The sequence below is a fragment of the Thunnus albacares genome, chromosome 18, assembly GCF_914725855.1.
Source record: "Thunnus albacares chromosome 18, fThuAlb1.1, whole genome shotgun sequence".
Classification (NCBI taxonomy): Eukaryota; Metazoa; Chordata; class Actinopteri; order Scombriformes; family Scombridae; genus Thunnus; species Thunnus albacares.
Window position 1 is genome coordinate 18,652,910 of NC_058123.1, and position 273,951 is coordinate 18,926,860.

The following is a 273,951-nucleotide window of genomic DNA, read 5'->3' on the forward strand; positions in this document are numbered from 1 at the left end:
TGTCTTCCTCAAGCTCAGGTCCTCTACCAGAGGCCTGGGAGTTTGAGGGTTCTGCGCAGTATCTTAGCTGTTCCTAGGGCTGTGCTCTTCTGGACACAGATGTTGCTCTTCTTGATGTTGCTGTGGCTTGGGATTGCTACGTCTATCACCACTGCCTTCTTCTGTTGTTTGTCGATCAACACGATGTCCCGTTGGTTAGCCATCACCAGCTTGTCAGTCTGGATCTGGAAGTCCCACAGGATCTTGGCTTGGTCATTCTCAACCACCTTAGGAGGTGTCTTCCGTTGTGACCTTGGGACCTCCAACCCATACTCAGTGCAGATGTTCCTGTACACTATGCCAGCCACTAGGTTATGGCATTCCATGTACGCTGTTCCTGCCTTCATCTTACACCCTGCTATTATGTGCTGAACTGTCTCAGGAGCATCTTTGCACAGCCTGCACCTGGGGTCCTGTCTGGTGTGGTAGATCCCCGCCTCTATTGATCTTGTACTGAGTGCCTGTTCTTGTGCTGCCATGATTGATATATATATATATATATATATATATATATATATCCTTGACCCTTTTTGTCTTTTGCAGATAAATACTAAACTAAACACTAAACACACACATTCAGTAGAGAAATGTGCTGGTAGTTAAAAGAGGTGGGATGATAGACACAAGACAACTTATCTCTCCTGCTTCAGCTGGCAGCTGCACTGACCGTCAACAACAATAGGCACTTCATTTTGACATTGGATGAAACCAGTCTGTGTGCTCACATAAACCAGTAAGATGCGTAAAACTAGACAGACTGAGGATACAATATAACAACCAGACCAATGAATCACACAGCAGCATGATGGAGAAGAGTCAACTTCAGTTTTAATTAGTCCAGCAGCCAATTTAAAACAGAGATAGAAAAGGATGGACTTGACCAATATTGACATATGACAAAAGGTGTAAACAGGTCAGATTTCACAGTCCGCGATCATCTGTTCATTCACTATCATGACTCTTTTTTTTTTTTTTTTCTCTGGAATCCAAAATGTCATATACAGTAGTTTAAGAAATGAAGTGTGTTTACTGATCTCCACTTAATTCAGGCCATACAAACTGTAAACTGGACAGAGTTTTGTGGAACATTATAAAGGAAAGGGTTGAGTCATATATTATTTAATATGTGATTGTCTATTGATACTCTTGATGGTTATCAGTATTTTTGTGTTGAGTGATAATATCAGACTGTTTGGATTTAAAGTAGTGTAAAAAGTCTACTTTATGTTAAGTATGCAACTGAATCACAGGGGTTGTATAAATAATATTAACATAAGAAGGGAAAATGAAGGGGCTGACAAAACTTTGAAAACCAATATCAACATACTGAAACCAACCTAAAACTCAATTCCACATAGAATGAATGCAATAATACTAAACTGACATGTCTCCAGAGGTATTGGTATTCATTATCTATACACTTTCATTTTAGGTACCAGATCAAACACACATGCCTCCTCTTTAATAACATCATGCATGGATCTGGTTTCTGGAGACAAAAAAAAACAAAAACAGAACAAAATCAAACGGCACCTTACAAAATGTTACTATACATATAATACCTCCAAATCAAACTCTGCATATATATACGTACAATACAAAATTGCTTTCAGCTCTTCTCTCCTAGAATCTATAATTGCTGACTTGCGGCATACAGCAACTATTAAAAAAAAGCGACAAAGCGCAAAAGGTACAACAAATACGACATTAAAACATGATGATTCAAAAAGAAAACATAAAACAAAGTACATGGCGCATAGAATATAAAACTGATCCTCAGTTGAAGACAAAGAACATACATTTAAGTTAAGCAACAATATCAAGTTCACATTTCCCCCTTTATAACTATGCTGTGGTGTCATGGCAAATTATTTCTCGTAGTTCGTTCCTTGACCGTTTTTTGAGTACTGTCATGAAAAACAATAGACTGAATGCATTATCCAGTTGTGATGGTGAGGTACAGTTTAACAACAGCCCAAGTCTGTTTCCTGCACCCCTTATTCTTTTCCTCTTTCATTGCCTCCCTCCAACCCTCATTCCCTCCTTATTCTGAAGGCATTCAGGTGAGTTTCTCTTTAGTTCGTTGAAAACACCCAGTACTCCCTATGCAATGTTCTTAATTGCATTCTCATTCAGCTTTTCCATGTAGTTCCTAAGATCCTTTGAGTCCCCAAGCTCAATGTCCGGACATACCCATTTTATCTCACTGGTCTGCACTAGTGCTAATGGGCTGAGAACAGGACATCCATTACTGGACTTGACATTGGAAAAGGTGGTGAACTTCACCCTCTTCCTCTTTGTGGTGGGTGAGTTAAGCGACTCATTCCTGTGATCCCTCCCAGTTGAGCTACATCCTCCCACACCAGTGCTACCACGCTGGATGCCTCCATTTAATAGTTGACTACCCTCCTCAAGCGTACCGCCCAGCTCGTCCTGCTGCTGTTGCTGCAGACATAGGCCCTCCTCTTGGCCAAGCCAAACCCAGTCGTGAGCATGGGGCATTGCCTCCGGGGCCTCCAAGGACAGGTGTTTGCTGCGGTACTTGTATGCGTAAGAGATGCAGTTAATGAGAAAAACCAGGATAGCCAGGCAGAAGACTCCCAGCAGTGCATACATACCAATCTCCAGGTCTGTCAAGCCTCGTCGGGATGGCAACAAGTCCTCATCAGTGCTGCGGCTCCGAGGCAGCTCAGCCTGGTCTGGATATTCAGAGAATTCGCTTGGGACCCTCGCCCCGCTGTCTGCTGATAGACGGCCCCCATTAGGCCTCACTGGGACATGGCCCCTGATGGTAGTGGCTCCACGGTTGATTAACCCAGTTTCCATATCAGAGATAGATCCACCATAATAAGGTGGATCAGGCCGTGTTCGCCGGTCTCCTGGTTGTCTGTATTGCTCCTCTGGCTGACCAAACCGTACCTGTATGTTTGCCATTCCAGTGGCTAAGACAGTGTGCCGTTTTCCCTTTTGGCACACCTCTGACGGGCTCATTTCAACACGTACAAGCAAACCCTGACCTTCTCCCTTTGAGACAATGATGGGCCACTTCCATGCTGCACTGCGCTGCACCGCCACCACCTGCTCATCCAAAGAGGTGGCTGACAGAGTAAAATGGGCAGGATTGTAGTTGTCTAGGGGAGTCATGGAGCCGTCGCTGAACTGGAGCCAAGCACTGATGAGGGACTCCTAAGAAGATAGACACACAGACAAACAGAAATCAGTATACAACAGAAGTAACCCAGTATGCAAACAACCCTGAAAATAACTCCAAAAACAGTAATCTGCACATTTCTTACTAATGCATAAAAATGACTGGAAAATAAAACAGAGGAACATGGTGCAGGCAAAAGTGAGCCTTAATTACAGTAGAAAGGAGACAATTGGATAGAGTGGATATGAGACTATTCTCTTGAAAGACAAATATTCTTTTCTCTCCAAGGGAAAAGACAGTAGCCTTCTTCCATTTGAAATTATAATTACAGGAATAACAGAGCTGTTCAGTGGTTGTATATGCAAATCAAAGAGATGGCTTCACTATATCAAGACTGAATTAATTATAAAAAGAAAAATTACAATGAATATCATAGACTCCATAATAACCCTGATCCAACCCTGAACTTGTAAGCCAAACACAATGCACAGTACTGTGCTAATACATTAAAAATAAGACTTTCTCTCTCTCTCTCTCTCTCTCTCTCTCATACCAGCTTAAAGAATGGTTGATAATGTAATATGCTGCAAGATATTTGGATGTTTTGGACTTTGTACCTGTTTGAGCGATTCAATGACTTCCTGTGTGGTTGCAGTGGCGACGATGGCCCTGTTGCTCCCTGGGCTTAGCTGCAGGGACAAAGAGAGCCCAGATACCAACTGCACCCCCAGCTCTGTCACACTCACTTTATCATCCACCACCCTGATGCTCCTCTCAGCCAGGACCAATGATGTCAGAGGGGACAGCACCTGCAACAAACACAAATACTTGCTACTCATGGTAGTCCATTAAGATCCAAGATGACACTGTTATTGCGAATGAAGAGGAAGAGCTAATTCGCTAGTGGCTGTTGTTGACAATGGTGTCACTGTAGATGATAAGATGTCCAAGCCCGGAGCCCTGCAAGACGAAGCCTGCACTCTAAATTGAGTTTTGTCAAGAAAGGCCTTTGTGATTCTTTGAACTTAGTCACACTCACTGGGTTTCAGTAATTGGCAAAACAAAGATAAACTGGTATCAAAACACATGGTGATGCACAGATAACTCCTACAGCTTAAATGGAGTGTCACCTTATAGTTGAGTACTATAAAATGTCTAAAAGAAAACACAAAGATACATTTGCCCTCTGTCATATTTCACTTTATAACTAATCTTGTTTTGGTGCTGGGTCAATAGAATTGTATGTAAATGAAACAAAAAAAATACTTTTTGGCTTCTGTATTCTAAACTCTCATATTAAGTAATGGAAAGCACATAAATCTCTAACTAGATAAAGGAACAATGTGATTATACTATAAACAAACACAAATAATCATCTAGAAAAGCTCGTAACCACACAGGAAAACATATTATATCCACCCAACCAACCTCTGTGAGTTGCCAGAGGTGAGGGGAAGCATGTAAATAGTTGTGATATTGTTATGAGATGAGAATCCCTCCAATCCCCTCCAATTAGGGCTCCAGTTTCTCCTCCAGCCGCCCCCGCACAACCACACTTACCAGCCATAATGAACTGTCAACATGGATCACTGCCTCATTTGTACCGACCCCTTTCCTGTTTTCTTCCCTTTGGTTGACCTCTTTTCATTTCCCATTTTACTCCATCTGATACCGATGTATGATAAACACAGCTAAAATCAGTGTGGTGTCAAAAGATAGGAAATATGGTTTAATCCTACCTCTTAGCTGAGGTGAAGGTTAAAAAGGCAGACTAGTAGTGATTGTGAAGCTGATATATTAACACCAAAACATAAGAGTGCGCACAGATTGCCTTGAAATCTGAAGTCATTTATACACGTAATTGGAAAGCAAAATAACAAAATGTTGTTCATCTGAAAACTCTCAGATCCTGACTTGTTAGAAATGATTTATGGGCAAAATCACTGGTTGAGATTGAATTATGTTAGAGTCTGGCTGCAAACAGTTGGCAATTAAAGTTGGCAGATGCACTTCAGGCACCCAAAGGGTATTCTAAAACTAGCACCAACATACTCGCTCGGCCTCCACCTTTGGATGTTTTGATTTGCATTATTATATAAGTGAGTAAATACTGTCTACCTTGTATTAAAATCAAATAAATCTGAAATCAAAAGATGCTGCTGTACATGATTTACTAAAAAGGAATGTAAGCTACTGAAATGTAAGCAAGTAAATGTTTACATAAGTGTAAAGTTCAAGAAATCATGCATCATCATTGTCTTTTCCTAGCAGAAGAAGCTGCCCAACTGCCAACTATGAGAACAATGCACTGTATCTTTCTCTTCTAAAGAAGCCAGGATGTGCAATCTATAAATCCCTTGCAGAACCACAAGATGCCGGGAACATTTTTTTTGTCTCCCTCAACACCCCCCTCAACCTAACCCTGACTACATAGAGATGTCGTGTCTCTCCTCCAACCTATTACAGAGATTGCAGGTCCCACCTTTGGCCTACATCGATAGTTGTGAGATCCAACGAACTTCTAGACACATCTAGTCCCTTCTTCACATCACTTCCTCAGTTTACGAGTTGCTTCCTTCCACCCTCAGGGAGCAATTAAGGAACCCTTCCAGGCTCCTCCTTTCTATTCAAAGCTGTCTGAGTCTTGTCTTGTATGACTTCTGTCCAAATCTTAGAAGACTCTCACTACCTGACCCCAGAAAATCCCATTTGCTCATGGATCTACTCAGGCGCAACCAACAATATTACATAAAATTGAGTGTAGCCAAGACCATGCCTCTATGACTCATCATTCTGATGCTTTAACAAAGGTTAATAGCAAAATGTGTTTTGCATGAAAGTCTATTCATAACATGTCAGAAAGACCATGCTTAAAGGATTCATTCCTTACTCCCGATACACCATTGAACTTGCAGCCCAGTATATTATTGATGGAATTACTAGTTTTATGTCCACTATGAGACCTTCTAATACCTCCAGTGGCCTTTTGAAATTCTTGGCTTCCATTTAAATTTCAAATCCAAGTCCTCAATCATATTTTTTAACATTTGGATCAAAATAAAACACTTAATGCAGTATGTAGTTAAGGCCTAAAGAAGCCCTGACATATATTAGCACAGTTTTTCTTGGATGACTGACAGAGATTGAGGAAAAAAGACAGAGACAGGGCTTATTCTGTTTTTTTTTAAATGAAAGAGTTCTCAAGTTCACATTATCCTTTTCACAATGTATATATTTGCTTATTGTGGGCCTTCAGGGTTTGACCTTCTGACAGCATTTCTCATGAATGCAGTGCTGTCGGCAGCCATCTCTCATCTCAGATTTTGAAGCCTTTCACCAGCACAGGAACACAAAATAAATAAGCAGTAGACTGTTGAAATCAGTCCACAGTTTGAACTCCATAACCACTCGACAAAAAGATATATTCACAGTAGCAGAGTACCTATAGACTGACAGTAAAGGAATGGAAACCACTAGTTGCTATAGGCAGGTAGGAAGATACTATACCTTCAGTATCTACTCAGTTCTTTGCTTTGGAAAATGTTACATAGACATGTAAAGAATCTGTGATTTATGGGGACAAAATATTCAAAAATACCAGCCTGGTTTTATAAGACCTTGGCTATATAGTATTTTCCTAATGGGTTCCCAAATACAAATAATACTGAATATATTTTGGAAGAACAAATAAAATACAGTCTTTCTTCTTTCAATATTCCATTTCTTTTGTTTCACAGACTTTGGATAAAAAGATATTTTAGGAGAACAAATATTGGAAAAAAAAACGAATATTTCTTCTTACACATCATTTGTGCTTTGCTGATTATCGTAGTCAGATCCTGGAAAATTCCCAGCACATATGTAGCTGGAAGACCAAACTATACCTGTATGGATATTGCTGTATGTTATAACTGTGTGGCTGAGTTGCTAAGAAGGAGCCAATCAAGGGAGGAATGTAGTTTTTCTTCACAACAACCATGAATGAAATACTAGGTGAATAAAGGTCACAAGAAATAGCAATATTAAAATGGGTTGGGTACATTTTAGGAAAATTAGGTAAGCCACTCGAACACGTAACACCAGTGGTTCATTGAGCTGATTTCATGCGTTGCTTTGTACGTTTATTTCACTAAGTGTTTACGTGATTTCTCTGGATTAAGCCCAAAAGCTTTGTTTCAAATCAAGAGCATGTTTTCATTCAGAATGATTAAACCTTTCCACACACCACCGGAGCACCACACCAAAGACTAGACTGAAAACATAACTGACATTTTGAGTACAAATTGTTGATTTATATAGTTGAAACATTACCCAGCAAATCATGATTGCATTCAATGGAGAATTAACCTTTATGTTCAGTTACATCATTAGCATTTCAAGGGGGAGATATCCTCACTTATTATAGGTAATTTCAGTTATAATTGTGTATTAAAAGCATATTTTTCACATACAGTGTATATATACTGTATGTACTTTATGTACTAGGGCTGAACAATTGAGGAAAATATCAAATTATTTTTCTGACCAATATTGCGATGGCTATTTAAATTGCTATTTTTAATTAAGTACACTTCACAGTATTAAACTAGATATGATTTCATTTTTTTTATTTTTTATTTTGCCATATTTCTCTTTCTCATTGTATATATTTTGCAACATTATATTAATAAATTATTGGGACAGTCTTTGGACATATATTGTTGTGGGAACTCTGTTTGGGACTTTCTTCAGGCATTGATAATGAGCTAATCTTGATCAGGTGTCAATTGTTGTGTCCATTGTTGTCAGATGTTTGTAATGATGTCGGCATGATGGTGTGTATGTGTGTATATATATATATCTCTCAAAATACAATTTTTTTTTTCTTGCGTATATAGGCCAATATAGTAATGTAATCCAATATAACTCCACAAACTATGGCCTCAAAATTACCTTACACTACGACTTAAAAATGTACTCAGTCAAAACCTTTCTGACCCATGAAAATTGACCATTAGATGCATTACAAATTAACTATTTTGTTGCAGAGCTGCTGTTTTGCACAGCATTACTCTGCTTGTTATCCTGTAATTTTGATCCCACCCCCAGTAGTGCTATCATGCACACAGTACACTAGTGAATTGGCATAAACTGATATTTTACATCATAGTCAGGGCTGGATCATATCAGGTGTTCAAGCTGCAGTGTGTGAGGTTTTCCCAAATGTGTATACTGCGTGTGGTTTCGCTGGTGTTTGTTTGTGTTTCCAGTGTGTCTATTTGAGCTACAGTTTTGATGCAGCATTGTGCTGCATTATATTGCCTTACACTTTTATTGCACTAATATTGATATACTATTATTATATATTGATAGAAATCACACTAATTTATATTAATACTAATTGCACTATTATTATTCTCACATCATTATCATTATTATCATTATGTGTACAGTATTATACTGCTCTATATTCTTTATTGCACATATATCATCATTCTCTTATCACTATCATCACAATGTGTACACGATGGAATATATATATATATATATATATATAATTTTCCTGTATTGTGTTGCTTGTTGACTGTGCTACTCTACGTGCTTCTGCAAATTGCCCCTCGGGGAAAAATAAAGTGTTTTGAACTGAATTGAGTTTATGGTTGAAAGAGCCCTTTACCCTTTATGCCACTGTGTGAAGTCTGTACAGATCAGGAGGACAGAGTTCTGCCAGATGATAAATTTGAAGTAAAATGATCACAAATGGCTGCACAAACATTTTCATTTTCTCTATTTTCCATTTCATCAAAATGAAACTTAACGCAAGGCGATCTAACATCTCTCCTGTCACTTCCTCTATTTAAACCATGTCCTGCCAAACAGTGAAGCAGCACTCTATCACACACACAATCTCTCCTGCACAGCTCTTCAACTGATAAATAAAGAGAAGAGAATTATGATTCCAGTCCACTGTTTCAACAGTGTGTTGTTCCATGTTGTGCTATCTTGTAAATGCCAGATTGATGCTGATTTACAGTGGTAGCGGGCACTCATGTCACACCAAGCAAGGACCTGGTGGCAGTATTAGATAAACAGGATTCTGAGTGTTTGCATGTGTGTGTGTGTGTGAAGGAAAGAGAGTGAGACACAGGGAGACCACAGAGGTTCAAGCTTTTATTAGACGTGCCATGGAGGCATGTTGCTCTGTCAGCGCATGATAGGCTTAAGTGTTTGTGCCATGCTACAATCAATGCAGTTGATTTGTGCAACTCCTTCCCTTTCCACTGCCAAACCAGTTCTATTCTAATACACATTCTCTATCACTCCCCACCAACCTTGTTCTTTGTATATTTTTCTAGTTTTACTGTCTACAAATGTTAACTACTTACTATGTTAATATTAATATATTTATGGCCACTTAGAGGCAAAAAACCCTTCAACAACAACCTGAAAAAACAAAGTTTACATAGTTGTTCTGACTGATGTTTGCAAAGGATTATCCATTTAGGCATCAAGCAGACACAGAGCAACATTAGCATGCATTTAGAGTCATGTTTCTGGCTGCCTTGTATATGCTTGTAAACTTTGTCTGTCTGCTGTTTGGTGCAGTGTACATGTAGGTTTACCAGAACTGAAAACAGATGCTTGTGGATGCAGGAAATGGGGTTGCTGAGAGTGGAATTTGCAACTCGCAAAACCAAAACAATGAGCTAAAACAGGCTAACAGGCTGGTATAGAAAATATTGATTTGTGGAGCTTTAAATCCTTTCACTCTCCTCTGTGCTCATTTAACATTGCGAGGTAAATATTTCTCAACAGAAAAATGAGTATATTGTGATACATATATTTCTGTGAGACTTTTCTTTATCTTTCCTAAAACTGGTTCCAGCCTCTCAATCACTGACTTTTTCAGCAATTCAAATCTGATGTTGTACTCACTGATGGCTGTTTTCTCACTGTTGGACAAACAAATAAGCCAATCAGAGTTTTATGGGCAGGATTAAGAATGAGGATGTCATCTTCCAGTGTCAGTCAGAAGACTGGTGACAGAAAAATTGCAACAAAAATGGCAACAAGCACTGTTGAGATGCAGCCTTGCAGGTTACTCAAAGTCACAAAAATAACAACTTTTAAATCAGCATATTTCTTTGATTGACATGACGAGCTACCACAACTTCTGTGCCGACTGAAAATTATGCTTACGGGACAGATATGTCAGTCACTACTGATTGGATGGAGCAAAATAAACCCGCGTCTCAAACAGAAAACGGCTAACATGAGCATGATGTCAGAGTGCATAATGAAGTGAATATAAAATTGTGATGCAGTTTGATTATGAAATGACTAAATCACACACAAAATGCACACACCTGTAGTTTGGTGGTTCCAGCGCTCAGTCCTACTAGGATTTGGCCCTCCAGCAGCTGGGCAATCTTTGGGTCCTCCACCCTCAGAGAATCCTTGACCAGTTGTGTCACCTCCACCTGCCAGTCACTACCAAGCAGGAAGTTCTGCTGGCCTAGTCTGTCCTCCTCCACAGCACCTCTGACTTCTCCATTATCTGCCACAAAGTGCGTGAGGACACGCAGGCTGGTGCTCTGATACTGGGCCACACAGGCGTTCTCTGTTCTCTCCTCTGCTGCATCATCACTGCCCTTGTCATCAGTGACCCTCTCATACCTAAAGTAATAGGAAAAGAGGAGCAGATGAGCAATAGGAATAAAGTGCAGATAATTTACTTATGTGAGGAGTAGATAGCATAGGTATACTTCAGGTCTGTGGCAAAAAGTACTAAGATCTTTGTTTTTAGAGAAGTCCTCTGGAGTAAAAAGATACTTTGAAGGTGAACACCTCAACTTTTTCCTATCACAATTCAATGTAATTCATTTTTTTTCTTATCACCATTAATGCCCATAAAGTCTAAACCCTCTGATGTATTTACTGCAGTCAAAGCTTCCATTGTCTGCTCTGCTGCAGGTTTTCCCGACCTCCCGAAAGTCATCGGCTTCCAGTGTTTTCAAAAATCCATTAAAAACAGCTTGCAGAGACAAACTGCTGCCTTGCTTGCTTTCTCATTTTCTTTAAAAGGGCAAATGACATTTTGCTGTATGTCTGCCATTTATTTGGCCCAAGGCATACACTTTGCAGATATAGCCATCTCAGTAGATACGTTTCATAACAAATGAATGTTTGCAAACCCAGGCGCGAGATTTTGTGAAACATTTGCTCTTTTCTATTCCTCCTGTTAAAGTCTATATAGCCCTTTATCACAATAACAGACCCACATTAGACTGGAGATTTTCTTTTAAAGATAAAATAGAGTCTCAAAGGCTAAATTAATGTGGCACCCAGATGTTTGATACAACTTCTACTCTTTTATTGTACTTTATAACATTAAAAATGTTTCTGGAACAAAGATTTAGTTGATTCTATTCTGCTCTACTGTGTTGTGTTTTCCAAGCAGTCTGTCATACTTCATGATTAATTGGAATTCACTTTACTTCTCAAAAGTTGTAGGGTTCCAGTTCTTTCCAAAAACACATTAAAAGAGCTTGTAGACACAAAGTGCGCCCTTGGCTTATATAATACATCATACTAAACAACAACATATTGTATTTTTTGTTCTGAGGCTGAGCTGTGGGAGCTGCAATGACGGGTGAAATGTGGCCCTGGGACACGGATCTGCTCCAAAGAGTCAACCATATTGAAGCTGAAGAGAAACATTGCTATTGCTATTAGGCGTATACATAACTCTTATCTATCCACTCTTCATCTTCCATCACTCTCTATCACTGGATATAGGTATGTTTGTCTTGTGCATTGTCATTTTGTTTTCTCTTTCTCTCTCACACACACCGCAAGTCAGGCTCTCGCTCTATATTTTTCATATCAATTTCGAACTTGACTTTCCTGTAATCTATTTTTCAACTCTCTCACTCTCACCTTTTATTCTCATACTCTTTTTTTTCCCCGAGCTCTGCCTGCATCTGTCTCTGTCTACCAGTCAGGTGGCCGGGGGGGGGAGTGACAGTGACAGTTTCCATTAGGTTTAATGAGGCATGGCCGGTCAGGCAGAAAAACGGGCTGACAGGTTAACATGCTGTGGCCCAGTGGCTTGGCTTAGTTCCTAACCTCCCTTCGCCATCCCCTCCCTGTCCCTTATTCCACATCAGTGAAGGGACGGCAATCTAAACCAAGGTGACATTTGTGGCTGGCAACAGAAACATGAGGTCAGGTCATGTTTGTAGCAGTGAGTGACAGGTCAGCCAAGGTGTCGCGAGTGTAATGAGGTGGCTTATGTGCTTGTGTGAATGTGAATAAGTTGAAGCTTTGTTTTGTTTATGTGCATATTTGTTTTTTCTTACAAATATGTACATAAACTTCACATATCATGCATTCTTCATGCAGTAATGTACCAAACAGACATGGCTGATGTGATCAGGCAAGGAAAGCAGGGGGTATTTGTGTTAGAGTGCCACCCTGTGGGATGTATGTCGATGGGAAATGACACTTGAACGACTGTATTTTCTGTACAGATGTTCCATGCATATGAAAGTTATTATATGGGTTATATTTAAAACACATGCTGTTTGTGCAAATTGGGGTTGAGCCTACTGAAAATCACATCTCGCATATTCACAACCAGCAGAAAAAGTAACATCTTGAGCGTATAACAGTGGACACATGGTGGGAAAATGAAGGTTAAATCTCAGTAGTTTCCCTTGAAATATAATTTCACAGCACACAACCTAAAACGTCAGTCCCAGCAATGTTTACATTCAGCATATTGAGTTCACCACCAACAAAGAGGGTGCATGTGTCAACTGTTACGTCATGTAATTACTGTTTTCATTTCATAGTATTAATTGTGCATGAATATAATATCCTGTCTCTGATAAAAGGGAGTAAACACTGGCACACATGGAACAGTTTAATTCGATTTCTATTACAAACACACCAGTGTTTCAGTGCTTCATGTCTTCACCATAGTTATTGTCTGTATGATCATCATAAATAATAATTATATTAGCCATTATTAAATGTAAATTAGTCAGTGTGCTTCACTGATCATCTATTTCAATTTTAATAGGGTTATTTCTTTTTTTAATCAGCATTATTCATGTTAGAAGAAATTTAAATATTTTTATTAGAACTATCTTGAACAACTCACAATGCGCCGCACAGATCATCGTGCACTGTGTCCCTTTTCAGCCTCGGGAATTTTGTCAAAACTCTAACACTCAAAATTATTACGAATTTCTTATTCAGTATAACTACCTTTTGGGAGACAAGTCCAATGCAGCTACAACAGTAACATGCTGCTTACACACTGATGCTTCAGTGTGTATTCTAGAAGGCGTGGACCGATCCAGTCACCTTTCTGTTAGCTCTGCTAAATTTATGCAAATGTATCTCTTTTACTCTTCACTCTAAATGGGTCAGATACTAGCAAGTGAACATTTCGTTTTGGTAACAACTAATTCTACGTAAGAACTAGTTTATATGGTGCAACCAATTTTAATTTAGTGATGCGTAAATCTTCACTTAATAAACACTTCCATTGTAACTAGGCTAAGTTTGGACGTACAAAAAGCTGGAGCAACAGGCTTACCTTCTGTTTCCAGTAGTAACGGGGACCCTCCAACCCTTGATCTGGCTGAGCTCTGGGTCTGCCACGTCGATAAGCAAGGGCAGGCGGGGCATCCATACACTCATCTCCAGCTGGGCGCTCAGGAAACTATAGGTAAAGTTGAGCATCACCCTGCTCTTTCCTCTTGTCTCTTTTCCATTGACATACACATAGTCACATCTCTCTGACACCTGGAATGAAACAAGAGAAAAATAAGAGCAATGACAGAGTGAGACAAAAGAGACAAAGAGACAAAGAAAGAATTTGGAGCTGATGGCTAAGTATTTAAATTCTTTATACGATGTCATATAAAAGAAATGTTTCTATATTTTATCATGGTTCATTTGTAGATGATTTTCTTAGGTTCTTTTGTCCAGTTGGAAGTTTTTCAGTCAACAGCCTCTTCTGAGATGCTGGAGGGTGGAAAGAGTTGGCATTGCTTCAATGACACCTCAAGCGTCAGGTCTGCTCAGTTGTTTGTGTGTGTGCGGTGTGTGTGTGTGTGTGCAGGATAATATGTGTGAAACTAATATGACTTTAGTCCAACTTAACAGATGGAGCTGAAAAAGACACAAACCTGTTTCATCCAAACAGAGAACAAAACACTAGCTCAAGCTGTACTGTGATTGGCTAGATAAAGTACAGCTCCAATCAGTAACCAAGTTTCCTCAGATGTAACTTCAACACAGAGAAATAATACAGCAGGAACATCAAAAGTGTCTGTCATTATCTTCAAAACACCAGAATCTCCTCATCAAACATTTTTTTTTCTCCATTCCTCGTGCAAGTATGAGGACAGAATCTATTAAACAATCTGTCATTGAATTTTGTTTGTAATCACGTGCGTTTCAATTCATTTCAATCTCAAATACCATCAGGAGCTTGACTGACACAACTGGTAATTTCAATTTATGTCCACAATACTGACAATTGCGTCTTTATAACAAACCAGTCACAAGAAGACTGTCATCTGTCTCCACTTCTTTGCATAAAACTTGGCAGCTTTATTCTCAAATGATGTCAGACCAGCCCCTATCTCCAAGGAACAAAACTGACAGCTTGGTATCTGTCAGCTCTCTCCTCCTCTTCCCTCTTCCTCTCCTACTCTTTCACTCTCACCCTCAATCTACTACAGTATTACTGTACCTCCTACATGTTCTGTCCTCCTATAATGAGAACAGGTTGTGCTTCAGAAAGGGCTATTCCTAGGTTAAAATCAAAGTGAGTTAAGGTTTAATATTTCAAATGGACTTTTGTTCAAATGATCAGTATCATAAAGAGAATTAAGGTTTATAATCAGGCCATCTATGAAATGTGATGACAAAACAATATCCATAATCCAACAATATCCTTAAGTGTACAACAGCACTAATATGAGAATATTGTGTTGCATAGCATTATGACTGACTGTTAATTTTTCAAGTCTGTCCGAAAACAATAGTCATGTGCCAAAATGAAGATTGACAAAAATGTATCTACAAATTTATTTGAAGCTAATGTGAAGCTTCAGCCTTTCATATTAGTCAGCTCAGTTCTATATTTTTCAAAGTTACTGTCTTTACAAAAGTTACTGCACCACAAGAGGTCATGTAGCCTCCTCAGTTGTATTTTGCCCCCTGTTTAAGCTTTATGTATTTATAGAAAAATAGCAAAAACAACAAAATTGATTGGCCGAGATACATGCAACTATCACTTAGCTGTTGTTTCAGAACCGTGGGCAGTGCTCTTTCAGAACCATGGACAGTGCTCTTGCGTGCATCATAAACAGCTGTTTCTATGCACCTGATTTTGTCAGAGAATCATTCATAAATTCAAAAACTATTTAGCACTCTGCTCTGATTATAAATGTATTTGATTTTGAAACAGTAGCCTTATAATGTTGTTATGTTTTACTGAGGCTATTGCATGGTTAAATCAATGAATTTTATTTTATGAAAAAACTTGCCCCCCTGCAATTTTTAACCTTCTCTTCAACCTAGCACTGGGTGCTTTTACTCAAAAAGTACTAAAATATAAAAGTACAGAGGCGCACTTCACTTCATGCTTGAGGGAGAAAGGCTGGTCTGTTGTGCTGGCTCTCCGTATATACACTTATCTCGTGCATTTGTTTGTCTTGCAAAGATAATTATTTAGATATTAAATCAAAAAAAAAATGCTTGGCACCACTTGCCTTTTTGGAAGATGAACTACAAGGTAACTCTGGCATTTGTGCGCTGTAGACTGTCTGGGTGCTGCACCGCCCTCACAGCTGAGTTCCACCTCAACATCACATTATTAACTAACATTTAGAAAATCTATTTTTTATATTTGTGAATCGTAGGAGATAAGAATCGAGATTCTTATGTGAATCGATTTTTTTCACCCACCCCCTAACACACACCACACACACACGCCATGCACTAATGTGCAGGGTTTCTAAAGGCAACCATCCAGAGAGTGAGCTGAAAGAATCCACTTCACTCCTCATTGAGTATCTTAAGCCTCACCTCTATTTTTGTTCTTTTTTTCACTGTTTATCCTCTCTCCCTTGCTCTCTTTCTTTCTATCTCTATGTCTCTCTCTTTCACCTAAATGCTGAAATCAATTTATTTCATAATATCTCCTTTCAGTCTCTAGTTTTGTTTCTATATTCTCGATTCATCTTTATCTTTGGTTATGAAAGGTATCAGAGATGATAACCATTAAGATTTAATTGAGATCTCTGGAAGGTGACATCTTCCTTGCCGCATGAAAAATTTAGCACTTCACTGATCTCTGCAGTCTCTGATATCACCAATGAATGTGTCATGAAACCACGCACAAATCAATGTCACCTCTCCATGGAAACAATCCATTGTGTTGCTAATCATGCTGGCTCGGAATTTATTCAGAATGACATGCACAAACACAGATAAGGACATCACAAAATTCAAAATGTGGCATGAGTTTATGACTGAACTGATACCTGACTAAAACTGATCGAGTGCTCAGTTCCTGGCAATTACATAATAGTGTGTTGGACAGTTTTCTGCAGTTGTATGTATTAGGGTTTAGCTTGAATTCAAGGCACCGAGCATAAATGATATTTTTCTTACATGATTCTCGCTTACAGCAGCAAATATGCACGATATCCATCTTCTAAACTATAGAGGCTTATTTAACTGTGAAGTATTTCTTGGTGTGAGGTTCAGCGGTTTATTGTATATGCTGTAGGGCTCCACATCAGTGTGACAAAAGGAGAACTATCTATTATGACTCATGTTAAAAAAAGAAGATCAAAACCTTTGCTTGCTTTGATTCTATTTGTTGCACATTGCTATTTGTCTCAATTTCTATTAAAACCTATCACCCTTTTTAGAAATGAAGACCTTAGAGAGGATGAGTTGTAATCCCTAGATTTCAAGGTTGTTTATAGATTTAATAAATGTAATAACACTCCCCCGCTATCATTCTTTTTCACTTTTTATTTTAGTCGAAAATATTTTAACAATATTTATTTTGCCTAGTCACAAAACATTGACAGGACTCTGTAGCCAATCAAAAACAGTCAGTGTCCACTGAGTCATGCTCATTCATGCCACTCATTGCCGAATCCAGCAATATGTGAAAAACGGCAATCCTCCCATTCATTTGAATAGGGACAGTGCATTTAAGCTGCAGGAGTAGGGACAGCAGAGGGCAAAAAACAGCAGCCATCTGGTAAGAAGTTGGATGGGACTCAACTTTTGCCAAAACGCAACCCAGCATCATGCTGCGGTTGGCCAATCACATACATGCAAGTGCACATTCCTGGTGGATTACTTTGTAATGCTGCTGTTTACCTTGTGATCATTGCAACGAAAAAACCTTTCCAGAGTTGTAAATTCCTGTCTGTGAGTGTTACAAACCACTGCGTGGTGTTTTGGCTTCTCATAAATCCTTGCATTAATCTGTAACTCTAACTCGACTTCCTGGATCATATTTCGCTGTGTCACCTGTACCTCAAACAACACACCCCCACCATTGTAGCCCCCTGCGTCGTAGTACCGGATTGCCGGATTTGGTGTGAATGCAGCCTTATAACCCTGATAAAGGGTAGAGAAGGTGACTGTCATAGAAGGAGAAAACATTGACGGCATCTGCTTTAACCAAGTTCATCAGCACGGATCAGATAATGGTGCAACTTTGATAAAAAATGCAAAAAAAAAAAGAAAATAATGGAAAAGCTGATAGATTTGCTATCTCAAGCAACATTTTAAGTCCCCATTAGTTCATGTTCTTTTCATTGTGCTTTAAGCAATGAGAACTGCAACTAATGAAGATTTTCATTATTAATTTTTTTTATTTAACCAAGAAGCCTCTTGAGATACACTATCTCTTTACAAGAGAGCTCATGACAAAATGTTAATATAAGAGAGTTTTGGCTGAAATGGCAGTGATTAAACTGCGGATTATTTTTTTGATTAGTTGATTAATTGCTTTGTTTATATGCCAGTAAATAGGGAATAAGAACAGCTCAAGGTACCATACTAGAATTTCTTTGTCCAAAACTCAGAGCTATTCAATGTATTACTGTATATTAGAAGACTAAGAAAACCAGCAAATTTGAGAAGCTGTACTCAGTGAGTTTTCTGTATTTTTGTTTAAAAAAATGACCTAAACAAATAAGAGATTTTCTGTCAACTAACTAATCGATTAATCAACTATGCTCTATAGCAGTGGTTCCCAAACCGTTTTTAGACCTCGACACCACTTCATAAGACATTGTTAGTCGTCATACTCCTCTTACTGCTGAGTGCCTTGAAAACTTGCAAGCCACACAGCATATTGCGTTTCCATGACAACCTGTAACCATGAGTTGTGTTAAGCTAAGCCTTTACTGCTTATTAAATACTTTTAATACAGTGATTTACATTTTTTTTAATAATTCTGTTTTAATATATTTGAAAACAACACAATATAATTAATGCAAATGTCATCTCATTGCTCTACAGCTTAGCTCTACAATCAATATAGAAATAATGGTGCAGAATGCTTTGAAAATGAATGAGTTGTTGGTAATGTACAACACATATAATTTGTAGTGTTGGGGTAATTTTTAAGAAAACCACCAATATAGTCCTTCCAGTTTTTGGACCATTGTGCTGTGGTCATTTTAGGGTAATGTCAGCATATGTCATTCTTCAGAAGAAAAGGACTTCACCCTCAAAGCTTCAGTGAAACAGTGAGGGAAGATAAATATGCTTCCCAATCAAAAATTGTTTTATTTTAAGTTTCCTTTGAAAGTAGGGTGGAGAGAGGAGGGGTACAACTAACAGTTCTCAAACCAGATGGGTGGGCAGGGGAGTACGCTACTGAGGTCAGCGTCACAATGTGTGGTGCCACTTCAGTGGATAATTAAACCCTTTGAGAGATCTGCTTCTTCTCTTCTCTCTGATATGCATGTACGAAACACAGAAACTCACTGTCTGCACACACAAAATCTGCTCCTCAGTATAACTTGCATAACTAGTATTCTATTCCTCTTGCACATACTTACAAGTAAGAACAAACTGTTTATTTTTCTCGTCTCTCACTTTGGTTTTTCTCACTTCCTTCAGCCTAATACAACAGGGACGTGTTGAAGGACAGATATTAAATTCTATGTTATACTTAATGGATAATACAAATGGTTTTGCATTTTCTAGATTAACAACAAATCCTGTGTACATAACATTTTCCAAAGCTTTAAATAAGATTTTAGATTAATTACTTACCTTCCAGAATGCCAGTGAAAATCAACTTACAGAGAATTGAAACTTGCTTGAGATAGGAAATCAATCAGTGAACATTTTCTCACCTTTTTGTTTTGTCAGAGTTATGTTATTACTATGCGGCAATAAAGTTGCAAACCCATATTTTGGTGTCAGCTTTCAAGCAACTATACTTTTAATGCAAGAAATAACACACTGTATATGTGATGCAATAACATCATTTGGAGGCAAATAAAAAATAGCAGAAGAAAATTACAGTTATTCACACATAGATAATGGTTATACACAAGTATTCTTCACCCTATGAGGAACAATAACCATAAATAGCAACTTGTGTCTGAGATTAATCTGAGTTAGTGTCATCTTGAATTGGCTCCTCATATCAGGGAGAAAGAGAGGCAATATACTACAGATGTCAGGTTAGAGATGATCAGTAACAAGCATGGTCTATAGAGTGTCTTTTTTTCTGTCTTCTTTCATTTCTTTTGTAGCTACTGTTCCAAGTGTTCTTTTTATATTGTGCAACGTCTCTGCACATATTTTCAGTGTTTCACTCTGTACAATACAATCTCAATTAATTTAGGTACTAACCTGTAAGATTTCTTCTGAGACACTTCATTGTCCACTGTTTGGACCAACATTAATGGCATTAAGGCTCTTTCTTTTGGAAACATCTAAAATATATGCTGTTTCTATGTTTGTGTGTCTTCATGTTTCCAACATGAAATGTACTCTCTTTAATGATTGTGCTTTTCTGCATAGGCTCTAGAAGTGCATACACCTAAAAACAGTTTTAAGCACAATTGCATGGAGAAATGTTGCATCTGGCAGCATGTTCAGTGAAGGCAGCATTACCCCAGATGATTGCTAATTGTTGCTAATTTTTCTATTCTATTTCTTTTTTTTTAGAATTCCTGCTGTATCAAATTGACCTGAGGAAAAGCTCTAAATTTATGACACACCATTTAACAAAAAAAAAAGCCTGGCTGTTCCTGTTTTGCTGGAGGAAATTCAGCACGTGCTTTCTCGACTAATAAGCCCAAACCACTTCTACACTACAACTACTTTTTATTCATTCTGCTCACCCACCCACGTAGCACTATAAAGATGACCATGAAGCAGAAGGCAACAAAGACAAATTAGAAAATTAAAATAAAAGCTGCTGCTAAAAACATCCCACTTACCTTGATAACCTGTTCGTCTGTTGACTTGCACTCCACTGACTCAGTTACATCAGAGACCGCTCCGTCTGTTCCTACGGTGACTACCTTTACGGGCACAGCGACCGTACGCCCAGTGAGGACAGCTGTGTTGAGGATCTCAGTGTCCTGCAAAGTAAAGCAGAAAGACACAAATTAGTGTTGCTCTTACAACTCAGTGACTGCTGGGACTAACACCTCAAGCCTGACTGATACTGAAGTTCTGAGGCAGACACCAATTTGGCCAACATCGATATATCTGCAATAAGCCAACATCAGCCAGTATCAGTCTCCTTCTAATAACATCTGATAGGAACATTTTTTATATAACAATATAATAACAATATTAAAAAATACTCCAATGTTATGGGCTTGTTTGCTTTCTTGTCAGGATTTAAATGAAGAGATTGATGTCATTTTTATGTCAGTACATTCAGACTTGTCAGGGACTTGTTAAGCCTAGCTTAGCTCAGTTCTTGGAACCAGGGGTAAATGACTAGTGTCCACCAAGAGAGGAAAAATGTGCATTCCAACAGCTTCAAATGTGTGTGAAATGTGTTTTCAATATCTGCATGTGTTAAATATACACCCTAAATATGTAAATTAGACAGCTGTGGAGTTCTCAGTTGGCACTGTTTAATGGAGCTATGTTAGCTCTTTCTCACTGCTTTCTGTGTTTCTCCTACAATAAGCTAAACACATTCCAGAGCTGCCTCTGTACATAATGCACAGAGATGAAATGATATATGATGTCCTCATGTGACTTCTGGTAAGAAAGCCAACAAGCATTTTTTTTTTAAAAATGTTGTGTCCTTTTTTAAATGATGCTAAAAACAAACATTGACAAGAAGTTGGAGTATGACCGATACTTTCGTTGTTAAGACTGTAGTACTAGAACTACTACAGTAGTTCAAATGAATAGAGTATCATTTTAGTTTAGTTTTTCAAAGTAGCACTGACAGCTGAGGGGCAGGCTGTTTCGTGATATTGGACCTATAACACTAAAAGCTCAATCCCACTCACGTTTTCAAGCTGGACTAAAGGACATTTAAGAAAATTGTTGGTCCAGTATATAAAGTTAAAGATCAGACATATACAAGAAATACCATAATATGTATGGTAACATAATATACGTAAAAATTCAATGCTTTCCATGTTTACAGTAGTGGTCAAAAGCCTGGCTGCTGATATTTTTCTCAACTCACAAACTGCATTCAAAATGCCATTTATTTGAAGGCCACATCCTCTGCAATTGTTGACTGTAGTCACCCTCTAGGCCCTTACATCACGTGCCTGTCTGAAACGTGTTCAAATAGTCCAACATAATGATGAGCAGCCGTGAGCAGTCATATTTACTGTCACAGGGATTATACATCAAGCACACAGGTGTCTGTGTATCTCTCAGAGTAAGACTGAGCAAAGAGTTAGGGCTGCAAGTAATGATTATTTTCATTACCATCAAGTTGTTTTTGCTATTAATCTGTGAAGTAGAAACATGTATCTATCACAAGTTTCACAGAGCTATTTTAAAATTTCTTGTTTTGTCTGACCAAGATATTTAATCTACCATACAATGATATTCGGCAGTGAAGAGTTGCAAATCTTTGACTTTTTATTTATTCATTTTTTTACAATTAATAGAGTATCATAATTGTTGATGAAATTTCCGTTTGACCAATTGATTAATGGACTAATTGTTTCATCGCTACTGAGAATATATTTACTGTCTGAGGGTTTCACCATGAAATGAAAAGATTTTCACACATCAACTTTTAAAAGAACATAGCCAGCACATTTACCTCTATTGAAATAAAGTCCAATATTATCAGTTTTCTACAAAACCTTGAACAATATAATCCAGTGATCTTTTTAACCACATGGCACCAACGTTTGTCATGCTCATTGTTTTTACACATTTAACATGTAGATAGCCAATATAGAAAACATATTCAATAGGTGGACTCCTGACCGGGAACAAAATTTCACCACAACCTAACTAGGACCCTTTTGAGTGACACATCGCTATCATGTCACCTCAGCTGCCGTCATTCAGCCTGCCAAGAGTAACCGCAGTTAGCAAGGTTGATGTCGGATATAGGTGCTCCAGCTGATACAATTGAATGGCTTATTCAAAACTGATTTGCAATGAAACAGTGGCCATATCAAGACTCTATCATAATAAATGTAAAATCAAACATTTTCAGTGATGAATACAGTGAAGAACTCACCAATGAACACTTACACCAGTGTTTCCCCCGACCTTCACACCATTTTATATCGATGTTTAAGAACTCAACGAAGGTGTTAATTCTACCAGTAATAGAAAAGCTTTTCAGGTACATACATTCATTCTGAAGTTTTTTTTTTGTTTTGTTTTGGGTTTTTTTTAACTCAAATATCTCAATTTAGTTTACCCCTACAGGACCTTTTAACATGGTGCAAATTTGGTAAGTTAAGTGGACCTCAGAGACCCCCTGCAATAGAGTCTTAACCTACACCAATGAATGATTTACAGTGATGTGGGATCACACTATAGCCATTTCAGTCTTTGTACAGCTATTCCCAAGAGCTCATTTCAAGTGAAAGTACACAACCGCGACAATAATACTTTATGTCAAATTGCATGTGTTCAAGAGATATCAGAACACACACTTGAGAGTGGAAGGCCTTATAGAGGAGGAGGAAGAAGATAATGAGATCAATTAAGACAACGTGTGGTAATCCTTGAGCTCTCAGCGTGTTTGTTGTACTGAGGATTTGCTTTAACAGTGGATCCTGCTCATCACAGCTTAGTTTCAATAAAAGACTACTAAGAGGCCTAAACCTTTTGAAAGTCAAAGGAAAACTGGTCTCCAGGCAGCTCTTTGTGCATCAAAACCAGTGCCTCTCTGGTTGCTTTGTTTCTTCACCCTCATGCTCCTTTTGAGAAAAAAAATTAAAGAAAAATTAAAGTTCAACTGTAGATGAAGGAATTCCAAGCCTAAGTATTAATAAGAGGTCTTCTCTTGCCTTGTTTCTTTCTCTCTCACACATCATATTTTTCTGTTTTCTGATAGCTCTTGATGATAATAGTTAAGTTATTTCATCCAGACTGTCTGTGGTCTACACTTACTTTTTGTAAATTCTATTTGCACACACATAAGACTGCATAAAATTCAGATAATAAAAAGTAAGAGATGTGTCAGGAGAGGTCAAGATGCCACAGGCTTACACAGCGGACCTCCCCTAAACTTAAGGAGAAAAACAATAACAAAAACAAGAAAAAAAATCTAAGCTAACATTATTTAGGAAAATACAACAAAAAATAAATGACAACAAGAAGCACACAAAATGAGCAGAAAAAGCTGACCAATCAGTGGACAACAATCCAATAAAAAAAAGAAATACATTAAAAATAATACAGGGGAAAGAAGAAGAAAAAATATATATATATACAGATCAAGAAATAATTAGACATCATGAATTAAATGTGATGACAATTTCCTTTTTAAAATTTTCCGAAGATAAACTCTTGATAACATGTACTTTGGTGTTCGATATCTGTACACCACCATATCTGAGGGAGGACTGGCCATGTTTCATTTTGTAAGTGAGGATGATCAGCCTGTGTAGTATTATATGAATGACTTTGGGAATTAAATTTGAAGAAGCTGCTAAACAATGATGGTAGAGAAACGGCAAGAACATATATTTATATATATAAACACGTATCTGATGAATATTCATGTCATATACTGAAAGAATGTTCCAAAGACTGGAAAAATAGAGTATATTTTTTCTTTATCCTTGTCTATTCTTAGAATTGGCATTGCTTTCTCATTTTCTTTACCAAATAACAAAAAAATAAAATAAAATCCTGAATATTAGGTCTTTTTGAAGCCAAAATAATGACAACAGTCTCACAAAAGGATGATGTTACAGTAAAACCTATAATCTTTTTCTTGTCCATTACTTGAAATGAAGACCAAAAATATTGGCAGGTGGGCCATGAGCTGTAACCGTTCCTTAATAAATGTACCTCAGTTACTTAACCACCACTTTCTAAAGCATTACCAAGAAAAGGTGTGGAGAAAATCGTGAAAAGAACAATCAACAGGAAGGAACCCAAACGCAGGACACAGACTCAGAGTTGGAATGAATAAGAAAAGTTTTATTGACTGGGCTCTCAGGGAGTGAAGGTGAATAGAGGTGAGGATGTAAGCAGGTGAAGGCAAGGGGTCAGAGGGAAGCCGGTGGTTGGCAAAGCAGGGCGGAGCAGGGATGAAAGTGTGGCTGGATGAAGCTAGTTTGAAAGCTAGTAGATGGGTCGACCCTATGACTGGTCAGCAGGCGGAGAGGTGAGCAGAAAAACAGGCAGGCATGCAGTGACCCTGTGGTACAGGGAGACAAGGTTAGTTCAGCGAACAAAACAACACAAGAGACTAAGCTTTGAATGCACAATTCAAAGTGAAGTGGGATGTGATCCACCACAATAGCTGAAACAATGATCTGGCAATGAGTGTGTGAAGAACCGGGGCTGATATACTGCTGAGTGGATGAGTTGAAAGGATTACAGGTGTGCAGATTGGAGCAGGTGTATAGGCTGGAGCCAGAAGAGTGAGAGGAGTGCCCACACCCATGCCTACATCGGACACACACACACACATGCACACTCACCAGACAGGGGAGCACAGGAGACATACAGGAAAGGGAAACACCAGGAACACAAGGGATAAACTGGAGGCACGGCCATGAACGTGACAGAAACAGGACCCCTTTCTTACTCAAAGCAAAATCTCTGAGAGAAGCCTGAAAGCTGTGTCCTGACAGTGATGCTATTACCTCTCCATCATGGCTTTAATTGAGGCATATATTCAGGATCTTTCCAAAATAAACAGTGCCATCCAAACGTTGCTTTTCACTAAGGCTTCCAGGGAAATATTTCACCTTGAACTTCTTTTTTTTATTGGTAAATGTGTGCAGGAGATCCCAAGCTTTTCTTGCATATTTCACATATTTGAAATGACTGTCACAGTTTATCCCAGATCTTTCTCACAGTGTGTGTTAATTTGTTTGGGCTGCCACAAGGAAATCAAAATCTGTCGCTGAAAGTTAGGAAGAGGCAGGTGGTGCTCTAGCAAAAGTCAGCTATTTAATTTTATTCTCTAGTTGATGCAAAATGGGTTTAGATGATGCAAAAAGCAGTTTAGCTGGTACACATGTATTAGGCTTCTAATGTATGTCAGGTTTTATAATGATGTCATACAAGCTTGTGGGTGTATGGAGTTAATATGTATGTTAGAAGTTTAGAAAAATGAAGGCAAATGCACCATCCCTTCCTCTCTCAACCTGAATTTAAGTGAGAGACAACACATTTCTCACAAACTAGATTAAAAAGACACGTCTGCCATAAAGCCCAAAACACTCACCATCTGAGACCTTCACATTAACGCTCATCCTTGTTCCTCAGTGAACAATGAACACACTTGTTCATAATTATATAATAAAGACAGAATGTACAGTCTCTGGTGCCAAATATAAAAAGTGCGCTGTGTGTGTTCTCTGTATCTACGTGTGATGGGAAGTGTCTGTCTTCACTTGGTGATCCATTAACAGTGGAACAACACTAGAGAGCTCTTAATGAGCTCCAACAACATGTATTATGGAGGGGGGGGGGGGGGTTGCATCATAAAGAACAGAATTTTGAGTGAGCCCGCATAATAATATACATAATTGCACAATCACATAATCTCTTGACTGAAATTAAGTGAAATATAGTGAGACAGCTGGAGTGACGCATAAGGCACAAAAGGAAGCATCTTTTTTTCCATGAAATCCGCCTACTTCTCACTGGGCATTGCCTGGCTGCCTAATACCCTCCTAGGGTTATAAAAGGCTGGACTGCATGTCTTATTCATAGAGCCTCGTTGTACACAACAGCAGATAAACACTCATGTCACCAAATGGCTTTATTAGCCTAAACACACAAATGTGCAACATAAACACCAACCCACACATATGTATACATGGGCACATGTTAAATTTCATACACACACAAGCACAAACACACCCCTGCTGCCCAGCTCAAAAAAAAAAAAAAAAAGAAAAAACAAGAGGCATGGCTCCCTCCTCACGCAGCAGCTTATCTTAACAACCTCTCATTGCAGTGCAGAGAGCAGAGCAAGAAAAGAAAAGAAAGACGCCAAGAGAAGGAAGAATCGATAAAAGGCCATTACGCTTCTGTGCAGCTGGGGCACAAGAGTGGAGTGTGTGGGGGCTGATATGGTTGTGGATGAATGATGTGTAAGGTAGCAGACAACCTACAGTAGCACTGCTTAGAGAATAGTTACTGTGCACGTCTGCAAGCTCAAGGACAGAATGTGTTGTTGGGGAATTAAAGGTACACAACTCCGATCAAAATATTCCTGAGACTATGGTGATTCCTGAGAATCTGGAGGATGTTTGAAAGCACTTTGGGATTTGTCTCCCAGTTTGCATTAGGGCATTTTGATCCTGAAAACAAACTTTCATGGGGTCGCTACACATACCATTAAAAATCCACTATTTGATAGCTGATTCATCCATTTTAAAACAACAAACAAATGCAGGAAATGATACAAGATGACTCATCAGGCAATATCAACTTTTTTTGAATGCTTTTAAGTATCTTTATGCGCTGGTCTTGAATGCAAGTAGATTACAAGCACATGTGTGTGGGAAGCTCACAATACAGTTTAAGATTGCTACAGATTCAGTGCCCACATGAGACTGTCCTCCCAAGAAAAATGTCACTATAGGTCGTAATGTCAGTCACCCAAAAATGACCTATAGTTACGTTTGAGTGACAGATGCCATCTAGCAGGCGTAGCAATTATGACCTGAAGCAGTGGTGCAGTTTAGATGATGTATATGTATGATGACATTTCCTCATCTGAAGGAGGTGGGGTGCATGACTGCATTAACCCAACAGTGGAATTTGCAACAGGAGACCGCTGCTTGTTTTCCTGTTTCCAACCACGAGTCGAGAGACTCTTTTTAAAAAACGTAACTACAATTGTCCCCTAAGCTCAACGCTGTGGTTATTATTGTAGCCATGATGATGAAGGTCACCTAACTTTAAGGAAGTAGTAACTTTAACCCACACCACATGATCATTTTAACCCAAACCATCATCTTTCCCTAAACTTAACCAAGTGGTTTTTATGCCTGAAAAGTGGATGGTCAAACGACATGTCTCTTTGTCATGATTTTTTGACATTCCTCTTCCCACATGAAATAATTGCACTTTTTGTGAATATCCATACAACATTATATGGAACAATCACAAGAGATTCCTTGAATGCTTGAATATATTCTCTTCTCCTGTATTCTGCCTCGTGGCTCCAGCCAAGAAGCCAACATTTTTAATTATTTATTTCTATCATCTTTGTACTTTAATTAACTGTTAAAAAAAGCATGCAATCTGCCTCTTGGCTGCTAATTTGTGGTACTGTGTGCTCACACGGAGGAGACACTCTACACATTCCAGACAACAATACGATTTCATGGAGAAGTGTCTTTTGTTGAGCTAATGTTGTCATGCTGCACTGCAATTGGCACACCACACACACACACACACACAGTCAGTGCATTCAAGACCACCTTGTGCTTGCTGCTGGGTGATTCAAATAGGGCCCAAATTTTTATTCAAAGAGAAAAGAGGAGGAGGGGAAGGAGACATCTGAGATATGTGTAGCTTAGATCTGGGCGCAGAACTCTGCTTAAAACTGCAATTTAATATTAATTTACTGAACAGATGCTTCTGACCCACAGAGAACCACCGCTCAACTATTTACTAACCGGCTGAGACTGACAGTAAGCTCACAGGTCTTGTACTGTGTTAGCCTACAGCACTTGTGAGTAGGATTTATATTGCCACCGCAGCACTCTCAGCTAATCAGTTCATATCAGTTATCAATAAAAAGTCTATTCCCTCCAGCACCTATACAGTCCCCCCGCTGCCACTCACAAACATCCGAACATCTCACAGCCTAGCAGGAGATAAATTAAAGCAAGGGCAGAGGGAATGAACACCTGCAAAGGTTTTATTTTATTTTATTTATTTATTTTTTACTTTTTTTCAGAAATAGTGATACAACAGCAGGGGAGAGAGGTGTTCATAGAATGTAATCTTTTTATGGTTATGGCTTGGGAAAAAGGCACAGAAGTTATTCTGCCTGCGATGTTGAAGTCAGGGAGAAATATATAAGCCAGAGCAAGGTGCTGATAACTGAAATGACGAGGGATGTGATAAAACGGGAAAAAAGATGGAAAATTGCTTTTTGTGACAAGTGATGGAGATGTCAGTCATTTCTGACGTAGCTGTTGAAACTTTTTTTTAATTACCAGGTTTTTATTTAGGGAGGTGAGCAAAGATGACTAAAATACAATACCTTGTTTACAGAATGATTTACTAGAAGTCTCTTTCGCATGTCCACTGTATATTAAAAAAAGTACATGCTAGTTGCATCAAAAGTTTTTGTAAGAATGAAATAAACTGAATAGTCAACTCCCGTGTCTTCCACTGATTTAGCACAGTTGGCAAAGCAGCTACAATTGCTGTATTAGCCAATAAAGAATTGGGGGCAGTTTGGGGGCATTCTGCCATGACCAGGAGTAAGAATTACCACTATTGATTATTAAATCAGGACCTACACTGATTTATACTCTCCTCATTAATTAGATATTGATTTATTACATAACCTGTTGGCCTGACAATCTGTTGGATTTTGTTATTGTGTACTGTGAGCTCTGGATACTTTTAGTGAGATTAAATATTAAGCCGCAGTTGTTTTCCTCTCCTCATACTTTCTCACTCTTTAACATTAGGGGAGGAAATGCAGTGGTCAGCAGTGGTAAATCGACTGTCCCTGATAAAGCCTGTCCATATTCTGAGAACCCCTCTCCTGTTTCTGGAGGCTGTTTGATTAGAATAAGCCAGAGAGCTCCACTGTGCTGGACCCCAGCCCTAGTTGTCCAAATAAAAGAATCAAGCCAGACTGACAGAGTGGGGGGAAAGGGTAAGGGAAGGCAAGCCAGCGAAAAATAAACAAACACCCAATAACAAATTACAGAATGGACAGGCTTAGCTTCAAATTAAAGCCTGACTGACGTACATGGAAGCGGCATCCTGGGCCTTGAGAGAGGTTGGGTGGGACTGGTGAAATAATAAAGGTTGTGTGTGTGTATGTGTGTGTCTAAAGTACAGAGGATTCAGTATGTGTGTTATTCATCCAGGGAGTGTTGCTCGCTCTCTGCAACACTGCCTCGTGCTCAGTTACAAACATTCACACTTAGAAGATGCCCTGACTCTGGTCACATAGCCACTGCAGTGGAGCAAATGAGGGTTATTGTTACTGCTCAGAGGCAAGCTTCTCCTTTCTAATGTATGCAGGTTAGATCCCCACTGATCCATCGGACTGTGGTAGAAAATATGCTTTTCTCTGAATGTGCAGATGATCTGGAGTTACATGCTGACATGTTCCTTGCTTTATGATCTACACATGTTTCTCTTTTAGATTAAACATTCCTTACATCATGGTTCATCACAAGCTTTCTGTGAGATAATATAGCTATAAATATTCTTATTTCTCCCCTGCAAATCAGGAAGACCAGCAGAGATTTTTTGGCTTCTGACAACCATTACAGCGGCTATAATCAATATTTTTCTGATAACAGTGGATCAAAGGATTGATGATGTGTAATTTGAAAGGAGTCACTTGTAGTGATAAACTTGGAGAGTAAGCATCAGACTCTGCAGCTCCCCCTCAGCTTTACAGAGCTTTATAGTTTCTTTCAGCTCATTGTTTTGGTTTTACAGCCCACAACTTTACTGTTTTCTTTCACTCTCACTGCAGTTTTCAGCTGCAGCATGCAGCTCTTTTCAGTGAAAAAACTCTAAAAACCCAAACTAGTTTAACCATCACATTTCTAAGGATCTTTTTTAGTTTTTGAGGTGTTCTAAGTTAAACCAACATTGAAGTATCAGCCTCAAAACTCTGGGCTCTAAAGCAGAAATTCATGACTGTGAGAGACAGATGAAAAAATAAAAACACAACTTTCTAGAGCTTGATCCCAAAAATTCTGTTGATTTGAGCAAAGTTTCCTTGTTTTGATCTCTGTCTGTCTGTCCGTCTCTCCCTCTCAGACTTTGCAGTAGAAGATGATCAAGACCAGGGATGAGAAACAAGCTTGGTGCATGAAGCTGAATCCACCAGGGGTGAGAGCGAAAGGGAGAATTAATGTTGTCAAAATGCACAGGCGAAAGATAGAGTGGTAAATTAGAGGCCTGTATATACACAAGAGGACTTAATTAAGCTGTAAGGGGCATTATGGCTGTATGCAGATGGCTAATGCTGCCTTGAGGACACTTAGCATGCCAGCGGATAGCCTCGCTGCACAGCCTATTAGCGCTCTGCCAGGGCATTTCCAAATACAGTTCCTGACAGCGAGACAGTGTGACTGATGGCAGCCTGCAAGAATACCGCTGGCCGGTCCTGATGCTGTGATAGTAATGTGTGTAAATTACAGATATGCGCTTTCTTTTGGACTTATCTGTCTCTCTTGCCCGCAGAGGACACAATTTCTTATTAATTCTGTTGTCTTTGTCGCCTCAGTCTATCACTATCTGTCAAACGCTGGTATGGAGTCAATATGGAGAAAGCAGCATTTGGCCAAACTCTAATTATTCTAGACAAAGACACTCACCCGTGACTTAAAAAAAAAAAAAAAGCTAATGTTGGGCTCCCTGCTAATGGCTCTGATTATAATGTTATGGGACTGTGAGCACAAAGCTAATGTTATTGAGTTTAAAATGGAGTGAGTTTCAGAGGCTATGAATAAAATGCTAATGATAGCATTTGGGATGTACTGTAAAGAGCTATGGGGGCAACATTGGCTGTCTCTTCTAATGAGGAAACAGAAAGGCACAGCGCAGCAAGAGAGAGATCAAAAAATTCATGGGAGGATGCTGTAAAAGTAGTGCACTCTCAATTGGCATGTTCTCTGCATGTGCCATCTTTCAAGCTTGTTAATGAACGCTTTCACCATCTCTCTTCCCATCTACCTTCTTGGTGCCATTGTAGGGGAAAGTCCCCTCATGTTTCGAATGCAGACAGTACAAACCCTCAACCGAAAAGACCAGCCCTTTCTTCAACTCACCAGGAATGCTGATCAACAACACATTGTCTGAAAGCAGGACTGAAAATAGCAGTCTGAAAAGGCGAGTGGAAACAATGAGATTTGTGGACATGCTAGTCAGAAAAGGCTAGCTGAAATAATGGGGGTCAGAAGATGAGAGTTGGGAAAATGCTAATCTGAAGATGGGAGTTGAAAAACAAAGGTAGTTGAACATGCTAGTGAAAGTTGGAAAACGTGAGTCATGAGTTAAGAATCAAAACTAGGGGAGCCTAAACCAGGAGCTCTCCTCCAGTGAGAACTATCCAAATCTGGAACAGCCTACTTATTCATCATTTTCAAGCTCCAGACTTCTATGGAGCCCCTAAAGCCGGGTATACACTGTGAGATTTCGGGCTGTCCCAGACGAGATGTGACCAACGTGAAAGAAACGTGGCGATATCTTTGGCTGTGGCTACAAAACGGTGGTCCTACGTCGCACTGTGAGAGAGGTTCAAAGATGGCCGTTGTCACAGTCTTGCAACCACAAAATTCTGACAGTGTCAGAAATTTAGGATAACCATCTCACAATGTGACTGCTGCTATGACGTACATCTACTAACCAACCAGTAGGAATGCACATGAAATGACACATTGATCAATGCAACACTGGTGCTAAGTCCAATGACAGAGGTAAAACAAGCAAAACAAAATGTTTGGGAGAATCTTGTTGAGTTGTGGCAGCACAAGACTTATTTGTATGATGTGTCCTCCAGCTGTTATCATGACCTAATAGTAATCATCATCATCATCATAATGGTCAAGGCAGATGGACGCCAACCAAGAGCCGGGTTCTGCTTGAGGTTTCTACCCGTTAAAGGGGAGTTTTTCCTTACCGCTGTCGCCAAGTGTTTGCTCATGGGGGAATTGTTGGGTCTCTTTAAATTAAAGAGTACGGTCTAGACCTGCTCTATGTGAAAAGTGCCCTCAGATTAGTTTTGTTGTGATTTGGTGCTATATAAATAAAAATTGATTGATTGATTGATAATTCTAGACTCTCATATTAGTTATGTCGCTGGACCAATAATTTCATATTTGAGTCATGCACAATAATAATTAATAATTCCACATTAAAATCATAAAAACATTTGAGTTCACAAATTCTTATTGCACTAACAGTTTATTCTCTTTGCTTCTCCCTCACAATGAAAAAACAATATTTTATCAGGCAAACAATACACAGGAATTTGTCTTTGTGACAAATTGATGACTTGAGTTCAGTGAGTTCATGATTTCACCATAATGTACAAGCCTTCTCGTACAGTAAACAACTTTCTCTTAGCTTCTCTTCTTCAGTTTGCACATTTGATCATTTGAGTGTTTTGGGGCTATTAAATCTATTAATTCAAACTATTTCAAAAAGAGAATGTTATAACTGAACCAGAGAATCACTGGGGTTAACAGAATCTCTAAAAGATACACTACTGTAACAAAACTCTTTGTCTGAACGATTTTTATAATCTGTTACTGAATCCTCAAATTATACTCTTCTTAAATACATAGAAAAATCAGCCTGTTTTCAGTACAAATCAACTTGTTTTTAAGAATTTTCCTGTATGAGGTCATTTTCTGATATTAGCACAGCAGTCTCCCTGTATCTATTCTGTCTTGTTTGAAGATAATGATTCATTTAATATTCCTAATACAAGGGGAATTGCATTGAGAAGTTGTGCAATTATCTCATCCAAATGCCAGAATTCTTCTCTCATTTGAAGAATAAATTCGAGTTTAAACCGAATGTTAAATTACTTGTAAAGATAAATGTTTTATGCAGTGTATTCAGTACTGAACTAGTATTTTGAAATATCCAGTCCAGCTACAAAAGACACAATATTGAAAGTCATAGATTGGTCTACAGTACAAATTGCTAGTGTTATTGTACTAGGAAAGTATCTGTTCTGAAATGATGGGCTTCATCTGTTGCTGCAGGATGTATATCGAGTGTTTATCTTTCTTGCTTTTATGCAGTGATGGCAGGCACAAGGAGTCTGAACTACTCCAAACACAAAACTGTCCAAACCTCACTCACCTTTTTTCCCATCTCTTTTCATCTCTTTTTACTGGACTTCCTAAGATATTTTCAGCCTCTCTCTTTCTCCATTGGTGCATTAACATATCTGCCACACTTGCAGTCACTTATCCAGTAGGACAGATTACAGCAGCTGTCAAATCAAGTAAGCCTGAGTCCTATATTTCATGTTTGGCAGGCAGCTACTGTATCAGTGTGCGCTTCTCTGTTGAAGTGTAGGAGTGTAGGCCAGAAGCCATCAGAGAGAGATGAGAGTGTTATTGAACAGAGTGTCTGGCATTCTATAAACAGAGAAACGCTGCTGAGTGCCAGCAATGATTGACTGACTGGTGTCTACCTACAAGCTGTAGGGCCTCCGCCCATGAATGAACTTAACTACCCAGAATTCCTCAGGTTCACCTCCACCTGAGCTCTGCCCATGGACGCCCTCCTCCAATCACCATTGGTCAGTGTGACCTATGATGTCACCAGGTCAATAAAAGGCCAGCTGGCCTTTGTTCTGAATCTCTTCTCTTCAGCGCTGCTGTGGGTGCAGCAGCAACTGCTTGGCTCCCCCTCTCTTCCCTCTCAGCGCTCTTCACTGCAGCTGCTGCAGTGAAGCTCTCTACCGCCGTGTATTCTGCTCAGAGCAGATGTACCGAACTTTCTGCACAGCAGCCACATGAGGGTCTACAGAAGCCCTGAAAGGAAAATTCTGGTGATCCATTTTCTAAGTCTGATCAAAATTGTTTTCCCTCCTGTGTTTATGACTTAAGAACAGTTTAAAAAAAAGGTTATGCCAGAATAATCTGTCTAAGTCACATTTTTTCACCTGTGAAAAAAGGTGAAAAAACAAAGTTTTGGAATTTTGGCACTTTACGAAGTGTTTGTTGTTATAATACTCATTTTGGTCACAAGAGGCTGAAGTGCACCACTACCTCATGTTCTAAATAGGACTAAAAGCAATCATAATGGCTTACCAACAGCTACAACCTAGGTTAAGTCGACTGCATAGTCATTGTTAGCTTACTGTAAAGTTAGTTGTGATGACAAGGACATTTCACCCCTTATAAGTGGGATGTTTTACCAATAAGGATTAAAAAAAAACCCTTATGAGTGGGACATCTGGAGGCTTGCTTGAGGATAATTTTTTACATTTAATATAGCTGATTTTGGCAATTTAAAATGAATATGTTATTATTCACATTTATGATGTAGAATTGGATAATGTTTATTGAATATTGCAATTATAGTGTGATGCTTATTCTTAGTCATTCCTTCAGTTGACAGTTAAACCATTGGTACTTAGACAATTGGTTCTCAAACCTTTCATGTCAAGGACTCCCAAATTGATATGTAACAAACCGTGAACCCCCATTTGATAAAATTCATGTTCCAGGAACCCCTATCTAAGAAGATAGTTGTTAGATATAATTTAGTAGAAAATTCCATAACTGTCTATACTGTAGGTAGGGAGATAATGGAGAGAGTGAAACCTCTGATCAGAATAGTCATTGTTATACATTGTGCTAACTTCTAATGAATAGAATATTAGTAAAATTAAACTACCCCTCATTTTTATGGGGACCCCCTCTAGGACCCCTAGGGGGTCCTAGATAACCAGTGACTTAGATCAATCTAATTCACCCTTGAGGCCAGTCAGCTCATTTTCGTTTGTTTAATATTCCAGAGGGAAGTCCAGCATTCGACTTCTGGGTCCATCTTCCTTCATCCTTAACCTTACATAGCCTCCTCCTTCACCGATATGGCATGAAGGAGGAGGCCATGTAAGGTTAATAAGCTTTGTTTATTTATTCAATGAATAAAATACTTAAATAAACTTGAACAGCAACTATGACGCTGAATGATACTGTCTTGTTTCACAGAATGACATCTACACACCGTTGGGGAGAAATTCAAAACTGATCAGCTGTGCGTAGGTAAGGTGTTATAAAGTATAACCCAAGCTATCCAAGCATATTGGAGCAGTGAGCTTAATTTGATTTTGTTGGCAGATGAAAGTGTTCAGAGAGAAAATAAGAATGTGTTGTTAATCTTACCTCATGAATACTTTTATGCAAAACACAGTAATGATCGTACAACGTGCAGTGCATTAAAAAGACTCAATTTCAGCTCACTCTCTCAATACATTATAATTATACATTTCACTTTCAGTAGTGGATTTTCCCCTTCCCTTTTGTCTTTTTACTTTTAGACCCTTCCCTTTGTTTGCCATGACATACGATATAAGGTTATTGCTGATTGGTGTAGAGTCATTTCATTCAAATGAATCATTCTTTCTCTTCATAAAAGGAAAAATAGGAAAAATACAATGTGCACATCTCAATGGTCCAAGCACAGGTCCAGCAAGTACCTGAACCTGATCAGGTGAGGACATGACAAGTTTACAGTTTTTAAGTATTTTGTCAGGTTTGTACCTATATTTTTGGAGGACATAAACAGACATTTACAAAGCCTGATTAATTTCACTGTATGCAATCTCTTGTAGACAAGATATTACATAATTAAACCGAAGTCTGTTAAATGACAAGTCGGTTCCATATTGGTAATGCCAGCCAGGCAGTAAGCCAAATACTTAAAAGACCCCTATCATCAGTATCTAAGGAAATTTTGTTACTATGACATTTCTTTGCTAGAAAAAATGTTTCCACTCAGTTCAGCTTTTATGCACGCATAACCCAGTGGTTTCTGCCACAAGGTCTGTGGTCACCATGCATCCTCAAAGTTGATTTTGGAGAAGATTCAGATATCCCAAATACATTATCTATTTACTGCTCCAGAATGGATGGCACCCATGGCAAGTAATATATCAAGCAAGTATGCTTTGTAATACCACTTTACCAATTATTTTAGCAAAAACCATTGTCCATTACTTGATTCATCTTTCAGGCCTTTTCACTTCACCCTAAGCAAGAGTGCCTGTGATTTTGAAAACACTGTAGGTGGTTGGTGCTTCATAATCCTAACACCCCATGACTTAACACAGGAATGTTTTCAGTGTACAAGTTCATTTTTAGTTCATTTTTATCTTAAATGTCTGTTGCTCAACCTAATTCTCATGGTCAAATAATCTGTCATATGAGGGTATTTATCACTAGAAAACTGTATTTTTTTCATTTGCAGCACATATCATCACCAATTTGTATGTTGCAGTGTTCCCACTTCCCTTAAATGTTTTGTTTCTTACCTTTTTTTTGATGAATTGTATATCACATTTTGTTTTATTAAAAATGAATGTTGAATTTAAATATTATAAAATTTTGCTGAATGATACACTGAAAATCTCGTGTATGTTCAATTAATAAACATGTATAATAATACATATTTTGTCTGTTGTTTTTATTAGACTATACACAATTATATATGTTTAAAATCTAAACTTTAGATGTTGAAGTGCAAGTGCTTGTAATATTAAGCATGTTATGTTTCTGTTAACCTGAATGTTGCCACAAGTATTTGCCAGAGAAATGTAAAAACAAATTGCCACAAACAGACTTTGTTCCAAACTGGCAGCAAACAATAGAAACCACAGGTACCATACTTTTTTTTTTTTAATCAAATATCACTACAACTGTTTTCCAGAATGCTGCCAGAACTTTGCTACAAAACTAATTTGCATGCTGTAACACCAGAGGCTTGCCACAACTGTTTGCCAGAGGGCCAATTGTTTTGTAAATTACGCTTTTTAACAACTGATTCACCCAGAATAAGGTTGTCATATGCTACCAGTAAAGATGCTATTGGATGCTTTCAGACCAAACACTGAAAATATGCTTCTTTAAAGACTGTTAAACTGTAAATAATATTCAAATGTAGAGTCCTTAAAGACTTAGTATAATGATGTCAGAAAAAAAAGTTTGTGGAATGTTAATGTCAGGAGTGTCATTTTTTAGCTTCATTATCATTTAATTTGGTATAAATGTTTTAGTGCACCCTCTCTGAGCACAGCCAACTCTCAGTATGCTGAGGGGGTGTGGCCTTCTGTTTATTGAAAGAGATATCAAGTTAGTATCATAATACATGAAAGTTTCAGTAAACAAATTCATAGTACCAGTGTGATCGGTTGCTATGAGAGATTAACGTTTGCTCATCAGTGCTAGCAGATGATGAATAAATTGTGTTTGTGGATGTTTTTGAACCACTAAAATTAACTAAAATGTTGCAAACTACTTTCATTACTTGTTTCTGGACTAACTAGCTAATATCCTTTACAACAACGGACTGATGACTGAATCAGGATACCTTGAGTAGAATATGCAATCTCTTCAAGGAGGCAGATTGGTTATTTGAAATGGATTGATTCTATTGATATCCAGATTAGATTAGTGCCAATTAAAATACATTTCTAGCCAAAAGAAAGACATGACAGTAATGTTATATAACTTACTAACACACAACACATGCACCTTGAGTGCATGAAGAAATCAAAACTCACTTGGACGAAAACATGCTTTTAGTCATATTTAGAACATAGGGTGGTGGTGCACTTCAGCCTCTTGTGGCTGGAACGAGTATTACAACAACAAACACAAAAAAAGATCCTTGCAAAGTAAATAAATAAAGAAATAAAAAATAAAAACAACAACGATGATGACAATAATAGCAATCATGATCATAATAATAATATAGTTCACTTAGAACTTAGAAAAACGATCCTGACAAAACTTTATTTTTTTCACCTGACAAAACTTTTATTTCCACCTGTTTCAGAGATGAAAAAAAAGGAAATGAGAAAGATTATCCTGGCAAAACCTTTTTTTCACCTGTTCTTAAATCATAAACACAGGAGAGAAAACAATTTAGATCAGACTTAGAAAATGGATCACTAGAATTTTTTTTTTCACTTGCCTCTCAGGACTTTCACAAAGGCTTGTCTGACTCAAGTTATTCAGCGCCAGCGGCTACAACACAGAAGCCAGCAGCAAGTATCCCGCCATGAAGCCACACAAGCCTGCAGCTTACTGGACTTAACAAAGCAGAAAATTGATAGAATAAAACAATTTTATTCCAGATAAACCAGATTCTCTGGTTTATGTAAATTTAAAGCTGCTCCTTTTAACTTTCTCTGCATTAAAACCTAAGACAATATGATGAGGCATACAGTATAATGTCATATTTATAAACTCAATCACCTCACTGATGTTGATATGCATTACAATGAAATGTCATGTACAGACCAGATAACTTGAATATGAAGTTATTTACTTTATATTCTATGTATTTATTTATCTCCAACCATAGCAACCTTCTGCTTTTGGTACTTAGCTACAGTCCGTCAGACAGATGGACATTTTAATATATTGCAATTATATTACAATGCTGCCAAAAGCTTGTACAAACAGCTGCTAGGTGTTAGCTTAATTGTCACAATGTACTATTTTAAGGTACTTTAGTCTTGTACATACTGTAAGTAATTAAATTAACTAAAATAAAAAAAGTTGGTGTACAATAAAAATTCTTAATCGCTAAGTGCTATATAAATAAAGATATTATTATATTATTATAATAGTAAGAAGAAGAAGAATCTGTTCACAGCAGGGGGAGTGGGAAAATGTGCCGCCATGTGTAGCTTCAAAGTATTGGCATCCTTGTGCTCTCTCACTTGTGTGACAATCTTCTGGCCGCAAGACATTTTATAAACTTAATCTAGATGGTTTTATCCATCCATTTTTCACTGTCAGTATTGTTACTGCGCAGTATTTTTTCTTATGCTACTTTATTGATGTTGTCCTCTTTTCTCTATTTATTAAATAGAAACTGTTACTATATATACTTACTATACTTGCACACTGCCAACACCAAGTTTATTAGAAATGCAATGTTTTGAAAAGCTACATTTGTAATTCAACACATTCTTTTGCATGATTTTACACGTGCACCTGTTGTCCACTATCTGTTGTCTCAATACTTAGTTTGTCTGTTTAGTAAATAAAAGTGACATTTCAACATTCACAAAGAGAGCTGTTTAATTTTAAAAAGATATTAAAATTTCAGAAATGAAGTCATGTCTCCAGGCTACTCTACTGGCCGGAAACCATAAATGAGTCACAGCTCTCTCACCAAACTGCCATAATAAAAGTTAAAGCCCTCGAAGGCATTTGATTTTTACGTGGCCATTATCAGCAAGGAAAATTAAAACTATTCTTATCTCTTTGCAGCATACTGAACACTTTTTCTTTCATCTTGGAAAAAAACAATTATATAACAATTTATCATGTTTACATAGTCATTATCATGACACAATTAGCAATCCGAAGCTACTTGCCAAATCATCCATTTTTGGACTGTCTAAATCCAAATTCAATTAACTTCTCAGTCAGCAAACTGAAGAGTGCTGCATTAACCAGATTATTGACAATTAAAAAGTGCAAGCTTTGTGTTAAAAATACTTGGGCAAGAAATTTTCAAAAGGACCAATGGATAGTAGTAATTATTAATAGTAATAAATCATATTTTCTTCTAACACCATTAATAGAGTCTTAATTCTCCAATGTATTTGTCACAGCCAGAAGCAAGACCCGGCTATATAGCAGGTGTGTTACCATACCATGAAGAAGTCAAAAGCTCACAATGACGGACCATCCACAAAGAGCCTTGCAGTTATGTAAAAATAAAGCATAATGTAGAAGCTAAGAAGCCCTCGGCGCAGATCACAGGATGGTTCTTAGTCAAATGAAATCCGTTTTTAGTCACTGAGTAGATTATCCAGCTTGCATGCCCAATATCAAACATACAGTATGTTAATTGTCTTTTCATATTCTTCAAATAGAATGTTCTTTAAATAGAAGCATTGTGTTTGTTCACTATCTATGTTACTCTTTAGACAAATGTTACAGATCTTACAGTCCAAGTAAAAGAAACCGTTGCTTAGTAACAAAAACTAATATCCTCGGAAATATATGATAATATGTGGGTGTTTTAAGTTCTATTTACTGTTAAGCTCATTCTGTCAAAATATGATTGTGGCCCCAATTTTAGGTCAGACAGTAATTTGATATGTTAACCTATGATTAAATAAAGTCTTCGTTTTTAATATTTGGTAAGAAAAAAAAAAAAAAAAAAAAGAGACACATGACATCTTTCCTGGTGATGTTCTTCCAGACATGTGCTGCAGCTATCTACTTCCTGCTTGGTTTTTTTGCCTTCACACCCTTCTTTGAATAAGGGTGTGTGAAAGTAATTACATTTGAAATGTTCTAAATTGGAGCCAAAAGACTGAAGAATACCAAATAATGGTGGCTAGCTGGGTTTTTGTTAGAGGCTTTCATGGTTCCATTTGGTTTCTAGTAACCGAGACCTGACCCAGGACCGGAGTCTGGCCAGGGTCCCACTTATGTTAACTCTGAGCGTACTGACTATCTGCTCTGACTGAGTGGTGTGTCATCATCACAGAAGAAAAATGTGATGTTTGAGGCAACTGAATTGTGAAGTGCAGAGAAACAAATGACATCTAACACATACCCTCCGGTCAATCTGAATCAGGTATTCTCAGTGATCATAATGCCATTCCCTCAGTACCACAAAAAGCCATTGCAACACTTACAGAAACACAAATGTCTGCACACAAGCTTCCAACTTCCACAGCTCAACCACCCACATCCTCACCATGGCTAATGGCACGATGCCACCCAGGTCCTGCGGTGCCAGGCGGATGACGGTCTGCACCTCACTGGTCAGGGTGCGTGTGAGCGGATACTCCACCTGCCACGTCACCTCCCTTCCTCCCAGAGTCACCATCAGCCCGTTCACCTCCAGGTCAACCTGCAGGATGCGCTGGTAGCCTGCCGCCTCCACCCTGGATGGGGAAACATGTAGAAGATGTGTGTCAGGGGTGGTGGATTTAGATAAAACAGGGGAAGGCAGACAATTTGGGGTGGGGGGTGTTGGACAAAGAAAGATAGATAGCAATTGGAAAGGCAAACGTAAAAGGATAACTAGATAAAAATAAGCTAGGAATCGACAAGGTAAAGAAAAGAGCAGGGACACAGATGATGTAAGGAGCAAAAATAAGACCATGGCTTAAAGAGAATGCAACAGGAAAGGACAAAAAAAAGGTTAAGATGAAAACATTGAGATTATGAATGAAGAGGGGAAACATGAGATATTGAGTGGAAAAAAGGAACAGAGAAGGTTGACAGGATGAGGGAAAAAAAGAATTGCATTAAAGAATGTGGAGAGAATGAGATCAAAGGAAAACAGAAGAGAAATTGGTCTTTATCTTTCAGACTCTCCTAAGACCTAAGAAAAACAGGAGCATCAGTTGTTTCAGCAAATGCCCATAAATAACAGGAGGTTGCGTTCAAGTGACAGAGCCCTCTAGTGGAATTATGACTGTTTTCTGTCAGGAGCAAAGCAGGAAGTAGTGTAACGTTGTTATGGAGCCACAAAGTTCGCAGAGGGAGGATGTCAGAGTTTATGGATGGCTGGCACAACAAAAAGTTGGACTTTAATACAGTAAACAGCTGTTCATTTCCTGCTTCCTATTAACTTAACCACCTCTTTTAACCACAATTGTTCACTAACTTTAACAATAAAATTGCTATTGTAACCATGACGACAAAAGTTCCCTAAGCTTAACAAAGTATTTATATAGGAGACTGCTGTACATTTCCTACCAAAAGTCAACGTTGCTTTCTTTTAACCATGGCTGCGATCATTCCCTGACCTTAAAGAAGAAGTCATTTGAACCCAAACCATATTTCTCTAACCCTAACCTGGATGTTTTGGTTAGAGCAAACTTAAACAACAACATTGTCAGATCATAAAACAGATTTATCTTTCCAGCAGTGATTTTGGAAGGCACTGTTCTCTCAATAGTTACGTCAGATCAGAAAACTATTGAGTGTGTGTCTGGAGGGTATGGACTAACGACGTATTGTGTTGTTTAATTTAGAGGAATTGTTGTTACCAGACACTGACAGGAGTATTTGCTGTTAAGAAAACAGGGCTGAAAAACAGGGACTGAGAAATTAATTGCACATTTTAGTCAGGTGTAAAGAAAACATTAACACACATTTGTGATTAGCAGAGTATGGTTTCCGGCATTCAATATTCACGTTGCTGGCAATTGTGAGAAAAAATATTTCTAAATCAGATTGTGAACAACACAATCATTCCTTATGCAACATGTAAGGATATGCTTATTTTCTCTCCTGATCTGATATCAAACTAATCGCAGCACTATTGAAATTCATTCTCACATCCATACAGAAGCATGATGTTGGCAAAATAAATAAATAAATAAAAAAAAGCAATTTATTTTTCCTCTTGCAATATGGAGCTTCTCTTGCAGAGATTGCCAGGGCCAAGCAAATAATTTTTCTCTCAGCTGATGGAGATGCAAACAAAGCAGAAAAACAATGAACGCAAAAAAAAAAAAAAATCCTCCAGATGTATTTGATTTGCTGAGGCACTTGGTTTGATCAGGCTGTTGTCTTTCCCTCAGGTGTTCTTTATCGCAGTGAAAACTTGATGTAGCACCTTTTCCAACAACCACACACAGATATATAGTATGGTACATGCTGTCTTGGAAAATACAATTCGCACTTGGAAATCTGGAAGTGGCACACAGAGGTAAGCATTTACATTGTGTGCTTCTTTAGATGGCAAGTTAAAAGCATTTCAAACATACTTTTAAGAAAATAATCAAAGAAGAAATACTTTAGATGTATGTGTTTTAACTAAAATGGAGAAAACTTAGACTTAAGTATAAAGTTGTTTTTTTTTTTTTTTTTTAACCATTCTCTTTATATTTCTGTCCTGAGCTGTATGCTTGTTGTTTGGTTGTCACACAATTAAAACAAAGCTGGAGAGAACCCAAATTGAGCATGAGGAGGGGGTGTTGGTGGCGAGGGGAGTAAGATCCAAGGTTTTTCTTGAACATATTTTGGCCAAGCCTGCATTTAAAAACTCCCCCCGACTCCCCCTTCTGTTTTCACACTTCAGACGCTAGCTTCACTTCAAAGTACAGATTTAAGGATCCACTCTGGTAGAAAAGTGTAAGGGAGAACAGTTTTAGAGGCTGAAAATCAAGTGTGGATGAAAACAGCTTGAATAGCAATTCTGGGTCAGGCTGAAAAAGCTTTTCTGTTTCAATGGGTAATGTTCAGAATTATACTAAATATGTTTCCAAATGCCACGGAGAGAGAAGCTTTGGCTCGGGGGCAATCGTAGGTGAATATTGGTGTGAATGTGGCCACACAGCGAGCAGCGTGGAGAAACAAATCTGTTTGAACACAGAGGAATTATAGTATACAGGTGTACTGAGGTGTAGTAGAGCACAGTTGGTGGTGGTTTTTTCATGATTTTGCTCACACTGTTGAAAATTTTCCTTTGACTACCTTTCTTCTTTTACCAAAAACACATACATACACTTCTTTCCCACTAAAAAATACAGATGAAAAGAAAAGAAAGATTTTTTTTTTTTTGACACTGGTGCATTTTTCACTTTACACTAAAGGATAAAGCTGGTGAAATTATATATGTATATATGTATATGACACCACATACACCATCCTGTTACCGTAAATACACAATACAGCACTAAATGTGTATTAATCCACGGCTGAAAATAGTTCTCAACAAATGCAATATGTACTCCTGTTTGAGTAATGTTTGCTAAAAACTAGAATGCTCAGCTGTTTTAGAAATTCACTTAAAAAAAGTTAAAAGACTTTATGACCCATTTTTAAAAAAAGATTTACATCTTCAGTAGGAAGGAATAATTGGGCAGTTTTTTTCAGTATACAATCAAGACATTACTCCCACACTCTCATTACAAACACTTACGTTGCACTTTTTTATTCATGCTTTTGTTCACCACCTCATGTGGTGCCTTGCGTGAATTCTTAGGTTCGGTTCTGCTCTTTGAAATCCATTTCCTTTCAATCAAAGTTAAACATCAAAAGAAAAACAGAGGAACAACTGAGAGCAAACATCCCACACAGACCCATTGATTGTGGTTCTATATGGTCATCTCTACTGTACTAACAGATTTGTTGAAAATCCCTACTTTTATGTGTATGGCCATGGACTGTAGCCATTATTCACTCTCTGGAGCTCAAGTCCATCCATCACTCTCTTTTCCTTTTTAAATTTCTTTCTCAGACAGAAATTCAGAGCACTATGGAGCCGCAGTGGGATATCGTCTACTGCCTGACAACATGCTGGGCTCAGGGGTAGCGACTGCAGTGATTATGTGGTTTACGCTTATGGTGTACAATTACAGCCAAATCAATTATCTGCAACAGACAGTCCTGCTGCAAACAATCAGGGCTCGAATGCTGAACACCACAATACAACTCACCCAGTTCAATTTGTCTTTTTCTCTTTTGTCTTTATTATTGTGTCTTTTTCCTGTCTTTGGTCTTTCTCTCTCCATCTCTCCCTCCCTTTTAACTAAATCCTCTTGCTCATCTGCAGTGTCATGCTGCTCCCAATAGAGGGCAGTGCTCTCTCTGTCTGTCTGTCTCTTTGTCTCTCTCTCTCTCTCTCTCTCTCTCTGTCTCTGTCTCTCTGACTCTCTCAATCACCCTTTCAACCAGCGTGTGTTTGGGATGATGAATGTCTGCAGCCCACCGGTTGGAGAGGTCAGCCTGCTTCCTCCATGTCTCATTAGAAACATAACCGCACCGTGTGCCCTTTCCCAGCATTTACCATACAATTCAATACACTCACTGGCAACTATCACTTCTCCTGCCCTTATACGTGGACAGGGATGAGAGCAAGAGGGTGGACACAGAGACAGAGACAAAATACTGAGCGGAAACGGGGTTAGAAGGGCTACAATAAAAGTGAAATGTCTGCTGGCATCACAGAAATGACTGTGCCTCTTCAAAAGCAAACAGTGACAATGCCCTGGTATCATAGCAGGTTTGTTGTGGTGAAATGAGGTGGAAAAACGGTCATGTCATTTTGAGGAGGCTTTTGAGGTATCTCCATTTGTCAGTTGTATTGTTGGGTGTGAAAGTACAAACAGAACAAGGTAAAGCAATCCACTCAGAGGAAAATACGCTCACACTTTCAATTCTTTAAGATACATTTCAAACACACCCTTGTAGTAACAAAGGTGCTCTGAGCAGGGAAGAAACAGCATAACAGCAAAAAAAAAAAGAAGAAAAAAGACAAGAATGGAGTTCCTTTTGTTCAAAAACAGGAAAATAAAAGTGGAGCTGAAGAACACAAAAGCCCTGTTAAACATGCAGCCATGTTTTTCTCTTTTCACTCTTAACACCTCGGTGGATATCTGGCTCTGAGAAAGGTAGTGAAAAAAAAAGTATGCTGTCTCTTTTGGAGACCCGAGGGGGTTCCTTTCATGCGCAGCAGTGATTTGGTTAGCACTGACAACAATGATACATCAAAGACCTGAATCTATTTCCACACAGTGAATCGACAGCGAGTCGCGCAATAGTAAGAGAGACAGAGGGAGGCGTGTTTGTAAGATTAATACCTCAAACAAGTCTATTCAATTAAAAGTGGATTTTTTTTTTGCACGTTACAGGGGCCAGAAGATGGCCCCCCTGTGTGTATGTTGACTGGGTCAGGCGAACAAGAGAGGAGGACATCTGCATGACAGTGCATACCAAGTAGGATGTGTTGAGACGGATACCCAGAATTCCTGGTAAACTCACACTGACTGAAAAAATATTTTATATAACTTACACATTGTTGCTGTTTATCTATCAGCAGCTGGAATCTTCGCTGTAGCCTGTTTTATCTACTGTAAGGCCTGATGTTGGCAGTCTGGATATTTTCCTCTAGATTTGTATGGTTGTTTCTGAACGAAAAAGACAGATATGACTTTACAGCAAGATGGTTTTACTTCTGAAGCAAAAACTTATCATTACTTGTAGTTAGATTTTTTTTAATCTTTTGATTACATGTTTTGACCATAAAATGGTGAACAAAGCCCATCACAGTGAGCCCTTGGTGACGTTGTCAGATGGCTTGTTTCATCAGTAAAACAGTCAACAATTCCACATATATTTTATCTACAATGATTTAAACCACAGAAAAGCAGGCGTCTGTGAAGTTAATGTGACTTAATAATGGTTTAATTTTCTGTTTAACAATTAATAGCCTAATTGTTTCAGCATTACTTTATTTCCTGTCGCAATTTGAGTTGTTGATGCAAACCTGTTGGTGAGAAGAAAAAAAAAACAGGTGGAGAAATTATATGGGCAGTAGCACAGTTGCCTTCGTCTTAATTGAATCCTGACATGCGAGACCAGAAGTAATTCACTAAAGTAGGTGTGACGATGGGCAGGATGAGCAACTTCTGCTGGCCATCTGTCTTCACAAAAAGATCCACCTCCTGGTTTCATCTGTTTTTTTGTGTTAGCCAAACCTTCTTTTTCACAGCTGAAAGTGTAAAACTTTCATGAAAATTTATTTGAGGGTCTAAAAACTTGAGAAAGAACCAAACATTGATAATGAGTGACCACGATGTTTAGTCATGATTCAGTTGGGAGACCTGCATTGGGGAAGATTCTAGGAAATTTCAGGTAATTTGGGGATTTTTCTCCATCCTGTGCACCTGCCATTAAGACTTTGTGATGTGCAAAAACTTTGTCAAAGGGTCTAAAAGGTGAAATCTCAGAAAATTGAATCTTTACTGTTTGCTCATTTATTCATGTTTGAATTTGAAAAGTTAAACTGATATTGTAGGTGTTAAATGGACCTGATAAGCTTTTTGTCATGGAGGGAATACAGTGTCCAGTCTTGTACATGGAATAATTTGACATTTTGGGAAATGAAACCCCAAGTTATGGTTTTATGGGGAATTGTGTGTTAGAACTACTTCACTATTTCTTCGCTGGTTGCCTGGCAACCTTACCATGACAACAAAAGAAGTCACTGTGCCAGGAAAGAAACATGTCATTTTTACCTTTCTGTTTCTGCAGAGATTAAACAAACAAGATACCACAGGTTAGTTAGTGAACTTCAGGGGTGATGGTAGGTGTATTTTTGAACTTTGACCTATTTCTCCCTGTTTTCAGTCTTAATGCTAAACTTAACTAATAGACTCCCGGCTGTAGCTCCATAGTTAAACCACAGACAGTAGTATCGATTTTCTTGTCTCACTCAAATGCCAAGAACACAAATAAGCATATTTCTCAAAATGTTGAACTATTCCTTTAATGGACTTCTCATTGTTGCAGAGAAGATGTTTGGGTAGGATGTAATTACTGTTCTTTCTTGCTTTCTGAGTGTATTTATGTCCTCATATCCGATGACACAGATGATTTGCTTTTGCAGCTGTTTTCATTATTTGTAGTTCACTTACTATCCAGCTGTGCGCCAGAGTGTCTTCTGTATTTGGAGTCTTGATGTCTCTCCAAACAGAAATATGTTTTGATTATAATTGGTTCAAAGCCCTCAAGGGGAATTTGGATAATATCTCCAATGAATAAAACCTGGTGTCAACAGGAGCTCCATTGGCTGCTACAGTGTAGTTATAAAGGTCACACTGCACATTAACAGCGGAGACTACCTCCGACTGCCGCAGTTCAACAGAAGCTAAAGCAGGTGAATGTGTGTGTAATGAGTTCGTGGTGTAGTTGGGGGTCATTAGAATTTTATGATTAATAAATTAAGTTCTGGTATAACAGAAGCCTTATTTTATGTGTGTGTGTGTGTGTGTGTGTATGTATGTGTGAACATCCCAAGGGAGTCCACGCTCCTCTCTAATGAGTTCCAGTATCTCAGGTCTAGTATCTGTCTCTTCTCTCCGATGATGCTAATGAGATACTATTGAAACTAGCAGAACTCTGCCATGGCACTCCTCCTCTACTGCACCTGTGAACTGCAGACCTGAGGTGCAACAGAGCGTGATAGTTTGGGGTAGGTCTTTACAGGTGAGTTATTCAGCCACCAGAGCCATTTGGAAGCCCTGTGGGGCTTGAAAAGGCTGAAGAATAGGAAATATTGCATAGAGTATAAAATAAAATGTTAGAGTAGCTCCAAAATGTGCGTGAGTACTCATGATTTATTCCTCGTGAAATGCCAAAATTATTCACCAAAGACAGCTCACTGAGCCACGTCACAGTTGTTGGCAATAAATGAACGGTGCCCATAAAACACTTGCACTATAATCCTAACCTTGTTCTGTCTGGGGTAGGGTGGCTTTCCATCCAGCAATGCCTGTTTCATCTATGTGGAATGGATGCGTTTATGGAGCGATAAACATTGACATGTGACAGACAGATAATGAAAGAGATCATAAAATGAAACCATGTCAAGAAGCAGATGAAACATGGAATAACCAATTTATGTATGCTGGAGATTTCCCCCAGGATCTATCAAACCCTGTACGTCAGCCCTGTCCCTGTCAGTACAGATTAGTTTGCTTTCACAGTAGGCCTGCAGAGTGCAAAAAGGGTGGGGTGGGGGCATAGGGTGAAGAAAAACGAAGGAGAAATATTGCAGTTCTTCTCCCAAATTGCCTTTTTGGTCTGTCTCGCCTTCGATATTTTCTGAAATAACCCCCTCAGTTGTGTTCTGTTGCTGTCTCTCTTGTTCATTCCTTCCCCCGACTTCTGTTTTTCCCTCTTCTCCTCTCCTTCTTGCCTCTCCTCTTCTCACCATTCCTCTCCTTTCTCAACCCATCTTTCCTTTTCTCAAAAGTCTGCTGGTCTATTTTCTGTCTTTCTCTGTGCCATATTTTTTCCTATATTCCTCTCAAACGGTGTGTGAAATGAGAGGATTCGGGCTTCCTGCATGAAACAGATGTGGCTCCATGCATCAACCAATCAAAAGGCAGTGTCACCACTCTGCACCGTATCGTAGAAAAAGCCAATCAGAGCTTAAAGAGCGACCAAGGAAACACAGACATCTCTTGGGAAATTGGAGATATTAACATGGTGCAAAAATTCTACAGTGAGCTTGAGTCAGATCATCACCAGAAAGGCTATGACAAAAAAGTAACTAGGTTTTTTTGTTTTCACCATGTTGCCAACATCATCAGATAAAAGTTGATGTCATATTATTTAAATTCACTCTGTCAGAACAGCTCAGAAAAAAAATCTGTTTTTTCCTTCAACATACTGTTTCTGAAATGCCATTCTTATCACATACCAACAGGGTGCCTGAGAATGTATGTAAACTGATTGGAAAAAAAAGACATATCAAGGGAATGTTTCAACTGTTTCATCAAAATGAGAACCTCAAAAGGGTAAAAACCTTACCCATTAAAAATTAATGAATTTCACAAACAATCCTGCCTCTTCAAAATTACATTTATATGCCACTCTGTTTTTGTTTTTCCATCAACATAATGGAGACATTTATGTCGAATATATCTGCAAATGTTTAGTCAGTTCAACATATCAGTTCTGAATTTATCTGCAAAATGTTCACTGTCAACATATTAAATATGTTTACCCTACATTATCTGCTCCTGGTAACTTGGGCATGATCAACGCTTTTAGCCATGCTAAGCAGTGTGTCTCTGTGGATAGCACTGTCCTTTTGTTTGTCAGTTGATTAGTCAGTCCATCACTCTGGTCCAGACTGAAGAATCTTAAAAAAATTGGTACTGATATTTGTGGTCCCCAGAGAATGAAGCTTGATGACTTTGGTGATCCCCTGATTTATCCTATAGTGCCACTGAGAAGATGACATGTTTGGTTCAGAGTGAAATATCGTCAATTATTGGGTGGATTGCTGTGATATTTGCTGCAGACATTCAATGTCCCTAGAGGATAGAGGATCAAATGACTTTGGTGTTCCCCTGACCTTCCCTGTATCGCCATCATCACATCAAAATGTCAATTTGCTCAGTACTTTGGCATATGACCAGATACCCACAAAACTAATAAAATTCCCATCAGCCTCAACTGTGTTTAGTGCTAATTAGCAAAGATGGTCAACATGGTAAATATTGCCTGCTAAACATCAATATGTTAGCATTGTGACTGTGAGCATGTTAGCATTCTTATGTTAGCATTTAGAGTAAGTATAGCCTCAGAGCTGCTAGCATGGCAGTAGAAAGTCTTGTTATGGTTGTTTGTTTAGGCAGCTCAAAGCACTTGGTTAATATGAGACGAAGACTGTGATCTAGGCTCAATAATTGAAAAGTCTATGCAGGATGGTACATAATGACTTTTTAAATATTTACCAAAAACCACAATCTTTCAGTAACTTCTTTCACTAAACTCCAAGGTGCAAATTCACAAAGAATGGATTGCGACTGCCTATAGCACCATGAATTGCACATGATTTGCAACCTCTATCTGCGCCATCTCAAGGTCGGATTCACAAAAAATATTACACTAATGATATGATGGTGCAAACACGCCCATAAAGTTTTGCAGCTGAGTGCTATTTTCCTTTGTTTTGCATCTGACTGAGTGAGCAGAGCATTTTCCAGTGTTTCAGGCTCTTCTCCACATTTCAGCACACAGATTGGTCCATAATGAAAACAGCAGAGAGCACAAAAGCCTCAAATTAGCAGAGGTTCTCCACAATCATGAACCAACTTTCATGTATTTTGCTTCTTTTACTTCTCTAGTATTTCACATCTTTAACATACTCTAGTGAAATGTTGAATGTCAAAATACAGCTATTACTATAATGTGATTCAGTCAGGTCTTAAACTTAACCATCAAACTCCGACTCCAAACTTCCGCTTTAGATCTGCAGTGCAATTACACTTCTTGATTTGGGAAAAAAAATTGCCATTGAACATAATTACCTATGATTACCTATGTACAGGCCAAAACAAATTAGCAGTACATTAACAGATTTTGTACGAGACACAGATGCTCACAAAATCTTCATAGTTTCAGTGGTATAACAATTGCATCCCTCACATGGTCTAACTGATGCACTGTTCAGGTATACATACGTACATATGGAAAAACAATTATTATAAATTGCAAACAGAGAATAATCCAGCTAATTTGTACTGGGAAAAATATTTTTAACCTCTGAAAACAGAAATAAATGCAGCCTCTTAAAAACTCTTTGCATCCTTTTCCACACAACATCGACTTGAGAGTTATCCAGTGCCACCAAGACCTTCGAATTATTGGCCACTAAACTGCTCTTAAGGACCAGCTGGCGGTTACGAGCCATGCTTAAGACAGTGAATACAACACAGCACAATCAATCACTGTATAAACACCATCTTATATCCCCTTATTGATTTCTGCGAGCTTTAGGGGTGTTAGTAAAATTCTCCAGAGGGCTATGGTGCTCATCCTCTTATCCTGGACAATAAGATCAACTGAGTGTGACTGGCTAATCTCCCCCTTGGAGTTTAAACTCTCCACCAGGAATGACACTTCTTCTTTCCCTTGTTACTCACACATATACACATAGATGACAAAGGATTAGATTAAGTTGTCCTTCCCATTATTTGCCTCTCAGTTGCTGCCTGCTACTGTTAAATCTCATGATGTGGATGATTTTAGGCTTTGTGTACTGCTGCCTGAGAGGTATCTATTTGATCTCACACACTGGAGCTTTCTTTTATACTTCCATCTTTTCATCTCTCCTTTTGCTTTTTGCTTACCACTCCCCTTGCTTCATTTATTCCCCTCCGCCTTTTATGTCTCTCTTTCTTGTTTTATGTCAATCTATGTCTCAATGTGCCTTAACATTGTGGAAACAGAGGAAATTTGCCATGTAATAACCTCAGCCTTCCCTATTTCACTTGCCTTTCCTCTTCTGCTCTTGAAAGAACATTGGTTGAAACATCTACACACAGCATTTAAATGGCTAAAAAAGCGAGACTTCTAGAAAGACAAAGCAGCATTGGCGTGCGGCCTCTTTCAGATATGGCATAAGAGATTGAACAGCTTTAGATTCCTATTACCAGATGGAAATAATTAAAGCATTTCAGACAAAATGGATGTCGACTTAAAGCAAGATGACTTCAACGATGGGGTGTCCTCATAGCTGAATGTTTAAGGCCCATATCACATAATCACAATGCCCCTGGTTAAATCCCATACAGCTGAGGACCCGTGTTGTAGAGTATGTCATACCCTCTTTTCTTCCCCCTCTCCTGTCTGCTTCTATACTGTCTGCTATCAAAAAAAAATCTTAAAAGGAAGCTGAAGTATGAAGTGTTTGACTGACACATTTTTGTGGAGTCCTACAAGTCCATTTTGACAGTCTAGACAGTCAATATAAGTTTTGACTTTGGAAAACCTTTTGAGACAACATTGTTTGCTTCTGTGGTGGGTCTTGCCACTCTGCATTTATTCTGCATTAGCAATGCAGGATTTTCCAACAGATGCCTTAGGGCTGTAATGGTAAAAAAAAAAGTGACTGATTGAGGAGGTTGAATATCGCAAATGCAGCCTGTAACAACCAAGGCTGATTGTTAGAGTCAATGAGATGCACATTCTCTTGTGGCCTATAGCTGCAGGCATCAATTTGTGAGTTTTAGTGAAATGTTGGTAACAATCTTGAAAATTACTGCTTAGAATTATTGTTTAGAATTGTGCATGTTTGGAGATCTGTTTGCATTTATTGACACTCAAGGATTTTGGTACATGTTTGATTATCTCAGCTCTACCAAGGTTCCAACACAACTTATGATTTTCTGTAGTATGGACCATAAACTGAAAAAAAAATGGAGGTAGCCACTGTGACATCACCCACTGGTTTGTGGACTCCCATTTTGTAGCCTTGAGTTCGACATTTTGACCGACGCCATCTTGGTTTTTGGAGCCAGAAGTGACCATATTTGGACGAGAGGGTTGGAGCTGATGCTAACAATAGTGTTAGCTTCTAGCTTAGTTAGCACTGAACAGCTGACTCCTTAGAAGGTCTTTTAGCGCAACCAAACATTGAGCAAGACTTTTTAGGGGACCAAAATGTTACAATTAACTTTCAAGAACTGAAAACACACTAAAATAGGGACAGCTATGCCTATACTCCTACTCTAATCTAGGCTTACGTTAGGTTAGGTATATAACCAACATTGTCACCATGGTAGCAAGTTGTCAACGCCCTAAAGCATACCCTGCTTTATCATTTCACTTTAAATGGGATCATAATTTACAAAATGAACATCATGCTATATTGAAGATGACTTGAAACTAGTGATTGCGACCATAAACTCATTATGAAAGTGTTCACTGAGGTAATAAATCAAGTGTGAAGTAGGGTCATTTTCTCATAGACTTCCATATAATTGGACTTCTTTTTGCCGCCAGTGGAGTTGTCTCCTGCTGGCCATTAGAAAGAATGCCGGTTTAAGCCACTTCGGCATTGGAGCTTCCTGCTTGATACGGACGTATGTCCAACATTCACAATCAAAGTTTCACTTCACTAGACTGCACAATATGACAGCACAATGATGAGTGTTAATAAATCATTGCTAGTTACATGCTAATGTAATAAGCCCTCTGGCTATCATGTAAATTAAGTGGGTGAGGGGAGCTGTGCTCAGAGGAACTCTTCTTTTCATTTATATTGAGTGGCACTGGCTTACTATGAGGTTTTATGGCAAATTAATAATTTTAACTGATCTACAGGTTTTTAAAATCTGGGTGTTTTTCTGTGAAAACTGGTGAAAAAAAAACCAACAAAAAAACAAAATGACAAAACAATATGAACAAACCTGGATGTAAATATTGTTGAAATGTTTTACAGGATAGCTTTATTTGCCATGCTCATGTTACAAAGTGTATTGTTTATTGTGCCCTTGCTGAAGTACTCTGTGCCTCAGATTTTATTAGCTGCCCTCTCCTGGTTGTTCAGCTCTTCTTTGCCACTCATGTTCTAATGAGGTCTGTATTTCTCTTTCGTTCGGGTTAGGCAGTGTCAGTACTCGTACCACTCTATTGTGTGTCACTGGGTCATTGTTAGACTTTTTTATCTCACATTTTACTTTATTGTTTCCGACAGAGTAAATCAATACAACTGCAGTGCTCATTTCCCTTGGTGGAAGATTCTGCAGTGTTGTCCTTTTTTCATTTTTTCTTTTTTCTTTCTCCATTGCTTATCATGAAATGGTTAAATCCAGTCTTTTCCAACAATCAATCAAAACTCAATACAACTTTTAAAAAAAAAACATCACTAATAGTCGGTCACATATTTGGCAGCTTGGTGCGGATTGCTATATTATTAAAATGTACCAAAGTTGAAATCTTGTTTATATTTATATCAATTTATACATGCTTTCACATGCAGACTTTACAAAATTATGTTACCTTGACCCTATCCAGTTTCATCAGTGACACCTGATTGATTTCTGGCCACAAATCTCCCTCTCTATGTCTCTCTCACACACTTGGAGGAACAAATAATATGTAAAACCAGGCAACAAACCTGCATGCATGTGCACGTCCCAACACAAACCATAACAAACGGGTCCCTGGTTGAGTTTATTAAATTGGTATATCTGGATGGGGTTAATAAGAATGCTGAACCCAACCCTGACCTCTTACTGACCCTGGAACCTCACTTCTGCTCCCTTGATTCATTAATATGTCAAATAAACACAACCCTCTCCTCCTCACCCACTGGATGAGAGAGGGATTTGATGAGAGAGGGAGAGGCATACCGGCCCTTATTTTGCCATCCCCTACATTTCTTGCCATCTGCTGTTAAACACAACAGTTGAGCAAACAACTTTCTAAGGTGTAGCTCTTGTGATTTGTCTTCACTTCTCACCTACACATAAAAGAAATACACTTTGCAGTCTTCTTTTATTGTTAATAATCATTTGCAAACTGGTGAATACATCTATGCCAAATGGCATTTACCTGCTATACTATATAAACATTACCAATTTTGCAAATAATTTTTGTTTGTTGCTTCCAATTTATTGTGGGTTCTAACATTAACCTCACTGTATACAGAATGTTAAAACTGTTGGTGCATACCTGCGTGCTGAAAATCCCTTGACAAGCTCTTGCAGTCCCTCAAGTATAAAGTACACCTCAAAGAGTGCTCTAAAGCATTAACAGGGGCCAAGGATTCAGTGGATGATTTATTAGAAGATGAAGTGGATCAGAGGGTCTGAGCCTGGGGTCCCAAGGCCAATAGGCATGCCTTATCAAACACCACCAGGCTCCATGGCCAATATCCAACTTGTCTGTGGGCAACTACCCACCAGCGCTGGCTTTGGTTGCTGATAAGTCAGATTGAGGATTTAGGAGGAGAGGAGACTTTATATTACTTTTACTTTTAAATTACTTGTATGCTTGAATCCTTAATATATACTCAGAGAAACAAAAAAATCTCTGTTAATTAAATTTTAACACATGGGGAATGTTTGGACTGGTTTGACAAACTCAATTACAGCGGGGCATCCCTTCCCTATCAGATTGTGAGTTTCTGCTTAACTCATTACCTGACAACAAAGAACATTTTATAAATTTGGCCCATGAACACCACAGACAGAAAAAAGATAAAGATAACCGAAGAGGTTGACCTCTTGTTGGTTTCCAGCGGATTTAATACGTCATCGTCTCTGGCTACACTACCTGGATTAGCCACAAAGCCAAGGCCTGATTCGGAGTCCCAGAGGGCTCAATCAAGGATGTTTTGCTTCACACAGGCAGATATATTAGATCACTGATAACATGCAGGTCAAGGATATGATAGAATCCATGGTAAATATCTAATTCATGTCTCGAGCTGTTAAGGGAAAGGGTTAGATAGGAGAGAAGCCAGAGTGTATCTCTAACTAGGAGGATGTGGTATAAATCATTCCCCAGAGATTAAATTAATTATAATTCATTAGTGGCATCACGTCTATTTTGATTTTCATTAATGATGATAGGTTTGAGAGAATACATAAGAGAATACTTTTTTTTTTTTTGGATCATATTAGACTCAAGGGCCGGTATCCTTTTTATGGAGCCTTTATGGTTGTATAAAGCATGAGAACGCCCAGCAACATATAGGATTCATATGCCACTCATGCAAATTAAATTACATCCAGTCAATATTGCAGATCCATCTAACGATCACGTAGTTGCCTGCTTTGGACTGCGGCAAAGATCTTTTTTTAATATAAGGAATGCAGTGAGAAGAGAGCATTTCAGCAATGCATTAGTAGCCCTACGGGTAAACACGGGAAAATAAGATGTATGGATGACTACTTAAAAGGATTATGACTCATATTCAAATATTTTTCATACCAAATTGTGTCCTACCTGTATCTGTGATAAGCCAATTGAAGAAAACAGCAGTTCACAAACATACAAATTAGACCACCTGGGAGGGTAATTGCTTCGTCTCCCCTATCCATCATCTATAACATTGTACTTTCAAAAGACCATTCATATATTCAAGGACGCACAGGAAAATACATGCACGAACATACACACACACACACTCACACACATAAATGCATCTTATTTCTTTCTTATTCTTAAATTTTTCATCTTCTCCTACACACACACAGTCTCTAAATCTCAATTTTGCCTTCTAGAACGCACAGTTTTGAAGCAGTGTTAATTAAGCAGATTACAACACAGAACTGAAACTGCCATGCTCTTCAAGGCCCAGACTAATGGTAGTCTACTCTTTAATTTCCCACTTAATCAAACACACATAAATAGGTGCATATGTGCGTGCACACACAGCAGGCAAGTCATTAACATCCATGCATCTCGCTGATGCATGGAGAGTTTCCCAATTGAAATCAGATTGCGCTGAAGGGACCTTTGATTTAACTCGGGTTGTAAATGCGGTCCCACTGGTCCTGCTTGGTCTAGCCATTGATTTTATGTGTTCATTCGCCATGTGAGTTAAGCTCAGTGCAATCAGAAAGAACAGCACAAGGCCCTCTGACCTCTCCCCATGAACCGAAGGGGACTGAATATCGAGCTCCTTTCTCGTTCAATCTTCACTCATCATTGTTCTGTCAATTACTCCGGTTCCTAACGACTCTCCGGCATGGAGTGAAGCTGCCTTATAGACACATATTCACTAACCCAAACAATGTACATTTGCATGGGCTCACAGTTCATGGGGGTGTAGTCAAATGTCACAGCTGAATGAACAAACCATTCTTTATTTAAATCAGTTCTCGTATATGTATTTACATGCCTGAACTGTAGCTCTGAAGGCTAATTTTACATAAACAAATCCTCAAATTACATGCACAGCTAACGTATGGAATATAATCACCGTATCCACTGTTGGATGACACCATTGCTCATGATAACAAATGGATATCTGAATGACAAATTTCTACTATTTTTCGGATGACAGGATTTCCATATAAGAGGAGCCACATAATAACTGTGTTGCGTTTCATACGAGGGGTGGAGAAAGTGAGGGAACCTGTCATTGAGATGGGATGGCGAAAGTGATGAAAGAAGGAGAAGATTACACCCCGTACAAGGCCTCAGGCCATTATTACCATATCATGAGAACAATCAATCAAATTGGGTTAAAATGTACATGCTGTTTCACTTAGACATGCATAATGAGATCATGAGTACGGCACAGCTTCCACATATGGCAAAGAGTGGGTTGTTCACACTCCTGAGGCCCCAGGTAACTTAGGTGTGATTGAAGACAGCATGCAATATAGGGACCAATACCCCTGCATGCATTTGTTGATCCATGTTCAGGTTCTGGTTGGCTGTAAAACCCCAGTTAGTTGGATTTGAAAAAAAATGCTATTCTATAACCTTTTCCCTTCAAGCTGTGTTGCACTATTAGGCTCATGATCTACACTACTTGTTTTTTACATTGTTCAACTTGCCTGCATTCTTTGTGTGAACATGGAGGACTAAAAAGTAAGGTTAGGGCCAGATAGCAGCTGAATAATCTTTGGTTAACAATGGAATATCTTTACTGAGAACTTTCACTTGTACACATTGTAAACATAACATGGTGACAATAAAATAATTTAATGTTGAGATCATGGTATAACTATAATATATCACAAAATATGATGATTAATTGCATTTTATGGACATGTGACATTAGTTTCTTTGGACATACACAACCAACTCTTCAAAGGAATGCAGGGTATGTGGGGTAGTCCTCATGTACACATACAAATGTGTAGTTCAAAGCAAGTATTTATGCATCAAATTAGACTGCCTCTTCATATGTCTAAGCCACAGTGAAACAGCAGTTAGATCTTCATCTTAATCTTCAGTCATGTGACGTATTGCCGAGTAAAACTGAATATGCAGGTGAGTTTTTGTTATAGGCATTTAAATCAAAACCAACAAATGTGACTGGATCGCTAAAAGGCTGGCAGGGCTTAGTCAATACAATGTTTTGTTTTGTGTGTTTCATACACATAAAGACAAAACACATGAAGGAAATGCAAAAGTACATGTGAGGGTGTGATAGAAACCTGTAATGACAAAAATGAAAACCATACCCGAAAGACATATGAAAGGTAAAATACAAACATACAAAATCACCAATATATTTTAAATAATAGTGTTCAAAATTGCACTATAAAATAAGTGTAGGATTATAGTTAAAATAAATGCAGAGAGTATTGTCATATTAACAGTATGAACAACAGTTACTAAGAGTGATCATTATTGTTCCAAATCAAATGTTTTTGACAGCAGGGCATTTTTAAGTCTCTCTTTGTACATAGACAATGACAAGAAAGAAACCATTAAATGTACAGTTTCATTCCACAAGATAACTCCATGGTATTTGAAAACTCACCACATGATGTTTTATACAAAGGAAAATGAAGATTCTTACCACGTCTTGTTGGGTAATTATGAAATTGTGAATTATTAACAAAATAATATCTAAAACTGTAAGGTAAATCTGCATTCTTATATCTTACTTTAAAGACAAATGTACAGATTTGAAGAATGTTAATGTCAAAAATAGTCAATAACTGCAATTTTAAAAAAAGAGATGCACTTGGTACAACAGCTTTGGAAAAAGTTGCTAATCTAATAAACTGTTTCTGCAACAGCAATATTTTATACAGATAAGTGGGAAAGTACTTGCCCATACAATATTGCAGTATGTTAAATATGGATAAATTAAACCATAATATCATGTTAAGAAACATGTATTGTGTATTTTTTTCAGAATCCCAAGAAATTTGGTGACCTTATTGCAGACAAAACCAACCTGTTCTCTACAAGAGTCTACCGTCAATCAGAATACCTAAAAAACATGTTGATGAAACTTTGATGATTTCTTCATTATCAACATGAAGTTTAATTTGCTCACTGTCATATTTCTTACTTCCTGCAAATAACATGAAATTAGACTTTTTAATGACATTTATCGACAAATTATTTGATTGAAACTGTATTAATTAATTGAGAAGATCATGATTAAGTTCTCTAATGAGAGCTCTTTTTGTCTCTATTTGAGACAAAAAGGTTGGTGTCATCTGCAAAGAGCAGTCAGAATGTAGTGTTAGATACTGCAGCAAGATAATTTATATAAATAAGAAATAATTAAAGATCCTAATATGGATCCTTGTGGTACATCATATTGCATTATATTTCCTTTTGGCTCATGAATATTAATAAAAACATATTGTTTTCTATTAAGAACATAGATACTGAGCCACTTATAAACATTATTATGAAAGCCATATTCATACTTTTTTGAAAGCATGGTTAACAGTGTCAAATGCTTTTGAAAGGTCTGAAAATATATCTATTGCAACTGTCTATCTATTACTTATTATTATCCAGAGGTGTATAAATTCAATCAGTTAGTTCTAAAAGTGCCAGATAGTTGAATTTTACAGAATCCATACTGATGATTATACAGAATATTGTATGAGTTCAAGTGTTACAGGATTCTTTTATACACTAGTTTTTTCCAAAATCTTTGAAAAACATGACAATACTAAAATTGGACGATCCTTTGTAAAGAATCCTGAATCATCTGTTTTAAATAGTAGAAAAACCTTAGCCATTTTGAGGTCAGAAGGTATAATGCCAGTTTTCCTGGATAATGCAAAAATTAATTATAAAGGTTCAATGATAGGGAGATGCAAATTCCATCATGACCCGGAGCTGATTTATTTTATTCTAATATATCATTCACCGGCAGATCAAAATTACTAAAAGATGGAAAAGAACCCTTTATATAATCTAATGGATTAACTTTTAATTTTACATATTGTAAAGTGGGATAATAAATTCATAATAAAAAAATAATAAAAGTAAAGTTCATGCACAAATCATTCAGTCATACTGCTTGTTTTTGTTTATTTGCACACAATTATCAGTTACACAAAGAGACAAATCATACATACGTATATTGCCTGTGGGTCCTTGTGTTGCAAGATTGCAGAGAAATGATGTAGGAAGTACATCTGTATTTTAATTGCACATATTGTGTTGCAGCTGTTTATAAAAGGGTAGTCCCAGAACTGAAGGCCCTCAGCTAATATAGTGATGGAAGACAATTAAATTGTTTGTAATTTTTTGTTTATAGCCTGTGTGTTCTGGGAGGTCACCTGAACCAGAGGGTCAGAATGTCTTCCAAGTAAAGCATTTAATATATAATTATTTGATTACAGATTTTGCTTCAGTCATGATTTAAGAAGAAATGTCATTGTACAACAGAACAGTCTTAAAATGATGAGATAAAAGATAGATAGATAGACAGGCAGACAGATAGACAGATAGACAAATAGACAGATAGATTGATAGTGTGTGTATGCCTGTGTGTGTGAAGGGGGGACTCCATGAACACAAACAAAATCTTAATCAGTTTGAAATAAATTATGATTTTGTAACGAGTAACAAAGTGAACTGTCTTGGTCTCCATAGCAACGGTGGCTAAGGATCATGGGTAATGTAGCCTAACTTCATTTGAGTTAGTTGAAAGCCTGGTGCGTCTCATACAGATGCTAAAGGGAACCTTGCACGTCGGTATCAGATACCAAGAGGCGTGACAAAGTGTCGGTATTTGACAACCTGGGAATGAGAACCGGTTGATTTATATCAAAATCTTTCTGTTCTTTCCCTGTAAAACATAAATGTCCAATCAAAGGTGATTTTGGAGTGGCTAGCTAACCCCACCCAATATACAAAACCTTACATACAGTACAACTGACATACAGTATCAGACAACCAGGGGCGTGACAAAGTATCGGTATTTGACAAACTGGGAATGAGAACAGGTAGCACAAACATACTCAACAATGTTTTTAAATATATTTTCATTTCACTGTGTCTTTAAAGAAGACTAAAAGTCTGCAGCTACGCCAGGCTCTATAAGGCTGTACTTTGATCATTTGAGCTAAATGATAATGTCAGCATGCTACATGTAATATGTCGATATTGAGCAGGTAACGTACCATTTCCGCTATGTTTGTTTAACACTTAAGCAAATCTACCATGCAAAGTTTTGGTATTAATACTAAACACAAAGTACATCTGAGGTCAATGGGAATGTATTTACTTAAAAACCAAAGTATTGGACAAATTTGAATTTTTACCTGATGATGGTGCTAGATAATCAAAGGTCAAGGGATAAACAGTAATTGCAAATACTGGAGTTACAGGAATAGGGAGAAAAATAAACTTCAGTATTTAATTTTCTTAGTTTTTAATTACTGTACAACATGAATCATTAATTTGGACGGCAGGAATTTGTATGATAAAAACATGTGGAGATCCTATCATCATGATATATTTCAGCTGAAAGTCATTATGAAAATATTGAATTATCGCTCATCCCTAAGGAATACAGCTATTTATAAATCTCAGCGGGTAATTTCGCACAACAATGAAAAAGGATATATATTGTACTGGAAGGAAAAAGCGCATAGATACATAACAATGCTTATTAGAGGCAAACTTATCCAACTAGAATCTTTATGGACTATTTAAACAAGAATTGTAGCTTTCTTCTATCCCTGCGCACTGCACAGTATGCTAATCACTTCACTCTAAAACAAGCTTGGGGTTTCCATTCCCCCCCCCCCACTGATGCTAGCTTCCTCTGTTTCACAGAAAGACCCTCAGAGGCTCATGTCACCTCCCTCAGCAGATGGCTGGGGCAAACACAGAATGACAAGCCTCGATTTCATTGATGCTTAAAACATGATTTCACCAACTGTTGAGAAACAACTTGAATCTTTAACCTATTTTACACCAAGGCTCGCACACTGAGAAGACTTTCCTCATCAAAGGCTCAGCAGAACTTTGAGACTCTTCATGCAACTTTGCTGCAACATTTATTTTTCAAATCCCAACCATAAAATAAATGTCATTACAGCTGCAATAAGCAGAAACATGATGAAACAAACATTGTAAAGCACACATTGTTGACTCAAACATAATTCAATTTATCCTGGTGTCTTGTTGGGTTGTCACTCACACATAAGACTGTGGTGTTGTTTTTAGATAGCAGCCCTAAGAACTTTGGTTTACAGCCTTGCATCATTGTGTAGGTGTTGTAAGGCTGTCTTGTCAGCCTTTTAGAATAAGCCTTACTCCTACCAGCTCACAGCAGGAGTCCTCTCTAGCAACAGCAGACGAATTGAATCTGATGGCATTTTTCGTGGTCCCGTAGACTTTGAAGGTGAAAAGATGCTGTAGGGTTCCATTTGTTCACTTGTTTGTTTGTTTGTGTGAGTGTCTGTGTGTGAGTGTATGTGTTTCAGACAGCACGCGTGCCTATGTGTGCGCACACAAATGAGACTCATTCAGTATTTACTGTAAAAAAAACACATTTGAATATTACGCACTTCACAGTATACAGCCTCTTTCAGGCATGCACTGGATTACATAAATGTGCTGGCAATTTCACATGTCTGAATAAACATCTGAGTCAATCCCGAGGCAATCCTACAGTAGAAGGTTGGACCTTCAAACAAAAAAAACAAACAAAACACAATAATCAACAGACCATTAGTCTCCATCACTAAATTTTCAACTTTTCATCCATGACAACTGCTTACAATTGGCAAAAATTGAGCATGTGAGCAAAGAAGATATAAATGAGTCACAACTTAATGTCTTGTCATCTTTTACTATGCTTGGGTGCTTTCAGACTTTCATAAACAGATATAATCCTCCATTCTATCTACTAAATCATGAAATTAATGAGAAAAATAAGGAATTCACAAGTGAGAAGCATGCATCTGCAAGTGCCCCTTGCACTCAAAATGCTCATTAAGTCATCTCAGTCAATGAACTGATTAGTCGATCAACAGAAAATTAATTAATTGATAATCAGTCAGTCATTTTTCAGAGTTTCAGCTTCTCAATTGAGGATTTGCTGCTTTTCCTTGTCATATATGGTAGCAAATGGAAAGTCTTTGAGGATGCCAACTTTGGCTCTTTGGGTCATTTATCTTATAGACAAATTGATTGATCAAGAAAATTATTTGTAGATTAGTCAGTGGTGTACCAGATGCCAAATATTGCCACAATGGTCCTGTTCTGTTTGAATAGAGCGAAAGGAAAAACTTTAAATTCCTACTTTCTCAAAATTTGTGTTTTTCTTAATGTAACTTCAGTTGGATGTTTGACCTTCCCTTTGAAGATGGATATTCATAGATTCTGTAATTTTCAATGAGAGAGAAGGAATAGTTTTTTTAGAATTATTGTAAAAATGAAAAAAAGCATATCTAACACAAATTATTATTCAAAGAAGAGTATTTTTATGTCTTAAAACATGTCTGCCTTTAATAGATAGATAAAGCCAAAAGCTTTACTGTTCTTGAAGTCAACACGTCTCTCTGTGCATGTGTTAATTTGAGGGAGCGAGCAGATTGAGAAATGTTAGCCATTACATTTGGTTTACTTTAATTAGTTGTTAGATGTCACGCTTCACCTCCTGCAATTACAAATTGAACTCCCATCGCAGCTTGGACAACCTAATGATTGACAACCTGAGTACTGGGCCACAGAGCTGCTACTGAAACAACAAAACCTTTATTTCTTTCCTTTTTCTCAACTTTCCCCTCAATCAAACAGGAACTCCAAATGGTGTTAGCTTTCATTAAAAAGAAATAAAGGAGCCAGAAGCAGCTTGAGTACCTGACATGCATCGCTGACGACTCCTTTTTCTTTTCTTTTTTTTTTTGATTTTGCAATGTGATTATCCTATAGAAACATTGCTGTCAACTCCATGGCACACCCCCTACACTCACATCAACATGCATAGACACAGAGTGAATGTGTACATGGTTCCTGACTGTGTGTGCATTCCCATGCTTAATTATGCCAACAGCTGATGGGGATTTTGAGTTCAATAGCACTTGCAGCCAAAAGAATATGAATTAGCTCGATGATAGCAATAAGCCATCTCTCACTGTATGGTAACAGAGAGCAGTGTGGACACAGAAAAGGAGGACTGGCTGGTGAAGGACAACTCTTAGCATTTAAGTGTCCAAATACATCTTCATAACAGAGCAGGCGCTATTGTCCAATGACCATTGTGCTGCTTTCATTATGCATCAGTCAGCTTTATTACAGCCTGGAGACTTGCACATGTCATGTAACTGTGTGGATAAATCTGCTCAACATGGACTTGTATTAGTAGGGAAAAACAACAAAACAACAACAAAAAAAACCAAAAACAAAACCCTAGATTACTCGGTTCTTCTTTTAGGTTTTCTAAAAGCTGTGATATGTAATTTCTTTAGAGGGGATATGTGGTGTCACAAAAGCTTAGTGCACAAAACATGCTGTCAGGAAGCCTCAATTTGGACGAAGTTGAGTCACTGTGCTTCTCTGTTATAAAATCTAATGAAAGACCGCTGTGTACTGGGAAACATTGTGTAACTGTATGGGCTACTATGTTGATGAGACATTTTCAGTGCATTTAGGGTCAGATCACTATAAGATTTCCTTATCTCATACACACTGCAATCCTTGCTGTCTGCATATAGAAGCAAGAAAAAAATGCTGACCACAGCATTCTGTGACACAGATCAGCAGTTTGAAAAAACAAACAAAGAAAAAAGTGCTTCTTTGGGCACCCTGAAGCATGACGCTAACAAAATCTAAAGCATTTTGAGACCTTATGATGAGTGTGAATTTATATGCCCGAATCATATCATTTAAAGAGGGAATACAAGCAGAGAGTCTCGCCACCAGGCAAACTGTTATATAGACAATTCATTTAGAGCGGCAAGGGAACTGAAACCCAGACAGCTAAAGATATAAACTGTTCCAATGCAGGCTTCCATAAATACTGTAGCTATATCAACATTTGTCAAAATATTGAGTTCAGTGTCTATGTTTTTCATTAAGTAACTGCAGCCTGGACATAAACCTGCAGTTGCTAGAGAGAAAACATTTCATAACATAAACTGTATAATTTCTTGAAAGTGTCAGGGGCAAATTAACTGTAAATGTTTAAGAGTTAGCCAAATATGGCAGATCATTTACTTAAAATAACATCATATAAGGAAGCAATTACAATATTGCAGTTTTCAATGGTTTAATTTTACACCTACAGGTGAAAGATACTAAGATTCAGAGCTTATCAGAAAAAAAAGGTAAAGAATTCAGGTAAGTTTACAAAACCGGAAGATTATTACTTTTGTTCTTATGCTTCTTTAATTATAACTAAAATTCATATGAGGGCTAGAACTTGAAAAGAATCAAAATCTAATCTAAATACAGTAATCTAAATAAATGTATTTTGATAGAATACAAAGTAAAATAAAAAAAGAATAATGAACCTGCCACAAATTGATATGAAATCCAAAATGAACCATTCAGAGAGTGGCTGCATAAAAACAACATTCCTCTGGTCATCCTGCTGCAGTCTCTACTTTATTTTCCTCTTTGGAATAAAGCCAAAACAAAAATGAATGAAAATAAAATTAGAATATCCCAGACTTCAGTGCAGCATGCACTTCTTGACTTCTTTTCCTTGGTTATAACAAAGTGCAAACACTCACTATCTGCTAACCCAGCATGTACTACACGCACATACTTTTTGCCTTCCTAAACTTGGTTTCACCTTTTTTCCCTCTTCTGTACCAACACTCCTGTCATTTGCTTCTTTTTTCACACCACTTCTGTCCTCATCTCTCAGCTGCCCCACTTTCTCCAGACTACAGAGGATCTGTGCAGTGAACATATGGCTGCTAAAGTGACTGAACTTGCAGACACACACAACGTGCACACTTCTGGGACCTGACTACTTGTTTTTTGACCTCCTCTAAGTGGTCATTATGTACGAGCTGTGTAAACGCACACAATACATTTGTGTATAGTTAGCCTCTGTGCACAGTTCCATCAAAGGATATATCATAACACTGAGATACAACTGTTACTGTAAATCTGTATGTCTTCAGTTGATGCTTTCCTCCCCTGATGGGCTGCTGGGAGTGAAGTCATCAAGCTGGTCTGAGTCAGTCTATCACCTGGTGGTCACACTTGACTGAAATGTTGCTCTTTCTATAGTTAATCTGAGTACACACATCCTGCTCCCAGTGTTTATCTTACAGGTTCTGGCAGTGATGCTGTTTTAATGGTCAGCAAAGTGAGCTTCAATCAACATTAGGAGAAATCTGAGGTTCTAGGGCACTTGTCTTTTCAAACTCCTTGGCTTCCATCCCCACATATTTCCACCACCCCCATTCAAATCCTGGCTAATGAAGATCTTAACCTGACTGATGGGCTTTCTACTACCCATTGGGTAACGGCTGAATAAAATGCCTCCCAGAGTAAAAACCTATTACTGGGGAGTAGCAGAAAATATGTCAAAAAGGATATCCTTACAGTATCACAGAAATAAAAGGTTAAATTAATTTAGGACATTACTTTCAAGGCTTGCAGACTTAATTAATAATGACATTATTTATAAAGCACCTTTCAAAAACAAAGTTACAAAGTACTTCACAATAAAAACAGATAATACAAGTAAATAAGATCCAAAACATAAGATATAGACAAGATAAAATAATTTAAATAGTACAACAAATACCACCAGTTAAGAAAAAGCCATACAATAAAAGTGAGTCTTAAGAAGAGATTTAAAAGAAGATAATGAGTTTGCCTGCCTGAGATCTCCAGGCAGGGAGTTCCACAGCTGAGTGGCCTGAACAGCAAAGGTTCTATCACCTCTGGTGACAAATCGAGATTTTGGAACCATTAGTAGGGCCCTGCTGGAGGATCTCAAGCAGCGATCAGTCTCATAGGGAGTTAGCAGATTACAGATACTGGCAGGAGCCTGACCATTCAAGGCTTTAAAAACAAGCAGTAAAATCTTAAAATCAATTCTAAAACTCACAGGTAACCAGTGAAGGGCAGCAAGTATTGGTGAAATGTGGTTGCCTCTCTTAGTACGTGTTAAAAGCCTGGTAGCGGTGTTTTGTATTGACTGTTCTTTGAATGTTTTGCCTACTGATATCAGAGTAAAATGCATTGCAATAGTCAAGTCTGGAAGAGATAAAAGCATGGATGACCTTTTCTATGTCTGCAGAGGAAAGGAATAACCTGATCTTAGTTGGATTTCTCATTTGAGCAAAGCAGGACTGCAACACTTTGGTCACCTGAGCATCAAAAAACCACTAAAATGCTGGGCTGAAGTCAAGGAGAATTAAAATGGAGTACAGGCCTTTGTCAGCTACAAGCAGTAAGTCATTGGTGACCTTGACAGGAACAGTCTTAGTGCTGTGAAGGGAGTGGAAGCCAGATTGAAATTTTTCAAAAGTTTGATTGCTGTTCATAAAAGCAATCAGTTGAGTGGAGACATTTTTTTTTCTAAAATCTTTGATAAAAAAGGCAGCTTGGAGATGGGTCTTAAAATACTTAAAACATAGGGACCTAGGGAGGGCTTCTTTGAGAGGGGGTTAAACAGTGTCATGATTAAAATAGGAGGGGAAAATAATTCAGTGACTCTTCCTCTGTTGTAGCTACACAACCAACATAAATCTAACAAGACCCCCCCCCTCCCCATAAGACCAATAAAAGAGCTATAAATGATGTGACTGGGAACCTCTTGAAACTCCAATGCCTTGTTTTGGTCTCATTAATAAAGCAGGATTCTGCAACAGCAAGGTCTATTTGTTGCCTAAATGTAATTGTAATTCAAAAACGATTTCAGTGGACAATTTAGGACAACTGATTTTGTTCCAATTAGGAAATCAAAAGCAAAGCAGTCAGGCAGTGTGTTTGTCCAGTCAGGTATGGATGTCTTTTGAGTTTTGCCAGACCACAAAAACACACCGCTGGTCAGGAGATGAAACGTATGTTGTTTTTTCCATGTGTGGTGAGCATTCTCAAAACTTTTTCAATAAAATAGAAAAGACCATGATTGCTGCTTTCCCAATAACAATTTAACCTCATGAAAGAGATTTTCTGAATTAAAATTCTCTGTTTTTGATAATAATCACATTTTTCAGTCCTTGAGTGATTGCTTTTCATTCACTGTGCTACAGTTATTCAATTTGATATGTAAGCTAAAGAAACCGAAAAGTGCAGGGTCACGCCACGTGTTGCATTATCATCTCAACACTTCAAGGTAGTCTTTTGTCGATCAGAGAACTGTGAGGAATAATACCAGATCCAACATGTATGACCTTGATTTCAGCAGTCCTGTATAATTCAATGTCTCTTCTCCTCAGCGGGGCCGTAAAAGAGTTGCATGCAAATGATAGAGGACTTGTCATTCATCACTGTCATCACCTTGACACTGGGGAGGAAATAACAGCCCAGTCACTTCCTGGGTGCAGCTACTTTGTCTTCGCCTAAAACCGTTAGCTGCCATGTTGAATGTCTGTACGTCATTGACACACACACAGTGCACACACACACACACACAAAGACACACATACTTATTATTAGGTAATGGAAGCACGGTCATATAAGCAGCAGTCACACACACATGAGCACACATACATACTTTGTCATTATTTGAAAGTTGCGGGTGTTCTCTCATGCTCTGTATTTGATCAATGTCACTGAATTTTTAAAATGTTTTTAAAGATTTTCATTATCGATTAATCCTTCTCTTAATTTCTTAATTAAAGACACAGTGAACTAATTATAATAATAATAATAATCCTGTGTCTTTGGGTTAATTGTTAATTTTTTTATTAAAAAAAAATATATATATTTTTTTACATCCCTGTCTTTTCTCTTCCTGTAAATAATTTTCAAATGTTTGATGACTCATCTTGAATTCAGGGGCGTATGTAAAAATGTTTCCCATCAAATGCAACTTTGGGCGACTAGCTAACCACACACATCATATAAAACTCACCACTTGACTTGAATAATTTGAACGCTTGTGTGGGTGATAGTAGCTAGCAGAGCAGCATCATAGGGGGAAGTGTGCGTGTTATATCAGTGAGCAAAAACTTTGTATTGATTTCCAAAAGAACGCGGCTGATGCAAAATCAATTCATTTCTCCCTTGTCCTAATAATAATGCACTGTGTTTGGTAAGACCCACCTACTTCTTAGCAGTCCAGTCAAATCTGAAGGCTTTAATTCAAATCCCTCTTGTAATTATACAGCACCCACACTTCTGTTTCACTGACTTCAATTGATTTGTTTGTTTGTTTGTTCGTTTTTTCACTGGGCCGTAAAAAGTCAGAAAATAATGAAAAATGCTCATCACAATTTCCTAAAGCCCAAAATGACCTCTTCAAATTGCTTTTTTTGTCTAACACCCAAAGATGTTCAGTTTACTCAATTTAAGACAAGAAAAAGCAGCAAAAAGCAATGAGAAACATGAACCAGCAAATGCTGAGAAAAGACTTGAACAATTAATCGATCATTAAAATAGTTGCCTTTTAATTTTCAGTTGCCTAATTGATTAATCAACTAATCATTTCAACTCTAAAACAACTAAAAGCCACTATTTATAATGATGTACACCAGTATTGTTTTTGATATTCCCACTGTGCTTCATATTACTGCCAACCATTTTCAAAGAATACCACATATTTTAGATGGATTTCCTACCTTCAAAGCAGCTATTTGTATTTAATGTATGGTATGATTCAAGGACTTACTGTCATCAGTTTTGAGTGTCATCTTTTCAACAGCAGCCTCTCTTCCTCTTTTTTCTAATCCTTTCACAACATCCATATCTGCTTATTTTTTGTCTCCTGGATTAGATTTTTGACAACACAGCTCATCAATGTACAGACTTTAAGTGGTTGGATGTCCGAGCATCACAAAGAATTTTGAATTTTCCCTGCTCGCAAGTGCATTACCACATCATGATAATAACATTGACAAGTCAGTCTACCTATTGTAGATATAAATCTTTAAAAATGGGTCACAAATATACAGTATGCTTTCTTTTGACAGGAAAGGCTAAATCATTTTCTAAAATAGTCTAGCCCTATAGATTTTAGCAAATGCTACTCATACAGGGGTATAGAATGTATTTTTGGGAATGATTTTCAGATACAGATTTGGTGCTCTAGTGAGTATTTACAGCAGCAGGACTGTGTATGTGGGAGCGACTAAAAATAAACTACAGTACCCACGTTCATCCTAATGAAGGAACATGTCACCCAGTGCAACGGTGTAGCTCACTGATGTGTTTTTAATCGTTTTTGGACAACAATGGAGGTTTATGAGACAGAGGAATCAGCTACTGAATATCGGGCTGTGTCTGCACAGACTCGTTAGTAGAATCATTTGATTGTTGGTTTTGTTCTTTTCACAAGATTTGTTGACAGTAAGAAATACTGTGTTCTTTGAACAATACATTTTAATGACTACAGTGCTAAGGAAGGAATGGTTCAAATGCTGAGTCATGTCCTCTTTCATCATTACTTTGCAATCTACTACAAAGCTACTGACTGTCTGAAAAATTAACAAGTGTGCTGCTGCTTTTTGGTTGTTCAGCAGTGTGTTCAGTTCATATTTCATTAGTGCATTGATTCATTCTGTAGAAGGAGTGAGTCAGACATACCTTTGACTGAAATTGTTCTCCTTCCTCCGACAGTGAAGGGTAACAACCCTGTGACCTTCACTTCTGAAATCCTGGCTCACTGTCCACACAACCGGGTTACTGGCGCTGGCCCCCAGGAAAGCCACTCCATCCTTCAGCTTGACCCTGAAACACACACACACACGTCCATAAGTCAAAAAAAGACATTAAATTAAATGATACTGGAACTGTCCGCAGGATCACAGTCCTGGTGATGGAAACAGTTTCACAAACACACATGTCGACTTTTTACTCTCTTTCTCAGACACAGATAAACCCTCATGGTCTGTCCCTCACACTCAAACATGCAAGGAGGACATGAAATTAGCAACTACAAGAAGTTGGACGATAGTAACAGACTGATTAAAAGTATGCTTTTAATGATAAGAACACTAAACTGGGGCTAAAAAAGAAGAAAGAAATCTTTTTGAAAGGCTTTGGAGGTTGCTTGTTCCTGAGAAAACCATATGATTTCTTGGTTGATGAAGGAATTTCTTTCTACGTTTGGAGCTTATCCATTTTGATCAGTATATAATGAGTGAAAAAGTCTCACATGCCCTTTATTCATATTTTTGCTTGGGATGAATGTTGCTTTAGCAAAGTCAGGCTGGCAGGTACAAGCCAAATTATTTCATTAGCAGTGATGAAACCCAGCATCAGGACAACAGATGGCACGTTTGCTTAATTGAAATAATCACAAGTCAGGGGTAGCAAGTTCAAATTAACCTCTGAAAAAGTGTATTTAACCAAAATGAGTGTATGTTGAATGTAGGAGTAGCCTTACATGACAGGTCTTGTTTTACACACTATAATATCCCAACATCAAGACTCTCTGGAGCAATAAATAGGCGGCATGCTCCAGCTCAGACAATTTTTGGTAATTTCCCCTCACACCTGGGGTTTTAAAAGGAGTCCAATTTCCGCAGCCTTCATGCCGCCTCTGCCCCTGCCCCACCCTTTTTGTCCCTCCATCACTTCCATTACTCTCGGTCACAGTCTGTGGGAGGCTGTTCAGGTGCCAAAGAAGCATGACCTCCTCCTCTTCCAGTATACTGACACGCTGTTGCTTTCTTCCTCCTTCTCTGTCACATGAAATTACCATGAAGTACATGAGCACCTTTCAGTACCTTTTCCAACATGACAAATTGCTCTTGTTCAAATCACTGGCACGAATGGGGCAGAATATTTTATGTGGAGGAAAAAGAAAGAAGAGAGATGGCGAGGAAAAGCAGATCTAAAGTAAAAACACCAACAGCACAAAAAAGGTGAAGCGAAAGAGACATTTCTATTCAGTGAGATATGAACGTTGGGTAATTTTTCCCCACATCAAAATAATTGGAGACTGTCCTCATTCTGGAACTGCAAAAGACTTGTAAAAGATAGAGGGAAAAAAAATCTAAGCATTAACAGGGGATAATGACATGACAAACCATGCAGCAGTCCTTAGAAGAGCACAGTCATTACATCTTCTGCGTTCAACCGGTCTTCTTTGATCTTATCCAGGCTGCTGAGGCGGTAATAACTGGTCTTGTGTTGGTTGCTGCTCCTGACGAGTCAAGATAAAGGCTGCTGGTGTGGAAGACGCAGACAATAACTAGGAGGAGATGACTGATTGCTGTCTGCCCTCCTGTTTCCCAGTCGTCACCTTAGCCAAGGCACAGTAATTACTGCAGACTCATAAGCGCATTCAGCACTGACAGAGGACTAGAGGGGGAACGATAATCAACTAATATGGACAAACTCTGACAGTATTTTATGTGCTGTATTGATTAAGCATCAAATGCCAATTTGAAGGTGGGAATTTTTTCAGTCCCCTTTTGATTTTTTCCCAGCTTTTTAAAAAACTTGTATAAGTTGATTGATTGATTAGTTAATCAACAGAAAATTAATCTGTAACTATTTTAGTAATTGAATAACTGTTTTTAGTCTTTTTCCAAACAAAAAATGCCAAAGATGTACCCCTCCCAGCTCAAACTGATAGTTAACTGAAAATCTTTGGGTTGTGGACTGTTGGTTTGACAAAACAAGACATCTGCAGACATCACCTAAGGCTGTGGGAAATTTTAGTGGTCATTTTTCATTATTTACTGACATTTTATAGACAAAATGATTAATTGAGAAAATAATCTGCAGATTAATCACTAATGAAAATAATCATTAGCTGCAGCTCTAAATTAATCAGTGAATTAATTAGACAGATTGATCAATACTGTTGTACAATGAAGAACTCCTGAACTACAGTGTCCGTGTGCTGCCCAAGGTCCTGATACATTCTTTTCTGTCTCTCTCTCTTTCTAATCTAAATAATGCTCATCTGTTTCACACTTGCCTTATATTTCTCTCTCATCCTGTTTCTTCCTCCTGCATCATACTCCCTCAATTTCTCTCACACTCATGCCCAATTTGACAGACAAATCCAAGCATGTGCTATAGCCAACGAGCGTGGTGGCTAAATTAACAAATGGCATGTTGTAAATGAGATTGGTTTGGCTAATATGATTTCTGGTGAAGGGGTGGGGGGGTGGAGGGGGGGGTTGGGCGCAATAAAGGAAAGCAATTTGAAGGGAGGTTTCCTTTCACATGCATCAGCACATGAAGCTGCCTCATTAATTCCTTGAAAACCTGCATCAGTGGGATGAGTATTTACAGATGAGATGAGGTTGTCAGAAAAGACAGTTTTTGGCTCTACCTGATTGATGCTCCGAAATGACACCCCAGTATGGCTACTGCCCAAATAACATGTCAACACACCTTGCACTCTGGCATGCCTCTTGCATGCTAAATTAAATAGCAATGCACATTAATATTAATGCACTTTACGCAGCAGGAAATTAAATAGAATATAAAAAATTCTGAGTAAAGTGGAAGACGTAGTGAGACCAGGAGTCTTGTGTGCAAACACCATATAGTATATTATATATAAGGGGTACTCAACTAAAAGTTTTAGAGGTCCACTTAATAAATTGAAGTATGAATTCTTCACTGCATTCATTGTTGAACATGTTTGATGTTACAATTATTTTGCTGGAGTCTTGATATCACAACTTCAACTGGTTCAGTTTTGTTCTTCCGTGTTTTACGTGTTTTTGGGATAGTTTTATTCAAAACAGGCATGTTTGGTGTCATAGTGGCATTTTGCGTTCCCACTCTGCATTATGGCCATTGTTTCATTGCAAATCAAACACAATGGTCTTGTACTTCCCTCGGGGAAAATGTGTATTTCTAAGTCCAGTCATCCTTAAATGCATGTTTTTCACTGTCATCCTTTCTTTTTTTGTAACAGCTAGTTTCGAACAAGCCATTTTACTTTATCAACCGTAGCTCCTCCTTTCCACAACCTTGCTAACTGTGGCGACTAGCGGGGAGGCTGAACGAAGACAGCTGAGGTGATGTGATATCGATGTGTCACTCAAAAGCAGTCAGGGTTGGGTTGGGTTTTGAAATCAAATTCAAAAAAGCATTTGTAGGGCCCAGACAACAAAAGCTTTATCACCTCTAAGCTGTGTCTGAAATATGTTGTGTATATTCACTGTTTGCTGTTTAGCCCACTAGTGTGTTTGACATTTTGTAGTGTTGAATTACTGAATTATACCCTTCATAGTGGAGTCAAATTATCCTACAATGCAACATAAACAGTAGTGTACCATCATGCGTTAGGAAAACGTCAACTGTAACATCAGTTGTAAAACACAGAGGTAGTCACTGTCATTATGCTGAAATGTGTTCCCTCACTCTGTATTTAATGAGAAGTCTGGCTGCTCTGTTTTGAACCTACTCAAGCCTAAGCTGATCCTAATTGCTCAGACAAGTACACATTGTTGCAGTATCCAGACAGGATCTGTGAAACACATTTAGTTTTTAGGCTTTTGAAAAATACCTGAACATCGATATTTTACATATTTTACTTAAGTATTCTATCACTGCATTAGTAATACACACAAACAAACACAAAACGGGGGTAGAACATATTTGCACTGCACTTTAAAACAACAAGGCTCAGGCGAAGGAGTCGAAGAGCAGCATACCTCTCCTTGAAAGCAACTGCACCCAATTTCAGCGGACCTTAATAATACTAATAATAATAAGCTTTATTTAAATAAATTTTAGCACCTTTCAAAACACAGTTACAAAGTGCTTTACAATGAAAACATAACGCATCTAAGACAGAGAGAGACTAAAACAAACTAAAAGCCATTAAAAATAAACACATGAAACACAAAGGGAGTAAAATGCAAAATTAAAAATAATAAACATGAAATTAAAAATAAATGCAGTTAAGTAAAATAAGCAGGCAGCCCAGGTAAAATCAAGAAGACTAAAACAGGTGTGATGTGATTGTGCCTCTTAGTTCTGGTTAAAAGCCTGGCAGCTGAGTTCTGTAAAGTCCATGGTCTTTTCAAAGTTTTTTGATTAAGACCAAAGAAAAAGCTGTTGCAATAATCAAGGTGTGAGGAGATAAAAACATGTACAACAGTTTCTACATCTCTAAAATTTAAAATAGATAAATAAATAAAATAGAATAAATAAATAGATTTAAAATAGACACCAAGATTTCTTGCAACAAGCTTGAAATGTTGTGACAGGTAACCAGTAGATCTATCTTAAAGAATGCCAAGATTAGTTCTGTCAAAGGCTGCCCTTAAGTCGAGCAGTACAACAACTGAGCACATGCCTGCGCCAGCATTCATTAAAGGTTGTTAGTGACTTTGAGAAGGACTTTCTCAGTGCTGTGATACTGGCAGAAATCCGACTGAAACTTTTAAAATACTATTGTTTCCCACAGCAGCAAGAAGCTGCTTTGAAACAATTTTTTCAAGAAATAGAAATAGAAAACGTATAAAATTATCTAGGAGGGTAAGATCAGGCCCAGGTTTTTAGAACAGGTTGGACATGAGCAGTTCTAGGACACAACCAGTAGACAGTGAGCTGTTCAAAATAGAAAGCAAAAGGGGCCCAAAACATTCCATTACTTCATATAAAAACTTGGTTGGAATTATTTCAAAATTGCTGGCGGATACTCTCATATAAGACATGATTTCTAGAAGTTCAGGCACAGTACTAGGGGAAAAATAGCTCAAAGTATCCTGGTGCAGGTGGTCAACATCTAAAAAGGTAGGATTGGGGGCAATACTAAGTCTTATTGACTCCAGCTTTCCAGCAAAGTGAAATAAAAACTTTTCACAGTCAGCATCACAATCAGCAGAGCCACAAGGAGAGGCTGAGTTTACTAAATGATCAACGGAAATAATTTCTTAAATAGAAATCTGGGGTTGCCCTGATAGGCAGAAATAAGTTCAGAAAAATAGCATGTCCTTGCATCTTTCACCATCCTATTATAAAGGAGTAATAACTCTTTCATAGCCACAAAGTGGACCTGTAGACCTGATTTCTTCCATCTACCTTCTGCTTTTCTGCATTTCCTTTTACAGCTTTGAGTGTCATTTAACCAGGACTGTCTTTTAGTCTTTGGCTTAGATCCAGTCTTCAAAGGAGTTATGAGATCTAAGGTTGAAGAACACAGAGAATTAAAAGAATTAACCAAATCATTGGTGTAGGATATATCAAGAAACACATTGCCATGAGAATTAAACAGTGTACAGAATTTAGAGGCACTAAGCTCATTAAAGATGCGAGTGTACTTAGAGTGGGATAAAACAGTACTAGCAGCCTGTAAAGTTAAAACCTATGCATTTGTGATCAGATACAAACACGTCCATAATTTCAGATGATATTCTCAAACCAGACTAAAGACAAGGTCTAGAGTAAGGCCATGGTTATGAGTTTGTCCAGACACATGTTGTTGAAAGTTGAAAATTTTAGTGATATTTATGAATCAGTAGCCAGGATATTAGAAGACTCGTCAACATGAATATTAAAATCACCACAAAGAACAATTCTATCATAATTTAAAAAAAGACTGGATAAAAATTCTGGGGGCTCCATCAAAAAGGAGCCAGCTGGTTTAGGGGGGCAAAAATGCACCAGGTGTGGGCCACCAAGTTTAAACGTGAGCACTTCAAAGGAAGAAAAACCGTTACAAGTTATTAGTTTACATTTGAAAATCTTCCTATAGACGGTAACAAGGACACCACCACGACCACAATTCCTTGGTCGGCTAAAACAGTCATAATAGATCAGATCATAGATAAAATCATTAAAATCATTCAAATAAACGTCTTATCAGAGAGTTTAAACAGTCTGCACTGGATTAAAACTGGAGTTAAAAGTGGAGCTGGGGTTTTGGTCCAGATCTTTATTATTATTACAAGAACCTTACAACTACATGAAGCAGCACTAGAAGGATCAGTAATTCTTCTTTTCTTCTTGCTCAGTGGCTGCTGGTGCCTGTGGGCTAGTAGATTACCCAAGAAGGGCTGGTATAAGCTACCATGCTGCCGCTGCTCACTAATGCCGTGATGGGAACCGGGAGTGGTGGCACTGATTCCTGAAGATTCTCCAGAACAGAGAATCTGTTTGATAGCAGAAGTCCTTCCTGGCTAGTGTGTGGTAAGCGGAGCCTTCTGGCTCTCCCTCCACCACATACAGTAGACCACCGCTCAGCGGGGAGCGGTGTCGAGCAAGCTGGTAGCAATTTTGGATTGGTCAAGTTTAATCCATGGATCTTCAGCAAATCCCGACATAGAGTGCAACTTGGGCAGAGGGGCTTCATCCCTGATGGTGTTACCAGCCCATGGAAGAGTCTTTTCCACTGTTTGTCCATCCTCTAATTGAACAAGGGTATAAGAGATTTGGCCCTGCAGCTCGTCAATTTTCTGGATTAGACTGATGCAGCTAGGGCACCCAGGTGACTGGTAAGTGGGAATAGGAACGCCGAGAGTTAAAACAATAAACCATAAAACTCAAAAAGCTGGTATACACACAAGGCAGGGAATGTGCAAGAACAAACTAAAACGTGGCTATAAAACATTTAAGATCAATAAAAGCGTTTTAAAACCACCAATTAAAATTGGCTAAGAGCTTCAGTCAAAAACGTTTTACTACTCAAGTGGAAATGATGAGGTTTAAGATTGAGATGATAATGAGTGGACAACAGGAATGTTAACATGCTGCGATTCAAAAACATGTTCCTTACTAGATGCCAATTTGGGCTGTCTTGGTTCCTATGATAATGAGTAAAGATGAGGGGGAAAAAGGCCAACATGATGAAGAGGATGAATGAACAAGAGAGTGTCTATGGGGGCTGAGGGGTTATGTTTATTGGTAGGTCAGGGTTGGCTGGGGGTGGATTGTGTAAAGGTCTTTGTAGTGAGTACAGGGATAGAAGGATAGTTTGGTGTTAAAGGTGTTTGAGCAGAGCAAGATTGGTGGTTTGCAGAGACCAGCCCGGTGAATTGGAAAAGACAGGCATTGTATAAGAGTTGATAAAAAAGGACAGAAGTGTCGGGGAAAACATTCAGTAGAGGAGAGGAGTTGAAGAGAGGGCTTTTTTGGTTAAGATACTAGGATACAAAGCTGTAGTCAGCACTGGCTGCCTGTTATGGTCTAATATTTCCAACAGTGAAAGAGGGAGAGATACAGTATGTCAATGTCATTCTCAAGAGGCCATTGGCAAGAATATTTTACCCACTAAACTTTATGTACAAATAATAATGATAAAAATGACATAAAACATGAGGAAAGTGGTTCCCTGTATTGCCATCCATAACAGATCTTTACTCTGGTGAAGAGGAAGACAGAGAACCAAGAGATCCTAATAACTACACACACTATCCACACACACACACACACACACACACACACACACACACACACACCTTGGTGTGTACCTAAATCTGATATAATGTTAACACATTGGCAAAGAGTTGGCTGGTGGACAAAGCTAACCTTTAGTGAAGATAAATGAAAGTGAGAACAATTGCTCTGATATCAGCACCATCACAAAGAAACCACCTTTGCTTCCTACATCACAGAACAGCTGCTGCAAAGGGAGACCCAGATGAGGAAAAGTTGCTGCCTCAATAGCCAGGACTGTAATACAGATGAGCCACAGCACATTCATACATAACCTGCTACTAAGTTCTGAGGCATCATTAACTAACACCATTGAAACGTTTGAAACTACTTAAGAAAAAACTCCCTTAGATGAAAAATTGGTCTTGTGATTAGTTAAATGTGAAACACACAATAACTCATGGTTGGGCACATTTTCTGAATTCATTTAAAAAAGGCAGTTTAGCTGAATTCAATTTACTGACAGCAAGCGAAATTGGCCAAATCACATTGAGCTACTTTAGCTGGCCCATGTCCCTTAATTCTCAAACACCTGCAGCTAAATCCAGTTATGAAATAAACACACAAGCTGTTGGGCATGGAAACCCTTTATGTTCTCTCTCTCCCTCTCTATCTGTCTTGGTTAAAAAAAACCCAAAATAATCTCCATCACCTTGGGGTAAAATTAAATTAGATAGTGGCTAAAGACAGGTGAACCAGGCTGGGAGCTGGTCCAATAAATTAGTAAGGTGAAACGGGGCTGCGCCGGAGATGCTCAGAATCAATTAGCTGAGGAATAGTTGTCGGCTGAGTGTTTTTAGGGGCGAGTGGACACAGGCCGATGCCGAGATAAAGAGAGAGCTAATTCAATTAATGAGTTTGATGCTGTTCTTCCCATTATCAGAGCTAGTTAAAAGTGCTGGTGCGTGGCAACGCTGCGAACAGAGGACAAGATTAACGCTATCAGATAAAGAGTGCTTGCCAGACAAAGCTCATCTCCACCCATGCATTCTGCAGCATTTCCCTCTGTCTCACCCTTTTGTTTCACTTTCACCAATGTCTCCTATCTCGCTCTGTCTGCCTCTATCTTTTCCCGCTGAACATTCTGCTTCCCTTTCTATATCTACACACACCAGTCTTTCTCACATCACTCTCTATCCCCCTCCTTCACCAGAGCCCCTGTGTCTATATCTGGTGCCATGCAGTTTAGTTTTTATGTCTCTCTATATAAAGCAAGGAATCTCTGTCTGTCTGTATGTATGTTTGTCCTTTGCATATCTCAAGAACCATTCATCTGATCTACTTCATATCTGGCGGATGTATTGCTTGGGACTCAAGGAAGTGCAGTGTTGAGTGTGAAGTTGTTTGGATGAGCAGTTCTCAAGAAATATATATAAAAATACCTCATAAACAACATTGATTTGCTTCTTCTTCTGCCCATGGAGTCAACACGTGGGAATACAGACAACGCCACTCTGCCATTGCAAACCACATTGTGGACGGAGGGGGGGTTTAAACATCCATAGTGATAATGACTTGGAAAAAGTTATGAGATTTATGCTCTACTATTGAACTGTGTACTGTGAACAAAACTTGGCATGTACATTCAACACTTACTGTCTGTCTGTCTGTCTGTCTGTCCTTCACATATCCAGAGAACCATTTGTCCAACCGACTTCACATTCAGCAGGTGTATTGCTGGGGACCCAAGGACATGCAGTGTCGAATTTGGTGCAATTTGGACACGCGACACGTTTAAACTTTGAATAAATAAGCGAACAGCAAACCGCTCAGCTCTGTGTCTGAGTACAGCAGGGGCTGTTTGATATAATCACCCTCACATCACAGCAGGGTGGGGCTTCTGAGCTCTGACTTGCTGAGCGGTACAAAGGCACACGGCCCACTCAGTTAAACTGGCCGAAAGAGCATATACAGGAGAAAAAAAACAGAGGCAGAGGCAGTAAAACTAGCCAACAGGAGCACAGACACGTTTGATTGGCAGCAGAATAAACCAATGGAAGTCCATAAACTGCTTCTACGGTTCAGCCTCTGTCTAGTCTCACTGGTGAAGTTTCTGTCTGGATTTAAACCATTTCATTTATTAATTCCTTATCATTTTAATTGATACGTTTGTCAATTGATACATACATATGCAGTTCGAGAAATAATAAGCACTCGGCCCATTCCGAACAGGCATGTTTTGAACGGGCACTGAACTAGTTTTTTAAAGGAACCAGATATTCTGCACACTGTAGGTCACTCTTATTTGCTTTATTTTATTGTGACATTACGTTCAGAAAACCTGGATCAGGTAATTTGAAGATAAATTAAGTAAGGTGAGTACAAGTGACTGGCAGTGTGCAGGATCTCTGGATCACCCATCATCAAGAAACCTGTTGAAAATTTCTAGCCATGCTAGTGGCAATGCTCTGGGTCGATCTAGACTGAAATATCTCAACAGCAACTTTGGTGATGCCCTGACTTTTCCTCTAATGCTCTAGCGCTTCAAGATCCAATACTTTGGCTTATTTATCTAACAGACTGGTTTTCTTTACAATTAGTACTACAGTCTCACAGAGTTGCTAGCATGACTATAGACCAGATTGCCTTAGTCTTGTTTATTTTTACTTCTTGCTGCTTGCCCTTTTTAATCCTAACTCTTGTATGTGCTTGTGAGGGACTGAACAGCAATAGGCAGAATGCAAAAAAAGGGTTTTTATTTTATTTTTACCCTTTTGATTTACAAAGTGGTGTGTGGTAACTGACTAAATTGGGCCCTAAAAGAGGTCAGCAAAACAGAACTGAAGTGAAAATACAGCAAACTGAACTGCATAACTTACCTGACCTCGATAAAGATGAAACTGACCTAACAATGAGTAGGCCTATAGTACTTGAAAATGAATCGATGAACAAATCCATGAACTTTTAACCTTCAGCTCAAGCTAAAAATACATAGGAGACCACATCATTGAAACCTACACAGTGCAATCCAATACAAGTACTACCTTGTGTCCAAGCTGTAGATGCAGTCCCCGGTATTTTTCTCCACTTGTTCAAAAAGGAATTTGTCACTTTTGACTTAGAATGAAAAGGAAAATTTAAGGAATGTCCTGTGATATATTCAAGCAGACTATGATCTAACCCTCTAATTTCCTCTGGATGTTGCTGCAAAAGTGCTGCTGGAAAATGAAGCCTTGTGTGAGGCTTATTTGGTCCTTCACCTCACCCTTGTGAAATGTCAATTTCACTTCTCGCTGCCATTGACCGTCTCCTTATCTCATCATTCTTTACAGAACTAGACATTGAATGGCTACGCTTTGAGGATATTGGAGCTGTGAAGGGTTAATAGCTACCCATCTACCAAGGGACAAAGATGATCAAAGGGAGTACTACTTAAAGGGCTACTTAGGCTTTTCAACCTGGAGTGGATTTTATTGAGTGCTACTTAATTGAGGAGATGCTGACTGTCACCAAACACTGGGCACATTTGCAATCAGGTGGCTTTACAAGCAACTGTGCTGTCCAAGAAAAGCACAGATTTGCTTTTCACTCGGAGAGGAGAGGAGTTGATTGCCTTCAGCCAAATTCTCTCTTCATCTGTGTGTTTTTCTGGATGCCTGAAAAAACATGCTGTGATGCATCATCTAACATCTAACATCTCTTTCGCAGTCTTTTTTTAATTAAAAGGAAAAGCAGCCAGATGACTGACATATGGAGTGTGGACCTGAGCTTTGGGAGCAAACTCGCGCCTTTAAAAGAAAAAAAAAAGAAGAAGAAATAACTGTCAGAGGAGTGTGGTTGACTTCAAATGAGAAGAGGTTCAAAATGTGAGCTGGCCATAGCCTCATGACATGAACAAACCCATGACAGATCAAGAGCAATCATATGGGCAGGAGCACTGAGAAATGAATTCTAGTTGAATTCAGAGAAGCCCCTGAGCTTCCTCTCAGAGGGAAGGAACATTTCAAAAAACCTGGGCAAGGTGTCATATATACAGTACATCTTAAATACATCTTGGTGGTAAAAAAAATATTACTGCCAATAAACGACATACATAATTTGGATCCCAAGCTCCTGATGTTTTGAAATCTGTATTTCATTCATTAAATGAGACATTTGTGCAACAGCTAAACAATGAAAAAAAGGATATTTTTATATACTGTGAGGAAATGAAAAACAGACATTGAGTCCTTGTGGTAATGGCTGAAAAGCACATTACTACTTCAAAAGTGGGTTTCAGAGAAGTGCCATGCTATATGAAGGGTTTCACATTAAAAAAGAATAAATCAATCTCACATAACTACATTTTATTGAACATTAATGGAATCCTTAAAATGTAAATTTGTAAGCAAAGCCCTCAAAAGTGCTGTAATAATAAGATAATGACATAGCACTTACGTGGAGGCCATTTCTGCATAATTCATGGCTGCTGTTTTGGGCCAGAATACAACCCATACATAGGGTATGAAAGTGAAGGGTAAGATGTAATTAAGGAATTATTTACTTAAAAACGGGAAGCAGAGGACAAGGATGAGAAAGACAATGATAGGAAATGAAATTGTTGCTCATATAAAATGGAATTTATCAAATCCTACAGCTTGGAGCAGTCAATGACTTTGTTTTCTTTAATCTGCCCCAAGCTCTCATTATCTCCATATGTCACATTATATTAAAGCTCACTTCCAAAACTGTAGGAGAAATCTGTCAAAGAGAAAGGCAACAAAGAATACATGACATTCTGAATAAAAAAACAGGGTGGATGTGGGTGGGTATTGATTGAAATGACAAGGAGCTTCATGTGTGTGAAGTGATTGTGTACATGAAAGCGGGCCAACGGGATGATGACACTGAGGGGTGTGACAGCGCAACACCCACTGTGGCCAAAAGCAAGTCACCTCCAGTAAATCACAGCCCGGTTCCCCTCATGACTCAAAATGTAAAAATTTATGAACATTACCAATCTGGTGCCCTACATGTGGGATGTTTAACCCTCATTTGAGTCATGGGATTTGTAGAGGAAGCATGGGATTTCAGATTAACACAAATTTGAAATATGTGTCACCATGGTTTTCCTCTTAAAATTTCATGTTTGCAAAAATGTATGCCAAGTAGTGTACTAAAAAACTTCCCATTTTTCATTTGCTTTAATGCTGGGATTTCAGGAACTCACTACTACTGCTGCTGCTGCTGTAGATTAGCTGAAGGAATGAGGTCATGTTGCCGCAGACAGAAGCTTGATCCCTATGGCTGCCATTTGAACGGAAGCCTAGCCAGTTAAATAGGGGACAGGGCAAACACATGCAAACACTGCTTCCAGTAAAACCTATTTGACATAAGGTTGCATCCAGGGGATAAAAATTAGACTTTGCATTGAATCTGTTGGGTCGGACGGATGATCCTGGTCTGATCCAATATTTAGATGGACGCAGAAGGGGGCCAAGCAGTATAATCTCAGGATGTAGCAGGACAGATTATGGCAAGTTGGAAAACCTGATGTACGAAGGGTTACACAGATTAATAGTGATGCTGTCAGCTGTAGCAGTAACTGGGCACATACAGGAGCACTGCAATACATTTATTTATGTAGCCCCAAATTACAAATTTCCCTCCAAGTGTTTTGCAATCTGTACATCAAACAACACCCTCTATCCTTAGATGCTCTGTCCGGATAAGGGAAATCTCCCCAAAAAAACCTTTTTAATGAGGAAAAACTGGAGAAACCGCAGGAAAAGCAACAGAAGAGGGATGGCGCTGCGTTAGTAAGATGATGCTTTAAAATCAACTTGCGACAGAAGAGGCAAATATTTTAAAGACCTATTGTGCAATACTCTCAGTGCTACACTTGTTAACATACTAACATTAGGTGTCTTTGCTGTCATTGTAAACATAAAGACATATCAGCATCAATACAGATGTATTAGCATTTTTTATTGCAGTTTTATTGCATATTGCAGTTGCATTATATCTGATGGTCTACTATGCCCATATCAATAAAATTAAAAATATGAATGGAGCATTGAACGGGGCTGCTTGTAGATGAGAAAAATTTGATATCTTCACTAAAAGTTATCATTGAAAATGATTTCCAGACAGACGATATACAGTACTATCAGAAAACAGCTTTTGTAGCTTTGCACATGGAGGAGATGAAAAACAAAAATTCATGATTGCCATATGTATGCAAATTACATCAATCTGAAGCCATTACTGAAACAATTAATCTTTGGCAATCACTAAAACATTTTAATCACGATCGTTACAAATGGTTGACTATTCATTATGCCCTCTAATTAGATCATAAATTGTATGAATACACTGTTGTGGGAGGTTTTAAAGGATGTGACACGCTGGGGACAAACACAAAAGCCAGCTAGGACTGATGAAGTATACCACATTGATGGCACTGGGAGTCAGGGTTGCTGAGAAGGGACTAAATGCCTGTTCTCTCCTGACTTCATCTATGAGTGATTTATTGACTGACTGACTGGGGGTTTGCAGATGTCTGGTCAGGTGATCAGGATCAGGGGTCAAATGTTACAGTATGTCATTCAGCTGTCCTGAGGCTAAGGACTATCAATATTCCTGATGTAATTGATTAAATGCTACCTGCTGGTGTGAGTGAGCTGAGTGAGCCCTGGCAACAGCACAGACACATTCTTGGTCTAAATGTCATGTGTTGTTGTCGTATATGTCAGTGTTGTGACATTTGTGCAGAGCCGTGGGAAGGCAGTAAAGTAAGTGCTGGAGTGGCAATGTGACAAAAAAGATGACAGCCACCATGCTAAAGCAACATCTCAGACAATGTCCGTCGAAAAACTGCCTAAAAGGTGTCACACAATGTTTTCAAAGTGTGAGAAGAATTGGCTCTTAGTGAGGAAACTTCAATAAAATGAATTCCATCCTGGTTTCATTCACACTCTCAAGGTTATGTTCACATAGTCTCAACCATCCTCAAGGCACGACATGAAGCATTTGTCTGAAACATCCACCGACACCATGTGCAGATTATTGGAAAATGCTGAGGTAAAATTTCAGGTGAATCAATTCAGGCCTGATCTGTAAAAGCTGGCAGGTCAGCCAGTACATTAGCCCCATTTGCACTTCATTATGTGCACCAGTGGGCAGTACACTCACCATCAGCAGGCTCCACTACATACAGGAGAAGGGGAAAGGACCAAGTCACTACAGAGTCATCTGGCAAGGTTTAAAATGTGTGCGTTTGTCTGTGCAAATCTGTGCATTTGTGAAAGGAAATGAGGAATGTGAAAGATGTGATGGGGACAGAGAGAAAGTGAAGTAATCAAAGAGAAGATAGAGGGATGCCTTAGGGGTTGAATAACTGACTTTGATGAGGGCCTGAATGGAAAAACAACAGATAATCTCTGCTGGCTGCTGTGCTTTTCTGTTGTTACAAAAAAGTGAGAAAGGGAGAGTTTTTGTTTGAGTGTTTGTTTTTGAGTGAAATACAACCCTACCTCTCTCCTCACAGCAAGACAAAATTTGATAATCACATGAGGATTTACAGATACAGATATTTTTATTTGATTTTTTCAGAGTATTTTGCAAAATTGAGCTTTGTTATCAGTCACATCAAGAACAACAGATTCTCCAAAAAAGGGTGTTTCTCCCTCTCTCTGACTGCCTTTCCCATCATCATACTTTCCTCTCTAACTTGTTATTTTTCTCACAGTTTCCCTCACAGGGACCTGATCAGAGATCTGCTTCACGGCACATATTTGTGTCTACATAGGTTTTTAAATGTAGCTTGGAGAAAGCCGTAAGTCTTGGAGTCAGAGCACTGCCTGATTTCTAAATCCCTTAACATACTGTAATATGGTGGTACTGATATAAAAATGAGCAGCATGAAACTTTTTTTTTTTATTGGCACATGTTGCAGTTATTGTGTAGGAAATTTTAAACGCTGAAGTAAGAATTTGAATCAACTGAACAGAAAAGTAAAATTATTCTGACTCCACTGCATAACAAACAGTAAACTGGCCTCAAAGCCACAATAAAGTAAACATCTCATTACTTGTTTTAACAACCTTCCCAAGACAACTTCTTCCTTACCAAATGGTTTCATCATGCACAGTTCCTGGTGAACATTTCAGAGGGGCCACAGTGGCTTATTTTGCACTCACTTGGAAGCGCATGCTTTACATCACTAAAGGAGAAATTCAATTTAGGTGAAATTTAGGGCTTGTACGCAAGTTGACCATGTCAGTCTCATAAACACAGTAACACACACACACACACACACAAACACCCAGTACTAAGAAAACATCGCTTCTCATTATAGTTTTTCATCAAAACCAAAATATGAAAAAAAAATGGACATGGGACCCATGTCCATTTTTTTTTCATTGTAGCTGTCATCGTGTCAGTACTTGCAAGCATAGCAAGTATTCTTGCATCACGTAAATAAGCAACTCACCACTTTCTATAATAATTTATGACTTTGTGCCAAGCATCACTTCATTTTTGTTTGCCCTTGTCATCTTGGAGATGAGAGTCATACAAAATGATCTTTCACTAATGATCTTTTCCTCCACAGAGATTTTTCAACAGCTGGATAAGACAACATTTCTTGGCTTCCTGTCAGTGTTTTGGCAAATCACTGCAGTGCTTTCAGGAGAAGTTTGCCCTCATTCGCATAAAGTTAAACGTTTTCAACTTTCAGCCTCTCCATTTTCTCAGATTGAGAGTAAGGCCTGAGCTGCCTGCTGTCCTACAATGCCTTGAGAGGAAAATTATGCGCTTTCAATGGTGTTTTGAAGTATTTTTAGTGTATGAAGCCATGCTGTGACTGATAACTATAAACTATTTCAAATCGACATGTCCATTTCCATCCAAAATTACCCTTTACGGTTTTCTGATCTGACACCCCTATCATCAGGAGAAATTTGTCAGCGCCTTTCAAAATGCATATGACCATTTTCCGATCTGCTACCTCTGTGGTTAAGGATTGGTTGGTTTAGGCAGCTTGAACTTCTTAGTTAAGGTTATGGAAAGATTGAGGTAATGGTTAAGAAAAAACAATGTTAGGTGTTGGTAGGAGATGGTCTCTAGTGTCAAAGTGAGATACTTTGTATGCCTTACCATCCACCCAGACCTTCTCCTTACCAGGTTTTGGGGCTCAGATACAGTAGTCATTATTGACATTACCACAAGAGGTCGCACGTCAGGAAAATGTATCCAAGCAACCAGTCTTAATAAAGTGGCAACTACCACAGCTTGAGGCTGAAGCCAATGCAGAAGTTTCTTAAAGTGCAATGCCACCGATGGTAGCTAGATGCTGGCTCCAAAAAATCCCTGACTCCAGTTGACTCCCATTTGAAAAGCGTCAACTTCCCTCCAGAAATATTAAGTCAATGGTCTTCAATGAGTCAATATGACTAAGAATATTGTTTTACAATGTTTTTATATGACTATAAATACTAAGTCAATAGTCCTCAATAGTCATTATGGTCCCAATCACTAAATTTGGGCCAAAGTGTACTGGTGGTCATTTGTAAATTATTGCTCCCTTAATAAGATTTGAGACTTATAGTAGGCTTTGATGTCTGTCATATGGGCAAAGATTGACAGCTGTGATTGAGTGTTTGTTCACCTGCTGCTCTTTCCAGCTTCAGGACTCGCACTGAGCCAGACTATATTTTGGTAAGATTACAATACCTGCCCTGTTAGCAAAGTGTTCTCCATTCAGTGTTCCCAGTAAGCTAACGTTTGCTCTGGTCCGAGGTAGCCAGATGTGTTTCTGGAACAAAGGTAACACCCCGTACTCTTTATTTGGAAGGTCCTGGCTCCAAACGGAAAATATGGCACCATACATAAGAAGCAACTCTGGGCTTCAAACCAGCTCCAATGCAAACCAATCGGTGATGTCACACCTTGCTACATCCATGTTTATATACAGTGTCTTGATTCAATTGACCCACCAACGCATGGTACACAGAGCGGCTTATTATACTGTATGACTTGATGGTCCTGTGTTTACACACAGAGACACACACACACTCATGCAATCTTGCACCCCCCCCCCCCCCTTTTTCACTTCCCCTGCAGGAGTCTGAGCAGCTCCTCTGAGCAGTGTGTTGCAGCAGTAATATGGCACCAGGGGAATGGGTGGCTGCCGGTGTTTTAACAAGGATGACTAACTCACTTCTCTCCTGTATGTTAGTAGTGCTTATCAGCCCACACCATGCCCTGAGCACTGCTTCCACTTCACAGGGCCACCAACACCTCGACTGCCACTGGATGTTTACACTGATCCCTTCATAGAGGGCTCCCTTGGGCTGCTCTCTCTGTTTGTGTGTTTGTGTGTGTACATGACTCCCTTGGGCCACAACACAGCTTGTCTGCATTGAGCCTCGTGGAGTGACAATGCCGGGTCTGTTCCTCCAGACCACAGCCAAACACTGTGTGCCAGGGACCAAGCGATGAAAGAGTGAACAAGGACAAGTGGTCATTCAGGCTTGAACCACCTTAACGTGAGCAAAAACTATAAAGTAATGGGTCAAATATAGTAGCTCCATTTTTAAAAATACATCATAATTTTCCATGATTTCTAAAGCTGGTCTGCAAGCAAATGAAACACCTCGAACATTAAGACTCACATAGAAATATGGCTCTAACTGTAGTCTATGATGAGGGCATAAATAAATAGTCACAGCAAATTACTATGGTTACATTAATAATAAAATTAAGGGTGCTTTCATAAATAACCTGTTTAGCGCAGTTCAGAAAAAACTTGAGCATTTGCCCATTTGATTCAGTTTGTTTAGGCTGGTCTGAAAGCAGATAGAGACTGCGTGAAAAGGTGAGTCCTGGTCCAATTCCAAAGGGACTCTGGTATGGTACGATTGCAGTTTTAAATGGGATGTGTCATGTACATTTCCAGGTCTATATTTATATTCTAGGGCTCTACTTGAATATCTTTGCATGATTAACAGTTCAAAAAACTTATTTATCTTATATACTAGCCCTTTATGCAGCCCCCTCAGTTCAGCCTCTGCCTGAAATAGGCCATTTTAGCCCCTGTCTCTTTAAGACCCTGCTTGCGATGAGCTCACTCCATTCTGATTGGTTAGCTGCAGCCAGCTCTGGATGTTACAAACAACAGTAGTCAGATTTTGTTTCTTTTACTTGTTCTTTACTCGATCTTCTGAGCCCAAATCTGATCCGAAATATGCGAGTGGCCAATGAAAACAACCCATGGAACAACCTTAGCAACAAAGGCTATGGAACAGACGGCCGTTTGTGGGCATGCAGGAACAATTTGATATCAGTTCAATGGGAAAGTAGAGGTAGCTTTGCAAATGGGGTGTTGAGAGTAGCCTGAAGCCTGGGCGTTTGACTTGAAGGCAGCATTTTATGTTTGTTCACCTCAAGTTTTGGGACTTTGACCATGTTGACCACAGACATCTGACATAATAAGAAAAAGACAAAAAAAACATATGTCCCCTTTAACATAAACCAGACCAACCACAGGATTATGTGATGGTAGATGTGATTTTAGCATGGTCCAAAAACCATCTATTTCCTTGTGAACTTTCAGTGACACCAGAGAAGATACATAAACACATAGGTAATAAGCTGCAGCATGACATGCTTTCAGTAACTGTAATAAACTCTGTTTTATCTCTAAGCAGAGTTTTCTGATCCAAAATGGATCAGAAAACTAAAAGGCAGCAATGTATATTATTTTTTCTTCAGCATGGACCAACTGAACCGAACTACCACTGCAAGCAATAGCACAGATGAAAAAACACTCTCCTTAGGGATTTCTGACATGTGAGCAGAAAATATACATCATGTAATTATTTTTTCAACCATTTTTCAAAGGTAGAAAGGCTTATGACATCTAAAAAAAAAAGGATAATTGTGCCAAAAAGAGAATCAGTGATGATGTAAGGTCATCTTTCATCATCGTTCTCGACAGCCCCATTCAGCATATCATCAGATTTTAAGGGTAGTGTTTTCTGTTATCTGCACCGACATGTGCTCTTCAGTCTGTTAAGTAGCACTCAGTAGCACTTAGTTAAGCACTGACCAGTCAATATACTACAGCCAAAATTTAAAACATTCACATTTTGGCAAAAAATGTACCAGTGCTTGAAAAAGTCTTTCATTAGTTGCTCAAAAGAAAAAAAAAAAAACTATAGCAGTACCTTGAAGTATCAGCTGGCCACTCTGTCAGTAAGACTGCATTTAGTTCTTTTTGCTCCCCGTTGCTCGTTTCACTCCATGTCTCTTTCAGGCCTTGACACTAACCAGCAGGAAGTGGCCGAGACAGGGCTGTAATTTTCTTCTCAGGCACATTAATGAGCAAGAAACACATGACAACAGATCAAGATACATCATCATCACACACAAATATGTATTTTCACATCCACCTATAGGTGTGTGTACTCACATACAGTCAAACATGTCTGCAGCTCACCTAGATTTTTTATGTCACTCATTAAAGCTGGGAACAGATCTTACGATTATTGAATCCTGCAAAGGCACCTCAAACATAACAACTATTCCCACCCCATATCCATCAAATACAGTTTGTGTTGCTAATTTATGCTGCAGTTTGTGAGAAAAATGACAGAGAGGAAAAAAATTAAATTTGGATGAGATGGTAGATGAGGAGATGAAGGCAACAAGGGCTGCAAACTCCACAGAGATAGTTGAAGAAAAGTGAAGTGAATAATACTGTGAATAATACTAATAGCACAAAGCACTATTTCACTGTTCACTTGCTATTTTTGGCCGGATTTCTTTTTTACTATTATTACTTCTCAAGTGATGACAACAGTCCCAAATCTAGTCATGAAAATCAAAGCATTTTTAAAGTAATCATTATGAGAATGACTGGCAGCGACTGGATCAGAAAGAAAATTATTAGAATTGTTAACCAAAGATGATTGTATGCTTTTATCCCCTAACTGCCAACACCAAATGGTCCAGACTGGAACAGACAAGGTCCAACTTAATGTGATCAGATGTGACTAGTAGGGAAAATTGATATCTAGACCTCCTCAGTGAAGTCAAGTGTTTGAATGCATTTTGTATTAGATGATTTAAAAATTAGCTTTCCAAGATAATGGTGGAGTATTTTGTGAATACATAGTACTGCAGCATTAGCAAATGAGCAGGTCTACCAACACACCGTACCATTTAAAAAACACACATCCAGCCAACTCTGATAGGGGAAATGAAATAACTCCGTCCATGGTCTCCTTTCTATTTTTAAGAATTGATTTTGAGCATTTGAGATTCATGACACTAAGAGTTAAAATCGCATCAAATTGTGAAATTTCCAAAGATTCCCACCCGTCATTGTGACCTCCATATCACAACTGTCATTGGTCCTTCTATTGGAGATGTGCCTGCCTAAACATACACAGAAACAGTTGTTGTGTCTCCAGTGAGTCAGTTTGTCACAGAGCTGTGGATGAGCTATGTGAACAGTCACAGGAGTGTGGACATGAAGTTGTGACTGTAGGAGTATCACTACTTTTCTATTAAATCCTGCACTCATTAAGAATGGGTGCCACCTCCCTTAGGAGGAAAACAAGTATTGTTAAATTAATCAGTCACATAACCAAGAACTGAAATTCTTTATGATACAGGGGCTTCTGTCTTCTGCTTCCAAAGAACACAAACAGACAACTTCTTGCTGATACATGAGGGCATTTCTTTATAGCTAAATGTCTAAGGAATGCATGATGAAGAAAATAATCAAACAAAGGAATAAAAGATCTTTCGATGATAAGATGGACCTTAATTCAGTGGGCGATATTGAAGTGGATTATGTGACTCAGAATTATCAAAGGATGGCAAGACGCTAGGAAAATAATCAACTTCTCTAAGGGAATTAATTTCTATTCGACATCAACTCATAACACAGAAAAGCTGTGGATGTTGCCTTCTTGTTGAAGCGTCGTGTAGAGATGAATCAGTTCAGCTGATTTCCCAAAGTTGCTGTGCAGTGTTGAGTCTGCTGGTGCGGCTAACAGCTGGGTGCAAGCCTGTTTGCCTGCAATGCTCTATCGCGGGGAGCCTCCGGTGTAGGCTATGCTCCTAGGTGACTCTGCAGAATGTGGTTAGCTGCTGAGCGGTGAGGGCTCGACTGAGGGGTCTACCAGTTGGTCCAGCAGTCCCGCTCTTGGGTCGATGGAGCAGAAGTCCAGGCTGATGCGTGCTGTCCTGGTTCGCGGAGTCAGTCAGACGTGGCCGACAATACGGCTCTTGTTGAGTCCTTCTGATCTTTTGGCTGAATGTCGGATAAAATTAATCTGGCTACACTAACTTCTTTAGCAAAGCTCGTCAGGTAGTAACAGCAAAAGTTGGCTGGACAACAAAAACACTACCACATAAAAAAAAAAAAAAAGATGAGGCTTCTTGGTACAAAAATATAAAAAGACAAAAAAAGAAAACAGTTCCCTCAGCTCGACACTGAGGTGGATGGAGGCTTGTTTTAGAAAAAGGTAAAAATGTATCCATACTTTGGGTGAGGCAATAAAGAAAAATAAAGCAGACGTCTGGAAAAAAGGAAGTGAGCTCCTTGTTGGAGCAAGTTGAGGGCCAGTCTGAAGCACGGAAGTTGGTCGGGCTCTTTTTTTTTTTTTTTTTTTTTTTTTTTTTAAATCAACTTAGCCAAAACAGGCAGCATTTTGGGTGTTTTTGGGAATGGATAAGACACTTCCTGACGAAACCTCTACTGAAAATTGATTCTCTTTGTTCTCTCTTCTGTCTCTTCTCTTGACTTGATCTTCCAACTAAAATTATCAAAGAGGTCATTTTATTGTCTTCAGATCTTGCTGTTACTTCATTATCTTGCCAACCCATCTGTCTTTCAAAAGGGTTTTGAGAGACAAGGTTTGGTCTGGCCAGCTTCGTTTGTCACCCCCACTGTAATAGATGAAGGAGCCAGTTCTGCAGACCCGAAAGTCTGGAAGCTGTCCTCCCTACATGACCCTGTACTGGGACATGGCTTGTAAATGGATTGGAGCACATTTCATGATTCTCATGAATACGATATGCCACCACTAAAGCAGAGGCAGTTGGAAATAGTAGGGAAAGAGATTTATTGGGTTTTCATTTCTGTGCATTTATGTCAGTTTGTATGTCAGGAAGCGAGACAAAGAGAATCAGAGTGAGTCCTTGGGGCCACAATGCAGCTCATCTGTACTGAGAGAAGGGGAATGATACTGCCAGATCTCTACTGGTCCACTATATTGTGGGCCAGAGAACGGCCAGCTGGAGAGTGAACAAGGTGAAATGGTCATCCAGCACTTCACAAGCCTTTACATAAGTGGCAAAATTACAGAAGAGCAGATAGAAAATGAACATCTGCATTGTGCTGATGCTCCCTCCGGGGTTGTGCAGCAGCATTTGAATCTCAAGTGTCTGACACAGATGACAGTAGAGGCTGAAAGACTGCTGAGCAAAACACAAAGGGAGCTTCACTCCAGAGTGAGCGCACCATTTTTATTATATTGGACTAGAAAATAAGGGGACATAAACATCTTTACATGCTCAAAGAGTATTCACATCTTTTTCTTGAACACAATCTACTGTACATAAAAGCAGAAATCACACAATAGTGTCTTAAAGCACTACATAGTCTATAACCCTGTACTTATTCATTTCAAGAGGCAGGATAACAAATATATTTTGTAGCATTATTGTCAAGTAATGTGTTCAAGGCTGCTATTCTGTTTAACTCTTTGTATGATTGTGAATTGTTTTACAAGGTTAGCCAATGCATACAGACACCAATCACCATTAAGAACTGGGATTCAATATGGGTATTTCTTAATGATCTAATACTAGATCACTGTTATCATTGTGTCTCTCGGAATTTATAAAACATTTAAAGTTCAATTTCTAGTTCAATAATATAAAATGACACTAGTCGGCCAGCTTTCTTAATTGAATTTGTTTGTTTGTTTACAGGCTCATCTATTTGTATGAAGATTAATCGCAGTGATGTCTCCTTGATATTATATCAACACAAAACTATCTTTAATGAGGTTTGATCCACCTACTGAGAAGGAAGGTTCTGATACAATGGTGAGAAAATTAGGAGCACAACATAATGGGATCAGTTCATCTCAAGCAAATAAGGGGTATCCTCCATTTATCAAACTGCTGGCATATACCAGTGGAGGCTGGTACATAGAGGCAGAGGAGATTGATCCTCTATTTTTTGAGAGGCAAAAGGGAGATCAAAATATAAAAAACATATTTGGTTGAAATAAACCATTACGAATCTGAGTATTATTTATAAAGGGGGGGGGGGGGGGGGGGGGGGGCAGTCAGCAGTGGATAGCTCCTTGCTTAGTCAATGCAACAGCTGGCTTGTTGTAGCAGCCTGAAGGACTCTTTATACATCCATGGAAGGACTGTTAAGGACTGTTGTTAAGCTAACGGGAGAAATTATCTGGACTGGGCAGCGCAGCAGCAGCAGGACGCTGCCGGGGAGGCTGGAGAGAGAAGCAACCAGAGAAACAACCAGGAGAGTTAGCTTGTTTGTCATTGTTGCTAATGATATCAGACTGGTTAAGCAGCAGCCATAAAGTTCTGTTAACTAACATACAAAATGACCAACAGCTACAAATGGACGTTATGACATAAATACTCCATCTCCATGAAAGAAAGAAGAAGACGTCAGATAACGTGAGTCAGATATAGCTTCTCTCCCTCTGTCTCTTTGGTCGCTAATTTCATCTCTGATGGTTAAATGTCTCTCTGTGTGGCTTTTTTGTGTTTTTTATCTCCTTAACAATAATGCAGCAGAGATCATATAATGTGTTGTGGGTAAGGTTAGTTTGCTTTTTGAGGTTACATTGAGCTGTCTGGACTCACTCATTCATTCATTTTTAATTGAGTGGTTGTTCAGTCACCTGTTGATGTTGTATGATTAGTGAATGAGTGTGCAGGAGGTCTGGCTGCTTGCTTCTGACAGTTTCTTTAGTTCGTTTTTAAGCCGAGCTGTATTGAGTAATAAGCTTAAAGTAACTAGAATAACAAGTGTTAACTAGTGGTGTATCAGATCGTAGTTGATCCATGATCCGTACGGATCACCCCCCACGGTTCTGCAGGCATATGAACTGCGGATGAATTGCAAAATTTAATGTCTCATTTAAGACAAAGTAAACAAACTGCTCTAAGTACAAGTCACAGGCAGACAGCGTGTCGCTAACAGGGATTTTGAAGAGCAACGATCAAACCAGCATCTAACGGGTCCGATGTGACATTTGAGTTATGTTTACTTGCTGTTTAATGTGCTGCAGCTGAGCAGCTAATTAGCTATCTAGCTGCTAACTGGCGTTAGCGGTGAATGTTTGTTATCATCAAGTTTTGATGACGTGGACAGAGGCTGTTTCATTCACTGCTTAAAAGAGGAAGGTATCATGCCTCATATTGCAATAACTGATCATTGAATATTTTATATATTTTATTTTATTTTATTTAAACATTGGACATCTTAAATGTTGTTTTCATTTAAGACCATGGGCAAAAGTTCCTTGCTCTTTCTGGCTGTAAGTGTTTTACAGAATAAATGGAAAACAAAGTTTTATTTATCTCCCCCTGTTTTTCGCTGATCCTCATAATGATCTGATCTGTGACTCAAATCCGTGATACAATCCATACCGTGACTTTTGTGTTCATGTTAACACCCCTAGTGTTAACATGTCAGCTTTGTAGATTATATTTTGTATGTCGTGCACATAGATAAGAGTGTGTAAGTCATGTATTTGATACATGCATTAATACTTTCTGATGTGAACCTACACTTTTATATCTGTGAATGTTTTTAGTGTTCAATCTTTCTTGTATTCAGTACTGATCTGAACCTGTATCACATTATAAGCTTTAAAAATATATAGGAAACACGTGTAAATCATGTGATATATTGTCTGTTTTTGATGAGAACATAAATTTGTTGTCACAATAGAACAGTACTATAAATTTGAATTTCACTTTGTTGGTAAAATGACACATTTTAATCCACTCCATGGCTAAAATGTGCACTTATTTGTTTAGAGACAATATGTATATGCTAAATGTATTTAAAGAAGCAGCCTTTTCACCACTCAAGCAAATTGTTTTATTGGCATATAAAATTGCCCCCCACCCCTCCAATTTCATCAGGTGGGACAATGATATAGTTTGATACGGTTTGTTGTAAGATTCCATGTTGGTTTTCCTCCTGTCCTTCCCAATTTTTTGAGTCACCAGCCGCCACTGGCATATACAGTAGTGATCATATCCAATTCACAAGGAAACAGTATGATTCTAAGAAATCTCAAAGTTGTTGAATTAGTTCCCAACTTGACCAACAATCTTTAATCTTTTAGCACAAGGGGATTGTTGCATCAACTTCTGTGCATAATGAGTGTTTCAGTCAGAAATTATACCCTGTATTAGCCTATAATAGAAATGGGAAGGAAAAAGCCCTCTGTTGCACAGAACAAGTTCTCACTCCTGACAAATGAAAGTTGGCACTGACACTCATACTGTACATCCTGTTTGCATTAAAGGGACAAAACTGATACAAGTGCTTTAGTTCATCACACAGTAAATGCCTTTTTAAATTTTTACACATTGATTTACAGTCATTTGACTCACTGCAGTGTTGTTTTGTCTTATATGTTTCTGTTAAAGCAGCCAATTTCTGCAGCTGCACTGACTATTTAATATCATTGTCTAATCAACTAAACATTTTGAATGTGAGTTAAATAAATTAATGATAGGGCCGCTTCTCTCAAGTCACTAAAACACATTGAAAAAGGCAGCAGCTACACAGCTGAGTCATTGAGTTGAAGGGCACTGAGAGGCAGAAATTTGACGTCACTTTCAAAATACACAAGACGTTAACGTCACATCACTCAAGAGGACTGACACTTCCAGTCTTTCAAATTACAGCCCCCTAAATTCAAATCAAAATGTCCCAGATTCCAGACTATTTACTATCAGTTCCCATCAAAAAAATAATCCATCAACTGCGGTAAATTTAAGTTCACCCGGCCAGTTAATCACCAATAATTTATGAATGTTATCTCATGAGGTTTATTCTCATGTTGCTCCAGTTGTCATTTAGATGTCATTTAATTTAACATTTGTTTAATTTGTCAGTTTGGAGATGTTTTAAAGTCCCCCTTCAATCAAAAATGAAGTATTGTTACTTCACTTGATTATTTGACTTTCACTATGCAGAATGATGTTTGTGCAGAGTTTAATACCAGAATGCAGTTTACACATTCATCTGCTGAAGGAGGAACATTTCTTTGTGTACAGTGGAAATATGAGTTTAACTAGTTCAGAAGCCAATCATGGTCCAGTACTGTATGTAACTTACGCAAGTGTACTTTTCAATGAAGTAGGAGACATCTTTACCCCATTTACAGCTGGCATTAAAATGTGATCTGTATTTGGATATGTTGTCTGGATAAGAAAACATATGCACTCAGAATGCCTTTGATCGGAATGCGATCGCATCGGCCGGACCACATTTGGAAGTGGACAGGCTCGCATTGTGATTGGATCTCAGACAGATGTAAATGCAATGTGTACAACGTGATCACGTTTATAAGAAAAATATCGGCCCAGCAAATTAAGTCACCTAGCCCTGCCTCTTCTTGCCAGCTAAAGTATACCATGCAAAAGCTAGAAGTAGTAGCAGTAGCTAGAAGTCTAACCTCGCAAAAAGTGATTTAGAAATTAATGACAGTGTGGCGGTAGTTTCCTTGACCTGTGACACGCCATGTTTGTTGACATGTCTGCCGGCTACACCTAGCTCATTTGCATATTAAGATCCGATCACAAAGCAAGCACAATTGAGAACACATTTTAATACAGATTTAAATGCAAAGACCCATAGATCCGATGTCATTATCCAGATACACTAATGTATACAGATACGGATTACATGGTGTAAATGGGGCCTTTGTGTCCAGCAGTTAAACGATTGAATTGAAACAGATTTTTCAATGAGGAAAGAGTATTTAACATGAAAATTTAATTTTTTTGTTAAAACACCATATCACACACAATTATTAATCAAAGAAAAACATTTTTTATGTTTATATCTGGAGGGGATATTTAAATTTGTACCTACGAACACTAAGTGCCTACCAGTGGGTGCTGGCCACTTACAGTCAATTATACAACATTTACTTTTTTCTTAACCTGTCATTAAGAAGAAGAAGAAAAGAAGAAAAGAAAAGAAAAAAATCATTCCCTCTCTTCTTTCTTGCATTCTACCCAGCAGGGGTATCCAGCAGGGCTGTAGCTAACAAAAAAAGAATCACTCACACAAACACAACACAGTCACATGTGTAGATGTACGTGAACACACACATGCAATCACCTGCATCTCTCTCTATATAAATCCACTATAGACTCACACACACACATGAAAACCCCTGAGCAGATCAAGGCTTATCCACCCACAGTGGTTGTAGGCCCGCAGGATGATGAAGGCTTGGCTCCAAAGTATCAGCTTATATCTGCAGATCAATGGCTGACCTCCCAGCCAGCCACAGCCAGACTGACCAACACTACACTACTTAAAGCCCAGCCAAAGGCACTGCTCCAAGCTGCATGCTGAATATTATATCAGTCTAATGGTTCTCCCCTAGAAGCCCAGACTCTGTCAGCTTGTCAGTTTGTTTTTCTCTGTTGCTCTCTCTAAGTCTTTGTCACTGCTTTTTTTGTTGTTGTCACTGCCTCAAACTCTGTATTTCTGCCTGTGTCTGTGAAGGGAAGGCAACCTGTTCTGGGAATGAAAGTAAAACACATAAAAGAGCATTATTTTTGGAGGAGCAGAAGGTGAATTTTAAAAGTATACTATGTAGGACTTACCTAAAAAAAATGCATAGACTCATAGAAAAGTAATCCCTCTCAATCATCACTTATGACCCACTACAAGTGTGTGGCAGTATATGTCTCTGCAGACACTCTGCCCGCAGCCTGCATTTTCTTATTTTCTTATTATTTTGCTGTGTTTGGGACACTTCTGGGCGTCAACCTCTGGGCAGTGGGTGTGAAGCCCCCAGTCAATAACAGCACACAGGGTGTGATGTCGGAACTCATAGCATAGCGACCAGATTACATTGCTGTCTCCATCCCTCTCCTCTGCTCTGCTCTGCTCTCTGTCTCTGTGTCATGGATGTATTAAGAGCTGCAGGTTTGTGTTACTGCTTGACCGAGGGCGGGGCTGACACACACGCAGAGCAGAGAGGCCACAGCGGACAAGATGAAGCTCTGCATTCACACAAAATCCGGCAATGCGGCACCTTCCCGCAGGGTTCTGCAGAGGTGTGCGGAGGTGTGGGCGTGTTTATTTGTACTTTAGAACGTTTCCTTCAGACACCAAGATGCCTTAAGCTCAAGGACTGCTGATCACATAACCTGTATGGCAGGAATAAAAATATATGTGATTTGAAAATGCAGATTGAAAAAACTCTAAATGCAAAGGAGGATTTTGCCATTATTATTATTAGCTCTGTCTACAGAGATTAATGAAGGTTATGTTTTTCTGCCTGTATGTTCATCTCTTAGCAATATTTCTTAAAAGGTTTGTCCTGCTGCATGAAAGAAGTAATTCAACTTTTATACTGGCTGAGTAAATGCGGGATGTGGCAGTATGTTGGTCTCTAAAAGCATAGAAAAGTTCACATACTGTGACACTTAAGACACCGTTACTGCACAACATGGAGGCACTGTTGATTTCTCTAAAACTATAATGGAGGCAGGAGCGCAGGCTAAATTGGCTGTCTACAGCTTTTCAATTGGAACAGACACAGGACAGATCAAATTTTAATCAATACATGCACTGACTGCATAACAGCTTGCAGTTCACTAACAAATAGCTGTGACAAAGACCATAATTGTATGCATTTTGTCTATTTTCTTCTAACTTAAGTACATACATTGTTTTTTTTGTTTTTTTATTCGGCTGAGAGTGCTGCAAAAACATTTCTGTTTTGGCAGCTCAGGATTGCAGCTGCTACTTCTGTGTTGCTGACATGCTTTTGCTATGCAACCCGGTGTAGACAAGGTGAAATAGCCACTGAAAAATGTAATGTATAAAAATAGATGGGAATTTGGCATCTCTCATGTCCCATTTCAGATTTGATATTATCATTGGTAGCAGTGGTGGTAGCAACAGCAGCATCGTAGCTCTATTGTGCAGATTTTTACATGCAAACGGTGTGGCTGTGGGGATGGTAATATAGGTCTGTCTGTTGATCCAGTACTTTGGTCCAGACTAAGCAACTATTTATTGGATTCTCACCAAATGTTGTACAGAAATTCATGGTTCCACAACTATGTATCCCAATGACTTTGGTGATCCCCTGACTTTGCTCAGCTCTGGTGCCATCATCAGGTTCACATTTGAACAAAATATTTCAACAACTATTGGATGGATTGACATGAAATTTGGTGTGCAGACATTCATGTCCCCCACAGGATGAATTGCAGTTTTTTGGTGAACCTATAACTATTCCCCAGCACCTTATAAATTAAGATTAAATAATAAGATTGTTTGAGATCACTAAAAATATTGGAAAGGGACACTTTAATAGCTTCTTGACATTGGTAGAGATGTATCCCTGTCGTTATCCAAATCTATTTCACATAGTTATCCAAAATTCCCTTCCCTCTTTTCCACAGAGATCAACTTTTAATGGTTCAAATTTAGTGAATGAAGCAAAAAGTTGTTGCACAGTTCACATGAGGTAACTCATTACTCAAGCACATTTTGTTACCGTAAGGCAGAACAGCGAATGTTTTTACTTTGAATTAACTAGCAAAATCATTTTTAGCTGCTTCCCTGTTTTTTACACCCTCTCTCATTCTTTGACGGCTTGTTTGTTTGTTTGACTGTTTCAATCTTTGTGCACCTCTCTAACCCCAGTGTGGGTGAAGCAATTTTATAGTTGGAATGAGTTAGTGCATTTTCTCTGTTTTCATGACTGTCAGTTTCTTAAAAAAAGGCTCCTGATGTATGACAACCATAAAATTTCATCATTTGCCTTTCTCTCTCTCTCCTTCTTTATTTCTTTGCCTCAAGTCCACATTAAAATATGCATGACTTTGAGTTTGTGTTACAGCTGTCAAGTCTGTGGGATCAAACTAATCAAAGTAAATCCTTATGAGAAACATCAAGGATAAACAAGCAATTATAAGGCCAAGCTTGTGATTGTCTGGGAGAGAGAGTGACACCAACCCACAGTTAGCCAGCAGAGTTTATTCTGCCAGGACTGACGCACTACCTAATCCCACCATGTTTGTCAACCCCACGAGCCCTACACATATCATCTTAAACTCAGACTGCAGAAGCTGCACTGTAAATTATTTCCAGGATCTCACAAGATTTAATTGTAATATTTCACAATATAATACTGTATTCTGAATTTTACTTTGAAATCAATGTGGACAATACACAGGAAATTACTGTGAAATTTGAATTTGAGCTTGATAGCACAGCATTCTGGGATTGACATTGTAAATTGGGATGAAAACATACTGCGCATACTCTATGGGCCCAATGCGTCCATGGAGCTCAGAAGAGACTTCTGTCGGTAATAATCTTTAAATTAATATTGACTTGAATGCCCGCTAGTTCTTTCAACATTCCAGCGTATGTTTCCACTGCTTTTTTCTTGTTTCTCACTATGCCTATTTTTATCAACGGTTTACAGTAGGGGTGGTTGGGTGATTGGTGGCACCCAATCCTGACATTCAGACCAGAGTTATTATCACCACAAAACTTTCTATGTGAAAAAAGAAGAGTTAAAGGATAAGCCTGTGATTTTCTATATTTTTCTTATTGTCAAAAAATCTCATGTTTGGATCCAAACCAACAATGAACCCATCCTACTTACAAGAATTGTGTGTGTATATACAAAATCTAATGTATCTTATTCCTCTGTGCCGCTGACCTCTGTTGTTGTCCAAAAACTATTAAAAACATGTCAATGAGCCACACCGTTGCACTGGGTGACATGTTCCTTCGTCACTGAAGACTGTGGCTATGGTAACTTGCTAGAAATGGCTCCAGAGACTAAAAATCATCATGCACAATGTGTGGCTCATGACATTATTTTAATAGTTTTTGGACAGAACGGAACTGAGCAACACAGAGGATTATGAAATATCAGACTTTGGATACATGCATAATACCTGCAAATAGGATGAGTTCATAGTTGGTTTAGCTCTGCACATGAGATTTGTTGACAAACAATAATATAGAAATTTAAAAAAAAAAATCATAAAACCACATCAAGCCAGAACAAATCACTGCATTAGTGACTCCTGCTGGCTGGTCAAAGAACCTGAACCAGTTAGTAGTTACCATGGTTAATCCTTTCATCTGATTAGAAGTAAATATCTCTCTTAACTCTTAATTAACTGTATTGTTTTTCTGAGAAACGTAATACTATTGCATGTGCTGTGGAGTAACAAGCAACAACTGCACATTAAACTAAAAGTTTTCCTCTTTGTCTTTTCTTTCATTCAGTTTTCTTGAATGAACCCTGAATGATCAACTGGCAGTACCTACACAACTTAAAGCTTCATTAGGGGAGTGTGTGATCACTAAGATGACTCTTAGGCATTCAAGATATATAAAAGATTCCAATTTACCTCCAAGCAAGTGTTAAGATGGCATAGCCTAGCCTTGCTAAAAGATATTGCAGCTCATGCCTTCAGGGAGAGTGCATCTCCAGAGATCAACATAACATGTTTGAGGAGAGTGACGAATGGCTTATCAGCTGTTTCCAACTGCCAAGACAAGTTTTGCTGCAGCTATGCAATTCTCTGCAATGGCATCTGAGTCATGAGACACATCTCTCCACACCCAATACCTTCTCAGGTTCAAGTCCTGTCAACCATTGGTTTTCTGGCTACGGGGAAATTTCAGAAGGAAATAGCAGATCGGGCTGGGATTTTGCAACCTTCTCTAAGCCATGTCATCCCAAAGGTTTTAAATGGCATCATAAGGCTAATGCCCGACCATATCAAATTCCCTTATGATGAACAACATCAGAGTAATGTGAAGAGGGGGTTCCATGGCATTGCTGTACTGCCAAATGATATTAGAGCAATAAACTGTACCCACGTGTGCATCAAAGCTCCATCTATCAACTCCATCCAATTTATGAACCAGAAAAAATACCATTCCATCAACATGCAGGTAATCTGTGATGCTGATTGCCACATACTCAACGTTGTGGCCCACTGGACAGAAGGTACCCATGACTCTTTCATTTTACACAACAGCAGAGTGGGAATGCGTTTGGAGGCAGGAGCTGTGAGAAGCACATGGCTTGTTGGTGAGCATCTTTTATGTAGGCTATTAAATCTGAACACTCTATTCTGTTTATGCTAAACTATTCTATATTGTTTAGGTGACCACGGATATGGCCTGAAAACATGGCTAATGACCCCATTTGCCAATCCCGTAACCCTTCAAGATGTGCCCTACAATCATGTCCCTGCCCGCATGCATGCCATAATAGAGTGCACCTTTGGGCCACTCAAGGGCCGTTGGATGTGTTCAGATCACCTGGAACAGAGCCGCAACTAGACTGCAAGCTACATGACGCACAACCAAATGTGGGACCTCCCAACAGGGCTGCAGTTCAGGGTCACCATGACTTAATGCAGTGGCTCTAATGATAGTAAGTTAAAATGCCTAATTTTAAAATGGCAAATTGAATCATACTGTTATAAAATAATTGGCTTTTCCATGTTGAACACTTAAACATGTTCCGAAATTGAAGCTACTGATGCAACTATGTAGGCTACTGTGCTGTACTGTACTGTATCGGGAGCATATCCATTTTTGAAGCAAATGAAACACACATCACATCAAAATATGCACTTATTTATTAGTGAGGACATCCAATAATGGTTTAAATGTTTCATTAATGTCGTGTGGACAACCTCTTCGGTCAGAACACGGGTATGCTGACGAGATTCCTGGGGCATGTTTTGGGAAGTGGACTGTGTGGCTAGTGGCTGGGAGTGAAAGGTCAACAGCACGTCATCCTCCACTCCAGCATCATCTGGGCTTACAATCCAAATTTGAAGTTTTGTTGGCATTGCTATTTTCATTTGAATAAAATGCTAATGTTATTCTGATTGCATTGCACTTGTTAATTACAAAAAACACAGACAATTGCAAATATCATTTTACAATTATGAAATAAATTATCTGTGGGTTAAAGTCCTTGTTGGATGTCATCACTTTCACCCTCATTTATTGGAAGTACCCCACTTATGGATGTTTGTCAAATAATTGCAGTGAGTCTCTCTACTCATGAGCTGACAGATCAGGTGGTCCTTGTCCTCCACCTGTTTCTTTCTTTTTCCTCTTGTCTGTTATTCTTTTTTCGCATCAACTTGTCAAACCTTTTTTACCTGAGCCACAGTCTGTATCTCAACATTCACCACCTTGGTTATTGCAGCCCAAGCCTCTTTTTTTCTTTTTAAACCATTGCCACTCCAGAGGAAATGCTTCGGAAAAGTGTGCCTTTTCTGGCTTCCACCTCGGACACTATTATTTCAATTTATTCAGTAATGAAATTCTTTTATTTTATTGGTTTAGGGGCCATGCTTCTTGCTCACAACAACTTCACTGCTTTCTCCATGATACACCCTGAGGCAAATGTATTTCCTTATAGTGAGAAATGGGGGCGTGTCAGTATACTGATTGCAAATAGTGGGCACACGCCTGTCAATTTAGAATGATTCTGACTCACTAACAAATGCACGGTGGTAAGAACAAAATTGGCCAGTGTGCACATGTCATGAATCCTAAGGTAATTTTGCATGTGCACTTATTTTGTGCACAAAGTAAGAACATTTCTACGCACATATTAGTGAATGAGGCCCATTGTCCTTTCTGCAATGAAACCCAATTGAAATCAGCAAGGAAAGACAATGTAGAGGACCATTTAGAAGGGCATCATAATAGTCATCCTGGAACGTAACATACATTTTCTTTTTCAAATTCAGTGTGAGTAAGAATGCTTTTAATTAATCAACAATTTCTTTAAAAGAAATAAGATTCTAATATAATAACTGCCTTTATACTTACCTGCTTAACTGTTGGGAAAATGTCTATTATGGATGAACCAAACTGTGCTGGAAGATGAATTGCACACCTCTTGATTACACAACAAGTCCTCCACATTAAACAACCACATAAATCGTTTGTGCCTGCACTCCAGAACGACCCACTGGAGCTTAATATGCTGCTTTAAAAAACAGGAGCATAATATGCCAGTTTCCAAAACCGTTACAAATCACTGTTAAAAAAATAATTATGTTTTATGATGTGACAATGGTATGATTAAGGTCTGGTTAGGTTTAGGCACAAAAACCAATTGGTTAGATTTAGGGAAAGATCATGGTTTGCATTAAAATGTTCACTTGAAACATGGTTGCTGCCTTCGTCATCATGGCAATAGTAAACACCATGTTATGGATTTTTTTTTGTTTTTTTTTAATGTCCCAACTAGCAGTTGGAAACAGGAAGTGAACAACAGTTGAAACAGGAAGCAAATAGTGGCCTCCTGCAGCAAAGTCCACTTTTTGCCACTTTCTGACATCTAACTATCTAGACATCCACCCAACCTGCCTTGTCTTTATAAGGAAGTCACCTTATATAGACGTCGTCTGAACTGCGTCACTTCTCTGGGTCATAATTACTACAGCTGTTAGATGGCGTTTGTCATTCAAACGTAACTATAGGACATTTTTGGCGACTGAATTTACAACCTATAGGGTTGTTTTTCTTGGGAGGACAGCCTCTAACTGCACTATCAAATTAAGCCAGTTTTTTCCCCACAGGAAGTGTTGGCCTTAATGGCCCATTTCACTTGTTCTAATGTGTTTATTTGGTGGCAATTTTGTATAATTCTTAATCAATAGACCTTATTCAAAGATGTGTTATAGGGCAAACACAGCTATGCAAATGAGCACTGACAAAAATCAGTGTAAGTTCTTGCTTACGTACATCAGATGTCTGTTGTTAGGTATAGTGTATTTGCAGCAGCCATTCAACTGTAGTGTCCACTAAGAGGCTTATGAGAATGTTGACTTTCTATCTATCTATCTATCTATGCAGGGGGTGTCACTGAAAAAACTAATAAAGTACCCTTACATGTAATATTGGTTTATGGCTTTAATTAATCCACCAATAAACATGCATAGCCATAAACAAACACTGAATGCAAAATAATTTTTACAACTCACATGTGCATTTCCTAATCCACACTCAAACCAATCAACTTAATTAAACTGAACTAATACATGCTTATGAAGTTCATGAGTCCTGTGACCCTCTGCCACTAACTGAAGGAGACTGAACATCAACTAGCTCTTATTAACATCATCTAAAACAAAACAAAAATAGTGTATCTGTCATCTGTGTGTGTGCGTGTGTGGGCATACAGCTGTCTTAGATTAATAAACGTTTATATTGATTAAAAAACCTTCATTGAATACAATATAAATAAAAATGTATTTAATAAAAGACTAGAAAAGTGGACTATTATTTTAATAATGTTGGCAGACTTGATATAGTTTAGCAATCTCTAAAAGCTGGTAGATAAGTGTTGTGATAAGCTGTTGGGGTTCTCCTGGTTCTCTGCGCATGCAGACATCTAAAACTGTGGATCTGGAACTGCAGCTCCAGCTCTGTAGGTTGATGATATTGCAGCAGACTGTGAAGTCACAGTATACAACTGTCATTTTACAATAAGTTAATGTTAAAATGTCACAGTAACTTACTGTGAAATTAATGCAACTAGTAGCCAGTACTTTACTGTAAACTCACAGTCAGATATTTTACAGGGTGGAGTTACCAGTGTTGCAGAAAGTTGGTGTAGAAATATTGTCTGAAGATGTTAACAACAATATTATACAAGTAATCCCTCATGACAATCTCCTCTCGTTCATGGTAGGGACATTAAATTGGTACTCCAGTAGATTTATGATCAAATGTAATTTCTATTCTAATGTTGAGTGCAGGTCTTAATGTAGAGAGCAATGTCCCATTTGATTTTAACAAAACTATAGGAAAATTCTCAACTGCAGTCCAGATTGTTTGGGTTTTAGATGTCAAGGCTGATGTCTGATCATTAGTTGAACAGGACATTTAGAACATAACGGGCTGTCATGTCAAGTAAAGTTTATTTTTATAGCCCAACATCATAAGTCTGTCCCAGAGCGATTTTCAGTTTGAACAACATACACCACCATCTATTCGTAATGGTAGTCTGAATTCAAATTTAAGAGCAACCATTCATTATTAGTGGAAGTCTTGTCGATTGAGTGTTAAGCACATTAGCAGGGTCTCGATTTATCTACAAATGATCACTGACTGTCCATACATGAATTTAAAAAAAGAAATAATAGGGGGTATCTGTCAGTTTTTCTTCAGTTTAATGTGTAATGGTTTGCAGAAATACACAGCATCTCCTGTAGTAAGTCTTTGATACTGTTTTGAGAACAAAAGTCCCAACTTTAAGGTTCACTTCTGTCTTCACTTGCTTTTTGTTTTTAATATATTTTCCTGTAGAACAATTGTTTTATTTGGCTTTCGAGTGCCAGCATGTGCAGTTATCTGACGGGCCAGACGCTGCATTTTGGCTTCAAACAGTAATGTTGAAAATTCTTGAAAACTGAGAACATCACAACTAATATAAAAGAGGTTTAAAATCTTTGAGAAACTGGAGACTTTGTAGTCTGGTTTAAATTACATGACTCAAATAAAAACATGTTGTTCAGACTTTCTTCTTGCATCTGAGAAACATGTCTATGAGTCAATGATTTTTGGTCTTTTTCTCCTCTTGTCTCAGCCACAAAGCTTTTTCACACTTGCCGCTGATTCAAAATGCAGCAGGTCTAATGAGACCTAAAAGACAGCGGACTGAAATATTCATTTAACAACCTTCAATAGATTTCCACCTGAATTTGAACAGGGCAATTCATTTTAATATTTTACTGATACCTTTTCAAAGTTTGAAATCACCTGCATATCACAAGCATATATTTAATGTATCTTTCACATTGTCAGTACAGAAGCATAGACTGTGTTTAGACTGACGACACAAACTGATTCCAGTTTTAATTGGAGCCCTTCAAAATAACCTTCCTTTCACTATTTAGGTCAATGATTGGGCATCCTCTTGTTTTGGCAATATGCAATAAAGTGAAGGAAGCCTCACCTCAATGCCAACAACTAAAATGCCCTCATCTTTTATAGTTTATTTTTAAGACAGTGGAATTTGGTTCTGATAGAGTTTAGATACTACTTGCCACAGTAACTCATTTGTTTTTGGATAGCTCCATGAAGGAGAATATGGACAGAAACTGACACTTCTTGATGCCAAGCATAAAGCCAGTTTTCCAATATTAGGTTATTTTATAGCTTCTCTTCATTTGAAATCAGAGTTATACACTTATAAACATTCAAAGCTGACATATTTTGAGAAATCTGTGATAAGACAAACACATTTTTGCAGGAATACACTAACTCAATTCTATAACGGTATAACTCTGTGGCCTTTCTACATTTTTTTTTTTTTACCAGCTATGGATATATAATATTCATATTCATTTATTTTTAACACTTATTTGTAGACTTAAAGTACTATACAATCATAAGGTAGAGTTAAAAGTAGAGGTTAAAAATAAATTGATCAGAGAACAGATACAAGAATTAGAAATATGGCTAAATTGATACACAACCACAGACTAAATAATCTGCAGTGTATCAAACATATGATGTGTTATGTTTTTGTTTTAAATTGTGGACCATACAAAGTAGATACATGTCAAATTGTCTTGGAGGGATAGCTACACATCACTACCTACCACACGTACTTCAGTAATCCTAACACCAGTCCAGATATGGAGCACCATTCTCTTGGGAAGACCCACTGCCGCTTCCTTCATTCTCTCTGCTGCCCTTATAAGAAGCCTGAAAGACTCTCACAAGTTCAAAGCAACCAGAGAGAAAAAACCAAGCCGACCTCTGACTCTGTCCATACTCCAAGTCTTGGAGGCATGTGTCACTCTGAATGGTATGGCGCATTCGTATGACCCTCTGCCAAGCAGTGGGATCACAAAAATCCCTCTGGGACATGCAGCCTTTCCAAAGGCAGATGGACAGAGCTAGTGCAGAAAAACATGAAAACAGGCAACGGGAAAGTGGCAGAGCAATACATTCTGTGCTGTCCAATAAATTCATCAATTTAGACACAGATTCAAGAGAGGAAACGTGATGGAAAATCATTATGGTAGAAAATACAAGGATTCAAATAACTAGCTGCAGGCAACTGGTGATTGCTTTGTGGTGGCAGGGTCCAACAGAGAGCAGGATCTACATAGTGAGCAGTCTCCCCGGGCTGCAAATCACTAATTACTTATTAATGAGTAGATGAGGAAAGTCTGTGCTTTCAAAGTAAACACTGGTGAATGGGCCAACTGAGCGAAAGGAAAGAGGGAGCTGGGAAAATAAGGGCAGAAGAGGGTAAAGAGACTGAACTACATTGAGACAGATTGGACATCTAATTTGGTACCAGAGTCTTCATGAAATTTAAATATAAAAACAAGATTTTTTCCATTACTTGTGCACACAGGGGAGGAGCATGTCGAGCTCAGGGAGAGCATAAGTATGACAGAAAAGGAGAGTGCACGTACTGAGAGAGAAAGGTTAAACAACACAAGGAGGAGAGTGCAAACCAAGACAGAGCGGCAGATAAAATACAATAAAAAAGTACAGATAAGTACAGAAATGGAAATGGAAAAGAGACATACCTATCTTGAGTGACCTTTACCAAGAACTGAATCACAGAGGAGTGCAGTCAAGATAAGTGTAATACACTGAGGAGAACATCTTTATTCCAACCTTTTCTCCTGCTGATATTTCAGCAAACAATGGGCCAATAACAAACAGCCAAGGCACACGACCTGCAAATCTGAACTGTGTCAAGGATCACAATCAGCTCTACGTGAAGCACTGCATCATGTCTGAATAACACCTCAAAAAACATCAAACCAGCCTCAGTTAATTCCACTTCTTTATTCATGGTCCAAAACCTTGTTCACCTCCTAAATCTCTGCATAGTAAAACAACTCATGCTTACTGTTTGGGCTGGCACAGCATAAAGAATCTCATACTTATACCTTCACACTCTCAGATATTAGAAATTCATTTGCATTCATCAGCAACACTGCCCCTGGGGGGATCTGTGGAAATATGTTGGATTGTTTAGTCAAAATTACAATACAGCTGGGGCAATTTATCTTTTGAAAAGCCTGTTAATTTGTTCAGGAGGAAATGGTGTTTTCATTTGCATGTTGAATAAGGAGTAGCTGGAGAACCCTTTCCAACCTGTTACACCACTCTCTCCATGGCTAATGAGGCAGGGAGCAGAGAATTACTGATTCCAAAGGGAGCCTTTAGCATGACAAACACACCATGACTCTACAATTGGCACAGAGCAGGTCCACACATGCATGTATGTATGTATGTATGTGTGTGTGTGTGAGTGTCAGTATATGTGTATGCACACGTGTCTGCAAGTATAAGTGCATGTGTGCATATTCATGACTCTGTGTGTGCACAAATGTCTGTTTTTCCAGCAGCTGGAATTAAAAGCCTGTAATTACATTCAAAATAATTACATTAGATTAGTTTCGATTAGATAAAATATATCCAATTAAGCAATGAGAGAGAGAAAAAAATGGGGAATAAAATAGCCCTTTGGTTAAGTGTGCCGATGTTGCTGTGCAACTGCTAAAGAGCTGGCTCGTCATTACTATGTATGATAATTTAAGGATAAATATGAAATATTATCATTCAAATATGTTATACTACATGAGGAAACTCAATTATTCCTCCTTGAAATTATATCCTGCACCATAAGTGAAAAGCTGGAAGTAAGATGACGCCAGGTACTGCAATAATTTCATCGTCATATATGCCATTTTCTAGGAAGATCCACAGTTTAAAAAGCTAATAAACAAGGTTATATCATTTAAATGTGACTTTTCTCTCAAATATATAAAGTTAAATGTGAACAAATAAGTAGGGTGTCAAAACTGATAATGGATTGACAGTTTAGGGAAGTCGCATCTGGCCAACAGAGGGCTCATTTCTGGTGCCCCAATAGCCACAAAGCTTAATTAAGTGTCAGCAAGCTTAACTGAATATTTGAAATGAGCAAATAAATTAGATTTAATTTATGTTTTTATTCAATCTCTAAAGTGTGCAGGGACTCATTGTGTGATGTTCCACTATAAATAAACTGAAGTTGAAGTAAACTTTTTAAAGTCCCCCTCCACTCAAAAATATGTTTTCCTTCTTTTTCCTACACTTGGATGTTTGAGCTTCACTGTGCAGAATGATGTATGTGCAGAGTTTGATACTAGATGGCTGTTTTCTCATTCATCTGCTGAAAGTGGAAGTTTCTCTGGGCTCATTGAAAATCAAATTTTAGGGGGCAGGCCTATGAGCATGATTTGTGACATCGCATATAGTTTGGAAGCCAGTCATGGTCCAATATTCAACTTATTCAGACTTAAATCGCAAAAATTATTCTGTTTTGTATTCTCTTTCCTAATGGACATCACCCAAACACTTGCTTCTCCCTGATCCTGCCTACATCTAATATAAGTAAATGGGTGAACAAAGGGTGCAGAAGACATTGCCCTAAAACGAGTAAACAGTTGTATTCATTGTATAATCAAGAGCCCACACAGGGGATGCTGTCTGTATTTCTTGCACCATCAATAATTGTAGCTTGTCATTATAGAAGCAGAAGTTTTTAGCCAATCTTTGATGATATTTTAAGAAGAAAATGTATTACATTAGGTCTAATATTAACCATTGTCAGCTCCACTGGTCCAGTCAGATGGCAGCAATGCAACAAATAAGGAGCAAGTCAAGAGTCAATAGCAAGATGGGATGGTTGGCTAAACTGCAGGCTGTTGCCACTTTGTATCCACACTATTGAATATTGGCATTGCTCTAACTATCACAGAAGCTGTGGGCCTCCAAGCTTTAAAAGTTGAGACAATATTTTCATTATGTTTATGAAAAATGGAAATTGGCATACATTTAGCATTAATGTTGAATTTAAATGTTTAAATTGAAATAAACTTTTGCCCGAAGTCCAAGGTTTTTGTTTTCTAGAGAATCCTTCTGCTTAGAGAGATTTAACAGTCTTCTATTGTTGGAGTCAAAGCTTGGCCGATCATGCTAGACAACAACACTGCTGGTAAACAGAAGCCTCCAGTGCACATACACTGAGAATGGACTTTTCAGGAATGTAAGAGACATCTTGCGTGAAGCAGTTACAGTTTTAAAATGAACAATAATTGATTAAGATGTCCCAAAACCGAAGATGCTTTCCAGATTGTACTACCCCTGTACACATTTAATTTCCCTGTTCCTGAGGGTATCCTTGTAGGTTGACATTGTACGGACTCTGGTACAAAGTGGCTCCCACTGCAGCCAGAGAGTGTGTTCTTTGTGTTAAATGAAAAACTGACTCTTCAAACTGAGAAAATGGAAATGGAAAGCAAATCACACTGTGACTTTTTGTCAGTCTGACCAAACACTTGTTGATTCAACTTAGTATTGAACGTGGTATCTCTAGTTTAACTTATCTCAGTTAGTTCTATATTTTCACAACTCACAAGACAACTTTGAACTATTATTCAACATTAGTTCAGTTAAATTACTTTTTTTAAGGCAGCAGGGGAACTTGCATTTCTAAGTTGAACAAGCTCAAAATCTATTACAACGTAGGAAAAAATGATTCCTGTGTGGGTAATACCAAAAAGAAAAATTTCACCACCATTAGTCATACTCTAAAATTATTTCTTTGCATTTGATTTGCTATTTGATTTCTGCACAGGATTACAACATTGAGATATCAGACTATGGTCTATATAAACCACTGTGACCCAAAAGATTGAGCCTGCTGATTGTATATGTTGCTCATAAACAAGCAAAGAAAGTAGACTAATACATTTCATAAATTGATGCATTTTGATTTTGAAAGGGAAGCTGCATGATGCTCTGCTTCATATAATAAGTCAGAATAAACCATTTCTCTTGCAGTCCTATTAAAAAGTGTAGAAAAGAGTAATTAAAAAAAAAATTGAGTGAAAAAACTACTGATTCCGTTGGACAGCAGCACAAGTAGGAATAAAGGCTATCCAGAGAGATTCTCAGTATTTTTTTGTCACAAGTTAGACTGTAGGGGGGGGGGGGGGTAATGGGAAAGAGAAGGGAGTAAAACCAGAGAACATAAATAGTTAATGATGCCTTAGCTACTGGGAGAAACACTGAAGCTACTTGTAAAGTAAGCTGTCCATAAACACACCCACACCAGTGCATAGTCAAACATTGGCCGACAGTATGCAAACACATACAGCGAGAGAGAGAAGCAGAGACTTGGCGTTCGACAGTTTGAAAACTCCCATCTTGAAAAGCTCAACACAGATGCACACATACTCCAGTTCCCACTTCCAGTGATGCTGAACTTGACTTTGCTCATACAGTAGCAGTGCTAACATACCGTCATCACAGAAATTCAGTCACTGAGGGGATATCAAGCACTTAAAGGAGTATATTAAAGCAAAGGTTTTTTTTTTATTATCAGGAAATCCAGAAGCTGAGAGAAAAAAACATACTGAATAGCACCACAGGTTTAGACCTGTAAGATAAAAGCAATGCACAACAGAGCTGACATGAGATTAATCAGCAGCGTTCGGATGTTCAATTATAGAGTTTGGTAAGCTGGCAGTCAAGTACTGTAAAGTAGCCTGTGATTTTCAAACACTTTGAGGTTTAATCTTTTGGTTGCTAATGAGGTATTTTGGTTGAATTTTAAGACTGTGCTATCCCAACGGAAAACATAAAAAAGATGAACTTCTGAACGATTGGGGCGCAATACTAGTGCAAAAAGAATTAAAGGAAAAAAACTACCTTTAAAGTTCCCATTTACACACATGCTGACAAATGTGATAAACACACACTGCGAGCGCTAATACTTCATGGGAGTTCATCATCACTGGAGTGAGAGAAAAAGCAATGAGGCTTTTTGGCAGATTTCCTGCTCACCCAGGGATGACAAATTGCCAAGGCTCTCTGTCACAGCTCCACTTTGAGGCTGCTAACTGTTTCATCTTCCATGATTTAGATCTCAGGCATAAAAGTAGCCCGGTGGAAATGCATATTCCTTACACCTTAATTTTCATCGCACAACATGGAGCAATTATAGTCACTTTGAATAGTAATTTGTATGAGACAAAGCTCAATGAATCAATAACAAGTGTGTTGCTCTTGTGTGGAATCACCTCAGATAGAACTTTCCTCCGACAGGCAATTTTGAAGGTGAGTACATGAAACAATCATTATAAATAGCACAAATGCATAATTGAGGTATTATTCAGTCAAAACCATCCCCTGCAGACTGTCAAATGCAATTTGGAGGAAACTAGTGTAACACAAACACATGAGGACCCCCTGCAGCTTACCTTGAGTGGGCCCCTTTCCTGCAGCACAGAGCTGGTGAATTTTAACATCTTTCATAGTGACGATACTTATTATTTCAAACGCACAATGAGAATAAACAGACCACTTTAGAACACTGGATACTGATTATGGAGTTGATTGTCTTGAGTAAATTTTTAACTGTTGTAGCTTTTGAACATTACAAACTGTCAAAGTGTTACAGCCGCTGTCAAGGTGCTGATCCTGTGATGGCCATGATTGCGAGAGCTGTCCAAGCTACTCCGTATTCGACTCCTCCTCATTACTCACTGTCACAGAGAGCAGGATTTCATTATCAAAGTTACTGTAAAAAGCCTAACTGCCCACTCAACTCAGATTGTTATACAACTGCACAACTGTACTGTGAGGATAGATAGAACAAGCTTTTCCTTTAAGGCCAAATTATTTTTTTATTTTAAATTGATTGCTCAAACAGAGCAACAAAGATTACATCAATTGTGAAAACATATATGTAAAACATATCGGTTTTCTTATAGGCTTGCAGGCGAGTATACATGCGCACATCTTTTGGATGAGCAAAATACCATACCACTCTCTTTAAGCATGTTTATTTTCAGTACTCAGGATGGCCAGCCCTGACAGTCTCTCCTGTGCCATGGTGCTTCTCTGATATGTTTTAATTAGTTTCAGTTTTGAGAAGGATCTTTCAGCACTTACGACAGTCACAGGTAGATGAAAGAAATAGTTTAATAGCTGTGGCTACATAAGGCACACTTGGTAATATGGAGTGGTGCTTTATGAGTAGAGTGTGTGCCAAATCTTGAACTAAACCATGCTCGATTTCCTATGGCGGACACTAATGTGCGTGTAAGTCATCTTTGTATTGGTCAGCTAGGGCACTTGCTAATTTACATATTTTATCATCGGATTTTAAAAAAAGTTCTTTTGGGCATAAAACTCCAAACCTCTGTGCCACCTCTTGCATGCCACAGAACCTGTATGTCACCTGTGCAATGGCAGTGTCTACAGCTGCGTAAAATACTGATACTGATGAAGTGCTCCTCCACATTCAGCAGCCTTTCATCTTCACATAACTCATCAAAATGTCTTTTGGTACATCTACATGTTTCTGTGGAAATGAAGGATCAGTACTCCATGACTGGGCAAGATTTTGGGCGATTTTTTTCAAAGCTGTGAACTCCCCTCTGAGTGAAGCAAGGATCTCAGATAATTTGCTTGCCTGCAAAATATTTATGTTCTGTTTTTGGAGACTTTGTGAAACAGTGTTGACTGTTTCCAGAATTTTACCCTGCATCGCTGTTTGGAGGACAAATTCTATTTTTTAAAAAGAAATCTTATCATAATAGTTGTTGACAAACAGGGGCAGAGCCCATTTGGGCTGCGGGGTCCCCCTAGTTGGAGAATGTTAAGCACATCAATATCTCTCTATTATCTCTCCAAAATGACTTTGAAGGTCACAAAAACCACAAACAAACCTCTAATTTACCTATCATGAGATTTTTAAATATTTCATCTACAGCAGCCAGCATTCTTTGTCCACAGAGAAACCTAGCTAAAAGTGGTTTAACTCTTTATGTTATGGACTGTATTCAGTCAGGAGTTCAATATTTCAGTTATGCAAGAATAGTGCTTTATAAAAAAAAGATGGTTGAAAAGAAAATCTCTTGATGATATAAAGCCATGAAAATGACCCCTAAATTATAACCAGAGAAACAATACCAGAAATGAAACCTCTTCAATTTGCTCTCAGTTTTGTTGTTGAACATAACTGAAATAGTTTACACTTCCACTTGCTGAAAACTGTAAATAAGTACCAAGAGGTTTCAAGTTGGTCCAGAGCCAAGCTTTGGTGTGTAGCAAGCTATTTCTTTGTCATTGAAATAATTTGATTTTATCATAAATGTCTGCCAATTGATTTACTCTGCACAAGCAAAGCAGACAAAAGGGGTGAGTGTTGTTTCACACAATGAAGTCAGGATAATGATCATGATTACACAAGGGCACTCTTGGTTACCACTGTCTTGCTTACATTTCTTTTCATTTGCAATATTATGTCCTCCAGCTTAGTGGACAAATGACCTAAATACTGTAAACTACTTAAGTAACCAAGCTGCTCCTGGGCAGTAGAGTACTGTAGTAGTGTCATGGCAACATTGTCTGTGGACTGAAGTATGGTGTGGCAAATCAGAAGCTTATCATACACACATTTTCTAATCTCTAATGCCAGAGATTAATCCACGATTTTGCCAACTGCAGATTATTTCGATTAAACAAGCTGTAGTAGTAAGTAACATTTCCGAACCAAACAGTATCTGGTCAGTGGAAAAAGTAAATACAACGATCAGACTTCATCACTGTTGCTTACAAACTGATTTCTTGAACAAGGAGCCGCATAGTATCCGACAGGTCTGCGTGACCTTGCTACATACAGCGTAGTATTTTAGGAACAAAGAGGCATTGTACAAGATTATTAGTTATTGTCTGCATGAGTCATTTCAGAATATGACTCAGAACAACAATGAGTAACAATTTCTTGAGCAATTTTCCTCATAACTGTTGTATGCCTCAGCATAATTTCACACATAAATGACAGATGGGTATACTGTGATGAGCATTGATGGTTTTATCTGTCGTTACTGACCAATCTGCTTGTTTGTCCAATTTGTTGTAGTTTGGAAAATTAGAGAACCTTGGTGGAGCAGCAGAGTAAACTATATTAGGAGGAGGCTGACTCACCTGAGGGTGAAGATTTGCACTGAAGACAGTGTGGACAGAGCCAGAAAAGTAGAGACTGTTTCTCTCTGCCGGATAGGTTTGGAGGGTACCATCACCACAAAGTTATTGTCCAGCTTCAGCTCTGACAGTGGCTGAAACAGCCTGACACTCCCAATGCGCTGCATAGGTGTGTGCCCTGCAAAATAGCCCATCGGCTTCTGCTGATCTGTGCGGACAGAACTGCCCTTTCTCGAGTCCTCTGAGCTGCAGTCTCCACTGTCTGTGGTTTGAACCATGTAGTAGAGTTCCACAGGAGTGCCCTGGGCCTGCTCAGAAACCCTTTGCCTACCTGGTCTGACAGTGGGTGGGCTGAACCAGCTGGCTAGAGGCTCCAACTCAGCAACACATATCCCCAGTTCACCTTTTAGCCTGCATGTCCCACGCACCTCTTGAGTCTCGTGGAAGGCAAACATCCTAACACAGGGCAGCTTGTGGATGGCGCTGTAATCATCCCAGTCTCTCCCTGCAATATAGAACAACACTTGAACTTTTGGCCAACTGGGGTGAATCCTCTCACTGATAATATAGGTGTGGACCTTCCAGTTGAACGTAAAGAGAGGTGACGCTGATGCTGATGTTGGCACAGATGATGAAGTAAAGGAGGGTGTGTTGAAGGGCCCTGGCAGGGTTTGCAGCATCTCTAGAGGGACAGGCTGCTGGACAGACAGTGGCCCGTAGCTAGCATTGACAAAGGGCATCTGCCGAGCCTGGTGGATGAAGAAGGACTCTGTGCGGGCCTGCAGGCTGGAATTCCTCATTAAGTCCTGGTTTGCCTCCTGTAGGAAGAAAGCTGACTCAGCATTGAGGATCCGGTAGCTGACAGGCAGATAGATGGGCATGGGGCCATACCTCTGCAGGCCCTCCAGGATCACCTTGCTGTTCACCACTGAAACAGAGAAAGAAAATGACAATGAAGGAGATGTTATCTACCTGTTATCCTTTGTTTCAACAACTGAGGTAAAGACATCTGAAATAATCCAGAACACTTCTGGTCATGCATCATAGTACTTGTAGCTGTATGAGGATGATTCATCTTCTAAATTCTATCAACAAAGCCTGAGCCAGGCGTGAAATCAAAGAGCAGAATGAGAGAAAATTGCAGGAAATAACTCATGACCTGGACAGCGCACTTCACATTTAACATAACATTTGCATGCATTGCCTGCAACCTGAGGCAATCATATCTACAGTCAGCTCTAGCAGTGAATGTTAAATGGTTTGTTGTAGACATTTCCATATGATATCGCTTTCATGAGCCGCTGCTCTTATTTAAAAGAATGTGTTAGACTCAATCCAAAACACTTGCGTCTTTCTGAATCACTTGCTTATCAGCCTTGTCCACGTTCCCCCCTGCTCTCAATACTTTTCATTATTACAAACTAACTCTGTATGTAGTTTTCTCTCTTTCGATCTCACTTTTCATTTTTTTTTTTTTTTAATGACTTGATCTGCTTCCTCCTTCCTGCTTTCACACCAATCTCCTCTTATGCTTCACGACTGTCAAGTATGGAAAAGTGGCATCAAATGCCTGGTCAGTTTAGCCATGTCCCAATTCCATACTACATACAGCATTAATTGTGAGCAAGTTCTTAGTTTATAGTGCATTCACATTGGAAAAGTGACAGAATTACATACACAAAAATAACACCAGATTTTTGAATGTGCTGTTGTGCACTATTGCTCTATAATACAATGCACGAAGGAAAAGGAGGAGCTACTCACAGCTGTATAAGATGCATTATTTTTTCTGAAAAACATGTTTCTTTTCATGTATCATATTGGCAAAACATTTAAAAAGACATCCAGCCTTTCATGTCTCACAACCTTTCTCTTTCTTTCTTACCGGTTCTGCTCACAACATAGTCCACCCCTATCTTAAACCAACCAGCGTGCCCATCCAACCTCACCAGACCAGTCCCTAAAACCTGCTTCCATTCCTCCCTCACTCCATCCTGCAAATCCTCCCCATCACTTCTTTCTATCTGCCATCAAGCTCAAGATATTTGGACTGATGGAGTAACCCATGAGAGCACATTGATTTTCTGTCCCGAACCCTCCGTGCTATGGGAGAGACGTGGCGTGACAGTGATTTGTGACAATCCATGGCAGCAGAGGAATGACCAGCTTGCCAGATGGACAGAACCAGCGCCAGACACAAGAGCAGCACTTCAGAAAGGACCATCCCAACTCTAACACAGTGAAGACAGGAAACAAAGATGTAGTGATGGGTTACCCTACCTGCTCAAAACCCTGTTTTACCTTGATGTTTAAGAAAAAGAATGTCAATCTGGTCTCCAAATAAATAATTAAATCTGACATTCATCTAGTTTTTTATGGAACATCAAAGCATTTGAACCCTTTTACTGTACATTCAGCAATATGCATTTAAGGCTTATTTACACAGATGAAAATGGCCTTTTATCTCCCTCTAATAATCAATACGTCTGACAAGGAGAGGAGCAGAGTGCCACTGTGCCTTGTACTGCGCCATACTCCAGGCTATTTAATATGTTGTACTATGGCCAGCTCCTGGTGCTGAAATGACATTTTCATTATCTACCTTTCATTTGTATGTCTTTGAGAGATGCCTTTTATCAAGACGTACTGTCTTTTACTGTAACCTAGCCAAATGGGGTGCCTAATGAATCGATCGGAGACCTATTATCTGATCCCTCTGCATCTGTTATAACTTTTTAGTCTGGGTATACTGGGCCAGCTCAGTTTTTTTTTAGTACATTACACTGGTCAGGACTTGGATTGAAGCTCCAATGGCTAGAAATCAAAGTACGCCACACAGCTTCAGTCCATTTTATTCCCAAATAAATACAAAAATGTTGAAAATATGGCCTTTGTCTCCACCACAGCTTTGAATATTGTGTTGGCTGTCCAGATGAAAAACAGGCCCACAGCTGAACCTAATTACAGACCTCTAATCTATATAATAATATGCATTAGTAGTAAAAAGTCTGACACTGATATGAGTAACAAAGCCATGAAAATAATAAATAACAAGGATGAATCATAAATACAAATTAGTTGAACTGTTCTGTAAGCAGTTGCTTCATGTTTGTATTCATGTTGCGCATCGTCTTCAAACTACTTGGACTCTAGAGTTAAACTGCATTTTTATACACCACAGCATCCCTGATGGAGATGAAGTATTTAAAGACGTTCGGAGAGACAGTGACTGACTGCTGGTACACAGTTTGACTGAAAGTACAATGTTTACCCTTGTTTTTTTTTAAAAAGACAAAACTGAGAGCAATGTCAAGAGGGGAGCAGGTGCTTAGTTGGTGCTGGATCATGCTCATAGCACACTGAGAGGATTTTCCTGTCTCTCTGTTTCTCTGGGGGATGTGACACACTGTCCTAGATTCTACTTACTATGACACAGATGAAACAAAATACCTCATTACAGCAGAAAAAATGTTGTAATTTGTAACTTCAGATTTAGAATATGTCCATCCTATGACACCAATAGGATGTTGTAAATAGAGAGGCAAAGCCGGCTTGATTTGTAGCCATGAGTTGTCCTTGGATTTCATGTCTGCAGCTACTGTACTTGTAAATGATGTCTGCAGGACTATTTCTGCAAATGAAAAAGGGAATGATTTGTGCAGATAACTTAACCCCTGTGGTAAATCCTGGCTGTAAACCCTCATGGTGGATTTCTGGGCACTGCCAACCCCTCAGGATGCAGGCTGTAGAGTCTGATCACATATCAAACATGCAGCTGAACTGGACTGGCCTCATCATAAGGCAGATGTTACATTCAGGATTTAATGTATTGATGTTATATTCATGTTGTGTGAGCATGGGGGCCTATAGGAGTATGGAACTCCAAATTAAAATACATTTAAAGCATTTTCCATAGAATTCCTACAATATGCAGCAACCAACTTCTAAAATAAACTCTAAAACATAGTATTAAAAGTGTTACATGTAAGAATAGCCCCGGCCCGTCCTGTCTCATAATACCACTTTGTACCTCAAGAGGTGATAGTGAGTCACTGTAGTGTCCAGTCTGCCCTCAGTCTAACATAAGTGGATTTAGAAGCCTATTGTTTACAGTGAATCTGTGCGATGGTGTCGTCAAGGTATCAAAATGCTACAGAGAAATTATAGCCAGCGCTAAATTACCAAAGAGTTGCATAGATCAGTTCATCAGATCATGTTCTCCCCAGTATGACGACAGATGTTGATCGGCCAATGGCTCATCACATCGCCGAAAATGTTGGAGCGAATTTTCAAACAAGCGTAATTTGGATAAACTGACCACATATTGGGAATTTAAAGGGTTACTTTCTCACCTGAAAAAATATTAAAATTTAACAAAGTGACATAATAATGGTCCTAGATTAAAAAGTACAACAGCTTTTAGCCTGGCTCAAAATCTGCCAGTTGCTCGGGGCAGCACTACTTCTTCATCCTCTCATGTTAGACTGAGGGCAGACAGGACACTACAGTGACTCACTATCACCTCTTGAGGTACAAAGTGGTATTATAAGCCAGGACGAGCTGGGGCTATTCTTACATATAGCACCTTCAATGTCGTTATATCTCCAAGGCAGCACGTCTGGCTTCAAATCAAACCATTTCTTGATTTCCTAAGTGTGACCGATTGCTTGGGAGCCTACCCACCCCTGAGCAGTCACACTCTGTCCCTTTCACAGAAGTGGACATCTACCATCAGCTCATGAGGTGTAAAGCTGGTAAGCCCCCTGGCCCAGATGGGATCACAGAAAGGCTGCTCAAGGGCTGTGCTTTGGAGCTTTCCCCTGTACTCCATTCAATATTTAGTGAGTCATTCCAGACTTCAACCGTCCCCACCCTCTGGAAAACATCTACAATCATTCCTGTCCCAAGAAATCCCGTACCTCCGAACTGAATCACTCTAGACCAGTAGCGCTCACCTCCATCATTGCAAAATGCTTCGTGAAACTGGTACGGAATGCCATCCTCCGAGTTGTTAGCCCGCAGCTGAATTCCTACCAGTTCACCTACAAGGCCAAAAGAGGGACAGCAGATACAGTGGCATGCCTCCTTCACACTCTCCTCCAACACCTAGACTTCCCTGGCCACTATTCCAGGGTCCTCTTCATAGACTTAAGCTCCACCTATAACACCATTCAACAGCATCTGATGATCAGCAAACTCCACTATCTCCATGTTCCACCTCTCTTCATCCGTTGGATTCACAGTTTCCTCAGTGACAGACCCCAGGCAGTCAGGGTGGGTACCACTACATCCCCCATCATCATTGTCAACACTGGAGCCCCCCAAGGCTATATTCTGAGTCCCTTTCTATACACACGCTACACCAATGACTGTCTTAGCCCCTCCTCCATTACAAAATACTTCAAATATTCTGATGATGCAGCCATACTCACCCTCCTCATAGACAGGGACTCAGTCACAGCCTACCAACAATCCATTGCCCACTTCACCTAGTGGTGCACAGACAGTCACCTCCTCCTCAACATCACCAAGATGAAGGAGGTCATCTTTTACACCCACAATAAATTCACCACCCCTCATTGCCCCATTTCCATCAACGGCCAGCCAGTGGAAATGGTGGAGAGCTTTAATTACCTTGGCATCATCCTGGACAATAAGCTGAGCTTTGATCACCACATCACAGACATCCATAAATGCTGCCCACAAAGACTCTCTGCCATTCGCAAACTTAGGGCTCTCTCAGTTAAACCCCACCTGCTGCTCCTTTTGTACCGCAGTATTATTGAACCCAACCTCCTGTACTGCGCCACCTGCTATTTCACCATGCTCACCCTCACCAATAGAAACAAGCTCCGGAAAATCACTAACATATCTTCTAAAATAATTGGCCTCCCTACTCCTAACCTGTCAGCCCTCACTGATATTGCCACCACTCGCAGAGCACTGACCATAGCACACGACCCCTGCCACCCCCTAACGCTGTAACAGGCTTATGTTGTTTTGATGTTTTTGTTTGTTTATACTCTGTGTTGAGTTTTACTTGTGTACAGACTGAAAGCAAATTTCCTCTATAGAGGACAATAAAGAATGAATCTGTATCTACTTTTATCCTCCATCATGTGTGGATCTTGCAACCACTCCCTAATCAAACATATTAAGATGGCCTGACTTCACTAACACATTAATCAAACAGATTTTCTTTTGTCAAATATAGAGAGAGAGGAGTGATTGAGGTAAAAGGTGGGAAGACAAACAGCAACAGGGGATGGAGTGGGGAAGTGGGAGGCAGTGATGATGGTGCATTGTCTTCTCATAAGTGTTCTGAAAAAAAATCAAAGATTACAGCACAGCAAGGGATGATGTGCATGGCCCACATGCCTCCTTCATAGGAGGATTCAGTTTAAAATTAGACTTGTTTTTCTTGTAGAGACATCACGAACATGGCAGTACATCGCTCTCGCCTGCTTTAGAAACTCTAGTTAAACTGCAAACTGCGATCTGTAGAAGAATTCACTGCTTTCCAATCCGCTGATGCAACTCTTATTGACTGTCTCTGAAAAAATAAGCAGAGGTGGTCACTGACAAGGCTGGCATCTGAAATCTAAATCTGGTCCACCTGTCTGTACATCCATGATTTACCCCAAACAGTTCTGTCTTGTTGCAAGACAGGCTTAAAGGAAAAGGCTGGTGATACTCAATATTTTACTGTCAACAAACCCTGTGAAAATACCAAAATCAACAATAAATTGATCCTGCTACCAAGTAGACAAAGCATATGGCTCATTCCTCTGTGCCAAAAACCTCCATTGTTATCCAAAAACTATTAAAGTAAAACACATCAATCAGCCACACAGTTGCACTGTATGACATGTTCCGTCTTTACACTATTTACATTTATTTGAGTAACACTAACTAAAAACTTAGAAAACTCCCTAGACTTTTAGCCACCGTGATGTTGACATTTGTGGTTTAGATTGATTTTGATTGAGACATAATGTCCCTCTCAGGCTGAATTATTGTAACTGGTGATCTCTTAACTTTCCATATAGCACCATCTTTAGGTCCAAAATTCCACTTTATCCAACACCAAATTATTACATACATAATTAACTTTATGGAAGTAGTAACTTTACACCACATGTTTCTCTAACCCTAACAAAATGAGCATCTTAACCTAAACCATGATCTTTCCCTAAACCTAACCCAAGTGGTTTTTGTGCCTAAACCTGGCCAGACCTTAACCATAGCATTGCCATATCATAAAACATCATTATTTTGTAACAGTGACTTGTAAGGGTTTTGGAAAGCACAGACAAATAATGTTGTCCTGCCGATTAGTGCTGATAGGTTCGCTAGCAACCTATTTCATTGTTTAATTTGGACTTGTTGGTATTTAGCATCATCATGGTTAGCGTGTTGCCATGCTTAAATCACCACTGTGTCTAAGTACAGCCTCATAGCCTCATGTTGTTACAAAACGAAACAACATACTGTGATCTTTTTTTTTTTTTTTTTTTTTAAAAAAAGGTTTACATTTTAGTAAAAAAATGTTTTGGATGCCACAGACACGCTAGGGAAGTTGGAAGGTATTGAGACAGACCAGTGCAATGTTGGTTTTGGAATTTTTATTGAATTTGTTGACAGTGATTAAAAGTAAAACACCAGTCCTATTCTTTAATGATTAATTAATGAATATAGCTGTTTACAACTTTTCACAATCTATGTTTGACTTTGGGAAAAGTGCTAGTTTTCATCCTTAAATAAATTCTAGAAGATATTATAAAAATGTATTTTTTCAACTTTCACTTTCAACCAAAATTGTCTGATATGATTTATCTTTTCAACATTTTTTCAATATTCTTTAGGACTTACAGAAACAGTGGAAATGGACCTAAGGAGATATTAGCAATTATTGTGAGAAATCACAAAGAGGGACCAATACTGTTTTAAAGAGGAAATGCTCATCTTGTTTTGTGTCTTCTCATACTAACATTTAAAAAAAGCTTTTGAAATCCCAAATTTTCATAAGTCCACAAGGTAAAACATGTGATCTTTATGTGACATTTTCTTTTGTTAAACATTTGCTCTATGTGGGAGCTTGCTCTGTATAGAAACTGCTTAGGGGACCTTGAAGTCACCATCAATAGATCTACTGTTAGTTAGTTTGAGAGGGAACTTTTTTATTTTCAACCACAGAACAATGGAATGAAAAGGGTATTTTTTGGGGCTCATGAAGGGCTGGATATAAATGTCAGCTGCTGCTTGGATGGAAAAAAAATGCTATTGGCAAAGTCAAGTAGTTTAAAAACCTTATCAAAGACGGTTTCTGATAAAGTATTGCACACAATGTGTGTGCACACAAAGGGAGAGGAAGCTCAATGTCTCCAAAACCACTGAGCAGCACAGCAATTAGCTAACTATTTTAATTGCCGTATTGACTAGACATTTATTTTAACTAATTTAATAAAGAATTAGAGGTAAGCTCCTCACTCATTCTGTGCAGTACAATATCATAATCTGTACAAAACAAATACCTAATTTTAAGAACCAAGAAGGAGAATGTCTAGTACACATATTTTCTTTATTCTGAGGCTCAACCACTCACAATCTTAAATTCAGTGCAGGCTACTAAATATAAAACCATCTTCAATGGTTAGCAAGATAATCCCCTGGTTAGTGAAATGTCCTGGGTGATATCTCAACACAAGCAAAACACACAGGAACACTAATCGCACTAAGCGCCCATCACATGCACCCTGACACTGCAGTAGAACCGGGGCAGAGCAGAGAGCCCAATCCCAGCTGGAGGTTAATCGGATCACATAAAAGCAAAGCACACCTCATCTTTCATCACTAGGCAACACATTTATGCAGCAATCGATAGGTGGAATCATATTTCCCCTTTCAGAGAAATGAGGGAAATTGAAGTATTGTGACCCGACCAAGATGAATGGGGCATGCCTCATACTTTACAGATATCAACAATAAGTCTTAGCCTTGCGTTTCTCCAAAACTTGAGCTGTTTTCGTCTCTGACAATTCTTATGGCCTCTTAAGTTCTAAAATGGCCTTTGGGTCATTTCTGTCAATAAAATTCCCCAAGACTGAACATAGGCAATTTACAGCATGCTCGTCATCTCTCTTTCTCCCCGCACCTCCCTCTCATCTAACCACACAATTCACGCACATATAGTCCATCGATACAGATATATTTACAGGCCACAGGCATTATTCCTTTGGGAATGTTGGAGAGTGAAAGACGTTCCTCACTTTCACATGTAGGCAGACATAATCTTAGAAATGAAACCACGAGCAGCAAACGAAACAGTAAAGACAAATTTATCACAAAGGCAAAATTATTCATTTGCATATTAAAAATAGATTCTTTAACATGTTCTTGTTGTAATCAGGAGATTGTGGGTTCAGTAGGACTAATTGACACAAAGAAAAATGATGTCTTTGTGATACATCCCTCTTTATGTGAAATATTGAAATGTTAATATATTTGAAATAATAACATTTGCTGTCTGTGCTGTCCTTCAGTAACCAATTACATAAAATAAATGAAGTAGCCTAAAAGGAGAATTAAAAGAATCTTACATTACTTAGTTCATCCTTCTTTCATAATGTTTTCTACCATTAGTGGGTCTTAAGTAGGTAATTCGTTCATCACTTTGTTTTTTTGTAAGTCATGGACCCCAAAATGCATTTTCTTTTAGCTCTTTGCTACAAAAGTAAAGAACAAATCGGAAAGTTCTACATTATCATCAAGGACACAGCAAAAAAAGAATATAAATTTCCTCCTTTTCTGGAGGAGATGCAGAAAGTAATTACATATTACATGGTTTAAAAAATGTTGAAAATTAGTTGTTTGTAAGCTGTCATTTCTTGCACAGCCAATGTGTTGTACCACAAGCTGCCTTATTTAGATCCAAAAGGTAACTGATGCTGTATGACATTTAAGATCCATTCTCCGCCTTTGCTTGTTTGGAATTAACGTATTTCAGTGTTACAGGAATCTTAAGGAAACACTAGAGGAAATAAAAAGATAAACTTCCCGTATGGGCATTAGTTGTGCCCGACTGGGGAAAAACTTGCAGCAGCTTCCAAACATTTCTTTGTCTGCATTAAGAATATTTTTCCCCTTCATTCTGCAAGGCATCATGTCTCCCTTGTGGGGGTACTGAGCAATAGCAATGAGCAGCACTTTGCCAGTTGCGCGGAGAGGAAAAAAAATCTCAGAGCTTTTCTGCCTTGAAGACACATTTGGGACATGAATGGGCTTTTTATGACACTTCAATTCTGTCCATTGCCTGTGGGCCCCGTGTTGTACATTGTACAGTGTCAGGAAGGGATGGGGTGAATGGTGGAGCGGGGAGTCACTAAGGAGCCGGTGGTTGTTTAGATGAGATGAACTATTAGATGAGCTCTTGAAGGAATGGGGCCAAATGTGCTGAGCAGAGCCCTACAGTGGTTAGCCTTCCTACGAGGGCACCCGCAGGGGTAATCGAAGGCTTCAGATTTAACTATGTGGACTCCTTAAGACTGCAGATTGCCTTGGAGAACTTATGAATGTGACCAACTCTCTCTCAGTGAAGTAACCGCACTTTGAAAGCAAGTCAAATAAAAGTAGTGACAGTGACTGATGATGCGGCGGTGTGCTTAGACGGAGGGAGACCTTTGTCATAAATAACAACAAGTCTTGGCACATGGTAATCATATCCAAGTGAATCCATTTCAGGTATACTGTATAATATATTTTTATATTTTAATTTTTTTTTTCTGTGCAAATATATGAAATCAGATGCAGCTAAGTGGGTAAGAATAATGCAGTGAGTTGGCAAAAAGGAGCAGGGTGAGTAATGTTCTGGCATTTCCAGCAAGGTATATTGTAAGAAAGTCAATGGGCCTTGGACGTCAGGCACTGCAGCTGCTCCAGGAACTCAAATAATTCAAACCACAATATTAATTATGTTCAGAAGATGGGATGGGCAGGCATTCAACATAATCGTTGTCTTTAAATGCAAATGTATAGATATATAGAGAGAACTAATGATACAATTAATTTCACAATTTGTACAAGTCTCTCAAAAAATCATGTTAATTTGAAAAAAAAGTTTTTTTTTAAAAAAAAAGATCAAGTGAGTTAAATTAACATTAATTAACGTGATTTTATTTTTCATTAAAGCAGCAAAATAAGCCAATAATACATTTTAAAGCATGAATAATCTGGTTAAAAATAATGAGAACATCCAGGAGATTGGATATGATCAGACAATGGCTAAGGCCCAAGTTTATTTATCAAGACAATCTATATTTCATCTTCCTCTAGATTTTTTTTCCCCCCTCTGTCCTCATATCACACGGGCAGAGGGACAAATCTATTGGGCCCTCTGTAATAACAGGCTGTAGAAATCGGAGTCAAAAAGGCTGTTGAGGTAATTGAATGCGTTTTCAGTTGGAGACATACTCGAGTTGAAATTTCCATGGGTAAGACTGATGGGTAGCACCGTAAGGCTGAAAACACCAATCTCATGCTCTACATGGAAATACAAGAGAACAGTAATGTAAAACAACCACATTTCACATTACAGTTATATAAAAAGTAGTGATCCAGTCTGTGGATGGCTGTAATTGCGCAAAGCTCCTGCAGAAGTCCTTTTTTTGTGTGTTACAGCTCAAGGATCTGTATCTGCTTCCTGGTGGAAGGAGGATTTAAACATGAGTTGGGGGATGGTTGATAGAGGTTGTGTGCTACGGTATAATAAGTGCTCTACGTGTGACAGCATACTTGTGGTGGTTTATGTGGTTGGGAGTAGAAAATCCAATGATCAGACATGCAACGTTAAGAGTCCAGAAGAGAGAAGATGTGGATTCTACATGAGGTTGTACCTCATGTGTGTGATTATTTGTGTATCTGCGTATGCGTGTGTGCATGCAGGTCATAACATGCATGAATGTGCTGTAAATATATATATATATATATATATATATATATATATGTATGTATATATGTGTGTCTGAGTGCACATTTTATGCGCGAGTGTGACTGTCTAAGTATGAACACACTTGGAACTCCTTAGAGACAAAAGCCATGCAGCCTCAGGCAAACTCCATCAATAGAAGCTTATATTTTGAGCCAGCATGCACCCCACTGGTCAAACTATAGATAATTAAAAGTTTATCTTCTAAAGTTCTATCTGTAATATCTGTAATTATGGCCCGAATGTGTTTTTTTTTTGAGTGTGGAGGAATGTCTGCAGTGGACTGTGTTGATAGGTGGCACTGGAGGAGGGATGCGCGCCTCTGACAGCAGTGAGGTGGTAAACAGCATGGAAGAGAGGAGCCATGGTCTCTCATGGCCCTGAGGAAGTCCACTGCACGCTCCAGCAGGAGCAGAGGGAGAGAACAGACAGTCATTTCGCTGCTGCTCAGAAACTCTGAAATGAGATGAACTCCGAGGTCTCTCCCTGCAGCAAGCAACGCTCACGGCATGCATTTCTTTATCCATATCCTCCCCCAAAAGTGCCACAGAGAATTTTGAGTCTTTGAGTGAGCTTAGCGGTTAGGGGAATAAGCGGGAAATGGAAATAAAGATGCCAAGAGAAAGGCTGTCTATCATTTTTGCTCAATGCTCAGACCTAGTTTTATTTGTCAGCCTCATCCTTCTCTTGCCAGATTTTGTGACTAACTGAAGCTGTGAAAGGTTTAGTCAGATAATTACCTCGCGATCGCCTTGGGTTTTTGCAGAGAAAAATCTTTTCTTTTTTTTTCTTTTTTTTATAACTGGTCATAAAATATGATGCCACACATCATAAAATGTCTTTACATCACCATGGCACTTTTTAAAAAGCTGTCTATCTTTGGTACATCACTCATGGCTGAAATATGTGTGGTACAGAGGCCCAAGGTTACCTGAATAGATATAGAATAAATCGAAGTAAGAGATTGGCAATCTGTTATTTAATCTTCCTCTAGATGGTACAACTCTGAGAGCATAATCTTCCTTTTTTTTCTCCTCCTTTTCTCCCATTTCACACGAGCAAAAAGACAACCTTGCGGGCCCTCCATAATAACAGGTTGTGGAAATCACAGGAGAGAAGAGGCTGTTGAGGAGGCAAAATCTTCAGATCGAGGCATTCTTGAGTTGAGTTTAAATTTCCTTGAACAAGCATAAGAAGTCTGATGGTATAGTGAGGCTGGGAAAAGTAAATTTATTTTATAGAAAAAGAATAAAGACACAAACTTGAAGTACATTGTAGTTGAGCTGCAGTAAAGAGAGAGTGAGGAGAAGATGAGCGGCTGGAGGAGGATGAGCCAGTGAATGAATGTGTGAGGGAGTTAAGTTCTCAATTTATTCATCTGAAAAAAGGTACTCTTGTGGTAGATTTGGAAAAAAAAAAACCTCAAAACTCTCCCTAAATCAGACCTGAACCCAAGATACGACTGAAGTAGTTTAAATCCCTCCCTAATACTTGAAACACTGAGACTATAACGCCACCTAAAACTCCATCTTAAGACTTCTTGCTGAGTGAAAAAAGCCTTCAAGACTCACTTCTTCCAAGACACCTGAGAGCCCACTGTCAAGTGAAATTCCTCAATAAGTCTTATCACGGTGCATTACATCAGCGGGATAACCTTTAACACCATTCACTCAGGGTTTCTCAACGTCTCTAATGAAAGTGAGTGGGCAAAAGCACACAACTATATGTGTATCCCAAGGACAGACTGAGGTTCCCTGCAAAACAATATGAGAAAAACACATTGTTTAATGGTTTTAAAGCCTAATTGATCCAATTGTCTCATTGCTTTTAAAACATTTTTGTAAGTGAGCTTTGAATTGCTGCCTGCTTAGTTGCTAGATGGGGTACTATGAAGCAAGGTCACATTATAATACATCACAGCTGCAGGATATTAAAGCACTAAACTACAGTAGAGCTTATACATATATAACAGCTTTGAGAGCCAAACACAAGTATAGTTTAAGACCTATACCATCTATAAGGTGTTAACAACATAGCGACCTTTATAGGGTTGTTTCTTGTTTCTTGTTTTTTTGTCCAGTAACAAGTATTTGGAGTATACAAGTATCAGTTGGAGAGTTGTTTTTTCCTCTAATGGAAGTGATATTGTTTCATGGAGGTTGTTTAAATCTAAACCTGATGACCTGGTGTGGGTGTGTTGATTCAGAATTGCAATAACACGAGACAATATTGCTTTAAAGTTGAGATGTACTCATTGAAACTAAAATAGAAACAGTAACTTTTAAACTGATAAACACATTGTTGACACGTGGAAATTAAGGGAAGAAAATAACTTTTCAGAATATTTTCTTTTTTAGCTTATTTCTTACAGTATATAATATTTGCTCTTTGAAGACAGAAGGAACAGAGGGAAGTATCTTTCAAATCACTTTGAGAAGAGTTAGAATGGCACGTTAAAGTCATTACCCACTAAGGTGATCAGAACAAAACAATATAAGATGTGAGTAAGTGACTAATATTCCTGCAGATTACAACAGTGACCAAAAATGAGACATATTGATAGGCCTTATCCAGGTAATGACCAAGCTATTATTTTAGGAAAATTTTGCAATGATATTTTACTTTAGCAAAATGTAACCTTAATTTGACAACGTTTACACAAGCAAGACATCGGTTGGAGGTTTCTTTTTCTGGCACAATAAGTTTTTGAACTACAATGCAATGACACTATGACATCATACAGTATATGGAAATAAGTGCCATCCTTTAATGGTCAGTACAGAAGCTGAATCCAATTTGAAGGTGCTTCAAGGACACCAAATTGCTGCTGATCTTAAAAGTCTTCAGCTCCACTCAAAAGATGCCAACTTCTTTTTGGCTATGCAAGCTGCATGATTCTGGGAATGACAAATGATTTTCAGTCAGTAAGTCCACCACTTTGGTCCACATTTAAATATCTTAACAACTTTTAGCTGCATTGCCATGAAATTTTTGGGAAAACATTTATGATCCCCAGAGGATGAATCCTACAGATGTTGGTGCTCTCCTGACTTTTTATCTCGAACCAACAGTAAGTCAAACGTTCCGCTTATCCAATGAATTATCTTAACATCTACTGAATGGATTGGCACAAAAAGGTCTTTGAACATACATTCATGGTTGCCGAGTGATGTATTGTAATGACATTGGTAATCCCTTGACTTTTCCTAAAAGTAAAACAGCTCACAGCACTGCTGTGCCTACAAGCCTCTTTTATCTGTGTTCCATTATGGTTTCAACAGTTAATTTCACTTCTTATAGTGTGTCTTGGTGGATTTAAAATACATAGGGCCCTATCTTACGCCCAGCGCAGAGCAGCGCTAAACACAGCACAAGTCTCTTTGCTATTTTAAGACCGACGCAGTTGTCATTTTCCCATCCAGTGCCCATGTTGTTAAAATAGCAATGGCACTTGCGCCCATCAGTGCACCCATGGGTGTGTTGGTCTAAAAGTAAGGTGTGGTCAGGCGCATTGTTAGCGCATTGCTATCTTGAGGCAGCAGAGAGCAATTGCGCTATTGACCAACAAAAACCTGGTCTAAAGTCAATGGCGCAGTGTTTCACTGTTATTTTAGGGGTGCATTATCAAGATGCGCCTACACAACACCCGTGCACTCTGCTTGTTACACAGGACATGCAGCAGCGCACAAACAAAAGGTAACAAATAAAAAGATTACAATGTGAAAGATTATTATATATATATATATATATATAAAATAAAAAATACATGTCATAATGCTTAGTCATAATATTTATCAGAATTAGCTAATCGTAGTAATGATGGATTCAAATGTTTAATTATTTGACCAAATCGTGGCAATACATGTAGGTATTTAAACAGGCGGACAACAACGGATCAGACTCAGATCGACTTTCCTGCTGCTCAATACATAATGACATGAGGAACACATGAGGAACCTGTTCCACATGAGGAAATAAATGAGGTGAAAACAATGATTAAACTAACGAAGGAAATAAATCTGCACAGCTTCTAGCTGCTGCCAACAGCCGGATCAGAACCTTGGTGAGTTGATCAAGTCCTGATAACTGTGTTGATGATTCTTTACATGATTAAAATTAATTCTTTAATTTTTGAACAATATTTAACGAATATTCTTTAACATTTTTGAGAGTACAGTGATCAAGTTTCCATATTTTCAGCAAATGAAACCCCGCTGATTTGGTCACTCCATGACTGAACAAAACGATTTTAAAGAAACCAAAGCTGTAATTAAAAAAAAATAAACATTTTCAAAAACCAAATAAAGATAAATTTGTAACAAATTAATGAACAGGATCTTAAACTGGTGGTCTGGGGCTGACCACGGGAGGGTCCAGGAGCAGTAGTGTGCTCGTTATGGATCATGTGCTTTCCCTTTGCGCACGAACAGATCTGTTGCCTCTGCAGAGAAGCACTCCTTCTTACTACTTGGCAAACGCACCGTCATAATAGCAATCCACCAAGGTGCAAGCGCACCTAGCTCTTAAAGGGAATGGGAGATGACACTGTGATTGGTTTATTGCATGTTATGCCGAAAACACACCCATAATTAATTAGGAGACTATGGACAACCCCTTTGAACCATGCGCCTGGCGAAGCAACCATGTTTCCACCATTAAAATAGCAAAAGTGGATTTGAACACACCCTCAATGCAATTGCGCCATGCACTTCAGACCGTGCAGTTTCGATCATTAAAATAGGGCCCGTAGTTCCATTTAAAAGACATAAATGTTGTGATGTGCTTGCTTGAGTGGCCATCTCCAACATGCTGTGAGTGTTTGCTTTTCTCTCTTTTCTTTTCACAGCTATTTTGAGCTCTGCTGCCATACTTTCACTTCATTGTTGCCTAAGCTTTCAGCTCTCCACAGCATCTGCTGCTCTTCACTATACAGTATGAGTCTGCCTGCATGACATATAGCACACATGTTGCCACAATGACATTTATGTCACAGTCGGGCATCTGTCAAAAGCATGAATAGACTTTCTTTGTGTTCCCCTCTGGTTTGTTCTCATGGTCCTGATCATTCAGATGCCATCAAGTTAGCAATTCAGAAATCATTTACCCTTTCCTCAGGTATCAATATAAACATTAACCTGTTTATCAGTAGGGTAAAAAAAAAGCTTAGCTGTTTTGTTCATTCAGATAAGAACACTAAAATTAGCAGAACTCGGTGCAGTTAGAGGAGCATCACACAGCTATAATGGCCTGTGGTTCACCGGGAACACTAATGAGTGCACTTATATTTCCTCTCTTGATTTTCTCTATTAGCATGTGCATGAGCGCATTTGTGCTTACATGCATTGATATTCATATCACATGTCTGTGTGTCCAGAAAGCAGAGCAGGCTCTTAGAGAAAAGCACTCCGTTGATGAGTACAGATCAATATCTAAGCCGCCTATTATCATCTCCAACCAAACTGGGAACCCAAAATGATTCTCCATTCAAAGTAATTGACCTTTCCTAAATACCAGCACAAGACAACTCGCTTGTTTATGTTAGTTTGCATCGATCTGACACAGAGTCTGTGGCCATGGACAAATTCATTGTATTCACACAGGCCCTGTTAAAACAAAGACTGTCCCTGACTTTGATCATGGCTCCTAGGATGAAATATAAACCAAAGCTGGTGTCTGGCCAAGCAAGATAGGGGGTCCATTGAGGGAAAAAAACACAAAGCAGGTATTATTTTTTCATCAGTATCTGCAGCTGATTTACCAGCAATGACTTTACTTTAATCACATATTCAATGCTTAATTGTAAACGTATTTTAGCCACCTAAATAAAGGCCCGCCTTAGGTGGCTAAAATGCGATTTGCTGCTGGCCCTGTCCACAACAGTACAGTGCTTAACTTCTGTACCAGTACTTTTGTCTGCTTCTCCAAACTGGGAGCGTGTTGACCCAAATCTACTGCAGGTAATACACTGACTATGGATAAGTACCTCATACAACCCCACTTCAAAAAATACAAACTACCCCTTAACAACCCAGCTGAGCAGTTCATGAGCATCATATTGGGCATCATGCCTTGCAACTCTTAGCAGCTTGGCATAGCTCCCCTGGCCACTAGCGAGCTCTTGTTTTTATATTCTCACTTCAGCAGCAAGAGCCATCAAAGATAAAAGCACAGTTGCTCTTTGTCACACACAGACAACAGTCATGAAATTTTAACAGCTAGAAGTACAGATCTAGCAATGGAGACAAACTAGTCCCTGAGCTGAACTCAAATTCAGTGACATAGATTCATGCAAAAGTCAGCCTGTTAATGGAAATGATTAGGCTCGTTACAGCATGATGTCTCTTTATGAGAGACAGAATGCATTAACAATTTGAATGACTGCTGCGCATGTAAAAAGGTATTAAATATACATTTGTAAGATATAAAATATGTATGTTGTATCTATATACATACAGGATATGAAATCAGTCTTACCTTCAGGAAATGTTACAGTCCTTTAATCAGGAGGATTAAATCAGAAAATGTAAATGAGATTATGTGATTATATGCCGGCTGTAAAATAGCCTTTACAAGTGATCCATGTACTGTATTGATAATTGAAATGAGTTTCATTATTGTTTAAGCTGCTGATTATTTTTCTGATTGAACTATTAATTGTTTAGTTTGTAAGATATCTAAAATAAAATTATATTAGAGTATAGAAAATGTCCATCACACTTTTTCAGTTTTAAAAATGATCTTCAAATTGTTTTTTTGCTTGTCTGACAAACAGTCCAGACGTCGAAGATGTTACAATGAGATAAATGAGTGCAAATTGTTTTGTTTTTTTTTTCTTATTTTTGGCATTTTTGCTAATAAATTACTTCAATTAAAACTATCCTGAAATTGGCTCATTTTCAACTAATTGATCAATTACTTCTGTAAATTCATTTGTCATTAAAACGATGAAAAACAGAGAGAGAGAGAAAAAAAGAAAGAAAAACAAAAAAACAAAGAAACAATATAAAATCTTTTTAACCAATTTTACACAACTGGCAGCGGCTTCAAGCCATGTATACCTTCCGAACCACCCATCTGTCACAGCATATTACAGTCTGTCAATGGCTACAGAACTCTGGCCCAAAATCTCCACAAGGACGCTGTTCATAGCTGGGCAATCTCTCCAGGGCTCTCATTCTCAACTCGGCATCACTGTGAACTCATTTCTGAGCCACACAGGATGTTCACGCTCCTCATTCAGGCAGAGATGAGATGGCTTCAAAGGTCACACTGTTTTCTGTATGAGGGGTCTGGTGTGCTCAGGAATGGCGATTGTGCATGTGCATGCATGTGAGCCTGCATATGTTTGTGTGTAAATATACACAGGATAGTGCAAACGTGTAGTGTGTGTGTCAATGTCTTTGTGAATGTAGGCATACATGAATACTTCAGAGCATAACATGGACCTGCTTTGTAGGATTTGTGTGTGTGTGTGTTCCAGATCTGTGCTCAGCCCCCTGTAGAGATCAGTGGGCCAAGCAGAGGGGAGCCTGTTCCTACCAGTACACACTGCTGCTGAGCTGACAGCACACACTGTTCAGTGGCTTGGATATGAAAAGGAATATTGGGCAGCTCAAGGGGGGTCTTAGAATTTCACACACACATGTACACACAGGGTCCCAGTCACTATAGTGTCTCTCCTGATCTTACTGGTCACTTTTTGTGAAACTAAATTAAACTGTTGACATCTCTGCGGTTACGCAGTCACAGTTTCGCACAGTCTCCAGATAGCGATACAAGGATATCATCACCCAAAAATTACCCAAACCTGCCTCCTGTCTTTTCTTATTTTCTCTCTCTCTCTCTCTCTCTTACTCTCTCTCTCCCTCTATCTAGCTCAACTTCAAATTCTCTCTCCACCTCTTTCATGCACCATTTACTATATCCTGTTCAGGAACCTTTCAGCCAGTACCTTTGTCTGTCACTGTTGTGGAGAACAATAGAAGTATGCGCTAAGCTAAGAGAAACCCTGATGTTGGCAGTTTTTTAGTGCACCATTGATTTGATTGTACTACATGGAATCTGTGTGTGTGTGACCTAGGGCAGCAACTAATGATTATTTTCCTTATCTAATAATATTTATAGTATTTTTTGATTAACTGAGTAATTGTTTAGTCTATAACATTTCTGACACTTGTGAAAAATATAATTCACAATGTCACAGAGCCCAAGTTGATGCGTTTAAATCAATAAGCTCCCCCAAATTAAAATACAAAGTATGTGGTTTGTCAATGCCTGTGTTTTTCCAATTCTTCCAAAATCCATATTACTGTTACAAAAATGATTTAAAATCCCCCTCCACTCTAATATATGTTTTTCCTCTTGTTAGTACAGTTGGATGTTTGAGCTCCACTGTGCAGAATGATGTATGTGCAGAGTTTGACACTAGAAAAAACTGTTTTAACATTCATCTGCTTAAAGTGAAAGTTTCTCTGTGCTCACTGAAAACCAGATTTTAAGGGGTGGGTCTATGAGCATGATATGTGACATCACAACTAATCTGGAAGACAATCGTCAACTTACAAAAGTGTGATGTGGAAACCTGAAGCCTCCAGTGCACAAACACTGAGAATGGACTTTACATTGAAGTAAGAGACATCTTGTGTCCAGCTGTTCAACTTCTGAAATGGAAAATATTTACACATTTATAGATTCTGGAAATTTTAATGAAGGAGAAGTAGTACATATAATTTTAAGAATTTTAATGTGGTAATTATACTCTTTTTGTGGAAAAAAAAACATCAGACACACATTATTGTATTAATACATGTATTATTTTAATACATGTCTGGAGGGGACCTTTAAAGGAATGGTTTCTGAACCTTTTGAAAGAGAGGAGAGAATTCCCGCACACTGTCCTTTTACTTGCAATAATATTTATATAAAATGCAACATTTTGGTCCTTAGACCTTCGTCAGGTAAAACTGAGGAACAAAGAACATTCCAGGCAGATATAGTCATCACTTCCTTAAGTGAGGCCAATCAGGGACCATAAGCTGTCAGGCAATCAGTCCTGTAGTCTGTATGTATTTAGCCAATTAGAAGGCACCTCCAACTATCAAAGATGGAAATTCCACAATCTATAATGCAACATCTATATCAATTTATATACTAACATTGAATAATATAATCAGTGTTTAGGCTACTCCATAAATATACCTCTAAATACCATAATACAAAATTTAAATACCCACATTCAATCATATAATAGTTGAAATAGAAAATAGGAAAAAATATGAATATCTTTTGGATCTCACAATTGATATATTAAACATAGGGATGATGAAGACAATGTGCAAAAATCATCCAAACAGGGCTTACATACCTGGGGCCGTATTCATAAAGCTTACTAGTACAAAGAGTTGCTCCTAGTGATGAAATTCTAAGAAAATTCTCATAATTATGACGTTTTCTAAGAATTTCCCCTGAAGTTAAGACTAGATCCTGGTAAAGATAAAAGTTAAAGCATCTTAGCCCTTAAGAGAGCTCCTAATGTGAAAAACTGTTAGAAGCAGGGAGGAGGACTTTTAAGAGGCTTACGAGTGTCTTAAGCAGAGGAGAAAATGGCGGAAAGACAAAGAGGAAAGAGAAATATTCTCCAAACGCTGAATGACAGTTAGTTAATGAAACGCTACAGATTAGATCGTGCAGGGATAATGTTTGTGGTCGATCTCATTAGAGATGCACTCACATCTCACACCCAACACAATAATGCTAAAACGCCAGAAATGAAAGTGATCACAAGACTAAGATATCTGGCACCTGGAAAAGTCTAGAATTTGCTGGCAGCTGGAAAAAAAAAAAGATTTATAAAGAAAAAAGATCTGTATAAACTGGCCAGCAATCACAGAAATTGATAAAAGTTGAGCCATTTTCCCCCTGTTAATATCAAATAGATTGATACTAAAATTACCAGCATGGTAAATAAATGCAAGAAAACATCAGCATGTGAATAGGCTACTGCACAAGTAGAGCTGTGTTTTCAAACATTTCATAGGCTACTTTTAAAGTATGGCTTACAATCTATTCAACAGAGATGTTCATTACATAAAATAGTATTTATAACTACACCATGTCTTAATAGAGCTGAAATTCTATGATTAGGTCTATCAATTTCACTAATCACTAACAGTGCATTTTTATTTCTTTTCTTTTAAAAGAATGAGTCATACTTAGCAATGGGGTCAACAACACCTCCTCATTAAGGCAAATGTTTCTGCCCCTTCTGCTCTGAGAATTTTCCTAAATCACTCCTAAGCTAGGACTTTTTGCTAGAAATTTTTAGGTCAAGTTAGGAGCTCTCTGAGTATTCTCAGAATGTGAATACGGCCCCTGGGCAACAGAAGAAAAATCATCATAGGTGTATAAATCTATAAATCTAGTAACAATAAAATAGGAATCTGTCCTGGCTGATCCCATTCAAAACTAAAATTCACAACATTGCATTAAATAGCAACTCATCATTAAGACCTTTGGGGGACAATGTCTGTAATGTGAAGATCCAAAAAGCTTCATGTCTCTTCAGTAAAAGGTTATGGTCACCACCTCAAGGCTGCAACTTTACCTTCTCTATACCATAAAATTGTAAGGAGGCTTTGTATCATTAAAGTGCATAGCAACAGGATAATCACAGTCATTTCTGAGTATTGCACTCTTGTGTTCACGGATGCATTGCTTCAATTTTCTAGTGGTTTTACCTACATACAATAAACCACAAGGACAACACAACATATCGACCACATGAGTGGAAAAGCAGGTGATCACACTTTTGAACTGTTTGCTTGTGTGTGGATGACTGAAATGTGAAATCTTGGAGGTGTTGTTACATTGTGAAATTACCACAGCGGTAATTCCCATTAGAAAGAAGGCTGAAAAAGTGTCTGAATGGGTTGTGCAGGTCTATTCTTATATGCAAAATTTGTATGTACCAAACAGTCTCTCAAGTTGCAGTTGCATTTAAAAACAAAGATGGAGGATCTTGAAAGACAGTAGATAGTTCCGTATCTGACTGTAGAAAGTGCCTTTTTAAAAACTGACTTAATAACGTGTGAGTTGGTAGAATATGTTTTCATGCATTTGACAGTGAACTTCTTATTTTTATTGCTGGTGCTTAAAAGTTCAGCACCAGGTTTTAGGGGTACTATGTTGTATGCTGGGTCCACCCACAGCACAGGATATCCTCGTTGAACAAACCTTGATTCATTTCACTAGCTTTTTCCATAAAATCCTCAGTAGTGACAAATCCCTCTTGGTCTATAGAATTGGCTTTCAAGGAGACCCTTCTACAGAGGTGTGGGGTGGGAACTGGTGGCCAATAAAAGTGTGTTTTTATCTGTCTCCCAGATAGCACACCAGCACTTCTCATAACCCACATGTCTAGAAAGTGTATCTGTTCTTTACTTTAGTCCATAGTGAAATTTAAGTTCCAATCAAAACTGTTCAACAGTGCAGGAAAATCCTCCAATTCATCAATATTACCCTGGTAAATACAGAAAATGTCATCAATATAACAGTACCATTTCAATGTTTTATCCAAGCGACTACTCTTGTCTGGAATGGATACAAAAGCCTTCTCAAAGAAACCCATGTATAGATCTGCATAATTCAGGGCACAAATCAAACCCATGCTTCTGCCAGATATCTGAAGATAAAAGTCATTATCAAAGCGAAAGTAGTTATATTTCATAACAAAACATGCCAAACCAAGGACTAATTCATTAGGGGCATTAAATGTGTAGGAGTATTAATACTTTATTAATGAATTAACTCGTCATTAGGGCACTACCTCCATTTTGGTTAGGATTTCTTAGTGCCAGGAGGGAGCACTTACCCTTGTTCAATTTAATCAATGAATCAGTCTCACAATCGTAAGTTCTTGCCCCAAACAGTGACCTCTGTTTACTGCAGCTCAAAAAAACAACCAAACACTTTTAGGATAAATGAAGACATTTATTAATAGCTAAAAGTCTTGAGGATAGATGATAAAGCATAGATAATATAATATATACGGATAATATACAGAAAATAATAAATAAAAAGAAAGTAAAATAAATACATAAATAAGGCATAAGAATGATGAAAATTAATAAAGAAAATTATTCAGCAAGAGTGGCTCGAAGTGCGTGACTCAAGACTTAACGTGTTGTACTGGGAAAGCTAAGGGAAAAGCTAACTCAACTTCTCTAAATAAATTCTTTAATTTTAACGTTGTTCAACATCAACCCTTGATCACAAAGCCATGTTATGCCTTACTGTTGAGGTGTCTTGTCGTGGTAGAGGCGTCATCTTGGCAGGTTTGATGCAGCATCACCAGCGGTGTTGCAGTGGAAGAGCCCGTATCAGCTGTGGGCTGTGGCGCATCTCAGTGGATGCAGAGGCGTTGAATGCCGGTAAAGAATCAAGCCGTTTCAGGTCTTCAGGCTAGGTTTCAGACTTTAGGCCGGCTTCACTTCTGGGTTGCAGTCTTGCTCTCAGAGAGCAGTTTCAAGCGTTCTTCTTCTTCTTCTTCTTCATCTTCTTCAAGGGTTTAAGTTGCAGATTCAGGCTTTTGGTTGGCTTGTAGTAACTTAAGTTGAGTGTCGAATAAAGTTTAGTCTGACTACGCTCAAGTCTTCATAATACTGTATGTGTTTACTTCAAATTAAATTACAATACGTGGAAATACGAGACTTAATGTTACTAATAAAACAAAACACATTAACTTGTTGCAATAAAAGGTTAAATACAGATATATTTGGTTGAAAAACAAATAAAAGAGATGCCTTAAGAGCTTTCTTGAGTTCTTGGAGGCCAGCTCAAAGAGGAATCTCTTTGAGGCTGTTTTTATAAGTTAGAATAAAACGGGAGGAGTTTGGGTGTGTTCAAAAGGGTTTCGCGCCGAATTATTGATGAATATTCAATTTCTTTGTTCTAGGGGCTTTAGGTGTGGCTGGTGCTTTGCAGCCTGCGTCTCCTGGAATTTGGTGAAATCTAATTCTGAGTTTTTACATGCAAAAACTCACACTTCAAGTCACTGTTGCCTATTATTTCACATTAAAGCTGTAAACACATTCTTTTCATAGTGTCCAAGCATTCATGATATTTCTGATTAATAACGGTCCTATTAGCTTGTATCATATTTGTAAATCCATTCAAAAACAGTTAAGCAATTTACATGATTCATGATAAGTCAGTTCTTCTAATAACAAACATTAACCTTCATATTAACACTTCACGATGTCTAAGCATACAACCTTCATTAGTTCAACTTTCTCAAACTATTTACACATCTTAAATCATTTTCTGAAATAAAGTTTAATATTATAGTGAAAGGAAATAAAGTTAGGCAACACTTACGTGATTAGATTACTTTCAGAAACATATTTATATATAAGTTGACATAACTTCCTTTATAATATAAAAGAATTCAACGTGACTATTGTTTAACAATAAAAGAAACTTTACACTCAAATCCTTCAAATATTATCTTTACATTCTCATTATTTTAGAAACTTCATTCTTTCAACCAAACTACTTGTCTAATTTCACTACTAAAATATGACTGTCTATGAGGTTAATGGATCATAAGTTAAACACTTAAAAATACAAATACATGGTTATTAAACATTCACTAACTCTTCACATAAGGGAATTTAACTCTTGTCAATAGAGGAGCAGTATTGTTACCTGTTAGTATAAAAGGATAATACAATCTAAGTCTTATATCTCTTTAGTAGATAGTCATACATCTATGAAAGTTATACTGTTCTTCTTGTATTTACATGACAAATAACATGATATAAGTTACATGATGATTAGACATTGAATTTACATGAATTTTGGGTTTGTCTCAGATTTGAAAGGGGCTTCAGAAAGTCCTCAGGAATGTGGATTAGTTTATGGCTTTGGTGATAAGAGCCTGTCTTCCATCTATAAGGTGGGAGTGGTTTTCCTCTGGTCCAAGTGGCCTTTAGGGTCATTTCATGCTTTTAGTTCGTGTCGTAATTCAACTTATCGAAATGGTTTCTAGGAGGTCTTTCTGAGTCTGTTGAGCATCACTGATCAAACCCCCACTTGGAGGGTTACAAAGGTCAGTTCTGCAGGCCGAGGGTCAGCTCTTACAAACTAGGAATCCAGGGAGTCTGTCTCTTATTTTCCTTAAGAATCAAAGATTAGTTAACAGAATTGAAGAACAAGCGGTTGTCCTCCTACAAATGTGTTGTCTCGATCCTACAAATCCTACAACAATCCCTCATGTGGTATGTCGGTGTCTGTCATCTGGAATATCATTAAGATTATAGATCTTATTTATAAAGTCTGTAGAATCTTTTATAGAAGATGGTAAGGTCTGTGCAAAAGGCTTTATGTAAAAATCTATGAATTCTAACAAGGGAGAAAACAAAGAGCCAGTCTGAGCCACTATAGGACGAACTGGGGGATTCACCAATGTCGTATGTATCCTAGAAAGGGTGTAGAATACAGGTCAAATGGGATGTTGGCTGTATAAAAAGTCAAATTCAGATTTGGAGATCCAACCCTTATGTTTAGCGTCTTCCAAGTAGGAAAATACTTTTTTTTAAATGAATCAGTCATACTTCATTTTCTTATAAAATTTCTCATAGGATAGTTGGGAGAGAATTTCAGCTTTATATTTAATTGCATCTTGGACACAGATGGCACCTCCCTTGTCAGCAGGTTTGATTACATCTTTAGAATTCATTAGCTCTGTCAATGTTATTCTTTCTTTACTAGATAAGTCCTGGGAGTCATGAGGAGGTTGAGTAGTAGTTTCCATTAAGTCATGTTCTACTATACGACAAAAAGTATTAATAGAAGTATTAGAAATATTGGGGCAAAACCTGCTCTTAGGCCTAAAGGGGGAGGGAGGAGTTCCAATTGCAGCCTCATTGTTAGGGGAAAAGAAGTGTTTCAGCTTTATCTGTTGAAAACAAATAAATCTACTTCTAAACCAAAAACATTGATGCCTCTTCTCGGCACAAATGACAGGCCCTTACACAAAAGCTTCATTTGGTCGTTGGTCAGCTCTGTATATGAAATATTGATTATCGTGTCCCTGGACAGGCTGTCTGTCTGGAGAAACTGAAGGTGTGCATGAGCCTTTATAGTTAAGATTTGACCACTTTATTTTCCCAATTTCCTCATCTGTAAATGCTACTGATGAGAGTGGTGAGAGTGAATCAAAACAGTAAAAATGCAAAAACACAAAATAGCCCCCCCCAAAAAACAAAACAAAACAAAAAAACGCTTTAAAGCTCCATAGAGCTGAGAGGAACAAGTAGTCATATGATCCATTGTGATCCAGTGAACCCACACGGGTGACTTTAATTAATTCAGTTGATTGGATCTCTTTTCAGGACTGACATCTACACTCTCTTGTTACTTTTGTTAGGCGGGATGAATTACATCATTCTTATTAATACATAGAGATTGGTCACATCATGTAACTGCCAGCATGGGTCCATCCATCCTAAACCAAAGCAGAGGTCACCTTTTTATATATATATATATATATCATTTATAATAGCCACTTTAAGGTTTAAGGTTTAGTTAGGTTTAGGCATGAAAAGTAGTGAGGTAGTTGGTTTTGGTCTTAAAAAAATAGAGAATAGAGCCAGACTTATCATTTAAATGACTGATTATGAAAATAAATTTCTGTCAATCAACTAATCGATTAATGAAAATATGCACTCAGCACTAGTGTGACTGTGTCTTTCAAGTTAAGTAACTGCTGTGCAAAACTTTTAATAATTGAGTCAACAGTTTTGTGTAATTGTGGATCCTGACATGTTTGCTGACATTGAGAGAGAGAGATTGAAGAAGGCCTTTACTATGCAGCATCAAGAGCAAAGACTTAATGAAGATATAACAGGAGATCAGATTAAGCCCATCTGAGTCTTTAGTGTGATTGATTATGGTGGTACACAGCAGCTAAAAGCAAACGACAGCTTGTGAGTCATACAAACATTCTCGCTCTCGTCAAGGTGCCTCGCTGAATTGAAAGATCTAATATTTGAAAGAGAGTTTTGACATATAAATAATACATGGAGAGTCTGAATGTGGTGTTTTGTTTAAAAATATATTCAATTTCATGGACAGATTCAGATAAATATGCCTCCAGTATGGCATTTACAGTTGGGCATGGTACAGAGCAGCATGAATCTTTTAAATAAATGTTTAAATCTTTCCACTCTGCTAGTTTTGCAGCTGACACTTAATTAAATCCATTTCCATTCATTTCATAAAGCGCATTATTTTTTATTCATCTTGAAATAAAGTTCATTTGGGAAGTTCATGCAGAGTAAATAGGAGCAATTTTGATCAAAACAGCTTTTTCTTATTTTATCTGTCTACCCCTCCCTCCCCTGAGAATTCGATTTATCTATCTTTTTCGACCTTGCCTCCTCCATCTGTCTCTCCCTCCTCTTCTCCTTCTTCTTCTCTGTCTTCCTTCTCTACCTCAGCCTGCAGCTAAACCCTGGAGAAACGGGAACTCGACTCCCTCAGGTCCCCGTCAGCACCACATCATAGAGACTCTGCAGTGACAACGCTCCACAGTAAAGCCTGTCACCCTGTCAGTCACACACAGACACATACACACACACAAATACGCACCAACAACAACAAAAAAATGCACGTAGACTCATTCATGTACATCTATGCACTGTATGTATAGTGGAACCGCATGTGTACAGAGTGCACGAACCTGCACTTAAAAAGAAACACCGTAGGCGTTATCCTAAAACAATTCTGCATACTCACAACCACAAACAGAGACAGACAAAGGCAGACACACACTCATGTGTACACGAGCACCATGGAAGACTGGAGCCTTCCCCGAACACAGGCGACACTGACTTTGTATGGCAAGCTGAGAGGAAGTCTACAGCGGCTGTCACAGCTGCTGCGCTCTGCTCAGTACACCCAATCTACAACAGTCAATATTTACAGCCCGCCAGAGGAGATGCTCCCCGCCGCCAAAACCAACCATTTCACTGCACCTGCTGCCTGGCTAATTAGACATTTGTCTTTCATTTAGCCAAGCTTGAAATGTGGGAAAGGCATCAAAGACATGCAAGGAGCATCCTTCATATTCGGTTTCAGTCAGGGCTTATGCCAAAAAAGAATAAAACTGTTGTTTGTTGTTTGTGGGTTTTTGTTTGTTTTTTTTACCATTTCTGAAGATGTGAAGAAAAGTTGGTACAAAGGTTGTCAGTCTGTTCTTCCTCTTATGAGATGAGTTAAATGCCAAACAGCAACTGTTTTTCATGCTAGAATTAAGCTTTAATGAAGCAAATGATACTTTTCACAATGTCTGTGTTTTTTCATCATGTTTTAAGGGAAACTCAGCATCATCTGTAAATGTTATTTAGCTGTGTGCTCTGGAATATTTTTTCATCCAGAAGGTTAGAAGAGTTTTTGAAGATTCAGAAAATACCATAAGAGTTTTTAAATGACTGTCTGGGGTTTTCAACAACTGACGGTTACCTCTTTGACCCAAATTTATGCTGATACATGAGAGGCACAAACTGGGGCTATACGAGCAGTAAAACTGGACTGGTATGCTGGTAAATCTGCGGGTGGGAATAACAAACAATGGGCTTAACAGCCTTGTTGAACTGCACATTTGAGTGATAATTCTCTGTGGGTTTGTCACTACGAGTGACCCTTTCATATCACACATGGTCATTTGAATAATTGCTAATATGAAAATATTGATTACTGTAATACACAGGCTTATTTAGAAATAAACTGAAATCGACACATGCCATGGAAGGGGGGAAATCAATCTAAAACCTTATGGAAAACTTGTCAGCAGTGCTAATGTACAAGTAACATTATTGCAAGTTTGACATCGATGAGGAATGTTATTTGCCTGAGTCCAGACCTTTGAATCCACCCACTCCACCGAATTGAGTTGACTGTTTCTGTTGGTCCAGCATCATGACATGAAACAGCAGTTTCTCAGTTGAAAAAGCGATCAACTCAATGAGCGCCATGGGGAACTAACGACTAACCAATCAGTGCCACGGGCGGGACGAACGCCATTGTCAAGCTGTTGTCAAACGTCAAGCTGTGCGCCGGAACCAAGGAGGAGTAAAACTAGGCAGTGCTGATCAAATATGAATTGAGCTTCTGTTACTGCATTGCCTATTTCTTCTTCTACTGCTAATGCTCTCAGAAACATGGTACACTGTTTAGCTGTAATATGAGAAAGTTTGTGACGTGGCTATGTTCAAAATGGACAAGCCAAAACTAAGCACCACCCAACTCGCAGTACGTCACCCACCACGTCACCACCAGCCGGAGCGTTTAGTGGTGATTGAATTGAATCCCCCTCCCCCACGGAAATCAGTTAGAGTGAAGGCAATGTCAGACTGAAGTGTAACGAGCTGACTCTGTCTGATATCAGGCAAGAATGTTATATGACATGTAATTTGCCCTTTTTTTAATTACACCATTATTGTGTAGGCTGATTGAGCCACTTCACCATTTCCATGTACTTTTCAATCCATTTGCGATGTATCATGTGTAGAACAAGCAGAGTCTAGTGTCTCTGATGTAAATTGCCCGCCTGAGTGAGCATTGTTGTTGTTAAACCCTCTAGTTCATTCTCTTTTTTTCCCCCATTTCTTGCCCCTGTGTCTAAACTCTGATTATCTGTTGTCGATGTTGCTCTCAGATTTCAGCCTCGGTGAGTCTTGTACCACTTCACACTACGTGAGCCAGATGAAATCAGACATGTTTGAAAACATCTTGTCAGCCTGCAGTGCCACAGGCTGCAGTCCTGAGCCTGTTCGCACTACAGGATAATCTGCCTAGGATGCTGGGATGGTCAAGTCAGGTGTAGAATTACTGTTAAAATCGTCTGGTGTGACCTTGGTTCGGGAGGGTTCTGCTGTGTAATAATGCAGAGGCTGTGGTCTCTTTCTCCACTTTTCCATCTCTTTTCTCTCTCTTATCTCACTCCGTCCAACACGATACCCCCAAAGCCCAAATGTTTTTACTTTTACATTCCATATTCAGATATTTCTAATTGAGGTGAGAGCTGTGGGCAATAGTAGTATGCTTATTGGGGAAACTTGCCTTTAGGACCAATTTGCTATGACAAAATGACCTCTTTGAATTTATCTTATGGGCGAGGCAAAAACTGAATTTAAATGAAATTTCTCATTATTCATGTTCAATGTGTCCATAATGGAGCAATTAGCAGAGGCTACTTAATTGCTGCAAGCAATTAAAGCTGTGAAATTGCATGTTCAAATAATGCCGGGCTCTGGGATCAGACTGGGAACATGATTTAATTTAATTGCTTGTTATTGAGGAAATTATCTGCAGTGTCATGGGGTTATCAATCAGTAAAGATATGTGGAGGAAGAATCATATCTAACATCAACTCTAAAGAGAAAATTACCTTTTTGCATTTTTAAAATCTATGTTACCTTCCCTTATTTTTCCTCTAATATTAATTTATTCTAATTGCAAGTTAAATTTGCTTAAGTTCACAGCTGGAGTTTGGTATGTGAACATACATATTAATGAAAACACAAATCTCACACACTCCTGCAGCTCTAAAACCACACTGATGGGGATGATTTTAATGGAAAGATGTTGCTAGTAAAAGTGAAGATACAGAAGACAGACTGTAGTCGTAAAAAAAGGACAGCTAAAAACAAATGTTGCATACATGTTGTCAAGAGTTTCCCATTGATGTGATTTGAGGGGGAAGTTTTCTTTTTGTTTCTTCAGCTTTAAAACTGGCCTGAGAATTTCCATCACCCTACATAACACATTTGGTATTTCCAGCAAAGGACATAAAATGCACTCACAAATAAAAACCCAGAAGTGACGGAGGTAAAAATGAAGGGAGAGGAGGTGTGGCACAATACACTACCAGGCAAAATTACTGCAGCCCCACTGACAGCAGTGAATAGACAATCTGTTTAAGATACAGTCTATGAAGCTACAGTAAGCTGACAGCATTCCATCCTTCGATCACTGCTCCTAGTCGATATCACAGTCAGCCCCAGAAATATTTATTAAAGAGCTGATTTCTTTTTTTTTTTTTTTGTACGTGCACGCTGGAAAAGCAGAAGGGAAGGGGGGGGGGGGGGGGGGGGGGGGGGGGAGGTTGAAAAAAATTGGCACTCTCACAAACCTGGATGGATTCTGCACAGTTAATTAAGATAAAACGATTCAATTCTAGAGAGATCGAGGCAGCGATTCAGTGTGCGCGGGACGTGGGGGCCATTCTGATTAGCAGCCAGCCAGCACATTCCTCGACATTTTGATGCGAGACAATCTTTTGCATTTTCAATTACACACTCCAACAGCCCTCTAACTACCAAAACCAAGCTCATTTGCATGATTGAAATATAATTATGGTGTACCAAAAACACAGTTCTGTTTTAGTTCCTGTTACAATCCTTTTCAACCCCCCCCCCCCCTCCTGCTTTTCTTGCTGAAATCAATCTCCGGTGACGGACTCATAAGCAAACGCATCAAAATAAAGGTTTGACTGTTAGGGAAATAATGAAGCTATTGAAAGGCTTTTTACATTAGGTTGAGTATGGAGCATACACAGCTGCATATTCCCCATGTCTGTCTATGCTAATCATTGACAACTTATTCACTGAATTTACTATTTGATAGAGATATAATTGTACTTACATTTCTTTTCTCATTTTCAAAATCTACTGTATCTTGACAATTTAATTTTTGTTTGCATAAGAAGAACCCTGTCAAAGCATCTCTTGCTTGTTTCATTTTGCCCCAGGGTAACACACCGGTGGCATGTTATTTTTTTTTTACCGTTTTCTAGAAAGTTTTATCTCTTTGCGGTTAAACAAGCGCTCAAAACCAAAGTGGTGCGAAACAAAAGTATGAAATATTCTGAAATATATATTTGAAGAACACAGGAGGCATTTCATTCTAGATATTTTTGGAAAGTCAACCTTGGCTTGGAGCCCTGAGTCATCAGTGCCTCTGCGAACCGACTGCAACGCCCCAGCATAAATGACAGCTGGTGCCAGAGAAAGTCTGTGCATATACTCTATGTGTGTGTGCGAGTAAGGGAATGAGAAAGATAGGACAAAAAGTAAGAAAGAGAAGCTTCTGACATGCAACTATTCTGCATGCCTCGCTTGTCTCCTTCTCCTTCTATGCTTAGTGAAGAGATTTATTAATAGAACCAATAGAGGCAGACCAGATGGCTGTTATGACACTGTCATATCTTTTCATGGGTCACTGAGCAGCTCTTGGGCATTAGCCTGTTTTCTGTTAGCAGCATGCTGGTCATTTCCCTGCAACACACACTCCTGTAAAGGTGAAGCTTTCTCACCTGACACACAGATGGTATTTACCCATCCTCTCAATTATCAGCAGCTGGGACCACCGCTGCCATGATCAGTCAGCAAGTGGATGCTCAATTATGTGCTTGTGCGTGCATATGCATGTGCATGTGTGTGTGTGTGTGTGTGAACGTGCAGGGTAATCCCTTGTTTTTTTGTTGTTATACACTCTAGGTTAATGCTGCTTATGTATTCCCCAGATAGTGACAGCATTGATCTGTCAGATAAAAGGTACTACAGTATGAATAGTAGTGTGTAAAATAAAAAAGATTCCACGACATTTTCCCTAACACCCTGGAGTGAGGTTTGAGAGCAGAATCAATTGTTGGACACACACAAAAGACATTTTCTCTGTTGTAAATCGTTAAAACTTTAAAGATTTTAGCACAGCACTGTTTTCTGGTGTTTGTTTTTATCTGACAGGTCAAAAAGGAGGGTGATCCTTGGCTACAGTCCACGAATCTTCAGATTATATCCATGCATTGATACTGTTGAGTCGTGGCCGTAAGCACCACTGAGGTCAGGACCTCGGTATTTTTTCCAATGTGCATATTGTGATATAACTGCTTAAAATGACTTAACTTTGGTACAGCAAAGCGATGGCGATGGTGCATGTGCATGCATGTGAGCCCATATATGTTTGTGTGTAAATATACACAGGATAGTGCACATGTATAGTGTATGTGTCAGTTGTTGTGTGAATGTGGGCGTACATGAATACTTCAGAACATAACCTGCTTTATAGGATTTGTGTGTGTGTGGCAAGTGGATATTGTTGTCATTACTACAGTATCATTTGCTCAACACGGTCACTCTATGATTACACATGTTGACAGGCAGTAGCTGAATGGAAGCATACTTTGGGTAACCAGACAAACTACTGATTTTTTACTTAATTTTACAGGACTGTTGAGTGTCATTCATCCCCAGACATCATTTGACAAATAGCTCATGTGCGGTCACGCTACAGACAGCAGCCATTCATTACATTTTATGCCGACTAGTTTCACCTGAGTGATTTAGCTAGCTGATGGCAGATGGCAGATGAATAAACTTTAAGGAAAATGCTTTTCTTTCAGTTCAGCATTTGACCCTGTGTTTACTTTCTTCACTGTGTCAGAGAAGAGAATGAAAAAAATAAGACATATAAAGCTGAGTTTTGAGACAGGAGAAGAAAATGTGGGACAAGAGGTGAATGAGAGAAAGAGAAAGAGAGAAGGCGATGGAGATGACAGAGGAAGAGCTGCAGGTACTGCACACTATACTGCACATAATGCAATCTCAAGCAAAAGAATGAAATAAAGAACATGTATCTAATTTTACTAAATTATTTATATCCCACTGGCAGGAGACAAAAGTGAGGAGTCACAAAGAAAAGGACAGGCAGTGAACACAGAGGGTGAGAGAGGAGGAGAAGAAAGAGAACAAAGAGTTGAAGATGGACAGAGAAGTGAACAGACAAGAATATTGTTGAATGCAAAGAGACAAGAGGATATGAAGGAGAGAGAGCAGGTTATGGAAAGAAGAAAGACACAGAAAAGGAGGCTGACCAAAAGAGCACAAGAGACAGTGAGGAAAACAAGAGAGAGACACCAGACAAGCAGAGCATTACTGGAGGAGAAGAAAGGTGACAAGAGAGAAGAGCAAGATGAGAGACAAGAGAGCTGACATCAGTTAAAGAAGACACGTTTCTACATGAGCTGGATTCAGCCAAGTTGAAAAATAAACCACTAACAGATGAGAAAAAGTACTGCCTTCTCAAAAATAAATGGGTCATACATAACTATAATTACCCCAAAACAAAGTTTGGTGAAAAGCAATTACACTGTAATGTAAAGTGGGAGGAGAAATATCCTTGGCTTAGATATTCAGTTTAAGAGAAGGCTTTTGGCATCATTTTTTTCCCCTCCAAATTCTTGTTGGTTCTTCATTTCCTTCAGACTAATATATTGCAGCTTTAAACTGATTCTCTTGCATTATTCCTTGAAAGATAATTTATGTTATTGTCCACTGATATGGTTATAAGCTATTGTTATCCAATTTTGCTTCGCATCTTTCGCATCTTAAAATGCACATATTCAGATCAGGAAAATCTGCTTTTTTTTCAGGGAAGCATACCATGGATGTATAAAGAGAACTGGATACAGTGTCAGAAGCAAGGCCCCGTTCATTCCTATGAAAGGTGCTCAGTGGTGTATGGAGCCAAAAAAGCCACTTCCTACTGTAAAAAAAAAAAAAGACCTGAATGAATGCATGCTGCGCACAAACTATGGGCCCAATGCGCCTCAAATGAGAAATGAGAAACGCTCATGAGAAAGCTCATTTTTTGGACTTTGGTCAGTCATGTGTTGAGTAGTTCAAAACAGAGCCAAAAGCCTTCTCTTAAACTGAATATCTAAGCCCAGGGTATTTCTCCTCCCATTTTACATTACAGCTCACCTTATATCAAAACATTCAAACTTATAACTTCACAGATTTACAACATTCCCTCTAAACTTCCTCTAAAATGCTGTCACTTTACACTTTCCAACACTTCATTAATCAAGTATTCAATCTCCAGTTTTCAGCCTTCAGCCAACCAGTTGCTGTGATTCTTTTGGCTCATGCCGCTACATGACTTCTTCCTGACAGTGTTGAACTGGATCACAGGAGATTATACATAAAAATTGTGCTGTTATTACTATAGATTTGTGCTGAAAAAGCTAACTTAACTTAACTCACTTATTGGTATCAGTCATGTTGTTTTCAATGAGTCATTATGGTCTCAATCACTAAATTCAGGCCCTCTAATGAGTATGCTGGAAAAATGTTGGAAACTATTGCTCCATTATAACATTTGAGGACTTTGCTAGTAGCTTTGATATCTGCCATGTGAGCGTTGATTGACAGCAGCGTTGATCGCCTGTTGCTCTCCCCTGGCTCCAGGACTCGCACTGAGTCAGACTATCATTGCAACATTTTGGTAAGTTTAATGTCACTTGATTATGATACCTGTCCTGTTAGCACAATTTAGCTAAAGTAGCTCACGTTCACTTTGGTCCAAAGTAGCGGGGAGTGTTTCCAGAGTGTGAAACGCAAGATCCCGCACCACTTATTTGGAAGGTTCTGGCTCCAAATAGAGAAGATGGCGCCAACCATAAACTGCAATTCTCGGTCACATCACACCTGGTTATGTCTATCATTATATACAGTTTTTTTGTTGATGTCATTTTAAAATTCAAGGTTCTCACAATAAGTTATGTTCATTCAGGTGGCCCACTCAGTTATTTGTAGGTTTCATGTTACCTACAGAAAAGTATTCCAGTCGCAGTGAGGTATGCAGATTATAAATGTGGGAAAAGTAAAGCACAGGTAGAGAAAAGGAGAGAGAAAAGTTGGATCGGTAAACTCCTATAGTTACTGTATATCCTGACTCAAGCCACTGTGTCTACCTCATACCCCTTCACCTCCAAATGTGGAAGGGAGGAGGTAATGGAACATGAATAAGGAGCAGCATATTTTTGGAAACAGAGTCAGTACTCATTTTCACCCTGTATGAGCTGTATGTGACCATATATAAGAGTGGTATTTGACTAAAGTGAGTCTTCAAAGTAGCCGTATTGTGCTGAGTTTTTGGTTTGATTGTGTGGTCATCTGTGCAAACTCACCAAAGCAACAAAAAGTGCTCGGACAAGCGGTGGTGGACAATCCCTTCATTAACATAAGAACATCCTCCATATCCTGACTGGATGCCCTCTGGTGAACCAGACTGACCTGACTCAGCAACTAAAGTGCACGGAGATGCCCCTTCACTCCAGCTTTAGTTATTCTACTGTATAGAAGAGTCATTCCTCTTTCTTTCCTGGGAGATAAAGGCAGTTAAATCCTTAAGACAGTGGTGTAACAAAGTTATTGTTTCCTCAGATAATGAAATAGCTGATCAGTAAATTCCTCTTCATACTGTAGACTCAAATGTGCTATATGTGGCATTTTTAGATGTATTCTTCCTGACTTTTTGCTCTTTTTGATACATTATAGTTGGTTAAGTGAAGATTCACAGGAGAGACAGGGCAAAGATCCAGGAGATGACAGCAAACACTACAGCCTTGAAATCGATTTGGGCTTTACTTTAACTCTGGCCAGAACCGTAGCCTTTCTCTCAGGAGTTCATAAACATTTTTTTATGCCAAGGACACTCAAAATGCCTCAAAAGGTGAAACAAAACAATACTGTGGTGAGTGTATTGTGATCTGATTAGGAAAATAATGACATTCAAAATGATAATGTAGCTCCATTTTCTATTATTGTGTTCGAATGATTCAGTTTATTAGTCTGTATTATATTTGTTTTTGGTTGTTTTTGTTTTTAGTCAGTTTCAGATGTGTCTTCTGATTCAGACATCTTCAACAAACATTTTAGCAGCATTAACAATACTGAATATTTCCATACACCCTGTGTGTGCTGCAGTTACTCTATTGAAATGATGTATGTACCTCATGGGTTTGAGACAAAGACAGGCAGAAAGAGGTGTGTGTAAAATACTCTTTAATGGAATGGGAAGGCTAAAAAAAAAAAAAAACTAGATGTAATGCAGAATGTGGAACGGCTCTTACCTGCTCCACAAGTGGAAACAACACATCCTGAGTCATGTCACATATGTAATGAGCAGTGTGAGTGTGAGTGGTCCCATAACTTCAACCTTTCCATCAGGTTTCCCAGAAACGTCCATCACAAAGTATTCCTGGAGCAATATATATGTTTGCACAGACAGTGGGGTTACTTTGTGCACTGTGAGACTAAAACGAAGGCCTTTAGCTGCTCTTTGCTGCAGAGAAGCAACACGTTACTGGCAGGTCCATATTTATTATTTGTTTGCTAGTGGAAGCCTTGTCTGCATTTTGTGCGGCTCCTGTTTTCATCAGGGCATTTTAATTGGAGTAAAATATCCATCTTATACCCCCTTACCACCAACTGGATCCTAGTACTGGTACTGGGCTGGTGCTGGTCCACAGTTGGTTCAACTAGCAAATCCTCTAAGAACGAGCTTGCTTTTCCACAGGCTAGAGAGCCAAGTTGTTACATAACTGTACACGCCTCCAGTTTCCTAGCAAAGCTAACTTCAAGGACTCCAAACTCAAACATAGTAGGTGGCAGTAATGCACCATAACGCCTGCCATAAAATACCTGCCATAAAACAGAAAAAAAGAAGAACTTCAAGACAAGAAAAACTTCAAGCACAACAACTACATATGATCTATGCAGTTTGTTGTGCCACTATGTGTTATTGTGATACTATGTTTATTCATGTTATTTACCTAATTTATGTGCACTTGTTTCATTTCAGCTCAGTGTGAGAGTCTTTACTGCTTTTTACTGTCATTTATGGTTGCGCTGTTTCTCTCCTCTGCTCTGTGTTTCACTGAGGGCGGGGCTCAGCCCCTCCGGCTCCACACACACGGAGCGGATCAGAGAAGAGACAGATAGCAACAACTACACTTGTACGTTACTGCAAGTGCAATAAAAGCTTTGCGAGAAAAAAGCCAATAAGAATTATTTATTAATGTAATCTGTGCAAAAGATGGATGTGATGCAGACACATGACTGTGACTAACTCGGGCAGCTCCTCACATCCCTGAAAACATAGTCAGCAAATTTCCAAACAGGCATTATTTGAATAAACTGACCACATATTGGGAATGTAAATGGTTACTTTCTCGCCTGAAAAAATATTAAAATTTAATGAAGAGACATATTTACAGCTTTTAGCCTGGCTCAAAATCTCCACCCCAATGTTGGAGATTTAGTTTTACTCTGGAACCAGTTTTCCTGGCCGAGATCCAGCTCTTTGGCTGTCGAAACGCCAAGAACTGCTTCAAGATTAGGCACTGGCACCGGCCCTCGAACTACCTTGGTCTAAAAGGGGTATTAGACATCATCCAACACCAGCTGATCATTTCACTTCACCCTTCTTTACTACTACTATTTACTTGTGCATTTGGCACAAGTAATTAACCTCTACTTTATTATGACTGGCTGATGGTTGCTGCTCATGAAAAAAGACTGTTGAAATTAAAGAAGGCCTATTTAATGACTAAACAAAACAGGAACAGTCTTGTGTGATGATTAGTTTTAAGTCAAGCAAGTTTCATTTGTTCCACAAAACCTACTTTTTACTCACTCGCTTTTTAAAATGCAAAACAGAAGCGAATGGTTGCTGAGATCTAATGGTCTCATTTGTTTGCATTAATTGCACTAATGTCTCAAAATTAATGTGCCGATGCTTTACTGAGGTGAAATTGCTAAATGCAGCAGTTTCAAAGTTTTCAGTCCCACTTTAAAGTTTCAATTTGTGCTCATTGACATCGATGGACACACACGAGCAGTTTATTCCATCTTTTTGTCTCAGAGGTGTTCAAAAATGAACTTCAATTGAAGTTCAATCGAAAAGTTTAGCTGGCAGAAAAAAAAATTCAGACAAGTGAAGTATTTAACATACAGATTTAAGGCACAATTGAAAGCAATTTTTGTACAGACCCATTTTCCACACTACTTATACATTTGGCACCTATTATTGTGGCCAACCTTTATGTATATATAAGAGTGTGTGTGTGTGCGCATAAATGTGGGCGATGTGCCTGAATGCTTGAATAACTTTAACATTTGTTCATATGAGTGTATATGTATGCACATATCCTGATGTTTGTGTATTTGTATGCACATATTACACAAACTCCATCAGCAAACATGTGTGCAAACAAATCCAAACTCACATTAATCATTACTTGTTTTGAGCAAGCTTTCCCCATGATGGACTTATTTCCCATTCAATAGCGAGCAGAGCCTGCCGGGGGCATTTTAGTGTTCCACCTCCTCAACATTCCTGAACATTCTTCTTCATTACAATGCCGCAACACCACAAACATGACCTGCACCAATAAAATGTTCCATTAATTTTGCCACAGCCCAGAATAGCTTTTCTGCAATCCTTGTGCTGAGACAGGGATTCGGCGCCATGCGATGTACTGTAGCTGCCCCGAATTATCATACAAAAGAAATAAAGAATAAGATTTCTTTATTTCACGCAGCCCCTCATCAGACACTTATGCACACAACACAGCTACATCAAAGCAAGAAATCAATTTATTTTCTGCTCTGCCTTATTCAGTCACCGCATGCAGTCCCCAAGTTTATGAAGACACACATAATAATTAGTCTACAAAGACTCGCTGAATATTCAGTGGTCCAGATCCACTGTCTCATTTCACCACAATGTAGAATGAAAATAGATGGGTACATAACACAGGACTGATTTTTGATTAGCTGAGCCAAACACTGTGCAGCACAAAAGTAGATTGGTTACATAGTAAAAAAAAAAAAAAAAAAGATTCATTTCACTTTCCTTTCCTGCACTGCTTTGAAGGATGATCCATCTAAATGTATTACATCACTAATAATATATAATGAGCTTATTTGATAAGATAATGTTATATTTAGTAAGATATTAGTTTCGGTCACATTGAACCCATTTCTCAGTACAGTAAAATGAGTCTTCTTTAGCCTTTTCTTCTCTAATAACATTATCAGCCTATCATTTGTGTGTTTCTTTTTCTCTTTTGTGTGTGTTATTTAACAATGAAAGGGAAAGAGGAGCAGCCTTTACGACGGATTGGAGAAGATTTCTCCCTGGCAGCGCTGAGCCACGGCAGCATCACAAACCTCACAAAGCCCGACAAGGACTCGTGCCCCCCTCCCACCCCTTCCAACCCCCTTCTCTCAGTGGCCGCTTGTCAGTGTCATGCTGCCAAAAGACTGTGTGCCCTTCACTTTGTCCCAGCTACCAGTTATGGGAAAGTGCACTGGGATTATGTACAGAATGCTCTGCGCAGTGCAGGAGCTTATACTTCACACCACAAGTCTGATTCCCATTGAGAAGGCTGTAATACCACACCTGCAGAGCCAGATAAGCCCTCAATCCTTCCTTTTATTCTACCACTATTATTCTCGTGTGTAATATCACATCAGCCAAAAAAGGGGGAAAATCATTATGAAAAAAAAAAAAAAAAAAAAAGCAGCTGTGAGCAAATGGAAATACAGCAGCAATTTATGATGTTAATACTCATGCACATACCTTATCCTCTATGGTTTGCGTGCTGTATGCACTGCTGGGTGTGCAGCAGCTTATTCGTCCCTAAATGTTGAGCGGTGAAACTTAATGGGCATACCGTAGCGCTAACGTCATAGTCAACTAGCCGATCATCACTCTGACAGCTGGAAAGATAAAGTGTTCTTATTCCAGCTGGAAAGATAAAGTGTTCTTTTTCGATAAAATTTCAGTCGGGGGTGGCATGATGGTGCAGAGGTAATTTGACAGCTGGAAAAACGGGGGTTTATGATTGATGGCTACATCTCTAATTTTTTTTTCTTTTTCTCTCGATTAGATCCACTGCTTTCTTTAAACAAGTTAACCTAAAACAGTCAGTCATACTGCAGATTTATCAGTAGACAGGCCAGCTCAAATCCTTAAGCAAAACAACTTCAACAAATATAAATTGTGTTTCATCACATGGTTTTCAATGAAAAAGTAAAGACCCCTGGTTAAGGTTGAAATTTCAGAGAGAAAGAGTTATTTATTAGTTACTGTTCTGTAAAAACAAACAAACAGAGGATTTCCTCAAAAATTAAATCCTGACAGTACACAGGATGAGCAAAGCGTCGCACTCCTGACTGACTGACACAAATTTGGTGTCTGTACTCTACACAGCCGATATGGTCCAAAATACTGATTGTATCTAGCAGGACCCTTTGATCTGCTTTCTAACCCACTTAATTAACCAGCTAGACCCATTACAAAACCATGAGAGTGTTTAATATAGCAAAGTGAACCATGAATTTAAAAGCAGCATGGTGCCGTTTCCTAGCTTTGATGAGGAGACACGACTTTGTGAGCATGCAGTGCTGCGGCGGTGGAAAGCTGGCCAGGAAATGTCAGGTCATCAGAATCCTGTGATTGCAGCACTCGGAATCGTGAGGAGGCGGGGGGGTGAGGGGGGCTGGACGGAGCACAAAAACATTTTTAAATGTAAATCCAATCTAATGAGCTCACCATGGCATAATTTAATCAAATCTACATATGAAAGAACCTCTTCCCTGTACGACATCAGGATGGAAGTGGTAATAATTAGCTTTACAGATTGGAGGTATATCCTGGCTTAAGAGGAAATCCAACCTAAGAATGGCAAGATAAATGTTTGCAGTGCTTACTCATACTCACACTGTAGACAAGCAAAGCAAACATGTTTTGAAGGCAAGTAGACAAAATAATATACTACAGAGAGTGAAAGTGTTTGATGCAAGACCTGAAAGGTACAATTTTTGAATAGCAGGGTTCCTCACTATGATGAAAGGTAATCTGTGTTTTGTTTTTGCCAGGCTGATTCAATTTGTTGTTTTTTTTTTACTTTCTGACTCCTTCAATTTTTATCTATAACTATTGTTTTTAAGCTCCAGTTCCTTTTTATTTCACCTGAATAACATTTTTTTGTACTTTACTATCTGAACAGCAACAACAAGGAGAATTCCTCAAGTCATTTTCTCAATATAAACGTTGGCTTTTAAAGATTTGCAAATGTTTGTGTCCTCACTGTGCTCCAGGCTATAAACACCCTTTGCCACTAATTCATAGTCCACATACTATACATATAGTACATTTTAGCCATGTTAGTGGCATAGCTCTATGAAAGCCAATGTTGGTCTTTTGGTCAATCTGTCTGTCGGTCCACCGCTTTGCTCCAGACTTAAATATCTCATCAACTATTAGATGGATTGCCATGAAATTTTGTTCAGACATTCATCGTTCCCAGATGATGAATCAAAATGACTTTGGGGATACAACAACTTTGCATTTAGTGCCACCAACAGGTCAAATTTTTCATTTATTCAGTTAAATATCTCAACATCTGTTGGATGGATTGGCGCATATTTTGGTGCAGAAATTCATGTTCCCCCGAGGATGAATCCTAATGACTTTGAAGATCCCCTGACTTTTTGTCTAGAACCACCATCAGGTCTAAATTTCAGTTTCAGTACTAACAGTTTTTTTTAGAACAAGTGTACAGCCTCACAGAGTTGCTAGCATGCCCATCTGTTTTATAAAAAGGAGAAGTTCGCAGTTTTTCAAGTCTGACTATAGTCAGCTGAACATGTGTACATTGAAATTGTTTTTGCGTGCTGCAATTATTCCTGCAGTTCATATTGGCCATTAAGAGATCTCTTCCTGCAATGGAAGTGCACAGTCCTCTTTCTGTGCAAAAATGTAATTAAACCTATCTAAATATGAGGCTTTAGCAGTTTGAGTCAAGTGGATATCTTCCAAAGTCAAGGTCTTCTTCGTACAAAATTTACTATTTGTGTTACTATCCATCCACTGCAGCTCACAACGCAAACAATGTATGTGGAAATGCAAAGAGGACATTTTATCCCCCATGTTCCTTTTGAAACATGTTAGGAGTGGGTCTTTTAATGGCCTGTATGAACAGAGGGATCATTACAGCAATGTACATATGGTCACCTGACTATTGTTTTAAAACTGACTTGAGAAATTACTCTATATTGGAGGTAGTGGTGTTAGTAGTAGTTAATTACTCATTCTGTCAACAGAACATTTATCAACTTCTTTTCAGCAGGTCATTTATCAAGGAGAAATGCCAACCACTTGCTAATTTTAGATTCTTAAATTTAAGGTTTTGCTGCTTTTCTCTATATTATATCGTTGTAAATGAATGTTTTTAGGTTTTGGTCTGTTGGTCGGACAAAACAGGAAACTTGAAAACATCACTTTTAGCTGTGAGAATCTGTAAGGGTCATTTTTCACTATTCACTATTCTACTATCTGAGGTCTTAAAACTGTCAACAACTAAATGATGAATTGATTATTCACAAAAATAATCAACAGCTTAATCAGTTATGAAAATAATCTTTGCAACCTGGCTTTATATGCTTTTTAACAATCCTACCACACAACCACCACACACACACAATTTACAACCTTTAAAATGTACCCCAAACTATATATGTCTGACATTGACTCAGTGATATCTGTCTTTACTAACCAACTGTTGTGGTTTAAACAAAGGCTACACATCTGCTGTTGCAGATAACTGTGCCGGACAGGCAGTCACTGCATAAAGAAAAGCTATCTGATTCTGCATCCTGGCATGCACGATATAGAACAAAGATTGCATTGCAATACAAGGACAAACATGTAGCATGCTGTTCTGTCAGTTCTTCTTCACTGCACGACAATATATCACAGGATTTCTCAACATTTTCTGGCTCCTGAGACTTTCTTTTTCGTTTTTTGGTCCAAAAAAATCTCATGACCTTAACAATTAGAGAGCTGGCGAGTTGTCAAGTGAAAATGAGCTTGGCATATTTTATATTCTGTTCTATAAAGCATTGGGAGGGAGGGGGGGACAATGATATATCCCCAACCTATTTTTATATTAAATTATTTAAAATCAATATCAGTCAGTTACCCTCCTGGGAAGCCATCAAGGAAACCCACATGGGGACCAAACCAGAAGGATGACAAACTAAAGAAAATTAAAGTGCAGATAGAAATCACACCTCAGGCTGTGAGGTTTAAGACATGAGTGGACCACATCAGTCCAGCTGTCTACCTCATCAGTTACCTTAAATAAAAGTGGCATGTGTCCCTTCATGCCTACTTTGGTTAGGGTGTAGTGAAGGGCATGTATCCTCACTACAGCCTGAAACACTGTATTCATAGAGATTACACACACACACACACACACACACACACACACTGGCTCAGAGACGCCCAATTACCTGCTGGAAAATACTGGCACCCAAGAGGCCCCAGACCGGTACCAAGAGCCCACACAAGGCTCACTCACTCAGCTCCAAGCCCACAGCGAAACAAAGGGGATTTCATGTCTCTGTTTAAATCCTTCGGCTTTGGATACATTTCGGCTCCCCCCCTATATGGACCTTTTAAGAGCTGATTTATCCTCTATTAATGAGGCACTGGGCCCAGTTCTGGCCCTGGGCATGCTAGGAGCAGCACAGTATATTGCTCATATGGGAAAAGGGGAGAGGATGACTAAATAAGAGACATAATAAAATCACTGTTATTGCCTTAGATAGGGTGCAGGCACATGCTAAGCTTAGATTAAAAGCACTGAAAATACACATTATGGCCTAAAAGTGATCAGATATTTAGGGTAATCTGATCAACCAGTTTTCCAAAGCCTTCAAATCTCCTGTGTGTTGACAAATGTTGGAACAGGATGAAGCAAAAGCTCTAAAAATTGAGGCAGAGATTTAGTTCTTCATGTATAACTCAGCAGCCCAACACAGGAGGCAGGTATGGAAGGAAATTGCAAAATCGGAGCTCAGCGCAACAAGCCCTGCCTTCTTCATTTTGTCTCTTAGTCGGGTCTGTGCAACCAGGCCGAGCAGGCAGTGGATTGGTCGTTCCTCTTCTATTTAGATTGATGCAGGTGAGAATGCACATTGGTAGGTCTGGTTACCCGTGATAATTAAATTCTAAAGAGAAGAAAGGCCATGGAGATGGCGGAAGAGTAAAAGTAATGAGTTCATGGAGACAGAGTGGAAGATGCAATGGACACAGTGGAAATGTGGATAAAGGATCTTATCATGGATAACAGGAATAAAGCATGACATATGGGTCAGCAGATTCTGCAGGCCAATGCCTTGTTGTCGACTGCATTGTGGGGGTGATAAAATGAGGGAAACTATATTTACAGCATAGCTGAAACAGATCATAACATTTATGGGCCAAGAGTATGAAACAAGTAACTAGTGGCAACAGGCTAGGGGTAGTTTTTGTGTTGAACTTTTACTTTTTTGTGATGTGATTATGTTACCATATACCATACCATATAACACAGAACAACTGAACTTCTATACTAGAAATGATTAAAAGAGCATCATTCCATGTATTTAAAGGGGACCTATTGTGCTCATTACCAGCTCTATATTTTTATTCTGGGACTCCACTAAAGTAACTTTGCATGATTCACAGTTCAGAAAACTCGTTATTTATCTTATACTGGCCTTTGATACAACCCCTCAGTTCAGCCTCTGTCTCTTAACAGGCAGTCTTATCTCCTGTCTCTTTAAGGCCTCCCTCCCAATGAACCCACTCTGTTCTGATTGGCCAACTTTTTAGAAGCCTGCTGAGGGGCAGCTGTATCAGAGTCATGGTACTGCTGATGAAAAACCAACATTTCCTGCTTTTGCCACTTCATATTAAAAGCTTTTAAATGAATAAATAATGGGCGACTTTATTGTGAAGAATTTACAGGAAATTAAATAAAAAATGGTCAACACAACAAGATATGGAGATGGCCAAGAGAACAGTAATGGAGGAATGGAGTTGGAAAATGGAAAGGTAACAAGCGGAAATGGAAGATGAGAATTTTGAAGTTAAAAGTGGGAGAGCCTCGGCGAAGAGAAAGAAAAAGAAAGGTGATTCACTGAGTCATAGTGAGAGTGAACATGAAAAAGAAACCTACATGGTTGGAATGAAGATTTGGGTTTCGAAAGAAGGTGCTGGATGTGGAGCTTTGTCAGAAAAGCACACTGTGGCAAGATGGATTAAGAATGAAGTGTGCGAAGTTAAACTGATCGACAGGAAACAATCCGGCTTGATAGTTGTTGTGTGTATTTCAAAGATATAGATGGAAAAAGCCTTGAAAATCTTGGTGGGTTCTGGGATGGATATGTACCCAGTGGCATGTTTTCCGCTTAGCAAGGAAGCTCCAATAAAAGGTGTTGTTGATGGAGTCTCACATAGAGTGGATGCAAGGAGATTTAAAGAGTGTAAAGGGGTGACATCAATAGAATGAAGAGGTTGGACGAAGTAGTTAATGAAAAAGTATAAAACTAAATCTGTTATGCTTCACTTTGATTTGGAGTACTCGCCTGTTAGAGTGTTCTTGGATCACGTGTTGTACCCAGTATGGCAGTATGTTCCCAAACCTTTGCAGTGTAAGAATTGTTGGAAGTTTGGTCATTGTTTGTATTTAGGAGTGATTTTGCCACATGTGGTAAATGTGGGGAGAATGATTGTGAAGGAGGCTGTGAGAAAGCTCCAGAGTGTCTTCTCTGCAAAGGGAATCATGTAGCATGGGAGGCTAAATATCCAAAGAGAGTGACAGAGGCAGAAATAATCAGGGTTACATCTACGAAGAGACTTAAGCATGAGGAAGTAAGTAAGAAATATTGTGATGTGAGACAAGAAGCTAAGGAGGAAAAATCAGCTAGAAAACATGACAAGTTTTGTTTTATAAGGATCAGGTGAGGTTTCTGGCCTTTTTGGCAATGGTAATTAACAGTGCTGCTGAAGAAGAAAGAAAATCTGAGAAAATTGACATAATTGTAGATACAGCAAGGAGATTTCTGGTTGCTGTGGGGGTTTCTGGAGAAGGTGTGCAGCAGCTGCTGAGAGAAGCTTTTAGTTTCTCTGAAAACATCTAAAAAATTATAGCAGAGTGGGAAATGGGTGAGAAATAAAATGACTATTTTATTTAGTCAGTTGAAATTTTAGTTTAAATCCAGTAGATGGTGATGGATGGATGCCAACTGCCACGAAAAACCAATAATAATAAGAAGAAGATATGGGCATATTTGGAGCTATTTGTTCAGTGGATCAGAGAGAATCAGCCGAGCAGAAACTGCCACAGTGAGATGTTTGATGAAGGGCTGCAGACGACCAGCACACCTCCAACAGGTAAACAACTTATTTATTTAGCCATGCTGTGTAATGGAAAAACACTCACAGGGTGCCAGCTCAACTCATGACTCGAGTCATGCTCGGCGTGACTACCCCCAAAACATTGGAAAAATGCCATAATGTTCTTGGAGCGGAGCGGTGAACTTGTGCGCTGTGTGTGGAGCAGATGACGATATAAAGAAATCCGTCATGAGTTGACGTCAGCTCAGGCTGGAAGTAGAAAAAAAACGTTGGAAACTGAGCGTTCAGAGCAGTCTGAAGCCGGTGCTTTTTGCTCACAGGGATTACTTCTATACATTTACCTCATTATTTGAACACTTTGGCCATGTTTAATATGAACATTGTAACATTATATATATGACTGAAATATGAGTCCCCTTTAAATGACAAGTACATTATTAAACAACTCATTATTTATACATTAGTGGAAACATTTTCTTTATCCTTCCTGTTTGTACCAAGTGATATTAAACATATTGCATGGAGATCCTAATATGATGCAATTTTTTGCTGGTAGTAATCAAGAATTCCTATATATTGTACTGTTAGAAGGAAAAACCTGCCAGCAAAAATCCTCTCAAATTTGCCCATGATATTTCTCTATTTGTCTGTTCAGCTTTGCTCTTTGATGAAAGAAACTGGAACATGTGAGGAAAAAGAGGTAAATGAAGAGGGGAAGGAGAAAGGTTGTTGGTGATGAAAGGGGAAGAAGAAAGATGATGACGATATGAAGGTGAGGGGGAGGATGGAGGATGGTAGGTGGGGAGAGGAGAGAGGAGGGGGAGCAGAATAAATGAGGGTGACAATGAAGAAGACCATATGTGAGGATTCACATTTCTGATTACAGAGCCATATTTGGGCAAACTATGCGAAAAATTAAGAGGCTGAGAGTTTGTATGTTAACACTGCTAATGTACACACAAACACACACATACACAATGCTCAACTGTTGAGGCTTAAAAACAGATTTTTCTCATTCCGTGATGACATCTGCTGCACGGCTGCACAGATTGCAATTTTCTGACCTAATAGGGCCTACCAACTGGCCATCAGCACATTTAATGTTAACTAGAAATTGACCAAATAACAGTTTTTTAAGGCTGCTCACAATTTTGAGTTCAGGTCTGGCCTGAAGCCAGCAGATCGATCAATATTTGTGTCTCATTCTCCTGGCCAGTGTATCACAGGGCCAAATAAACCATATAGCCACTGAAAAGCAATCCACAACACCTTGGTACTATATGAAACGATGCCTGACCCTATATTTTGTGCTTACACAAAGTTATACTGTTAAAACATCTGGAGGCAACTGCATACTGTGCATACTTAGCACATTAACATATAGAATACAAACTGTCAGTGCTCTAGTTTGTTTCACCTATCAGATGTTCCATGCATGACTGCACATTTCTGGTAATCTGAGGCAAATATTACATAATTATTTAGTTTGAAAAGTGCTGACACTATTCCAATCTATTTATCACTATGGTTGAAGTGTTCTGAGCCTCACTTGGCTTGCTGCGTGAAAGTATTAACACCTATATGGATATAGGTTTTGGAAGATGGAAGCCCTATTGCTAATACATTTTTTTATTGGCTGGAGCCCTCAGCAATGTTTACCTCTCTTGAGGCAGTGTTGCTGAAAATTGGTAAGGGAATTGAGTCTTGGTTTGGGAGCCACATTCCTAAAGGTGTGGAATAGCTTCCCCTCAGGTTTCAATTCTGAAGTGTCCATCAAGTTTGAAATTAAAATTCACCTGTCTGTGTGGGGAGTTTTTTTTTTTTTTTTCTTCTCTTTTGCTGTTGTTGTGCTGAACTTTTCGAGTGGTTATTTTCTCATCTCTTAACATCTGATGAACCGGGTGCTAAATCAATCAATGAGAAACAGCTTTTAAGCAGAGTCAGACATTCAGCTAAACCAGGCAAAGAAGAGACAGATAGATATAGACAGACTGAGAAATGCTGTGGCTTTGGGGACTTACAGAAACAAGAAAAAGACTTCATGACAGTGCCGCCCATCAGGACTATTTCCACTGTTATCAATCAGATTCCCCTGCTGGACCCAAAAAACACTGAGGCAATAGCTTGCTGCTCTGACCTGGACAGATAACAGCAATACCAGAACAATCTCCTATTACTTTTGTCATCGTCTCTTCCTTGGTACCTGCAGTATCTGCACAAAAAGTGACATAACTCTCTTCAGAAATACAAGAAAAGGAAAAGGTTATTGTCTCTCTCTGACAACTTATTGCAAAACTTCTCCTTTTTCCATAAAGTGATGCAGTGCGAGGCCACCTCAGCAGGGGGTTGAAGCCCAAGTGACAGACTTGGAAGAGAGGAGAGCATGTACTATACCTCCAAAGTCTTGTGGGACCTAAGCCGGTGAAGCGAGATAAATATGTGATCTGTGTCTATCTTTCATAGAGGAAGTGACAAAAATTCTGTTAACATTTTCTCTCTGCTCTGATTGCGTAGGTTCTTTCATTTCCTTCTGATTCACTGGGTGAGCGCTGAGTGTTCTGTTAGTTATGCTAATTGTCTCCAGACCTCCCGCAGAGTGCGATCCTTTCCCAGTTGGATGGCTGTGAAGTTGTTTGCCCAAGGAGATCAGACTGTGTGTGTATGTGTGTTTACAGTGTGCTGCTACAACGTGTCACAAAAGCTTTAGTGATGCTGCACACGTGCGTTTGTGTGTGATTATGTGTGTCGGGGTGCATCGGCACGGATCTTCATGCGCCAGCCATGGTTAGGCGCGCTGTATTCCCCAATCCTCCAAACACCCACAGTGAAAGGAGAAAGCAGGGAAATGTTTCATCTTAATGCTGTCATATATCGATTATTCTCCATTTCATCCTTTTCGTCTTTGATCCTATTAGTAAAGCAAAACCTGTGGGAAAAGAATGACACTTTGCACATTTCTTTTCCCCCGGTGGCTTACATCCTATGGATTTCTGGGAAAGCAAATGACCATGTCCTATAACTGAAGAAATAGTTAAGGAGTAAAATCCTTTCATTTGTCATGCTGTCTAAAGCCCACGCTTTTCTGAATTCAAAGTTTTAACTCAAAGTATGCCTCAGTATTTTCATGAGCTGAGCAGCACCAGACGTGAATAGTGTTTTTCCAATTATAATTATCAATAATTGCAAAAAAAAAACCCAAAACAAAACAAAAACACATCTATCTGAGCAATCATGCTCGACACACTTTGTTGGCTTGGAAAGACCATTATTGCTGTATTTTGAATTCTCTGCACAGGGCTGGACTGTCCTTGTACAGTAAAGTCAGCTGCTGTCAATCACTTAGCTTGCACAGCTAATGACATTAGGTAATATTATTAGCTGACTAAAGAAAGAAAAAAAAAAAAACATCACCACCCATTTCAATAACAGCTCTCCAGCCAGATATTGTTTATGATATTTTCTGCTGATGAAACAGCCTCCATTCCCTAAATGTTATGTCTTTACTACAGACATAATCTAACAAAACAAATACCCACTTCTGCTTGGGTGCTCTGAGCATTTCTCCAAAAACATAAGGTGTGCCAGGTGGGAAAAAAGGGTGTATCAGCGGGAGACCAGAAATGCTTCAAATCCACTGAATCAATTAAAAATCCTTCTTTGCCAAAAAAGCATTCAGTGTCAGCACCCCTAAGAAGAGCTGTTTATCTGGGTCATCCAGGCACAGCTCATATACTGTATGCCTGTGTTAGAATTGAACTTTTCTCTGATTATTTTCTTCACTTAAGGTCTTTCCTACGAAAAGATTAATGTTGCAATAAACAACTCAGAAACGATTTCTCATTTTACATCAGATATTGGGGTTTTTTTTCTCCCTTACCAAGATACAATACAGTTGCCATGGTAAGGCTTTTTACATTAGCCTGACCGTATGGGGGAGACAACATTTGATTAATTAAAATTTATTTTCCAACTGCCAATATGTTTTGACAGAAACGTAATGCCCTCTCAATTACATTTTTTGTTAAATCAAAATAATGAGGATATATTGTTAATTAAACTGAAATTAAATCATTTCATCTTCCCATAACTTTTAAGTGCTTTTGTTGCCACATACACAAACTCATAATTATGTTTCCTAAAAAATGTAATTCCAAGGAGACAGGGGGTTTTTTTCCGACCATACCAGCTTTTACAAAAAAAAGAACAAAAGTGTACAGAAATATTTATATATATAAAGAAGGATGCAGGCAAAACTGAAGTGAGGACAAGCTGCTAAACAAATGCACAAAGAGTAAAGTTAAGCTAACTACAGGGAGCAATCACTGCTGCTGAACGCCCATGACTACAACCTCCCACCACCAGGTCCATCTGCTGCTTCCTGGTGTGTATTTATTCAGCAACACTGCAGCTAACTTTAATAAGTTGTGGAGGCTCCATAAGGTCTGCAGGGACAACAGGCCACCGTATGAGTGCTCTATAATGAAATCTGAATAACAGAATCCACTCTCATAGTCTGAAACAATAGCAACATAGTGGGTTAATAGCTGTATCCCAACTCGTAGAGGAATGTTAATTGTAATGTGTAATTATAGTAGCTCTTGATTAGTATGTTTGGGATTTCTCTGTTGTGCAGCACTCCTCTTGGCATATTCTCATTGTCTTCTCCAATTAAAATCAGCCGTTTCCAAATTGTAGTTCAGTGGCTGTTCAGTCATCCCAAGCTTTTCCCACTTCTTCCACTGCCTCAGTAATTGATATTTTTATATCAACAGTACATCAAATGACTGTGTGTAATGTGAAAGGTGTCGATCGTAGTGAAAAACATAGAAAAAAAAAAAAAGATCACCCAACTCTGCAGCTCCCCTCAGTTCTCAGTAGTCTTTTAGCCTCTTTTAGCTCATTACTTTTGTTTTCTGGTTCACAAAGTCCTCGCTCATCAACCTCTTTTTCAGCACAGCAGCAGCACACAGATGTTGTTTTTATAAAAGCTCTGAAAAACCCACACGGCAGGTTTAGACCAAGCCAAAAAACACCAAATTAATTCTAATGTAGTACTGTGTCTGCTGAATGTGTATGTATTTATTTGCTAACACTTTATTTGTGCTACTGCATCAATCCAGATGGACAATCTTGAATTAAGGAGAGCCTGTAAGTAACAATACTTTAGTTAACCAGTGTTAAGGATTATGTTAATTGGGTTCCTACTGGGATATTTTAGAGAAGCCTCCAGGCTGTTATTTCTCAAATTGTCAAATAGAGTGACAGAGAGTGTAATATATCAAAGAAACAAAATCCTTTTCCACTTCAGTAATGCTCTAACTTTATCATTCAACCAGCCAGTGCAAACTTAGGACTACAAGCTGCTCAGTTCGATTTTTAATTAAATCTAATTCAATTTACTGTTTACAAGACCATAATGACTTTGTGAAGTATGCACAAATTTTGGATTTGTACTACAACATATTCCTTAGATTACCTTTCACTTTATGACTTGTGTCTCTGCATTATGACCCATAATGACATATGGCTCCCTGGTGCAGTGTTTGCTTCTGCTGCTCTCTGGAGCCTGGTGTAAAATACAGTGTCATGCAGGGCAAGCCAAGCTTCATCCATCACTTCAAAATACAGCGTTTCATTCAGTCATAGTTCATTTTTGCACACAGATTCAGCAAATTATTATTAAATGTTTGTCTTGAGGGCTACTGCATTACAGACAAAATGTTGTGCTTTTCAGTATGATAAACTTTGACTTTGCCCCTGGATAGTAAAACACTTTGTTTAGCTGTGGGAAACACACACGCAATGTTTAAGAGACTGACTCAATTTTTAGCCTCTTGATCAAGGCCTCCAGTAACAAGTAGTGCTTGTTTTATGGTAATGAACATTAAAGCTCATAGAAATTACTTTTGAACCATTTAAAGGGGAAACAAGCGCAAAAAAAAAAAACAAGAGAAGAAAAGGAGAGAATTTTTTCACATGAGAACTTTCTACAAAGTCTGTTTAATCTATAGGCTCTTGCTGTTTCTTTAAGCAGAATCGCTGCCCAGAAGCGAGCAACCCTGCAACCCCCCTCCACCCTCCCCCAACAGAATTAATCCAAGAGATGCTCAGAGGCAACAAGTAGTATCCCATGAGACGTTGCTCTCCAGGAGGTAGACACCAGTTTACATTTCACAGCCTTAATATGAGTGCAGTGGGGTCACTCCGGGGTCTTCCTCTCGTCTAATGTTGGCATGAGATTATCTGTTTTCAGTCTCCACTTTTTCACCTGTTTCATCTTTAGCCTGTTAAACACTCTCTGTGGCAACTGAGGTAAAACAGCCCACAGAATAACGTCATTACTGAGAAATCCACGTCAGCCTCTAAAAAGGTTGAAGATGCTGTTTTTTTTAGTTTACTTCAATATGAGGTTATTGTTTGTGATTTTTAAAATGATGAAACCATTATAAGGAAAATGAAGCAGGGGAGGTGATGCTTGGTGCAGGAACTGTAAAAGCATTACCTCTCAAGTGAAAGAAAATTCATTAGGGTAACAAAAGTGAAAAGGTTAATGGGGGAAGTTCATTTACTTGGTTGGTTAGCAGAGACAGACCAGGACTGAAAAACATCCCTGACTCAACAGCCTCTGACAGCACTATGATGATAGCTGATAATAAAGCTGAATTGACTAAACTTCTTTAGTTAAGATATTGTGTCAAAGCTTACAGTAAACAGGGCTAATCTTGCTGGGAGCTCATATGGAATTTGTTAAAGGGGCTCATCAACTCTTTTTAATTCAAGAATCATCCATAAAATTTAAAGATTCCACTGTTTAATACACTGGATTATAGCTTTCAGGTTTTACTCTCTCTGGACTGGTGATCTAACCAGGATACACACTCCTTTGATCTTATCCTTTATCAAGACACTCCTCAGTTGTCATGATGGTACTAAATGGTACATTTCATTTCCTATATGCATTAGTAAGGGAGTGGAGGTCAGGAGGTGGATGGACATGTCGAAATTGTGACTTTCAGTACATGGACTCCATGTCTCATCACACACCAACAATTAAAGTTCACCTTTACCGTTCTTCTTTACCCAACCTTAACCATACTGTAGATGCTATATGGTGATTTAGCAGAGAATAAGAATGTGAAAAAGTGTTTTCAGAAGTCTAAGTAATTAAAAATTCCCTCCAAGACACATAAAAAATACTCTGCTTTGACTCGTGATTTATGTCTGATCTGGTTTTTCCACAAAAAGTTCAAATACCTCCCTAAAACGACATCTACTCCTTTTACCTCATTGAAAAACCCAGAATCTATGAATATGCAAATATTTTTCTCTCCAAAAGTTTAACTGCTGGAAACAAGACATCTTTTACTTCACTGTAAAGTCCATCCTGCAACTTTTATAAGTTTGACTTCTTGTAAAGTGGTAACTATGCAATTTTTCCCCTGAAACTTTTTCTTTCTGACTAAGAGATGACAATCTTCCAATCTGTCCTGTATAACAAAAATAAAACTGTCAGGCTATATGGAGTATTTCCAAATGGTCTGATGGCCAGTCTGACAGTGTGTGAGTGTGTGTAGGTATCCTCTACAGTATCTGCCTGTCAGTACGCGTGTCTCATCGAGACAACCCAGACCCTCTCGGTGAAAGCAATCAGATGACCTGAGAGTTATAATATCCTCTGAGACTCTGAACACCAGGGGTCTGACTGACAGGATAGAATCTGTTGGGGGTTTTTTCTCCCTCTCTTGCTCTCTCCTCTACACTTTCACCCACAAAGATTAAGAGGCTGACCAGATCCAGTGAGATATGAATCAATCTTTGGTCTATGTCTGTATGTTTCTGGGGTGGGCCTCACCTGGTGAAGAGAGTCTGAAAACTGTTTTCCAATCGTTTTAGGGACTATTCATTTTTTTGTTTGTTTGTTTTGGGGGTTTTTTCATAGTTTTCCCCTCCAGTTTTGAAAATATTTTGGCAACTTAATTCAGGAACATGGTAATATCACTAGAAAGGAGTCCACTACACCAAGCGAGTTGAAAGTTGGATCTACTCAAAACTGCAACGGTCAACCGTAAAACTGTTTCACACGCAACTCAAGGAAGTTCTGCTGAATCTGAGGTGTGTAAGAGTGGATAGTTAGACGTTCTTGGAAATACATATAAATGAAGCTAGAGTACAGACATTATGGTGATGGTTAGATGGTTAAATGTCAGAAAATAGTGAAAAATGTTGATCACTGTTTCCCAAAGCCCAAGAAGCAACCGAAAATGTTTGTTTTGTCCTGACTGCACAGTCCAGAACCCAAAGATAAATCTGAAAATATTCACCTTTAAGAAGATGGAACCAGAGTATTTAAATATTTTAAAATATTTTAAATATTTTTCTTATAAAATACTCAACACCATTACTAGATTATCAAAATAGTTGGTGATTAATTTTCTGTCAATCAACTGATTAATGAACTAATCATTGCAGCTCTAATGTGCTGGATAACTTGGCACAGTGGTTTCCTGGACCTGTTGTCACAGTGACGTCGTGAGGCAAAGAACAGATTAGTTTTATTGTTATTAAAAAGTAACAGTACTTTTACTTGAGTACAGTGTTCAGCTACTCTACCCACCTCTGCAAATAAGTGCTTTAGTTTGGCTAAACTGCGTTTATTTTCAAACTGTCAGATAATCTGACTGCTCTTGTTGCTAATGGACCCAGGTTTCGTGACACTGCTGCATCCCCAGATCTAAGCAATGAAATGTTGTCATAACCAAATGGAGTGATAGACAAAACTACAAGAAATAAATATGTAATTTTTCTAAATACGGTAAACTAATTTCTTCATTATCTGAACATAAATTTGTGGTCTATGCCAAAATATCTGTCTGTCTTGTCTAGTGGCCACAGCCAAGTGAGAGATGTTGATTGGTGTCTGGGAGTTTTACATATAAAAAGGAAAGGCTGCCCGTACACTGACATTTGCAAGCTCCTAAGTTTTTTATTAAAGCAACATTGCAAGGTCTCCGTCCACATCCATGAGAAAACATTTTACATATGTCTCTGATTGGCAGGTAAATAATTATGATGGAAACACACAGTTTAGTTTTTCCTATATGGTCATTTTATAATCACAGGCCTGTACAACTCGCAAAAACACACACACACACACAACACCCAAACATGCACGCTCTCACAATAACACATAGCCTATACACTTCAGCACTCAGGTGCACAAACACACATCTGTTTATCTAAGTGCAAAACTGCAACTTAGTGAGAAGATGATGATACTTCTCATTTTCTGGGTTGTGTCTGCAGCCTGTTGTTATTCCTGGTGCTCTGCAGTGCCATGCACACACACACACACACACACACACACACACACAGCATCCCATTTCAGTGCTGCTACAACACCCAAACCCCACACGCTCTCTCTCTAGGCAACTGTCACAGTTCATTCACGTTAATATTACAAGTCATTTTGTATTCTGCCACAACAGCTTACAGCTAATTATATGTCTCATAAATTATATAGTGTATGTCCTCTTGGCTGAGAGGAAATCATTTGCATTTCATTGTTCCACACTGAATAAAAATCACTCAATAAAGGTTGATGCACTCAGAGTGTATCTTATTATGTGGCCATGCCCGTTACCTTTCATTTCCATAATTCTTCTCCAGTTATATGAACACAAGTACTCATAGATAATAGCTGAGGTTTCTCTAGGGGGGTCTTACCTGTGCACAGGAGAAGCGCGCTGAATCCCACGCACTGAAACGGACCCATATCTCGCCGTGGACTCATCTTTATTCGGGGGAGGGGAAGCCTCTGGATAACTCCCTCAGCAGAAAGCCTCGCAACTTCGCACGCAATTTATCCTCTGTGAGCGCTTCTCCATTTGAAACCAAACTGTTGTATTCCGTGCGACACCACCTGCCATCACAGACATGAGGAAACGATCATCATCATCATCATCATCAGAACCCCCCTGCACACACAGTAGCTTTTCACCCTAAAGGAAGCAAACAGAGGAAAGTGCCTCGTGCCTCGTCCCCCCCCCAAAAAAACGACTAATTACTATAGCAGATATCATGAATCAGATTCTCACAAGCTTCTTGGTTGCTGAGCTGATTCTTCCCGAGTGTATTTTGACTTGAGTGTTAATTTCTGAGGATAAAACAGGTGCTTCGGGGGGTGTAAAAACAAACCGTCTGTCACCAATCGCACCCGCAAGATGTTCTAATATGTGGCACATGTGCTGATAAAGCAACATAAACGTCTTTGAAATTGAAATAAGTGTGTGAAACGGATGCAGTGTTAGGTTGTCTCTTTGCTTCTTACCATTTCTCTTATTGCACACGAGAGGTAGCCTACGGCGCCGCGGTCTAATCATCCAATAAGCTGTTGGCATCAAATTAAAGCCAAGCTGCAATATTTTCATCAACGATAAGAGCACCAAAAAAGAAAAAAAAAGTCCTCAACAATTTCTGTTTTTCCACAGAGAGGTCATAACGCGCAGCTATTTTCTTTTCTTCTTCTTCCTTTTTTTCATAGAGTGGTGCGTTTTGCAGCGGGTCCCGAGTCACCTGAATGTGACAAATCACATGTGTAGAGGCTGCTGTATCCAGCAAATAGTCCTCCAACTTTCCACGCGATGAAGAAGCGTGCACAGATCAGTGGCGCACGGTGGCGAAGTGGATCCTGAGCTTGTTGCTGCTGCGCTCTGCACCCTGTGACTGTGTGCGTGTGCGTTTAGTGCGTGTGCGTGTGTGTGTGTATGTGTGTGTGGACCGGAGAGTGCTGAAGCTGAGAGAGAGAGGGGGGGAGGATTGGACTCCGGGCTCGATTGGCAAACTAGAGGGTTTGCGGGCGTCACGTCAGCAAGTATTGTGCCATCCAATTCCCGGGGGGGGGGGGGGGGGGGGGGGGGGATTGCGCTTTTTTTTGGGTCTCAACTCATTTGAAAAAAAGAAAGTTGACGGCAAATTAGAAAGGAGTATGTTTAATTACATTTTCATTTTCGGCTGAATGTTAGAAATGAGAGTAAAGCCGGGGGACTCTGCAAGTATATCACAATTCCAACGCATAGGTGCCCTGCAGTGTCATCTTGAACATTATGAGCATGAAAACATTGTTTAAAATAAATATGAAGACCAGTTTTGTATATAGGGCTCCCTGAGAACCAGAGGTTTGTGACATATAATGAAGTGAAAGGCACACTTTTACATTTGGAGTTTTTACCTGGTCATCATAAAATGGTTCTAAACTCAGGTTAATGTGGCTGACAGTACTCAATACATTTTTATTTTAGCACTTCTATACTCACATGGATCATTAGTGTCCATCCAATGAAGAGAAGAGTAGAGAGCACTGCAACCTGTTGTGCCACGGGGTCGTTCATGAGAACCAACACTGCCCCCTACAGGGCGCCTCTGATTGTATTTAGCTGCCCTCAGCTAGATTCATGACTCATGAGTCAGTGAATCAGGAAGTGCTGCTGCATAATTATGAACCTTCCACAGAACAACTGTAGGACAAACATGGTGATCTGCATAAAGGAGCTGTCACATCTCACACAATAAATAATAGCAAAAGTGTTTGCAGAGCTGCAGCCTTCGAGTCATCACTGGGGTGGGTTCAGGAAGTGGGATATTTAAGCATTACCTTGTTTGGCCGTTTGGCTGGGGTACAGGGGTAGACAAAATAATGTAAACACCTAAAACATGAAGACATCACAAAAGCATGTGAAGTCAAGTTCATTAATATGGTTAAAAAAATCACACATTCCACAAAAATAAGGGAAAAAAAAATGTTGCTTAAAAAACAACAGATGTGGATTACATTTACATTTTATTAGTTTTTTTTTTTTGAAGATGAATAAAACACTCTACTTGGAATAAAAAATTGTGTCTGATATGTTTTTTCCACAAAGACAGTTCCAATGACTTGTGAAAAATTCTTAAAATAACATTTCCTCAGTCTCCCTCATTGAAAAGTTGAGACCCTATGAATATGCAGATAATATCTATTTCTTAAGTTTCACTGCTGGATGCAAGATGTCTCCTTTTTAACTGAAAAGTCCATTCTCAAGGCTTAGTTTTCCTCATCACACTTGTGTAAATTGTCTATCTATCTATCTATCTATCTATCTATCTATCTATCTATCTATCTATCTATCTATCTATCTATCCAGCCATCTATCTATCCATCTATCTATCTATCTATCTATCTATCTATCTATCTATCTGTCTATCAGCTGTGGCTGGTTTTGCTTCCTCCGCACCCTGCCACTGTAGGTGAAAGGCTCAAGCTCAAGAGTGAACAAGCCATAATGGGACACATAAACCAGTGACATGTTGAAAGGCAGCCAGAGAAGCCACCCTGCAGCTGAGGCCTCTCCACAACAGTGCTAAACACCAATTACAGGCCATCAGCAAAGAAGTGGAAAGGACCCTGTGGGTTTGGAGGAAAGGAGCACCCCTTCATCCCCTCCTCCACTTCCTGCTTTCTGCTTCACCAGCACCATTCAAGTAGAATGAGATATCAAAGGAGAAACAAATTCTGAATTTCCCTCTCAAAAGACAGCAGTCGAAGAAGGCTCCCCATAACACATAGCCATTTCAAGGAGTTGACATAAAATATGAATTTTATTAAAAAGATATTGAATATTTATTGTTGCTGTTTTATACACTGACTTCCATGATGAAGTTTAGCTTCAGCTACTTTCGGGATTACATTTTCATCACTCAAGCTGAAAACCCAAACATATGTTTCCTGCATGTTATTTGGGGAACTATGTATCCTGCAGCATGCTATTACTTTGATAAACTTTGACGTCTGAACAATGCTAAATTAATACTTTGAAGAGCTATAAGAGACAGAAGATGGTTAATAATATTCATTTTAAAACAGCCACAATCAAAACAGTGTCGTCAGCTTAAAAAAAAAAAACACTTCTATAAATGGCTTCTTATGTCAGCCTCTCATTAGGATATCACTTCTGCTTTTGCCTACTTAAACTTTCTGCGCACAAAGCACAGTCACAAAAATCTTCTGAGGACACTGTGGTTCTGACCTTTACCATCCTCACTGGCAGCTTGTAATGTTGGTGATCTAAGAATCTAAGTATATTGCAGTCAGTATAAGTCCCACTGATGAAAGCATTAGCTACATGCCTAAAATACAAAAATGTTGAATGTCTGTCTTGAGCAATGGTGAAAGAGCCTATCATCAGCTTTCTTCTCCCTTTTTTGTTTCTTCCTCACTTTTTATTTCACGGTACTAAAACCAGGAACCTAATACATTTTATTCATTTAGTTTAGTAGTTATTGTCTAATTCAGGTGTAACTTACAGTACTGCAGTTATGAACATACTACACACAGCAGGCTGCAGTGGATTTCACAGGACTGAAGTCATTCTGTAACCCATTTCACCTAATAGTTCCCACACTAAGTGTTTAATAAGCTGCTGATGAAAGAGGCAAAAATAGACTTAAATCAGATTATCTGATGGCAGTGTTAAAGGAGAGGAAAGACTTGACCCTGCACAGAGACACATTCTGGCTGTGAAATCTGAACTTGCGTCTACCTCCTGGTGAGCAGAGTCCTGCGGGATGTTTCTTGTTGGCTCTGAGCGTCTCCTGATTTCGTTCTGGTACAGGTCTGTATGGCTGCGTGCGTCTTGGCAACCGCTCAGCTTGGGAAATAGTGAGAGGTTTGCAGAATGAGCTGACTTTGTAGAATGCTTTCATAAAACAAAACACCTCCTCATTCTTCTCTTTTCTTTATCACACAAAGCCCTTTAAAGTGTGATGTTCAGTTTCATGCAAGAGGCATGACTAGAGACCTGGAAATTCACCCACTAAACCTTGTGACGTTCCAACACTTAAATCATGTGTGGAAACCAGGGGCGAGTCAGGAGTTGTGTATATAGTTATAATTTAAGTAATGAGACATAACTGTTATTTACTGTATCTGCAATTCATCCCAACTAATTCATACAGAGAGAAAGAGAGTCTGCGATTACATCATGTGTTTTCTTCCTAACCTAACAAGCTGCAGAGGCTGCAGGTTAAAGCTAGTTAATGTCTTCTCTCTTAGATACTGCAGTTTTGTGATTGTAATGAGTATGCAGGAAACCTATCCAACATGGTACTTAATATTTACCAAAAAAATCCCTTTACTAAGCGCCTATCTTGCTATTTTAGTTTTAATCTAGGTCAATGTTAAGCATTTAAAACATACTTCACCAATATCTTGAAAGTGTCAAGCCTCCTCCATGGATATTAGTTTTAACAGTTGTTGAAGTATTTATTATTCGCTGACTGAAGCAGAGTCAGTAGCTGCCAATTCTTTGAATTCCTTTCTGTGTTGAGGGCTATAAAGCCTTTAGTCAGTATTGACCCTGTATGTGAAGGTGCAAGGTGGAGTTTTTTTTTCCACCTCTTGCCCATTCTTGGAGGCAGTCAGTGATGTTTGAACTGTAGCAATTGTTACATTTGTCCAGTGTGTATCATCTGTGTTTGTACCTTGCACATACAGTGTAACATTTACAGTATCTTGCACTTTTTTTGTATGGGTGCAAGTGTGACTTACACATGACAAAGTAGCTCTTTTTTCATGCCATTGTGAGGTTACAATATCGTTGTCTGGTGCACATTGTGTGTAATGTGTCTGATTGTAGTATGCATAGAACTGAAGTATGAACAAAGCATAAGTCTTCTCCCATTGGTGTTTTGCAAGCTCCTCCATCTGGCACGGACACGTTAAACAAACAGATCTCCAGTCACAGTGAGAATAAGAGCGTTTGCTTGCAGCTCTGTATTTGACAGCACTCCAACAGCCTTGGATGTTCGATCTGTTTGCCGTATAGGCCTACTGCTGGCATTACAACTAAAGAGCCTGTGTGCAGACGTCTGTTGGTAAACAGCCGATGTGGTATTTCCTTGGGTGAAGTTCACTAAGTCAGTTAAGCTTGTCTGGCCACGCCACATTTGCAGCGGTGGGATGAACAGAAACATCTCCTCCACCAGTGACCCATACATCATAATACAGCAGCACAAGTGGTGACGTGGAGGGAATCTTAAGAGGCTGAATGAAGTATTAATCACATTGGTCTTCCTCTATAAATGTTAAGTTGAGCGGGTTAGCTGGAGGCCCAGCTCCACTGTTAAGTTTTTACCACAAAAGATTTAGCAGTTCAACTGTTTTCTTCATAATGCAGTATTGAACTCACCAACGTAGAGTAAAGGAGAGAGCAGCAGTCATTAAATCACTTACTTTCTTTCCATGTTTACCTCACATACACACACACATGTGATAATTAAGGGTCATTACCTGAAGCTGACCTGATTAGGGATTGAAAAAGAAAATTGTTTTATGCCCTTCTCGCTGCAGGGGCAACACAAACAAAACAATATCATAATGTGCTGATGAATGAGAGCAGAAAGGCAGACAGACACACAATGACAGCAATATGTTATGAATAAAAGATCAGATTCTGCTGTGAAACACATCTTCCCTCACAATGTGATACACCTTTTAGATAGTCTTCAGCGCACATGAAGGACCAAAGAGGTCAGAGACAGAGCGTCACTAAAATACACTGGAACAGTTGGAGAGAACCATTAGTGAAGTAAACATGTTGTCAAGCATGCTGATTTATCTCATCACAAAGCTTTCCATAAGTACAGGATGTGCAATTTATTTATAAGACACATGCTGTAAGACTGTGCTGGGTAAAATCCTGCAACTCGCTGATAAACGTATTCATGTCGGGGTTGTTGATGGTGATGGGTGGTGCTAGAGTCCTGTTGAGCCGTTCTCAGCAGAGGACAACTCTTTGTACCCCAGGCTCCTACACTAACACCACACGGCTGTATCCCATCATTGGTGAGTGCCCCTGTTGGAATTCTGGGAACATAACCCACATATTTTTCTTCAGTAACCCCCCCCCCACCCCCCAACTATTATTACCTTACTGTGCCCCTGCAGTTTTGGGAGCAATTACTTTAAAGGTTCTGCAGAACATTAGTGTTGTTGAAACCATTTTTCCCAGTATTTACAAAAATACTTGTATAATTTATTTTTCCTTTCCTCTAAAATGCCCAATTGTTACTCCCTTGTCGCCATGGTCTGAGTTTATTCCACTGTATCCACATTTAAAGGATATGTTCACAATTTTTCCAGTCTCTCTTAAGACAATAGTCAGGTGCCCAAATGAACCTGAAACAGGTTTTGCTTGCTGTAATCATCTCTCCTGTTCATACTGACCCTTAGAAGATCCCCTCAAAATGTGCTTGCAATGTACAATGGGGGAGAAAAAACACAATTCAGCAGTCTGAGTTACTGAAGTGGATATCTTCCACAGTTACAGTTTGTAGTAAAAAAATTCCTCTTTGTGTCTCAACAGACAGTGTTTTCCTGTTCAGCTGCAGTGGAGGGATTGTAGCAAAAAGAGGGAATTGGTCACTAAAAAGACTTTGGGCCCTATTTTAACAATCTCAACACGCAGTCTGAAGTCCATTTAGGGTATGTCCAAATCCACTTTCGCTAGTTAAACAGCAGAAAAAATGGTTGCAGTGCCAGGCGCATGGTTCAAAAGGGTTGTCCTTAGTCTCTTAATTAATCATGTGTGTGTTTTGGGTGTAAAATGCAATAAACCAATCAATGTGTCATCTCCCATTCCCTTTAAAAGCCAGGTGCACTTGCAGGCATTCATAGTGATGCACTTGGTTGTTAAAACAAACAGTGACAGAAACAGTTGTGTAAAGAATGAGAAAAAGTGGCTTGAGACAGAAGTTCAAACATTGGTTCCTTTCTCATCTCTGCACGACTAGCCAATCACAGAGTAAAGTGGTTGTGAGTGTCAAATTGTCTGTTTCAGAAAGTTATAGAAATTTCCAGACACAGTTCCCTCTGATCTGACACTAGAAAGGCGTAGGGGGAGGGATTCTGAAGCTATTCAACCATCTGACAAGCAGTTCTGGCTGAGTGTACACCAGCCTTATGTATTTTTTGGTACCTGATAAATACAGTGCAACAAAATTACACCGTAAATCCCAGGCTGTATCATAAAGTGTTACCCTCATGGGCAGTGATGATTCAATCACCAAAGTTCCATGTTCAATGGTGAAATGGGCTTCCTATCCATGGGTTTAACTGACTATATACACACAAAACACACACAAAAAAAGGATAACAACTTGAACACATACCTTTCTTTTACCTGAAGTAAGTGGCCATGGTTTAGGTGTGATAATACACTATGAAGTGTTCTGGTATAGAAAATAACAGACTCCATTTTGATTCACGTCGGTGCATTTTTTGCTTCTGTCTCAGCTGTTATAGTCATATACATGACACTTGTTTTGTCCAGATGAAAACCTGATTGGCACCATAAACACATTTTGCCAAAATTGGTCTCAATATCTCTGACATCAATTTAGCCCTGATGGTAATTTCCATAAACAACCATATATGTCTAATGATAACTCATCTATGTTTCTGTCCACTGTCTGTCTGTTCCTCTCTAATTGTCTCTCTGTCTTCCTCACTCTCACACACACACACACACACACACACACACACACACACACACACACACACACACACAGTCTGACTGCATCCGATTGAGATAACTTGAAGAAAAGATTCCTCCTGTGAGTCCAGCTTATCTCTGATTAGTATTTCTTGAGGATACATCAGCTGGTTCACACACAGAGCATGTGTTCTCTTCCAGGCAAAATCACTGAAGTATTGATTAGCTGTATCACATCCTTGCCACAGCCATCGGGCAGACTGGGAGGAAGGCTGTTAGCTGATCTATATTGATTAATAGGGACAAATGTATGGAGGATATGCTGCTACCCCAAATAGAAACCTCTTTTGTTCTCCTGTCCACGCTCTCTCCATTAATTTTTAAAGTGTTTGATTTTTGCGGGTTTGTGGTGAATGTCCCCTGACAAACTACTGCTGCAGTTTTTTTTTTATTATCAATCCTTTGATGGGACACATGAGGGATGACAAACCACAACTTGGAGACAAAATACTTGGAGAAAAATTGACAGAAGGAAAACCATGATTGTAAAATAACAGAAGGGTCAGTACTTAAACAGACTGATGACAGATAGCTAGATATAGTAGGTCTAGCACTATTGATTCAATGACTTTAGTCCCAGTCAAAATGATAACGAAAATCACAATCACAAACACGTGTACATGAATATACAAACTAAAACATAAGCACAATTGCAAAACAACAGCTGAGTAATCTCTCATTCTCCATCATCAGGCCCTCTTCTTGCTGCCTGGGCTGCGTTCTCCAGCTGATGTCAGGCTGGTGTAATTAACATTTATCAGTCTCCAAGAGAGACCTTTCCACCAAAAGGGGAGAATGATGTGTAACCTGCCATGGTCTTTACTTGCCCACTGCACTGTTCCATCAGCCATTACCAACAACAGTCAGTCAGTGGAAAGAGCTCAGTTCAAGGCTGAATTGTCATCAGCTGCCATTACACACGGTACAGTAGGTAATACTGAGTGATTGGCCAATTTGATAAGGCGGCTTCTACTTGCATGACCTGCAATACAGCTGCTAGATTTAATGATGTAATGTGCACCAATATAACTAATTATATCTAAAAAAATACACAAACAAATAAAAAAAACTACCATTCCTGAATAAAAACGTACATACCTTACCTTATGCTCACAATGCAATCAGTGTAGATAATAGGTCGACCACATTTGATGCACTGTGGGCAGCAATGAAGTTTTGCCTTGGATAGCATTTCAGGACTAATCAACTGTATATTCTCATGCTAATTTTGTGTAGTATAACAGTCTATGAGAAGAACTTGTGCAATTTGAAGTTAAACACACTGTATCTGAATTTGATGCAGTTATATAATAATATTTATCTTTAATTTTGGCAATGGTGATTACTGCTCTCCAGTCCTGTACAGTTTTTTATTCATCTTCTCACTTTACTGAATGCTCAGTCAATCACAACTCAGTCAATCCACTTGTTTATGGTCAGGTCACTGATGATTAACTGAATGTACATTGAGCAATTTCTTTGTGTATTTCAAAGGTCTTACAGGAGCTCTAAAAGTTGTCAAAACCATCTTAGTCCACACTGTCTGACAGCTACATATATATAGTTTATTCTGTATCAAATAGTCCCAAATCTTAATCAAAGCTAATCTTTGTTTGTGTGTCATAATGTTTCCACTGTGTCAAATCAAATCAAATCAACTTAATTCATATAGCACTTTCCACACAACACAGTTGACCCAAAGTTCTTCACAGCACACACAGAGGGAGATAAAAACAGAAGAAGGGGGAAAATGATAAAAATGATAATAATAATAACAATAACAATAATAATATCAGTAATAATAATACTAGTAAAAGCACATGATCACACAGAGCCCATAGAGGCAACACAGACCTACAGAGATTTCAGGAGAAATCTGAGCTGGATTTAGTTAGTCACAGTTAAAAGCTAAGGGAGTATGCGGGTATGGGAGGAAGACTTTTCCATAGTTTTTGGGCAGCGACAGAGAAAGCTCTGTCCCCATAACACTTTGTCCTGGATCTCAGGACAGACAGAAGTCTTTGGTCAGATGATCTCAGTTTTCTGACAGTGTGATATGGGAACCAGAGTTCTGTAATGCAAGAGGGGGCAAAAGCATTTAACACCTTGTAAACAAACACCAGGATTTTAAAATCAATTCTGTTGCTAACAGGCAGCCAGGGTAGGGAGGCAAGAATGGGAGTAATTTGCTCCCTCCTTTAAACTCAAAACATGATTTTTATAGATGTGTCATTCCCTCAAGTAAAAAATATTGCATTTCCCCAAAAATTCAGCCTGACATAGCTGGTATCTTTGGAAACTTCTGGATATCCACTATGACTACACTATGAGTACTGTGTGTTCAAACAGTGTTTGGCTGCATAGCATGAGTTTGTGATGACTGCCCCACAGGCATGCCACTGCTTATTAAAGAGGAAACATCATGCATTCTGTGATTTTCAGTTATCTTTTATACTGTTAGGATGTTGGATGTCTGTGTTAAACATGGTCAAAATTCCACAACTTGAGGTGAACATATGTAAAAATGCTCCGAGAGTCAAAAGAACGCTTCATTTGCAATGTTACCTCTACTTCCTCTTCATGATGACATCAGATTGTTAGCACATGCCCACAAATGGCCGTCTGTTCTGTAGTCTTTTTGCTAAGGTTGTTCCACGGGTCGTTCACATTGTCCACTTGTATATTTCAGATCAGATTCAGGCTCAAACATGTACGGATGTATTTGTGAAGTTTCCATTTTGAGTAAAGAACAAGAAAAAGAATGGAAATGCAACTACTATTGTTAGCTTTAAAGAGACAGGAGCTAAAACGCTTGTTTCAGACAGAAGCTGAACTGAGGGGTTGCGTAAAGGACCAATATAAGACGAATAAGGAGTTTCTTGAACTGTAAATCATGCAAAGATATTCCATTAGAGCCCCAGAATAAAGATATAGACCTGGAAAAGTGCATGATATGTTCATGTGGAATTCCAATGTCTCTGACCTAATCACACAACATGGTACGCTCATGTTGCATGAAAACCCGGACCTGTAGCAGTTGACAGTGTTTTTTTTTTTAGATTAGGTTGGAGTTTTATTTACAAAATTGTATAGCTGCAGCAATCTGATTTCTTCTGATGGATAATGAGCATCAAAAGGTCAGTTCAACTCGCTGTTTGTCATATTGATTAGTGAAACAGAGATGGGAGGTAGGTGAGCTACTGGTTGAGCCTGAGTGGATCATTAAACATAATATTTAGATGTTCCTCTCACGATATAAAAAACTGGACATCTGAACTGAAGTAGCTTACTATTAAAAGTAGCAGCCTTCAGATGGAAAGCCTGTCTATTATGTTATAGATTACTCTGGAATTGGTTATTGTGGAGCAATAACATAATTATTACCACTGATTTTATTGTTTTCCCACATGCTCCCAAAGGTTCATGCAGAACTCTGATATACAGCTAAATAATTAACAAAGAACAACATAATATGAAATTTGATGACTTCCATAATGAAATCTCCAAAAAGTATTTCTTCACATTGGAGTTTAATTAATGTATATTTACCGGAGCTCTGTCTAAAGAAATTAAAGAAAAACTGCATTAATTAACCAGACTAGCAAGGGTTTCATTTTTAGGCACAAAGCACTCATCACCTTTGAATTAAAGTATAATCTTCCAGCCATTAAATTACATCTCCAGACCGGTTCCATACACCTTGAGACTAACAGTTGGCTTCAATTAAAAGGTGCTTTATGAATCATTGTCGTGAAGTCATTCACAGAGTCATAAAAAGAAACTTACATTTTATAGTATCAGGCAGGAGGGGATAATCATCTGTTTGATTTGCATGCAAAGAAAGTTAGACACACTGAAAATGTTATTGTGAGAACAAGGGTTGGACTGGTACCTGGAATGTACAGTATGTAAATAATGCTTCAACAAACCAACAGAACCATGGAGGTGCCTGTTCTCTGCACAGGAAGAAAAGCTGATTGTTTTCTGATCACACATGTGATTTGCACAGCATGGGAACATAGGAAAAAAGAACAGCTGTCATATCTGATAATGGATCAACAAGAACATTTCTGCTAGTGTCGGTGGTGGTGGTGGTCCGAGAGCCAAGATAGTTCCTTTTTTGAGACTTGTGACATGGAGAGTAGCGCTGTATTTGCCCAGGTGACCACAGCCCCTTCGGTATGTCTGTAATGCCACCCTTTGCAGCACCATCAAACATCAGCTGCCCCCCATTGCGGTCCCTAGCTAAGTGGGATAGACAGCAACAGATTGCCCTGCAGCCCATTTACCTCTAGTACTGAAGGGCTCTGTTATCCACTCAGAGTCATTTAGGAGGTTAACCGCATTTTGCCTGTAACCTCCTGTGCAAATCAAGGATACACTTCCAAAAATTGAATCAATTACCTTTTCAATTACTTTTTATCTTCAGTCTTAATTGGTAAACATTATCTCTGATATTACAAGGAGCACTTTGTTTCCTGGGCCAGCCATGATTAAAATTCATGCATGCATGGTGTGCTAAAAGGATTCATTTGCGGGGACAGTTACAAGTATTTTATTCTATTTTTTTCTATTCTATTCCATTCTATTCTATTCTATTCTATTGCTGCCGAAATCACATACTATGCAGTACTTACTCTACTATTGTTCAACATACTTTTGTGTGAATAAGCAGTAGTTTGTATCTTTTTTGACGCACTTAGCTGTAATTATCACGTCACTTCCTGATAGCCTCCTTGCTGGTTGGAGATGCATAACCATGGTAACCTGTGCCAACCCGTGCCAACAATAAAGTCTGAATTAATTTAAAAAATATATTACACCTAGCACAGTGAAACCTTACTTGAATTTAAGCATTACTGACATTACGCCAGAGCTGCCTTGATCACTGTCCGTCATTATCTGTTATGTAATTGTTGTCGTCATCACTACTGCATTGCATTGTGGGATGTTAATGCCGGCGTAGTGTCCAGTGCTTTCATACTGTAATATTTCTCTGAAAACAGTATGCAATTCACGTACTATTGGTTTCAGATGCAGCCTATTTCTCTCTCTTTTCTATAAAACGGTGGTCATGGTGATGCCTTACATCCATGTGAAATCATTCAAGGCCCAACTGGACCTATCATCATCACGCATCTCCTGTGTTGACAACCACGCACAACTTAAGCGGCATCCCATTCTCTACTAATTTGTGTGCATGGCCATGGAAAGATACCGTAAGATACTGTAGTAACAATCCATGAAGCTGTGTTGTTCACAGTTCTGTTTTGGCAGATGAGTCCTTGAGTGGGCATTTCACTTTTTTCTTACTTCTTGAAGTGGAGGAGGCTCTCTCAGACAAATGAAACACTGAAGACAACAACACAGAAGGTCAGTGAAATGTTTATGTTGCTGCTGAACCTGGACTGACAGAATACTTTGCATGTACACTTGTATTCATTGCTGCCATGGCACTTCTCTGAGCACCTGAGATGCATGTTAATGAAAGGTATAAATGGTAAAATAATTTCTAATCCCATGGCAGATGCTTGGGAACATGGGAACAACCAGGTCTGAAAATGTATTACCGTTCTTTATGCTGCTGACACCACAACATGACAGCGGAAACAATCTTTGAGTTACAAAATGTGTCCTGAACCACAAATACGCTCAAAAGGAGATGTTATTGGTGAAAAAAAAGCAGTGTCGGCATGATTCTGTCAGTTTGTCAAGACAGGCTCCCGCTGTCCACCGCACTAATCACATCAAGTGGTATCAGGTGAAATGTTGAACTGTGGAAGCAATGGCCTGCCATAGTGTTTACCCTCCAGTCCCCGAATATGTCATAGTGACATATGAAAGTGCTTAAATCCTGTTAAACTCAAGCAGGCGGAGGGGCCGTTCAAGATGAGGTTAGAGAGGTGTTCAACTGCAGGACCAGCATGTTTGTAATGAAAAGAGAACAGGGCGCACTGCAGCAGCATAAAGAAAGAAGAGCTCTATTGCACATTAAAGTCTGGAGTGTTTTACGGAGGGTAATAAAGCCTCCAGCTAATCACATTCGCCAGGAGCTCACTATCCTTCAACCAATGACTATGTACAATCATCAAGGTTTACCTTCATAATAGTAGTATATATCTTTCTTGTTTTGCTGGGCTGATGGAAAAGAGGATGAGCAGGGATTTTGCATTGTAGTAATGGATTTTAAGTGTGTCTCTCATCACGCCAGATACAAATGTAAATTACTTTTGATACAGTCATGCTTGATGGGCAAAAAATATGCATCTGCACTTGCTTTTAGGAGTAGTTTTGTCACGGTTAGAATAAGAGGAAACATCATCAAGAAGTACTGCACTAGTGTTTAGGTGTCAAATATTAGATGTAAGCTAGTTTAATATCCAGTTAATGAGCTAAGAAATATTAAAAAAGAAGCCTGAGATGTTTTTTCTGATTTTTGGGAGTAAAAGAAGCTATTGCTTTGCTTATATTAACTTTTGAAAGTTAAATTATTGTCAGCTTAAACGTCCTGTATCCAACCAGGATAAATACCTAATGGCTCGACCTAGAAAAACAGTCGCAGTCCTGTATCTGTGTACTGAAGAGGCACCTTCAGCTCATTAGCTAACAAGTTACTATGCAACCACTCACCATGTCACTATGACAAAAATGCAGCCAAGCCAGCCTATTGTTTAGTCAGCACAGTGGTGACACAATCACATATGGGTGTATTTTATGATTCATTTGGCTCTGGAGGATTTGGAGCAATTAAGAGTCCCATTCATTACAAGGAGCATCCTGCTGAATAGTAAATAGAGGCTCTTGGGGGAGGAAGATGAAACAGGTTTCCTGCTTTAGACTGACACAAACACAAGAGCGAGATTTAATCAGACAGTTTATTCAGTATCCTGCGCAATTATCTTCACTGGCAACACTTATTATTTGAGCTTGCTTTAACTTAAGGACTTGTCTACCTGCATGCTTTGTTTCAGATGTAAAATGCATCAATACATTCTTAATAAAACATTTAATTACAGTGGTGCAAAGCATAATATATGTAATTACTTTTGTCTTATATCTGACATCCATGTTTCTAAGTTTAGAGTATTAAGTAATGCACTAGTATTAAGGTAATAAGTGCTTTTTGATTTTAGCTGAAATTATGGTGAATGAGCTGCAATCATATAGCGCCTTTCTAGTCTTCCGACTACTCAAAGCGCTTTACACTACATGCCAACATTCACCCATTCACACACACATTCATACACTGATGCCAGAGGCTGCAATGCAAGGTGCCAACCTGCTCATCAGGAGTTCTATTGCCCATTCACACACACACACACACACACACACACTCACACACCAGTGGCACAGCCTCCGGGAGCAATTTGGGGTTCAGTATCTTGCCCAAGGACACTTTGACATGCTGATTGAAGGAGCCGGGGGAACGAACTGATTAGTGGACAACCCGTTCTACCTCCTGAGCCACAGCTGCCCCAGCATGTTACTGTATTTCTTTACAATTCAGGAATTTTCTTTAGAATTCAAGTATTTTCTAGTCCTTAAAGTAAATGAAAGTTTGCATCCTGCATGAAATTCTCTTGCGCTTTTGTTCACATGCAACTTCGCAAAATTAGCACTAGCAAAATTCACATTTAAACACAAGCATGTGGCCAAGCCATCACTGTCCTCCACTGTACACTGCCTCGTAAAGCCTCACGAAATCCCAAAAATTCTCCTCTGTAGAACTGTGGATTTGATTAAACATTGTGCAGTCTGCCTTCCTGTGCAGGTTTTGTCCTGAAAGTTTTCTTTTTTTGGCTGTTTCATATGACATGTTAAAGGATAGGTTCACAGTGTTTCAAATGAACATTGACACATGTTTTTGCTGTAATCATTCCTCCTGGTCATACTGACCATTAAGGGATCCCTTTATAAAGCACTCTCAAAATCCACTGTCCTCCTTCCGTGCAAGAGTGTTTTTATGGTTTAATATGAGGCTTCAGTCATCCAAATTAGTCAAATCAAGTCAACATCTTTAGTTACAGTCACAGTCACAGTCTTTTCAGTGCCAAATTCCTTTTTTGTTATGATCTTTCCACTGCAGCTGAACAGGAAAACACTGTCTGTTGAGATACAAAGAGGGAAGTACCCTTAACTTACATTGTAAGCACATAATCATCCCTCCTGTTCATGTGGCCACTATGAACAGGAGGAATGATTACAGCAAGAAAAACCTGTTTAAATGTTCATATGGGCACCTGACTATTGTTTTAGGAAAGACTTGTCCTTTAACTCTGCGGTTGCCTTTAAACGTTTTTGTATTCTTAGCCCTTGCATTCTCATTCAATTTTCTCCATCTCTATTTACCTTGTCATTGCTCCTCTGTTGTCCATTTGCTCTCCTTCTCCCCTTGAAGCCTCTCCTCTGTGGGGGACAGGGTTTTCAGAGATCGCCTCTGGGTCTTGCATCAATACACATCTGTTGCTTTTTTTTTTTTAAACATAACTAAAAACTCATCTTTTTAAATAAGCTTTTCCCCCAGCTTTTTAATCTGCATATATAAAATATATGTGACTATCCTTGACGAATCCACTTGTCTTGTTTTTGTGTTTTTCATTTGTTTTTTTCAGTTTTCTTGCTGCTTGTATATATTTGTTGACCTTTAATTAGGATGTGTACAGTGTCCTTGGGTGACTGGGTTGAAATCAGCTTTGGAATAAGAAATCATTACTGTCCGAAACCACCATGCGGAAATGTAGATGTTTGCATACTTCAGTTCTAGGACACCAAGGGGCCATAAGCTAATGTTTTTTCATAAGGATTTTTGAATTGCAGTGATCTGTGACCTGTTCCAAGGCAAAACAGTAACTTGCATAATCTTCCAAAGTTTTGCTCAAGGATATATTAAGACATAAAAAAATGATAACAGTATTCAGAAATGCTCCCATATAGTATCAAGGTAAAGTTGAATACAACTCAGCAGGCAAACATTCACAAACATTCATTTAAAAGAAAAATAACCCTTATGAAATTGCACCAAAACTAAATTGTGACTCAACATTTTTTGTGCAAAAGGATGTCTCCCCCCTCCAGATATCTCACCAATGGACTGGACTGGTTGTGTAAAGCTGAAAAAAATAAATTGAGAATTTTATAGAAGCCATAGAGGTTAGCATAAAAGAAGAGGGTTTGTTCAGTTTAGTTTGAAGAGCAGGAGGCATTATTGCCCACTTAACAATAATATGAGATGACATGTTATGGTGAAGCAGCACTACAGTATAGAATTAGGTTCACTGAACAGTGCAAAAAATGATATAGCATCATTTTCCAGGATTTTATATTGAAGCACACAAACATGTTTTGGCATCAAATTCAAAGAGGAGAGAAGAGACCCCGGCGTCGTGCACTTGTGGTACTTGCCAATGCCTTTCGGCTTTGTATCGCATAACATCTTGTGGGAGGTTTGGACTTTACGGTAAAATGAGTAAAGGCAGAGCATATTTGAAAAATATTCAAATGTGCATCACAATAGCACAGTTCAGCACAGAAGGGCAGCATCTGCAGATAGGCTTTATGATAGAGTGAACAACTTCCCCTCCAGCATTCATTAGGGCATCAAAGTGGGTTTAAGAGAGGAGAAGGATACAGTGAGGGTTGCACCCTCCACCCATCAGGGCTTCTATGATTAAATCATATCACATATAGAACCTTGTACAAAAGGTTACTGAACAAACTGGATGAACGCTGGATATAAATTGGACCTAGAAATCGGATCACAGCCTAAGCCTTAAGCAAACGCTAGGTCAAGTAAAATGAAGAGAATCTTTATTCCTACCATGGGAATTTGACTTCTTATACATTTGATTGTACTTCTTATGTATTTATGTATTAACTTAGATATGTGTAATGTAGACTTTTGAGTTGTGCAGGCACTGTAGAAAGGAAACAGAAAGACTCAGGGCCCCTGAAAATTTCCTGATGCATTGTATCCCATAACAACATGTGATATTCTCCTGATAGCACACAACTTCTTTGTGCTATTCTTAACTGCCATTCTGGGGCAGAAGTGACATTGATATTGGTATAAATGTATGTTCGGGGTTCCATTAGTCTACAAAAACTGATGGTCCCACTTATAAGTCTGAACAAAACTCTGAAAGACAATGCCTCTTTGTGAATCTATTTTTATTACAGAATTTACATGACAATTTCGCCACCTCTTGTTAAAAGAAAGCTGTCAAGTAAAAGCTCTAAATAGAAGAGAAAACAATTCCAGCTGTCTCTGAAAAACACAGTGTAAAGTTTAAATGACAAGGAGTGGCTACAGGAGATCAGGCAGGAAACAAATAGAGGTACAAAGGGATAATTGAGGGCACGGATGTGTCAAAGCTTCCTGGCATGTTAAAGGGGAAAAAATTATTTATTTTTTGTTACAATCAGGTTCTTGTGGACATCATTCCTTTGAGTAAGGGCAAGGAACACAAGTGGTCAGACAGTTGAACAAGGTATTTGAAGATGCGGTGCTTACCTTTAAAAATAGCAAAAGGGGAGAGATGAGACTGGAAAAGCTGGTGAGGTTCGTTTATAGGAAATGATTTGGAGTCCCATCTCCACAGTGTCTCCGAAGCAGAAAAAATGTAAAGACCTTACTGTGGTGAGTGTAGCACACAGGTCGGTGTAGTGAAAATGATTGCTGGGGTCAGTAGAGAAAGAGAAAAGAGTGTTCTCACCCATCCATGGTCCTGATTTCTCTTTACTTCTGCCCTGCATGGTGACAAAATACATTTCACAGGGATCACATCAAAGTGGCCCAGATGTGTTTGGTCTTGAGCCAGCAGAATGGATGGGGCTGACATGACTTGGCGTGTGCCCAATCTCAGCTCCAGAGCAACTCTGACCTCTAGCTGGTGAAGCTGTGAGCCAGGCAGACATGAGCTGTTCCCTTTGGAAGTTACTAATATTGCTTGGAAATTTGCTGTAAAGAATAAAAATGAAGCCCAATAAAACTGTTACCATGAAAATTAGACTAATGGAATAACATTTCATTATAATGGGGTAACTTTCAACAATTTATTAAGTTGTTTCACTGTATATTGGTTCATTTATGTATTTATTTTAGATTTATATCATTTGTTTCATAATGTCTTATTCATGTATTTAATACTGTTCCATGCCTGCAGGGCTTCATAGTTGAGATATAAAAAAGGAGTGTTGGAGCGTCTTGATTTCACTCCTTAAAATACAGTTTCCTTTCATTTCCCCTGTAAGTAGATTTGAGGTTGGAAAAATCTATCACATATATACACTTCATCAGCTTGTTTCAGCACTAATGGAAGCTTTATGATGTTTACAGTAAATGAAATCATTCAATCCCGATATAATCCAGGTTTTTTACGGTTGCATCATTCAATCAAGTGGAAATATTCTAGATATCGTTTGCATAATTTCTTACATTTCCTCAATATTCTGTCTGACATATTTGTAAGCTTTTGGGTTTTCACTATTATTATACTATTTCCATTATATTACAAATTTGGTTCTGTTGGTTTAAACAATGTCCAGCTGCTTCAGAATGTTTGTAAAGGCCGTAAGACATTAAATAAGAAAAGGAAATTGGTAAATCTTTAAACCATGGTGTTATTTGTTGCAACAGTCTAGGTCGGTTTGACACTGTCATTTTCAAAGCAACTGATCGTTTAATCCCCCCCCAAAAAAAGTAACATGGTTTTTGAGAATTGCAAGTGCTTTCAAGTAGTATCACTACAGTTTTATTTTCTGAATCTGAAATTCCTTGTACATACATCAGTTTATGTCGATTACGATTAGGGTGTTAAAAGTAGTAGTCAAAGTTGAATATTGACATCATGAATATAGTTTTCTTCAGAACTTCAGGCTTTGATCAAAATCAATCGTAAATGTGTGTGTGTGTGTGTGTGTGTGTGTGTGTGTGTGAGAGAGAGAGCGAGAGAGAGAGAGAGAGAGCGAGAGACCAGACAGACTAAGAAACAGCCAGATCTGAGGCAGAGTAAGACAAAATACTATCATGAGCAACTGTAGCCTAATTAAGAGCTGTGCTATAAGTTCATTTTCACCATTTTACTGAATGTGTTTTGCTCATAAATTAGATTCTATCAGCTGTAATCACTCCAGTGAAGTCCTGAGGAGGATTTACAAAAAACCACTGACTCATTGACCAAATACTGACATTAGCTCTTTACGACGGAGAAACTAGTCGTATTATGTAGAAATATCACCAGTTGAAATGTTTTTGAATGGAAAATTGGATTTTAGAAACTTACTCAAAGCAAGCTGAGATGAAAATCTAGGAGATAAAGAGTCTCCATGAAGCTATATATTGATTAAATTTGAATAGCTAACATGGCAAAATGGTTTGAATCTGTGCCACTGAAACTCTGTTTTCACTTGATTTAATGAACATGATGGACTTTTGCAACTGCATTATTCATAAGTGCCAAAGCTGTCAGCAGAAAATAGCGTTATTCACAGTGAATTCTAAAGATAAAAAGATATCACACTGCTCTGGGACAATGTGTGAAGTCCTTCACTATAATGCAAAAGTCAAAGAGAATAAATCAAAATGAGACTATGTGTATTCAAAAGAACAGTTCTTTCAGATCGACCCCACAACAGTTGTCTGCCCTCATTAAACTTAAGATCAAGTTCCTCCAGAACAAACTGTTCACTATTGAAGTTGACCATGAAATCCTGGCATTTAAGGATAAATGTTTTTCTTTCAGTACATTTTGTCTTCTCTGTTTTACCTTTATTCCCACTGTCTTAAGTCTCAGTGGGGGAAGCTTGTTCTGAGACTCACAAAGAGAAATACCTGCTGGCAAGCCTGAAGGCATTTAAAGACACTGAACAAACTAATAGCCCCTCATGAATTATGCTGTAAGATATAAGAGAAAAAACATGCCATAAAATAAGTCATAATATCTTAAGTTGAATAGTTTCTGACTTGACTGATTGTTGGGTCAACACCAATCCATGAAAAAAATCTCAATAGGAGCATCCTTGTACATGATCAAAAATAAAGGCAAAAATGGCCAAAAATATTTTTTTAAAAAAAGAAGAAATAAGAGATGTAATAAGCCATTGCATTTCAGTCAAAATAAATACAAACACTTTAGATAATACATAATCAAACTGTAGTGAACACAGGAACCGGTACATTCATACTGTAAGTTACAGAGATGGCTTTGTTTTCTATCTTTTTATGGGGTTGAAATTTTTGTTTTTTTTACTGAAATATCTTGACAGCTATTGCTATGAAATTTGGTAATTTGGTAAATACTTGCAAAATGAATGACATTCCCATCAGCCTCAGCTGTACTTTGTGTGTAGTGCTAATTGACATGTTATCATGCAAGCATGCTAATTAAGACAGTGAACATGGTTAACATTATACTTGATAATGTTAGCATTGTCATTTTGAGCATATTAGCTCAAAGCACTGCTGTGTCTAATGTTGCAGTACAATCAAGTCGGAGGTCAGAAATTTGGAAGTTGATTTCTGAATTTCGAGCTGGAAGCGTTCCATGACTCACGTCGCCAAATGCAAACAGTCAACATGGCTGACCGCGAGAAACTCATCTCCTTATGACAGGCAGCATGATGAATATTTACAACATTTACGATTATTTTTTTTATTTACAGTGATTTTAGGCAGGGGAAATGACTATTTGGCTTTAAGTTGATTACTTCACAGTGTTGACCTCCATGTTCAAGCTTTTATGGCTGCTGCCATATTGAATGACGTCAGAGCATCTGCTGCTCTGTGAGGTCGGGGTGCATGAAATTGGCCCAAGTTTCCCAGTCGGAGCGCCGAATTTGAGAGCTGTTCCATCATGCTTTTTCAATTAAGAGGTAGGAAATTTCCAAGTTCCGAGTTGCGCAGCAGCCTCACAGAGCTGCTAGCATGGCTGTAGACTCAATTCAATTTTTTTTTTTTTTTTTTTCTGTTTCTCTCCATTTTGGAAGCCTCTGTAACCATGAATGGGTGAGGATTATTGACATGAAATTAGCACCTAATGACAGATGATCACCCCAGCATGGGCCCAAATTTATTTTTCTATCCTAGATTTTAGAAAGCTGAAAGGTCGAGATGCACTATAGATGCCAGAATTAGACTGAGCAAAAACGTTTTGACCTGTGTTCAGTCTATGACCACACTGAGCACCTAAAGGGGAAAGATAAGTCAGGAAAAAAGCTATATGGTTCAAAATAGACAAACCTTCAGAGAGACCAATTGAAAGATACTGATCAATCTTCCTTTTTCCCAAATCCTCATACACTACAAGTTGTCTGTGCTCCAACTTAACAACACAAACTGGGACATGTCATTGCCTGAGATGGATGACTTCTGTCAAACAGAGCCAACCCCCATCTGAACTATGGCCAAGACCCCACCTGATTTGCATGAAAGTACAGAATATCAAACCCATACTTCTCATACTTTCCCTTTTTTCCTTCATGGACATACTGAGCCCCTCCCTGACTCGCTCCTGACAGCCTTCATGTCTGGGCTGGGCTGGAGCCACCAAATCCATCATCCTTCTCTAACTCTGCGGCTGAAGCTGTCTGATCAATGATACCACTAATAATAACTGCCATGCTGTCACCTCTGTCTCATCATCCCAACTGACACAGCCAGGGGCAGCTCTCTGCAGATTGCCTCCACAGATTAGGACTCCATTAAAGAGGCTATTTACCCGCCTTTCCTCCCCTCTGGCTCCCCTTCACTTTGTTTGCCCACCAAAAGACCCCATGGAGGACATTATAACCTTTTCCAAAGTGAGAAATAACTGCTTCATGTATATTGCTCCAGAGGCATCTGATAAAGCTGGACTCTGGATTTCTGTTTTGAGGTACCGCTGCAGTGAGGATCTTCTTAAAGTTTAAAACTTTGGGACTTGTGGTTAGAAAATGCATCCAGCCTTTTTCTCTCTGTGAGCGCCATTCATCATTTTGCCAGTACACACCTTCATGGCATCACCCACACTCTCAGTTAAAGGTTAGTTCGGAACAAGGCCACTCCTCTCCCTTTTATTCAGTGATAAATATGCAGAGCCACGCTTAGCTTTGCAGGAATGAGAAAGAGTAATATACATATACTGTATATCTTGTGTGAACATATTTATTTTAACAGATACTATTGCAAAAGAATGTCTCTACTCTCTGGTTACATCATCCGGGATGCCTCAACGGCATGGCGAAAGGAAAGATGTCCCGTAAATCAACCCTGTCACCCCACCCCATTATAGCACTCACTTAAACCAATCATTAGAGAAAGAAGACCCATTGCGTCCCTGCCCTCCTCTGCCATTACCACTTCCATATTAATCATGTGCTTCTCTGTAGAAGCAGCAAAGAAGAACAAAGGTCCTCATTTACCCCCAAAACAACAGGACAACGTTCGTTTGGCCTTTTATCTCCATGAGTAAGTTGGTTGGAGCATTTGAAAAGTAATCAGAATATAAACTCTGATCTAATTTGAAACCTTAATATATATAACTTTTGGGAATATTGAACACATGCTCTCACTGGCTCCTTTAATTAAGCGCAATGAGCCTTGTAAATCCAATATTCATTCAATAGGGAATGATTTGCGGAAGAATGGTTCCTATTACACAATAGAAAAATAGGTATTTAAGCAGATACAAATGATCTATTATGATAATGTAACTCCCCTGTCTCTCAAATTTCCCAAAAGGCAGTAAAAGTGTTTTGAATTTCCAATGCCAATCTGCTCTTACAAGAAGAGAGAAATTACTGGAGTGAATCTCGTCTCTGGCAGTCCATTATCGGACCAGCTTCTCTCCAGGTGATTTCACTGGCAAGCGAGTAGTCCCGATAGACAGAATGGAAAAGGAAAATGTCATATTTCCTCCACCACTCTTTAATTCATGAGTCCTCTGCCTTATCAGACCACTGGAGTCCTGACCTGTTTTACTTTCTGCAGGCGTCCATTGTGTGTGTGGGTGTTCTTCCCCCTGAAGACTTCCGTTTTTCCCTTCCCTAACATTGCGAAGGCCAAGGTTCCCTTGCTTCCCCCAAGGGACTGATAACACCTCACACATACTGAGTCAAGGGGATGGGGTGGAATAAGGCTTTCAGAATTCAGAATTGGTTTCCCTAAATTTGATTAGCATTTCATGGTGCTCCATTTTCTCACTCTGCACCAAGGGCAAGCAGTGGGATTACGCTGTCTACTTCATACGTGCCAGATGTGTGTAAAAATAGCATTAGCAAAAGTACTTAGCATTTATTTTAAACAGCTAGGGGCAGCAGTAGGATGGTGTTAGTCACACTGGACAATACCAGAAGTACCAGAAGGCTTAACTTAGAGGATAGGTTCACAATTTTTCAAGTCAGTCCTAAAACAATAGTCAGATGCCTAAATGAACATTGACACATGTTTTTCTTGCTGTAATAATTCAAACTGTTCATACTGGCCATCAAGAGATCGCTTCATAATGCATTTTCAATGTAAGTGATGGGGGACAAAATCCAGAGTCCTCTTCCATGCAAAAGTGTATTTAAAAGTTTATTTGAAGTTAATATGAGGCTTCAGCTGTCCAAATTAGTCAAATCATGTCAATATACGTAACATATCTATCTAATATCTTTAACATCTAAGTCACTGTTTTTAGTGCCAAAGTCCCTCTTTTTGTTACAATCCTTCCACTTCAGCTGAACAGGAAAAACACTGTCTGTTGAGACATAAAGAGGGAATTTTTTATTTACTTTATATGACTAACTCAGATGGCTGAAGACTTATGTTGTCTTCAGATCAACTTTTACATGCATTTTTCCTCAAAATGAGGACTGTGGATTTTGTCCCCCATTCCTTACATTGTAAGAGCATATGGAAGGGATCTTCTGATGGTCAGTTTGAACAGGAGAATTGTTTACAGAAAGTAAAACCTCTTTCAATGTTCATATGGGCACCTGAATATTGTTTTAAGACAGAATTGAAAAATTGTGAACCTATCCTTTAAAGTGTTATTACAGTTTGTTACAATTTGGGTCTCATTTTCGTATCTTTTCTGTTTGAAATAATAACATTGTACTCATTAAATTCATTTCTGAGATCTTTGAACATTGCATCACTGTTAAAAAGAAGTCCAGTGGGGCAAGAAACACAAGCAGTCAGGCAATCATGCAGGTTTTAAACCAACGGGTAAGCCAAAGTTATTTGGAAAAGAAGCAAAGGCAAATGTTAAAATTATAACCCAAACTGTAGTAGTGTAAACCATTAAAATCCACAATTTACAAACAGACCCTCTGGTTCAGCTTCTGTACATACACACAGTTTTCTTGTCTAATGAAGGATTATGATGAACTCACTTTCAGTTTTACCTGCAAATAAAGTGATACATAATCTGGCTAGTCTGTTGGCTTGTTTACAAAATGTCTCTGATAACCAGACTGCTCATGTTTCTTGCAGACTTCGTTGCAGCAATGACACCGTGTTCCAAATCTGTGTGATCACGACCGACAGAACTGATGGCCAAAACTACAAGACCCAATTTGTAATAATCCAAAAATTATCCTCCAAATCTCAGGCATGCTTTCCAATCAGTCCAATGACACAAACCAGGTTTATGTTAATTAATCAGCATGTAAAGATAATATCCCTATCTCTGATTGCGTATGAATAAAATCAGAGTAGGTTAATTGCAGTGTGATTGAATCTAATCAAATGAAAGCAGAGCAGTTAAAACATAATTAAGAAGAGGATTAGATTGTGGATGGGCTTTTAGTTAAACCAATAAGTCAGATGAGAGAGGATGAGCAAAGACGCCGGCTGCCAAGCAAGGGTGCCGGTGAATGATAGATCACAGGTCAGACAGATCATTCTGTATCGCTGTCATAGGCACTTCTACGATGAAAACTTGTCAACTGGAAACCGTGTCATAACTTTTGACCCATTAGTAATTGGATGTGGACGTGAGTATGAATCTGTAGAGGAATCAGTACATCCGATTTTTTAATATAATATGTACAATATCATTTAAGTTGTTCACATCGACAACAGGAGGATAACACCATTCAGGCAGTCTAGATATCTTACCATTATGGATAGCTGTTTGTGTGGAATATGGCAAAAGTGAGGTATTACCTGAGCACAGCTATCCATCAATCATACTGTAGAAGGCAGAAGAATGTTTAAAACTAGGGAGGCCCAGCTGACAATGCAGCATCCATTTGTCTCGTCCTCTATTATTGTCTTTTTCTATTTGCATTGATTGGCTACAGAGAATGAATGTGAGGAGTGAGAGGAAAGATTTTTTTGGGGAAAAAAAGAGAGGCTTTGTGTGTGAGGGAACAAAAAAGAGAAGAGACAACAACAGATTGGGAGTTTAGAAAAACTAGAGCTAACAGTGATAGAAGAGCAGAAAGGTGAAAAAACAGACAGCAACAGCATGTCCAGATTGGCAAACGAAAGAGTGAGACAAAGAGTTTCGGAGGGAAAGAGAATCAAATGCTCACATGCAGCCAGATAATGATCTGGGTTAAGCACAGGTTTGGCCCTCGTCCAGCTGCTCCTGGTCACAGGGAGGTCAATCAGGCCACATCCATCAGCAAAGAAATGCAGGATAGACTCTTAAATGGCCTGGTTCCTCCCCTTCCAGCCACTACAGAGTGATGACGGCCTTGTCTGAGATAAAGGCCGATCCATTGGTCTGATTTGTGGCCGGTGGGGCAATTTCAATACGCGTCTTTGGCTTGATAGATGAGGCTCCTGTTTGATAAAGGGCCAATTTGCTATGGGGCCAATAGGGATGAAATTGCAGCAGTCGCCTTTATTTTGCCCTCTCCTCAATCCACAGCAAAACAAGGCTGCGAGGAAGAAAAAACACATAATGCAAAGTAGGCACAGTAAAAACAAAGCTGGGTGGAGTATTGCCCCTCTTACTTGTGGCGGAGACTGAGGCTGTCTTTGATGTCAAGCAACCTGTGTCTTTAAACAGCAACAGTCAGATTTTAACATGTGAATGTCAAGAAAATAAGAAAATGCTTTGGGTAAGGACAAAGCTCCACAGTATGGAATATCAACTATCCCAATCAATAGCTCAATTCAACTACGGCAAAATAAGACACACACAAAAAAGACTCTTTTCAGCTGCCTCTCAATCTTCTCTCTAAACTGAAGCTCGCACTGTTAATGACAAAAGTGTTGATCAGAAAATCAGAAATCAGTGGATTCGATGCCCAGTCCTTTCTAACTGCGCCCTGCAGGACGGTGAATACGCTCACCATTACCGCTGAAGAACCGGGATCAAGCTCTTGGATTCCAAATTATGCTGAAAGCCCGAGCATACTGACTGAATTCTCTGGAGAAATGTATAGTCTGGAGGCTGCATATGTATCTTTTCAATTTCGAGAAGTCAAGCACCCAAAATTGCTAAAAGCCTTCGGGAGCACTATCCTCTTCTCTGTTCATTCCCAGAATGTCTCTGTAGTAATTAGAACCATATGTGCTTTAACGGGCAGAATTTAGGACAAGGAAGTTTGGTAGGACAACTTAATGTCATGCTTCATGCAAGTATGTTGGGCACTTTACAAAAAGGAAAAGAATAAATAGCATGCCTATGTGAGGCCCAAATACATGTAACTGCCTTAAAGTCACTTTTTCTTCACCTTTTGAGTATTTTTGGGAGGGTAGGGGTTACAACTCCACCTACGCAACATTAAAATATGTAAATCATATCTAGGGGCATGCTGTCATCTTGCTCTTGAGGTCACAAAGATGTTGGCTGTTTTGACTTGTGAGGTAGAGTACACACTTGATGTGGGCGATAGAGTTCTTGTGAAATCTGTGCCTGCACAAAAAAAGCACAGGTTGCCAGCAGGTGGAAACTTAAGGAAATTGGAAACTTTCTAGTTTACATTACATTTTATGATTGTTTTCAGTATTGTCATGTGAAAGGAGAGAAGCAAATGATTGCTACATAGTTTGGGAGTAACACACAAAAAGCATATTTACTGCATATTTATTGGATCTGTGTAAAAAAAACATTTGTAGAATAAAGTGATGGATGGAAGGCTACAGAGACATATATTACACTGTGAGAGGTGTCAAAAACTGAGCCAACAAAAGAGGTGTTGAATAAAAATATACATTTATATAAAAATGTGTCATCCTCGTCAGATTTGTCCAAACCTTGAGAATACGACAACAGAAAACAGACATGTTGGTGCGGGAGACGAAATGCGATTATACCCTACTAACCATTGTTCTTGTTGCACCACCTGTGTTCATTACAGTCATGTCATGGCGTAATAAATCAAAACTCAGCTCCTCAGACAGAGATTATCAGTAACCTTGTTTCTGCCCCCTGAGTCTTATTGTACTTGAGAATTTCCCATGTGTGCACTCTGAAACATCAATGGTAAATTAATTTTCAGGAGTAGGTCATTGAGCCTATTTTGGAGCAAATAACTCTTTAGGACATACAGAGAATGGCTTTTTCACAGAAGACAAATAAACACATTGAAATGCCTTGGAACAATCATTACCCATTGAAACAAATTTCTACTGAAAACTGCAGCAACTAAGAATATCTTATATCATCTCCTCCGTTTATAGAGATTTGCTCTAAAACAGTTGAAGCAGGAAAAAAAGAGGAAAAGTCTTCCATTTGAAATCAATGGCACTTGTGCTGCTTAGATAAAGAGCTTTCCATCTCAAAACCGTATGTTATACAACATAATCATACTCCTCCCAAAAGTAGATTAATATTTCAAAGTGCCATGCTTTTTCAGGAGGATATTAAACTAATTTTACACACCCAGCCTCACTTTCAACCCCTTCTCGTGTGCATGGATGATCCCTGTTAGATGTTGAATTATCCAGGCCAGTCTTGTTTTCATCCTGTAATCTTGTTAATCAATTTTGTTTTCCTCTATGTCATAGATTGTTGTGTATCCGTGTAAGTGAATAAAAAGGAACATAATAAACATGGAACCCACAAAGCCTCTCATTCATGACCACCAACTGAGAGGACAATCAGGACAGCTATTCCTGGTCATAAGCCTGAGGCGGGGCTCTGCCTATTACTTTACTTTCACAATGTTCAATCATAGGGCAAATGTTTTTTTTTCTTTTTTTTAGAAGAACAAAGCAGCAAGTATTGTCCCATTTTTCCACAGTGTGTATATTTACAATGCATATTTACTTTTAAAGGTCCTGTGCTGAAATGTCAACAGGCAATAAAAAAACACATCAGAAGTCTATTTTGCATATTGCAAGTATATTCATTTGCTCTCTAGGGGTATTATGTGATGTATTATGTGTCATACTGATAATCTATATTTATCTGAAATGAAAAGGTCAAGCATCTGATATCATCTTTATTTGTTACAAGCCAGACTCAAAGTCTAGTCTAAACACTGGTTACCAAGCTTTTTGGCTTGTAACCCCTAAAAATGTCTTCTCATCACAGGTTATGGATTTAATGTGGACATGAGTTGTGAGCGGTGAAACAAAAGAATGATTTTTTTTTTTCTACTCTGATTTGTTACACTGAAAGTTTTAGATGACCATAGTGATGGAACTACAGTTTTTCACAAAGAAAAAGAAAAAAAATCAAGAAAAATTAATAATTTTGTATAACAGTCCTTTTTTCTTTTTCTCTGCCTCTGTTAACTTTTCTACTGATTCATGTGACAAGTTATTCACATCTGACCCATAAAAAGCAGGTTGAGTTAAAAAAAAAACAAAAAAACATCAATGGACTTTGCCTCTGAAAGCCTATTTTCTTTAGAGATTTCTGTGAATACTGGGGAAACCGTTGTACAAATCTTTTAATAATTCTGCACAAATATGGAAAGGCGCGCTGATATTGGATGCCAGAGTGTGATGTGTTGGCTGCAAAGTGACAAAATTAGATTTATTTACCAGCCATTTATTAATCATTTTGACTGGTCCACTAATTTCCGGGCAGAACAGGGGACTCCAAGGATGTTTGTGAGGGATGAGTGCATTTAAATCAAAGCAGGATGTAATCAGCCATGCAGGGTGTTGAGCTGTCCCTGGGGGATTTAATGCTCCATTATTTAAAGTGGGGCGTTTCAATGTGAAAATAAAACATACACTGCAAGAGTTACACAGAGCTATCAAACTACCAAATATTTTGGGACCAAAAGATTTGGGATTTTATCAAATACTGTTGTTGGGTTTTTTTCAGTTGTATGCTTGATGATCCAGTCTAAAACTCTGCTGAATGTGTCCAATAAACCTGGGCTTTTCCATTATATGTGCGTTATACTGAATATTATTGTCTATCGGTGGATAATGAGCCTGCGCGCCATGACCTACGGCAAATCATTCTAATGTTAAGTCTAAATCTTCTGTGCCCTGGAAGTCAGAACAACAGTCATGCGACTGCAAGATTGCTGCTGTAGTTCCCCAGATGATCAGGAAGGATGTTGGATAGGAAAAGTGATGTTCTTATCTCAACACATTTACTTTACAAGAATCACTGGCGGTCTCAGAAGGCTGCTCTCTTGTGTGTTTGTCAAGCGAGATTGTACAGAAAATTGTATGCTCAGCAACTTTGTCTGGATAGAAAAAAAACAACAGATAAATAGGTAAACTGTCAAACAATGCAAATCACAGAAGTTGCAGGTTGTAATCTTAAACTCATCCATATTTGAAGACATGGAAGCTTTCCATTGAAAATGTGGGTCACACTGCCATCTATTGGAATGTATCACCCCACCAAGGTGCACTGGATCTTTTGTAAACAGGGTGCTTTTTTAAATTTAAAGTGAATGTCTTTGTCCTTCTGCTCCTTATCCTCTTGTTCTTGTTGATCTATATGTTATTCAAATTGCACATCACTCACATGTCACATCACAACTGATTTCTAAATATGAATTTCCCCTTTCTTTTGAAGTCAAGTCTGTGGCAACTACAAATGGACTGTTCATCATAAAAGAACTGAGATAGATAATTTGACAGTTTGTCTATTTATCTATTTATACTTGATATCTGCCTACTGGTGGGCGATTGTTGAGGTGGGGTATATGCAACAGCCTATGTAAGCCCAATAATGAATTTCACATTTACAGAATGTATAATTTCCCATACAAAGGAAATGAAATTCTTTAAATAAACCACTTAAGAAACTGAAAACAACAAGACAATTTGATGTCTTGCAAGACAATTTGATGTTGTTGAAGAGATGTATGTATTTCTTAAAGATAATGGTGTTTACTTGAGCTGCTGCTAAGTGGTTCAGGCTGCTGGGATTATAGATGTGATAATTGCTCAACTCTATAAAATGCTTATAATAATCAGTCTTGTGATAAAGAAGCTAGTCAGCCAAAATTAGTTTCATATCTAAGTACCAACAACTCTATTGTGTGGTGTTCATGGGGATGCAAGGATGACAATGAAAAAAATATAGAAATGGATATCGACTTTTTGTCTGTAGACTACTTTTTCTAAAAAATCACAAGCAATGCTTTGCCTTGGATAGATGTCAAAATTACTGATATGCAACACTACACCTGTTCTGGACCAAAATGATAATGATTCCTAAGTGTGCTTTGTATTGAGTGTTAATCATGTAGAGAATAGTGAAACGGTGAATAGGGATAGCTACAATCTCTCTCCATGGTGCTGAAACATTCAAACACAGTCTCCTTCTATGTCTCTCTCCATGGGGTGGAAATGTTCAAACAGGATGTATTCAGTTCTATAAAGCCCTTCCCTGATGTTTTCCCTTCAGTGAGCTCCGCTCTGTGATGAAATTTGTTGAATACAAGAAGTGAGCCCTTTCGTTCCTCAGCGCTGAAAGAAGAACAAGGTATCAGCAAGATGAAATTAAGTCATTTTTACAACCAATTGAAGGAAATTGCTTTTAGGCTTTTTCTTTTATTTTGACTACAAACTGTCCACAGTGCAGCATTGTAAATCAACTATTTTTCACCACCCCAGAAAAAAAATCCAGTCATTGTTAAAACCCACAGAGTGATTAAAATACACAAGTTTAAAAGATACAATGGCTTATTAGTTATTATTACTTATTAGTTGAATGGTTGAAGAGGTTTTTGATTTTAACTGTTAATCTGCTAAATAAGTGAACTAATAATGCTAAATACCATTTGATAAACAGAACTAAATTTCATTAATTAAAGTAAACTGACATCTTCTTCCGTCAAACTTTAAAATGTATTTTTATGCAGTTCTATATTTTATTTTGCTCACATGGACTGACCACTAACAGTCAAGCCATCTTGGGACCCCTGATGCTGAGCTCAGAACCTGCATTCCTTGTCGATGTAGTTTACGAACACTGCTGGAGGAAAGGTCAGAGGGTCACTAAGAATCAATAGTTTTTCCCCTGCTGGTGCTTGAATGTGCACTGCAAATTTCATGTCAATAGTTTTGACATATGTGTGTCACAGTTAATGAAAAACAAACAGGTGGAAATGAGCACATAACCTCTGCACCTCTGATGTTATAATTTAATAATTACTTTTTCAATATCCATCATTTAATTTCCTGAGTAATAAGGTATACAAAAAAACCAAAAACACACCGTTTGTTTCAGGCAATAAATCATAGTGACCCTTTTTACAACACTATCATAGTCCCAAGAGAGTGAGTAATCCCACTAGCTCTTAGTGCAATAGTGGTAACAACCCTTTCGCTAATTGCTTTAGCACCATGACAGTGACTTTCTGGCACCACAGTATTTTACAGTTTTATGAGTAGAAGTAAAGATCTCAGTTGCTCACAACTGTATTTCTTTCCAGACCTTATGCACCAATATTTTGAATGGTTCTATGCAGTCTAATTAACCAAAGGAATCTCAGGTCAGATCTACAAACATTACAGCATCAGTCGTGAAACAACAGCACATTTAACAAGCCAGTGTAAGATGTTTGAATACTAATAACTATCAGAGTAAGTCTGAAAGATGACAGCAACATTGTTGACAGATTATGCCAAATAACACCTGTTTTGATGACTGTAGGCATGAACAGATTTAGAGAAACAAGTCATCTGGCACATGCTGGTTTGTTCATTAACAACTAAGTCAACTAACATTTCTGAAGTTTCAGTTTAAAACCCATTAAAAGCAACAGTACAAGGTCTCAAATTCACAGGTGAGACTGGATCTATTCCAACCACTTTGTGCATAACCGTGGGTGTCCAGATTAGCTTTGATCCTTTTTTCATGGATGGTACAGTGTGATGAGTAGCACTTGAATCAGCAAGGGCTCGTCCACCTGGACTATTTTTGCAAGCAAGTGCCTAAGGCTCAAACTGCCATAACTCCCTTTCAACATTCAAAGATACAATGTTGCCCACTGAGTACAGAGCCAGACGGTCCATGAGTACCAGACAAACTCTTCTTTTTTTAATAGAGCAGTGAAAATAATACGCAGACTGTAAAAGTCTGGGTCGCGACCATAAAGGCATAATGATGTTTGCGTGATACACCCAATCCTAAACCATAGGAGCTGGAATTTGAAAGTTGGTTGTGTTTTGAAGCTAGTAATATAAGGCCTTCAAGTGGTCCCTAGCTTTGACTATCTTCAACCTGGCTGAAAGTAACATAAATAATTTAAGTGAATCTCAGAGCCCAGTCACACACTGCCACTTGATTTTTTTCTCATCAGAACTTAATGTCATTTCACAGAAAATACAGTCAACACATCAATGATTTCCACTCTTTCAAGTTATACAGATACAATTCAATCACTTGTAGTGAGCACATTTAAAACTACTCTTAATCTAATCTTCCATTTCATAGTAAATTCTAAAGTAAAGAGGTGTAGGTCAGCAGCTCATTCACTTTCTCTGTTTAAGTAGTATCAATTGTGCAGTCCAATTTGGCTTCGACCTCAGAACAGCAATGAGACAGCTTTAATCAATGCAACAAATTACCTGCTATTAGCCACTGACCAGGGCTCTGTATCCTCTTTGAGAATATGCACAGAGGCAAAAGCATGCAGCATTTCAAGCATCGATGTACTATATCATGGCCTAATGATACAATGTTTAATAGCATCATTACCTCATATAACTGAGACCTACATATATACAGTAACTATGTAGCTACTCCCTTATGTCTGTGGTATTTCCCAAAAGCCACATTACGTTATAAAATAGTTGTTTCTACACTGCATTCCTGGTGTGTTTGTCTTCTTTTATAATTCATTGCAAAAGATACATGTGTTGGAAGGGACTTTTTAAATTGCATTTTGTAAAAACTTTGTTTCTGTTTACATGTTACAGATAGAGGCAAATAAATGGTGGAAGCCCAAACAGGCCAAACCTTGAAAGTACTGCACCACTCTTAAATAAAACGATAGTTGACAGCTACATTCCCAACAGTCGTAAAGCCTCTAAAAGAATCTTTAATGATGTTGACACAGAAATTTCTTTTATCATTATCATCTATGCATTAGTTTAAGACCAGAAGATGAGGTGCAAAGGGAAAAAATAAAATCAATAATTGTCAGTTTAGAGTATTTCAATCAGAGACACTGGTGTCAATGGAATTGGCAGTTTATAGCGAATGGTTACACAGTTACATTTGGTGGAAGAGGCTGTACCTTTTGAGGGATTGCTCAAAGAATCCATGCAGCAAGAAGGAGTCTGCTGGGAGAGTAATTTACCCATTAATAGACACATACATGAGCGATAAATATAGCACATAAGTCAGCAAACAGCACTGGCATAAGTCCTAGTGAGAGGTATCAAATTAAAATGGCCGGTTAATGAGAACCTATATTACTCCTTATAGGCTACACAAGTTCAGTCCAAACATCCCAGATCAGAGCATTAAATGTAACAGAGATAAAGGGACAGTATACCATTATTCATGGGAATGTCCTGATATCAAACATTTTTGGAAGAAAGTGATATAATGTCTCCCACATCACTAATTATGCCCCAAGTTGTGTTCACTTGGCATATTTCCTACAGTACTGTTTGTAACTTAAGTTGTGAGAAGAAAAAGGTGGTTCTTGGTATATTTTTGTTATCTTCATACCATATATACAGTTGCTATGTGCAGGAAAAAGGCACTAAAGCCATCTCTGAGCCAATGGCTAAAAGGAATTTCAAGCTCGTTATCTATGGAAAAAAATTATCATTTACATTAAAGGGAAATCCAAGGACTTTGAAAAGATGTAGTCTCCATTTATGGACTGAAAATGAGCCCCATGGAGGATTTTCAAAGGTTGGGACTTAGGAATGACCAAACTGTAAAGCATAAGTAGTTTTCTTCTTTTCCTTTTTTCTGTTTTTCTCTGTTTTTATTATTATTGTTGTTGTTTCTTTCTTCTTTCTTTTTTTATTGCTATGTTTTGTATGTTTGACATAATTGTAAAAGAAAGCTGCACTGTACATCTGCATGCATATGATTGGTAGTTACAAGTCAGCTGATGGCTAAACAGCTGGAGAACAAGTCAGTGATTGTGAAGCCAGGATGAAATCACTGATGTCAATCAGTCGCTGCAGGCGTGACTTTTCAACTGGAACAAACGCTATGCTTGACTGATGATGATTTATCAAACAGAAGAATTTATACACCTTGCCTTGTCCTCTTTTAAATATTTAGGGCTTTGTCACAGCGCTGTGGCCTGCAGGGATGCAAGATGATGTGAGAGATGTGTGAAAGAGCATATGTAAATGCTTGAAAAGGAAAGTGAGGATGACAGCGGGTTCAGTGAGTGTGCAGGAAAACACCAAACTAAAGACCAACCTAAAGTAGAAACTCCTTCTGATACATATTTGATTAAAACCACCGCCTTTTCTCTGCATTTATGATGGATGGCTGTGGGCAAAAAAAATAGACAAGTCAGTAAAAGACCTAAGGTGACTGGAGCACTGGTTGAAGCAGCAGAGAAATTCCTGGAGGAGTCAGAGGCCGTCATAAAGGAGTTGCACAAATATATGAAAGAAATACAAAAGGCTTTGTCAGGGGAGAGCTATGAGTGAGGGTGTCAGTCAGGATGCAAATGAGTTCATGACATTTAGTGAAAGTTGGATTATAATTTAAAATAGAATGAAGGAGCCCAAATGCTAATGTGCATAAAATTAACAGATTTGTTGATATTTTGAGGATAAACTGGTACATTTACAATTTGTTGCACCTCTTTATACAGGAATGAAACATGTGATAATGCAAAGAGAGAAATGAATAAAACTGAGAGAGTTGTGAGAAAATATCCAGTAGAATAAATATGGTACAGTATAAGAGGTTAAGAGCAGTGGGCCCAAACATTATATTAAATTATTACGCACAGTTAGGTAGTTTAATCCAGTGGTTCCCAACCTGAAGGTCACAAGATAAATCAGAGGGGTCATGAGATGATTAATAGAGCAGGAATGAAGAAAAAAAAACCCACCTTCACACTGATTTTTTATACAGAGTTGGGAAGCACTGATTTTATGTTTTTATGCTTTTCCAAGTAACTAAAGCTGTCAAATAAATGCAGTGGCGTAAAAAGTACAATATTTCCCTCTGAATTGTAGTGGAATACAAATCCAACAGTCAAGTTAGTGTACTTAGTTACATTCCGCCACTGGTGATTGCTGCAAATAAACTGCTATAACAGCCTCCAATCTCCTGGGAAGGTTTTTTTGCCAGATGTTGGAACTTGGCTGCAGGACAGTAAAGTACTTCCACAAAACAATAACTGGAAAAAAACCTTATCTTTATGGACCAAAAGTACACACAAGTATGCAGACATGACAGCCCATATACCTGTTGACCATATACTGTAGTATTTCTGTACAGGTCTGCACAAAGGGATGTGAGGCCTAGAGTGAAAAGAATGTGTAGTGCTCTTTACAAACCATCTGATGCATCAAAGCACCAATGAGGGTCTGCGGCCTGCTGCGGAAGCCACACAAAGAAGAAGAATTGGTAGATTTTTGCCCTGGATATAGCCTCACAGGTAAAACTATCTGGGTGTGTGTGGGCTATAAATTCCTGCTCTTTTGCCAAGATGAACAGTTCCATATATGAGCTATGGCCCTAACTCTGCCTGACACGTATCATTTAATCGGTGGAATTTAGTAGGGACAGCACACAACCCGTGAGCACAAACAGCTAGTTGCCTGTGAGGTTTTACTGAGGGCAAAATAACTCTATTAACTTCCTCTTCATGTTGTTGCTGTTTTCAGACACAGACAGAGAGAGAGAGGAGGAAACGTGGACGGTGTGCTTTACCTTCTTTGCCCAATGTTTCATTTATCCGTGTTGGCAGCTTGACAGTTACTAAGCGTTAGTTCATACAAATAACAGAGATTAAGAGATATTACTATAAAAATGACGGAGCAGTCCTCGTTACTACTACGTAAACAATTAGCAGGTAAGTTAACGTTAGCTAACTGTTGCTACTGAAGTTGTAGCACATTTGGCTAATTTATAACGTTATTCTAATTTAATCTCAAAGGGGCAACATTTCACTTGGCTGTTATTTTGTTTGGCCAGTTTTACGTTTTTACAGCAAATGACAAGTAAGTTAAAATGCACGTGTGCAGATAGCAGCTGTTAGCAAGGATATGACGGCGATGCTAACGCTAGCTGTTGCTCAACAAGTACTGGAGGTATTTCAACATCACCATGACACACTCAGTGCTTTTCCCACAGTGTGTAGCTAAATAACATTAGGGACATTTTTGCTGCCAATAAATTGATATTTGTTTGCCCCAAATCCACGGATTACTGCATTGACTCCATGTTGATATTATACATGTTTGATAAGAACTTAATTGGGGGGAAAATACATCTGATTAAGTGTATCTTATATTTCAGAGCTCAACAAGAACCCAGTGGAAGGCTTTTCTGCAGGTCTTGTAGATGATGATGACATCTATCAGTGGGAAGTGGTCGTCATCGGACCTCAAGACACACTATTGTGAGTGAAATTATTTATTAGTGAATTGTGAAGCAGTTTTTCGCTCAGCTTTATGTTCACTCACAATAACATCCTCCCTTATCTTAACACCATCCTCTTTCTCATTTGTAGTGAAGGAGGTTTCTTTAAAGCCAGTTTAACCTTTCCCCGGGATTATCCTCTGAGGCCTCCTAAGATGAAGTTCATCACAGAAATCTGGCATCCAAATGGTAAGGACCAGGCCACTGTGTATCAGTATCATCAATTTATCAATTTAACAGCATGAAGAAAAGTAATTGAAATCAATTTAGTGTGAAAACAATTATTAAATAAATACTGCTTTTATTAAACCAGGTTGAATTTCAGTCTTCAATTTAAGTAAGTATTTGTACTATTTGTACATTTACTATTTGTATTTTTATAAGAGTTTTTTTATATACATATTTTATATACAGTACCAGTCAAAAGTTTGTACAGATCATATTTTAAGTTCTGTTGATTTTCCATTGCAAAAAAGTTTATATTATTTAAAATGTATGAGAAAAGATCCTGTTAATCTGTATCTTAACATCGCCAGTGATCATATAAATATATGCTTCGCCTCTTTTAGGGTGAATGACTATCAATAATTAATTACTATTCCTTTATGTTTAACTTATTTAGAAAAGGCGGAGTGGTCACACATTTCTGTATTGGTATTTTAATCAAATGAAACAGTTGTGACTAGTTTGTGGCTGCTGTTCCTTGACAAGATTTTCACAGAGTCTTTTAACTAGCTGTACCATAAGTATATTAGGTTTGACTTTTCCCACTTTTTAAGAAACATATAGCTCTAGTGTAGCATCTGATCTTGTGCTGAAATTCAAACTTGTCAGTAATCTGTGTATGTTTTTCGTTTTTCTGCCAGTTGCAAAAAACGGCGATGTGTGCATCTCCATCCTGCATGAACCTGGTGAGGACAAGTATGGCTATGAGAAGCCTGAGGAGCGCTGGCTGCCGATCCATACAGTGGAGACCATCATGATCAGTGTTATCTCCATGTTGGCAGACCCCAATGGAGACTCTCCTGCCAATGTGGATGCGGCTGTAAGTACCTACTTCCTCACACAAGGACGCTCTTTTTTTTATGATCGATACGACTAAATTTGAACCAAATTATTCTTTATTGCATTTGAATAAACACATTGCAAAATCTCTAAGACCATAGGAACTGATTGTTCATTCCTTATCTCAGTATTATATACGTACATGTGAGGAAGGGTGCAAAATATCTGAAGGTACAAATACGTGAAATCACTGTAAAAAGACACCATTGTTTAGTCTGGTTCTTTAAATGGAAATCTAAACAAGTGGGCTGAGTGACGTAGGTCTCTGGGGGGAAAATTACAACCAGTCAAGGCTATGCTGTACCTTGGAAGGGTTAAAAGGGCTTATCACTTTATTTAGAGGTGCTCCCTGGAGAAAGAAAAAGGCAATAGTTCAAACAGTTTGAAATGAAGAAAACATCAGTCAGGTGTGCTGTTACATTTTTGTGTAAAATGTGTGGCCAAAAAGTAACAAGAAACTAAGTACAAGAGGAAATAAGGTTTTACTAATGAGATTATTTGCATGTTGTGCCCTGCAGAAAGAATGGAGGGATGATCCTAAGGGAGTTTTTAAGAAAAAGGTGGCACGCTGTGTTCGGAGGAGTCAAGAGATGGCTTTTGACTAAGGCCTCACTCCAAGCCACCAACGCAGTAAGTACAACAACCTGTCACAGTGAGATGTATTTTTGGAAACATGATGATTGAGAACCCGTGAAAGAACAAGCAAACAGTTGTGCTAGTTTTACGCAATATTATTCTTAACCAATGAAGGATTGACCAAATTGTGATTGTTCATTTTGTTTCAGGTTGGAATTACACAGGGGATTGAACAACTGGTTACACTTATGTTGGCTAGGAAGACAAAGGGGGCAGAACTGTTGCAGTGTCAACTAGTGACCCAAGAAGCAGAAGACATCCATCATCAGTCACCCAAAACACTATTTCTGGTCAAGCATCAGTATTTCATTCACAAGAAGATGAATATACGGCCTACTTTCTCTTGTTACGTACATACTGTTTTGAGAAAATATCCCCTCTGATATATGCACCATTTCCTAAACTTAGTTTACTTTGTATTTACCTATTTATTTAGAGTGAGACTGTTTGAAGATGCATATTGTCTGTTTTGGAGGTGTTTACTTTTATTTTCAGCCTGCCACACTGAGCCATCCAGTCTACAGTTATTTCATCGATTATGCACTTTTGAGTATTTGCAGTCATTGAAGAGATGGAGATACAGACACTGGCTTTCTTTTCCCTGCACATTTAAATTATTGTGCAGAGAAAGTGTCTCTTCTTTCCCTGAAGGGGAAACTTATCACCCAGCGCTGCCTTAACTTTTGACTGCCAGCGAAGGAAACCTATCTTTAGTGAGGACTCATCTGAAGGCTTGTATCGAGTCCAAAAAAACTATAGTGGAAAAACCAAAGAGAACACACCAATAAATATTTTTTTTGTAATGAACATGCTACATTTTTTTACCTGTGTAAATAAACTATTTGTTCTTGCTGGGAAAAAAAAACTGTAGATGTTTTTAACATTGCACATGTACAGAGAAATTGCCATACACCAGGCAGTGTGTTGGTGTAGTTCTGTAGCACTTCACTTTTTCACAGAAAACATTTTTGACTTGTAACAGTATGAAAAGCTGGTGCACATAATAAAATGAATGATGGATGAATGCCATTTAGCTGCTTTGGTTTCAGCATCCTGCTATTGTGCATGCTGGCTCACTGGGAGGCTTGAATACAGCATCGCCATTGTTATGTTATTAGTAACACCTGTGCTTTTCCTACTATGACAACTCAACATGTCTGCTGTGAAAACAGAAGGATCTCCTGATCAAGAGGAACACAGTGGTGATAGCAGTTTTTTGTGCTAAATAAGGGCATCGATTGATGAATAACAGGTACATAGTTGTACCCACTTTTAAGGTCAATGAATGTTAGATTGTGAAAGCAAGTAATAAAGCTCAGTGTGGACACTTGACTGCTTTGGTGAAATATTTTTATCTCTCCCCTGTACAAGTTCATTCTTATATTAACATGTCTACAACTCACTGAAATCTACATTTAGATTAACTTAATTTGTTCAAAGCACATGCAATGTTAAAAGGATTAATTAAGTGCAGTACCACAATTTTCCAATATCCATGATTGCTTTATTGAATTAAGCACCAGCTCAATACGAACAACATCCAGATAAGCAAAGACATATCCTTGAACTCAAAGAGTATAAAATCATCTTGGCATCACAAAAGCAGACCCCTCCCACCCAACCCCAAGAAAGATCCATCCATCTCACAGGTCCAAAGTCGCTCACTGTCCAGGAGCTGACAGACTCTTGTTCATGAACTGCCTCTTGACAAAGCACACCCACCACTGAAAGAAACAAGATAAGATAAGTTTCTGAAATGCCTGCACTCAAGGTACCTGTGACAAAATAATATAAAAAAAACAATTAGGCACCAATTCTTTATTTACAACATGATGCATATGGTTTTAGGGCAGAAATACATTTGGAAGTCCAACATGGAACCTGTACTCAACCTGGTGATACAACCTATATTGATACAGTAGATGTTCTATGTTAATGCTCCATCTACTAAATCTGAAGATCCACACATAGCAGCTATTATTCAATTCTTTTCTGTATCCAATTCTACAATTTCCTCTTCTCAAGTACGTCTTATTACACATTAAAACTAATATATCTAATTACCATGGATACAGTTAACAGAGTGCAAGGTTACGTGGCCCTGACAGTTTTTAATTTAACACAGGAAATATGAGTCAGAGCCGATTTGACCACAATGCTTTTTGTCTTCGCATGTCCGGGTTTTGAAGTCAGAATTGCAAATTACCTGTTGCAAGTGCTATTTGCATATAAAAAGGTGTTATTTTGGAGATGTTGGACTCACCTTGCTGGGTTTGTCTGTCTGGGGGTCAAACACACGGTCACATAGCCTCAAGCCGGTCTCCTGGCGGATCTGCTGGAGGTACGCCCTCATTGTCTCTGGAAAAGGTTGCAGAGCCGGTATTATCACCATAGCCACCAACATTATCAACTACTGTTTAACTGTTCACATCATTAATATGAAAACGTTTGTACCAAAAGAGCCCCAGGACATTTCATACTAAATGAATTACATCAAAAGTTAAAAGAAGTGTATAATTATAAAGCAGTTTAAATTATTGACCTACCACCTTTAACATTTTATTATCTTTAGAGAAGAATGCATGCATTATATACAGAAGTAAAAGGGAAAAACACAGTTCTGGCAATTCAGATAGGATTCACTCCACAGTCATCTCAGGATGACTGCATATTTAGGCTGATCTAAATGAATAATGGTGCTGATACTGTATAAGAACGAGGCTGAGGGACACCACACAAGCATGACGCAGCACTTCCAACCTCAGATCCTTGAAGCTGATGGACCGTGGTCAGCACTGCTATTTTTGGCTTGATATTACTTCAGGCTGGGAATTAGTTGATATGGGAGAAGGGTACAAGGATATCTGAGCCAATTTAGAGTAGAGGGCATTGAAATACCATTCTGCTGTTTTTTTTGTTTTGTTTTGTTTTTTTAATGCTAGGTAAACATCCTCAGGCAGGCCGACTGCTATAAACCCTTGTTTATGGTGCTGGTTCTTACCTTCCTCCTGCTTGTTTGCAGGTTTACTGTACATGGCATTGAGAGGGAAGCCAGGTTCTCCAGGAATGGGGAAGTTGGTGATGCCCAGAGTATACATCTCCTTCTCTCCCTGGCTCCTGGAGCTACACTGCAAAGAGCAACACATGCACCAATGCAGAGGGTAAGATCAACAAATAAAACTAAGCTCACCTGCTTTATTAGCACTGATTTAAATAGTCATTCGAACACAAATTCTTACTTCCTGTATGTGAGGAAAGGCACTTCATATTCTTGTTATCATCTAATGACTTCCTAAAAAACATCTAATGTTGAGAGCCCCTGTTTTAAGACACGTGTTTTTACAGATTTGTATGAAAACAATGTAAAATGCAGATGTCCAACACTGTTAACACTGTGCAGTAACAAATATGCAATTTACCTTCTGTAGCCTCTTTAGGCATTCAGAAATATACAGTGTGACATAGATCAGCGTCCTGTCCGCCTCATTCTGAAAGAAATACAAACACATATATGCACAAATTAGTAGCTGAAATACTTCAGACTAAAAAAAAAAAAAGTGTATTTTGTCCAGTTCCAGTCAGGTCTGAACAGTAACAGGTTGCATAGTTTAAATCCTAAGCAACTATGCATTGCTTAAGGGAATGGGAGGAAGCAAGCTGAGGCAAGCTGTGAAAAGAGCGAAGTACACAGCTGCTTGAAGACACATCCACACACACACACACACAGATGAGGAAGAGAAAACACATACTGGAACAGGCATACTAGTGAGGTACATGCTGGTCCGTCACGAAAATATCTTAACTGTCAGTGAACAAACTCTACACTTTTCTCTCATGTTTGTCAGATTTGACTCAGTCCAATGCCTACAGCAAGTGAAATGTTATGGATCGTTATTTTTGAAACATGTTTAAACTCACACTAGCTGCACAACTTGCAAATAAGCAGTTGTGCAGTGAAATTTGATGGCGAAATAAGATAATTTCAATCCTCTTCATTTTTTTCGGACTATTTACAGTCACAATAACAACAGTGTGAGATGGGGCCACAAATAAGGAATTAGCACTGTTTTATGCACACACACAAATGATAATTTTCTTTAAACATCCCGGTCGCCTTGAATGAGGGATAAATGCAAGCTGCTATTGCAATTAACAATAGGTTTCTTACCTTGATCTCGTAGTTCTTGAAGAAAACATTGGCCTTGAAGTAGTAGATAGCCTCATCAATGATGTCTGACTCTATGCCTGAAATACAAAAAAAAAAGGTATCAATAAATAAATTTGTTGTTTGTGCTGCCTTTTAAAAGGCTGTTGAGCAGCCATTTCAAGTGGCCAAATCCAATTGCTTTTGTTAGATATACATTTGTAATCACTAAATTTGTCATAACTTGAAAAGTGGCTCATACTGGCACTCATTATTCCTGACTTCTGTGAATTATTACATGTTTAAATAGCAAGCTGGAAACTGAGTGTCAAAAGACATTATTGAAGAAGTTAAACTTGAGGTTTCGCTCTTCAGGCCATATATGGAAGTGAAGTTGATGTATCAGGAACTGAGTAACGTGTCATATCTAAACATAAACCCTGCACAAAACTGACTTTATGCAAGTGAATAAGCAATCAAAAACTTAACGTGTTTAGTTATATTTGTGATTGAGAGTGATTTGCTCCACTTTGGGGTAATTAAAATGATAACACAGCCTTACCGTCTCCTCTGGCTGGTCCCTTGAACTGGGTTTTGAGGGGGAGCAGAGCCATATTCCCCACCAGCCTGGTTTCAGGAATCATCAAGTTTGAGTGATACGCCTGAGCAAGAGAGAAAATATTGGTGTCACACACCTTTACTAAGTAGTTTTCGGGCAAATAGCATCAGTGCCACCTCTTCTCCGCTCACCGGCTATGCTCTCACAGTGCCGAGCAACATATTTTTATAGATACTAAACTAGGCGGCGTTAGCAGCTAAGTTACAGCGGCGAATTTATGATTTTTGACATTTCTAACATTACTAAATTGCGAGCAAATGTTGACGTTGCTAGCCAACTATGCTAACGAGACTCGTCATCAAAGCTAACATCAGCTCGGAGGCCCTAGCATCACCAAGTGGAGTTTCTGTACACATTTTTTATACTAAACATCAATGTAAAAGCTTATGCTCGCTAGTTACGATGTGGTATTTACTCACCGGCATGTTGAGTGATAAATATCAATCCAACTGCTCAGCAAGAGAAAAATATTAGCACCGCAGGACGCTGCTTCCGCTTGTCCCACCCTTCAGTTTTACAGGAAGTGGCCACATGTCAACCTGCGAGACAGCCACACGGGGGCGCTAACACCCCTCCACTCAAAAATATGTTTTTCTTCTCGTTCCCACAGTTGAATGTTTGAGCTTCACTGTGCAGAGTTTGACTCTGGATGGATATTTTCATATTAATATGTTGAAAGTGGAAAGTTTCTCTGTGCTCATCAAAAATCTGCTTTTAAGGGATGGATTTACAAGCAGGATTTGTGACCTCTACTAGTTTGGAGCTAATTCCACTTATAAAAGTGTGATGTGGAAAATTGAAGCCTCCGGTGCACATACACTGATAATGGACTTTTCAGTGAAGTAGGAGACATCTTGTGTCCATCAGTTTAACTTTTGAAGTGAAATATATTTGCACATTTCATGTAATTTTACAGATTTTAATAAGATAATAGTATTTTATATAGATCTTAAAACATGTCTGGAGGAGATCTTTAAACAAGAAGGCAAGCTGATTCGTTTATAATATTTTATTTAAAAATATAGCATTAATAACTGTATTTAACAACTATTTAAACTTCAGATACTCTTTAAAAAAAACTAAAGGTGAATAAGTTGAAATCACAAATTTCTTGAGTCATCAAAACAGCGTATAAAAACAAACTTCCACACATACATGACACAAGATATTCATGATCTTCAGTCTTTTTCCACATGTCCCTTTCTTGTAGTCTCTCCACATGGACTCCATATACTCTCTTGTGGCTCTTCATCAGCCTCAAATGTTTTTTCAACTCAGTTAAGTCTCTTTAGTGATGAATTCCTGGAGTCACATGATTCCTCAGCTGTCCAGTTTGCCTTGAAAAATCTCATCATAATTTAGGTTAGCGGGCTCTTCATCTTCCTCCTGTAGAAAAAAGGAAACAATGGGGAAAAAAATTGAATTAACAGTTACTTAAATTATAATATTTTTCAAATGCATTGTCATGACTTTACATAATATTATTAAATATTTTTATGTTGTTTATTGTTTCTTTCGTCACCTTTGGCTCCTTAAACTCCAGGTCCTCGCCATACTGTATAGAAAAGTCGATGTTTTGCAGTACTATGTTGATGCCTTCCTCATCGGTGCGGTCAAAAGGCAGGAATCTCACCATACTGTAGTCATCAATCTGGACACAGATAGAGAGATTGTCTCATTACAAAATAAAATAATAAAAAAAGAAATAAAATCTGATCTAAAACTAAATGCAAAATCAAATAAAGGACTTTATTTACCAGACCACAGATGGCTTTAGTCAGTTTCTTGAACTTTGTGCTTTTGATGGTATCTGAGTTATCTTCCATCATTGAGTACATATCTGGGTCCAGGTACCTGGTGAAAACAGACAGCTGCGTTCAGACGAAAAAAACGGTTTCATTTGCAAGAATTAAGAAAATATTTGACTTTTCTCCTTTACTAGGTTTTGCTTTTGAAAAACACCAAAACCGAAGCTCAGATTATTCAAGAGCTCTGAACTTAAAATTTCAAACACTACACAATTAAATGTCAAAATTTCAAAAATGTTCCTTCACACCTTAAAGTCTTAGTGACGTGTGCATAGGATCAGTGATGGATAATTGTGTGGGATTCTTTGGTTTTCTTTTCAAACACTATACAATTAAAATTCTCAAAACAACTCAGCCACACTAAGCATTTAGTCACTATAACCCTTCTTGTATTTGTCTTAATAGTAACATTAAGTTTCATTTGAATGCGGAATGCACAACACAACAAAAGCTGCACTCATATGACGCTTACTTTTCAATTTCCTTCTTGGCTTTGGGACTAAGCAGGTCCATTTTTGTCATGATGTTTACTTGAGGAATCTCTAATGACACCATGGTACTCAGGGCAGCCATGACACCAGAGATGAACTGCAGATAGACAAGAGGGAAGATGTGAGACTTTAGACTTGCTGTCATTATTACATTACACATCAGTGCATAAATGAGGTGTGTTCAATAAAAAAAGGAGGGAAGGGGCATTAAATAAACAGATGAAGATATTGGAGAGATGATTACCTTAAAAGACTCCACCATGAACTGCGAGTCGACCAGGAACACCCCGCACACTCGAAACTCCCACTGCTGGAGCTGCTCCACTAGCTGCCTCATCACAGGGAGGTGTGTATAAAGTTCAATCTGACCTGCAAATAGAAGCCACTTGTCATAACCGTGTTTGGGGTGGGGTAGAGTGGGTCATCCACTTATCACAGAGTTAGCGATTTAATCCTTGGCTCCTCCTGCCAACATATCAAAGTGTCCTTGAGCAAGACACTGAACCCCAAATTTCTTCCAAAATACAAGGACAGGCCAGCACGACTATGCCAGAGCTCTTACCTGGGCAGTCAAACAGGATATAGTCATCTTCTACATGACCCAAGCTTTCCCCTAGCCAGTCAAAATTGTTGGCAAAGTACTCCATGCAGAACACCAGGCCTCCATTAGGCCCGAACCTGAGAGAGTCGTCCTCCATCACGTCATCCACCTGGATGAGCTCACGGATGTCTGAGAACACAGAAACAATGGAGGTTGTCATTTAGATCATGCAGATCAAAATAACACTTAAAAGGACAGGTTCACACTTATTCAAATCTGTCTTAAAACAACAGTCTGGTGTCCATATGAACATGGAAACGGGTAATGTAAGTGATTTGGGACAAAATCCACAGTCCTCATTTTGCATAAAAGTGTACTTAAACTTTATCTGAAGATAATATGAGGCTTCAGCCATCTAAGTTTGTCAAATAAAGTGGATTTCTTACAAAGTTACAGTCTTTTTAATAAAAATTTCCCTCTTTGAGTCTGGACAGAGTGTTTTCCTGTTCAGCTGCAGTGGAAGGACTAATAAAAAGAGGGGATTTGGCACTAAAAAGACAGTAACTTGAAAGATATTGACTATATTTGACCAATTTAGATGGCTGAAGCCTCATAGTAGCTTTACAGGCAAGTGATGCAATTTTCTGAACTTACCAGACTGTTCTAGTTGTTTTATTATTTGCCTTTACCCACTTAGTCATTATTTCCACATCACTGATGATTATTTGATATTTATTATTTACTAAAAATCTCATTGTGTAAATATTTTTGAAAGCACCAACGGTCATCCCTACAATATTGTCGCGACGTCAATATTGAGGTATTTGGCCAAAAATATCATATTTGATTTTGGTTCATATCACCCAGCCCTAATCGTAACTCCTCTTATTTTCTTTATGTTGTGTGTTGTATGTTTTTAACACTGTAACACTTTGAGATTCACTAAGAATGAAAAGTGCAGTACAAATTAAATGTATTATTATTTATATTAACACACGGTGCTTCAGTGTTTTTAAAATAGAACTAAAACATTATCTAGATCCAACATAACCATGTAATAACAAGACATATGTCTTTACTTTATCATTTCTGTTCGGAGTTATACTGGGCTCAGATTTACATTTATAATAAGATGTAAAAGCCCTTTTTGGGAACTGAAAACATTCTCCACTCACCTGCCATGACAGGATAGTCAAAGTGCTCAGCTGCTGGGTCCAGGTTGACCACCTGAATTGAGCGGTTTAAAGCCTCTGAATGCTGGATCATGGTGGAGCAGTAGGTACTCTGGAAATGAAAATAAAGCCTCAAAAACAGTAAACAAATAAACGGGAGACGTAACTTGAGCTTGGAAGTCTATTTCTCCACCTCATGCATTAGCTTAGCGCTTTAGCCGAATAGCATAACAAAGCATTTCAGCACGTTTAAGGGAATGACTGATAACTTACCTTACCGCTGCCAGCAGGACCCATCACTAGCTGAGCATAACGAGGCATTTTGCCTCAATGTAAAGGTGTTGGGATAAAGTTAAGTCCCTTTATTGGCTCGCTGTAACTAGCTAGAGTTTAAGTACTGATGCCTTAGTACTTCTTCTTTTTGTAGTAAAGGACATTTGCACCCGCTGCAAGGCCCACTACTGCCATCTACTGTTCAGAGTGTTAATTGAAATGAAGTAAAGGAGGGGAGGAGGAAGAAATTGCACATATTGGTGTGGATGGAAATCAGCTGGAAGACAAATATGCAAAAGGAGGAACAAGAAAAAGAGAAATAGGCATGGTTGTAATAAATACCTAGGCTAAGGTTACAAGTATAATCAAATGAAAATGAAAATTAAATGGCAGGAAGAGTGGGATAGAGGACATAAGGGCCGATACTACTACAGCATTCAAAGAAAAGTAGGAGAAATGAGAGGAAGCAATGGGAATAGAAAGGAGGACATTGTATATCAAAGACGAGGTTTGGTCACACCAGCCTGAACAGCACATTAAACATAATGAATAAGCATGCTTTGCTTATTTTTTTAGAAAACAAAAGGAATTAATAGGATAACTTAATGTAATACCGCCCTCCGCTGGTTCGTGTCCTACCTGTCAGAGAGATATTTTAGAGTATCTTGGAGTGGAGAAATGTCCAAACTGCACAGCTTATCCACAGGGGTTCCTAAAAGGTCAGTGCTTGGTCCCCTACTTTTCTCATTATACACCACCTCACTTGGCGCAATCATCCACTCCCATGGTTTCTCATACCACTGCTATGCTGACGACACTCAGCTCTTCTTGTCATTCCCACCAGAAGACCATACAGTCTCTGCTAGGATCTCTTCATGCCTTGCCGATATATCAGCATGGATGAAAGAAAGCCACCTTCAGCTTAACCTCTCTAAGACCGAGCTCCTTGTCATTCCAGCCAGTCCTTCCATACAACAAAACATCAGCATCCAGCTCGAATCAACCCAACTCATGCCCACAATGTCTGCCCGAAACTTGGGTGTCATGATTGATGACCAACTAAAATTTGAGGTTCATGTGGCCTCAGTCACTCGATCATGTCGATTCACCCTGTACAACATCAGGAAGATCAGACCCTACCTGTCTGAGCATGCAGCACAACTCCTGGTACAGGCTCTTGTAATATCACGCATCGACTACTGCAACTCCTTACTGGCAGGCTTCTCCCTGCATATACACTTAAACCTCTGCAGATGATCCAGAACGCGGCAGCACGTCTGGTCTTCAATCAGCCCAAAACAGCACATGTCACCCCACTGTTGATATCCCTCCACTGGCTCCCAGTTGCTGCCTGCATCAAATTCAAAACCCTGACACTTGCTTACAAAATAGCAACTAAAATGGCCCCTGTCTATCTGAACTCCCTCATTCAGGTCTACACTCCCTCCCGCCCACTACGCTCTGCCAATGAAAGGCGCCTGGTACCACCACCACAACAGGGCCCTAAGTCACTAGCTAGACTCTTCTCCTCTGTAGTTTCCCGGTGGTGGAACGAGTTACCAAACTCTGTTCGATCTGCAGAGTCCCTCTCAATCTTTAAGAAAAGACTAAAGACCAAGCTCTTTCACGAACACCTCTGCACTTGATGAACTGTAGGGAGAGGAAAAACAAAAAACAAAAAAAAATGCTTCTATGCACTCTAATCATTGCCTTGTTGCACTGCCTGTTAACATCTAGGCCTATGTCCTATCTGGCCCAAACTTAAGCTTTATGGCACTTACTCGTGTTGTTGTTTCCTGACTAGATCCCTGCTTGTGTTGTATCAGTCTCATATGCACGTCGCTTTGGATAAAAGCGTCTGCGAAATGAAAAATGTAAATGTAATGTAAATGTAATAGTAACCATTCTGATCCACACTCCAATCCAGAAGGTGGCGGTAATGCGCCTATCAGCAATTTGCCAACTGCTATTAAACAACAAAAGAAGAGGAAGAAGAAGGGGGAGAAATAAATACGCCACAGAAGAAGAAGAGGAAGGAAACAAACTGAAACCAATAGGCTACGTGACTCAAGATGAGAGAATGACGCAAAAGTAGCATTTGACAGGGCAATGATTCTTCTACTTGTTCCCAATGTGTTAATCTGACCGAGTCTCCACAAAAATGTGCCATTGCTGGAAAGAAGTCGTCTCGATAGAGTAAATAGAGTTGACAAGACGTGCCTTTTTGGAGAGACATGCTACCTCTGAGCGAAGGTATGGTCGCCCGTTGTCAACTGAAATGTGGCTGATTCAGGTTAAAACCCGATTGTGCTTTTGTCTCAGTTTGAACTTGTGGCTGCTCAGTCAGCGCAGTAGCAGCCTGACACAAGACGTTCCTAGTTAACGAGGCAAACATGGTCGCTATGTTTATTAGTCAGATTCACAAGGGATAACGGGCTTGGCTGAGCCCTAATTTTAAGACAATTAGCTGTTTGTCGGTGTTAAATAACAGCAGCTTATGTCCCCCCGGTTGACTAGCCTCCTCAACGTTGCCTAACAACGTCAGCATGGTGAATTACAGCCAGCTCGTCATTAGCGGGTCAGTGCTACTTTACGCTATACGTAGCTAATTGTTACTGTTAACGTTACTGTAGCAGTGTGGAGAGCAGGAACATAATTATGAGCTTCATGTTATGGCAGTCAGTGCTAGCTGACAATGTACACGAGTTCTGGGAAGTAAACAATAACGTATATCTCGATTCCTTTCGATGTTAGATAAGGTACACAAGTGTTCTTGGTAAATTAACTAACGTTAATTGTCCAGTAGTGTTGGGTAGTTTGTTTGATGTGCTAACGATAAAAGATACTGAACGCTTCAAGTTTATGATGATGTAATAATTGTTAGTTATTACAAGTTAATAGTGAAAATGAAACTTGATTTCATACTTTGCATCTGTTGAAAAACTAAAGTACGAAATTATAGAACTTGAATGTTCATTTTGAATTCACTCATTGTGAAGTGAAAACTGATGGTGCAACATAGGCTATAACTTACTGTCCTGTGAACCCAGGCGATGAATACTGTGTAATTACTGTCAGAGAACATTGGCCCACAGCAAGCTTCACTTAACGTCTAACGTGATATCCTGAATTGTCAACCTCTATGTTGTATCTATGTTTTCTAGTGTTGTAGGCTATGAGTGTGGGTGATGGAGGACAATCAGTGTGGGGACTTGGATTACCTCATCCAAGATGAGGACACCCTCATCGAAGGTGTCAGCAACCAGGTCTTATTTGTTGTGGTGCTCAGTGTCACCTTCCTCGCAGGCCTCCTCACTCTGCTGTGCCGGTAAGAAGCAATTTCATCTTTTTTTTTTCTTCAGTAAAATGTGATTAATACAGTTCTGATTACCTAACCTGGTACATTTTGCCCAGTTAGTATATTCTATTAAACACCAAAGTGTCACTAGTTGCTTAAAGGGGACCTATTATAGTCATTTCCAGCTCTATGTTTTTAGTCTGGGACTCCACTTTATGTAGCTCCTCAGGCCGTTTTAGCCCGTCTAGTAATGTGATGTGAGTCGTGAACAAGTCAGCTCTATGATATGATTATTTTTTTACCCTACCCCTAACCCTTCAAAGAGCCATAATTCCCATCAGTACTCCTGTCTCTTTAAGACCCCCCTCCCAATAGTCCACTCTGTTCTGATTGGTTAGCTTCCAGAAGCTGCATCACAGCCAACTTCTGGCCACTCGGGAGGCCACGTAAACAAACCTTGAAGCAAACTACAGTAGTAGGATTTCACTTCTTTTTCTTGTTCTTCACTTGAAATGTCAACTTCTGAAATACATCTGTACATGTTTGAGTGGGAATCTGATCTGAAATATGCGAGTGAACAACGCAAACAACACATGGAAAAAACTTAGCAACAACCTTAGCAACCAAGACTACAGAATAGATGGCTGTTTATAGGCATGCGCACCGATCTGACATGAGCCAGTCGGCAAGGTAGGAAAAAAAACGTCACAAATAAAGCTTTCAGGGTAGGTTGAAGCCTTGGCTTTTGACTTGCAGGGAGCATTTCTTCATACGTTAATCGCAAGTTTTGGAACTTTGACCGTGTTTAACTTACATATCAGACATCATAACAGTATAAAAATAACAGAAAACCACAAAAAACATAGGGTTCCCCTTTAATCTCATGTAGGTGAACTGTTCCCTGTGTTTGACCTGTGTGATAGAAATGCTATTTCAGGTTTAGTAATCTAATTAAACAAGAGTTTCGCTCTTAAACAAAAAAAAATGTAGTTGCTAGGCTGACCAAATACAATACAGTTATTAAAACTTAGAGTTTTTTGTGTTAGCTATTCAAATCATTTGCTAAATGAAAAATGTGGATAGAAAATGTGGATTTATGCTGCTAAATCCTGTTAGCAGCATAAAGCCAAATGTCTGCCCTTTGACCTTGCAGACAAGAAGAGCAGAACATTCATCCTGAGAATCAGGAGCATGTTCGAGCCGTCCGACAACAGCTCCAAACAGAGCAGGTAAATATAACTGTAGCCTTTCTTGCCAAATATGGCTGATATGGCTGCAGAAAATATACAAACAGGAAAAAATACATAAAATCAGACTCAATCAACAATAAATATTTTGCAGGCACAGTAGTTAACAAAGTAACTGCCTTTGTGGTTTTGATGACGTGTATATTAAATGTTCATATGCATTTTAAATTTTTATGTATTTATTTTCTGTCAGGATGAAAATCCTCAGCCGGAGGCCAGGCAGCAGTATTACACAGATATGTCTTGCCCTGTCTGTTTACAGCAGGCTGTTCTGCCTGTGGAAACCAATTGCGGACATCTTTTCTGTGGTAAGACTATTAATAAACACTTTGTAATACCAGACTATTGCATCAGGAAACAGAGAGAAAATATGAAGATGCTTGTCACTGCTTTTTTTTTTAAAATACCCTTTTTGCTAGCAGAATGATTATTATCACATTTGGAATCTGTTTTATTGACTCTCCTGTTGTTGTAAAGTGGATTTGTTTAGTTTTAAAGTCTAAACAGAAATTATAATTAATATAGAAGTTCAGTTGCAAACATGAAAATCAATAATTCAGAAGTATATCTCTTAGATTAATTTGAGCTATTACTTGGCTACTTTTTGTTGTTGAGCTTCAGTAATGTACCATCTTCATTGTTTCTGCATAGGTTCCTGTATTATAGCCTACTGGAGGTATGGCACCTGGCTTGGTGCTATTAACTGCCCCATCTGCAGACAAATGGTGAGACTTGTAATAAATCATGGATGTAGAAAGTCAACTTAAGATTTCATTATCATCATTTTTTCCATGGCAGATGTGCTGTTGATTTCCCTTGCTTCCAAATTTACTCAGATAAATGTTAAATATATAAATAGATAAAATTCTCATCTCCATTCTATCAAATGTTTGTATTGTTAATACAGGTTTCATTCCTTATTAGCACTAGTGTTGTCATTTATTGATTTTTATTTTATTTTATTTCCCCCCTTTGCCCAGGTAACATTGCTCTTCCCACTATTTCATGAGCATGCTGGTCCGCAGACAGTCCAGGATGGTGAGGCAGAACCTCTGCTTATATTAAGAGACATCAACGATTACAACCGCAGGTTCTCAGGCCAACCAAGATCTGTGAGTATACCACAGCTAGATACATATTTAAGCTGCAGTGATTCCAGGTTAGCAGGGCTTACTGTATACAATATTCATATTTAAATTACTTTTACATATCTGATTGGCCAAAAAAAGGTTTTTTTATTTAGATGCTGACTTGTGCAGTGCATTATAATTCAGAGGAGTATACAGTACCATTCAAAAATGTTGACGCACTTTCTGATTTAAGTGAATGGGAAGGTGTGTCCAGACTTTTGACTCGTACTGTATTTAGAACAGACTTATAACAGACTTCTCATAATATTTTTTCTCCTCTGTCTGTCTGTCTGTCTCTCTGTCTCCCCTCAGTATATGGACAGGCTGCGAGACGTGCCCACCCTGCTCCGTCACGCTTTTAGAGAGATGTTCTCTATGGGCGGCCTCTTCTGGATGTTCAGGATCCGAATTCTCCTCTGCCTGGTTGGAGCGCTCACATACCTGGCCTCGCCTCTGGACATCCTCCCCGAGGCGCTTTTCGGTCTCCTGGGATTCATGGACGATTTCTTCGTAATCCTTCTACTCTTTGTGTACATCTCGATCATGTACAGAGAGGTGGTCACGCAGAGACTGAACGGCTAGGTTGTCATGTATAAAAGAGGTTTCAGCTTGCTCACATCAGGCTTGTTTTGGGTGGGGAGTGAACTCAGTGGTGGACATGTAAGACTGGAAATGATCAAAGGACAGTTGACCAATAATGCTGGTTCACTCAACAGGGTTTATTTTGAAGCCTAGGATGTTACTTCATTGCTGGAGAGGGCTTAACAAGCTCTTATGTGTTGACTCTGTATATAGAACACCCCATTAATGGTTCATAGGTTGAGTCAGAGCATGTGAACAACTATAAAACACATGGACGGACAGACTGGGAAATGATAGTGTGAATATCTACTGTTTCACTTACTGCAGTAAGCCAGGAAAATCCTTTTAGCCCATTCAGGTACTTAAGGGACACTCCTAACTGAATGGGTAGCATTGCCAAAAGCAGTCATTTAGGTAGTGTGCATATCATCATACATGTTTAATATAATGTAATCTTATTTACAGGAAATACAAGAACAACTGTATTGATGGCAGTGTCTTGATAATCTTCATATAAAGTTTTCTCTCTGCTGCATTCAGATTGTGCCAGATAAAGAAGTGATACAAGAACCATCATACTGTGGCTATTACAGCCTGTTTGATCAATTACACTGATGATGCACTTATATACTGTATGTAACCTGGTGACTATGCATATTCATTTGACTTGAAAGAGACAGCTTCCCATGCTTTTGTGAAAATCACTTTACCAGCAACAGATTAGATTTATTGATTAAATCTGATGAAATCTGAAACTTAATGCAGGCATCCATGGCTGCAGCTGTGAACCCATGGTGTCACTTCATGGCCTCTCAATTGACATATTCTTCGAAATTCGAGGAAAAAAGTAATCAAAGATTGATTATAGATGATGATGTTGAATGTAATTTCCCGCAAGTTATGAATGTTAACTTATCCTCTCAAAGTTTATCTTGCCACTCTGAAGATGAGTGATTTTGGATTTTTGCCTCCTGTACAGATCTAACAATCTTCATCAGTCAGTGGGTGAAGTTCTCCATGCACACCGCAAAGCTTTTCAGATTCTGTGTTTCATTTTTGGAACATCAGTATTATACTTTTTTTTTTTTAGTCCATATGTAAATAAAAAAAATGAATTAAGAATAAGAAGTAAACATGTTTATAATATTCATTTGTTCTTTATATTTTCCACCTGAATTGTAAATACACATTTGGAAAAGGAACATTTACTTGACTAGACTGATTAAAAATTCATGAGTGAGGTCTTGGGCTGTCGAAGTGATCAATTGAAGATCTATGTTATGAACTTTGGCAGGTGTACGTAAAGATGCTGTTTTCGTTCTCAACCTTTTTGACTTGTGACCCCTTAAATGAACCCACTGTTGTAGCTTGTGTTGACCGGTCCAGCCGAAGATAGATATTCACTTTTCTGGTCAGAAGAAAAGAGAAGTCAAAAGCTTAGGAAGAAAAGTTCAAGAGACACAATCAATAAGAGTATAAAACATATTGAATTTGTAGAGAGAAGATTTATTCTGTTCCTATCAAGTTTTTTCTTAGCACCCTAAAGTTAATGCGAATCCATGAGGGGTCCTGACCCTCAAGCTGGAAATGGCTGCTTCTGAGTGGTAGCTGAAACTTAACCCAGGCCACTTGCTTTCATGGTGCTCTATTTGCTGAGCAAGCATCTGCCTTCATGTTCATGAATAGGAGGAGGTTGAGGTTCATGTGGCAGATCAACTGTCGACTGTAAAATTCACTCAGCTCCAGATCACCAAAAAAAAAGACCATAAAGACCATTGGTTCCTTTTTGGAATGTCTTATAGGTGTGGCACATGCCAAGCTACGTCATATCTTTTTACTACCCTTACTGATTAGCATCCCTTCCGGTTTGTCTCTGGGGTGTTGACACAACCTCCACCCTTTTCTTTTAAATAGCCAAACTAAAGGCAATTAAAGCAGCAAGTGTTGTAAGTGCTTCTGCTGAGAACCGGTTAGGTGAGAGTCTTAACCCTGGTGGGAAAATGCTGTACTATAGCTGCTGGAAGAGTCAGTGTTATGGCGCTATCTGCATCAGAAGTGCCTGAGTGTAATTAGAACCATTTGAAAAAATGACATCAGTGATTCATGATTGACTCCAAACATCAATTATCCTCTGGGAGTGAATCTGTAGGTGTAATGTGCATGATTCACCAGTGTGTCTGCCTGAACCTGCTCCTATGATGCTCTAGACAAATCCGGCATGTCTCTGAGCACAACCCCTCCATCTTCCTGTGGAATTGTTAACTGTGAAGTTAACTGCACTTGCCCGAACTTGGTTCTGACTCTGTTCAATGGAGAAGAGTAGATATGACACCTATTCATATTATAGACTGCTTCCAGTTTGGTTTAAAGTCAATAAGAGTATTAAATTGATTTACTAACTTTTTGCAATTGCCTGTATGTACTTTTGTGGGCATGACCATCATATAAATTGAATTCAGTGCCATTTTGTTTACTATTGTGTTTGTCATGTTTTGGGTTAGGTGCAAAATTCCCTTTTACAAATGGCAAGTTAACACACCGTTGTGTATTATAGAGCTAAAGGAGGAATGTGCTAAATCAGTTGCTTCCAAACTTTCTGGTTTTTAACATTAAAAATGAAGCAGTCCACATGTGATCCTCCTCACCAGTTGTATAGTATATATCTACCAATTTAGAGGCCTGAAGAGGTAAAAGTATTCAGCAATTAACAAGAAGAAAAAGCAGGAATTAGATGTCGTTCTGTTTTCTGCTTTCCTATGCTGGTTACCACCTTATGATCCCTCTAATTTAGCTTTCTAGCCTATAGACAGACATAAGTAATATGTAACTGATGACTATGCTATTTGGGCCCAGCCATAGTCCACTCTAATATATTTTATTTCTCTGCTCCTGCCACAAGCAAGCAATGCTGAATTATATTAGTTGTCTGTGTGGCAATTAATTTATGTTTATTTGATTAATTACAAATCTGTTCATTCAGCGATATGCACCACTCAAGCACTATAAAACTGAAAAGGTAATGCTAAGGTCACCTCTCCCTTGTTAGCTAGTTTTGAGGCTTATCTGTCTGATAGAGGGGTCTTGTGTAAAAATCTGGTTTTAATATCTTTCTTACATACTTACATGGCGCATGTCCTTTAACAAATTTGAATTTGATCAAGTTTTGACATACAGCAAACCGAGGGCAGGATGGTAATCCAGTGATGGAATACAGATGATTGGTTTCTGGCATCCTGACCAATATATTTGGATAATATATGATAAGATAGCACATGAGCCAGGGTCACAAGCATTGTAGCACCACCAGCACCCATAGGGGCCCACAGCCCTTTTTTTGTCCGTGCCCCCCCCCCTCCAGCAGATTAATCTGGCCCTGCAAGCAAGTGTCCCTTTTTGGGTTTTTTTCTCCTTAATCTTGACAGTGGCTGTATATGACGCGTAAACGCCTCTCCTAGCTTTAAAATATACCTCATAGATTTTTATGTCATTCATGCGTAACAGAAAATGTTCTTCCACTGGAACTGGATAGTGGGAGTGTTCCTTTAAATGCGCTGCAGACTCCGCCCACCCAGCCCTCCTCCGGCAGACGCCGGCCGACGGATTGAGACACCCAGAGAGTGAGAGACCTCGGGAGTATATGAAGCCGACTGTTAACTTCAGGCTCTGTTCACCTCGCAAAGGCAGCCTACGTTAGGTAACGATGAGTACATCGGAGTCCCTGGATCGAATGGAACTCTGTGAAAGCCTGCTGACATGGGTATGTTATAAAATACGAAGTTTGGGGGTTATTTTCACTGACAGACAGCCCTCCGGTGTCAGCGACGCTAGCTAGCATACAAGGCTAATGCTAGCTCGGTGAGCTAACGGGGAACGTTAGGAAAATGACACGGGCTCAAGTTGGTTACGTATGCAGGCCAGCTGTTTGCTAGCAGCCAGCAAATCATATACCCTGTCAAGACTATAATTTTGGGTCTAGCTCTGTGCAACCGGGTTTTTAGTTAGCTCAACTTTCCTAATGCCCCGTCGTATGTTGTAACGGGCGGATCAAACGGCAGAGACGTTGGCCTCGTTCTGGTACGATGCTTTTTTGGCGAAGGCTTTTTTTTCTCTCCGGGTTGAGCATATAACGTTACAGCACCGTGTCTGCTTTGAGTCTGAATTCCTGTCATTGTTTTCCAATGTGACATGTCCGATCTCTCCTCCCCTTCCTCCCTTTTCTCTGATCAAAATAGAGAAATACAGAGGAGCCTCCCGGCCTGGGATTTATATGAAGTTACCCCAGATTATTCCAGGCAAATCCTGAAAACAAAGATCCACCAAGTGGCGAAAAATGCATCAGATTGGAGGATCACGTGCTGCCGATTGGCGCATGTTTACATTGTTGAACTGCAGCAATGTGGCTAGAGCTGCGACGATAGAGAAATGTATTTGTAGCTCGATAATGTTGTAATATTTTGGATATGCCTGTTGATACAGCATTTAATATAAAGCAGATATGGGTGATGTGCGAGGAAAAAAAAATCATTGCTCATATGAATATGACAGCCAAGGAAATATTCATTCAATGTTCATGTCACACTCAGAGTGTAGTAACCTCTGAAAAGTTAATCTCAAGGAAAATGCAACAGCTGATTTAATTGAAAAGCTTTTAGTATATGTGTGACTACAGCTTGCATCACAAAACATCACTCCCATGTGTAAATGTGAATGGATTGGCTGAGACGGCATGTGATGGAAACTGTGCACAGGTACTTAAATGTTTTCACTAAACACATCTGGCATAAATGTCAGTAGTTTACAGTGAAAACATGCATGTGGTTATAGCAGAGCTCAGTACAGGCAAGCCACCCTGCTTCTGCATAGTCATGTGCTTCCTTACATGTCATGCAATCATGCTCGAAATCAATTTGTGGATTCACTTTTGTGAAATGGAGAAGTAGGTCTTTGAGAACTTGCATGTTGCATGTGAACATTTTTTTTAAAGTAAATATTTCATTTCCACTATTATTCAAAATGAAAACAAAAACAAAGTGTTTGCATAGCGACTCTTTTGGGAGCTACAGCTTTTGAAACTGAAAATGATAACCGGCACAAAATATAGCCTATTCAACAATTTGGTAGGATATATTCAGTACATACACAGCTGCAGCCAATCTGCATGCTGTGTCTGTTCATGCACCAGTGTCTGCTCCTCTTGTTGTTGCCAGAGCTCGGCTTATGTATGAAAACTCAGAATGACCTCTCTTAGTGTTCCTAGTAATGGTGTTGCTTGCAAACATTCCACACATACCTGTTAACTGTGAAGTCACAACTGTGATGGTTACTTTAACGCCTCAGACTGTACCTCTGCTTATGAAACAGCAGTGCAGATACTGAAGCAACTGTTTCTGCTGTAAGTCAAATCAGTAGGAAGCCCAAGCAGTTTGGATTTTATAGATATTGAGAAACAAGAAACAGGTTATTTCATAAATATGATATTTGATTACAAATAAACTAATAACAGAATTCAAGAAGCCACAGTCTAAAGTGAATGTGTTTTTATTATTATAGTCTGTTGGGTCAGAATACCAAAGTAAAGGCTGCTTATCATGAATGTGTTGCCACTTCCACATACATAATGTGTTACTTTCTAATAGTATGTTTATCCTCTTAGGGTTCTCAGTAAAGATAAACGAATAAAGTTATTTTAAGGTTTTTTTTTAGAGGTTACAGTCAGGGAAACATACCTGTAAAGCATGCAGTATTATGATATCAATGTGGAAACATTTAAGCAGATGTCAGCCAAATACTTTGATGTGGTTATAGAGTATATCTGCTCTATCAGCTACGTTTTTAATCTGATGGTAGTTGCCTGTTCTACAAACTAATAGCCTATGTCTAATAAGATTATGTGGTGCGAGTGATCAAATTAAATCCCATGACATTGTAGTCACTGGGCAAGAATTTTAAGTTTTTCTTTTTTTAACCACATAAACAAACATATTTGTACCTACAATAGGTCATTTGGTTCAAGGAAATGATTGGTTTCAATTGAGCAGAGCTATATAGCCTTAGCTCAATGGTTATTGTGTAATTTCCGTGGTGACTTTTTTTTGTCACATTTCTCCATGTCTATTGATAACTATAATTTAATCATCTCTATAGCTCTCCCATATGGGGAGAAAGACTGCTCAGCAAAAAATAACTGGATATATATACATATATGGAAACAATGCAATGGGTTTCACAAAACCACTAGGTGCATTGACTGCATTGTTTCTTGGTTGTTTATGTAACACATACTGTACATGTGCCTCTACTTCATCAGGCACCACATGCCCATTCACTGTTATTTCTGAAGTTGTATGAGTTTGGCATGTGTGGAAAATGTTGTTCTTCCCATTGGAAAAAAAACACATCAAATTAGAATTAGCTGACCGATGTTATGCACCCTAATTTGGACCTTTGATCCCCCATAATGGTAATAGTCTGGAGGGCCAGTATCCTGATTGTGATCACTTCCATTATGACTTAATGAGAAAGCTTTTGCAGCCTGTTTTTTTTTTTAAATACTGGTCACGTGACACTTGTTTTTTCCCCCAATTTAACTGTCTGGAAACAGTTAGGAAAAGCAACTGTTTCCACAGACTCTTAGGTGTGGATTTCCTTTTTTGATCTCAGTTTGCTCTCTCTGTTTGAGTTTTGCATGTCCGTGCTTCAGCTCTGGCTTACTTGTGTTCTTAAATCAATATGTTTAAGAATATGGTTTCTGTGTGTTTTTCAATGGCTTGAGTTCTGTGGTTTTTCAAAACTGAACACAGTAAATTCTAAAATAAGATAAGAAATCCAGTTTATGTCACAGAATACTTATCTCTGCTACGGGAAATTTTGTCATTTGCATCAGCTTTGTGCACGTAACTCGGAAAGTGAGCTTATGATTGGAAATGCACCTTTTGATGAAGCATTTTCTGGCTCTAGGTTCCTTCATACAAACCTTTGAAGTTTCATACACTGTCACATTCACATTTTTCAATGCAGGATGTAGTTTTGGTTAACAATTCCAATTACAAACAGGCAGTCTCTTTTCAATTTTTTTTTAGGTAAATTCCCTTTAACAGGCTTATCTCTCCTTTCAGCAGATTGCTCTAGATGATTAAGACTGATGAGCTGTTATCTGGCGAGACTTTGGAACATGAACAAATCTTAGCTAAACTAGAACCTCTTAATACCTCAATTCACATGATACTTTGTTTCCATCAGTTAGAATACAGTTGTTCTGCGGTCTGTTCACTCTGAGGCAATTCATCCACTGTCTGTAGAAACGAGCCAAACCTAAGTCAATCACAGCTGTGTCAGCTCATCTCAAAACTTGGCAGTAGCTGGCTACAAACTCTGACATAACCCACACATACAGTGTTCCCTGGTATATTATGGAAAGGTTTTGGAGGATTCAGTTTTGATTGAAGGGTGAAGATTTACTTTCAAATGAAAATAAGTTTTGACCTTAATCATCATATTACAACCCACACACATGGATTGGGCTCTAACAAGACTTGAGATACTGCACAGTGGGGTGTCCTGGTGGCTGAGTGGTAAAGGCGTTGGCCATTTTAGGCCTAGTAGCTATGAGTAGCCCAACAGGGTAGCTGTTAAAGTTTTCTGTAATAATGAAGGGAATAAATAAAATATTTACCAATAGATGAAGTGGTTGTTGACCTCCTTTTACTCTACTGTCAGGTTCAGCGATTAATATAATCATAATAAGCTGATTGAGAGGTGATCCTGATGACGCGGTAGACATGGCTTAGCCCAGAGCTATCCGAAGAGTTGTGATGTTACAACTGAAATCATGCTGAAATCAAGTCAGGATCACTTATATTTCTACTTTTACACTGTGGGCTACAGGCCATTTGCCCAGGAACATAGCTCAAAGGTTCAGTATACAGATTAAACATTTCCCTCTGTTTCTTCACAGCGGTATTGGTTTCAGTCTTATCACTGTATTTCCCATCAACAAAATCGGCGGCTTGATTCGGCCAGCTAATTATAATTAGACTAACCAAAAGGTATCTTTATATATCTGCCTGATCAGCATTCAAGGCGTAAACTGGGACACAAATAATTAACTTCTGAAAGCATAATTTTTGTGTCAGAAGAGCTGGCAAAATGGCGCTTCGTTCCCGCTGATCGCCTGTGTTTGCCCAGTGTCCTACACAGCATAAAGCAGCTCACCTGTACTGCTTCACTGGGGCTTTTCAAGAGACATTACATGGGTTTACTCTCCATTTAAATGCTTTGTGATCCAGTGGTGTGTATACTGCAGTTGTAGTTGTACCTCTAGATGTGACATGCAGTCAAACGTGGAGCTCACATGGCCATGGGAACCTATTGCTGCTTGGGAACAATAGTTTAGGAGGTCAAAAAAGGCAACAGAGCCCTGCAAAAATTACTCTTGGTCAGTCATGTTCAAAATGTAACAGATAGTGCCAGGGTTTTTTGACCTCAAAAGGATGATCACCAGAGAGAAAAGTTGAAATAACTGTGATTTGTAGTAAGTTTAGAGGCGATTACAACCTCTGTTAAACTTGTGGAGAAGCTGGTAGATTGAAAGTGACTGATCTAATACCTCAACTCACCAGCCAAAATAGGTGATGGTCTTTCAACCTGACATCAAGCACCAAGCCATCAGTCTTTTTTTCTCCTCAAAAAGGCTGTTTAACAGTCTGTACATGACAACTCTGTCGAGGCTCTTTTGTGGGTTGTATGTATTTGTGAGGGTCTGGTTGATCCTATGTTTTCTTTTCTTCCGCCTCTTTCCTGCAAAGGGAAATGATGCGGACCAAATGTTGCTGTGGTGGAGAGACATCACCAAGTTAAGAACAAAAACTCTCAAAGCAACCAGTTCTACCATAAAAATTGGTCTAATTTTAATTCATTTTAGGGCTGTGTCACTCCAGGAGAAAAGTGAACAGCATGCGCATAATACATTGTTTTTCTCACATCTAAATTAATGCATTTGTGTCATCTTACTCGCCAGTATTGCGTTCCAGTAGTATCTAAAAATAGGAAGTCGGCATGTAACCCACTCTACAATATGAGGAAGCATCACATGAAAGGGTGTCATCTTGTTTGTGCTTTCGTGTAAATTTGGCAGTTCTATTCAGCTGAACTGGTAGATTATGGAGTGGACACTTGGTGTGGGTAATAGAAGCCGGTAATGTTTTTGCAGTCTCTCACTGGTAATTGGTGTTATGTAATCATGGGTATTGTTTTGGTTCTGTGTTGGCTCTAGGTCAGTGGCGGGCTTTAGCTACTAGCTGCCTGACTGATAGACAGAGAAGCTGTCTTATTGGTGCTTGGCCACCTGAAAACCTAGGAAGCTAGTTAAACTTGAAATTGAACTGCTTTTTTGTTCTGTAGATCTGTTTCACACAAGGTGTCAAGGTGCGCTTAATGAAAGTCTTGAGAAACTTTTACCCAAGTAAAAATCATCAAATTGCCTAACTGTGTCTGCTCGTTATCTGTTGAGGGATAGAAGGTCATTTTGCAGCCATTACAGCATGTAAAAAATTCACATTTAAGCAGTGAGATCTGTCATTATGTCCAACTGGTAATCTAAAGTAAAACAGCAGTCTTAAACCTTTTTAAGAAACATTTTAAAAACATTACAGTTATCTTAATTTATCCAGTGACATCGTGGATGTTACTGTGAGTGTCACGTTGCCCTCATGCCTTGTGTATTTGTCCTTTACTGTGTACAGTGTCACATGGCCTTTTTGTTTATTTATCTCTGCCTCCGTCTCTGCTGATAGGCTAAATGATAACTCAGTGCTTCCAGATCCTTTTCTGTGGATTAATGAAATGCTGCTCCACATCCCAGACATGAGTTTGTTCTTAAGAATTAAAAATCACAGCGAATTCACATCTTCTTTTTAAACCTCTTTATAACTGTTCAAAATAGATACCCAAGTTAGTGTAACATAGTAGTAGGAGATGGTTGTTATTACACCATGTGTATTTTAAGAAAATTGTGTCATACATCCAGCAGTTTCATAGCAGTGGTCTGAGACAGCAACAAGTAATTTAAATCCAGCTTTACTTTATGCGGATCCTTTATCAGAGATTTAATCTGTGTCCCTGGTTGGTAGGCGTTCCCTCAAACTATTTGAACAATCTGTTGAATCTCTCGATTGTTGCCTTCTGCTCTTGGTCGATCTGTGACGAAGGGCTTGAGAGCCGCATGTCATGTTTGTGCCACGTAATGAAACGTGAGACAGACAGAATGATGCACAGGCAGAATTTCAACCTCGCCGTTTTCTTCTTGTCAGAATTCCAACATTCCTGCTCTCAATTTCCTCCTCTGGCACGTGGACTGTTGGCATGTAGACTTAAAAATATTCACTTCTGTCTCGGCAACAGACTTTCAGCCTGGAGGAAAAGAAGTAGAGAACAATATAAAGGGTACAAAGAGAACAAAGAGATGCCAAGTGAGGTAGCTGGAAGGGAAGAAAATAGATTTGAGGTGAGATGTAAAAGAAATGATGAAGCAGAGTTGAGAGAACATTTGAGGGAGCAGTAAGTGTGAGCCGTGTGCTTGTGATTGCCCTTACTCTAAACTACTACTATATTTTTTTATCTTCGACAATACAATATAAAGATAAAATTGAAATACACAAAAATGGTTAATGGTGATGGAAAAAGCAAGCACCATTCCCACAGTTGACCTGTTGAAACTTTGAGGAGGAAGAGGGTGTTGTAGCTTTAAAATGTTGAACGTTTTGAACAGATTTTATTGTAGGTGCACTTAACGAACTGGTAACTCCACGTAATTACATAGTTTATCCTGCACCCAGCACTCAACCTTTGTGTGTGTGTGTCTGTTTATTGTTTAGATCCAGACGTTCGGAGTGGAGGCTCCGTGCAAGACAGTAGAAGACTTGACGAGTGGTGTCGTCATGGCCCAAGCTCTACAGAAAATGTAAGTTGTCATTCTTAAGGTTGGCATATTAGAAAATGCGGTATTTGAGTCAGCAGAATTTTTAAAGGAACACTTTCCATGTTATTTTACGTTATGGGCGGTGCATGTTGCCATTTCTGTTAAAGCTGGCAACACTTGTTTATGCCTTGCTTCTTTACAAAAACCCAATTTATTTAATTTAATCTATTCTCTTGTCTGTCTGGATTTTCTAGAGATGTAGTGTATTTCAATGACGCTTGGATTAGTAGAATCAAGCCAGAGGTTGGGGACAACTGGAGGTTAAAGGTAAGGATCAATTTTTTTTGTTGTTGTTTTATTAGTAGGGATGCATGGTTTAGGTTTTATGGGGCCAGTTTCTTTTTTTCCCCCCATCATCTCAGACATATCCAAGTGTAAATGAAAATATCTTCATTCAGATATTTAAATTATGTATTTCTTTATGACTTGGTGATCCCACTACTATTTTATCACATTTTAAATTTTAGATTCATTTTATATTGTTTAAGCTGTGTTTTAACCTTTTTTTTTGTGAGTTACCTCTGGTATTTAAACTCTGTTTCGATGTAACCTGTGTTAGTTGCATTCCTCAAATGGTATCACTACAGTAGTCTTGATATTTTTAATATTCTGGGGGAATCTCTGCATAAATTCTCTCTTGTTTCAGATCAGCAATCTAAAGAAAATTCTGAAAGGCATCCTAGACTATAACCAGGAGGTAAGAAGAATCTACTGTATTAATTATGAAATAGAGACACTTAATCACCACCCAGCATCCTGACTATATAAGCAGTTGTGTTTGCTCTTAGGGAGAAGTTATGACTACTCCACCCTTAATCCCTTTAGCACTAATTAACATATTAACAGGGGAAGCAAGATGTTAGTGTGTGTGGATTTTGTACAGAATAGTCTGTGTTGAATCGCACTTATGATATTAAATATCTCACTCGCCTTTCAGGAAAACCACCTGTGGCATGTATGGCTCCTGGCAAATAGTCACATCGTTGTGTGTTGTTTTTTTATTATGTCAATGAGATCCTCTGCAGGCACCGTGACGCCCTGTAAAACTATAATTATTTGATTGAGTAATTATTTGAGCATGAATTAAGCTGAATATTCAAAATTCTGCTCCTGGCTTCAAAAGGTTTTTAAGGATCTAAGATATTAATCAATGACAACACAGGCCATGATAATCCAGTTTTCATATAACAAAGTATTTACATAATTAAAAAGTCTTGTCCCTCTCTAGATCCTAGGCCAGCACATTAATGACTTCATACTACCAGATGTTAACCTTATCGGAGAACACTCTGACGCCGCAGAACTTGGGAGGATGTTACAACTTATACTGGGCTGTGCTGTCAACTGTGAACAGAAACAAGGTGTGTATGGCATACTGTGTTGTGATTGTGTGCAATGTATGATTTGATGTAAAAAAAAAAAAACAATGTTCTTTTACATCACTATGCATTAACAACTGACTGAGGATCTCATATTTACCTCATAATTTTGATTCTCTGTATTCTCTAGAATACATCCAAACCATAATGATGATGGAGGAATCGGTGCAGCATGTTGTCATGACAGCCATCCAAGAGGTAGACCATCACACTGTTTAGACCTCAAACGGTTTTTGCAGATAATAATTGATTTAATAATGAGAATATGGTGGGATTGATCAGACAGATTTTTATCAGGAAACAGGGTTATAGGTGAGTTTGGGAGGGCACACCTGCTGGTAAAGCACGACTGACAAAACAGTCCTGCTTGCTGATTGTAATCATTCCTGAACCAAGGTGTAACTAGTTCAGTGTTGGTGCTGTGTACACTAAAGTTCTTGCAACCATTAACCTTTTTTTTCTTGTGTCTGTAGCTGATGAGTAAGGAGACTCCAGTGGTGGAAGGAAATGACTCATATGTGGATCTAGACAGACAGGTATGAAGACTTCATGAAACCTCCCTGTGGTTCATTTGAATGCCTTTGTTTCATCTCAAATTTCAGGAGCAACACTATATTGTGAATTTTACGAATTGCTAAATTTCCTTGTGTGAAACTCTTTCATTTTGGTCATTTTGTCAGAAAGTATTCAAAGATATTTTAAGTTTAAACGTAACTTCTTTGGATTAAATAAACTTTTAAGGCACAATGTTGAACATTCACATGGTGGACCCACTGAAATCACACATGGACACCCTCCAGTATCTGGATTTTCCACTGAAATCCCAACGCCAATGTCAGTACACACAAACCACTCACTATGACACATGACCCAGAACTCCCCCTCAACCCGTGTTTCATCCTCCCCCCTTTTTGGCCACAGTCCTGTAAAACAGCAGGATCTGTGGAAACGCTAGCTTCAGCAGAATCTCTGTGCTACTCTGCCATTACTACTGTGTACAAACTTCTGAAAAAACATCTCACACTGTTTTTTGGTTAAATATATGTTTACCTCTAGATCCAGATATATATTTGTGTTTTTTTTAAGTTTGATCCAAGTGGACAATAAGTGAAATAAGTCTGAAGGGTTCTGATTTTTTTGTTTCCTTCTTCTCTCAGCTGAAGAAGACAGTTGAGGAGCTGAATGATGCTTTGGCTACCAAGGAAGAGATTGCCCAGAGGTGTCGTGAGCTTGACATGCAGGTTGGTTTTATGCAGGCTTGTAATCCCTCATGCTTAAGATCTTAGACAGCTGGTTTTCTACATCACAGTATGCGGTTACTTGAATAACCAAACCTGAAAGACAAGACTAGACCACTCTGTGTATTTGTGGTCCTGGAAATTAAAACCTGATCGTTTCATCATAGCATTTCTAAAGTGTTAAAAATTGTTTGTTAAAAATATCAGTATTTTCAGAAAATGCCATTAAGTATATGGCCTGACCCTTTAGTCAGTTTGTATAATTTGAACTGCTGAGTGTCAGACATTACTCATTAGTCTTAAGTAATGATAATTGTCTTTAGAAAATGCCATTTTGAAACAGAAATTCGTTGTAAAAATCAAAAAGGAATTCAGTGGTTCTTTAACTAAAAGATTAGATTGGTGAAATGTACTGTAGATAAATGAGTGCTTGACTTATGTACAGTTATTGTATTGTTTGCGATAACATAGTTGATTGTTTATTAGGTTGAATTTTGACTGGTATTGTGTGTATATATAGAAAAACAACACAGTATAAAGTATTTAGCATTCCCACATCCACCCTGAACTGAAAGTTGTATTTACTTTTTCTGCTATGTTTTTTTTGTTGTTTTTTTTTACTCTTTTACTATCTAACTGATTATCTCACACTTCATACTTTTACAGCTGTTTTTTTGGGTACACTTTAAAAGCAGCTCCCTTTTTTACATAATTACATTGTAATTACATTGATTTCAAAACAGCTGATTGTGTTGTGACTGATGGGCCTGTATTTCTACTGCTGATAAATGATTTCCTTTTCCTTTCCTTTTTCACTGTACTAATGACACAGTTATTGCAGAAAAATGGAGCTGTAATTTTAAAGGGTTACCTAGTCTTCAGTTGTGTTCAATCAGTCTCCTCTTATTTCCTGACTATGTCAATACTGTGTGCCTTTTTTTAAAGGCCCTTCGTTTCCAAGAGGAGCGTGATAGACTGAGGTTAGAGTTTAATGAGCTAGAAGAGAGGGTAAATCCAAACTTTCTTTTCTTTCTGTCTCTTTTTTCCATCCATGGTGTGTGGCGTGTCATATAGTCCTGGATTTTCTCAGCCTGCTTGCACCAGATTTCCCTTCTCCAAATCGTGTGTGCATGTGTGTGTACACTTCTGTGCACAAGTGTTTGTGCACACGTATACACGTGATCCTCTTGGGGCACACCTGCCACAACTGCAGTTTTGTGTAGGTGTGTCAGATGTCACCCCTGCACTAATCAGTCCCTCCAGGAAATTGCGATTTTGTAATTGCAATATTTAATGCAAATTCAAGAAATGTCAGCTAAATTACCACAACTTTTTGCATGAAATGGCCAAATCAATAGACCACTTGTGATTTGGACCAATTGTTGCATTTCGTGTCGTGGTAACTTACGTCATCGTAGCGCGCATTAAGCAAGGATTCAGGCACGCATTCAGGTTGAAGATGGACACATCTCACCTGCCAACAAAAATGACAATTCTCAAATGTTCCCACATGAGGTTTGCATTCAGTTAGTCAGAAGAATATAAGTTGATTGTTCAGATAGCAAAGATGGACATAATCTACCTCAAATATAAAAATGGGCACTTTGGAAATGAAACTATATTTTTATTATTATTATTATTATTATTATTATTATTATTATTATTATTATTATTATTATTATTATTATTATTATTATTATTATTATTATTAACTGATTTTATTTGGCACTGATGTTGAGGTGGAAGTTTGTTTAATAAAGGCTTATAAATGGAACTCAAGTACGGTTCTCATGTTCAGAAAATAAATTTAAAAATTAGCGCTGAAATACAGTTTGTTTTTGTGATATGCAGTAAGTTTTTTTTTTATTGAAGGAAGTGATTACATATGACTCTTTAGTGGTGGTATTTTTTAAATTTTTTTTTTAAATCTCATTATTTTCCTTTGCTTGCAATTTTTCCCAATTCCTGCAATTTTACCACAAAAAGAGCACATAAAACATTGCAAATTGTATCGCTGTTTTTGAGAAAAGCATTTTTGGCCGTAATCTCAAAAAAACTCTGAAATCCTGGAGGGACAGACTATTAAGATCCTGCCTTTTTTACCTTGGTGTGTTTCATGCTTTCCCACAGCAACAACAGACAGAAAAGAGAACAAATTGCTTTCGGACCCTGGAAAGGAGTCAATACATGGCAGAGCTGATGAATATAAAATATGTACACGTGCTGTATATTATTCATATGTAGTGCTACTATTTTGATTTTCTTTTTCTTTTGGATTGAAAAAACAATAAGTGCACATCAAGAAACTTATTATAAACACATTTATAAGCTTTTTCAAAAAGATGTATCTCAGGTCTGTTTTATGACTCCAGTCAGCAACCAATCAGCAGCACAATTGTTTACTCTTGCACGTATTGCAACTTGATATCTGTTGGAATGAAATATGTCTTTAGGGACACCTTTTTTGGATTTGAGAATGAATACAATTGAATCCCTGCATATTTCCTGCCTTTTGAGCTGTCCTGATCACATCCTGAGATTTATCCCAGAACACCTCCATATGATTTTTACATACATTTAGGTGGAATACATTTTACACATAGACATATTTAACAAAATAAAAAGAAGCCATGGCCTGCCACACTGTCATAGCCTATAAAATGCAAAAAAAAAAGAACTTAACAGAAGTCTGTGCAGAGAAGAAAGCCAAACCCAAACTACTTCCACAGTAGTGCATTTGCATTTCTTCTTGCAGCAAAATTCTCCACCATAATTAACCTGATATCATAACTCCTGTTCTGTGAGTTAGATGACATTTTATAAAATCCCTTTCACTTACAGCTGATATTTAGTGTATGACACATGGGCCAGTCAAGGCTCTTGCACTGATACTACAGAAAGGTATCTTTCCCAAAAAGTCAGAAAAGCCTAATGGCATTCATTTTAAAGTTTTGAAGAGGGATCGTTGACTAAATCCTGGCAAATTCATTAACAGCTAGAGATGAGAAATGGTTGTATGTGGCAGTGGCTTTACATGCCGGCTATTTGAAATTCTGAAAAGAACCCTGCTTATAAGAATTTTTATATTTTCCTTTAACATAAACATTAAGGTTTGCCTTAATTGCAGTATTTTGACACGTAAAACAATTTTACAGGCCCTTTTAGTATCCGGCACATTAAAATACAACAACCAGCTTCTGCTTTGCATTGTGTGGAGTTTGATACCCTGTCTATCACACTGACAAGACAACATCAAACCATATGTAGCCCTTCTTGCTATGTACGAGTTTGTTGGTATGCCATGTTGAGGTTTTGGTGTGTGCTTGCTTTATTACCAAAATTGATACTAATAATTGTAAATAATGTAATTGATTGAATGCTGTAAAGAAAGTGTTACATGTACATTTCAGTAGTTTGAGAGATACAACTGATGTTTTTGTTTTCATTCCCTGCTAATTTGTTTCCCTTCTCTGTCTCTTCTCTCTGCTTTCTGAACATCCTTTCCATCTATCCCTCTTTATACCTCTCCATGCCATCCTTTTTTGCCCTTTCCTCTATCACTCACTCTCACTACTGAACCATTTCTTTCTGTCCTTTTCTTTGTGCATTCCCATTCTTTTCCCTCCTCTTTCTCACATTTTCTTCCACAGGTGGCAGCCCTGCAAGAAGAGAAGAGCAGCTTGCTCGCAGAAAACCACGTCCTAATAGAGAGACTTAACCAGACTGATTCCTTAGAGGATATAAACAGCCCCGCTGGACGCAGACACCTCAAGCTGCAGACACAACTGGAGCAATTACAGGAAGAAACTTTCAGGTGTGGAGTTGCTGGAAGCAAAAAAAGTTTTGTCATGTAAAAAGTGAGAGTTGAATTGACTGATGCTGGCGTCAAACACATTTGAAAGGTCTTCTTTTTTTAAATTTTCTTTGGTATCTAATTCTTTCTAGGTTGGAGGCAGCAAAGGACGACTACCGGATCCGTTGTGAGGAGCTTGAAAAAGAGCTCTTGGATGTAAAGTCACAGAATGAAGAGCTTACCTCACTGGCTGATGAAGCCCAGTCTCTCAAGGATGAGATGGATGTCCTCAGGTAAGATGATGCAAAGTCTAATGTTTGAGCTTAGATAAATAATGACAAATAATGTATTGTTGAACCATCATCTTGTTATTTCAGATTTCTGGTGCTACAAATGTGTTGCTACACAAACAGAGCCTTGATAAAGCTTTCCGCCTCCTCTCCCTATACCACCTTAAAGTGAAACTGTTTGTTGTTTCCCTCCCAGGCATTCATCAGACAAAGTGTCAAAGCTGGAGGGCACAGTGGAACACTACAAGAAGAAACTGGAGGATATGGGACTTCTTAGGAGACAGGTACACAGTCACATATATGCTCACACACAACAATCAAGATCAAAAACTTCATATATTCTTTTTATTGTGATTCTACCTGATATTTTTTATCTTACAAAACATGTCAGTGTCCGTATGTTTGTAAGAAATGTTTCAATCAGCAGCAAACTTACTTTCTTTGAGATGATGTATAACTTGTGAAATCATGGTAATGATTAGGAATATGGTATTACTGTTCTGCTGAAAATCTCTTTACCAGGCACAGCACTAATACTTAGCAGTAAGTTATAAAGATTGCATCCTTCAAATGAGTAGTTCACCCCATGATTAGAATTCATGTTTTTCTCTTAACTTATCACACCTGTGCTAATCTAAAACTGGTGAAATGTGTATAATAATAATAATAATAATAATTATAATGATGATGATGATAATGATAATAATAATAATAATTACATTTAATTTGTAATGCACTTTTCATTCATAGTGAAACTCAAAGTGCTGCAGTACTGATCACATAGAACATACAACATAAATAAAATAGTAATAAGAGTTGAGATGAAAAAGCCTTCCTGAATAGAAAGGTTTTTCGGCCTTTCTTTAAAAAGAGTCTGTGCTGCCCTCAGATGGTTAGGAACGCTGTTCCACAAGCTTGGTGCAACAGAGCAGAAGGCTCGATTCCCCCATGGTGCGGAGCTTAGTACTGGGGTCCCGCAGGAGCAACCTGCTGGCAGATCTGAGGGTGTGAGTGGAGGTTTGTGGTGTGATCAGTTCCTTTAGGTAGGGAGGCACATGTCCGTCGATGGATTTTTATGTCAGTAGCAGGACTTTGTAGTCAGTTCGGAGGAAGACAGGGAGCCAGTGCAATGAAAACAGAATTGGTGTTCGTGTTTTCGCACTCTCATCAGGATCCTGGCAGCGCTGTTTTGAATGTACTGGAGCTTCTGGATGCTCCTGCCAGGGATCCCTGTGAAGAGTGCATTGCAGTAGTCCAGTCTTGAGGAGATAAAGGCATGGACAAGTTTCTCTGCATCTGGCAGGGTTAGAGAGGGGTGGACTTTAGAGATGTTATTGAGGCAGTAGAAAGAGGATTTGCATAGATGTCTTATATTGTCACCAAAAGTTAGCTGAGGGTTCACCTTACACCCAGATTAATGAGTGAGGATGTCCTGGCTGTCAAAGGTGAGATGAGGAACGGGGATGACGAGGTGTGACATGGCTGCAGAAGGGCTTGGGGCAGTTTTGATGTACAGCTGGATATCATCAGCATAGCAATGAAAATACATCCCATGTCTGCTGATGACATAGTCCAAGGAGGGAAATGTAGAGGGTAAACAGGATGGGGCCAAGAACAGACCCTTGCGGAACGCCGTGGGTGACGGAGCGACCTAGACTTGCATCCTCCCAGTGAGACATACTCAGTCCTACCGGAAAGCTAGGACTGAAATCGTTTAAGTTCAGAGTCTGACAGCCCAATTGTGGTGTGGAGGCACTCTAAAAGGATAGTGTGAACCACAGTGTCAAATGCAGCGCTCAGGTCAAGGAGAATCAGGAGTGAAGGGGACCCTACATGAGTTGCCATCAGCAGGTCATTCACAACCCTTAGCTTTGGATTGTGAATGCCATATGACATATGTGACATATATGCATGTAACACACAAGTTAGACAGCACACATGACGTGTACATTTCTGTCGCTATTTTTCAGAGTAAGCTTTTGGAGGAAAAGAACACAGTGTTAATGCAGACCAATGTCAGTTTGGAAGAAGAGCTACGAAAGGCTAATGCTACCAAGGGCCAGCTGGAGACATACAAGAGACAGGTACCCAACCAACATCCATGTTGACACTCACATGTACAATCATTATTTACATTGGACATGACAATAACCCAACTTACTTTGATACCATATTACAACACTCACACACACAGTGTATGTATTTTGAGAAATAATGTTTTCACCTGAACTGTCTTCTCTGTGCACAGGTGGTTGAACTGCAGAACAGACTGTCAGAAGAGTCTAAAAAGGCAGACAAGATGGAGTTTGAGTACAAACGTGTCAAAGAAAAAGTGGACTCTCTACAAAAAGAAAAAGATGTATGTACTGTAATTCATTTGATTAATATAAGGACTGATAAATTATAGAAGAATGATGAATATACATTTTGCATAGAAAAAACCCGCCATCCATGTCCTCAGTTCTGTTATATAGATGGTATTACATATATTAAAATCAGAGGAGAATTTTGTTCAACAAGTTAGAAAAAAGTAAGAGAAAATTAAGATCAATTGCTGTAAATAACTGTTAAATGTAGTTTAAAAAAGTTACTAGAGTGGTAGTTGTCCATAACTGATAAACAGATACCACATTCTGTTGGTATTTAGCACACTGGGGATATTCATTCTCTCTGTATCACTCACTCACATATTTTTCTCTCTGTCTCCCTCTGTAGCGTATGCGGACAGAGAGAGACTCTTTGAAGGAGACTATTGAGGAGCTACATTGTGTCCAAGCTCAAGAGGGACAGCTAACATCAGGTACAATATCTGCCAGAGAGGCTAAACATGAGCAGTTGGCCCTCTTTAAGCTAAGTATAGTCCACATGGTCAAGCCTAAATAGTTGGACTTACCTTGCTATAACAATAATATCACTTTGCCCAGGTCTGTTCCCATTGACCAGCAACGACGGCTCTGATTCACTGGCTGCTGAAATCACCACCCCAGAGATTCGGTACGTATTCTGAACCCCACGTTTTGTTTCGCATGGCTGATGAAGTCATATAAAGTTGTTAATGGAGCACAAATATTAGATCATACAATGTATTTATATTCTTTAGTTAGGTTAATAAATGTAAAAAAAAAAGAATTTAGACACAGCTTTTGCCACCCAGGGTTTCTAATTGCATGCTAAAAGCAAATTAGTTAAGATAAAGGATACAAATTGAGAGGTGGTTCACAATGACAGGTGGCAGCAGTTGGATCCTCTGTAGATGTTACTGGTTTTGTGTGTGCGTGTGCAGTATGTAGTTCTGTTGTCCACTTTGTAGCCAGATGGTTTCCAGCATATTACTCTTGCTATCTCTGCTGTTATATGATAGAGGAATTCGCCCTAAAAAGATCTGTCTCTGTAGTGAGTTATGTAATAGTTGTGTGTGAGTTGCATCAGCCTAACTGCTGCCTTCCAAGAGAGCTGCATTTTCTGCTGGCTTATCCTGCCTGGGTTTTTTTTTTTTTTTCAACCTTTGTGAACCAAGAAAAATGTGGATTTACATTTAATTACATGTTTTTTTACATGTAATTCCTAGTTTTCTGAAAGCTTGTCAACTTGTCTAGGCCATTAATTATCCTCTAAAGATAGAGTAATTAAACGTTTTGTACCCTGATTGATGCCATATCCTGCAAGCTTTCAAAGTTGGAAGAAAGGTGTTGAAACAGCTTTGTTTTATGTGAGATATCTATAGAGAAGGAACACATGAGAAATATAAAACTGAAAAATTCTAGGTGCCTTGCAGATTCATGCTCATTGTTGTCAGTGTCCAATAGTGAGAGTGAAAAAGCTGAAGTAGGCTGTGCCTTTTTGTTGGATTCAACCTGTTGCTTTTATAAGCAGCTGTGAGTGTATCTGGAAACACTTATCCACTTCTCCAATTGGAAAGGAGTCAGCAGCCACACTCTAAAAAAAACAGTATTCAAGAGACAGACCAAAAACAGATCTAATCGTATCTGTTGAGTAGATGGATTGAAGGGGAAAGTATAGAGATAGTCAATCTATTCATAAGAATGAATAGTAAACATCTGAAACAGACAGTTCCCCAAGACAAACCTCCTATCAAAGATTGAGTTGAACAGTTTAACTTCTCGGCTGCCTGAGTATGAGGTACTTCCAGCTCCTCTGTCCCACCCTGTAACAAACCTGTCTTTCCGCCTGTCATTTTAGTATTTACCTGAGTACAAAGATGTTTATGTGACTGTCCATCAGACCAGGGACCTGAACACTATAAAATGACAGATGAAAGTGGTATAGAAAGAAGTGAAAAGCTATGAGTTCTCAACCCTTTTTACACTTAGTACATTTAACCTGCTAATATGTGAATTATAAGACTTGAATGAACTTTACTGCCTTGCACATCTCTGCTTCAAAGACCAACCTATGAACAGATAATGTTTTTGTGCTAATACAATGATGCTAACTGGATAATAGACCTAGAATTAAGTTGTGTAAAGACAGTTTTATTATCATCAGGAAGTAGTCAGTCAGTCTTGGAAAGTGAAACAATATAGCTTGCAACATCAGCAGCTACTCAGTGGCTGTCTCAAACTTATTTTTAGCTCTAGAGGTGTCAACGTCAGTCAGTCTGACGATCCAACACTTGTGGTGTTACAGCAGGATAACTGTCGTTTTGTTGCTGCAAACATTTTAGACGAAGCAAGTAGATGTGTTTTATATGTTTGCATAAGGTGTATGTAGCATTTATTGAGTTTGCTCAATGCTAACAAAATTACCGTCGCCTTCATATATTGACTGATGCTCACTCAAATATGATCATATCACAATGTGTGTTTGTGCTTACTGTATTGTCCTTATGAGTAGTCACATAGTAGAGTAATTGAAAGTGGGTCCTCTTCCTGTTGTGGTTGAGGTTTCCCCTTTCAATGGTGCGAGTCTGTCCTGCAGTTTGTGACAAAAAGTAACCAGGGACAGTTATAATAAACACACAGAGAACAACACATACAACAATGTATTCACACTGGTCTCTTTTTATGTTTAGCCATGATAATATGATGTCAGAATTCATTTTAGAATGATATATAAAGATAAATACTCTATAGGGTTGTGGAGTACAGGTGTCGAACTACCAATACTGAATATTTCAGCTATGTGTGTTCAATTATCAGTGTAATTTTGAAAATGAATAACACTTCCTCTGTCTTTTCCAATGTGTTTTTACAGAGAACATTTGATTCGTCTTCAGCATGAGAACAAGATGTTGAAGCTGGCCCAGGAGGGATCAGACAATGAGAAGATTGCATTGCTGCAGAGTCTACTGGAGGATGCCAACAGAAGAAAAAATGAACTGGAGACAGAGAACAGGTCAGCAAAGAGCACAGAAACATGCAGCTTAGCAGGGATAACAGCAAACAAAACAAACTTGAGGCTGAATTGTTTATTGCTTTGGAAAAACATTTATTTTTCTAAATTGTGCTCAATGTCTTATTCAAATTGAATGAGAGTACAGCAGAGAAACATTTATATTTTACTAATCTTGTGGGCTGCACAATGAGTCTTGAGAGCCACATTGTGACTGTGGCTAGATTTTGTTTCCCTGTGTTGAAACATGGATCAATTATTTCTCCACAAAGACTTTCTTTGTCTACACTGGAATTTCAATCAATGACCTTTTAACCACAAGCCAGCCTCTCTGATATTTTATCTTTCACCTTTATAGCATGCATGTTTGCTCGTTGCTGTATTTAAACTATCTTGTCTAACTGGTCTCTGTGCTTTCTTTATCTAGGTTAATCAATCAGCGCTTGATGGAGGAACAGAGTCAGGTAGAGGAGCTACAGAAGTCTCTTCAAGAGCAGGGTTCCAAAGCAGATGACGTAAGTAACGAGATGTTTGTTCTGTACTGTGTGCGTTTTAACTCAAATTCCCATCAAAGACGTACTTGATAAAGACTGTCCACTAGAAGAATGCAGCGCTCCTCCTGCAATGACAACATCTTACAGAACACTATCACTTTTTTTCAAGGTTCTGATGTTTTATTTTAAAAATAACGTTTTTTAAAAAAGTTACCTTTGTAAAAAAAATGAAAGTGAGTGTGAAGAAAACAGTTAAAATCACTTCTGATTTTCTCATCATAACTAACTCCTCCTAACATTAACCATCTCTAACACCTGTTGTATCCATAATCTTGTCTTTCTGTTTGCATGTGTGCTTTTACATTATTTCTATGTCACAGCATTAGAAACATATTAGTTTTCTTGGGATAGCTACAAGTCTTGATTAGATCGAGAGCCTTGATGACATCAGTGAATGAATTAAATGTGAGCTCCTCAGACCATCATAAAATCAGCAACCTTAATGTATTTTAGTTCACACTAACGTTTTTAACTCATGTCTCATCTGTGATGCAAAAACACAAAAGAGGAAGATTACATCACTTTCTTCTCTGTTCCTTGTCTCCTTCAAACTAGTTCCTAGTAGGGGTCAACTACTTAGGAAGAGGATGTTTGAAGCATCTCCCAAGAAGGTTTATGTGAGAGAGAGTTTGCATGCATGTTTATCGCCATCTGTTTTGAGCTGCTTTGTTTCTTTGCTATACTATAATTAACCCTAATTTAAAACACTAAATGGTTCCATTCCTGCCAGCCTGCATAGATTTCACATCCCATCACCAACATTATCAGTCTTGCTTTAACCATCTGACTTTTCACTCAAAATGAACAGAACACTTATTTTTAATATTTTATAGATGCAGTATAGTTTATAAAATAAGTACACAATAAGCATAGAATGCAAAAAATGGATTTCCTTAATGCATTATTACCATTATGGAGGAAGAAATGGATGTTTTGGTAAGTAGCTGGTGTGCCAAACTTAAGGTTTTAAGATGTGGAAAGACACCTCGACAAATTACTGCACAGATGTAAAACCATCCACATTTGGCAAGTCTGTGATTCTTGCCATTCAGTAAAATACTTTTTCTTTTCAAATAATGCTCCCTCTGTCAGACTATAGTAAGTATATCTTTGTGATTACACATAAGTTCCCTCGTTTTAGACTTTGTACTTTCGAGACCTGGTGAAAATTTTGTTTCACTTGCTGAGACAAATGTGTAACAACTCAGAATAACAGTAATACATTTGCACATCATAAAAAGTGTGCATAATATAATGCTAGTATTGTTTTATATATCATTCATTTTAGAATAATAAAATAAGAGACATTATTGTTTCTTTAAAAATAATATGACAACTTTGATGGCCAGAATTACATCAATAATCATTGAACCTTGTGTTGAGCATTTCACTGCCTTTTTTTTAATGCATTTGTTACATTGAGTTGCTACACACCAGCGAGAGTCACTTTTTTCTAGCTAGGTATTTTTCCTGTTAGAAATAGAAGGCATCTTTTATCAGTCTTGAGGCTTCCTCTACATTTAGATTTTTCCTCCTTGTAGAAACCCAAGGTCCCTGTTTCCTCCTCGTGTTTTCCATGCTGTGTTCTTCTGCTTCAGAATCAATCTGAGCATGTTATCATCTTTCTAATACTCTGCAGATTTCCTCTTTCACATGTTTTTGCTGCAAAGCACTCTGTTTTATACCATATTTGAGAGCGGTACTGCCAACAGATACAGGATCAAAAACAACTGAAATAATTTAAAACACTGCTGTAATTGTATATTTTATTTGTGACTATCTGAATTGGAAAATCATGTCATTACCGACACAGCTGTGGTTTGGTGTCTATATTACTTCTCTATTTATTACCTCTTTCATCCCAGATCTTTGATGTATTATAATAAGATTATGATAATCATCTCTTAATATTATTCACTCTGTTGGATGCTAAGGGAAATGTTCACGATTTTATCATATCACAAGCCCTTTAATCAAAACTAAAATATTTATATGTTGGGTTGTGTATATTATCCCAGTTGCCCAGTCCTTAGATAAGTGGGAATTTATCATTAAGTGGAACTGAAATATTTCAGGAGGTAGACACAAAATGACAACACAAAAGGAATACGTATATCAAAATGAGCCACAACAATTGTGTGTGTGCTACAATTCCTGCATTTATCCAACAGAGTGGCTGTTTGAGTGTTACCGGTTTTTTGAAGATGTAGGATATGTGTAAAACCATATCTTTCTTTCTGTCTTTTTTCAGTCTTCCATTCTGAAGAAGAAGTACGAGGAACACATGTAAGTTATCTTCTTACAGACCCAGAGCTGTATTTTGCAAAGTCAGGATAACATAATGCTTATTTTGAAGAGAATTTCAAGTGTCCTTGTCATTTAATCCTGTAGTGCTTCACTTGAAATACTGGACAAAAATCATTTTTGACATTGGCGCTTTATGCTTTTCATCAGGGAGAAACTTCGAGAGTTGAACAATGACTTGCTGAAGAAAAATGCCTTCATCGATGAAATGGAGCCCAAATACACCGCCAGCTGTGAGTTTGGAGCCCTGTTGACTTTTGCATGTGCAGTTGTAATCTTTTGACCTCGGTCCTCTCTTGCCATCTATTGTTGTTGTCATCTTTAAAATTAAAATGATTTAAGTTGTGATGTCACTGTACAAATGTGACACTGAAAATTGTTTCATAAAGAAACGTATAAAAAGCATAGCAAAAGACGACAAAACAAAAACTTTCTTTTGTTCCCTAATAGTCCAACGAGTGGATGAGCTGGAAGAGGCCTTGAAAAAGAAAGATGAAGACATGAAACAGATGGAAGATAGATATAAGAAATACCTGGAAAAAGCCAAGAGCGTGAGTGTGCCTCTATTACTAAAGGATCAACAGTTTAACTTTCTTTTGCATGGTGTACCGTAACCACTGATGCTTGCTGTAGTTGTGGGTTAACAGGAAAACATACATCATGTGATTTGGATGTGTCTTTAACAGGTGATCCGGACCCTGGACCCCAAACAGAACCAGGGTTCAGGTCCAGAGGTTCAAGCTCTGAAGAACCAGCTGCAGGAGAAAGAGAGGATGTTGCACTCATTGGAGGTAATCACTCCATCAATTAAATGTTAGATTAGTATTTAAATGTGTTAACACACAAAGGCAATATTTGGACATCAGTGTAGTGTACTTTAGAAAATTCTTGCATTGCTTATTTTTTGTGGTTTTTTTTCCTCCAAACAGAAAGAGATGGACAAGACAAAGAGCCAGAGAGATTACGAGGAGAAACTGATTGTGTCAGCCTGGTACAATATGGTAAGAAGGACCTTTACAGCCTGAGACTGACACCAGTTGTAACTAATGTGTTTTTAAATTGTGGTACATGTTATACACAACTCAGATTTGAGGCCAAGGAGAGTAATAATACATAATAACTTCAAGTACTGGAAAACATACTTATTATTTTTAAATCATTTTCCTAAAATGATTTTCATGTCAGTTCTTCCCTTAATAGACCATACATGTATACATTTTTATATTACACATGGCATTATACATCTTTTTGGCCAAACTGGCCGTGGACCAACCCTACAACCACAGTTGTCTGTGAGTGCGTGATGAAGTTGCACCATTGGTCGGCCGGCAGAGTGTTGGAGTTCCCCATTGGCCTTTGCTCTTTCAAAATGAATCAGTGGTAGATGATGGAAGCGGAGGACAGCAGCACGACGCAGAGTGACTGTTTCCTGCTCGGAACTCTGACACTCTCAGCTCCGGTGTTAAATACAGTGAAGTCAGCTAAACTCCTGTTTAAACAGACACGTACCAGTGTCTCTACCGTCTCGACCTCTACTGTCCAGTGTGATCGGCTTTCCAGCTGGCAGTGCTGTCAGCAGCCAGCAGGAGAGACGCTCTGTAGTGCGTTTGGATTTCATAACTGGACTAATACCAGGACGCAAAAACATCACAAACGATGAACAACAGCATTAAAATATGAGTCTGGCAGGTAAAACATGAGATTCGTGTCATATCAGTTAAGTGTGGGGTAGCTGCTCTGAAGGTGCACTTGATTTGACTGTAACCGCGGTAACCAGGCATAGATGGACACCCCTGAATTTGCACCCAAAATACTGTCAAAACTTTCATTTATCATTTCCACTGCAGCCTCCATGATCATCGACCGGGAAAGAGGCAGAAAATAGGTGCATAGAGGCATGAGGGAGAGTGCACAGTTAAAGCAACCCAAATAATCACTCTGACAAAACACTCAATGCAGAGTGAAAAACGAGAGACATCTGCAGAGTGAAACAGATGAAAGAGCAGGGGGAGTTAACAGATAAGTAATTAGAAAAATTAGAATTAGAATAAGTTCTCTTTCAAAGCAAACATCCCAAGATAGAAGAGGAAACTATTGCTCTTGTAAATGCATTTATAACTTTTTCTTTTTTAACTTCAGATGAATATTTAATATCCAGGAATTCACATTATAGACACTACCACTGACTATCTCTGTAACAAATTGGCCACAATTTCACACATTGATGATACGCGGATCAGACATATACTAGGTTTTGACTCAGTCTTGTTATCCATTGAATTTTAATACATAAGGCCTTTTAACCACTAGAGGGCAGTATATACCTTTCTATAAGCAGAACAGACTATGTTTGCTCTGTAACAAATTTGATCAGTAGTTGGTGTTATTGTTCATAAGTTTTTAAATCAGCACTAATGTTTGAGCTCGTTTTCCTTTTCATTCATCAAGATTAGTGGACTGATGGTAACTGATTCTTTAGTAACTCTCCGGTGTTTCTCTTAGTCTGTGTTGAAGAAAAATTGGATATAGGACACTTTTGTGCTCATACGGTACTGTGCTGTTGGGTCTCCATCTACTTACAGTTTCGTTTTATTGACATTAACCATTAATACCATTAATAAGACCATTAAGATTTCTCTTTCTCCTTATCTTTTCCCAGGGTATGTCTATGCAGAAGAAGGCGGCTGAAGACAGACTTGCTAATACCGGCTCTGGTCAGTCCTTCCTGGCCCGGCAGAGACAAGCCACCAGCACACGCCGCTCCTACCCAGGCCACGTCCAGCCAGCTACCGCAAGGTAGATGGCAGCAAGGCAGAGAAACACTCCGCCAAACTACCTTAAAAAAAAATTCCTGAACCTTTTATACAGTACATGTGCCTTTTTTAGGCACACTATTCCCATTCATTTATTATAGAAGTTCTTTGTTTTCCTGCATTCTGCCTATTGATTTTCTTTTTTTTCCTTCTTGATCAGATCCATGAGGTAGAGATGCCAGGCAAGGCTGCCCAAATCTTGCACCACTTTTATTCCTGACTAAGCATATTTTACCCTGACTCCTGTGATGGCAGGCTTCTCCCTCTTTTTTCACACCCCAGCATTATTTATAGGGTCTGACTAATCACTCCAAACACCCTCTCTTCTTCCCTCTCAACCACTGACCTTCCTGAAAGCTGTACTCTGTGGCACACTTTTGCCAGGCAGGTTATCTGGACCCCAAGACAGAGAAGAATTGCATCTTCTCGACAAGTCTTTTTTTTGTTGAGAGAAACCGCTCTACCTGTTCATGCAGTATTTATGCACATCTCTACCTGTGATAACGTTTGAGGTTCAGCTTGTTTTTTTTTTTTTGACTGGAGTTGACAGACTTCCTGTCCTGCGTTGTCTCATTTAACTCTTTATGATGTAGCTTTAAGGAGGTTAACAGCAATTTTCAGTTACATGTGTCTAACTTGTTCTATTCAAATGAAAGATCATTTCAGAAAGTTGATCTTCTGCTGTGTTTTTGTGTTCCGTTTTGTGAAATGGGATCGGTATTGAGCAACAAATACATTGAAGTATAGGAAGATGTATAGTCACCATATGTAAATGTTCCATCTGCTTGATGATCTTTAATAGGATATGTGTTTTTTTTGGGGGGAGGGGGGGAGCAGTTGACTGTCAGCTAGTAACTGTGTAGCAATAATTGTGATTGGTTATTGTGTCCCAAGTAACAAAGCAAAGTAACTGCTTGAGGTGTTGGAAGTTCTTTCAGAAGGTGCAATCCACAGCTAGGTAGATTTTGTGGCAAAGGGGTTTTAGCTTTACCAGCATTTACCAGGTGCCATAGTGTTAGATTTAAAAGTATGTACCACAGTATTTGGTCAATATTGTCCTTGAAACACTGCAGGATTGTCCCCCTCACACTAAAGTAGGACATTGAAGTGGACTAACTTTCTATGTCATTTTAGAATCAGCTGATTACTGTCTGGTTAAAAGGTGTGTCGATAAGCACTACACAGTACTTCCCACGTCACTTTAAATAGGAATCTTCAATTGGGGAGCTTGTTGCAACTTTTCCAGTCTTTTCTTTTACGCATTTTTTTTTGTCATTGTTGTAAAGGCACATCATGAATAATCTCTGGACATGATGGACCTTTTAGAAGCCCTGAATTAACCCTTTATCTGTTTGTGTAACGGCAGTCTCACCGCTCTCTCTCTTTCTCCTCCCTTAACAGCAATATCACTGCATGACTGGCACACCAGTGAACTGGCCTGGCCTCTCTTTTGGCCTATGCTGGTCCCCGACGGGGCAAGGCTGAGGCACACGATGCATGAACTATCTGCCTGCCTACTGTTTGCATGACTTTGCATTGACTCGAGCCTGCGAATAACCAGCACACCAGCAGCAGCATGAGCACTAACAGCCCCTCTGCAGTGTCATGCATTGTAACCTCCAGACAAGCCTGAGGGAGGGGCGGGGGTCGGAAAAGAAAACCCTCACCCTCCTTCCTCCCAATTAAACTCCTTTCCACCCTTCCACACTTCCAGCTCCTTTCTCCTCTTGTTTTTTTTCCTGCCTTCTTTTTTTTTTTTTTATCCTCTTCATTCTCCTGCCCTCTTCTCCTCCATCTCTTCTTCTCCCTTACTTATCACAGACATGCCTGCTTGTGCTTCCACACTGCATCAAGTTTGTTACAATTCAACCTACGTTACAAACACCCAGGACAGGGCCAGAATATCGCAGTATAGTCTGTCAGTCAACCAGTTGATTTTTGTCTGATTTGAGTCTTTTCTGTAGTAACTTGTATAACTTGACGTCGGCGGGCTGTTTCAGGATACCTCAATGACATATTTCCACATATCTGTTTTTATTTACATGGTTGGTGGAGAGTTGATATCAGTGAGAGAGAAATATTTGAGAGGTGTAGCCTGCAAATCAGTTTGCATAACTAAAAAGAAAAAGGAGTCAGCTCTCCTTTAAACTTCTAAGTGTGTATCTCTTGTGTTTTGGCAATGTGTCATCTTTAAAAAAAAAAATAGCAATGGTTCTGCCCAGCCTCTCCTCAACATGTTGCTAGATGATATCTTAGCCGTGCTTTTACCTCAAGTGTTAATGAGTACAACAAGTTTCTGAGTAAATGAGAGCTTATGGGGTATGACTGTCTTGCCCTGTAGGCTTCTGGACAGTGTGCAGTAGGAGGATAGGATGGCAAAATAAGTGTTTTTAAATAAATAACATTGTTACAGATATGGTTTTATACAGGATAAAAGCCCCCATTAAGCCTGAAGTTTTCTTTTAGATGGAACATGTCAACATAGCGTCTATTTCTTGATAAAATACATATTTAATACAAATGTATATAGTGTTTCTGGGGTTGAAAATATTGTAGTTGACAACTATGTTGTCCATGTTATTTGTCCAAGTAGCAAATAATCTTTATTCAGTTGAGCTCTGCTGATGTTTTTTTCACACATTTAATACATTATACCTGAACAAAATGAATGCTAAATTTACAGAATCATGCCCGAAGGAATGGGGAAAAAAAAAACAAAACAGAATATGAAACTGTGCATTAGCTCATGTAAGCTCATGTATAGTACATTATCTTAGTTGGATGGAAAGGACTAACCAGTTAAAAGAAATGGGAAGGGAAACGATTGCAACAATCCCAAAATATCCTGATGACAGCAGATCAAACCCTTCATCAGTACATGTCAAAAGCTTTCACACCAGGCAGTTCATAGTAATCCTGCATTTGTGTTAGTGTTTCGTTAGGGCAACTTAACAGTATGGTTGCGTAAAAATCATTTTTGGCATTAATTCGTTAGTAGATGTTGACTGCTTAAACATGCAGTGTCAGTGGCAAAGACACAATAGTATCAGTGATAGGGAAACTTAACTTGGTGTTGCTGTAAGTCATAATGTATATTTTGTGTTGTTTTTTAATGAACATCGTATTTAAATTTTATTTCCAGAGCTTATTAAAATTGACAAAAAAAAAGGATGAGAAAGGCTAAAAACCTGGACCTGATGATATATGCATGTTATAGGCATAAAATGCATATGTTACTTCAAAGGAGAGAGATGGTTGAATCCTCCAATTTAGTGCCTTTGTTTAAAATATGATATTTAAAGAAAAACAAAGACTGCCTGGTCTTTTTAGGACTAAAGGAAGTGTTGCAAGCTGTCCTTTAAGACCTGTTTTATTGTGTTATTTGAAAAGTGAAAAAAATGTCTGAGATGAGTATCAAGCTCATCCACATGGTGCATTTTTTGACAAAAAATGTGTATTGTTTAGATTAAGTAGGCTTAATGAGGGCTTTATTCTGTTTTTTTTAACCTGTTTTACTCATAATTCTTATATTGCATAACCTTGGTTTAATTCATGCCGTGCATTTTTATCTTAATGGCTTATTTATTCTTTTGCCGCTTGTACAGCAGTGTTGTTACATTTTTTTTTTCATATTAGTATTATTATATCACCACTTTAACTGTTACAATTGATGTGAAGTTTATATGACATCAAAATACTGTTAAATACTGGTCTTATGCAACTAAAGGAGGAGAAGGCTTGTAATGTAGTGTCTGTCTCCATCTAATTATATGACACAAAGGTCAAATCAGATCAGTGTGAACTGGAGAAAATAATTCAAGGTTACATTTACCTCCAGTTTTTTTTTTTTTCTTTAGGGAAATGAATGTCTTATCATCAACAAAAAAAAAGCACATTTTACACTTTTAATTCACTGAATTGTTAGTGGATTTACTGTGACTCAACAAATGATCACATTTCCAGTGTTTAAGCGACAGCAACAAAGACCGGGGCCGTGAAAAAAGTGTTGATTAGCTGTTGGGATTGCATATGTAATTGCATTCAAGTATTGTTAGCACAGATGTGTAGTAAAGGGCAAACCAGATTCCACATTTGGGCATCAAATAAATTAGTAGTCAAGAAGTTGTAAAGGAAAGAAGTGTTACATTTTGTCCAGTTCCCAACTTGTTTCTGTTGTCGTCCAAATAAATGTTTTGTGAACCACTTGCCATTAATATCTAAAGGTTAAGCTGTAAGTTATATTACACAGAACTCTTTTTACCGTCCAACCCAATAAGTCATTGATTTGGTAAGACATCTGTATATAATGGAGCACATCCACTTGACAAGTTACAATTTTTATCAGGGATGATGGGGAAACATATTTTGTTTTTTTTAATATTTAAGAGAAAGCAGATTGGTGTTGTCCCCTTTTATTCCCCCATCAAGTCAGCCACTGTATGCATCTGTGTTTATCATTAATGTTACCTTGAGGAATATAATGAGATACTGGGGGAAAGATTATCACAAGGGATATAATATCACCACAGAAACTCGAAAACCAGCTTGTGTGGTCCATGTTCAGACCTTGTTAATGCCAATTTCTTCTCAATAGAGAAGGAAATGTGATCTTGATGTACTGTCCAAGCTGCAACCTAAAATCTGCTTAATTTCCATGTTGACGAACAAAATACTGAATAAGGATTGCAGTAATCTTTATAAAAATTGGTCATAATGTGGTGTATTGCTTCCATGCTTAAGCTAAAATGAGCATCCAGTGTTCCCTGTAGTGTTACTTGACTGCTAACTGCACTGTGGGCCAGTCAAAAGTGTATCAGAGAGATGAATCAAACAACATGCGGCTGTTAACAGGTCAGGATCTTATCACGATGCGTGCAGTGTTTGCTATATTTTTTACTCATCGGAAAAAACTTTTCTTTACATATTGAAGTAGCAAATAACCTTCCATTTGCCAAGTTTTATATTGCTTGTATACAAACACACTATGTACATACTTTATGTGACAGTGATAGAGGAAGTGTCTGGCCATTTGAGAATGAGAGAATAAAACTTGTGTGTAGTTAGGTGGATTTCATATAGCATCTGTCTGATGAGGATTTATTGATAGAAAATGTGCTTCCTACACTGCAAAACTTGGAAATGACATTGTAAATAAAGCTTGTATAAAACGGGCTGTTTCTCTGTTGTCATGTTTTTAAATTAACGTTTTAAATTATGGTCATATCTTCATGTATCACCACATCCTGAGTTGTTTTCTTGTGATTGTTTTTATGGTAAATTTAGGATAACTAAAATTGGACCGTGGGCATAAAGTAATCCATGCCCTCAAGTTAGACTGCTTTGCAATGGATGGGGTAAATCCCTCATTTGCATTTGTTTTCAAAATAAGCTGATTTAATTAAAGTCCACCTCCACTCAAAAACATGTTTATCTTCTTGTTCCTACAGTTGAAAGTTTGGTCTTCACTGTGCAGAATGATGTATGTGCAGAGTTTGACACTACAAAGCTGTTTTCACATTCGTCTGCTGAAAGTGGAAAGTTTCTCTGTTCTCATTGAAAATCTGATTTTAACGCGTGGGCCTACAAGCAGGATCTGTGACATCACAACTAGTTTTTAAGCCAATCCTGGTCCAACATTCAATTTATACAAGAGTGATAGGGACACTGAAACTAAGAATAGACTTTACAGTGAACAAGAAGACATCTTGTGTCCAGCAGGAAAACGTCTGAAGTGCAAAACATTTGCAAGTTTGAAGTTTTTAATGAAGGAGGAGTAGGTGCCATTTCTTTTGGATTTTAACATGATAATTATGCTTTTTAATGGAAAAACCATATCAGACACACGTCATTGTTCCTAGCAGAATATTTTTGTTCGTCTTAATACATGTCTGGAGGGGATCTTTAAAGTGTCACTGACCCTAAGCCAGTTCCCATGGCTCCACAGTGAAGAGCTATACAAATCCATGAAGGGGGTACCTGACTTATTTCACTCACAGTGAGATTCCCATGCCTACGTGTACCCAACTGTGTTGTAACAACTTACATTTAAATTGAGATTTTAAACACATTAGAAGAAGTAGAAGAATACGCCTACCCTAAATAAAATACACCTTAATTTGAGCAGGAGGGGACAAAAACCTTGGGAAGCAGTTGATTGTATCTCAGTAAAACCAAAATTCTTTTTGTTTTCTACTCTTTTTTTTTCAGCTGCTTCCTCTAACTCCTTCCAGCAGTGCCCTTTGTTTCATTTGATCATTAGACGGATGAAAGAGTCTCCAGGCCTGGTATCGACGGCAGATGATGAGAGATTGTTTTTATGTGTCCTGAAAATAAACAAGATATATGTGTCTCTTTCATCCCGTATACAGAATTAGAGTTGCCCTTTAAATTAAATAGTTAGTTGTACTTAACAAGAAAACATGTATCCCTAATAATAGAGTTTGCCCACCATCCTATCCTCCTCTTAGTGTCCTGGTGAGTTCTGCTTTTCAGTATCTGCGTCTCTTATGAACCGAATCTGTTCAAACACAAACACAGCCTTGCCTGGGAAATGAAGTCTGGGTGCCCCTTGAGGCTGTGGACACAGAAACTTCCCTGTATCAGTGTCCTGTTCTTCATTCCTGAGAGCTTCTTTTTCTCTCTCTAACCTCAGCCTCTGGGTGCTTCCTCTTGACATGTCACGGCAGACGTCCAGAGTCAATATAAATACACGTCTCTGGTTTCTCACTCACTTCCATCACGATGGGCCCAACTGAAAGGAGCGGAGATGACGGTTACAATCCAGGGATTTTGATTCCATAGCTGGGTCAAGTCTTAAATGCCTATTGTTTATTTCATTGCAGTTAGGTCCAAAAAAATAAATCACTGATAGTTCAGACATTAATGTTCCTTGACTGTGATGAACATTTGTGCAGATAAACCTTTGGAAAATACCAGAATTACTTTCTTTTATGATCCGCAAAACTCATGATGTCGCCATCAGCTTCAGATACTCAGTTTCCTATTTTAAATGATTATTATTGGTCTCTAAATAGTCGTCAGGTTGACATAAAAGGAAAGAGACACTGATAGCTGAGTATTGACTCAATATGGTCATATTCTTCAAGCAACATCTAGCTACACGCTGTAATATTTCTTGTCCGTTTCACCTTGAAACTACAAATTTCCACCTCACAATTTGACTGGTATTCACAATATGTTCCAGTTTCATCGTGCCCCCATTTTGCCAACTGCATTTCAAACTATAAAGAATCAGAGAAGAAAGGAATGAGGTCAGGGAAAGTCAACGAGAAAACAAAAAGAACCAGACAGTGAGTCATGAATATTGTGAATAGGGTGGACAACCAGCAGCACGGACAAGATTCCACTCGGGTGTTGTACAGACCAGACAAAAGCCTCAAATTGTTCTTCTGTTATTTAAAACATGACCACACTGATTCATTATTATTTCATTATGGCTAGACATTCTCTCAAATATGACAAACACAGCGGGGGAAGAATTCACGCTAAACAACCAAACACCATATAAATATAGCTATATAATCTAACCTGAAGATGCACTTTAAGAACTGTACGGCATCAGAATTTATGAGAATTTTGCTTTGTATAGTTAGAGCGAATGTTTTACTTGAATCTACACCAGAATCCATCTTAATAAAAATAGGAAAAGTTTGACACATTTGATGCTTGGCTCATGCAAGGGTGCAAAGATTGTACAGTACACCACTTTCACTGAATATTGTTGCTGTAACCAGAAAACTGTCACAGTAAAAACATTGTTCTTAATATCCAAAGAAAATGTTGTCATTGATCCCAGATGTTTTTTTCTTCCTTTTTTTTTTCTCGACTCTCTGTTTCTCAATATTGAAGTAATTATGGAAACATTCCGCTGAGAGGAAAATCAGAGCAAACGAGAGCTGTCATTTCCCTAATGAAAGAGCCTGTTATTATTTCTTCATAACTTAGCATTTGGCTGACAATATGGGCTTTATGACACTTTCAATTTACATTTCAATCAGATTGAAGTGGGGGTGGTGGTGGAGGCATGATAACACAAGGCTCTCATTGATGCACACACACACTCACACACACACACAATCGGACACACACAAGTTTCACAGATCAGGTGGTGTTTCAGCACTTTGGATCAGAGCCTGACCTGAGATTTTAAGACACACGTACACAAAAAACACCTCCAACACACTCACACACACACACACACACACACACAGAGCACTTTCACTGCTAGCCACTTTCACACAAGAAGCCTCTCCTACTTTTACATTATCATTTTTGGCATGACTTCAGTGAGACACAGGTGAGAAGTGCACCGGAGGAAACTGAAACCTCATGCTCAGCCTGTTGACACAGTCAGAGAGTGAGAGGAAGACAGAGTGGCTCTTTAGATTGTATTGACCCCTGTGAGCAGAGGAGAACTGAGCGGAGTTGGAAGGGAGCAGGTTTGACTGACAGCCGCTGTGTAAAAGAAGGCTAACATGCGGGTCAAGTAGGGATATGATGTTTTTTTTTTTTTTTCTCGAGACACAAATCTCTTTCATTTGCTACGAGGATTTATTTACTCCTGTCATGTTTTTGGCCTCCTCTCATGCTGTTAAAACGCCTGTCGCGGAGTTAGAGAAGAACAGATATGAATTTCTTTTCCTGCATGAACATTTTTGGCCAGATTCTCAGGCTTGCCGCCACGTTATATCCCCTCAGGTATACTGATACGTTCGCCATCAAAATCACTGAGCTAAAAATTATGACATTAATCAGGGTTAGGGTTTAGAGGTTTTTTTTTTTCCCCCCACAATTTTTTGGTTTACGATTAAGCTTGTGTAGCCTCCAACCTTTTCGAAACAGATTTTCCTTTTCTCTTGACTGACAGAAACCATTATGTTTCTGGTGATCTCCCTTTTCTTCCTCTTGGAACCTCACAAACTTCACATAGGCCTATACTGAGATGGTTTGATACAATTAGCATAATAACCCTCCATCCTTCATTTATGGAACAATGTCTTTTCTCAGACAGAAAAAGAATGAAACTCTAATACAGTTTTGACCACCCAGACAGTTTTTCCATAACTTGGCACAGAAAGGGCATCCCAAATGTGCATACTGTACTGATCTGCTATGCGAATGTTGAGACAATAACCTAACATGCCTTAAATGGCATACACTTTCAACTGAAACATATTCCTTTTCAGGCGTAGTTATAAAAATAGCCATGATGTGAAACTTTCTGAAAATTGGACTTGGAAGAAACTATCTTTGGATGAAATTCCACATAACTGACATAAACACAAATGTATATGTGTATGGGGTGGCTGTGGGCCAGGAGGTAGAGCTGGTCGTCCACTAATCGGAAGATCAGTGCTTCTATCCCCGGCTCCTCCAGTCCGCACGTTGAAGTGTACTTGGGCAAGATACTGAACCCCAAATTGCTCCCAAAGGCTGTGCCATCAATGTATGAATATGTGTGTGTGTGTGTGTGTAAATGGGGAAATGATGACATTTATTGTAAAGTGCTTTGAGTGGTCGGAAGACTAGAAAGGTGCTATATAAATGCAGTCCATTTACAATTTTACACATGTGCTGTTTGATCATGAACAGGCTCAACAATAATATGTAACAATATGCACATACTGCGGTAAATGGTAAAAGGAAAATGTTTGATCAACTCATCCATGGTTTTCACCACTAAAGCTCATTTTTTTACATTTAGTAACACATTCCAATTGGACTGACTTGGTCCGAGTGTTGTGGTGTATTTCTGCATGTGTGTCAGCTGAATGTTACAGTAAAAGCAGAGAAAATAGGAAACTGACACATTCTGTGTGTGATCCTAAGATCCTGTAAGCATGACACTTATGTGTTTATCATGTATTTATTGTTTTTTTTCATCCCACTGTCTCTGGTGATTCAGGTTTTCCATCATATACAGATGTTCTACAAGGAAAACAGATATGTAACATTAATATATATAACATGTCCTGTGAAGTATGTAAAATGCGGAGACACAGTCATACATCGAAGTGATTTACACCACATTTGAGGTGTTTTTAAGGGGGGTTATCTCTGTTGTTGACTATTTCCCTTTCATTTCCAGGTGGTTAATCTGTATTTAACAGGCTTCATAAATAGAGTGCATATGCGCTTTGGAGTTAATTTACCACATGCACAAGTCATTGAGTTCAGGTGCAGTAGATACTCTCTTACACACACACACACACACACACACACACACACACAGAGGCAGACAGAGAGCAGCAAACCAGTGGACCAGAGGGATGAACGTCTGAGTGATCTCCACGGTGTTTGAGCCAGAGTGAGTCACACTGGGCGCCATGACCACTAAATCAAAGAGCTGTTTGAACAGCTGCATTCCTTCACACCCCTTCAACCTCTCTCTCTCACTCTCTCTCTCTCTCTCTAACTGTGCAGTAATATTAATTCTGGTTTTGCTGCTGACCCCAGCCCTCCATCCTCATCCCCAGACCATGCTCTGGTGTGACAGAGACAGAGATCAAGCTTAATGGAAAAAGAGTGCAGATGTGACTAAGTCATCCTTTGACTGTGGACAGGTGTCTGTTAGAGGTCAAGCGTAACAATGAGACAGAGAAACTCTGTGAGGCTTCACAGCAGCAACTGCAACTGATTTATGGTCCCGTGACAGGCTGAGTGAGTCATTATGTAGCTTCCATTTCTTTTCACACATACAGCTGCCCTCCTCCGGAGTCATATATTGTTGGGCCATTAGTTTTCAGTGACAGGCACAACAATTGCAATTGTGTGGAGAAACCCAGCATTGAAACATTTCTTTTGATTTAATCCCAACTTTTCAGAAGTTTTGTTGTTTCTTTGGATTAGAATAGACAGAGTCAGCAGACAGTAGGAAGTGTGATGGCTGACTGAACAGCTAGAGTTCATTTCATATTGCATAATATTTGGAATACTCTGCATCTTACCACAGTGATATTATGGTGAATAACTTAAAACAATACCTTTGTTTTTTGCTCTCATCATTTATTTTCTTACCGGGAGTTAGATGAGGAAAAATGTATCAAGAAAAAGTTAAGTCTTTTGCTGCACTGTAAAAAATGTTTCTAAGTTGCTGCTCAATTTTTCCGGTATTGAAAAATAATGGAAAGTATAAAATATAAAATAATGGAAAGTAATATTAATACAGACAAGTGTAACTGCTGATTAAACCTTTTATTTCTGATTCATGTTCATGGAGCTCCATCAGCAGTGTCTTAACAGTTCAGTTATTTGCCAGCAGAAAAAAGGCAAGTGAATGTGCACACCCCATTAAAATCAACGAGAGTGTCCTTTGTAAAGCGCTTATTTAAGAGAAGTGCTAAAAACCCTGATATTTGTCCAGATGAAGATTTGGTGATGTGAACTTTGGCAAGATACATTTAATAACGTTAATGATGACAATCCGACATGCTTCTTTTTAAAAGTACAGACTTCACATCAAATCAGCAACTGCTAAGTTTCCTTTGGCACATTTCTACTGTTAGATCATTGACAGAAATTAAGCATGACAGTGTTTTTATTAAAAAAGTCATCCTTTAAATCAGCTTTTATTGTAAGATTAATAATAACTGTGACCCTTAACATCTGTCATTTTCCAATGACAGATGAGCTTTAAATAAAGGTGTTCCCATGGCTTTCACACAGCTGGAAGCACAAAGCAGGTGTAAAGAGCCAAGAAAACATATCCCATTGGCCTGACTGAGCCATCAGTAACTATCTGCTGCCATAATACCAAGAGGAATTATTTGGGGAATTCACATGTTGATGCTCTGTAGCTGTCATTTAAAAAAACCCAAAAAACTACTGTAGTGTCTGCTGCAGCACTAATGCACAACAGATGATAAATGCACGATGAGGTCCTTCAACTATCACCCTTCATTAGATTCACTTCATCACATTTTATTTGGACAGTTGGCTTAATCAAATGTAATTAAAGAAAGCATTGGTGTTGGTGTTTGGAGATGTTTTTGTCTCAAGTTATTATCTATAATAACAAAAGGAAACACGCAAAAGTCAAAGTCAAGATCAACATCAGAACAGTTTCCTACTTTTTTGGAAGTGGAAAAAATGTTGTTTTGACCACTTTGAAGCCTCTGGCAGTGACGTATAACCGAGACATCAGTCTGTGTGTGTCATCGTGAAATCTAATGATCTGAATACACATGCATGCCTAACATCACAGGGAGAGAGAGAGATAGACAGAGTCTCCTTGGAGTGGGCTGGGTGTTGAGGGTGGAGTTGGAATGATAATAGTAGGAAAGATAATTATTATTTTTCTTTACCTAAAACTGGCTGGAAGCAACAAACAACACATAATCAACTTTTGACCCCAGTTGGAGAAAGTCCCCGGAAAAGCAAGGGATAGATTCCACATTTTAACTGGATGTTATTTTGCAAATGAACAAAAGGGAAATTTTGATGCCTTTACCAATGACAAAAAACCCCAACAAAAAACAGACCTAAGCCGCAGTGAAACACAAGCTGCATGAGTAACTTCACAAACTGGCATGTCTAAAGGATACCTGATAACATCAGAAAATGTCATGTACAGAACTGATCACTACCTATAAAGTAAGATAAATAATAAAAGAAAAAACAGTTGTTGTAACTTCTTGACTCCATCTTGATTTAACAATACAATTTAATCTAAATGAAATCTTAGTCTGGATCTTTTAACGTAGACTGCCTTCCAAGAAATAACACATTGCTCACATGGTAATATTTTTTTACACTGGCAGTTTGTGATTGACATTCTTTCACATTGTGAAAGACACATTGACGTCACTGACTTCCTGAAAACGTCACTTCCACAGACTTCCCAGACTATTGTTAAAGGACAGTGTCAAGAAGTCACCATCCAGGAGTCACATGATCGCACCTGAGGCAGGGAGGATAGCACAAGCACTCCTGCCTGGAAAGGAACCGCCCCCCTCAGGTGCAATCACTTCACCTTAATGAGAGGCTATATGTACTGCCTTCCTCCCTTTGGTCTTTCTTTTTTGACCTCAGCTATGTTGTGTGTGTCCTGTAAGTGAATTTCCTTATTTAATATTTGATTTACCATTATCACACACACAAGTTCTGTTGAGAATTGATTTGATGTTAATCATTTTTTCTCTCTCTTTGCGAGGCTTAAAGCACACACACTGAAAAGGCAATCCACAAAGAAATGAAAATAAAATAAAACAGCTCTGCATTTTTTAACCTTGGATTCCTGCCTTATCTACAGGTCTCTCTCAAACACCCTCAGCCTTCCTCACTAGCCATTAGATTTTGACTCTGACAGGAAATCGAAATTGTAGAGAGCTACAGGTACCTGAGCTTTGATGTGAACACTGAAGCAATGTGCAAGAAGGGATGACACAGGTTAAATGTCTTCAAGTGTTTTACAGAACCACCATAGAATCAGTCCTTACTTTCTCACTGATCTGTCTGTATGGGAATTTAAATTAATTTGTTCATGTTTTCATTTATCGCATGTGCAATAAGTAATAAGCTCTTAATTCTAATACATTATAAACTGCCTCTTGCTTTCCTTACACCGCTTAACATTGTATTTTTCTTTATTCTTGGTGCCGTGGCCCTTGCTTTTGGCAAACATTCTCATTGTCTGAATTGCGTGTATAATACCGGCACTTTTATGATTGTCTTGGTGTGTTTTTATTGTGTTGTCATGGCTTCGTGTTTTTTGCTGCAAAAAGAATTTCTTCCTTTGGGGGAAAAATCTGAACTGAAAATCAAAGTAGGAATACTTCAGCATGGAGAAATCAACCTTTGTCTGCTCTTTCACACATAAACAACCTTATTTGTCCACATAAACTAAACAATTATGACACAATAA

The 273,951-nt window shown here is 38.7% G+C and overlaps 6 protein-coding genes and 1 long non-coding RNA gene across 12 annotated transcripts; 4 read left to right on the forward strand and 3 right to left on the reverse strand.

Annotated features, from left to right (window-relative positions):
• Nucleotides 1-842: 842 nt before the first annotated feature.
• On the reverse strand, nt 843-178,315 carry si:dkey-112m2.1 (transmembrane protein 132C). 3 transcript variants are annotated; one of them, XM_044334116.1, is made up of 10 exons: nt 178,169-178,315; nt 176,580-176,775; nt 118,772-119,696; nt 71,713-71,856; nt 41,534-41,723; nt 20,692-20,835; nt 13,779-13,987; nt 10,537-10,846; nt 3,808-3,999; nt 843-3,225 (listed from the first exon to the last, which is right to left on the reverse strand). In XM_044334116.1, exons 2-10 carry the CDS (start codon nt 176,644-176,646, stop codon nt 2,143-2,145), a joined length of 3,264 nt encoding a protein of 1,087 aa, XP_044190051.1. In that variant the 5' UTR covers nt 176,647-176,775; nt 178,169-178,315; the 3' UTR covers nt 843-2,142. The 3 variants fall into 3 exon arrangements, with proteins under 3 accessions (XP_044190051.1, XP_044190049.1, XP_044190050.1); XM_044334114.1 differs by lacking the exon at nt 178,169-178,315 and adding an exon at nt 177,184-177,674; XM_044334115.1 differs by lacking the exon at nt 178,169-178,315 and adding an exon at nt 176,951-177,099.
• LOC122968707 lies at nt 144,105-170,586 on the forward strand. The gene is made up of 4 exons (XR_006398870.1): nt 144,105-144,989; nt 149,332-149,337; nt 166,252-166,258; nt 170,575-170,586. It is a non-coding gene; the product is annotated as an uncharacterized LOC122968707 (long non-coding RNA).
• A 35,247-nt stretch (nt 178,316-213,562) lies between the features above and the next one.
• On the forward strand, nt 213,563-217,398 carry LOC122968313 (ubiquitin-conjugating enzyme E2 G1-like). Its single transcript, XM_044333452.1, has 6 exons — nt 213,563-213,796; nt 214,243-214,345; nt 214,457-214,554; nt 215,232-215,410; nt 215,949-216,060; nt 216,216-217,398. Exons 1-5 carry the CDS (start codon nt 213,754-213,756, stop codon nt 216,033-216,035), a joined length of 510 nt encoding a protein of 169 aa, XP_044189387.1. The 5' UTR covers nt 213,563-213,753; the 3' UTR covers nt 216,036-216,060; nt 216,216-217,398.
• Nucleotides 217,399-217,548: 150 nt separating this feature from the next.
• arpc3 (actin related protein 2/3 complex, subunit 3) lies at nt 217,549-221,372 on the reverse strand. Its single transcript, XM_044333451.1, has 7 exons — nt 221,249-221,372; nt 220,773-220,872; nt 220,235-220,311; nt 219,486-219,554; nt 219,068-219,194; nt 218,330-218,424; nt 217,549-217,790 (listed from the first exon to the last, which is right to left on the reverse strand). Exons 1-7 carry the CDS (start codon nt 221,252-221,254, stop codon nt 217,728-217,730), a joined length of 537 nt encoding a protein of 178 aa, XP_044189386.1. The 5' UTR covers nt 221,255-221,372; the 3' UTR covers nt 217,549-217,727.
• Nucleotides 221,373-221,823: 451 nt separating this feature from the next.
• Nucleotides 221,824-225,302, reverse strand: gpn3 (GPN-loop GTPase 3). Its single transcript, XM_044333450.1, has 8 exons — nt 225,115-225,302; nt 224,845-224,953; nt 223,691-223,858; nt 223,373-223,497; nt 223,110-223,225; nt 222,587-222,683; nt 222,352-222,480; nt 221,824-222,215 (listed from the first exon to the last, which is right to left on the reverse strand). The coding sequence occupies exons 1-8, from the start codon at nt 225,160-225,162 to the stop codon at nt 222,150-222,152; spliced, it is 858 nt and encodes a 285-aa protein (XP_044189385.1). The 5' UTR covers nt 225,163-225,302; the 3' UTR covers nt 221,824-222,149.
• A 1,811-nt stretch (nt 225,303-227,113) lies between these two features.
• On the forward strand, nt 227,114-232,619 carry rnf170 (ring finger protein 170). Its single transcript, XM_044334354.1, has 7 exons — nt 227,114-227,367; nt 228,279-228,442; nt 229,566-229,641; nt 229,853-229,967; nt 230,311-230,384; nt 230,640-230,771; nt 231,102-232,619. The coding sequence occupies exons 2-7, from the start codon at nt 228,303-228,305 to the stop codon at nt 231,369-231,371; spliced, it is 807 nt and encodes a 268-aa protein (XP_044190289.1). The 5' UTR covers nt 227,114-227,367; nt 228,279-228,302; the 3' UTR covers nt 231,372-232,619.
• Nucleotides 232,620-234,964: 2,345 nt separating this feature from the next.
• hook3 (hook microtubule-tethering protein 3) lies at nt 234,965-265,240 on the forward strand. 4 transcript variants are annotated; one of them, XM_044333249.1, is made up of 25 exons: nt 234,965-235,128; nt 242,243-242,328; nt 242,541-242,613; nt 242,993-243,043; nt 243,575-243,707; nt 243,856-243,923; nt 244,199-244,261; nt 244,883-244,966; nt 245,909-245,971; nt 248,614-248,777; nt 248,909-249,049; nt 249,243-249,330; nt 251,017-251,130; nt 251,295-251,405; nt 251,762-251,846; nt 251,971-252,040; nt 254,261-254,401; nt 254,826-254,913; nt 257,204-257,238; nt 257,407-257,489; nt 257,707-257,807; nt 257,943-258,047; nt 258,186-258,257; nt 259,916-260,052; nt 260,230-265,240. In XM_044333249.1, the coding sequence occupies exons 1-25, from the start codon at nt 235,072-235,074 to the stop codon at nt 260,240-260,242; spliced, it is 2,226 nt and encodes a 741-aa protein (XP_044189184.1). In that variant the 5' UTR covers nt 234,965-235,071; the 3' UTR covers nt 260,243-265,240. The 4 variants fall into 4 exon arrangements, with proteins under 4 accessions (XP_044189184.1, XP_044189183.1, XP_044189185.1 ...); XM_044333248.1 differs by having other exon boundaries at nt 261,471-265,240; XM_044333250.1 differs by lacking the exon at nt 245,909-245,971 and having other exon boundaries at nt 261,471-265,240.
• Nucleotides 265,241-273,951: the final 8,711 nt, after the last annotated feature.

Excerpts from the sequence above, each read along its gene's own strand:
- si:dkey-112m2.1 (XM_044334116.1), bottom strand. The coding sequence starts at position 176,646 with ATGAGTCCACGGCGAGATATGGGTCCGTTTCAGTGCGTGGGATTCAGC. Across the intron at positions 119,697-176,579 it reads CGCGCTTCTCCTGTGCACAG|TGGTGAACAGCAAGGTGATC; the intron begins GTAAGACCCCCC and ends TCTCTGTTTCAG. Across the intron at positions 41,724-71,712 it reads GAGAACAATTTCAGTCAAAG|GGTGGAGGCGGCAGGCTACC; the intron begins GTATGTCTGACT and ends TTCCCCATCCAG.
- LOC122968313 (XM_044333452.1), top strand. The coding sequence starts at position 213,754 with ATGACGGAGCAGTCCTCGTTACTACTACGTAAACAATTAGCAG. Across the intron at positions 213,797-214,242 it reads ACTACGTAAACAATTAGCAG|AGCTCAACAAGAACCCAGTG; the intron begins GTAAGTTAACGT and ends CTTATATTTCAG. Across the intron at positions 214,555-215,231 it reads AGAAATCTGGCATCCAAATG|TTGCAAAAAACGGCGATGTG; the intron begins GTAAGGACCAGG and ends TTTTTCTGCCAG.
- arpc3 (XM_044333451.1), bottom strand. Across the intron at positions 219,555-220,234 it reads TCAAGAACTACGAGATCAAG|AATGAGGCGGACAGGACGCT; the intron begins GTAAGAAACCTA and ends TATTTCTTTCAG. Across the intron at positions 219,195-219,485 it reads GCCTAAAGAGGCTACAGAAG|TGTAGCTCCAGGAGCCAGGG; the intron begins GTAAATTGCATA and ends TGCTCTTTGCAG.
- gpn3 (XM_044333450.1), bottom strand. The coding sequence starts at position 225,162 with ATGCCTCGTTATGCTCAGCTAGTGATGGGTCCTGCTGGCAGCGGTAAG. Across the intron at positions 224,954-225,114 it reads GTCCTGCTGGCAGCGGTAAG|AGTACCTACTGCTCCACCAT; the intron begins GTAAGTTATCAG and ends TTTCATTTCCAG. Across the intron at positions 223,226-223,372 it reads TCATGGTGGAGTCTTTTAAG|TTCATCTCTGGTGTCATGGC; the intron begins GTAATCATCTCT and ends GTCTATCTGCAG.
- rnf170 (XM_044334354.1), top strand. The coding sequence starts at position 228,303 with ATGGAGGACAATCAGTGTGGGGACTTGGATTACCTCATCCAAGATGAG. Across the intron at positions 228,443-229,565 it reads CTCCTCACTCTGCTGTGCCG|ACAAGAAGAGCAGAACATTC; the intron begins GTAAGAAGCAAT and ends TTGACCTTGCAG. Across the intron at positions 229,968-230,310 it reads TTGCGGACATCTTTTCTGTG|GTTCCTGTATTATAGCCTAC; the intron begins GTAAGACTATTA and ends GTTTCTGCATAG.
- hook3 (XM_044333248.1), top strand. The coding sequence starts at position 235,072 with ATGAGTACATCGGAGTCCCTGGATCGAATGGAACTCTGTGAAAGCCTG. Across the intron at positions 254,914-257,203 it reads AGGGTTCCAAAGCAGATGAC|TCTTCCATTCTGAAGAAGAA; the intron begins GTAAGTAACGAG and ends GTCTTTTTTCAG. Across the intron at positions 257,808-257,942 it reads ACCTGGAAAAAGCCAAGAGC|GTGATCCGGACCCTGGACCC; the intron begins GTGAGTGTGCCT and ends TGTCTTTAACAG.